This window comes from Platichthys flesus, chromosome 8 (genome assembly GCF_949316205.1).
Source record: "Platichthys flesus chromosome 8, fPlaFle2.1, whole genome shotgun sequence".
Classification (NCBI taxonomy): Eukaryota; Metazoa; Chordata; class Actinopteri; order Pleuronectiformes; family Pleuronectidae; genus Platichthys; species Platichthys flesus.
In genome coordinates this window covers 6596049-6884406 of record NC_084952.1, presented here as the reverse complement: position 1 = coordinate 6884406, position 288358 = coordinate 6596049, and the positions used below count along the sequence as shown (strand labels likewise).

The 288358-nt window shown below is 41.5% G+C and overlaps 13 protein-coding genes across 19 annotated transcripts in view; 3 read left to right on the top strand and 10 right to left on the bottom strand.

Annotated features, from left to right (window-relative positions):
* The window catches only part of LOC133959352 (solute carrier family 4 member 11-like), a 22142-nt gene extending 20721 nt beyond the window's left edge, over positions 1 to 1421 (bottom strand). Inside the window, exon 1 of the mRNA XM_062394495.1 lies at positions 1280 to 1421. Coding sequence (XP_062250479.1) covers positions 1280 to 1340 — 61 coding nt within the window. The 5' untranslated portion in view covers positions 1341 to 1421. The remainder of the gene's footprint in view (positions 1 to 1279) is intronic.
* Positions 1422 to 19120: 17699 nt separating this feature from the next.
* On the bottom strand, positions 19121 to 56236 carry gfra4b (GDNF family receptor alpha 4b). The gene is made up of 8 exons (XM_062393868.1): positions 55854 to 56236; positions 29125 to 29400; positions 28788 to 28868; positions 26181 to 26526; positions 25353 to 25462; positions 24073 to 24207; positions 22040 to 22206; positions 19121 to 20662 (listed from the first exon to the last, which is right to left on the bottom strand). Exons 1-8 carry the CDS (start codon positions 55894 to 55896, stop codon positions 20522 to 20524), a joined length of 1299 nt encoding a protein of 432 aa, XP_062249852.1. The 5' UTR covers positions 55897 to 56236; the 3' UTR covers positions 19121 to 20521.
* Positions 56237 to 79629: 23393 nt separating this feature from the next.
* Positions 79630 to 88350, bottom strand: smyd5 (SMYD family member 5). Its single transcript, XM_062394396.1, has 13 exons — positions 88206 to 88350; positions 87195 to 87303; positions 86511 to 86650; positions 85797 to 85918; positions 85489 to 85558; positions 84731 to 84835; positions 84481 to 84543; positions 84074 to 84144; positions 83876 to 83982; positions 83605 to 83661; positions 83377 to 83471; positions 82162 to 82232; positions 79630 to 81663 (listed from the first exon to the last, which is right to left on the bottom strand). The coding sequence occupies exons 1-13, from the start codon at positions 88296 to 88298 to the stop codon at positions 81510 to 81512; spliced, it is 1257 nt and encodes a 418-aa protein (XP_062250380.1). The 5' UTR covers positions 88299 to 88350; the 3' UTR covers positions 79630 to 81509.
* A 630-nt stretch (positions 88351 to 88980) lies between these two features.
* On the bottom strand, positions 88981 to 99694 carry sfxn5b (sideroflexin 5b). The gene is made up of 14 exons (XM_062393746.1): positions 99537 to 99694; positions 95117 to 95185; positions 94843 to 94920; positions 94687 to 94713; positions 94523 to 94577; positions 94415 to 94440; positions 94195 to 94248; positions 93595 to 93651; positions 93237 to 93302; positions 92898 to 92988; positions 92541 to 92656; positions 92315 to 92400; positions 91480 to 91597; positions 88981 to 91241 (listed from the first exon to the last, which is right to left on the bottom strand). Exons 1-14 carry the CDS (start codon positions 99591 to 99593, stop codon positions 91164 to 91166), a joined length of 978 nt encoding a protein of 325 aa, XP_062249730.1. The 5' UTR covers positions 99594 to 99694; the 3' UTR covers positions 88981 to 91163.
* A 1222-nt stretch (positions 99695 to 100916) lies between these two features.
* On the bottom strand, positions 100917 to 112318 carry rab11fip5b (RAB11 family interacting protein 5b (class I)). Its single transcript, XM_062393070.1, has 6 exons — positions 111638 to 112318; positions 108360 to 108895; positions 107124 to 107724; positions 104145 to 106514; positions 102969 to 103110; positions 100917 to 102164 (listed from the first exon to the last, which is right to left on the bottom strand). The coding sequence occupies exons 1-6, from the start codon at positions 112015 to 112017 to the stop codon at positions 101904 to 101906; spliced, it is 4290 nt and encodes a 1429-aa protein (XP_062249054.1). The 5' UTR covers positions 112018 to 112318; the 3' UTR covers positions 100917 to 101903.
* Positions 112319 to 113905: 1587 nt separating this feature from the next.
* LOC133958515 (BEN domain-containing protein 4) lies at positions 113906 to 122562 on the bottom strand. The gene is made up of 6 exons (XM_062393370.1): positions 122055 to 122562; positions 118454 to 118993; positions 116862 to 116953; positions 116684 to 116710; positions 115828 to 116068; positions 113906 to 115606 (listed from the first exon to the last, which is right to left on the bottom strand). The coding sequence occupies exons 1-6, from the start codon at positions 122557 to 122559 to the stop codon at positions 115374 to 115376; spliced, it is 1638 nt and encodes a 545-aa protein (XP_062249354.1). The 5' UTR covers positions 122560 to 122562; the 3' UTR covers positions 113906 to 115373.
* Positions 122563 to 124760: 2198 nt separating this feature from the next.
* On the top strand, positions 124761 to 129666 carry shisa3 (shisa family member 3). Its single transcript, XM_062393373.1, has 2 exons — positions 124761 to 125349; positions 126912 to 129666. The coding sequence occupies exons 1-2, from the start codon at positions 125079 to 125081 to the stop codon at positions 127505 to 127507; spliced, it is 867 nt and encodes a 288-aa protein (XP_062249357.1). The 5' UTR covers positions 124761 to 125078; the 3' UTR covers positions 127508 to 129666.
* A 50-nt stretch (positions 129667 to 129716) lies between these two features.
* atp8a1 (ATPase phospholipid transporting 8A1) lies at positions 129717 to 223779 on the bottom strand. Of its 4 annotated transcripts, XR_009921688.1 has the most exons (38): positions 223646 to 223779; positions 209938 to 210052; positions 204094 to 204193; positions 202450 to 202548; positions 198112 to 198157; positions 197853 to 197893; positions 195047 to 195120; positions 193595 to 193664; positions 193360 to 193487; positions 192614 to 192725; positions 192244 to 192409; positions 189177 to 189304; positions 188111 to 188188; positions 187913 to 188001; positions 185282 to 185326; positions 181839 to 181911; positions 178037 to 178142; positions 176263 to 176345; positions 174817 to 174866; positions 174399 to 174468; positions 173716 to 173800; positions 172727 to 172866; positions 170700 to 170838; positions 165842 to 165906; positions 161818 to 161990; positions 160472 to 160655; positions 158270 to 158380; positions 152155 to 152229; positions 150605 to 150727; positions 146381 to 146459; positions 145164 to 145225; positions 144833 to 144889; positions 144349 to 144456; positions 136302 to 136390; positions 135866 to 135958; positions 134649 to 134740; positions 133221 to 133513; positions 129717 to 132232 (listed from the first exon to the last, which is right to left on the bottom strand). XR_009921688.1 is itself a non-coding variant. In XM_062393368.1 (37 exons), exons 1-37 carry the CDS (start codon positions 223692 to 223694, stop codon positions 132135 to 132137), a joined length of 3495 nt encoding a protein of 1164 aa, XP_062249352.1. In that variant the 5' UTR covers positions 223695 to 223779; the 3' UTR covers positions 129717 to 132134. The 4 variants fall into 4 exon arrangements, 3 of the variants coding, with proteins under 3 accessions (XP_062249352.1, XP_062249351.1, XP_062249353.1); XM_062393368.1 differs by lacking the exons at positions 133221 to 133513; positions 195047 to 195120 and adding an exon at positions 195859 to 195932; XM_062393367.1 differs by lacking the exon at positions 133221 to 133513.
* A 165-nt stretch (positions 223780 to 223944) lies between these two features.
* On the top strand, positions 223945 to 236066 carry grxcr1a (glutaredoxin and cysteine rich domain containing 1 a). Of its 2 annotated transcripts, XM_062393371.1 has the most exons (5): positions 223945 to 224063; positions 231846 to 232306; positions 234066 to 234305; positions 234391 to 234456; positions 235718 to 236066. In XM_062393371.1, the coding sequence occupies exons 2-5, from the start codon at positions 231902 to 231904 to the stop codon at positions 235895 to 235897; spliced, it is 891 nt and encodes a 296-aa protein (XP_062249355.1). In that variant the 5' UTR covers positions 223945 to 224063; positions 231846 to 231901; the 3' UTR covers positions 235898 to 236066. The 2 variants fall into 2 exon arrangements, with proteins under 2 accessions (XP_062249355.1, XP_062249356.1); XM_062393372.1 differs by lacking the exon at positions 223945 to 224063 and having other exon boundaries at positions 231143 to 232306.
* A 3914-nt stretch (positions 236067 to 239980) lies between these two features.
* Positions 239981 to 248752, bottom strand: slc30a9 (solute carrier family 30 member 9). Its single transcript, XM_062393906.1, has 17 exons — positions 248189 to 248752; positions 247341 to 247580; positions 247022 to 247069; positions 246752 to 246851; positions 246466 to 246558; positions 246264 to 246346; positions 245603 to 245661; positions 245085 to 245152; positions 244243 to 244401; positions 243758 to 243893; positions 243633 to 243672; positions 243477 to 243548; positions 243140 to 243247; positions 242692 to 242857; positions 241833 to 241962; positions 241624 to 241737; positions 239981 to 241479 (listed from the first exon to the last, which is right to left on the bottom strand). Exons 1-17 carry the CDS (start codon positions 248295 to 248297, stop codon positions 241435 to 241437), a joined length of 1770 nt encoding a protein of 589 aa, XP_062249890.1. The 5' UTR covers positions 248298 to 248752; the 3' UTR covers positions 239981 to 241434.
* A 1014-nt stretch (positions 248753 to 249766) lies between these two features.
* Positions 249767 to 256963, bottom strand: gsr (glutathione reductase). 2 transcript variants are annotated; one of them, XM_062393800.1, is made up of 13 exons: positions 256731 to 256963; positions 255692 to 255923; positions 254737 to 254763; positions 254481 to 254569; positions 253609 to 253678; positions 253375 to 253522; positions 253190 to 253244; positions 252999 to 253098; positions 252660 to 252914; positions 252374 to 252485; positions 251631 to 251762; positions 251330 to 251463; positions 249767 to 250387 (listed from the first exon to the last, which is right to left on the bottom strand). In XM_062393800.1, exons 1-13 carry the CDS (start codon positions 256775 to 256777, stop codon positions 250238 to 250240), a joined length of 1551 nt encoding a protein of 516 aa, XP_062249784.1. In that variant the 5' UTR covers positions 256778 to 256963; the 3' UTR covers positions 249767 to 250237. The 2 variants fall into 2 exon arrangements, with proteins under 2 accessions (XP_062249784.1, XP_062249785.1); XM_062393801.1 differs by having other exon boundaries at positions 255692 to 255875; positions 256731 to 256961.
* A 2110-nt stretch (positions 256964 to 259073) lies between these two features.
* On the top strand, positions 259074 to 264960 carry LOC133958998 (uncharacterized). Its single transcript, XM_062394052.1, has 2 exons — positions 259074 to 259225; positions 259582 to 264960. The coding sequence occupies exon 2, from the start codon at positions 259725 to 259727 to the stop codon at positions 262227 to 262229; it is 2505 nt and encodes an 834-aa protein (XP_062250036.1). The 5' UTR covers positions 259074 to 259225; positions 259582 to 259724; the 3' UTR covers positions 262230 to 264960.
* A 169-nt stretch (positions 264961 to 265129) lies between these two features.
* On the bottom strand, positions 265130 to 274635 carry LOC133959392 (cytokine-dependent hematopoietic cell linker). Of its 2 annotated transcripts, none has more exons than XM_062394554.1 (17): positions 274528 to 274635; positions 272792 to 272832; positions 270374 to 270512; positions 269079 to 269131; positions 268737 to 268785; positions 268158 to 268208; positions 268046 to 268080; positions 267950 to 267960; positions 267793 to 267870; positions 267479 to 267503; positions 267175 to 267202; positions 267013 to 267097; positions 266823 to 266839; positions 266652 to 266746; positions 266487 to 266564; positions 265558 to 265713; positions 265130 to 265443 (listed from the first exon to the last, which is right to left on the bottom strand). In XM_062394554.1, the coding sequence occupies exons 2-17, from the start codon at positions 272792 to 272794 to the stop codon at positions 265291 to 265293; spliced, it is 1056 nt and encodes a 351-aa protein (XP_062250538.1). In that variant the 5' UTR covers positions 272795 to 272832; positions 274528 to 274635; the 3' UTR covers positions 265130 to 265290. The 2 variants fall into 2 exon arrangements, with proteins under 2 accessions (XP_062250538.1, XP_062250539.1); XM_062394555.1 differs by having other exon boundaries at positions 267479 to 267500; positions 274528 to 274618.
* Between the last annotated feature and the right edge of the window lie 13723 nt (positions 274636 to 288358).

Sequence of the window (288358 nt, the reverse complement as noted above, 5' to 3'; positions counted from 1 at the left end):
ATTTTTTTGAAGCCATTTTCATAATATCGTTTTTTTGATAAGATCTATTTTTGATCTCAAACTAGAGCAGAAACCTTTTATTATTTGTAATATTTCTTTTTAAAAAAAAAAAAAGTAAAAGTAAGAATTGGAAAAACAACCTTAACTTCATTCACCTATAACTGTATCAAACCTGAGTCAAATAGTGACCAAGGCATCACAAACAGAAGCCAGGAAAGCAATGAAGTGTGGCATTAATAAACTAAACACTGTTCTGTGGTCAAAGGGTTTGTTGCAAGAACACCATGAGTATAGTTGAGTCCACAATGAAACATTAATCAACCTGCATGAGTGCCTGAGGGGCATAACTGAGGGAAACGCAAACATCAGAACACCCGTGGAGCATTTTCAGAACACGATATGTCTGAGCTGTTGGTTATTAAAGCAACATATAAAGTGAATTTTCAAGTAAAATCTGTACAAACATCAAAGAATTCTGTGACAAACAAAACTGTTAGAACTTGTTGACAATATTTGACTGAGTGTAGCTATAAATCTGTAACAGGACTCATGTCAAACATTAATTATGGGCACGGAGAGATTGATCGGTGTGATTATTATGAAGATTATTACACAGGAGCCAGTATTTGTTTAACATTTAATGGTTCCTTCATGGCAATGTTCAGCTTTCTCAGATAACAAAAGCGTATTTACCCGTTTATTCTGAAGCAATAGATGTGAATTTACAAGAAGTATATTGGATTTTGTTGAGAAGATATTGACATATTTGACACGACTCTCCTCTGTATGACAAAATAAATTCAGACTTAAGTCTTTTTAACTTTGTAGACGTGTCCAAAAAGCCCTTCTTCTTCTCATTGTTGCCTGAGTGTATTAAATCCGTTCTTACTAATCTGCAGCCCCCTGTGTTCATACTTTGACCTCTCTCCTTGAAGGTCATCCCATTTGCATCAAAACTCCAACTTCATATCATTCTAAACATGCTTGAATAACAAAATCTGTATGTGGATAGAGAGGCGATCCAAATCTCAGGGGCCATTATTTCATCACAGGTTTGTCACATTTTATTGTTTACTTCAATAATATTTGAGTCTAATAATAGTTATGCATAAATTAATATGATTTCAAAGTGCTAAGTTGATAAAATAACAGTTGCATGAAAACAAGCCAAACGTTTCCTTGTAAGACTAAAACTTCACATGCAGGAACCTCCTCAAATCAAAGAAAAAGATCTTACAGATCATCCACACATACTTTTTTTCAGTCTCATGATTCTTACCTTCAGTGAAATGATTCACAGTAACTCCTGGTTTCTCCTCTGCTTCCTTCCTGCTCTTCATCAGGATTCCTTCAACTTAAAATAATGTAAAATATGTTACTTTCTATAGGGCGATGAAAAGTCCACACAGAGCTGAGAGGGGTTTGTGTGAGTTGCAGCACGAGTGGCAGGCCCAAAGGTAGATGGGACGGGGTCGCTGCCAATGAATAACACTTTAATGGCCTCTCTGCCAATCACAGAGAAGCTGACTTCAACGTGGGATTTTGGCACAACAAAAAAGGAGACGAAGTGAAGGGGGGTAGGAAGGTGTGAGGAAACGCACACTGGGACTCATTGATATTTTAATGTCACTCTGCTGTAAAACATTTACCACTGCTGTTTTGCTAAACCATTTGCTAAAGCATTGCATCGTATTCATGTGATTCTAATGGCTCCCGACCACCAAATAAGCATGTTAATGCATCTGTTTGTAGGGCGACAGTTACTGCTCGTCCCTGCAACCACGTCACATCCTTACTTTGATTTTATCACTTTTGCAATGCAGAGACGAACCTGAAGTCCATCCTGAAGTGTCCAGTAGTAGAATCCTGTAAAGTTATTCTTGCAGAGGATTTGAAAAAAAAAAGTTCCCATGACGTCTTGTCCCACCTGGGGCGGGGTTAAAGGTCAGCCGTCAGAGTGAGGGAGACCAGATATGACATGTACCCTAGAGGATGATTGCAGAATTGGACATTTACTTTCACTGGAGTTTGGCTTTTACACATGATCCACACAGAAGGAGATTCTCCACTCAGTGTTGGTACATATCAAAAAAGACAGAAAGAAACAGGTTAGTGGATGAACTAGAGACATTACTTCGAAGCCAGCTAACTTTCTCAACTCTTCACAGTTGTCCAATCAATGTGAGAAGTGGGTGCGCGTGCCTTCAAGGTGAACTCCATTTCAAATGTCGGGGATGTTTGATCGGAGCAGCTTCTGCCGGCAGATTCTGATGAGACACTCTTTGTTCGCCATGCTTCTCCATCTCATTACTCCTGAAATGTGTGGTCTGGCCCTCAGAATGGCGGCTCTAATTTAGAAATGGAGATTTATGTGCACGGATCAAGTAACTTCAGGATGTTTCCAGATCCTCTATTGCTTGTGTAATAGTAGGAAGAAGTGTTGCAGTGCCAGACTCGTCTTTAGAGGTCTCATCTGATGCAGCCTTAGTAACACTGACAGGGGAAAATACTACTTATGTAACGTATTAATAGAAAAGTGCGTTATTAACACAGCAGGTAATGTAATGAATGATCAGTCCCTTTCATCATATTCTACTTATGAGTATGTGTGTTAATGTGAATCAGCTCAACCTTACCATCACTGTGCTGTCACATTTCATATGTAAATCACATCCACCGATGCTGCTCCTGTTTAGGAATTTGCAACAATCATTTACCTTTTGAAATCGGTCACTTATTGTGTCACCTAATTGTATCACAGACAAACATCATATGTATCTGAGGGAATCTATTGCACAATATCACTTTTCAGATGATATTTTTGAGGCAGATTTTCTGCACAGGTTTCACTGATCACTGTAACACTTTAAAATCTCCTCAGTGGTTTAGAAATACTGCATTAAGTTTAACGTTGCTCTGAAGCTGTTCACGTTAAAACTGAATGCACGAACAAAAACAACAGCAGCAGCCGTGATGAAATGGCTTCAGATCCTTTCTCTGAGAGCTCATCAGGCCCAGTGAGGATGGATGTCCCATTTTCTTAACTAAAACCTGACCATGCAGGCAACATCTGTGTTGTAAAACATGAATGTTTATATTATAAGCCATGAGTAATCTCTGAATGAGGATGAAACAGTAGCTGTTGTGAAAGTTAACCAGGAATTAAAAGGCTAGAGAATTTAAAATTTTGTCAGCAGACATACAGAACACAATATAAAATTACATTTTCTCCAATAAGGAAGATTTATGCCACAGAGACCTTTTTAAACTTGACGCCAATTCAATAACAAGACTTCATATCTGCATGAGAATCTACTCAGGCACAGCAGCAATTAGAGCCACGTATGTATGTTAATAAACTAGGTGTAATGTTTCCCATGTTCACCATCTTAGCTTAGCGTGTTAGCGTCTCAACACTTGCTAAGCACTCAACGCAAAGTACAGCTGAGTTTGACTTTTAAACCTCAGAGAGCTGGAAGAAAAACCTGGGAATCATTGACAGTATAAACTGTGAGTATAATGATGCAGAATATTATATGAAGTATTCACAGTAACATCCATGGTGATAACACACATTTGCACCAAATGTAAAAATCTATCCAATAAGGACTCTAAACAATTGAGATATTCCCTGACAGACATATTCATTTAATCTTTCTCTGGGAATTGAATAAACCTGGCATCATGCAGTTTGCCCCTATTATGTAATAAAAGCACCGTTGTTGTATGATTAATCCACAGTGGACTCTTCACAGTTTGGGATGAAGTCATTATAGTTTATTTGAGTTTACAAGTGCAGAACAACCTGTTACATTTTCCGTTATTGCCCAATGTCATTTTCCAAATTTGATGTCTTTACCTCGTTGGTTTAGAGAAGAACTCAGTTTGGCAGGGATGTAGACAGACATGAAACCATACGTGGAATTACACATATTGTTATTAGGGCATCTGTTAGAGCAGATTCCCCAAAATGATAAACCCTTGAACACACATGCACAATTACCTCTCTGTGTCTCGGTATTAGACGATATTCTTAAAATGTCTTTGTTCTGTGCTGACATGTAAAACAAAAGTAAACCAGGTCCTCATAAATAGTTAATCTGTATCTGATTGTTCCAGGGTAAGCGTTAACTCATTGTACTCACGGTTTCCTTCAGTGTTCAGTATCATAGAACACCAGCAACACCCAACATGAAAGACCAGGGTGTTTTGGAAGCTTGTGTTCCTTGTTGCCTGTTAATAGTGTTTTTTGAAGCACAAGGTAGACTGAAGATTATATAGTAGCTATGCACAATCCTGTAAGGTTGCAAAAATTATCATTTCAATCATCAATCCATTTTATATATTTATTAAATCGAACAAAATTAAAAAAATAGCATTCACCTTTAACCAAAGATGCCATATTGAGATTGTTTTGTTTCATCTGACAAACATTAACAGGTTTTTCTGCAAGTTTCAACAAGTTGAATAAAAACAGTATTTCTAGGCCTAAAAGATTATTCGTTTTTTAGACTTTTTTCAACTTAAAAAAACGTTACTGTTATTGTGCAGAGTTTACACACTTTTAAACTACAGTATTTTACCTGTTAACTAGAGTAATGTTTTCTTAAACTTATAGTAAACCAGTGGCATAAATGCAGAGCTCCTCAGCAAAGCGAGTCACTGACCTGACCTGAAGAGTCATATTTACAATCTTTAGGAGCTTTACATAATCCTGCTGAAGCTCCACAGAGAAAGTGAGAGACTGGGGCTCAGGATGTATTAGAGGAGATGCACGGTTGTCCACACAATCCCAACCTATAAATAACTATAGCTATCATTTCAAATGTTATTTCATGCTTCCTATTCATTTGAAATAGAGTTTAGGAGTTTTCTTATCCATACGGTAAATTGGAGCTGGCATCTCTACAGTCCTGGACAGAAATTGGAAGTTTATGAAAACATAAACCATGTTTTGTTTTATTTTATTTGAGATAAAGTGTTGTCTTCACTAAGCTCTTGCTGATTTAACACAACCGACAGCAGGGCCAGGGTCCCCCCCCCCCCCCCCCCTTGTGAGGCTCAGCCACGGTGAACATTATAAACTGCTAAACAAAATATGATCTTTGGACTTTTCTTAGTTTCCTGGCAGCTCACGAATGTAGCAGGTTTTGAGCATTAGCAGCGTTTATATGGTGTCACAGTTGATGCAGAAGGAAGTTATTGTGCCTGATCCTGACCTACAGAGGTTGATCAAATAATTAGTGCAGTTTTGCTAAATCTTCAGGATCTTTAATTTCTATGCTAATTATCTCTCAGACACAAACTACAAGCACAACAATGTGTTTGCCATTTTCGTATAAGAGCCTGGTGTATAACATTTGTGTGGGAAACTTGAGTGTGATACTGGAGCAGTAACTTATTTTGAGTTCAAAACTTTCTCCCAGGAACTTAATTTAGACCCTGGTTCCTCCCATGGAGAAACACAGGAACTGCAATGTATCTGCAAACGTTGAAATACACCTAATGTCTTTACAGGGTTCTAAGACCAATGGGGAATGAATTCAAGTGTAGTTGATGGTGGGATATTTTTAGTAATGGATGGTGTAATGGTGATCACATAAATTTGGAGCATGAGCGATCAGCAGGAGGTTTTGAAATGGGTTGCCGCGGCCTGGATGCATCTTTTGGTCCAGGTTGGATGTTGGCATTCTGATAAGGAAAGGATTTATGAAGGGGTCACAGGTACTTTGAAGTTAATGAGCAACAATGAGGTAATCAGTGACCCTGGATAGTGTTGGAGATGGAGCGCTGACATCTCCGACCGTTTCAACAGTCTAGTTTGAACAGGATAATAGACCGCAGTGAGCCCGAGGCAGGAACTGTGAGCTTCACGAAGATGGGGGCATAATGATACAGATAGATGACATATTTTCTGGATGAGCAGGCCTGAGGCAGCGAGGCAGCACTAATAAGGTGACAGGGAAAACTTCCAGATCAAGGATGAGACTTCTCTGTTCTACAGGAAGGTTAAGAAGTTCCTGTCGGCTTTGTAAGTCCTGGAGTCTGGTTTATAAAGTACTGAGAAAATGTTGGTTTCCTTATTATATACAAGCAAGTGACAGTCATTTAATTGAATTGAATTTGGTTTGATTCATTATTTGCTCTTAAAACAAACAAAAAATATTGAACAGTGCCTGTCCCATTATTTTATCATTACAACAGTCTTTTTCCCTTGAACTAAACTGTAAAACCCAAAACGCTCTCATCTGGACCTATTCATTGTTTTTGTAAATACTCAAAAAGTATAAAACGTTAAAAATGTCTCATTTATATCAAGGTACAGTCAAATCATGTGGCAAGATTGAGAAAATGATAGGTGTCATTCCTCCATAATCCATTTTCTAATTCCCAAATAGTATAAAAACTGAAGTGTGGCCTGCCCCCCCTTACTAACCTTTCTTTACATATTTCATACTGGAAAATAATGTTCTATATGCATCTGCGAAATGTTAAAGTTTGTACAAGGATAACTTATTAAGTGACATTTGTATTTGACATTTTCTCATGACATTTCTCTGTGGTCTGTATGAAACGTGGCATTTCCGCATAAGTATGTTTGAGCGCCTGTGTAGACTTTGTGGTCCGGGTCTCCTGGTGTTGCCTTGGCTGCAGAGAGAGCATATTCATTGTATATCAGGGTCCTCCAGTGAAAAACCGCTGCTGGGAAAATGCAAATAATGCATCATAAAACAGAGGGTGCAGCGAGTGGAATAGTTTGATTTCACCGGCCGCAACACTGAGGTGGACATAATGTAAACCATCATTGTAAAGTGTGATACGGAGGATTAATACATTGAATTCTGGCGCAGTGTTGTACTGCTTGTAGAAAACATGAGAGGGCAGTGTAACCTCAGCTCAGAGTCCTTTCCAAAGTTCTTCATAGTTCTCCCTTCTAATGTCAGCTGTCTCCTCAAGGAGTTACACAAACTAGAAATACCTCTTTTGTGTTCTATTTCTTCACTCTACATAAAAGTTAGGGATTTACATAATCTTTTGAAGCAAATACAATGAAGATATGCAAATCAGACCGTTGCTGTAACACTGATGAAATGGCTTTGGCCTGAAGTGCTGCTGAACACTGAGAACATAACGTCTAGTGAGTGTGGGTGATTAAGTCAGGTCCTCCACTGATTGCCATGCTCTGGCGTTTGAATGGTAATAAGTCCCTTCACTTCTCTCTCACATCCATGTGAGTTGGCTTCGGCTTTGGTCAGCCTTATTTAATGTCATAGAATTTTGTTATGAAAGAAACTTGAACTCTGGCTCAAATTCATGGTGTTTATTTGTATTTCTATCCCAAAACAGTCCCTGGATGCAGTTTCTCAAATATACATAGGGTTAGGGTTTATCACTTTCTGGATTTCATAATAAACAATTTTTTTTTTTTTTTTTAATTAAACTGTTGATTACACAAAACAATTGATTTTAATACGCCATGGTCCTTTAAAATTATAATTATGGAAGCACCAATCTAATATGTTATGCTACTTCTGGCTCCGCTGATACTGTGCAACAAACCAATACTATTGTTTTATTAATAAACGCTTTATGCCTCAGTGTGTGGAGGAGAAGGGAATCGTTTTTATGTGTCAGACAACAACAGGTTCAGTAATTTACTTAGCATTGTAAAACAAAATGTAATTTATAAATACACACATGTATTAAGGTTGTAACAACTCACTGATATGGATCAGAAATGACTTTAATGTAAGAGGTGAGACTGCATAAAAATGCAGAGCGCTGGACCGATCGAAATTCGCTATGAACCAATCGATGGGACGTTTTTACAGCTATAAATGTGTTAATCTTTACAAACAGATTTTACATGTGAATACGCAGAATCTGTAGGCAAGGGACTCAATTTTGGGGCAATAATTCGTCTGGTTTTCTGTGTCTAGTTTGACCTGTCGTGTTTGAGCAGGCTTTGGTTGCCTGCAGGTAAACAGACCATGTCGAGAGCAGGAGAGGTAGAATGCGTGACCGAATTATATCTATATATATTTTTAATATTTTTAATATAACTTTGTGCGGAGAAACGTTTGCCTCGTGTGGACTCATTGGATTCAACAATGTACGGTGAGCTGAAGATGGCGACTTGGTCCAGATTTCAACTGGCAAGACCGGAAGCCCCAAAATATTGCCCCCGGAGACTAATTCGTCATGAGATGTTCCACAAGACTGTAAAACTGTAAACAGTTCAAAGGTCAGCTCTTGAGTCTCACAATGGACAATTTATGTGAAAAGCTGAATAAAATGACAAAATAAGTGGCAGATTAATAAATGACGGAAGTTACCATTAACGGTTCCTTAGCGTAGTTAACCTTCTGTGTGTTTACCAGTGCGTGGAAAGTAATAATTGAAGTATTACACTCCAGAATGAAAGGAACAGTATATTTGAACCTTAAAACGGCAAAGAGGAAAAATGCAAAGGTGGTTTTATCAAGGCTGACTGGATTAGATGATGTGCTTCTATTGGGCAGGTGTTAGCTCGACTTACATCTGGAACTAAAGCTGTGGAAAAGTTGTTGAGCAGTCGGTGGGTGTCAGCAGGAGAGACAAAGACAGAAAGAGAACAGGCCAACCTCCAGTCCATATCTGTGCCCATGCAGAGACTTTTCCTGAGGGCAAGTTGCTGCTCAGTCTAGTCTGAATGGCTTTTGGACAATGATAGTGACTGAGCGAGGGCATGGCTGGTATCAGAGGTGAATGTGAAGTGACATCCCCATACTTCAGCCCACCAGCCTGTTGCCTTCAGAATGTCTCATTTAGCAGTAGAGCAGAAAGACAGACAGACACGCTAAGAGAGATTACTCTCAGCAAACTGGTCGAAAGTCAAGACTATGCAATGTGTTTTTTGTGGAGATTTGAATGTTTGTGGTATATTATCATGTAGTGTGAGTTGTAATAGGTCTTTCAGATTCCAACGATGTTCAAATCCCCAACTGTCGTCAAGGTAAAAGGATGTTTCCTTTTGGTCGCCGGTTAATTGTATCATATGCGCTTTACCTAGCCCTAAAGAAAACCACTGATGGCCAGTTCCTCTTTCCACTGTTTGTATTGGTCACTCATAATGGATCCCAATTATTCATTGCTGTTCGTTGCATGGTCTCTTCCAGTAAAGAGCAAGCAAAGATGGAGACAACTCCCATTATCCCATGCTGCTTCACAAAATCGTCAAACTGGATTCGAAGGCCCCTAGTGGCTGAAGTTGCATATTGTATGTATGATTTGCTTAACAAAAATAAATAATGACTGAGTCTATATGCTTTTTTTATCACATTTATTACCTCAGCCTTGGAGGTTTTGTTTTTGTCCCTGTGTGTTGATTTGTTTCTTTCCTCGATTGTCAACAGGATTACGCAAAGAAGACAGAACGAATGTCGACAAAGTTTGATGCAGGACAGGACAAAGACAGAGAAAGCTCCAATTAAAATTTGGTGAAGATCCAAAGAGAGACTAAAGATTATTTCATGGATCATGGTGAAATAATGATGCACATTTGACATTAATTCCACCAGAGGCTTTGCTTCTGTTGTGTTTGACCTATTGCACTTAAACTTTTCTTGTCTATTCTCATCTATTGAGGCTCTCATACATTTTATTAGAAAGAGAGAATCTCTTTGTCCATCTGTGAATATTCTGAGCTGCAACCATTGCAGAGTTGCCTGTTACTTTTCTGTACCACAAAACCAAGGTTAATACAGAGAATCATTCTGATATGGAAACACTACACTCATAGATTCAACATTTATTTCCATGCAAACACATTCCAGTGAATAAGTGAATAATTAAATGGTTCATGTAAGACATGAGGGGAAAAAGAAAAACGTTTATATTTCTCACTATTATTGAGTACTTTCTTTTTAATAGTATAACTCAACAGAAGGTTTCTGAGTTCCTGATATTTTGAACACTGAGTTTCTGTCCTTGACGTCATTACCTGCACACGCACACTGACTCACTGTGAACTGCTGTGGGTGGAGACAGAAACTACAGTTAATATCTCAAATGTAAAACTCAAAGTCTCTGTACTGCTGTGACGTTAGTTTCATTGGATATTAGACAGACATTCACTCTGGATAACGGGAGGGAACATCATTTGATTCCTGGCATGGAAACTACTGAAACACATTATTTTCCATATGAAGTATTATCAGTTCTGAACATCTAAATGTGTTACTGTTTGTCTGGTGTATATAAGGTAATAAGACAATTCGTTTGTTTGAAAAAAATTGTATTTTGAATACTAGTATTCATATAAAATATAAGAAATATTACAATCCAGAAAACAATGTGTGTCAATGTGTGGGGCTGCAATACAATTTTGTATCGGTTTGGAGTCTGATAAAATCCAATCTATTAAAAAGTATTTTTAGATATTTATAAGAAAACAAAATAAAGAACAAACTGAAATCAATTAAAAAAAAAGTTGTGTCCCGTTTGGCAACAATATCTGATGATTTGAATCTATTAAAAACAGTGCACTGAAATGTGAATCTAGTAATGGTCCCCAAAGCCCTGTGTGTCAAATATCCAACCTGAAACTAACTTCACCACTTAAGTGTGCATTTGCCTGATATGTCTGGATTATTAACTTGCATCTTATTGTCAAGGCTGGGTGCTCCCTTCATTCCTCAACCGCCCATTCTGAATTGTCAGCTCCTGTGAATAATCAATACTAATTTGATCTTGAATACAAAGTGAAGTGGTCCCACATTGGATTTTTTGGCCCATATTTGAAATTCAGTCCTTACACAATAATTACCTTATGTAAAACAGCTGTCCTGTAGAGATTAAAGTGCGTCTGTGACTCTCTGGTGGTGGGACACAATTTAAGCAAAGGAATGATTGTGTATGGCATTTCTGAAATGTCATAAGGGGTGAGAAGTGCAAGGCTGCCAGCTGGCTTATCTGCAGCTTGTCCCTGTACTGTAGTTTCACCCTATCAGGGGCATAGATTTCATTTCATGAGTTTGTGCAAGGAGGAGGTAGTGGTGCTGGTGTGTGTGTGGGGGGGGGGGGGGGGAGATCAGTGCCACCTGCTGCCACTGTTGAGAAACAATAGAGGATATCAGAGAAACTGAGCCTTTGTTTGAGGTGTAACTACACATTCAGATAAAAGGTGTGTTGTTGTGTCAGAATAACTGGAGGGGAGTTGAGGTCAGTGTGAGACTGACACCTCCTGATGCTTTGACATACCTGTCTACAGAACTCTACACCTACTGGCTATGTGTTATAATGCTCCATCGAAATGTGGCGGGGCAACCAGCCTTGTTTTAGTTTCCGTTGCTGAATAACCTGCAATGTTTTGAAAAAGTAACATCACCATTCCCACCAAGATCGTGACTCAAATAGATATCGCACAATGTTACTGTATCGTACATCTTCAAATGCTTGAATCATTATTCTTTTAACAGTATCCGCACCTGGCAGCTGCAGTGAATAAGACACTTTTATTTCTCATGAATAATAGCAAACTGAATAATTACAGGTTTGTAGTGACTGTCATATAAAACTAGCCATTTTGAAAAATGTACTTTCAACAATTTTTTATTCGCTATTATTTTCATATTTTTAAAGAGAGAATGATTAACAGAGAGATGTATTATTAGATTGATCAATAATTAAATAATCATCCGTTGCAGCCCTTATGCTAGTGTTACTCCTGATCTATGTGATGTGGATGTGTTTGACTAAAATATTCACCTTGGCAGCTGATAACATAGAACGTAGTGGAAACTGGTGGCTGGCTGCTGAGTAGGTAATAAACCCTGCCTCCTCCATGTTACTGAATGGGATATTGACCAAACTAAAAAGTCAAAGAATGCCAAACATTCTTTCTGCCAGTTTGGTTTAAATTAGTTATTTGATCTTATGAAAATGGGATGATACATCATGATTGATAGCTGAGACTGACTTGCGATAGATTAAGTGGAAAATAAACGGGAACACTCGACATCGTGATCAATTCTGTACAGTCCTGGTTTTTAAAGGACGCCAGCAACTCAAGATGGTGTTTCCCATATAATTTTTGAACAATGGGAGGAAGTGGAGAGTCTGCACTCAGTGGCCAAAATGTTCTTAGAATGAGCAATAATTATAGTTCCGTGATGGGAAAGCTGCCTCATTTCTTTACTGGGTGGGAGTGATTGAGCTCTGCATTTTACTGTGATTGTGTGTCGCTGTTACAAGTCTGAACCAACTCGCCATTAAATACTGTGGCAGTAATTGTGAAAGTGCCTCTGGAGGGGAGCCATTCACTTAGAAAACAGCACCACGGAGATGATTTCAAGTATCAAGCAATCCTCTGAGGTCCCATGAGGCTCCCACCAGGGCCCAGGGGGGTTCGAAGCCAGCGAGGGATTTGTGAGTGGTGGGTAGTCGCTGCTGTCCAGCTGCTCCCCCTCCGACACTGTCCTGCTCAGGGACACGGAGGAGTCTTCCACTGTGCAGCTACTGGCCACTGTAACAAGGATTCATACACAGTGAGAGTTAAACCTCTGCGCTCACATGAACCTGCAAATCCAGGACACATCCTTGTGTGCATTACTGTAGGTACACTGAGCCCCTCGCTACCTTTACAAGACAGATGTGTGCATGTGCATTCATGCAAACACACAAAGACAGAGATTTGCATGGATACACACAGATCACAGACACAAAAACAGATGTCCGCAGACGTACGCCTACATGCCTCACACACACATATGCATGAAAAGACAGATTTGCCTACAGACACGGCACACAAATGTGAACGTACTTGTACATCTGGAGGAGTGTATCTGCATCGAAATATGCAAAACAGTTTTCAGCTCATGGAGACAGGTAGACAGCTCTGTCCTACAAATGAATTCCCCACTGCACATGAAGAGTAGATCCACACATGGGGAGGGGGAGTTAGAAATGGAGCCAATGAGGTTTTTGATTATGTCAAACAAATTCAAATTTCCTGACATAATTACACATTAACCTGGTAGAAGTCAACAAAAACCACACAAAGCGTGATCCTCACCTCAGGATATCCATGCTTTAGAGGAGAGGATTACAAGTGTCACACTGTAGAGTAATAATGACTTTGCTATAGATCTGACTCGCTGGGAGGACTGGACAGCAGCAGGATGGGACTCGTGCAGGGAAACATGTTTACGACCTTCAACAGATTATTAGTACTGGGTTACGCTGATTAAAAGCCACAGTGAGTAAACAAGCCCCTTTGTGGGGATTACAGACTTCAAGACAGAGGACGTGGTGTGGACTCACGGTTTGGAGCTAGTCTACATCAGGGCTTCTGCTGGCTCTTCAATAGTCTAGAAAAAAAGTCATCATTTAATATGTATGCCTCCAAAAGTCTTATATATCTTAACATTTTATGTACTAGGTCTTAAAAATAGATTTAACTAGGTTTAGATTATATTAACATACATTTAATGCAACTTCCTTCATTCTCTCTTCCATGTTTCTGGATTACAACAAGGGGCCGTATCTGGGGATTGTATTTTAACTTTCTTAAGCATTGTGAGGTGGGTCGTTTTTCAGCATTTTTTTATGATTTCTCTGAAAATATTATGTATATTGATGAAATAGTGTACTGATATTTATGATTGTTTGGAATATGGTGCAGATGCAAATAAAAATCTGGATTTTGAGAGTTGAATTGTGTTTTCATAGGGGGACTGTTGGGCCTTAGGGGATGTATACGCTTTGCTGAGGGCCACTGTAGTTTGGAATGTGTCCATAAGTATTTATTTTTCAACGATACAGAAATGAGTTAATTAATAAAACTACCAATTAATGGAAAACTGAGATTTTTTTGTCTTGCAAGTGGCATCCCACTTGAAAGGTTATTCTCACCTACGCTATCTCACCTTTTCTTCAATTGTCAAGTTATTCTGTCTCTGGTATTCATCTGTCGTACCAAATAGTTTATCTTTTTTTGACCATTATTTATTCATGCTTTATTTTCATTTTAGGTAAGACGTCATGATCCACCCCCCCAAAAAAAAAGATTTGGGGGGGGGGGGGGGGGGGGGGGATACACTATCCATTCATTTTGCTTCAGATGACAACTTGGAGTGAACCGTTCAAACCCTCCTGTTTCTCTGCTCTTTTGTTCTTTACCCGCTTCCCCTCTGTACAGCTTGATTTAAAGCCCACGCTGTGTTCTAAGGATGAGCCTTGAACTGGCTTTGTTGGTGATTGCAGTGAGTTTTAATCCCGTTCGTCATTGGAAGAAGAATCATGCGGCGGCTGCTAACGAGTCATCATGTCGGTAAGGAAAAAGTGGTGAGCAAATGAAGTTGACATACAAGCCTCGGCTTTACTTTGTTGCATTGTTTAAAGCAATTAGCAGGAGGAATCAATTTAAATTCTTCCTCCCAGACACAAGATTCATAAAGAAAACGCAGAGACTGAATGGAGTCTGAAAATACCACGGCGGTGAAAATGTCTTGGATGTGTTGCAGGTAAAATGATCCAGTGGTAAATGGCAGGAGGCGTCAACACCCCAGAGCAACATTTGATTGTTGCTATTGATCGGTGCTGGATTCAAGGCCTCCATTGGCTTGATAGTGCTGTGAATGGAGGGGCAAGGGGGCGAATTAATCCCAGTGATGGTCTCCAGCACACAAATGGAATCTATAGAAAAATAGAGGGCACTTTACAAAAGAAAGAAGCAGTGGATGACGTCATGTTCCTTGTTTTGTGCTTCAGAAAAAAATGCAAATAAACCTCAGTAAACCTCAATACACAGTGAGCCATCATTGCTTCAAAATGGCATTAAATCTATATCTTTTTTTGTATACTTCAATTAAGTTTAACAGACAAATGTTAACACTGAATTATACAAGGTTTCTGGAAAGCCCTTCATAGCCTGCTCAGGTTGTTGTCATAAATATTTGAAAATCCTGCACCTCGAAGTATGAGTCCATACCAGCATCATACAATGCAATACCCAGTGAAGGTAGATGTACAAATATCCATCCAGTGGATTTAAACATGAAGCTTTAGCCCTCGACAGTCTGATGGACGTGACAGCTGATGATTCATGTATGTTGAGTCCTGAAAAAGCTTCTCGTCAGTGATGAGCAAAGTTTTATTCAGCACAGACTTTAGATGCATTCATTCTCGCAGTAACTGTCTCGTTCAATAATGGATATGATTTGAAACCCCTGGTTAATAAAGGTGACAATTAATTTGTAAATAAATCATTAGATCATGCACGTAATGACTTTCCATTCTCGCACATTGTTATTCAAGCGATGCAGGTTACAGCATCTCTAATGGCTGCTGTTGTTTGTACATAAAATGTCGAAAGCAAAGTTCTTCACAGTCGGACTAATCATAAGGTGTAATGTTTATTGGCCCCCACCTACTGTCTGGTGTTTTATGCACATTAAATACATCTCACTAGAATGCAGCCTAATAAAACTGCCCTGTGGTAAATCCTCATTCATGGAGGAGATGATTTACAAGTTTTATTGAATCTGTTTTATAGAGTAGATTTAACTGCATAATTCTAAAATCATTTGGAGGATGTAGTTTGACGTGCTGCAGGATATATGAATATTGTAATATGTTATACAACATTATATACTTAGGGTGAACAAAATAATAGAAACCTTTATCCTCATTGATGAGTTTCTATCTAACCGACAGCTCATGCATTCAAGAGGATAAATAGCTTTGACACTCACAACATTGTAGTAAACTGTCATATCGATATTAGAAAACAATAACATATGTGATTTATTTATATTTCTGACCTCAAACAGAAATATGGTTTATATAACTTTCAAGGGGTCGCAAGATATTTATCACTCTCAAATGTATGTTATTTAAACAACATATCATACAGGAAATATTCTTAGGTGGCAATTTAATTTCCTCCAAAACGCCAAATTGTACGCAAACCTATTTTTTCAACAGGACAATGTTGAAAAGAAGCTTTCTTGAATTGTATTGGTTCACAATGTAATAAAAAAAGAACCTGTGTTGGCCAAGGCTGCTGTTTGTGATGAATTTGCAGCTTTCCAGGACAGAATGATGTGGAAATGTCTCCACTGGGTAACACACTTTAAATATGTGTCGGCTGTGCCAAACTGTCTCGCTGAATTAAAGTCATGGAGCATTTTAAGTATGAATTGAATTGTCAATTTCATGTCATTTAGGCAGCCTCATTTCCCTAATTTTCTGTTGTCATTCATAAAGTCTTTACATCAGCCTGTTTGTATTTAGTTTCATTAACACAAACATTTATGAAACACAAATAGCCTCTTCTTGTATAATGTGATACAGGAAGTAATCAACCACAATCTCTGCTAATGAGCTGAACCACAGAAGGACGTTATGTTGGCAAAGAAGAGATGTTACTAACACAGGGAAACAAAATGTTTTTTCTCCGCAAGATGTGAATTTCACCTTCATCAGATGCTTTCATATTTGATTCCTTCTTATTTACATGTTTCATGAGCTCCGTGCAGTTTTCTGTGGGAGTTTTTCTCCACACGCACACTCTGCTTATAATTACAGGTTTTATGGCAGTGAGGCTCCAGCTTTATAAATTGTGTCACGGATCATCAGCGTGAAGATATGACTCTAAACTATGTTTGTTTTTTCCAGAACGCTGCACATGGAAAAAATTAAACTGCATCAATCATGGAGTGATGAGTCTGGGATAGATCAGCTGAGCAGATCGTATTCTGAGCATTCAGATTCATCGCAGCAACCTGTTCCTCATCTGCTCTTGTAGTATAATGAGCACAGTTCCTCCCTGCAGTGCCTTGGGTTTTTGTGAACTTACTGCTTGAGCTGACTTCATTGTCAATGCCTTTGGTGCAGTATCTACAGGATGCAGACAAGGTATAGTCTTCACAGAGGTTTGATAGCCTGATGGAAGGCGTGAGAATCCTTCTATCCATGAGATGTTATCAGAAAGGTTGGGATGATATTTCACAATGTGACTGCTGCTACAACTTTTATGTACTAACCAACGAATCAAATCTTTATTTATCGGTTGATCGATTTTTGCATGAGTTTACGTTTAATGTATACAGAAATGTCATTTAAGATTAAAATGTAAATTAAGTAAATATCTAGCCTCAATAACATTTATAAGGGGTTTAATAACACCATCTTAAGAATCATTAGCAATTTTTAAAAATATATATCTATTGTTATTGTACATTATTTTGCCCCCTTATGAGTATCGGCATCGAATCCCATAAAGCCATATCAATAAGGGTCTAATTGTGAGTTAAGAATTTCTACAGGCGTCATTAATCTGAGCTTCTGACAACTTGGATCCACCCAACCAAGTTTCTCTTCCTGAGCAGAGTTTGATAACTTTTATATCACAGTTTTCCCAAGTGTTTATTTTTCCGCTTTCACAGAAAAGTATTGTTTACTTTGAGATCAGCTTTGCTACGAACAAAACTAAATTTTGTTTTTTGTATGATTGTTTATAGTAAAGCATACAAAATAAAGGTTTTAGTCAAAATGTGGCCACTGTGTGATATAGAAAAGGAACCAAACTGTATGTACATGAATTATTTAGTTGCAAACTCTGCTGCAGAGGTGGAATCAGACCTGAAACAATGAGTTAATAACGACAGACGATTAATCTACAACAGTTTTGATTGATTAACTATTTAAACCAAGTAAAAAACAAACAAAGAAACGAGAAGAACAAACATTTACTTGTTGGAATAAAATATCTTCAGGGCTTTGGGGCTGTCAATTATACTAAGTAAACCAGCACCTTGGGCCATTTTCCACTATTTTGTGGACTTTTCATATATCGAATGATAAATGAGTTGTTAAAAACATAATGAGCAAAGGAAATAATTATCCCTAAAAACAGCCATAGGTGGTTTGTATTAAAACAAATCCCATTGCAATTGTTCATTTCTTATCTAAAATGTGTGGCTCTCGACTCATTAATATGAATTTTCAAAGATATCAATTTCATAACTGAATATTTGTTAAGGGCTTCAAGGAGAAGACCTAAACAACCCACATACAACCTGATGTACATCACCAAACAGGAACTTAGGTCGTTAACTGAATATAACCATCGGACATTTTATTAAAGTTGCATTAAGCCACAAATGTTATGGTGTTAATGTGATGAAGGAGGATTTCAGTGTTGGCCTGATGATCGGTTGGTCGCTCATTTTGGTCCAGACTCTCCTTTCCCACAGACTGCATGGATTGACATTAAATTAGGAACAGAATTCATGTTACCTTCAGGATGAACTGTAAAACTAATGTTAATTTTACATAGGAAATAGCTGCAGCTTTTTCCTAGTTTTTTTCTGGCAGTATGTTTTTTCCTCTTGCCACACACATACATGATCCCTGATGGCACTGATTATCTCTACCTCACATTTGACTCACAAGATAATAACATCACCCTGTGTCACGGTCAGGTGTTAATCATGTGGGCTGTTGCTACTTGATTACTGGTGTAATTTTCCAAACTAAAGGCAAAATGTCAACAGTGACACAGTGGAAAGTTCTGGGTTCTTGTCAGCAGACATCACTCAGAGTCACCCCTGTTCCCTCAGAGAATAATTCAAGCTATTTTCATGGTCTTGATCTTTTTAGGAAATAATATTGAATTATGAACAAACACAGCAACTTGTCATGTGGCCGAGGGGGCAGAGCGGTCGTCCTCTAGCCAGAAGATCAGCGGTACCAGTCTTCCCCATCTGCGTGCGGAAGTGTCCTTGGGCAAGATACTGCCCCTCATAGAAGAAAAGTGCAGCCCATAGATCCACTGTATGAATATGTGTGTGTGAATGGCAATAAACTATACTGTACCATATATAAAACACAGACCTTATCATCATGTTTGAGATGTTGCAGTGTTACAAATGTCAGATGAAACAAGGTGAAAAAGTTGTATCACGATTATAGTGACTTGCTTCGCCTGCATCTTGGAGACCTGCTGACTTTGGTCGATGCTGAACATTATCAACCAACTCATTACGGTGATTAAAGATTAAACGGTGGAAGTAATGATCAGGTAACGGACACATTAAAAACAACAAATACAGTACTTGTATGGTAGCATGTCGTAATGTCTTTATGGTGGAAATTTGGAGCTTAAATTCAAGAAAAATACAAGATATATACAGTATAAGTACAACACTGGAGTGAAGAAGCTGGCTTGAGGTCACAATTTGTTATGCTGTAAATCCCGCTATATTCTCATTTAAAGTAATACACTCGAGAGGACAAACCTAAACTCGTGTGAGTTTAGGTTTATGTCGCTTCGATTTCCTTATAAGTACAAACTTAGTTTTCGCTTCAACACAACCAACAAAAGCATTTGTCATTTAAAAAAAAGAAATAACAATGATGCAAATGAGTAAACATAATGATCCGAGAACATTTATTTGCAGCACCTCTGGTCCTGTTCAGAATTCACTGGGATATTCCCAGAACAGACGTTTCTGAATAGTCCACAATGGTTTGATCTCGCACAGGCTCTGGACTGGTGGTGGCATCAGACCATTCACTCTCCTCTCTGGGACCAGTACTCAGAGCCTCATTTAACAATGTTCATATACACAGTGAGAAATAAAAGCGTGTTACGTTCACAAACACATAGTAAAGCAGCTGCAGGTAAAGAGTTGCTGCTTTTCTAATTATTTCCTTTCAGGTTCAACCACTTTTCCGATGAAGACCAAGGACTTGGGTTTTTTCTGAGTAGCTCCTGCAGCCATAGCAATAACAAACAAGGTGACAGGAGAGAGTTTTACAAAGGGCAGAACAGTTTGACGGAGAGGACGATTTTTTTGTCAGGGTGGATCTTACACACTCCGGTTTGCCGCATCTGTTCTAGTAGGCGCTGCTGGACATTTTAGAATCAGGGCTTTGTCTGGGATGTCTGGGCAAAATGACTCTCCATTGTCTCTCCTTCACTCCACTATTCCAGTATTGATCAGAAATAATGGTCCTCTCTTAGTAGCTTGAGGAGAGTGGAGTTAAAGCCCCTGAATACACCAGCAGCTCTCTAATCAGCGTGCGTCGGGGTCGAGCTCACACACAGAATCCACTGGTAAACCCCATACAAATCTACACAGTTACTGGCCTACTCCATGTCTGTGTATCACACATTTCTGCTTTATGTTTTTTCATATATAACTCTGGAAAATGGATACAGTTGTGGTATAGCTGTGAGCTGGGTTAGGCCACTAAAGCGGTATTCGTGGCTTCGTTCTGGCTCGACTTGATCGCAATGACAATGTACAAATGTACAGACCGGCTTTGATCTCACGCTCTCTGGAGTGAGAGCCCGAGCGGGTGGACCTGGACCACTGAGACACAAAATGAGAGAAAACAAGAACTGCTGTACATATTTAGGCAGGAGGAACAGCACATGGTCCGTTTTCCTCTAAACTGCACTGGTCCTCCCATCTCCTTGGTGTTAGCAGGGTCCTCTGACCGCTCTCCCCCCCCCCCCCCAACGTAGTCTTTAGAGTCCATTGTTCAGCAGATGGAGGAGCAACAGAAGGATGAAGGCAGCTTGGAGCATTAGGCGGGGAGGTGAAGCAGAGTTTGGGAGGCTGTTGGGTGAAAGGGTAGCCTGGCCCACCAGCAGCTCGTTTCCCAGTGCCTGGAAGGAGAGAGAGAGCGAGATCAGTTTATGACCAGTCTTTCTTGAAAAGCCCAGTGCAGGCCTTATCTTGCCAAAGCAGGCTACAAACATTGTCTTTTAGGGTTAATCTTCAAACTGGAGGTCAGGATTAATACTGCGGTTAAGGTAAAGCAAGGACCGTGGCTCGGCTGCTGTGAAGGTTAGTGCTGTAGTTAAATCAGTCAGAAGACCCCCGGGACATGTATTTGTTCTGTCTGTCAGCACAATGACGCAAAAACTACTGACCCGATCCTTATGAAATTTTGTGACTGGGTGAGGCATGAGCCGAGGAAGATCTCATAACCCTTTCAACATGGGGAGATATGGTGATGGCCATGCTGGAGGAATGTAGCATCTGAGCACACTTGTAGTTACCTAATGAAATGGTCACTGTGTCACTTCAGGCAAGTCATAAATTCCTTCTATGGCGTCACTAAAGGCACATTGATCTTTTAAACAATCATTGCTCTCTGTCTTTCACAGCCTCCGAGATTTACACAGATGATCAGTTAAATGCCAAAGACCAGCTTCACGTTCCAACAAATATTTACACGTGTAATTATGTTTGATTCTTTACTCCACGTGCGATTCTCCATGTGCATTGTGTTCCAAGATGGACGTAATGGAAAATCTCAGCAGATCAGTCAAACCGAGGATTAAATTTGGACATTAAAGGGCTAGTTCAGTATAAATGATGCCGTTTTGAGAGGAATTTGAATGTCAGTGACTTACCTTCATGTTTTTAAGCGTTTTAAACTTGTATTGGATTTGGCTGCAAAACTGTTTACCCAAAATCTCAAAATGTGTTTTGTGGACTCAAACACCTCAAATACCCCTCCATCTTCATAGTTGTGAGAAGATAATGAGGGAATTAAAATTTTTAGGTGAACTATCCCTTTTAAGTTTTTCATTAGGATGTCACTGCCGCTCATTGTCCTCACCCCTCTATGTCTGTTATCTTTCTGGTGTTGTGAAGTGCTAATCTCAGCATTGTAGTGCTCCCACCATCCAAGTGCTAATACTTTGCTCACTAAAACAACGTAGTCGACATGTTTGCACTATTGCAGTGACAAAGTAAATAAAAAGCAATATAAAACCACTATGTGTTGAATCATAGAAGGCAGTTCTCCTCTTCCTGCTGATTCATCCAGCTGCGATCATTACTCACATTGCACATCTTTATCCCTGTGCTCAAGAGTCCACACATGGTGGCTTTAATATTTTAAAGTGGTGGTCTATCATCTCTGCACTTCTGAACAGTGGTTTCTCCTGGTATCAGAAAAAGGTTTCCCTGCTGGATGTGTGACTGTGTGAAGCCACTGAGGCGACCGCCGACCATGACGTAAAACTGCCCACCTGTGTGGGGATGAATGTGTCCAGAAGGTTCCTCACGGTCTCCACGGTCTGTGGCGGAGAAGTGGTGCGCCTGTTCTCTGTGCTGCTGAGGCCGGGGCCGGGGGCACTGGGCTGGCTGAGAGTCGGCTGCGGCTCTGACTCGCTTCCAAACGTCACGAGAGCGTTCCCTGAAACACGAGACAAAACCGGTGAAAGAATGTTATAGACCTCTGCAGCATTGTCTTGATATGTTTTTCCAGGTCCACTCATGTCTTATTCAATCATGGCCTTTGGTTCCGAATTCTGCATTTTGCATGAGAGCCTTTGCGAGGCCAGAGTGAGATTGGGTTTACTCAGCAGCCACAGAGAGAAGAAGTAGAAAATAATCAGTATTCTCTTCAAGTAACCAAACTGCACCTGCCTCTCCACATCGACCTCATTAACTCTTGGACCATTTGCTCTGGCCAAACAACTCTGAGACCTCTCTGTATCTCCTCTAGGCTGGGGGCCCGAGGAAGGACTGGCCAAAGATTCACCCGGCTAAGATACTCATAGTGTGTACAGGTTCAGTCTGATTTACATACATGTGTATATTTGTACATATATATATATTTGTAATAGATGTTCATACTTAATCATCAGGAAACTGTCTGTCACAGGCTACAATGATAACCTTAATCTTCTCACATACAGCATATATGCCATTCTCGCTAAGGGCATTAATAAGAAACTTACTCATTCACACAAAGCAGATGCAATAAGAGAAAAGTTGTGAGGTTGAGAATTAGCATATGGAAACTCGGCAGAAGAACAGAAGACACAATAAATTATAAAACACACATGTGGGACATCTGGATAGAGTCTGATGTAACGTCCTTATATAAGATGATCTCATGTGCTCACCTGTAATCCATGTTATGTTTTATTTATTTATGCAGTGTTATATTTTGTGTAGGCTACTGATATTTCCTTTCCTGATTTGCATTTGCAGAACCCTGATATAACCACAGGTTAATTACAGTTATTATATTCAAGTACGCCCTGAGCTCCTGAGTGTGTCATGTCCATGGCTTACCATTAACTTTTATACTGTCGTTCATGGGTCCCAGATGGCAACCCTGACTAACATGTGTGATCCCCTGACTTTTCCTCCGGCACCTGGTGTTGGAGGGGGGGCTGTATAGAGACTTTATGTGGGGGGGAAAGGGGGGTCAGAGCCCTTATAAAACTTATAAAATGTTGTCATTACTTTTACGCTATTCATGCTAGAAACTTGGATTTCCAGGGATTGTTCAACACTATGATATGTCTCATACTTATGATATGGTTGGTCGATAGTTTAATCTATGCCAAGTTAGGGCTCACTGAAGATAGTTCTGTTCTTTGGAGCCCACTATACATACCAGTCCTACAGGGTGTACATGAGAGCCTGCTGTGTGCTCGTGCTAGAACTGGGCTCGCTGGCTAATCAAGATAATCTAGATATTTCTCAGGTGTTTAATAGCTTTAAATAACCAGTTTTTAGAGGAAGGTTTCCATGAGTTGTCACAAACTCTTCCAGTCGCCATGTTTGTTGTTGTCAGTAACTCTCGACTCTCCGGTGCCCTCTATTGGATCTATTGCGTAAAAACCAATGTAAAAGATGCATGGAAGTTTACGTTCAGGGAAGATTACATAATTTGAAATGTTTGTTTTTATACATAAAGGCAGCATGAAAGATGATTTAAAATGTGCGACGTGCAACTTGGGATTGTTACAGTCTTGCTGGCCTAGTTTTCCTGGAAAAAGACTCAGTGCGTCTCAGCTGTCAAGACTGGAAACACACATGGTGGTGGCTTTGGAAAAATCTCTAACTTCAGGTTGTCTAGGGAGACAGCGAGTTAAAAAAAACTGTTCCTTCCGTTGAAATGCATGATAAACAAGACACTAAAACAGCAGCCAGAGGTTTCATCTTCCTGTACTATGAAAGCAAATACCTCAAAGTAAACTCAACCTCTTACCCCAAAATCCCGAGTCACAACATTCCAGTACACTGAGGACAAAGGGAGACTCACGGAGACAGATGTTGTCGGTGAAGGATCGCAGGAAACCATCGCACTCGTCCCTCTGGCTCCCGCTGGCTGAGCAGGAGCACCACGGAGCCACGCTGGACGTGGAGTTGTCAACATAGTTGGGAGTTATCGTGCTTCCTGCAGGGAGACACCGCACCAGGCCTCAATCAGTATGAAATATTTATTCCTCTTTGAGCTGTTACACTGTGTTCATGGTGCATTATTATCTGAAACATTAATGGACACTGCATTTCCTGACCTGATGCAAAGGGAGGATGAGAAGCTAGTGTGGCTGATTAGACTGCCCACGGACCCGTATGGTGTAATAGAGACATTGTGAGAAATACTAAAATATTTTCTATGCTATGTCACATTGGTATCTGGCCTTGCAATGATTCGTGGCTCCTTTTTTTCAACATAGTGGAGGTGGCAGTTCAAGTGGTTTGATAAACACGAGATGGGGATGAAAATGCCAAATGCCTGTTTGTGCTGAGGGGCAACATTTGAGGTTCTTGAAGTGCATTACATTAGCACCTCTCTGCAGTGTGTGGGATCACAAGTGGCCGTTCTTTTATTCAAATAGTCTGTTATAAACATAAATTAGACACCTTGCATTCTATTAAGAGCCTTTGTTTTTCTGTTATGAGACATTTGTACATTCTGCAGAGCTGCAGGATCCAGATCTGACATAACTCAACTATTATTCTTATTTTTGACTTTCACTGTTATCATTCATAACCTTATTATCTATTAGTATCATTATTATTATCTTGATTATAAAAACCAGTCTGACACCGGTTGAAAATGAATGTCTGTTCCTGGTCTCCCCCTCTCTCTCTTTTCTGCATACCTCTCCTCACCCACTTCCCCCCCCCCCCCCCCCCCATTTTCTCCACTCACCTCTCACTCCTACCTAATAAAGGGAAAAAAAATTCACTCCACAATCACCAATTGTCAGGTTTCTCTAAAACTATTGCCGATCACTGTCAAATACTATGAGATAATGTTTGTCGTGATTTGGTGCTAACAAATAAAATTTGAATGAAATTAGATTTTCAGGCCTTTCTGTAAATAAACCTCTTTGTTTACAATAAACCTATATTTCGTTCTCTCACTCCTATAACCTGATCTTCATTCCCTCAACCTTCAGTTCTTTCTCAAGCATATGGCGCATATCTGCTTTCTCATCTTTCCTTCTCCACCTGTTCATTACATATTATTTTCCCCTCCCCTATATCCTGTATGTTTCCTGTCTGTGTGGCACTGTTTAGGTGAGCACTTACCTATGAGCCCTGTGTAGGCGAGGAGACATGCCCCGTAGGTTCCCTGTTTGCAGCCGCTGGCGGACGTTTCGGAAGATTCGCAGTCGTACAGAAACTGTGCCAGACGAGACCTGCAAGAACATGGTAGACCAGTGTTGTTTCAAGAAAAAATATTTTTCTAATGCATTTCTCGCAGTATAACTCGGCCATTTAATTAAGAGTTTGCCCGTCTGACATGAAGAAATATTGTCGGCTGTGGTGAAGACTGAAAGCATTGGACTGTAATGTGAAAGTGATAGAAAGAGTAATATATTTCATCCTCCAGACCTGGGATCATTAGCAAAGCCCTCTGAGTGTAATGGGGCTGTGAAAAATAATGGCCATGACCAGAGATAGCAATGAGCGATAACTCTGATCCATCTGGCTCTTTATCTGTGCTAAATATTTAATGTGTTATTCCAACGGGCTCTCTGGGGTGTTCTAACCAATGGGGGTAGAAAGCTTTAGGGTAACACAGCAGGCCATTTTGTTGATTGAATGGCTGTTTATTTGGTCTCAAAGAGCCAAAACACAGAGCAACACCGGCCCAAATATGTATGGTCTATGTAGAATCTATATCCAAGGAATACTTGAACTAAAGTGGGTATAATCAAAAATCTTCTTTGCTGATTTGAGAAGCCGCGAGTAAAAAGCTGCATCATTAAACACAACAAACTTGGGGATTACAATTGTATTATTGCGATGTGTTATTACATCCTTACGAGACTACGGGTGCAGTTGTTGGAAATGAAAGAAATGCTGACGTAGAAATGAATGGAAACCAAATCGAAAGCGTATATCTTCTCTAACCTGCAGACGTAGTCAGCTTTGCAGATCCTCATCTGCGTGAGGCAGTTGGGTTTCTCCGGGCTTTCGAACGAGCAGCTGGGCACGATGGTCTGCCTCCGCCGCTCTGCGCAGGCCGTGTCCGTGCACGGGCAGAAGAGCAGCTCGTGCGTGTAATCGGCGGGGACGCGGTCAAAGAACCTCCGCAGAGCCTTGTTGCACTTGGGCCGGTTGCACAGGCCCGACTTGGCCGTGGGTTTGATGCAAGCCGAGACGTACTCGGTGCGGAGCTTCTGGCACAAGTCGTCCACGTTGCACGCCTTGGCTGCATCGAGGCAGCGATTCACAGTTCCCATGCCAACATCCGAGTCTGTGGATAGAAGTAAGGTCAAAGACGGGTTTAGATACGAGCGGAGGAATAATAGCAGTCGAACAAAGAGACTGTGTGTTGGAGTGAACAGGAGCGTCTGTGACTGTGGAATGCACTCGTTTTGTTATTCCACACGCTCCAATACAATCTCATCTTGTCAAAAGTTGGAAAAGTTAGTAGTTTGGAATTAAAGTTCAGCTTGAAGGTGGAAGTGTCTGTGCGTCAACAACAAACAGGCTCATTAACTGACGTGCAGAAAAACAGAGAGCGTCCCCGTGTCTGTTAAAACGTTATGAAAATGACAATTTCATAAAATGGGAATAAGGACATAAATTAACCCAGAATTCATCTTGGTGCTAAATCTGTATATTTTCAAAACTTGATTCAAGTGGATTGGGAGGAGGGAATTTTCTGAGAAAAAAGTGAATTTAAAACTGTCAGAAAATTGCCTCTCATTTCCTTTCCCCTTCTTTCCCACGTTAGCACGAGAACCAGGTCCAGGCTCCACGTCTCTCTATGCGACCAATTAAAACGTTCAGGGTTTGCTGACATATTGCTCTAACCACACAACCTGCTGGGTGTCACGTTACAGCAACACAGGCCACATGTTGGTATTCAGTCGAGGGACGTCTGTACACTGCCCTCACCGCTCTCCTGCGTCTGTTAAACCTGCTTAAGTTACTGTGGCTATTCCCTTTGTTTGTTATTTCAAGGTTACAGCCTTAAACAGCCAATCACACGCGACAATCAATTTTCTTTTTTAAAAATAAGATCATAATTCTAAAGGTTTTCAATGAGACTGTCTAAAAGCCTATTAATGCCAACAATCAGGCTTCAATGTGTGTTTCTCTTCTCTTTATTACCTCCCATTGATTATTTTGACCATTTGCACGTGAAATGACGGATGAGTCATTGTTGTGCCGGTTATAGAACGGCTCACTGACGGCTGTGTTATTAAGGGAGTAACTGAGAGTGGAACTGTCCCCACGTCACGGATCAATGTAGCCAGTGATCCAGAAAGAGAGGAAGCAAAGCAGACGTTGATTTAAATAAGATTCAGGAAATGCATTAAATATTTAATAACCAATTATCTGAAGATCACAGATCGGAAGACGGGTGTAACTACGAGATCGCGTGTCAGTGACGTCGTCTGCAGCCAGGAAAACACAAACTGCACCACAAAACATCAAGACGCCTTCTGTTTGGTGCGCCAGTGAATGGAGCTGTTTTTAATTTATGAGTGGTCTTGTTTGGTGTGTGAGTGAAGCCTTGGCACTTTGTGTGGCGTCTTCTGAATGAACTCTTTGTTGATACGTTGCCTGAAAAATGAGCAGGTCGCTGGACTGTTTGAGCTCTTTGTCTCAGGGATGAGTCATCGGTCTCCTGCAGTGTGTTTGTAGTGATTCTGCCAAGAGGTTCTAGTTGGGTTCGATTCATATAAACTGTACATGTGGCTCAGACTCCAGCAGCTTCAGATGCAATCATGCAAATACATCTTTGGTTGACTGGTTTATTTCTTGAAATAAAGTAGGTTTTCCTAAAAAGCCCAGGCCAAGTTTTGAAACTGCAAGAATAACTTGATTAGTCAATCAAAAGAAAATGTATAAGCAACTAATCAGTTTATTATTAATTTATATGTAAATTCCAGATTTCAGATTAGCACCTGTGAGCTGTTTTCTGGACTTTCATTATAAGATTAAATGAAATCAATGGACCACAGACTGACAACATCTGATTAGCCTAACTTTGATCTTATTCTTTTTTACATGTAGGCTCTTCAACAAATGTTTCACATTGTGAAAGTATATATATATATATATATATAGGTATATTTGGTTTAATGTACGTGTATTTAATCAGATTGCATACTTTCCTGAGCCTGTGGCTGTAATACATAGAAACAATGCAGGATATGGGATATTCCATCATTTCAAGGCAGCGGTACAAAAAATAACAACATTAGTATTCATTGACATCTGCGGATTATGTATTTTCAGCTGACTCTGGGATATAAATGAGTTTGCCGTCCAGCAACTTGAACACAAATATATAATTTTGGATACTGGCAGTGCGGACTGTGTTCAGATGAATGGTAATATTTGTGTAAGTGTGTCTCAGGAACATAAGGGAGCTCGATTTGCCGTGGGCGTGCTTCCAGGAAAACTTAACTGGACCCATCTATTGCAGCTAGAACAAAACATCTTGAAAGTTTACAGCGGTATAAAATGAAATGAAATGTGAATAAATGAAATTGAACTTACCAGCTGAAATAGAGGCCAAGCGGACGTAGTCGTAATCCCTCTGCACCGTCTCGTAGGGATAACGCTCCACCAGGTTGAGTCCTGAGATAATTACAGATAGAAACATTGGCTTGGATGTTGTGACACCTTAATTCATCTTAACACAAATATTGCTCCCATGTTGTCGTTTTCATTTAGCCACCGAAGCTCCCATCGACTATATCATTGATCATATAGACTCTGCACGTTATTCATTATATGTTATGCTTCTATATAAACTTGATTTTAGACTTGCAGCCTATAGATAAAAAGTGTGTATTTAAGCAGTTCAGTAAGCTGCTCTCCAGTGCCCACTGACCGTGTATGATTGCCTGGTGAAGGCTCCAGTAGATGCTCAGGCAGTTCTTTTCTTTCTTCATGCCTCGCTTACACTGGCAGCCGTGTAAGGGGCTGGACATCAGGGCGGACACAGCGTTGGTACACTGGCTCTTGGCACCAGGGCCCAGCTTCATATTGCCGTTGCCCGCCACGCACTGACGCAAGGTCCGCAGACGTGGACTGCACATCTCGTCGCTCGAGCACGAGTCCCCGGCCACCAAGCAGTCTCTGCCGGCCAGTATAACCTCCAACAGGGCTGTGTGGGAAGACATCAGAGCACAACAGGGAGCGTGAGCGATAAGCGGATTGGAGATCGTAGTCGAGGTATAAGGTTATTAAACGAGATGGGGAGTTAAGAATAAAGAAAAACTGAAATGGTGAAATATAAAACCCAAATGTCACAGATAAGGTAGGAGGAGAAAGTAAAGAATATTATGCAGGGGAGATATAAACAGTTATAAGAGAATATTAAACATTACAGCAGATGGGGGTGGGGTGTGGGGGTGGGCTAATTGTGTAATTCTGCAAACATGAGAAGGCAGAGGTCGATATCAATACAGCACAATAGCAGCCGGTGGAATTTTTAATGATTTAGTTTGTGCTTGTCTTTGCTCTGTTGCTTCAAAAGTTGAAGATGCATCAAGCATTGTGAGTTTGGTGAAAGTCTGAAGAGGACACTGTGGTGGTGCTCGGTTTTCTGTGGAGAAATGTCAGGCTCATGTGAGATTTTGTACAGACATTCATTGTCCCCTGAGGATGAACCCCACTGACTTTGGTGAATCCATTACTACCTGCTGCACTAACAAAAGCCCCTTCAGGTTCAGGTGTATTTTGTGTATAGAGTCAGTTATCGAATGGTCTGTGCTAATAGTCCAAACAAGTAATCATGGCAAACACACGCCTGCTACACATCAGCATGTCAGCATTATCATCATCACATGTTGGGATTGAACAAAGCTTCTGTTTTACTTTGAAATGACACAATACAATGGCAAAGTCAAGCTAAAGTAAAATAGAGAAAGTTCCTTCAGACCCACTTAAGTTTTTGTATGAGCTGTTTTTAGAATATAACTAATAATATAACTAACTTCCCTGGTTTTAGTTAAACCAGGTCCTTTGCTTTGTGACTGTCAAGTATCTTATAACTGGACCTGCAGGCCACAGCATTCACAGCTTTGTTGAGAAGGCACCAGCCTCCAGGCTTAATCACTCGGTGTATAAGTTATGTAATATCATATTTTCTTGAGTGGCAGAGTTATACAGATGCTAATCTGTGCCCTCGTCGATTCCCTGCAAACCTTGTCCTCGGTTGGTTTGACACTTTCACTTCTACCTCATGACTCAGGCCTATTCAACGAGCCAGGGGACTTGAATAATATGTTTGTGACATGTATTGAATATAACCAGAAGCCTCACAAGTGAAAAAACCTTAGATATTCATCAGTGGTGAAACATCTATGCAGCGCTCTGTCAATTTACTGGAGCTTTATGTCTAACAGTTGGTTATAGGGTGGGTGATGGTTTCTTTTCGCTTTGCAGGGTCGGCGGACGGAGAACTTTTTATTTGGTAAAAGTGGGGGATGAAAAGAAAAAGTGAGATTTATATCAAGTGCATAGCTGTAACATAGTTGTTAATTATATCATGGGCTATACCTGGGAGGCTTGTTAATATGTAATTGAAATGTAATTTACTGCTGTGCCCTTTACATCTAGCTACATGCCTTGAGTTTAAATCAAATGTTCTTTAACATATTGTTCTGCTGCTCTCACACAGTCAGAGTCACTCATTGTACAGGGATGTTTCTGGGGCTTAATAATCATCAGATAATACAAAATTAACTATTGTGAGGAAACAGATCTGTACTGTTTCATATACTGAATGTAAAGATCAGCCAAGCATCTAATTTTCCTCTACGAAATGATGCCAAAATACCCAACGCTGCCATCATCTGGAGCCAGAGTCTGCGCAGTAGCGGTGGCGGGGCACAGATACGCTCACTCGAGCAATCATGAGTAAGTCTCAGCTGTCAATCATGGTATTCCACCCTTTTTTATAGCATCAAATCACTGATTGAAAACTGAAAACAATTTCTTGATTTATTAAACATCAGTTTAATAAAAAACACCTAAAACTACCAATAGAAACTATCTTTATTTGTCGTGTACTTTGTCTTTTCGGGGTTAACACAGAGGAGGCAGGGATTATGACTTATACTGCAGCTTGCCATTAGGTGGCAATCAAGATGCTCTTCACTTTCTGCCATCTTCATCTTCATATACAGTATATATAGCATAAAGCAGCTGGAGAAATGCAGGAATAAAAGTTGACAAAAAAGTCCAAGTGCTCAAAGTTAAATGCAGAACTTTGCTGGAGTTAATTACAGTGGAGGTGGTGAATATTTAAATAGTGCTGCCACTCTTCTTCTTTTGAACGTTTCCAGTTTTGAACTCTGTACAATGACTTTTATTAAGGAAATGTTTTCTCTCTCTCTACCCACTCCTTTCATTACTGTCAGTGTTCAACTCTAGTCTGACAACAACTTGTGCTTCACACAGAGGACTTTGATTATATTCCAGAACATATTCCAAGGCATGTGCTAGAATAAGGCAAGTGGATCCTTTGATTCAAACAATTCAAATTCACACCACCTCTTGTTTTTTCTAATGCCCCATCCACTTGGATCAAACCATTTCAATTTCATGCAGCTTTCATCCTTTTACAGTGGTAATTCTGCAACAAAAAGAAACAAAAACAACCAGCCATTGTTTTGATCTCAGAAAACAAACACTCGGGAAGAAAGAATGAAAGACACAACACAACATCTTCTCAATTCTGTTGAGACTGTTCAATCTATCTCATTGGCTGAAACCCTCATAGGTGCACCGAGTCTGTGTCCCATCAGGATTCGTCCCAGCCCTCATCCTCCACTCAGCGCACTGGACAGACGCGTGAATGCCAACCAACGCCAATGTTCTGGAAAGCCAGATGGTCCGATGCATATTCAAGCCTGAGATCCTTTACTCTATGGCTATGTGTGTCAGTTTGTGCTGTCGGGGCAGAAGCTGGAATAGACACCATACATCATGAATGCAAATGAGCCGCTTGATTTGACATTTCCAATAAGCCCGTCTCAATGTACCAGTGGGTTTAGCCAATTAACCATGTCAGTAATCAATGTGTTCGGAGGCTCGGTTAAGTTCTCTGTTTCCCTGTCACATAAATCACCGGCAGATTAGCTGATCAGTTACCCTCGCGCGGCGGCTTAATGGTCCACTTCAGGAGAGATAAAATGGAAAATGAAACTTAATGAAGTCAGCTAGATTGTCTGCCTCACTCCCTTATACCTACAAAGCAGTGAGGCAGTGGAAGGAAGGGGTATTGTTAAGTATTGATGCACTTAATGGGTATCACCTTTGTTACAATGCACTTAAGTTTAGAAATGTATCTTGGATGGTTGGATTACAAAGCAAACAACAAATACAATTTTTCTTCTTCTGGTTGTACATCAGATGTTTGTTTTTTTAACTCAATTGAATACATACACATTGTTTTACATGCTCTTAAGTCTTTAATATTATTTTATTAATTTACAGGCATATGAAATATCCATGTGTTCAGCATACTGTTATTTGTAAATATTTAAACAACCTAAATAATTCAAGTCCTATGTGTTAAATATGTGCTTTTGTTTTGAGCAGTGTCTCCAGGATCCCTGCTCTGAGAAAAGAACGGGATCAACAGCAGCTCGGTAGCTGATCGAAATCTTTCCTCAAGGTCTACTTACTATATTTTACTGCATTATTTCAACCATATTTCATAATTTGCCTGTAACGCATCTCCCCTTAGTTTCTCAGGCCATTGTGTTTTTCCACAAGAACTTCTAATATCAGTATTCGTGAGACAGTATATGCTCCAGCAGCTGCTCCTTCATCAGAAGTTTATCCAGCTGTGTTTGGTTTAATGCAGAATGAAAAAAAGAAATAAACAGTTCAGCTGTGACTGTTTTTTTTGGTTCAAGGTCTTAGAAAGTCAACAAGTAAAGTTGGCACATGTTGAATATATTCCTTCTCTCAGCCCACTTGTTATTCTACAAACCTTTCTTACAGTTCCTCGTTTTTTTACCACATGCTTGGAAGCTGACAAAATTATCTCTATCTGATCAATTGTTTATTTTTAGGAAATAAAATAAATGATTTAAGATAATATCTATATATGATTAAGACTGGTACTGGTTCAGACTGGTATATCTACTTTTTAATACATTCATCAAACGTCATCATTAAAATGAAAAGAGACACTTTATAAATATTAAATGTGGATCTTTATTCTTTATTGATCTCTTCCGGTCACATTATTGTTCTCAAAGTTTCACAATTTGCTTTTGAGAGAAAAGGAAATATTGTATCGAGTTGTAAAAAAAACACTCTTTGTGTTCCTTTGTATATTCCAATGTGTCCTATATAGTTTGTTTTATTAGTAGCTGAAAAAAGTGAATGCCAATTGTTCAGGGCATGAATCATATTTGCAGAGATGTAGCCTGTATTGTTTTTTGTTGCTGTCAGATGCATGAGACATTATTTGATTCCATGGCATAAAATTAACAATTTTAGACATCAAAGCTGAATAGAGTGCATTTGGTGAAATGCCCAAGCAAATTATCCATCTGCATTCACAATAAAGCAGAGTCAGCTTCACTCGTACCTGTACTTCAAACAAAGAGCGAATGGAGACCTGGGTAAGTGCAGCAATTTAGCTTCAAAGTTTACAGAGGAGACTTCCAAGCAGATCATAATAAATAACCTAAATTTGGGCTCCACTTAATTTTTCTAATCTTCTTAGAAAGTCATTTAGTTGATCCCTTTTCAACAGCAGGCTTTTCCTTTTTCACAGAGATAAATGTTGCCTGTACGATTCTCACATATTTACCCAGAAATCCAGACAGCAGGAGTTGATACATTAAGCACGATCTAAAAGAGCGAGCTGGTACATTAAAGCATTATTGTTTATTTGGTTTGCCATTTCACCAAGAAACTTGGTGGAAGGATGGGACAAGGGCCAAGAGGGAACCCATTACTTTTGAATGCACATTTGGACATTGGCGGATCCAGGAATCACTTTCTTAACATTGTGAGAAAGGGTGTTTTTTTTAACATTTGCACCAATTCCCAAGGCGATACTTTATGGATCTTAATAAAAAAATCTGGCATATTTAAGGAAACTGATATTTATTAGTGTGTTCAACTTGGTGCGACTTGATTGAATTTAAGGGGACGGTTGGGCAATAAGTTCTCGACTGAGTGCTGTTCTGCTTTTTTATTAATTTTATTCATTCTGGTTCAGCAGCCCATCATCAAAATGAATGAGGGGGTTTGATGTTTTCACACGGTCCTGAACGGAGCTTTAAGTAAACTGACTGTTTCCTACGTTACATTCTTATATCAGCTTCAAAAGGCCGAGCACTGTGTATTTCATTTCAATAAACCTAAATCTAATTCGTTTCAAATTAGATTTTAGCATTGACAAAACATTCAAATCAAAAACTGTTGTTGCAATTATCTAAAACTTCCGAGCTGTCAAGAAGTGACATACACTCAAAACAACTAAAGCACAAATTCACATTATGAAAGTAAATATTTAGGACTATACATAACAAACTACCCCATAGACTTCATACGTTTATTTGTTTCACAGGCAAAACATCGTCCATAAAAACATCCTCATACAAAACTCCTAAACTTGACCAACATCTGTCTAAAATCACATGTACACTCAAGATAATTCAAACAAAAGCAGCCATAAGCACGTAAACATCTCATTTGACGGTGACTCAGATGAAGAGAAGCTTGGAGAAACTGTATTCCCCTCAGGGAAGTCTCACATCTTCAAGATAGGATCTGCCGCTGCATAGAAACCATTTAATTCCTTGATTAGCATCACCGACCATTACGACCACCACTGCCTTTATCGATGCTTTCCTCCTGGGGAGCTCAGGCTGGAAAGCAAATGGTCCTGTTCTGGCTGTGCTAAGCCGAGCCAATCTTCCACTGCTTGTACCTCTCGTAAAACCAAATGATACAGTGCATAATCCCAATCACTGCCAAGCATCACTCAGCTCCTCAAAACAAACATTGGTTTATGTGCTACTTTAAATGCTCTGTAATGAATAGGTAATAAACCCAATGTCACCGGCCTCACTCCCTCAGCCGCCTCTTCCTAATTATTCTGCTTACGTCACACCCCAGAGGAACTTCCATTAACAACTTTTTTAATTATTAATCGCCATCCGTTACTGGAGGCAGGAGCAGGATCTTTTCAAACATGTCATTGTTCCCATGACATGCCACCCATACTTTTGAATTTTGCAAACCCCCACTGTGCAGCTTGAAAAGACAAACAAACATCAAAACAAACACACAACTAGATCCCATAATGCAAGGGCTGCCTTGTGGAGGCAGCTAGTTGTAAACAAAAGATGATATCTGCACACGCGGTGGAGGAAGGTTATTATTCGTGTCTCTGTTTCGGGCGAACACCCATGTCATCTAAATCCGAGGGCTGTGCACTGTAAGACTGACTGGTCTCGTAGCGTTTAAGGTTTCGCTTTGGAGGAAGCTCTGACTGACATCAGCGAGAGTGTGTGTGTGTCTGTGTGTGTTTGTTGTGCTATCCCTCGGAGAGCCAGTTGGTATTTGTGGTCCTTGAATGAGAACATGTGTGCACTGTGAGCGGGGAGGTTAAGGAGTTTGGGATTTAAAGGAGCATGAATTAAGATGTGACATTAATCAGCTTCCATCAGCAGCAGCTTTGACAGGACTCAGGCGGCGGTGTCACATGAGATCATATCACTGGCAGGATGAAGTGTTCTCATTGCCACAGGCGAAGAAAAAAATATGCAAGAGACTTTAAGTGAAGATAATCTCTCTTAACAGAACCTTTATTTGCATACCGCCTATTTGCATATATGTTATAAACCTTATTTTCAATGTAAATCTTCATCAAATCATTAAGATTTTTCACTTTGATATTGTCTGAGGTGCATATGTGGCAAATTATTGATAAAACAACCACAGCAATCATTTTACTCACGATGACTTCTCTGGTGTAATGTGGAAAATGTGAAACTGCAATTCATCTTTGACATTATTTTCAATGAACGGCCCAAAGACCAAGCAGATCATAAACTATACTGTGCATTAAGATGGACGACAACCCTCCACTTCCTCCCACTATCCAGAAATGAAGCACAAATATCCTGGATACGATCATTGCCAACTTATGCCAATGTGGCCATTTGGAGCCAGAGTCTTAGCAGTAGCAATGTGGGGATTGAGCCGTTATGTCGGGGTTCCAGCGTTACACATGACGAGTCAGTCTATGCTGTCTATCATGACACTTGAACATAAATCAATGTGGTTTAATATATAAAAAAAGCATCTTTGACGAGTTTGAGATTTTAGTTTGGCTCATGTCTCATCTGTTTATATGGAGGAGGTGTGATTAATTACCTATACTGCAGCAGCCAGCCACCAGGGGGCGATTGAGAGGCTTTGTCTCCAGTCACAGAGAACTGCCATGTTGTCCATCGTTTAATATAACTTGTGGATCAGACAGACATGGGTCTTGCACTTAGTTGTCAAAACGCAAAGAGACGTAAGAAGGTCAACTCTGATTAAAAAAACAGCGTAGAGGCAAGAACATCAAGTTCCGACAGATGTTGCATCAGTATTAATACTGAACTTCAACATAACCTGCAAACATGCTGCCTGAAAACATTTTCCTTCACTGTATAATTGCTGCTGAAGTGAAACAAAACGACATTCTCCACTGTTGTGTGTGTTTTCAGCCAAAGCCTTCCCTGTTCCACCTCAGGTGGTTACTACAGGCTTTCTGAACCACCTGCGGCTCGCACCGAATCACTGGAAGGCTGATGTAGTCTTAACGCTCTGGGCCAGGCGCCAGAATTCTAGCCAGCTGAACACCACCCACCTGCTGACACAGACATGAACAGAACTACAGCCTGTTTTGTTCCTCACTGAGCCGTAAAAAAAGACTAAAGGACAAAGACTGTCGGAGTAGGCTGCCTCTGCTGGCAGTCCATAATTGATGGCAGACAATTTGCTACCTGGAACCGTGATCAGATACTGGCATGGTTGTTTTGTTGGGGCCAACGGGTATCAGATCTCGATGGAAAACAGTCCTCCCCCCACACACAGTCAGGAAATCACAAGACGTGCAGACTCAGTGGGACCAAACTGACATTGATAACAAGCCGCAACAATTAAGAGCATCTCTGGAGGCTTAGGTGAGTGGATTAGCATCGTCACACAGGCCTTTCCCTCTGGGTGATCTGAGACCATATGAACATTTATACTAAGCCCTGCAGCTAACTCTCAAAATATAGCTTTAGTGTGAACAATGTTGTTTTATAGCTTTGAAAATGTATTAATCCCTAAGATCTTTAATGATTACATTTGGACAGAAATTATCAAATCACTATTGACAACACGTGTACTCTGTGAACATTTAAAACAAACCGAAAGTAAAAAAATTACAAGAGAGGTTTTTTGGGGAAAACCAGTCGACTGTCTCAACAGTAAATTTGTTTACAGTGTTTTTAAGTTGATTCAAACTTCTTCATAAAAAAACTTTTTCAGGGATGGAAAATGTCTAAGTGACTTGAATAATGTGGCCGTGCTCTGGAATATATCCCGTTTGCATTAGAGAAACAGAACAGTGCTTCAGGCAAATATCAAATACAAATATGGCTAAACTGTTTTTTTGTGTGTATTAAAAGATGTGATTATTGAAGCTAGCCACGAATTTATTCTCACTGTGAATGTGAAAGTACTTCTTCATACCTCACTTATTTGCTTTATTCCTGTCACAAGCCAACAGGCGGTGTTGAACATTTATATTGAAGCAGGAGATGCAACTTGTTTCAGTAAATGAGAAAGCAAATGATGAAGGTTTTTCCTTTGTTATTCAGAACAGTTTCAATCACTGACTCTGAAAAGTTAGATTTAATTAATTAAGATGTGAGTAACATAAAGGCCTTGCAGGGCGTCAGGTGCAAGACTGAAGGAAAAAGTATTTTGTGTGTGTGTGTGTGTGTGTGACGGCCTGTCAAGTTCAGTCTCAATGTCACACAACACAGACTGCTTTATCTTCACTTGGAAATTGTGACATTATGAGTGCATTGACTATTGGTGTGTAATGGCTGCAATTAACTTATCTTGCGAAAGGAGGCTGAGTTGTGACACATCATGTTTATCTCTAAGTGTGAAAGTGCCGGCTGTCTGCGGAACCAAACACGACTCCCGTCAGCCACCAGGGTTGACAAATGAAAGGCCTTCGTCTCAAATATTGGGTTTGGAACGCAGGCAAATGCTGATCCTGAGTCATTCCAGTGTGTCTGTCACACCGCAGGATGATTGCCAATTATCTGGGTGGTATAAAAAGACCAGAAAGCCTCATAAACAAGACACCGACCTCGTTAACATTTCTATTAATAATCTCAATCTCATTGCGACTAGATTCTTCCTGTTGTCTATGGCAAAGCCTGTCGATAGCAACAGTACCCCTCGGTCAATCATTCTACTCAATCATTGCACTAATAGAATTTATAACAGTAACTATGACAGACTTACCTCCTTAATTTTAAACAGCAATTTAAAAACCATGTTCACTTATAAGACATGATGTGAAACTGTGTCAGAAAGTGTTTATGCCTGATTTGAGTTGTTAAACTAAACTCTGTTGCTAAGAAGAGGGAGGCATCATATCATTTAAATACGGGAACTAATTGTACAGATAGTCAAATTGTCTTTCCTGGATGGTGTTCATGGTGAAACACAACAAGCCCCACAAATAGTTATAACTAATAAAAATGCAACTATAAATTGAAGTTCAATCCAGGGCTCTCTTCTTTCCCCCACACAGTCTGCAGGTCACTGCATGAATTGGGTGAAGATTTCATCCTCAGCTCCAGAAATGGTTTAGCACAGTTTTGTCATTTCTTGACAGGTTCAATAAGCTGTAGTTAGCAAGCTAAGCGAGCTTTACCTCACTTTATAGCTGTGCCAAATGATGATGTGTAATGAAACGCTAGATAAATGTCTATTGTTTCATATTGTGTGCTATGATTTATTTTGCTGTTGATGATATTCTCGTCAAGAAAAATTAGATGACACGTTTTTTTTCTTCCAGACAACACAAATGTGGACAGACAAAAAGGAGCTTGTATCTTTAAGACATCTTTGTTTCATGGACATACTTTGCGAAGCCATATGCAAATTAGGCCTATACCGTAGACCGGTCCCCACAACAATCTAAAATATTGCTTACCCCTTTTACCACCCACACAAGAGTAATGTCAAATGGAGAGAATGTGCGAATGAAAGCCAAAAAAGTACAGAACAGAGTGCTCAAGACACTTGAGTCGGGTGTTGTTGACCAGAAGCCGATGGAATCCTGCCTGCAGCAGTCTATTAGGGAACAGACAAACCAATACTTTAAAACAACTCTTCTTTTGGCCTTGTATCAGCTCCTTAATTAAGAAGCTGTGAGTTACACTAACCACAACTTCTATTCTAATTCATGGGAAAGCATTTACAGCGCAGTTGCAGTCTCCGCTGCCTTAATGAAGTGATGAAGTGTTTAACCCTCTGTTGGGTCTGATGTTGTGGCAAGGTCATAACACCTGCCAGCTGTGGCTGTCACTCAATTGTCCCCACAGGAGGAGGAGCCATACATTCCAGAACAGTGATTGATGGGCACTTTTACTGATGAGGTTGTTTAACAGCAGCGTCCTCAGTGTGTTGTTCAGACGCCTCCAGTCCACGGACCCGTCTTTTGTTTTACAAAGCAGCACAAACAGCCGCAGTGAGAGCAGCTTAAACATGAATCTTCAGATAGGGCTTCTCAGCTGATTGCCTCCACTTGCCCCTGCTGCGATAAAGACTTGCAACATGGCAATTTCCATAGTGCGTTGTGTTTTAAGGTAATAAATCTGGGGGCTTTTGCTGTTTTATCAGTTTTATGGGTCCAGGTTCACATTACACCAGTGATATATAACAATAGTCTAGTCTCTTTCGGCTGCACATTATTTAAACGTGTTGCAAGAGCCAATGCTTTAGATCTTTGTTTGATAATGTGTCTCCGTTTGCCTCCATGAGGTTTCAAAGCCTCTTTCTAAAATCATCTCAGTGCACGGAAATTATCATTCACCTAGAGCCAACATTAGATGACAGAAAGTGAAATATGGGTCAGCATGACCAGATGTTGGCCTATTAAGGTAGACTCCAGACTAGAGGACTCTGTCAATCATGCGGGACCCAGGGGACACAGCAAGTGATCTGCGGTAGCTCAGTTACATGACTTCTTTTGAATCCTTCGTGATTCACTGTTTTAAAGTCTCAAATGAAAGGTCACAAGCGGATCAGAGACACCGAAAGGCCGGGTCTGGAGATCAGAGGGAACAGAAGTCCTCATGTGTCTGAAGTCCCAACGAGTCGCACGCCGGGTCTCCTCCCAAATCTCTCATCTAGTGCTTCAGTGTGTGTCACGTTTGGCAGTTTTGCAACCTCTGAACACAATTGTTGAGGTTACGTGAAAGTCGGTTGTCAGAGCTCTAACACCCGGGCACCTATTTGTCATCTTCAGAGCTGTCAGTCAAGCTTACATCACTGTTGCTGATAAATGAAATCTACAGCCAAGATTTAAAAAAATACCAGGAATTTACAGGATGACAGGATAACATATTCCTCTCCTCATTAGCATATCACAGGAGTGATTCATAACATGACATGTGGCCTTGCATGTTGGTAGAGAAGCTTTAAGTCAAGGCTTTAATGTCCATCTGGCAGACCGGTGAGCCCACATGGAAAAACCCAACTGTCTTTTTATTAATTCTGTGACTGGCCCATAAAACAGGTAGACGTTGTTTTTTTTCTTAATCGACACTGGGCATGTTTAATTGAAATCCTCCCCCTTTGGGTTTTAGTGCCTTCAATAAACCAGAGCTCGTCTTTGGACAGTCTGTCCACTTCCTATTAATGGTATGAGGGTCTTGGATCGTGGGCGTGTTGGTGGATTATGATGATGGATTGTGGATCATGGTGGAATCTGATTGTGTTGGCAGCTGATGATTAAAACAGGCTTGACATACAATACGCCTACCTACATACTGTACCATAACTTACAATAACTCCTTTCATTTGTCATTGCTGCCCCCTTCATGTCTATCACACATTTTCTTAAGTACAAATACTTTAAACATGGAAACACTTATGTAAGAAAACTGTGATGTACACACTGTTATGTTCTTGATGTGTCCAGCCACAAGCAGAATCTATGTGTCTCTCTCTCTCTCTCTCTCTCGCTCTCCCTATCTACAGTTTGGTTTACGTTTTTTGTAGATTTACTCTCGTGGAGGGTTAAGAACAGAGGATGTCGCACTATGGCAGGTTTGCTACTGAGTTACCAAGCCAGCTCCCTTCTGTTTTCCACGGTGAGCTGAAGGTGTATTTTAATGCAGCTCCAAAACTTATTTGAGGAACATGATTGTCTTTGTTGCTCACCATTCATCAACATTTATAAGTCCGACTGGAGGTTTTGTTGCTTTGTCCATTTATTTATTGGGCTTTGGGGAAAACACTGCTTGTTTTTTTCTCCATTGTGCCAATACAGTCCATGGTCCTGCCCTTCTCTGGAGTCAATATAACTAATCTGGAAGTTATTTATTTATTTGTAGTGCATTCTTGAAACACTTTATGTATATTGAGGTAAATTTGTCTCCTTCATTTATTTAGAATTTCCTATGGTGAATGTTGCTTTTTGACTTCTTCAGCCTTACCCGTATTCATGTTTGTAGTAAACAGCAGCATTGAGTCGCACTTCAAACAGTTATTCATTATTCAGACAGTTAAATCCATTAGGCATTTCTGTCACAGTTTGTAGAACATATGCAATACTGCTCATGAAATGATTACAATTTTCTTTTTCAGTCGCTTCACTTTAACTGGCAATAAACCATAACAATTTCTAATTAATTTCAGCTCTGAAATTCATAGTTACTCAGTCAAACAGATGGCGTGGACTGTAGCTCGCAGGGCCAAACATAGCTAGAGCTGAGGCATAATTGAATAAGAGGGGTCATTAACCATGTTTGCTGAGTTTCTGAAAAGGTGAACTAAAGAGCTGTGTGTTTCTAGAGTGACAAAATCAATATGATGAATATGAAATTCTGTGCAAACCCAAAATATGACACAGTACACAGGGGATGCTGTAATTCCAACATCACTCCAGCTAGGGATTCAATTTCATATCATTCGATATAAATAATCAACACAAAAATTAGTGATTTATTTCTGAACTGTGTTGCTGAATGAAATTTGAAGAAACCAGACAGTTCAATGTGGTTTTATACTCTACTTCGTTAACAGAAAATAAAATATACTCACTTAACCTCAAAACATTTGACATGTCTGAGATGAGATGTTTCAACAGATAGTAGCTCGTAACAGATTTTTCAGTATAACACATTGACTGTATACTACCAACTAAGTGTCTTAAAGCTGTAATTTATACAAACACTAGGGCTTTGAAACATAAACATCTATCTCCTCATCATAACACTTCACGGCTGACTGATGTACATTTGGCTCCAGAAATAGAAGTCTCAATCATTCTCTCCCTATGTGATGTTAGCTGTTGGGTCAGGTGACTCTGAAACTCTATCGTGTCCATCCAATCTGATGAACATGCATTTGAAGATCCTTCTTTAGGCTTTACAGATGAAATGCAAACCTGCGGACTGGATTTTCTGCTTTAACTGATAAACCTCTAACAGCTGTTTCACGTGAACCGGTCCAGACCTACATTATAAGCAGATTTTCAGCACGAAAACATAAAACAGTGTAGGTGGAAAAAGACAAGAATATTGAAAAGAAATAGAAATGTACCCGGCTGTTGCCCTCCATGTCATCACAAGTCTTTTAATCTGCTATTATACTTGGAATAAAGCATATGAACCCATTCAGCAAGGGTTACATGGGTTGTGTGCTCCAGTGCCATTTGTATGATAATCACATAGATCGCTTCTCCTACTTTCATTTGTCCCTGAATACCAAGACTGTCAGGGCTGTAGCTCATTATGAATGCAACATGTGTCCCTTCCCAACAGCCAGCTCAAGGATTCCTGATGTGTTAATCTGTTCAAAACGAGTGCATACAGACACATTATGTGATTAACCTGCTTAATAATGATAATGGGAAATGCAAACTCTTCGCTTGACAGTCCAAACTCGAGAAAGCCACTTTTTTGTTAGAAACCGAGACTATGACAATGTGATGACACAATATTCAGAAGAGAAATGAATCACATATGATCTATTACCTGCTGACGGATATAACTTTTTCTAAATTTACAATATTTGCTCTTCAAAATGTCATGCTGAATTTGTCTTCTCACAAAAGGTTGCTCAGTCACATTCTCATCGCATGAAACAACATTGTCTTGTCTCTCTGCATAACCTTTTCAACAGCATTCAAGAAATACTTAGGGTGGGATATTAATCCTGAGGGCAACATTTTCCTTTCTAAAGCCAGGCTTAAAAAAATGGTGGCCTCTAAGAGCAAAGTCAACTTTATCTCGACCTTTTGTTTGCTACAACATCACAATATGTCGCGTCCCCGGAACAGGTGCTGCTCCCCAGGATCGAAGGGCAAACTTCAGAGGCAGGTAAAAGCAGGCAACAGCTTTGCTCCGCTAACCAACGAAGATGCCCCCCCCCCCCCCCCCCCCTCGACCTGGCTCAAAAGCCCCTTATTTTTCTGTAGGCAGAACATGCGATGCTGCAAGAGATCTCAATCTGGCTCTCATTACGATGCAGGCCACGAGACCTGCGGGGCAATGGATCAACATCTCGAAAGCAATAACAATGCTGCAGAAAAGTTTGAGCAGAGATTTCTTCGCTTCCCAAACTTCTACTTGGCTCTTTTTCCTTTTTTTTCAGCTTTAATGGGTCATTTGGCAAAAGAAACTTTCAGCACATGAAATAACAAGCCCGGACCCTTCAGATGTTCAAGTATTATTGTCTTTACTGGCTTATAAGCCCCTATAGGCAGAATGTATAGACCCTTTATATTACAGCTCATTGCTCACGAATCTCAACAAAACTACTATTTTGCACTTAAGTTGAGTAGTTGGTTTTAAACAACACTAATAATAGGAAATTATAATTAGAGAAACATTTTAAATAGGAAGAATTAAGTATTTGAATTTGCACAAATCAATACTTAAAATGTATGTTGTCGAATTAATTGTAATGTGAAAGATTGCAGCATTAGAAACGTCACTCAACTCTGCAGTACCCCTCAGCTCTTATAATAATTTCAGTGAGAATAAAATTAGTAGTCGTTAGACAAATGTATTTAAGGTTATCATATTGTGTGGATGCTGTTTGAAAGATCACAGATTTGAATATATTGCATGTTGTGTTGCTACTTGTTTCAACAGATGAACATTATCTATGTGAAGCAGCAGGAAACATTTGGCATGAGCAGTCGATAAATACTGTTCTGATACAATGTAATGGAATTCATTAGGATCGTCACGGTTATATTTGTACATTTCTGAGCACATTCTGTACACGTTCATGAATTGTAGCATTATGATAAACAGTACGGAGATATATTTATCAGGGCACACACTGTACAGCGGGTTCCAACCGAGGGGTCTCCCTGCATCTTATCACAGCAGCAGTGTTGAATCCCCCAGGAAGTGTGTGGCAGAGAGTCAATGGACCTAATATGGAGTGATTCTTCTCCAGGGGCATTTCCATGGGAATGTGGCTCTGGTTTCACAGTTATCACTCACACAGAGCTGTCAAACGCTTAGCGGCGTTCTCTTGATCCAATTAATTAGGGCCTAACAAGGCATGGAAAGGGAAGGGATTCAGATATACGGGGTGGCGACAGAGTCAAGGGCCTCCACAAACGAGGCCGATATCTCGTTACACACTGTCCATTAACGAGACATGTGAAGCGCATGTGTCGAAGAAAGTTGTGACTGTGACTGACAAGGTTTCCAGCCGCATGCTGACTGGTAGAAAAAAGAGTTTAAATGTCAGATGTTCCTGAGTAGAGCTGGGTTAAAAAACAATTTCTCTGATCTGATATCGATTCATAAAATTGTAAGATTAATACATGCCTTTGTCAGATCTTGAGAGGGAATTGTGAATGTGAAACCATGGCGGCAGCTCCTCCACTGTAGGCACAGCCAAGATTTCAGAATTACAAAGAAAGAGAGGAGTTGGACATGTTAATCGTGTTGGATACATTTCTAATAATGCACCAGGTTATAGGTTTCCTTTTCACAGTTTACACCATTAGATCTCTGCGGATCTCTTGCATATCCAAGAAATTGGGTTAGGGTTAGAGTTAGGGTTCCTGAAGTATCCCTGACTGAATCGAAAATTAATTAAGTCGGTAATCGAATTGAGACTTTGGCAATCCGAGTTGAATCGATTCAGGAAATCATTGGCGACGCCCAGCAGTTCCTCAGACAGAAAAGCTATCTTTGACCTCTGTGCGAGATGAGCATCTTCTTCGCGCACAATTTGTTGGCGGCGTCATTCTCCGAGTCTAAAATAATTAATCAAGCGGTGGCGTGCGGAGGTGGCTTCCTCTCCTCTGCGTGGAGCAGATGTTGTAAATCCACTGCAGCGCACACAGACAGGTGCCCTCCAGCCGGTTCCCGTCTGCTGCCTTGGTAATGGTGTGTTTCCTTTTCCTGGGACACTGGAGGAATCGAGCAGTGCTCAGTCCAGCCTCTATAATCATCAGGTTTCATGATTCGACAGCAGCAACAGCAAGTTGACGAATCACTGCAAGATGGTGTTTGGTGGAAGAAAATGAAGAGTATGTACATTTTGAATATGGAAAGATTATACTCTGTAGAGCCCCTTTTATTAATCAGACGAATAAACTGCTTGAACTAATCAGGATTTCTGTCTCTTGTCAATGCAAAGGAGATTTCATTGTCATCTAGGTGTTAAATCATTGCAGCTAAGCCTTGGTGACGATAGTTAATATTGACACACATACTCCTACTATTCTACTGACCTGCATCATTTTACTTGTCTCAGTACTGATGGTGGTTTCAATATCAAACTTGTAACATTGTGTTCAGATGATATTGAATCAGCCATCGTCTGTGCCCACAGAGTACAGGCTGTGTCATGCAGATATTTGCATTCAGTCCTGGGGGCAATGGAGTATTGGTTCCCTTGTCCTGCATGTTCTGGGGATTGTTTGAAGAAGTGAAAGGAGAAAATCCAAACTTCACGTAGTGAGGAACAGGAGCAAATTTGTTTCTTAGGTACTTATCACCTCAGGGAGCCTGAACAAGGATCAGCCATGTATTCATTCAGTCTGTCCACAAAAAAACTTTCATGGACGATCAGGTTGGAAGGTTGCTGTGAAGCAGTTGTTGTGTTGAGTTTGGATATTCTCCTCTTGTCCCCAGGGATGTAGTTCAAGTGATGTGTTCTGGAGGACAGTTGGCCTGTGAGGGTTCGTGAACTGCTGCAAGGTTACGATCTTATTCCTGCTCTGCCATTCTCTGTATTATACATTTCATACATCTCAGTCTAGACATTAATTCAATTTGCACAAACAAGCATTTCCAGTCATTCCTTTTTATTGTGGCTACGACGAGGCCACAAACTGATTTCACCAATTTGATTAACTGAAGAGCTCCTCCTGGGCATAAAAGAAGCCGAATTAATTTTCCCTGAGAAACCGTGCGGTGCCATAGCTCAGCTGGTATATGGTCTAGTCTGGGAACGCTGATAAGAAACTATTCCATTTGCCGGCTGAACTGCAGTGTAATTCACTCGGTGCATGTAAACAAACAATGAAACAGTAATTAAATACTATAAGGTTTGTGGCTGCACCTATTTTTAATTAAATAACAGCAGTGATAAAACCATATAGTGCACATGCACAGCTACAGATATCTAAAAAATTCAGTTGGGGAGCTCATTCATCGTGCCTGTCATAAAACCTGCGCAGGGACCACAAGGATACAAGGCATCTACATTCATCATTCGCAAGCAATGTTGAAGTCGAACTTTAAGGTTGGCTCCTAAAGATTTCTTTAGTTTCTGCCTCAGACTCTTAACACACTGGAATATCTCCGAGGTGACATAATAGGCCAGTGTTTATGGAAATAATTGAAGAAACTCTACAGATTCAAATATTTTCATAGGACTGTAAATCTTGAGTTCAAGCTGTAATTAGTGCTGCTACTGTGGAAGATACTGTTACACACAGCTGCCCAAAAAGCTGACCACATTATGACACAGTAGCCCTTTACCACAGGGAAACTGGGAAGGGGGAATGATTATCAGCAGCTGTCATCTCTATTTGAGAAAGGGAAAAACAGTTCTGATGACGGGTTGGTGAAAAAGTCTCTCAATCACTGGTTATTAATGCCAGCAAGTCAAAGAGGAAACAGAAAGCTCTGCATATATTGATTTTATAAAGGTCAAATTGACTGGAGGTTTATAGGAATAAAAGAGAGAGAGATGTTTTTCATGCAAAAAGTATTATATTTAAGAGGATTACATCTGTCTGGATCTCACTAAAGTCTAGAAAATTGCAGTCTTGCAAGTTTTTGCCGACATAAAACTGGTGTTTAAATCTGCGATGTCTGAATATGACGAGTAAAAATAACTGAATATGCCTCACTCACTGGCATATTGTGGCAATGACAATACAAATTCCACAGTTAGCTAACTGGAGGGGGGGTAGACCAAGATATATGTTCTTGGACCTTTTGTCGCACATGTTCTTCCAAGAGCTGCTTCCATCAATCTTCACGAAAGTTTGTGCTCACCCCAGATAGATTTAGCAGCGTCCCAGAAATTCAACAAGAGGACAGGAAGTGGAGCCTAATCCCTGCGTTTGAAAGAGTGTCACAATGGGGCTGTGCCTACTTGTCTGGAACGGTCTTTCTCTCTGGATAACCACGAGAGTGGCAGAGTTAATGAGCCTGTGTTTGGCCCTTAGAGGCCACTGTATGTCAGTAACCTCAGAGCCGCTCTTTGAACAGGCACAAAGAAGAGAGACTCCATTTTTTTATCTGATCAGGAGCTCGACTCAAGGACATTTCCACCCTCGATGTATAAACTTGGTGATCAACAGCAGGTTTAAACAGATGGTCTTAAGTCCATTAAAGGAATGGTGTTCTGGGAAATATCACTGTCACATGAGTTAGGACAATGACCACTGCTGCTTTTTCCTTTCACCTGCTGGTGAGCTATAACCAACCAGTGGAACAGAAGACGATACGTTTGGCGGACAATCGAAGCTGAGATCTCGGACCCTGACCTAAAAGGTGACAATTGAGGAAAGTCTCAGTAAAAGAAAAAGTGTGTGGAGTGAAAGCAGATCCTGCAGGATATTGGAGTCGTGTAAAGCATGTCCATTGCACGTTTCACTGAGTTAATCCTGGAGGACTCCTGGAGCCCATTGGCTATTGACTGACGACAAAGTAGCCTCTGGGGACAAGGGACAATATTTTGGCGCTTCCAGTGTAGACAGCGGATATCCAGGACTCGCTCTTCCATTCGCTGAACACTGTTTACGCTCTGATGGTGTCATTTATCGAAAGTCAAAAATCTCCAAACAAAACACCAACAGCAAAACTTTTTGTAGGTTTTAGGTCTAGATGTAATTTATGCTGGTATAGTGGTAAATGGAAAAGGCTGATGCAATTCTGTCAAAGTCTTTTTAAAAGTGCCTCATTTACTTGCCACATGGACTGTTTACATGTTGGCAACCAAAGCCTACTCAAATTTGATTGGTCAAACTAGAAACAGAAACCAGAGATAATCCAGTTCCCAAATCTCATCCCTCACCCACAGATTCTGCACATTCACGCGCAGGATCAGTTTTTAGAGATTTAACCTGGAGCTTCTCAGAGGAACGGAGCAGTGTCATCCGTCTATATTGGAACGCATTGTGCTTTTTCTCACCAAAACTTTCCATCCAACAGTTCCACTAGTTGAGAGCGAGGTAAAGAAACTGCTTGCTCAGCGTTTCACTGAGCACATTCAAATCAAACCAAACCCAGTGCACTGGTGGGAAGATTGATCTACAACCACAAAGCATCACGTTCTTCTCCCAAACCAAAACGTTTAACAATGAGCTAGATTGTTCCGAACACGTTAGGGATTTCCCCCAAAAAAATCTTTGTAAGTGTTATAGTTACAAGGCCTGAATTTCAATCTTGACTCATTTGTAAACCAAGAGAAAAAGGCAAATGAAAATATTCATCTGGACAATGAAGGTTTGTGCCTCACATTTCCATTCTGTCAAAAGATGTTCATCATTTTCAATTATTCTGTTTAATATCACCTCTGGGTTTCATATAGTCCTTATTTACACATTATTAGCATTAGTCGACTGGCAGTAATCTTAATTACCAATTACAGTTATACATTTTTCACACCAAAGTCTGCTCACAGACACCTGATCTCTGTGAAATCACCTGGGGCTGAAAACTGTGAAGAAGAAAAAAGATCGGAGAGGATTGAGTTAGACGGAGGTGATGAGGATCGGTTCAATCAGGAGGAAGAATGTGTGCAATGAATCTCTAACTCTGCTTAATAAATCGAAATCTGAGGAGTTAAAAATCCCACAAAGTGTACTGATACAAAAGTGTAGTAATCCATTAATAGCAATGTCGGTCTTAGAGTTATATTGATAGTTAAGTCAGTTTATAATCTGATCTAACAGAAACACGTAGGGATGTTTTCAGACAAACTTCGAAGAAAACCATGGATGGTAGTTACCCTCTTTACATCTGAACTCTTACTTTTGCAGAAGTGAATAATAAGCCACTTGGAGGCTGCAGAAACATGTTGTTTGATGCAGTGTAACAAATAATCTGATGACATGAAAATATAATTGCTTCACACATTTTGTTGCATTTGCCAACATGAAGAAAGATTAAGGATGGGAGTTGGAAAATATGACTGAATCAACAAATAAGCTCTTTTACGGTTTCTATCAAATTAGGTTCTATCCCATTCTTACAATCACTATAAGCCTCTTACAACATGAAAACAAGAGTAAAATAGAATCTGACACTGTTTTTTCCTCATTACTTCTTGCTGGTAACAACAAAACCCCTTCACTCATATAAATCTCCACATGTAAACACGTTCTGTAACGAGTGCACAGTGATTTATCTGGAGGCACTTCATTATAGATCAGGGCGTTAAACTCAGACTCATTTATTTTTCCCCCACATACATCTCAGCTAATCAATGGCACGTCTCTGGTATTAACCCTCATGGCCCCCGTCTTTCAGCACTTTTACTCCAAACTATATGTTACTGTTTCAAGTTATTACGGTTTAATGTCACATGCAGGCAGTTATTTGTGCAAATTGAATCAAGTCACCATCAGAGGTCAGAGCTGTCGGGCTGACTGATATCAGATTAACTTGCCAGATTTTTAAACGAAACAATTTTTTTTTTTTAAGGGCTCTGACATTGGCTGGAGAAGAGAAGCAGCCCACAGGAAAAGCTTCACAACCTTTCTGTCTGTGAAGCTTTTAAACCTCAGATCCGTCAGCGAGTAAATGTTCCTCAAATGTATTGATGGGGTTTAGATGGGAAACTCTTTTCCTGTATAGAGTTGTATTTCCTGTAGACCATGACGCGGAGGAGCTGCAGCTCAGACTCTCGAGGTTTGATAACCAGTCTCCATACCTTTATTCAAGGAGAACTTCAGGTTAAGATACACAGTTTAATCCCATTTAACAGGAAGTGACAGACCCAGGTAGCCCGACTGGTGTGGACAGACCCAATGTACTGGAAAATATATACAGAAAGCAGGGATACTGGTATGGGCTTATATATCAACTGTTACAGCCTCTGTATCGAGCAGTGAGCTCCGACAACATGATAACATAACTACACAATTACAAGTATTAGCAGTATTTTTCCTGGTTATAATTTTTTTTTGTAAATCTCCCTTATTGTTGTACCGTTAATCTCCAGATTTTTACTTTTTTTCTTGAAAGAACTGCAGCATTCGTAATAATTAATAAACTGACAGAACTCAAGTTTCCAGTTTATTAGGCCGAGTGCATCCAGCTAAAACTAATGCAGTCAGAGTTTAATAAATTTGAATACATAATGTGTATCTTCAGCCACTAGGGCTCTCTCAATCAAAACAATAACGAAAGATCTTTGTGTGTATACTCAGCAAGTTTATTCTCTGTGTGTTGATCTGGCTGATTGTATTTGTACACTGCTAATAAAATAACTCAGAAAGTTTTCCGTTCTTTTATATTTCCTGTATTTACCTGGACTGCAAACAACTGACAAAAAAAACAATTAAATCGAAAGTGTGCAGAGAGCGCTAAACGAACACTTCATCCCCCCCCCCCCCCCCCCCCCCCGCCCACCTGATAACCAGACTCAGTTGCCATTTTGTGTTGCCTAAGTCAATTGAATCCCTGGGATGTGGGGTGCAATTCAAAGATCTGGAACAAGGTTACGTTCAATCCCAAACTGTGTACTCTGTTAGAGGAAATAAAGGAAGTTAAATTGTTCCTCCCTTGGAACTTATTTGGGGAAACGCAGGGCCCATAAAACAAAGTGCCACAAAGCGTGCCACACATTGTTTCTTCTGTCCCTCTAAGACACAAAGCTCAGCTCTCCCCTGCTCGGTCACAAAAACACTTAGAAATGGCCGTAGAAAGTTATTTGTTGTATTATCTTTTCATAATTTGAGCTGGAATGGCACATACCTCCGACGACAGTCCCGTTAAGTTCAATCGAGCCTTACAGCAGTACATGAAATTATAATCTCCATTGCAGAACTTGTTGATGTGTTGATAAAAAGAAAAGAAAATCACACAAATTTAACCTTACTCCCTTATGAATTGGAAAAATTGTTGGAAATGCCCACAATGTCTCACAATGTTAGAGTCCCACTCCAATAGCTTATAAAATCCCTTAGACTCTGAATATTCAAAAAAGAATATTCAAAAAATATTGCATGGCTTAATCTATGAATATGCTGATGTGGCCCCGCCCTCACCTAATGACTTCTGTTTAAGCCTCTTCCACCAAATTTTTGCAACCCTGCTGTCAAACAAATGAATAGCCATTAATCATTAACTGCTTGGGGAAGGTTACTATCATAGAGCTTTAACTATTAATGCACAATTACAACTATGTTCAATCTCTGGTGCAAAAATGGCATTCTAGATGAAAGTCACACTAAATCACACAGGGTGCTGTTTAACAGTGACATGTGAGGAGCTGAACTTTAATGATCAACCCTGACACACAGCAAGTAATAGTCTTCAAATCGAATGCAGGTATTATCCCGTCATATGTTGGTGTTCTGTGTTAACGTGGTATTAACGTCCGGGTGTAACTCACAGCACCATCTCCTCTCGCCATTTTACATGGATTTAATAACAGACCTGTCTCCATGTGCCACGTGAGGAGAGCGCGGGCGTGTGATGGGTCGTCTGTTCACCTTGGGTCCTACCTGTGCTCCAAATGAGATTCATGACAAATCCACTACAAGGGGCCAGCCAATATGCTTGGTAATAGCATGCTTGGCAGTACTTATCTGTCTCCATTAAAGACACAGGTCATATCCCGCAATGTCAAAACCATTAAATCAAAAAATATAGCCTGATCACCGGCTGGTGCTGGGCGCTGGTGCAGTTAAAAAGCAGCTCTGTCGAAGGAGGGCGATTAAAAATAGTTTACCTCATACAGTAAAAAAAATATATAATCTGAGAGCAAACTAAAAAGCTTTGACAGACTACAATCAGAATCATTTCATTTAGTATAAACACTATGATAATAGAGATTTTTATAATAATTGAAATGTTTCCGATTAAGGCCTGTCAAAGCTTTGTAATTATTATAAACGTCATGATGAATTTATGGATCCTTGTCAACTGCATTTCCGGTCCAAACATTTCCAGTTTGAAAGCCTCTGGAGATCTTTGCTTAGTCTTCCAGTTGGATCCATTAATATTAAACTCAATCACCTACAAATGCGACTTGCACCTTGATATGAAACTCATCATGGGCCTGTTGTTGCACGTTTTGCCCGTTACTGCAGCAGGGAAATGGGAAAAAGACCTGGACTAGGCAATTGTGCTTAATTCTATATCATTTCAAGCCTCTGTGTGGATCTGTCAAAATAAGCCCCGCTGCACATTTATCATGCAGATAAGATCGTGGCCTGGACAGTCGACTACTTGCCTGGGATTTAGTTTTTATCTTTCATAACAGTGGAGGCAACAGGGATTCGGCTTGAACTCCGCAACTCCTGTGAATGAATAAACTGACCCTGTGTGAGATGGATGTCTTCCTTCGGGACCTGCAGCCCTGGACTGAACATCATCTCTGCTCCAGGATCACGTCTCAGCTCAGACCAACATGTCAGACCACCAACCACCTAATGAGCAAGCCTTAATAAGCCGAGCCCGGCTCCAAAAACATGGGTTGATTCACATTCCCAAGGCCAAAGTTAACATTTTTGAAAGTCTCATTCTGTCTCACTAGCAATCTCTGATAAAAGGCATTTAGTTTGCAGTCTCAATGTGAATGCTAACAGTTTGTCCTTGAAAGAAAATTGCCCCCAACAAAGAGGTTGTGTTTTTACCTCTGTATTTATGTTGGTTGGTTTGTATGTTTCTTAGTTAGAAGGATTACGCAAAACCTACTGGACCTATTATCACGAAAATTGGTGGAAAGTTGCGATATGGGTCGAGAAAGATCTCAATAATGTTTGGTGCCGACCCGGATCAACGGGCGGATCCAGGACATTTTTTTGGGGACTTTCTTTAATATTGCAAGATAAGGCATTTATTTTTAGACTTTCACTGATTACTGGGAACAGGGAATAATTAATGGGTCTTAATAAAAAAATCAGGCATATCTAGGGAACTGATAACTGACAGTACTGCCAGCTGAGTTGAATTGAAGGGGACTGTTTGGCCTTGGCCATTTTTGTTCAATCAATTAATCAATTAATCTTGTAAGTTTTAAAGTATTCATCACTTGTGTTTCTATGGTTTCCATGTGGACCAGCAGAGTAAATAGTTTGAAAGACAAAAGTTCCTACAATTAATACTAGGCCTCCAAATGTTTCACCATCTAATTTACAATTAAAAACCTCAAAATTAACAGGCTTGTAAACTGAATATTTTCTACATATAGTGGGCATGATGAAGTGAACAGAATTTCTTTGACTCTTGAGATGTAATTTCAACCGACAAAGAAGAAAAAGAATCTCAAAATGCCATCTTTTTAATGGCCACTTTTCCCAGCTGAGAAATATTGCTCCTATAATGTTTGCTCCGAGAGCTCCTTCTGCAAAACTGCGGTGATTTCAGGATCCCTCTGTGTTGGCTCGCAGGTATCTGGGGCAGTTAGGGGGAGAGCTGGGTAATGTGGGAGCCTGGCTTGCTCACCAAATAAGCAATCACTGTCACTGAAACTGCCCAGAATGCTACATAAATTGGGTTGAATCATCAAAAAGGCCCCTTATCGTTTCTGACCTTTTTCGCAGTTTGGTCTCGGTTAATTAATTTGGGCAGATCAACGAAGCTGCCTTTAGAATCGACATCCAAACCCTTTTAAATCTGCCTAGAACAATATGTATGCCATCAGTAATTTATCCTGGATGCAGCAGTATGAAGACGTACATGAGGCTGGAGAACATCACTGCCTCTGTCTGTCTCTAATCAGCCATTACGAGCCAAATTGTTCACCACCAAAGGTCAGGATGGAGAGAGAAGCCGATTCAAAAAGCAAACTGTGCTCTTTTCTTTTCCACATTTACGTCACTGTGGCATCTCCTGTCATTTCACCAGTGAAGACCTTCAAAGAGGCTGGTATTCATTATGAATAGAACTGATGGAAATGAAATTAAAGTGTTGACCCGCTGTCATGGTCATTAGCGGGTGTATTGATGTTTGTGAGCTCTTCGGAGGCAGCAGCCGGATTGACACATTTGTGTCTAGTGACAAAGGGACGCTGAGAGGCAACAACACACGGCCCCGCTCTCACAAGACTGTGGATAGTTGCCACAGAAATCAATATTCCAGCTTCCTTCAATTACATGGAGAGGAGGTGGCTCAGTGACACTCACTGCAATGACAGATGTACTGCTGAGGATGCTCAATTTACTGGGAGGCTCCATCAGAATAAAACTTTGCAGGCACGTAGTAGGTAAATGGCTGAAATGATGGGGCAATAGCCCACAGAGTATAAATTCTGCATGATGCATGCATATCTATAATATATAATGGACTGAAATGTGGAGATGGGAGATGGCCTGGTACAGTGACCTGAAATATGTAACTGTGAAGCTAAACATGTAATCCACACATGTAGAAATACCGCATGTTATGCACACGCACACTCTCACACACACATGTAAGCTCCTTTCTGGAGCTCACCACACAAATCAGCAAATTTGAAACAGGAAAAAATGTTCTTAACAACTGAAATGTAAAAATAAAAAAAAAGGCATTTGAAATATAAAATAACCAGTTGTCAGTAATGCCAGTACAATCATATAGCAAAATGCTGCCGGGATTATTCTCCTTTCCTGACAGATGATTTCAAACACAAAAAGCCATCACTTACCCAAAGTTATGAGATGGAACAGATAAACTCCCCACAGATCCATCTCTGTGTGAAACGAGAAGTCAGGTTACGCGTCGGATCTGCAACTACAGCTGCGCAATTACACTACCAGAGGAGGGTGTCCTGTTCTGCATGTGGAGATCATTATTGGCACAGGGGCGAAAATCTCTGAACATCTAAAAAACTAAAAAAATCCTCAGAGCGTCTACTCAGCTTGTTGCTGTCTCGGAATTGTACTTAGGATCCCAGCAGTTTCTCCCAGGACGTCGTCACTGCCGCGCTTTTGCGCAAAGCCGGAGCCATGCGTAAAATGATGCGAGTGAAAGTTGCTCCTGCGCGTTGTACGGTCCAGTAACGCGTGAGTGTGTGTGTGTGTGTGTGTGTGAGAGAGTCTGTTGCTCGTCGCTGTGGTCGCACCAGTCCTCCAGTGCAATGAGCTGCTGGAGAGATGCTGAGTGCTGCCGGGAAGAAGAGGGAGGGAGGGAGGGAGAGAGAAAACAGTTTGTGCAGGAGGACATTAAACAGCCTGCTCTCATGGTCAGGGATTCTGTAGCGCTAATAAAGTGTGACACGAGGTTTATTCTGCAGCAGGAACCTTATTATGCTTTTCCCACAGGGATTTATAGTGTGTGTGATGGAGATTATAGTGATCTTAACCTGCTTTTTTTTATTTCTTTTAATCTACTACTGATGACTGTAGTCATATTCCCTGTAAATAAATCACATTTGCAAATAATCTCTCTTGTAATAACTTCTGCTTTGTACTGTATTTGATTTCCATGTGTGTGTGTGTGTGTGTGTGGGGGGGGGGGTTGATAAAGGCTCACCTTTTTATAATTTGTGTGATTTATTCTCATTTATATTTATTCCAAAATCTATGTATAAAAATATAACGAGTTGCGAGTTTGATCTGAGGCCAAAGGGCTAAGTGTTGAGGGCCTTAGTTTGGCGCCTTTCGTTCGATCTCAGGGGCCCATCGGCTCTCATCTGAAGACAAATTAGCCTCTAGGGGGCAACAACCAATATTTTTGAGCTTCCTGTATCAAAAGCAAATATTCATGGAAAGACCCCTGCTTCTGTTTGTCGTACAATGTTTACAGTCCAACAAGTTCTATCAGATCCAGACAATATTTTATTTAATCTATATTAACAACTATCTGCATATGAAAGCAGATAAATTAATGAATAAGCTAGTGTATTATTGTTCAGTGTGTTCCTCCTCTTTTTTTCGACACACTGACTTTTTACCTGCGGCGTCCAAAGCCTGCTCAAACATCATTGGTCGAACCAGAATCTGCATATTCTCATGTAGAATCTGTTATTACCTCTCGTTTCAGTCTGAAGCAGCAAAAATCGCACAAGTTATCATTTATTATGGCTCCTGTAATATCACTGTCATGTTTGGTCTGAGTTATCAAGATCACAAATGTTTATGGGCTGAATCTGAGTTATTTTATGGTCATGTTCAGCTATTTTCTGTATCAAGGCAAGAAGTCACAACTCGTAGAAGAGGCAGATTTGGGGCACTCACAGGAATCCCTCTGTCTGTTTTTCTGTGCACAAGCGTTGGTCTAAATTCATGTGGACAGCACACCTCTAAATGTTACACAACGAGATCCAGACAGGCCGTCCCTCACATTCCTCCCTAAGCCTGAAAGCTTCGGGATGCAAGATACAGAAAGTCACCTGTGTGTAGGCGGAAGTCTCCGAATAAAGTATTTTCTTTCTTTTTCATAAACTGCATCGGTTTTTCTTTTGTTCAACAAAAAAACAATCATTTGGTGCCCAGGGAGAAGCGTGGATCCAGTTTCTGGTCACAACCGACTACCGGAGCTGCACAGCCACATTTTCTGAGCTGCTCACTGTTTGGAAACAGGCTGCTATTGATTCTTCAGCGTTAAGAATTCAACGTTCGCACCATCTGTTCATTTTATGGTTCAGCAGAGAACGTCAGTGGGCCAGGTTGTGCTTTTGGAGTTTGTTGTTGACGTACGTCTCCAAAACGTCAACAACAAATGGAGTTTCCAGATGATCCGGGCAAACAGAGCTGGTGAGGAGCAGATAACAAAAGGGTCACCATGTTGGATCAGCCGGACGCAGTGTGTGTGCTCTACTGTACATGTGCGACAGTGTCTGTAAAGCAACCCGGGGGTCCAGAAGGATGATCCAGCTGTGTCCGAAGACAGAATGAAGACCTCAGTAGAGCCAGTTCCGCTTGCTCCTGTTTATCTCTGCTGCTCTACAGCCGTTCACTGGTCGTACATGAGCAACCGCAATATTCATCCAAGGGTTTTTTTCCGAGCCATTCTTATTAAGCTGTGTTCTTTCGTTTTTCTTCTGCCGAGGCCTCCGATTGGAAAGACTGTTACTGCGGAATATCTTTACGCCTCAGCGATTGTAATTTTAACTCCCTAACAAGCTTGCAATGAGAATATTTGAAACAATGCATTGCCATCTCTATTGGGAGTTGGATTACTTAAACGTAGGGAGATGGGCTCTGAGAATGCTTTATGAATCTTTAAAGAGCGACTCTGTGCCATGGGGATCTTTTGGTAAAGCACATATTCGCAATGTGCTCCCGCATTTGTAATTCAAATCAACATCAAATTCTGTGAGAATGACAAAATCCCCAACAACGGTTTAGGGAGAATGAGATGGAAAATGTTTATTTTCTTTCAAACCACTTAAGTCTCTGGCTCCGTCCCAGTGGATTCCGGGTGCCGAGGGGTTCGTCTCGCACAACCCCCGCAAATTGACAAACGCTAACCTGACGTGATCTGAATCGCCTCAGCTCTGATTTCTCCGGTAGAAATGTATCCGTCTCTTACACCAGTGCCGGCTGTCACAAAACATGATTTAGGGAAACTGAGCCACCGTCATTAGGTTCAGGATCTCTTCCTTCTACAGCAATCTTTCAATATGGAGAGCAGGTGCTGTTGAAACATGGAAGATGGACAACTCTCAGCTGTTGCTTCAGGCAAAGGTTTATTGATTTCCCATCTTTGTGAGCTGCAGCAACGTGGACAGGCCCGACATTAATGAGAGATTAGTTGTTGTGTCAAGGCGCCTGAACTGGGTGATGAAGAGCGGCTTTGTAAATATTTGTTGGAGCAGCTTTAACATTTTTACAGCATTCTACTCGCTGCCAAACGCAGACTTCTAACTTTTCTGCATGATGAACCAAAGCGGAGTGACCTCCTTTCCCTTTGTTCAAAGTACAGTGTCCCATTTGAAGCATGCCTATGTTCTCTTCGTTGGTTTGGGGGGGGATTTGTTTTTTTGTCTCGTTCAGTGAGATTTCAAAGCTCCTGCACTTCCACGTCGTTGGCACAGCCACACAAGTGCTTTCATTTATTTTGCCTGATTAGACCTCATTCAGGTTGAAGTTGGGGGTGAAGGCCGTGTGGGATTTATGTGAGGACACCCGATGCCTTGTAGATAGAGAGAGAGAGAGAGAACGAGAGACCTCTTCAATGGCAGATGTTTGGGCTTCAAATCACAGGAAACACAGCCCAACCAATATGGGAGTAAACATTTTAAATGCAATATAGCTGCAAATACACGGATACAAAAACAATGGCAATGATTCCTGAGGTTATCAAATAATTGCAACAAAGAATTCTAATGTAGGTTTGATATTTCACAGTTTAACATAAACTACCAAATATATAAAGCTTTGATGTCAGGATTCTTTTGATCAGGCAGCTCATACATCGGTCCGGCTCAAGTGGGAAATTTAATTTATAACATGAAACAAAGGCTCTGTCATTTTTAAGTGTCTCAGTTATGACAGACATGTACAGTCACACATGTCTGAGTTCACACAGCTAAATGGAGTTTAGCTAGAAAAAGACCAGGGCTTTGCAGCACTTAAAAGTCCCCTACTTCTCCTCAAAATGTTCTACGCTGCTGAATGTGGATTCTTGCTGGGAGCCGGTGGTGTTGATGGTGGAGGTAGTGGTCACTTTGCAAGAGCTTCAGCTTTTATTGCAGTTTGAGTTGATAACACGTCCTTGTCTTGTGATAAAAGTTGTTTTCCACCACTGGAGACAAAAGAAACTTGCAAAATATCAGCTTAGTACACAGATGGTAATGCTAACAGGGGTGTAGCACAGTCTCCTCATAGAAATAGGGTTAGCGGTTTGAAACCCAGCTTGGTCGCTGTAGCCCTGCGAGTAGTAACCAAGCTTCTAGCACCAGCTCCAGGTCACATTAAACTTCACTGTGCCACTTTCTGGCTTGGCAACGACAAAGCTTTTGTTGTCCTGCTTTGACTTTTGCACAAAACAGCAGAGTCAGGGAGACGTCAGTCAAGCTGTTGCAACCCACGCAAACCTCAGCGGGGGTCTAATCAGGTGAACAGTTTTAATTGTGTGGCAGGAGTCTCGCTTCTCTTCTGTACTTATTACCATAATTTGAGATATCCGAGCTCTGTCTTTCTTTCAGAAGCCATTAGCTGCCATTCCCTCTCAAGGTAAACAAGTTTCAGAACTCGGTTTCCCCCGGATGCATAATCCATCAAGAGTAAACACAAAGTCCTCATTTTAATGGCGTTTCTAAACTGCCCACGTCCAGAGGTTTCGTTTTCTGCCAATCAGCCGACATCCAAAGAAATGCACAGCCTCTCTGGGGGACGCTGAGGTTTTGGAAAGAACAAGTCTGCAGGAGGGAATAATTGTAAAGCACGTCACCCTGATCATTGTGATTATATTTCTGGGATCTTTGTCGGTCGAGGCAGACGGACACCCACGTTCCTGTTTTAATGACGACAGGCAGGTTAGAGATGGAGAGGAGAGTTCATGCTGCAGCGAGCCACAATGAGCCTGGTGACATGTGCTTCAGGACCTCGTTCCACCCCCCCACACATTCAGGGTTGACTAAAAAGAAGGAGGCCATGCACACATTCTGGTTCCTGGACATTGACGTCATGTCTGTGGTTGATTGCAAACAGAGCGGTAGTTGTTCAGTGTGAACCTCCAGGGACACTTTCAGCGGGTCAGTACAGGATAGACCCCTTTAGAAACTTCTTCTCCGCGCCAGAAGTGTCACTGTCTCATCGTTGAATATTTGAAGAGGCTTAACGTGGTGTAATTAAGTTTTAATCCCCGCTGGACAGCCGATATCGCCATTGAGCCCTCCCCTTTTTAAATGTCAGAGGAGGAAATCTAACTCGTCATCTCCAAGTAGTGTGACAAAAGAGGGACTCCCGGTCTTTGACAACACACCCTGGGAGGTTTTTCTGGCGCCTGCAGTCACCGCAAACTGAGGCGGGGGTGTTTCACAGCCAGCGACGTGCCAGATAAAGCAGCGCTCAAATGGTGCAAGAGTGCACGGCGGCCTCTTGTACAGACGGCGACTCTCTCACCCCCTCACCACACAGCAGATGGTGTGTCTCTCACATTCTGCACGGAAGGTTATGTTACTGCTCTGCGGAAGCCGGTTGTATTTTAAGCCTAATTTTTCACGCAGATGCACAAACACACACACACACACGGACATGCATGCCATGACACATATGCAGAGAGGAAGCGGTAGATGGTGAGAAAGATGACGTTAATAGTTTCCACCTCATGCTGCAACACCAACACAGTCGTAATGGTGAGGGTTGTTTGTTTCTCCTTTTCCCCTCAATCCTTCCTTTCTTCAACAGATGAATATAGAAACATATGTATCTGCTCTATCGCTCTCTTTAGTTTCACCTCACGTTTTGGCCATTCCCACTTTTGTAATTAAAGATTAGTCAGAGATTTTCTTTAAAGAAGAGCATAAAAGATCAGGCTACGCCGGCTTTGACAGATGATAAATTCATGAATGCTTTCTTTTTTCTCCGGAAGAGGCTATCTCTCTCTCTCTATGGGTGTCTCTGTGGTAGGCTTGGGGAGGTGAAAAGGTTATCCCAGAACATCTATCACTGATTTCCTGACACTCCTGGTGGCCAAAAATAATCAGATGGCACCTGGATCAACAGCTCTGCGCCTCTAGATCCATAACTCATCTCCCGGGATTTTGTGAATGTGGGAGCACACACCGAAAAGATGTGTGGGTGAGCTCAAGTGTGTGTCTGCAGATTTTGGGTTTGTTTACAAATGGCTGCTCGGCCCCTGTCGCTGACATTTTGATGAGAATTTATGCTTTTCACCGCGTGTCTTTTTGAGCTGGGAGCGCCGAGCAGATGTTCACGGGAAGTGATGCTGCCGTTGAAAACCACATTTGACTGAAAGCTGAAATATTTTCCGCTTTTAGGACTTGTACTTAAAGTCAAAGTATTTTGTTTAAGATCCTGCATAATCTGTTAAATGAGCACAAAGTCTGTGCAGCGACGCAACGTCATGGTACAAATTATGCCCTACAACCACCTAGTCTAATTGGTAGCCGTGTGAAATTTACTTTTTGTCATTTTTCAATTTTTTGTCATCTATTGTCTTTGTGAAATTCTTTGTTCCTGTCTGTGTTCAGAGTCTCTGCATACCCGTGTCCATATGATAGCTCATACTCTGCCTCTGGGTGTTCGTTGACACTGGCTTTTTCCTTTAGCCGCCAAGTCCGCCTTATGCTTTATCCTTGTGTTTGTCAGCGGTTGTGGTTAGAGCGTTGTCACAAGTGTATAACCATTACCATTTTCGATGGGTGGTGGGTCATCAAAATATCACAGTAGTTGTGCAGATGAGATGTGCAGATGAGATGTGCAGACCTAAAAGTGAAAGAGCCTTGTGCTAAAGGAAGCTTCTAAGGACCTTTGTGATATGACGATGTTCACATTCTTCCACATTGATTGGGCCGAGCTGCAGTGCATTGTCGATGGTATATTGTTAACGGAAAAATGTTGTGTCTCATTTAAATTTGCTCGCTACTTGAGCTTGTAGCCCCTAAAGGCTTCTGTGATTAGCATTTGGCCTAAGGTTATATTGAGTGACTAAACCCACTGATCCTAAAGAGTCTGTTTAAGAGGATGACTGATATGCAATACAAAAAACACAGGTACAGCCCCGTAACTTACTATTATAAAAAGTTGAATCTGAATCAAAAAGGACCTTTGGATAGTCATTTCTGATCTGAAGGGACCCGCAGAGGATTAGACTCAATCCAAAATATGGTTGATCTAAATAGACCCAAACAAAGAGAAGAGCAGCAGCGGCTTTGTTGAACAGGAGTGTAAAATATGTCCCAGAAATTCACAGTTTGAGTCATAAAACATATTTTCACCTGAGACCTTATCACTCCCCAAAGAACAAAGGCTGATAGCAGGTTCGTTCTGAGATACTTTCATATTACATTGAGTTTTAATGCCATCAGCAGTATAACAGAACCAAATCGGACTGAGTGTAGCCAGACTTTGGTTCAGGTTCAGGTCTTGGATACAATTTTCACCATAGATTAAATAAAGATGGACACAGAGTAATATTCCAGATACAAGTGCTGTCAGCCTTTTTTTTAAAACTTGATTTTTAGTTTAGTCCATGTCCCGTTCCCTAACCTGGAGGAGGCGGGCTTATTACTTTTGGGGATTCTGCATGTCATCCATCTTTTTACATACAGTCTTTGGTTTTGACAGTTATATGTAGCCTTGTTCTAATTGGCTCTCAGGTCCATTAACTACAATTCTGCCTTCTGGACCTATTACAGGGCTGCGCATGAGTTAGAACCAGGGCTGATATACGTAACCTCGGCTTTATGTTAGGGTTAATTAAGCAGGTATGTTTAGGTAATTAGCGCACACTGGTTAGTGTTAACAAAAGTCTGAAAATCTAAAACCCAACATCCCCAGAGAGAAACCCTGCAATCCCTCACAGAGCGACAGCAGTGGTTAGAGCTGAAGCTGCGTGGCTCGGGAGGGAGAGCGGGTCGTCCACTAACCAGCTGCTCTGTCAGCCTGTGGATGACGTGAAATAGAAAAAAGAGTTGCGCTGTGTGAATGTGTGCAATGGGTAAATGTGAATCATAGTACGAAGCGCTTTGAGCGGTCGATAAGAATAGAAAAGCACAACATAAATGTGGTCCATTCAAACAGCCAGCTTCGCCATATTAACCAACTCCTACACTGACAGCACATCACATCTCGTCGCCTATTTCTTGAAAATGAAAACGTTGAGCACAAAGAGACTAAAGAATGTGGAGTAAAGTGTTGTCAGCAGCGTTGGCTAAGATGAAAGTGCTTCTGTTCTGGGGAGATGTACAGTCGGTAAACCTGACGGGTGTCCAGAAAGTCCTGTCTCCCCTCGGACATCCGTGTTTTTATGAGGAACCTTAACAGTAGGAGTTTCCAGTCAACTGCCAGCTGTAATAACGTTGTGCCGCTGCATCGACAGTGAGAGATGGGGGGGCCTTTTCTTAGTTTTTGGTATGTTTCAGCGCTGACCTGACCCGGACACCTCTTCATTGATGTTCCCCATGCCGGTCGTGTATGTAATTCCCCTGGGAAAAACACAATTAGCCAAATTAGAAGGCAAAATCTGGTGAGGCCAGAGGTCAAAAGGGGAACCGCTGCTGTTTTCCATACTGGATGTAAAGCAAACAGCTCAGCAGCCGTGTTATTTCGAACCCAGGGAAGTAGAAACCTATTACTGTGGCTGTTATCTCACTTAGCGTGAACACGAGTTTTACTACACAAATGTTCATGGCCACGTTTGAGAATGCTTAAGTGCACACGTTTCTATTCTGCATAAGCAATCCATTAATTGTTGTTTTCATGGGAAGTTTTCTATAATTCACAAGATGCTTTCCATCAAGTTCTTTGAAGTTATCATCACTTTCACTTCTGCTAAAAAAAAACGTCTGTCTTAATGGAATAGGCTGCAGCGGAGTGGTTGAAGTCAGGGTGTCTGTCTCCGGGAGGAAAACCAATTAGCACCTTATAATGAGCTCCGCTTCCATCCAAGTAGTTCTACATGAAATTAGTTGTTTGGCAGCGCTGCTAGATTTGACTGTGAAAATTCACACAGTGAATTCCTGAGCTATCTTTGTCTTTATTCTTTGTGGGCATGTTTATGCCACTTGTGGATTCCTGTGACCAAGAAATCCAGCAGCTTCTTATTATTATGAGTTGAGGAAGAGTCGTGAAGGGTTAGAGGCTGATTATTTCACGGTTTTCGTGATAATTATCACAAACACAGTTTCAGTTGCGCAGTATGTTAGGCAAATGGTGTGTGTCAGGTGATAACACAAACCATTAGTGAGGCATAACATACGAGGGATATTCTCCTTCTTATCCCATGTTCTATGGGTGTTAGTTTGGTTGTGTTTAGTTTAAAAAGGCATAATGAAGTCTGACTTTCATAGTACTGCCATGCAAGCCTGGAGCCAGTCAGATTTATCTTTAGCCTCCGCGTACCTTCAGGTCCGGCCTGTATCGTTGATAACAAGGCCACAACCCTTAAAGACACTAAGGTGAGCAACTGAAGTTATGTTCCTCCCCTGGTTGCCGCTAACACCTGCTGACATCTTCTGGTTGGTAACTTAATTTGAGCAGAAGACCTTCAAACGTACAAGAAATATTCACCATCTTGTCGTCTATTCTACAAACATTCTGCCCCCTTAGGCAAAGCGATTTGATCTCTCAAGTTATGCACTATTCAGCTCTATAGGTTTTCTCCCACCGCCTCGCATTGCTTATGTGCACATTTATTGCACATACAGCCTGAGGTTTGCATGAATTTTGCACTAGGCTGTGCTATATGGTGAAGTCCATGTTGTGTACAATGTATCCCATTACTTGGTGAATTATAGATGAGCATCATTCACTGATCATATTTCCCCTCAAATACTGATTCCAGATGCGAAGCACCAATTATTAGATGTCAGTGTTTTTTCATATATTTCACTTTAAAATGTGTAAACCTCGCTCCATTTCAATACGCCTGCATGTTTTAGGATTGTTCCACTAGAAATTTAGGAATTAATATCCAATAATTAATTATTCACTATGCTTGATGTTTAGTTACCGTATTCTATCCAACAGTTATAAAAACAGTATGCTCTCTTAATGATAACAGTGGAAGAATAAACCCAAACCTTTCAGCAGGCTTATCATTTTAAAGCTTTGCTTGAAGAAACAATGATTATAACTTTTACTTTACTGTGGCTTTCAGGTAGCTTTTTAAATTCAGGTTGGTCAAATACTCCAAGATGAGAAAACCTTCATTAAGGTTTTGCATTTGTACTAACATGGCTAAAGATATGATTTCATGCTAAGTCAGGGCAGTTTGATTATGTAAATGAGTAAAGGTTAAAGGACACATATTATGCTCATATTCAGATTCATCATCAGCCTCTGTCTGAAACACTTATTTCTGTCTCTTTAAGGCCCCTGATGACGCCTAGTCTGCTCTGATTGGCCAGCTGCCCCACTCAGTTGTGATTGGGTAACCGTTTCCAGACTGTGTAAGAAATGTCGCCCTAGCTTTATTGAGGTGGGTGAGATTTGTCACTTCTTGTGAATTATGCATGGACATTTACTTATTTCAACACTTTAAAAATACATCTCTTTGATTATTATTAACTAGAAATAGTTTGGTCCCATCACTTTCTAAATCAACCTATAGTGTCTGAATTTAATTCTCCTATATATGAAGACAGATTCTTTAAACGTTAATGTCTAATTCTTTTCAGTGTGTAAAATCAAGCAGAAGCACTTACAGTATAACTAACACACTTCACTTTAAGAACTCCAAACTAATAACAGCCTCTAAATAAATTGCCTGTCAATGTCTGCCACAAGAGAGGTTGTGTCATGATTTTAACTGAACTCTCTTCACAGCGGCTCTCTTATAAGCTGTCATTGTAAAACCTCTCACATAACGGGCAGCAAGCATAATAAATAATAAGGCAATCTGCTGTGGATGTCATCCCCGCCTGCTTTAAAAAATAACTGCTCCTGCTTCAGGTCCCCAGATCTCACAGTGCCTTCACTTCATAGTTAAGCTGGAAATCACTGCAATATAACACGCTTTAGTCCGTCCTCTCACAGACACGAGGAACGTAGAGCAATTTATTTCTTCTTTGTCTTCCCGTGTCCCCACAGACTCATTTCTCTGGAGGCTTGTTACCTCAGCATAATTCACTGAGTAGAAAGCAGCGTGTTTTTCTTTTTTTGGGGTCAGATTCATGCATTTACAGTAGATGTGGAGCGTGTCATGAGTGTTCCCTCGTTGCAAGAGCAGACGGTTGAGTGTTAGGTGCGGTATGATGCGCCTCATCAAAAATGTCATGTTCAACTAAATGTTTAACAGAGTGTGACCTGGTGGATTGTCGAGCTCTTTGGGTTTTCCACTGCGGCAGCAGGATTGATGGTGAGCAGATACCGGTTGGTGAATTTGCTTGGAATCCCACAATGTGTTTGAATCTTTCTTAGATTCTCATGTAGATTCCTACACCAAAGTAATGTTTTCACGTCTGTCTGTTTTTTAGCAGGATAACTCAAAAAAGGGCTGGTCGGATTACCAACAACATTTTTTTTTTTTTTTTTTTAAACATATATTTATTGGTTTTATACATTTACATCAATTTACATACATACAAGAACCTTCCCCAACCTAAATATATGGCAGTAAAAAATGACAGTAAATCATACAAATATCACAAAAATTATGATTAAAACATAAATTCAAGGACAAAAACTTACACTGAAAGTCCTAATGAAGTTTAAATTAAAATAAAGTTAAATAAATATAAACATAAGTAACAAAAATTACAGTCACAAACCTGGATCAGAGTACAGCACACCTCCCTCACAACAGATCAGCCACCTTGCATTTCCAATGCCTCTTCAATGTCCCCATTCTTAATAAAGTCCAGAAACATCTCCCATATAAGGTAAAATTGAGAAGCTTTCTTCCTAACTACATAGGTTAACTTTTCAAGAGCCAAACTCGTTGTTAAGTTGTTTAACCAGTTGCCTAGAGAGGGGCAATGTACATTCTTCCACGCTAGAGCGATTGAGCGCCTGGCCTGTAGAAGACACAGATCAACCATTTTCCTATCTCTACTAGACAGAGAACAATTGTCTGGATAGAGGCTTAGTATACATAGCTTAGGATTTTTACTAACAACATTTAATGGTAGGATAAATTGGTAGGTGTAGGCCAAGGGAGAACCCGTATAACTTAGGTGCACATCCGGATAAAAGGGCATATTGTGGACTTTTTCTTAAAATTTCAAGATTCCTGTTTTTGACGTTTTCTCCATTCTCAAAGAAAATAATTAATTAATGGATCTACTAAGAAAAAAGGGACTGTGGGGCCTTGGCGGAGATATCTGCTATTCTAGTTGACTTAAAATGTTAGTTGTTGGCAACTTGGATCTAGAATTTTCAGCAAATGTAATATTTTTGCAACTAATTTCGGCTTCATTTGTGTTTTTCCCAAGGAGACATACCAGTAGATAAACACCTCTACCTCAATTTAGCTTCATTTCACAATTTCATTTGTGTGCTCATTCACCTCTACATCCTGCAGTCCACCCACCTCCTCTTTCAGGATGTCATCCAAACTTTTTCCTCCTTTTTGTTGACCTTTTCGGTGCAAATGTCACTACACATAAACAGCAGACGCTTCTGGTAGCCATGCTGTTTGTTTTCATATGAGAACGTACACAGGATTTGCAGAATTTTCTCCCTGAGAGCTGCAGTCGTTACTGATCTGTTATTCAGTGTGTCAAGTTGTCGTTAGTGAAAACAATCTCTACGTGCGGTTTGTCCCATCTGGTCTGTGGGCTTCAAATACTCAAAGATCATAATCATTTTATTAAACGCTAGTTTATCGGCCATCTGTAAACACCACTGAAGCCTGACTGGAACAGAGCTAATCTGATCAGTCGTCAAAACATATTCAAACTCAGGCAGTTATGTGAACGTCCTTTCCTCATCGCGACTACAGATTATCACTTCTATAGGCTACCAGGTCTTCATGTGTATTCAAGCTGCTTTAGAGTGACGACGAATGTAATTTATTGATATGCCACTGTGTCTGGGTGCGCAGGTGCAATCGTGCTTTGTGGAAACCTTATCAGGAGAATCCACTGGAAAGCAATGAAGGATAGAGCAGGATGTCAATTACAATTACATTATACCAGATCTGACTCTTAACGTGTCGACCACTTTTGTTCTATACATTCTGAAAGGCTGCTGTTTGACCTGATTGCAAAGTGAGTTAAATCTGTAAAACACGTCACCTTCAGGAACAACTGCAGCTTTTAAGATCTATATATATTTTATTCCCCAACTATTCCCGATTTTTCTTTTCAACTTCACCTCAAAAGAATAGAAGAAAGAAGTGCTGATAAAGTGGAGGTACAATCAGAGCTGATTAAATTAATATCCTTTGACTCACATGATAATTGGTCTCATTATGCTGTTGAGAATTGAAAGAAGGTTGGTGACTGTACCAGGTCAAATGAAACGTTGCAAGTTACATAAAGAAATACAAATTACTTTAATTTGAAAAACACATGCAATTACATCCCACCACCTCTTGTTTTTACATGTGCTGTCCTTTGTGTAGTATGTAGTTGTAAGCTTGTTCAAACTGTTAAATTTAATGAAATTAAAGCATTTGCTGTGTTAAATCTCTGATAGTAATTGGGTTGATTTCTTCCAAACACCACTCTGGTTATTTCCCGGTAGACTGTGTCATTCCCTGGTGATTTGCTCACCTCAGATGCATAGTGATGATTGTAGGGAAAATATGACCCCTGCAGGGAAATCAGTGGAAAGAAAAGATGATAATCAATCAGTTGGTGAATTAGCCCATTTATTAGCTTGATCAGCCATGACTGGTGAACATTCTGTATGTCCCAGATATGTTAGATTGCTGTAAAATGTTTAATTCATGCTCCACAGGACGGTTTTCAGTCAGCAGAAAGAGGCACAGACACAACTGCACAGCGATAAGTCATCAACATGGACGATTCTAACGATGAAGGGAGGAAAGGCAGCTTGTAGAGCAACAAAGTATTTTGAACAGTAAACATAATCCAACATTTAACATAGAGCGCACACTGCTAGCTACGAGCGAGCAGCCTCTGTAGTAGGCTCTCCAGATATTAAAAATCATCTGACATGGGCAACAACTTCTGAAGTGTAGTTGAGATAATGTAGCTTCAGAAAAGTGAAATAGCTTTGACGAATCTTTGATACTTTTAAAATTGTAAACAAACTAATAGGACATATTTTCAGGCAGAAACTTGACAATAATGTGTAGGATTGTCCTGGTGGAGGTACGTGCTCAGCTGAGAACCATTCTAATTTGATCTGAGCTCGATTGTAATTCCCCACTCTGGAGTATCGTAGGTTTCAAGGTAATTTAAGGGCAAACTTCCATGTCTACATTTATTTTTTTAAATAGGGGCAAAATGTGTGAATAGTTTAACTACAATCTGACCCACATGTATTTTACACATTCTGTTGCGCAGCCGTCCTGCAATACAATGCACAAATACTATGCACAGTTATTCAGGTCCATGGGAAATGTGCCCTTTGGTCCACTTGGGAACGGCAATGAATGGGAAGATTCAGGATCCGCTTGGTTAGATAAGGATTATATACCCGGGGTCTCTCGGGAAGAAACGCACAGATGCTGCATTGATCCTGCTGATAACCAGTGAATGGCTGGAAGAGCGAGCGAGAGTCAGGTTCCAGAGACAGAAATGCAGAGAAGTTCTGAGCAGTGCATGATGTGCAGATATGTGCAATTAGCACAACTTATGTGGGCTTTTGCCAATATCAACATAATTCCCCCGTTGCGACGTAATGGATAGAAACATGAACTTAATATGAGACAGGTTGAAGTAATGTGGCTTTTCCTGTGCAGTGTGTGGTCTTCTCTCACAAGCGTCTTGAGCAAAAACAAGAGGACGACATCAAATATTTACTCGATTGACATCACCGGAGCTGAAATGAAGTCCATTTGTTGATTTATCGCATTAATTATTCTCTGGTTTCGAATCCTATAAATATATTTTTGCTTTTCAAACCAAATATCAAGTGGCCACATTTAATCACATTTTGACAGTGGAGGTGAAAAATACAAATATATAGAAGTCAAGGAAATAAAGAAATGTGTAAACCAACAATATTATTGTTTGTTAGTATTTGACTTAATGTGTTTAGCTTCAGATGATGAATCATCACATAGGCTCTACTCTGACATTTAGAAATGTATAGAATTTTTCATTTCAGGGTTACATTTTATGTTTTTTGTGTAATTTGCTATTAAGTGCCTTACCACTAATCATTTAAAAACAATATGGATTTTATCTTCAATTCTATTTCGACTTTGACAATGATCAATTTTATATAAACGTCCAGGAAATTTCAGCCAGGATAATCACACCGTAAACTCTTATTATGTCAGGACTTTCCGTGAAGCAGCACTATAGAAAAACACACCTCCTGAAGGGAGAGAGAACAAATCACAAAGAACACAGCGAGGGACCTTCACAGTGGTCAGCGGGTCACCTGACCTCACAGGAAACACCCTCTATGGACAGGACAGGATGTTAGAACAAAGCGATCCCACCCCTGCGTGCTCTCTGATTCGCGCAGCGTGAAACAACCGTCGTGTTTGAGCGAGCAGTAGTTGAGGGCCACCCATCAGGTAGGCACTGTGGAGAGTGGTCCAAGAGGCCCTTGTGAATTAAGGGTACATTCATGGCGTCTCCGGGGAGGTCTGCTGATTGCCTGCAGCACTGCTAATTGATTTAGTGCAAGGTCGGAGCCCGAGTGACAGAGGGTGGAGGGAGGAATTTCCTGTTTCTGCATCTATAATTCAGTGGCTTCCTGTGAGTGTTAATGGAAAAAGACCTCACGTCTGCGTGCTTGCATGCTTCATACATGCAGTAATAATCAGATAATCAAACCACTTTGTAAGGCAGTGGTTCCTGACAACTCAACTTCATTTTAACAGACTTTGAACTGAAGATTATTTAACAGTGTTGATGTAATAGAAGTTGATAGAAACTATAAATGTGGCAAACTGTTGGAACGGCAGAAGCTACATTTGCCAAATCCTTCACTATTATTTTATTCATGCTTAGATTCTGTCCTATCAATGATTTAAAAAACGTTTGTTTTATTAGTTGAGAAACTTCCCCTTTTTTATATTATTATTTCCCCACTGACACGTGTATGAACCTCCCGTGTTTGGGAATCCCTCCTCTTAGTGTAAATATGTTAACAGGCTCATCCACAGTGGTGGGCTACACTGTGTTTACGTGTGCTCATCTGTTAGCTGCGGTCGGTATGCAAGCTGTCTAAACCAGCCGCACGCCAACACTCCCTGCTGTGCTGGGCTTTGAAGGTCTGCTGGATTTCCCTCCGGAGTCTCAAGGATCCTCAACCAACAACACAAACAGGCTGACAGCTCCGTGAGAGTAGCCTTTGTTTCCGTCCTCTTTCCTCCACAAGGCCCGAGTCGTCCCATTACCGCAGAACAAACACGACAGAGCTGTAAGATCTGTCATATATACGCTTCCTCCAGTCGGCAGATGAAGATGGACTGTCACCTGAAACGTGGTAGCGAGGCTATTTCCATTCCGAGCGGTTCGGTAGAGAGAAAGCGTTTTCACAAATCCCAGAATCAATTATCTTTAATCAGAAATTACCCATATGGACATAAAACCCATTTCAGTGTGCATATAAGAGCTCTTTTTGGAAGTACCCACTCTTTTACTTAAAATGTGAAACAATTTAATTTAGAGGGTAGTTTGCTCTGGGCCAAAACGACCCTTAACTCCCGCGTATTCTAAATAACCTTAAATTAACATTTTCTCAAGTTGCGGACTGATGAGAGGAAAGGAGAGCTGGAGCGTCGCAGTTGCTCTCTGAAATCGAGGAGGTGTTTTCCACATCGCCCGGGAAAAAGCATTGGCCCAGGATTTGAAACAGCCCGAAGCCACCGAAGCATCTCTTACTCAAACCCCACGAAATAGCCTGCACCCGCCAAAAAATGACTTCCCATCACATTAAAGAGAAACATCTGTCACTTCAGGGGACTTCATCCCATGTCACACTAAACAGGTTTATGTTAACAAAATGCTAAATGTCTCCTGAGGAGCCGCGGCAGAATCATGGTGTCGGGTGTGGGATTTGTAGTGTGGATCCCCCCCACCACAGAGGTTCAGGCTTTAATCACATTTCCAGCTTGTGCTCGGATCCAACTTTCTGTCCCGGTGGATTTTTGCACCTCGAAGCTCAATCTTGAAAACTTTTTGAAAACATTTCGGGTTCTTACAGCGGAGGTGGGGGGGGGGGGGGGGGGGGGGGGGGCTTCATAGGAGCCTCCATCTGGAGTCATTCACTGTGTCATCGCACAGACACAAGCACCTGATGCTGTGATTCATCTGGACGGGGCTGGACCGGTCCGTGGAGGATTATGTATGTAACTCAATACTGAGTCATCTGGGAAACTGGTTGAAAAGGGTCTCGAGTATAAATATCCTCATTGTTGGTTCCAGCCACGACTCTGCTCATTAATGAGACTCCCTGAAGCGATATTGACGACTAACAATGTTTGACGACTGATGATATTTTCACCAATAAAGGGGGCCCTGCCTGGAGCACGAGGATTATGATGTGCAATAAAGTCTGATAATTATTCGTTCCAGCATAATGCGAGCACTGAAAAACTAATGAAAAGCTCTACCTGTGCATACCTAACATTGTTTTTCTGCGAGTGAAGGTGAGGAACTAATCTGTGTCTTAGGTCAGAAATGATCCATATCAGTATTTTGGATTTATAGTTGTATGTAAAAGTTTGGCTTCCGTTTTTGAACGATTTTATCGATTTATTGATTCGTTTGAAGTGAAATGAGTAAAAGCAAACGTTCCTCAAATGTTAATGTACAGTTGTTTTTTATTTAATCAATTCAAATAAATACATATACAGGGTAATTGGCATGTGGTAAAGATTAAACCCCCTTACAAGTCAGTAACCACCCTACTTTGGCAGATACCACAGCCTCAGTCGTCTCTTTATTTAACAAAATGTCGTTAACTTCCCTGCTGCACATCACATCTTCATGAGGTTCAAATTAAGGATCTTTGACCACAATAACCAGAGGTATGATCTGGTTGTGTGGCAGCCTGTGGCACAGGAAGCAGACGGATGGAAGGGTGGATTCCATTAAATAACAGTAAACCAAGAAACATCAACTCCAGCAACACAATGCTCCAATAATGAAAACCTCCCATGAGCACCTCAGGAAACACACACTGCAGATTTCTGAAAGTCACCCTCACCGGCTCCACTAGAAATCTGTGGTCGGATCGGAAACACAAGTTGAAGTGATCTCAAGAGTTAAAATTCATAAATCGATATCAGAAATTCTCTTTGCTGGTAAAATAAACAAGGTGTGTTTATTTCCTATCTTCAATAAGAGGTCACAGTGCATCATTAACATTCGATGAAAGGCTTTTTACAAACAGGAGGCTCATGGTTCCTGGAGTGTCTCACCATGAGAGCATAATGGAGGAGCTTGTGGAACCTATGTGGTCTTTTTTTATGAGTAATCAGTAGATGTTGTCAGGACTTCCAATAACTGCACAAAGCATTATGCCCCTCCTCCCCCTCGACTGGTCAAAGTGTGTCCTGAGGGTATATGGTGATTAGTCAGGGGAGGGGGTCTCACTTTCACACGAACGCCATTTCATTTGGGAAGGAGCTGTAAAATTTCAAATGAAGGATCATTTTCTTTTGAATTCTCTTCACAGAGGCTCCTGTCTCTCGCAGGCATTTTCATCACATTAATGGGACGGCCAAACTCTCGGGGGGCCCACAAACCAGGGGCCCAATGTAGTGATCAATATGTAAAAGCCAAAGGGGTCAAATTTCCATTTATTCAGTCTATGTATTGGTCCTTTCCTTCAGCTGGGACCTTTCATCAATTAGTCAGATTTTATGTTGTGTTCTTTAACATTTAATCATTTGCTGACGTGAGAATTTGCTGATTATATAAACAAAAAAAATTATCCTTATAGAAACCAACTTTTTGGGTATATACTTTTACAGAGTTGTTCCTAGACAATCCATATTAACATACAACCTTGATTTTCACTGATCACACCACAACTGGGTGCGATAATTTATACTCATCAAATATATAAAGAGTTAGGAAAGTTAAGTATATGAGGTAATGTTACACTCCTATCTTTAGTCTCTATTTTCAATCTTTTGGTTTATCTGGATTATTAAGTGGCTTACCAAGAAAATACCCGAATATATATATATAACAATCAATAATTAGTTGTTAGCTGTAGCCTCAATTCTAAAAGATATGTGAACTAACATTATCTGTTCAAATAGGCCTACTGTTAACAAGGCAATAGAGGTCGCATTCAATTAAATGACTTAATTATGACTGCGTCACTGCAGGCGTCATCAGGTTTTATATAAATCAGAACTCAAAATATCTTCATCTTAGTGTCTCAGCTCCGTTCTCTCCAAACTGTTTTCTTTCTCAGTGGAGTTCTGTCTCTTCTTCCTTATGAAATAGTTGCTCCTTGACACATTCAACTTCAAAATGATGATCATCTATTGTTAGGTGCTAGATTGACTTTACCGATTTGCAGTTTCGAAAAGCCTCTTTACTCAGGTCGACTGAACCTCGTCTTCAGCAAATTGTCATTGAATCTTTGGATTTTGCTGAATGACGTTGCTCAGCCCAAATACTTTGATCTGAGGAAGTGGCTTTAAAACATAAGGAGTTATTTTTTGTCCGTTTGTTGTGAATGCAGCCGTGTCCGTCTCATTCAGCTTCCACCGAACTACATGAAAACATCCCATTCACGTCTCTTTTTTTGGTTCCCGTTGTAATTGTCTCATGAATGTGACCTTTTACTCCGTCAACCAGAATTTCTCGATATTGAAAAGTGTCTTATCAGTCCGGGCTATCTTTGCAGCATGCTCATGATTCTGACCGGCAAGAATAAGCAGAGCATAATTGGACAGTGTTACTGCGCTTGCATCCTGGACTTTGAAATGCCACAGCCAAAAGAAAGCATCAGCGTCATCCAGAACGGATTGTGTGTTGAATGTCCTGCAAGAGATGTGAAAATCAGATAGAGGGAGATAAAGCTGAATAGGCGGAGTGTTTGAAATGCCTCATTTGCACTACATGAGTCAGACCATGTTTGGTTTCAGTGGGAATTTCTGGCTTGACCTTAGAGAAAGAATTCATGTCGCTGCTGACAGTGGATCACAGTTGACCCCTTTAACATAAGGAACAATGGTCTTACTTTAATTGTCCGAGCCTAGAATACAAATTAACAATAAAGACTTAGCAGTGATGTTTGCTCATCTGTCCGTTAATCTTTTGCATGCTAGCGTGGTGTTAGTGTGTATAATGTTGACATCTTAGTTAAGCGTCCTGAAATTTTCTTGTTGAGCAAAATGTAGACAGGCAGAAGTGGAAATTGAATTAATTTTGAAGGTATCAATTTTAAATGTTGGCCTAATGGTGGCGGTATAGGTGAAAATTTAGCCAATCACTAAAGTTATCATAATCTCAAAGCTTGAGATGGACAAAGATAAATTGGATTTTCCTACCAGCTCATATTTAAAACCACATGTGGCGTTAAAGGTAGAGTCAAAACACGACCATATAGAATTCATTCTTTTTTTATCTGCCGGTGGCTAAGATGAAAATTCAGTCGGTTTCATCATCTGGGGACAATGACCATGTTTGATCAATTTAATCCACAGTTAACATATTTCTGTGTGGAACAAAGTGGAAGGATAAACCCATTGCCATCGTTAGAGCAGCTACCGGGCCTAAGCATCTGTAAGTGCCTAGTTGTTGTGCAGTAAAAAATACAAAATTAACAAGCTTTTGCTCGTAATAAGTCTGGAAAATAAAAAGAAAGTCACTTTAATAATTTATTCACAAAATCTGGCAATCACAGAATCTTTGTTTAAACCTGATTCCGGCGTCAGAAACATTCTTTTCCCCAGAGTCCTCTCCGTCAGATTCCGAGCCTGTGTTGTAACGTTTGTGATGCTCAAGCTTTCTTTGGATGATTCACAACTCAATTCTTCACGTTCTGTTCCAGTGGCTCAGGCAGCACCACAAGATTTATACCTATCCACTGAGGTCTTAAACGTTTCTCCCTGAAGATGAATGCGAGGTTACCGAGCTGCCCACAGTGTTTCAAAAGGATCCCCGATGACCACGTGGCAGAGGAACTGTTGACAATTTGTACCATTGTGATTTTAACCAAGGAAATTATTGGAGCCGAACCTCGACCACATTGATCAAATCCAGCTTCTCACTCAGCAGCCATGTTTATGAAACCGTGCTTTTTCTCTGCTGTTTATTTTCTTGCAGGGTTGAGCTAAAGTGCAATAACCTGACTTAAGGTCGGCTGATTCCACATGAAGCGGTCGTTCATCACTCCGGCTCCGTGGTCGCCCTCCGAGGCGGCGGCGGTGGTATTCGCTGTGGTAACCAATCTGGACACTGCTAATGTAGGTTGGAGATTGTTTCCATATGACGACTGTTTCCAGCAGAGTCGCTTTGCGTGGGTCCAGAAAACCAGCTTTCATTTCATGCTCGGCCGCTTCGAGCAGTTAGACAACTTTCACACTAGCAGCCGTAAACAACGCTGCCCACCTTTAACCTGCGTGAATAAATCACCGGCAGGTTGCTGGAGATTCTCAGGAGACAAAGTTCAGCATGTCAGGGTCAAAGTACCTGACCAATTATTTATATCCCCGGATGGTACATTGTTTATAATCAATCATATACAAAAAACAGAGCTGAGCTTTTGGACAGCTTCTCAAAAGCTTTACAGGAGATGGGTAAAGATCGGAAAAGGGAGAACATCTTAAACATACAATCACACAGCTTTGCCAGGACCCTACAGTTTATATTTAATCAAGCTAAACCAAAAATATCACACTCATATGTATCAGCTCCCTAAATGTGTCAGATTTTTTTCACCAAGATTTATGAATTATTCCCTGGGGAAATCCTTATGTTTGAAAACCACACAAGGTTAGAAAGTGAATTAAAAGAATTCCTGGATCCGCCCTTTGATCCACATCCACACTTAATTGTCCAATTGATTAAGTTCCGTTCCTCAAGCTTCTCCAATGGGAACATGTGCTGTTTTAAATCATTGTTCAACAAGTATTTTAGGGTTCAGGACTTTTTTAGATTTAACTGATTAATCAATAATTAAAGTTAATGTTGGTTGCAGCCCTAAAATGTGCATTTATGAGTTCAGTTGTAAGATGACTCATTAATTGCTCAGAACATTATTTGGATTATTCCACATATTTCAGCCCTGGAGTGAAAACCCTGATATTCTCTAATGTCTTATGAACACAATCTAAATTCTGGACCAGATAGAAGTGTTGGTAAGACAGACAAGATAAAACTGCAGATTTTCTGAACATAACTATTGTAAAATCCATCTATTATCTCCTTGAATAGACTTAACCCTCTGCATAATAAGTTGATCACAGCAAAATGCTGCTTTTGGATCATAATCGTCTTTGAAATGTATATTTTGGATTTCGTACTTGTTTGTCAGAATAAAAGACTCTTTCTCTGCAGAGCAATAACTGCCCTTTGTAAAATTTCCCTTTTCCTCTCATCAAACACTCCCTCATTTCCTGTCTCAGTCCTCCAATTCTGCCAGGGTGCCCTCTGTGACCTCTCTGCCTCCCCCAATGGAACAGCCATGCTGTGTGATGTGAAGGCCTCCACTATATGTGCCTGCGTGAGCCCGACCCCTGCGGCGGGCTGCTGCGCCCAAGACCACGTTCCAGAGCTCCAGAGCTCCAGCAGCGGTCCTGGCACCGCTTCAGAGGATGGTAACCGCTGGTGGGAGCGCTTCAGCTCGAGGACGCGTCCAGAGGTCCAACCTCCTGCCATGCTGGGTCCCAGGTGTGCATCCTTTCATGGACATAATGTGTTCATTTATACATTTCTCTTCTGTGTCGCCTGGGCACATTAGCATTAGAAGCAAGTGCAGAAATGACTGGGGACTGAAGTGGAGCAAACCGAGAAGGATGATGGTGAAATTTCAACCATAGACGATGGGAGGTACTGGGGACAAACACAGGATTACTCTATAAAGACGTTATTGATGTAGACTCATTCTTATCCAATATCTCCAAACACTAGATTACACAATTAATAAGAGTATGAACAATAACTGACGGGCAGGAGATTCCCTCAATCATACTTTTAACCTTTTACCTTCGCCAAGGAGGATGTTTTCATTTGCTTTTCAGCAGGATTACGCAAAAACTACTCAACCATTCTCCATGAAACCCAGTGGAGGAGTGGGGCATCAAAGAGGAGGAAGAACCTTTGATCCTGATCAGCGGGAGGATCCAGGCTTTCTTCCACCTTCTTCACTGCTGCGATAGAGCCTTTTCCAACCTTTTTGTTGATTGCTCAGAGAAGAATTCAAGGATCTTGACGAAAACATCAAGCTTATAAAGGGGACTGATATTTAGGATTGTGTGTAATTTGGCAATGAGGATCCACAGTTAAATTGAATGGGTTCTTCCTTTTCCCATCTTCTTTGTATTTTCCACAACATTACATGGAAATTGGTTGAGTATTCTTTGCATAATCCTGCTTACTAACAAACAAAATCTCTTTGGTGGAGCAAACAATAAAGCGATGAAGAAAAGGGATGATTAGTGAAGACTCAAACCACCGTTCGGGAAGACCATGTGACTACAACTGAATCGACTGAGCAAATATTTGACCAGTACAATCTTGTGGGGAAAAGGCACGAGGTGTGTAAACCAGATAAACGACTCAACAGACATCCAATTTCAATGGTTTATGCCCGAGTAGTAAAAATGACAACTGCAGGGCTTCTGTTTGCTGCTGTTATTATATTTAAATTATACTTGTGTGACTTACAATGCCACGTCGCCCCTTTGCCATCGAGCGGAATGCAGAGTGAGAGGAATCGGGATTGCTCTTTCGATATTTCCAATCTTGGCGGAGTAACTGAAAACACTGGGATTTGTGATTACAGTCATTTTTGTGATATTGATTCATGTGCAGGCGGCAGCAGCAGTTTCACCCGTGTGGAACCGCGGCTTGAAATACAGTCCTCAACAAAGGGCAAACAGTTACTGACAAAGCAATTTTCCACTCAAGGTCTCCATAATGCACTAAGTAAGGTTTTACTTTGCCTCCATAGATCATGGAATGAAAATCAAAGTATATTTTAGTGGCTGGATGACTCATGTGACAGGACTGTAATTACATCGGAATATAAATTAAAAGCCTCCTCAGAACAATGTGCATAGTCCGGTAGGAAACTTATTACAAGTTGAGCAAAAACAACAACATCCTGAGAACCAAATTCTCTGTGTGACTTTGTTTATGAGGTTTCAGGAACAGGAAATATGGTCGCCGTTCTTCTGAGGTGTGTTGAGTGGAGCTGAACGTCACACACGGTGAAGTCAGGAGTTGGGTTCTGTTCTCCTGCACACTGGATTTCAAATGACACAACAACATATGCGGGGGCTGGGGGGGGGGGCTGACTTTCAACTTTAAAGCTGCTCTAAATCTCCATTGTATTTACTGACCATGAGTGACTGTAATATAACGGGTCATTCGATGTGACAAACTCATGTTAACACGACACTGCAGTTCCCCAACCAGGAAACCAGACGGATCATTTATCTCTTGTTTATTTGCTCTCACAGATGGGATCCACTCCACTCTCTCTCTCCTCTCTCTTCTCTCTCCCCCCCCTCCCACACTGATTTACATGCCTTCCACAAACTCAACAGTGTATTTTCCTACTCGTAGCATTTGTTTCTTATGCGAAGTAGCACGTCTAGTTGCTGAGAGTGGTTGTAGGTTCATCCCATTCATGCATCTACTAATGCAAATGGGTCTGTTTTTTTTTTTTTGTGATGTGTCTATAAGCAGATTGTGAAGACGCAGAATCTGCAGGTGAGGGTCAAGGTTTTGGAATCATTCTGGTTTCCTTCTAGTTTGACCAGTGATGCTGGAGCAGGCTTTGGTTTCCCAAAGGTAAACAGTCCGTTTGGAGAGCAAGCGATGAGTCAGCTGGTGGCTTTTTAATTAGGGTTAGGTTTAGGGTTATGGGTTGGAGCCCAAATGCTGTATGGATGAGAAAGAAATAACAGTTTGTGGAAAATAATTGGACTGTAAACAGTGGTAGTCTCGGCCCGCTGTCTACACCGGGAGAAACAAATATTGACTATCGCCCCAAGAGGCTAATTCTTTGTCAGACAATAGCCAGTAGAATCCGAGATTTGGGGGAAACTCTGCTACCAGTTGAATCTCTATGGAGATTTTCTTCCTTTTACACATATAATCTGATACTATTAACCCAAAGTGGATGTGAACTTCCAAAAACCCTGAAACTTGATTTCAGGGTTGAGTCTGCACTTACATCTTTTGACCACTGCAGTATTTAAAACCCCAGTGTGTTTGAGCAGAGCCAGAATCCCAACACTGACACACACTACATACATGTACCGTTGTGTTGCTGCCCTCAGAAAGTAAACAAAGTGACAGAAATGTGTTGATGACAGGAAGCTTGAGCGGTTCTGTTGAAATGCAGATCATGGTTTGAACATGGTTCTTTATTCTTCCGGGCTTCGTGGCTGCTTAGCGTGGTGGCAGGAGCGGCTGAGAACAACACGGGAAAGTCTTTCATCAGACATCTGTCATCTCATCCTCAATCTCGTCCCCCTCTGCTTCACCTTCTGCCTCGCCTTCTTCTTCCTCCTCCTCCTCCTCTGATGTCACGTCCAGCTCGTCCATCTGGGAGACGCACTTTGGACACGAGCAGACGAACAGGTAGTTCTCCCTGGGAAGAGAAAAATCTCCCACCGGTCACATTGTTGCACCTCTCACAAGAGCTGAATTAATCAAGAGGCATTTTTACACACTCCGCTGTTGAGAAAGCCTGGTGCCGTTCAGCAGCCGCTGTGCACCGGAGCAAATGAATGTTTAATACTGTAATTAACACTTGTGGTGCGATTAATACATCCAGCTGGTAGAAGCCTGCCACTTCTACCCAGTGGCAGGCTGAGAATTATCACAGGATGCAGTAAAAAACGTTATGAATCCCTGAGAGACTCGCTAAACAAACCCTCCCAGAGCAGTGGGGGGTAACTCAAATATGAAGCGACATCATGTTGATCAATGAGGAGCGTGAGCGGAGGGGCAGCCATCAGACCCCCACGCATCGCGGCCACAACACCGCCCATTACCGCCCGGAGGCTTTTTTATTGATCCACATGGAATTTGCAACAGTGTGAGCCCCATTCCGGTGATTCATCCGAGAGAGTACACAAATGTTTACCTCAGGGTTTTGTGTCTGCTGTGGCGGCTTCGGTCCCGCTGACAGCAGTCCAAGTAACTGATGCAGATCTCCTGAAGATTGGAGAAAACAAACGGTTGAACTGGCTGGAGAAGCTCCACACTAAAGCTGCAGTCGATAGGATTTGGAAAAATAGACGAGAGAAAGATCATTTGAAACTTCCAGACCCCTCCTCCCCTTTCAGCTGAGCTCCTACACTGTATTTGTGCGAATTTCACAATCACATTTGCAGGACCTTGATCTGGAATGACACTAAATCTGGAATTTTTTAATATCACCTTAACATGTCGGACTATTTCACTATATTTAGACAAAGAAGATGTCCTGGATATAGACCCTGATCCAGATCCACACAAAACATTTTTAGTGGTTCTTCCTTGGATCCGGTCTCACCACTAAACAAAATGACATGCAAATCGCTTGAGTAGTTTTCGCTTATAACAACAAATGAACCAAATCGCAGACGAAGACATAACCTCTTTTGCAGGGGGAACTAAAATGGCACTCGGTCGAGCACATAACTCCAATGTTATGCCAAGCTCCAACAGTCACCTCAAATTAAATCTTGCCGCATCACATTGCACACTCGTAGAAATCAGTTCTCTAAATATGGCTTTTTTTTTGTTGTTTTTTTAAATCAAAATCCATGACTTATTCCCTGGAAAATCTGAATATGTCAAAAAAACGCCCTCTTGCAACATTTAAGGTGTTTTACAGGATTCTTTCTCAGCCCACGTCCCATCCTTCTACCAAGTTTTGTGGAAATACATCCAGTAGTTTTCGAATAATCTTGCTGAAAAACAAACAAACCAAAGTCCAGACTGAAGTAGCTCAATCTAAAAATCCAACAAACACAATACTGGTATTTTTCAAAGTAGCTCTATCCCTCTCTCTCCATCTCTCTCTCTCTGTCTCTCTCTCACTCACTAACTCTCCTGGAGAAATGTTACACAAAGCGTTTCTGTCTTTGCCAGCATTCAAGCGGGAGCTTTGCAGCGAGCGCGGCTACTCGTTACTGTGCCGTGCAGATGCAAGGCTTCTCAATCTTTCTGACAGCTCGACAAACCCACTCCAATCCTCAAAGTCTCTGCCGTCTAATACTGTCTGACAACGGCCCGCACAGAGCTAGGGAGGGATGTCCATCCCGTCTATCCCGGGCCAGAATTTATCACCCAGAAACCAGTGGTGTCAGCTGACCTCTCCTGGGTGGATGTCGCCGAGGGCCCGGAGGTGAAGCAGGAAATTGTTGTCGGGGAAGGAGGCCTCGGCGTTGGGCGAGCAGCTGTGATTACCTGCAGAGGTCACAAAGGGCAACACAAGGGGGGGGGGGGGGGCATCAGACCAGCTCTTGATCAGAACAACATGTCTGAACTGAAGTGACAGCGATCGTAACACTGAGCGCTTCTCATCGTCCTCTGCACTTACATGAGCTCTGGAGCAGAAAGAGTCCGGAGCCCTCACAGTTCAGAAAGTCTCCCGTTTCTGCACAGAGACAAAAAGACACAATCTTGACCTCATTGTGATCCACACACACACTTTGTGTAACAACCACAGCAAAGTCATTGGGTCACGACTGCAACACACAGACCACAATAAACAGTAATATAACACGACCATTACAAGTCTGCTCGGTTCAGACAACAATAATTTACTCAAAAATAAATGAAATACTGCAAGACTGAGATAAAACTGTGACCTTTCTCAATGTCCTTGTACAGCTGGTCGATAAAGGAGTCCAGCTGCTCCCTCTGCTGGGCAGGAAGCTCCAGTGCATCGCAGCCATGGACCCACTGACTCAGGGAGCTGGAATCGAACGGACGAGAATAAAAATTGATGAGAGACTGAACGTGAAGTGAATGAGTTGAAGTGAGGAGCAGGAGAGACGAGCGTTCACCTGGTGCCGATGCCTTGTCCGTTGGTTCCCACCAGAGCGAACAGAGAGCGGAAACCCTCAGGAGAAAACCACTGCAACATCATCACACCCTTACTGATGCATGCTGGGACATTCCTCATCCTTTTTAACCCTTCTGTACTGAGGATTACACTACAGCCAAATTATGTAAACAGCATTTCCTAAGGATTTTTATCCATATACACGGTTGATCATTTACTCTCTACTACGAATTTTACGACTAAATTAGAAAGCAAGTAGAGATTATTTTACCTCTTAATTAATCTGCAATTAATAGTTTGTATTAAATGAAAAACATCGAATAAACAGGGTTAGGGTTAGGGTTTTTCTGAAGCCAAGGTGACTAATACATAACAAAATTCCAGAAAAAACGTGTGAGACTTACTCACCCGACTGAGATGCTCATCATAAAGTGCGGTTCTGAAAAGGCCGTGTAACGAGGCCAACTGTCCCTACAGAAACAATATGAAATACACAATTATTACATTTTACATGAGCGCATCAGTTGCCTCAGAGGGAATCAAACTGCGTCAGGGGACAGTTCCTCTGTGGAACCTTTGCTCAGTGACACGTTTTTTATTCCAGTTTCCATAAGCAGACGTAAAACATTTAGCAGAAACAACGTGACAGGTGACTCACCCTGAACTTCTCTCCCAGGAGCTTATGGGCGATCTCCTCCTCCTCGTTCGCTGTCCGGCTACAGAAGTGAGAGAAGAGCTTCTGCCAATGGGCTTTGTCTTTATCCTGAACAAACACAACCGATAATAATACTCTTGTCACTATGGGGATACTTCTGCACATTACTGATGACTGGGTCGCACGTGGCTAATGGTTCATTGCTGGACAATAAGTGTCATGAAAGAAAACAGTTAAATGAGAACTGGGGAAATCTAGTTACGACTGATTTATATAAGCAGGAAACGCAAATATTAAAGGATGGATTAACACAACATTTGTTGGAAGGATGCGATATGTGTCAGAGGGAACACACATTACATTTTGCTGCAGATTCTGATCCAGGAATAACTTTCTTTAACAGTCTCCTTGGCTCCTTTCTTATCTTTTAATGTTGAGACTAATTTACATTGAGTCACAGCTTCCACGAGTGTGAAAATCACCTCAACTTGGTATATGGTAAATATTTGATTGCTGTTGATTTAAACTCACAGTGCATCACATTATAATTTGTCAGTCAGGTGACAAGCTGTTTACAAAATGTATATTAGTAATATTCCTGATAAAGCTTTACCATAAACTTAAATATAAAGAATGGGGAATGGACAATTTCATGCATTAGGGCATTGTTTTTTAAATATTTGCTTTAATTTGTTTGGATAACTGCAAGGCAACCCTGAATAATTCATACCAGATAATGTCAATAGTGATCTGAGACTCACCTGTTTGACTAGAGCAACCATTCTGGCCATGAGCATGATGCTGGAGGTCTCTGGAGGATAATGCAAACTCCTGAGGAGGACACACGTCATCTTTTAGAGGAATATGGACATTTTAAGAAGAAACCAGGGACCTCACACGGGTTTTCAATTCAAAACTCTTCAGTGGCCATTTGTTAGATGCATCTTTGCAATCTCTCATTCCACACATATGTGTACATACAAAAAATGGAAATGCCTCAGACGGTATTATGTTCTGGTACCACACTACCAAATCACAACAGAAACTTAACATTATAGTGCCCCCTCACCTCCACGCCTCCTTCATCTTGTTGAGAGGATGATCTGGATCCTCCTGGGACGAACCCAGACACAGAACTCGATGGTACTGACCTGCTGCAGCTTGTCGACACTCGCTGCTACAATACATCACCTGCAGAGGGCGACAAATTTACACTGAACAACTGGAAACCACGTGTCTTCATCGCTCAGAAACATCTAATGTGTGACGTAGACATAATCCAGAAATAATCGGTTTGTTATTGGCCTCTTAATTCTTCAGAACAGTGGCGACTGTTTCACATCTTCCAGGTTAAATAAAGCATCATCAGAAATAAACACACCTCCACAAGATTTACACACTTTAACATGTAGTACTAAAAAAAGGGTGAAGGGGTTTGAATACTTTCCTGATGAACCTAATAAATTAAAATTACATTCACTTTTTGCAGTTTAAACACAGCATGTCTGCATGTGTGTGATACTGCAAATGCAAAGAAAAACCCCCAAAGATAAAACAGTTTTCTCAGTTTGCCACTTGAGTGAATGATAAAGTGAAGAGTGGCTTATTGATCCACATGAACAACACCAGCCTGGAAGAGGTGGTCAAGTTCTCTAGCGCCGACACTGAAAAGGATCTGTCCTGACCACAAACAGTTCAAAATCAATAGCTTTCTTGTTTCGCTAAAAAGTGATCGGACAACAAAAAAAGGGTTGGTTCTTCAACAGCAGTGGGAAAGTCAGACCTGGCACTGGGGGCAGGCCTGGTGCAGCTCTGGTCGGACCCTGCACAGCTCAGGGTGAGGAAGGCTCAGCCCGGGGATCCCGCTGAGTCTCCTCGCATTGTCCTCCGCCGTCTCCAGAGCACGTAGACAGAACTCACAGGCTGGAGGAGAACACAGAGTGACAGAGACGCTGACGAGCAGAAAACTAAAACCCAGATTTATACAGAATGTGTAAAGTTCATGCTCTACAACCAAGTTACAAAACAGCTCTATTTTCAGTTTTTATATAACAACCTCTCCCAGCAGGGTCTGACAGGTCATTGTTCTTACTCCTGATTCAACATAGAACATCTGAGCTAAAACTCATCCTAAGATACTCTGAGGCGTCTTTTCTATCCACCTCTTTAAATCCATGGGGTTTGTGTGAATAACAGAAACAATTCTGAGTATAATGTAACATCTCAAAATACGTATTTTAAAGTTATTCTACAGTTGAAGTGAAGTCTCTTTCAAACCGTTTCAACACAAACTGAATATAAAACCTTCATTCACTGCAGGATGTTGTTATGAGACTTCATTACTTTCTGTGAGCTGTACCTAATAAACTAGAAACTGTATTTATAATTATAATCGGTGTGAGATGCAGCTCAAAAGTCAGTTGAACATCTGATTTGAATTTCTTCTGTTATCGTTAGTTTCTCTCACCTTTATATTTGTACAAAGAATTCCACAGGAACTGAGAAGAGACGAGGGGCCGCTCGATGAAGATGCTGTCTCCCTTCTTGATGCTCCTTCTAGCAAACAGACCTTTACCCTGAAACGTGAAGGAATCCATTATTGATGTACATGAGGATACGTGAAGCATCGAGTCCTCAGACACGGCAGCTTCTGTTTTGACATTTCAATGTGGATTTCTGATTCCCCTTGACCGAAGCCCGTCAAAGTGATTCAATATTTCATTGATTCAATACAATTACAAAAGCATTGATGAATTGTTTCATAAATGTATTTGTTAAGCACAAACTGTATTAATTTATCGACATTAAAAAGAGAATTTACAGAAATAATTTACAAATGAATGATAAGTTGATCATTTAGTTGTTCTTATTAAAGTGGCCTTTATAAAAGCAACCTATCACAGTGAAGAAGAGCATCGAGGGCTGAAATAAATATTAAAGCATTATACATTATTTCATTCAAGTTTAAAGGCTGATGTTTAAACTCAACATATTTGACTGATCTGAGGTAAAATATATTAAAAACTGTTTTATAATATGTCTCATCACCATGATTGCATATATATATATATATATATATATACATAAAGATACATTCATCAAAATGATAAATTATTCCTTATCAATATTGTAGGGACACTTGTGGTCCTTCATATTGTATCAGTGAATAGATTTTATAATACAATTGAATAGTTGTTATGAACACGTGTCTGCAGTTTTCTCTGAACGAGCGAAACAGATGAGACATTTTATTGTAGTTTCGATCCGTGTCAGTTAGATCATTGTGTTCTGCTTGCGTCAGCAGATAAAATCATTCATGATAAAGTCGATCTGGTTCTTTCTGAGCACAGCGGTGTCTGCTCTGCAGCTCCCCGCCGCAGGGAGCCCACATGCGGCCGCAGCTGCGCCGCTGCCGCCGCTCTCTCAGCCTCCGATTCTTTCAAACCGGTTCATCGGGACATGACGCGGCCGCTCTTACCTTCACATTGTCTATAAACCGGACCTCCACGCCGCCGGCTGCTTTACCGGGGTCCACACACAGAGAAAACATGTCATCCACGGGAGCCGCCATGTTGGATACGACCTTTCACCTCTCAACCCTCAACCTGCTGCGGAGAGACGCAGCGCCAACAGCGACCTCTGCTGGTCAGAGCTGCGGGAGCCTCAACGTTACACATCATTACAATGACAAAATATCAATTAATCAAATATATAAAACAGGGGATTCATCAGATCACATTCAGACAAACTAATACACCTTTTTCACTTCACTGGTCACAGCCTGCAGCTAAAGACGCAGTGAGGCTGCAGATAACAATATTAATTGTACCTTGATTAACTGAACACTATATAGGAATTCCTGTTTACACTGTATATATCTATATATATATACATTTATGTTATTGATATTTGTATAAATTATGAATTATATATATTTGTGGTATGTTTATTTATTACTTTTATACTTATTTTTCTTTTTTCTACTTTGCCTTTGCTGTAATACAGCAAATGTCCCAATATTATCTCACTTTAAATTGTTCCATCAATGAAAGTTAAGAAAATAGTAAAAATCCAAGTTACAATTTTTCTGAACCTCAGAGACATTATTCCAAGGTAAAAACACATGAACATCTTTTTAAGTAATAACAAAGATGTGACAACTAACTGAGCACCAGTTTAACACTAAAGGACAAATAGTGCAGAAGAATAACATCCCTGAACAACTCAAGAAACAAAGTCCTCACAAAAGAAGATGAATGGAGAGAAAGAGTATTTATTATATACTTTTTGAATATTATTGATAAGAGTTTCCCATTGTTTGACTAGCAAACATTTAATAAACTTGTAGTAGCAGCAAAAGTACTATACAAAGAATTAAAAATACTACTTCATCAGGAGTATAATATATACTGTAGGTTATACTTGTAAAATACAAAAGAAGTCATTCAGTAGGAATACAGCAGAGGTTATACGAGTAGTTGAGTCAAATGCCCTCATACAAATGCATATACAGTATTTGGCTACTGAGAGAAAAACATTGTAAAGACAGTGAGTAGCTGAATGTTGTGTCACATTATTTGCGTTAAAATCTGCATCTTTATATATAAAGTCATTAGTATTAATGTAAATCTACAGTCCAGTCTCCGAGTGCCCTCACACAGAGCTACTGACAGAGGCTTCACATTAATATCCTTCCATAGGGATCCTGTTCCTTTATCATTCTCGCATTCATATATGTGTATTTATATACATAGAAAGTTAATCAGCACCACAGTGAGTTTCTCCAATCAACATTTGAAGAAATATACACTTGGAAGGAAGCTTCAACTCAAAGCTCCTCATCTCCATCAAAATAACACGACACATACATCTGTATCAGCTTATTGCAGATGTGTCAGTGTATGTTGACGCCTGGTGGTCAGAACAAATAAGAAGAATATTCCGTACAGGATGGTCAGAGATAAATTATTTCTTTTATAACCGTACATTGTTCAACTTATACAAGCCTTGGCCACAATTGAGTAGTATCACATTTTCAGGACCTTAAAGACAAATACTTAAAGGAAATATTAAAGTTGGCTAATAAATTGTTATCATTATCAGCCAAGAACATCCAGTATTGGTCAAAGTTAAGTCAAAACATCTGGATCGCCCCCTTGTGGCTGCAGTCTAGGACATAAACGATTCTTCCTCCACTTCAGCAGATCGGACATGGACCAGACAAAAAGAAGGGTCCCGCTGTTCAGTTCCTATTTTTATAACTTGACAGTCAAGACACCTGCTAGGGATCCTACACTTTAAGAATATTTGACCTCTGCTGCACTCAAATAAAAAAATCAAGCACGTTTACCAGAAAAAAAAATCTGTCTATTTTTTAACTGATCACATGATATGCACCTGTAGAAAAAGGGTTATACATCGACATACTTTCATTTTTATGGATCACATTGTAGAAAGGTTATAAAACACTGATTCAGAGATGAAGACAAATTGTTAGCTTATTGACTTTCAGTGGCTGACCTGTGGACGAGCTCCTGTTTATTGCCACACACTTGGACCATTGACATGACAGCTTCTTCAGGCCGGAGTGAACAGAGTCCAGTCCTGATTATTACAGTAAAAGTTGTTTTGATATGTATATGTACGTGTTTCTTGCGGCATATCTGCTTAAAATGATATTAACAATGGGTCACATGTTTACTTGTACGTGAACAAAGTCTGTGCTGTTCACCTCAGCTGTTCTATGGCCTTTTTCACCTTACACTACTCTGATGTTTTGGTTTAGAATCATCTATTTTTGGCTGCAGTTGTTTTGAGAGAAAATTCTGTGATAAACTGCCTGCTCAGGAGAAAATGACAGAAAACTACCTGGTGGACGCAGCTAAAGATGGTGGAGACCAATACCAGAGTGACTTTTGTGATTGTTATGTTTATAGCGGTGTTCCACGACTACAAAGTGGAAAGGGCTGCAGGTTCAAACTGCATTTTATATATAAGTATATATTAAAATAGTTTTATTAATGCTAAAAAGTAATTTTACAGTAAATATATAATCATTTCTATATACAAAGCTGCTTGTATGTTGTTGTATACAGCGAGGATGAAAAAGAAAATTGTCCCGTTTTCAAACTTGGAAGAAACCACGACTACGATCACGTGTAATAAAAAGGCTAAGAAACCCAGGGTTAGAACAAGATGATCTGCTGCTATGATTCTGCAGAAGATTGAGTTCCCAAACCTGACAAGAGGAGGAACCCTACAGTGGGTTCTCCCTCATTTCCACTCTTCTCTTCTCTCTTCTCTTCTCTTCTCTTCTCTTCTCTTCTCTTCTCTTCTCTTCTCTTCTCTTCTCTCCTCTCCTCTCCTCTCCTCTCCTCTCCTCGCCTCGCCTCTCCTCTCCTCTCCTCTCCTCTCCTCTCCTCTCCTCTCCTCTTCATCATAAACCCTTGTTGTAGGTCACCACCTTGCAATCTGTTGCCATGGCAATCTCTGGCTCCAGGCGAGACACCTCAATCTGCAGTAAAAAGGAAACACAGATTTAGCTCCATAATCTCTACAATTTTCTTTAAACCCTGAAATCAATGTGACTTATAATTAGACGGAGGAGGAGACAGCTGGAATAAAAGGTAAGTATGTAGGCTGTGCATGTGAAGGGATGCATATGTAATTAGAATTTTCCCAGCTGCTCCCCTCGACCCATCTGGCCTTGGAATGAGCATCAGAGGAAGGTCGTCTGACCGCGCACACTGTACCTGAGACATCTGCGGGAACAGGCTGATGGCCAGGGGCAGCGAGAGGCCGAAGATGACCAGGCACACAGCGCCATGGACAGGCAGCATCAGTCTGCGATGGCTCTGCAGGAATCGGAGCCTGCACGAGTCAAGACGGCGATAAAAGAGGAAACGTGAGCCTGTGCTGATCGATCGATATTTTTAGATCCGGTGAAAAAGCATCACGGGCAGATTCCGGGGAGCCATTTCCCACAATTAGTGGGCGGGGGATATTTCTGTCGGAGTGAAAGTCTCCACTGAGGGTTTGTGAGTCAGACTGCAGAGATCGTCTTTTGTTTCATAGCACAATATAAAAAGAAACACTTAACACAGATATATTCCCTGTTACATTTTAATTTACATTCTCGAACATGTGCGACTGAGTGATTGAATGTTGGAGGAAATCACTTTTCTCAGTACACACAAATATTTACTTATTATTTAACTAATAATTAGTTATCAAACTAATCGAGTGCTATAGTTTCTGTTGTGTATTGGCTGGATTTGGCTACTGTGTCCTTTCTATAGGATATAAAATCATCAGATCAACAATTGATAATAAGCATGGATCAAATCAAGGTAAATTATCTGACTCAGTTCACAGGAAAGAATAAGAAAGTGTAGCTTTCTCTTAGGAATAGCGTTTCCAGATGGGAAATGTTGAAGCTTAAAATGATCGTATTTCGTATAATACATTCAACGGTGTTACATTGGCTTTTGGAAATTTAAGATTGTAAAAAGGGATAGAATACTGAGAAAATATTCACTTCAATCTAAGTTAGATTAAAAAAAGCCAATAACCTATATCTGCACAAACCTCTCTAGGTAGGACATGATGATGGGCGGCAGGACGAAGATCGGCATCGGGAGAACCACACGTGTGAAGGCTGTCTCCGTGATCGCCTGGGGGAAAGACAAGAACATTGTGCACACGCTTCATTTCAAATACTGCAACGAGTTGGATTTTCCTTCTCCTGAGATCAGATGGCAGCTGAACTACTGGAGCCGAGAAGGAAATTATGAGTATGTAAAAAGCCCCTCACGTGTCTCGCAGCGATTTTAGAGGATCCCACCACATTCCCATTGTTGTCCAGCACATCGATTCCTTCAGACAGCTCATTGTGTCGCATCAGCCCCACATTACAGATGTTTGCACTCGCTGAGGAGATATAATTTATTGACATCGTTTTTAAATACAGTTCCACAAAAATCAGGTACAGACGTTGAAACAATATATTTCAGATCAGAGAAAATTATAATCAAGACCTCACAAAGCTTGTAATACTGTGACTCAGAAGTACTGTTATATTATTGTACAGTTTACTGAAGTAAAACCCTATAAAAAACTTCAGTTACATAAATTATAATTGGTGCACTATGTCACACAGGGAAAAACCTACCAACAGCTGGGAATGGGACAAGTCTCTTTATGATCATTCTGGTGGCAGGACTCAGCTTGTTGGCTTTCTGAATCAGCACATTCAGCCCCACCTATAACATACAAAATCAACTTAAATACAACAAATTAATGTACATAAACAAAAATAAACATCTTACACTTCCGACATTAGGGATGTCTCCTAAAAATATTATCGAAACAAATGTGAGTATCTTATCTATGTTTAACAATAACTCATGTAATTTGCATTGAAAGGTTTAGTTTAGCTTGATGAAAGAGAATAATACATCGATGTTGATGAAAAACATCAAGCATGTCTCTACCATGAAATCAAACTCACTGCAATGGAGACGGCGCTCGTCACAGCTCCTGCATAACCTTGAAGAAACTTGGATGTTGGTGTAGGCTGAAGAGGGACAAAAGACAAATACTGTGTTGCAGCTTTATACTGCTACTACTGGTGGTTGGTAACTTCAATTGTGCAGAAGACCTTCAAAAGTGAATAAACATAAAATATAGTTTGACACATGGTTTACTCTCAGACTAAGACCACCTTCTGGGTGAGAAGAGGATGTATATTCTTCTGATGTTGTGCAGCATGAATGAACAGGAACGTGTTGTTGCATTAATGTTGGCAGCAAGAGTTGACTGTCAAGTGTCATACCCAGGTTCCTAGCAGTCTGGGGGGTAGCTCTTACCTTTGTGGCATTGCGGTTGGCGTAGTTCACACAAGCATTGTGACTCTGGTTTAGCCACTGTGGGAAAGAATGAAAGAAATAATGAGGGATGGGGTTAAAATAATTCTGTTAGTATGACAGAGGAGAATGGAGAGAGAGATTGACTAGGAGGGATGGAAGGAGGGAGGGAGGTAGATAGGTAGGTAGGTAGGTAGGCAAGGAAGGTAGATAGATAGATATTTAGACAGATAGACAGATAGACAGATAGACAGATAGACAGATAGATAGATAGATAGATAGATAGATAGATAGATAGATAGATAGATAGATAGATAGATAGATAGATAGATAGATAGATAGATAGATAGATAGATAGATAGATAGACAGATAGACAGATAGACAGATAGACAGATAGATAGATAGACAGATAGACAGATAGACAGATAGATAGATAGATAGATAGATAGATAGATAGATAGATAGATAGATAGATAGATAGATAGATAGATAGATAGATAGATAGACAGATAGGTAGGTAGATTTGAAGCCAATCGCCAAAAGCTGAAAAAAAAAATTGGCTGAAAGCAATGGTTTTACAGTATGTATGTTATTTACAGTACCTGCCATATAATGGTAGACACCACAGTCTGATTTGGGAGAAGGAGGCCAATGACCTAGATGAAACCAGGGAACAAGAGCTTATTTCTGGAGAAAATAAGTCCAGTCTCATTTCATCTGTCCCCAACACATGAGTGTGAGAATGGACGTCTCCAAAGCCAAGTTCACTTCCATGAAATGCATGATCAAAATGTGCGATGTGTTTTTTCACGTGGGACTTACAATTGGCGTTCCGAATGGTACATAACCTGCACAGTGAAGACAGTGAAAAACATGACTCAATGAGGCAACTTGAACAACTTGAGCAAAGATCTTCATCTGAGGTCGTACCTGACATTCGAAATGGCATGAAGATCTTCTCCCCTGTGTCAGGATGAATGATGGCCTGCGTGCAGAGAGCATGGCATCATCCTCATGCTGACAGAAGCCCAGAGGCTTGAATGTATGGGGGGTGCAGTTAGCCTGGGCTCACTTACAACTCGTCGGCCACTTACCTGTTTGATCTTCTGGGCCTCCCAAAGCTGCACGGGTCCAAGAGGAAGAAACAAAGAAAAATACAGTTAAACAATTCCACTTTTCCATCACACAGACTTTTCTTTCCTTTAGGTCTCATCAAATCAAAAACAGATTTATCAAACTGCATCACTTACCTGAAGATCGGACACTCCAGGTGGAAGACTGCCATATTTATAGTCATCCAGGAGCTTCATGCATTCCTTCAGTCGTTTCTATGAACAATAGATAAGGACAAAATGGTTTTAATACATCTTTGGAATTTAACTTTATTTGAGTTATTTAAAAGGGACAATGTGAGGCTGGAATCAGGAAACTCTTTGAATATTTTCTTTAAAAATTACTAAAATTATTGATTTTTAGTGGTAATTTGCGTCAGCAACATAATCCCCAGTTGACATAATAGTTTACCTCGGACACAAACAGTGTGCTGGGGTCAATGATGTCCACGAAGTGTCTCAGACGACCGAGGAAGGAACCCTGGAAGAGACAAATTGAAACCCTTAGTGTCATTAGACGCCATATTAGCAGCAGACCACCCTCCCTCAATTAATTAATAATTCTCCCACAAGTCCTGTGAGCTGATTTATTGCTGCTCACTGATGCAGAACCTGGTTTTATCTGGGTCCCACAGCCGCTGTGAAAATGAACCTATGAGGTAGTTTGTGTTCGTACAGAATCACATGCAATTACAGTTCATTGTTTCACGTCCACACGGCCACAGCCCGGATTTCAGATAGACTGTAGAACGAATAAATGTCAATATAATGATTCATTTAACTGCTCTGTTTTATTTCAGCTGCCTCTGAGATGATTTAAATAATTCTGCAAACTGCCGGGAATAAAAATCTGGTGGCAAATTACAAAAATCCCGTTATTTTTATGTCCTAAAATTGCCACATTCAAAGTGAAACTCATTCTTGAAAACAATGAAATATGAACTTCTACAAGGGTCGTTGAAATACTCTCCGGAGTTCCCGGGGCCACCACTGAGGACACGACCACAGTGCTGTGCTGCACGGCCCTGGACACCATCTGTCAGCTATGATTCATTAAGTTTCCCCTGCGGCACAATTAATTATTGCTCGCTCACTTATTCACAGGATGAAGACCATGAAATGCAGCTGAAAGCACTGAATCATTAGTAAGTGGAGCTTAGAGTCAGTATTGTTCCCATCTTGTCAGTGTTGACAAATTATTTTTCCAAATTAGCTTTTTTTGTTGAGAGTTTCATTCAATGATCCCACTGTAATGTTTGTCGGTACACATGTAGCTATTGACAGCAGCTGATTAACTTGAAGCATAGACTTGGTATGGAAGTGCATGTAAACCATGTGAAGCTAATATGAAAGTGCCTGAAACCTGTATTCTTGGAAATCACCAGTAGAGGGTGACTCCATTCTTGTCTCAATTAGAGACAAATAGACAAAAAATGTACTGTATGTTTAGAGGCGTGGATGCTTCGTGATTGACAGCTGGTGACGTCCAATGGGTGCAGGCCGGAGGTGTATGTGAGTGTGGCCCCAGTCACCTGCATCCCTGCTTTTCCCATATATGGTTACTTCTGGTTTCAAAAGATCACACAAACAGCAGCTCACAAACCACCAGGTCACGTCACAGTGGTTCTCACTTGGCTTGATGCAAACGACTGGAAACAAGTTTTAATAGCTCGACCCTCAACGTCAAAAGGTAAATCAACCTCCCAGCATATCTAAAGCTCCTGCCCACTGTCATTTACTGATTCAACTCTGCAGAGACTTCTAAGGTGCACCTTGGACGGGTCGCTAAACAAACACACACTCACATACAGTCAAATCACAGTCTCTAATTAACCTAACCCCATTCTGCATGTCTCTATACACTTAAAATAAAGTGTATCAGGACATTTGAGTTGAGCCTCGTCTGGGTTCGTTGCTCCCGAAAGGTCAAGACTGAACTTTCGCACAAAACCAAATTGATATCTTTGTCAAATAATTGATAAATGGATTCCGTCAAATCCAAATATAAGAAGACTAGAGTGTTAAATGCTCAAAAATGAAATATTAGAGAGAAAAAGAGACAACCAATTAAAAGTATAAAGATGAAGGTTGGCGTAGCTTCACAAGGGAATAAAAATTAATCTCAAGGGTAAGAGCAGAATCTGCAGTTTGAGACTAAAAGTGATTTTACACTGAACAAACACATTCCTCTGAGTGAGGCTGGGAGCTGGTGGTTGGGCTCTCTGTTTTCTGCTGTCTACCTCAGCATGCCAATTACTAAGAGTGTGTGCCAGCAGTCTGAAAAGGCCCGATGGCAGTTTATGCCAAGAGTCTCTTTGGCAAGACAGATGGGGGCGAAAACATGGCAGCTTCCATCCGATTCCCTCGGAGACATTTATCAGTTATGAAGGGGCAGAAAACACAGTGGAACGATTGTGGAGCGGACAAGTCTCTATTTTAATCATCTCTCCTGATTGAGATGACAGGAAACAACCACTGGTTCTGCTAAAGACCGCGCACATGTCTTCCTGCACCGCGTCACTGGGTTCCTCTCCCGCCTCCATCACATGTCTCCTCCTCTGACAGGCCGCATGTGCTGCAGTGCTGTTTTGTAAGAGTCGGGAGGAGAGAGGATCCATGTGAGGAGCCTGCTTTAATTATGCATGAGTTTCAGCTCCCCGGAGAGTACACAACAAGGCTAGCAGGGATGGAGCGCGGCAGAAAACACACACACAGACACACACATAGAGACACACACAGAGACACACACACAGAGACACAAACCAGGCAAGATTTATGCTGATTCAAGGACTGGCCTAATTTGAACTGCTTTGATGCAAAGAACTGAAAGTATTGCAGCACCTTTATCAGCCCGACGTGAACTGAGCCGGCTGCTGATGGAGAAAAAAAAAAAGGAGCTTTACAGGGCTCGTGTTGAAAAGACTTCCTGTTTTGAGCGGTGCATCGATGATACGGAGCCGGGGACCAAGCGTGAAAGAATTACTCACTACCTGAAAATTATCTAGCAGTGACTTTGCCGTGGTAAATCACACGAGACAAAGGGTGTTAATAAATTATCTGCACCGATAATGAAATCATCCACGGGCACAGAGATGTGAAAAGTCCCCAACACCTTCCTCATGGGAGGAAGACTCATCTGTGTAACTGTTCTATATTTACTGGCAGAGTTCCTTGTGTTTTATATTGTTGTTGTTGTACAGTTATTTTTAGAGACGGACCAATATGGATTTTTAGGGGCCAATGCCGACTGACTCAAAGACTTCCAATAATGTTTTTGTTGACCAATTTATACTATAAAAAACACTATATATAGTTATAGTGATAAGAAAACACAAATAGAACCACATATAGAACTGGTTAGCTAGATGTGTTGTCTATATATAAACATGGACTTGGGCATGGAAGAAAGTGAAGCCAATGAGGAAGTGCCTGACAGCTGTATTCTCTCAAATGACCAGCAGAGGGCAACTCCACTGGCAGCAAAAAGAAAGTGTACTTCTCCCTTTATTCACTCTAAACATTTTCCTGATGAGTTAAAGGTCTTACTTTGTAGATTCAAGTCTTCTTCGATACAGCAAAATGTCATTTTGTAAATTTAGGTCACATTTAGTGTGAAATAGACGATAAAGCACGAACAGGAAGTAGTTTTTTTCTGCACGATTTATTCTGAGAAATTAAAGTTCTCATCTCAGCGACATAAATGCTGATACCAATGCTTCAGTGAAAGTCTGGTACCAGTCGGTTTTTATTGGCTGACTGACAAATGGATCAGTTATATTGAGTCTTTCTGTGCATAACTCAGCTGTTGTTGTTTGACAGTAAACAGTCCCTGACCCCCCCAGGGGGCCACTCAGCCTGAGCCCAGCTGACACAGTGAGTAATGGAATTCTGTCACTGAAAATTAACTACTTTCCTAAAGGTTCCCCAGTGTGTCCATGTTTCCTGCACACTGGAAACTACAGATGAATAACATACAGTCAGTTATTTACACAGACTGAATGTGGACTTTGATCTGAGCTACAGATTCAGGTAGATAATTTCCCTGCAAGTCTGTCTGTCTGTATCTGTTTGTGTCTCTCTGTCTGTATATGTCTGTGTCTCTCTGTCTGTCTGTGTCTCTCTGTCTGTATATGTCTGTGTCTCTCTGTCTGTCTCTGTCTATCTGCACAAAGGAACGACCACCGCAGCTCATGCACCACCCGAGCTGACGTGAAGGTCGCATTATCTTTCAGGGCTGACCGATGCAAATGCATTTGGGCGGCGGGGAGAATGGAGTAAGTGTCCCTCTGCAGATAAGAACGCATGGGGCCATTAATCTGGATCAGAGGTGGGGGAGTCGGTCTGCAGGGAGTAGCATCCCGGGGAGGCGACACCTCGGGGTGCTGGGGGGGTGAGATTTGCACGAGATCCGTGGAGAAACTCGTGCGTGAATCTTGTGAGAAATGTATAGATTTGGCGAGAGAAATCTCTCAACAGCTGTAAAAGTGAAATAAACGCATGCGTTCGCGATAAAGTTACAGAACGAGGAGACAAAGAGCTGGAGGCTGCAGATCCCAGCACGGACCCGCGGAGCTGCAGCGAGACGAGGGGGTGAAACGAGCAGATCTGCGATCAGACGCGTGCTTATTGCTGCTTCCTGTCAAAGTGGAAGAAAGTCCGAGCTGCTCGTAGCTGGAAGTTGGGGTTGTTATGAAACCGAGGATCCAAGGGAACTTTGTGCAGAGAGAGTGTTCAGGAGGAAGATGATGAAGAGTAAGATGATGAAGAGGAGGAGGATGAACAAACCCTCTAAAACACAAAAACAGTCAACGCGATGAAGGGGAAAGACTCACCTGATCGTAGCGGGGTCTCCCGAGCTGGAAGACGGGACACGCTGCGGACTCCGCCATGACACCCAGCAGTTTATTTATTAATGAAGTGATTCATGAGCGGATTCTCAACTGAACCCAACTACAGTGTGGAACTCGTGAGGCGGCGGTGGGGTCGCGGAGGCTGCCGGGAAGTGTAGTCCTCCTGTTTGGGTTGACGCTGGGAAAGTTGAGGCGCATGACTACACATCCCAATCGATCGATACGGTGACAGATATTATATAAATGTTCGCATCGATCTGCAGAGAGATTACAGACCCAATTAATCATACGTGTGTGTGTGTGTGTGTGTGTAACGATCAGACCTGCTTCACTAGTCATATGTGACTTTCTAAAGAACCTGGAGCGATAGAAACATGATGTGTTATCTCACGTGACAGTTTCATTATCACACTGTGGCCGAGAGCAAGAGACTGATGCTTTTTAATGACTGAAGTTTAACAGTCACTGTTTTTATATACGTTAATCAAATAGAAGGTCTTGTTTGTGAAGTGCTGGAAAAAATTATAACAATAAAAATTTAAAGTACTGCTTTTTCAAATAAAGTATTTACGTCTTAAAATTAAGCTATATGATGAATAAATCAAATAGCCTTTGATACATATACCTGATAACTGACAGTATATACTGTACTTCTCCTTAACTGGGGATTTCAAGAATATATGTTTTTATTGTACAGTACGTGATATCGTTCAATGAATCTTTATCTTTAATAATGTTAAAGTGACATTCTGCTACTTAGTGAGCATTAAGCTTTAACTCTGCTCATACAAGCATTTGTACTTTTACTTCAGTCCAATTTTGAACACAGCACTTTAACATGTGATGGAGTACTTCCAAGGTGATGTTGCTCTTTTAGTATCATATTGACAATTGTTCTATTCCTTGTCTTTACCCGTAAGGGGATGGGAAAATATAAACAACCCCTGTTTTTCTGAAACTGTGCAGAATTTCCAGTCCAAACAGGAAATGCACATCTCCTGCGTCTAAAATATAAACACAACGTAGATTGTAATATCTGACTTAAACCATCTAAAATCAACACTAAAGATACACTGGTGAAGCGTTTTGGGGGAAATTGTCAACATTTGTTGAAAATGAAAAATACACATTACCTCTGATACATCAGGTGGGTGCAGACCTCTGTATATACAGTCTATGGTGCAGACACATGTTCTATGAACCTGTTCATGAAAATAATCCCAGTGTGCAAAACAATAGTGTTTTGTGCAGAACCAGCAGGTCTCCACCCTGAACTCAGGACAGGGGCGCTCTCTAGTGGAGATAAACAAGCATTACAGCTAATTTAACAAATCAGATCAATCACAAGCCAGAGCTTCTGATTCATGTGCACTTTATTCTTATTACAGTACAGTACTGTGGTCATTTTAAGCATTGCAAGTAGCTACAGTGGTACTGGAGTGGTGTTAGACAATATAATGACAAACGAAATAACTTATATTCTTATTCGCTGCACTGATGCTGTTATTTCCTGTTCAAATGCAGATTTTTCAAGAAAAATAAAAAAATTCACATTGGACAAAAACAACCATAAAATATATTAAAAAACTCTCAAATTTATACAAAACAAGAATACATAATAAAAAGAGAAGGAGTTGAGAAATTAAAAGAAATAACAGAATGCAAACAGTAAGTCTTCATCCTCTGGAACCTTTTCTGCCAAGGACATGAATAATGTTTTTTTTGCTTATCATACAACAATGTTAATGCAGAACATCTTTTTGTAGTATTCACATTGCAGAGCAGCATTTGGATGCATCTTTGTAGCATTTCCTAAATACTACTAAATATGCAATTAGGTCAAGTTAATATTTGTGCACTTTGCATCTCGTCAAAATATTTGAGATGAAGATCTTGAGTCAAAATGTTGCTTTTGCTGCATTTTTAACTTGAGCTAATTACGTATTTTGCCGGCAGAAATACTGAACACAATCCCTGAAGAGCAGGGGCAGAACCTTCTTTTCTACCTACATGGAAGCAGTGTGGTTAAAGTGAACACTGGAAAAAAGCTGACTACTTTAACTTATTCTATTAAGCATGGGTATTGAGGCTAATCGGTCTTTGTCCGTGCCAAATTGAAGATAGTAATCAGCATGCATGTTGGGTAATATTCTGTCTACATCAACAGGGCAGTATCAGCAGTGAGAAGACCTGGATGATTTGTGGTGCATTTGACTGTAACTGACTCTAGAACAGTGATTCCCAACCTTCAATAATAACCCTGTGTTTAAACCCTCTATTGAGGAAACTGCATTCTAGACAATCGGATGTCATGTGCAATACACCGTGCACACGCTCTCAGCGCCGCCGTCACTTGTGTCTGGTTCGCACTTGAAGCAACGTGGGCGTCTGCTCCATGATCCGCAGCAGAAGATTATCAATGTAGTCCTCCATATCTCGCACCTGTGCCTTGACCTTTTTCAGGTCGGCCTCACATTTCCCCAGCTTCGCCTCCTGCAGCTCGGAGGCCGCCTTCTGCTTCTGCATGTCCATCTCCTGCTGCAGCAGCAGGGAGATCAGCTCCATGTTGGTCAGGTGCTGGTACTGAGCCGAGTGGTCTACAGGCACCTCCTGCAGGAGACGAGATAGGAAGAGAAAAGACGTAGGATGTATTACGGAGGCTCGTCAGTATCACAATTGTGGGAATAGTTTGATATTTATTCACTTTCTTGTCGGGAAATACAGTAGATGAGAATATCTGTAACCGTCTGAGTGAAACTACAGGCAGAAAGATCATGGTCTGTATATGAGTACATTAGAGGCCTAAAAGTGAAGCCAAATCATGTGGACGTCTGGAGAAAGAGGAGCTGTGTCGTCCATCTTTTTATAGTGTTTGGTTTACACCCGTCATCAGAATCTACCTCAATGTTTAATGAGAGGTCAGAAGCTAAATGTTATTATAAGAAGCAGTTAAAGATTATTAACCATCCTTCACTACTGTTCATTTTCAGGTTAGACTGAAACCTGGAACACCCCCAGCTCCACTGCTCCTCACAGCATATATATATAACATCCTCCTCCAACGTGTAAGAGACGAGGGCGAGAACATAAATTTAGGACCTGAAAACTCTTATCTGGGCCAAAAAATGATGTCACGCTGGAGAGGAGTAATGGGATCAGCATTTCTCTCCACAGAGTTCAAAGTAACCTCAGTCTAACACCGAGCTGGAAGGTAGAGCGGCTGCACACTCTCATGCTTTTATTCTTTCTGCTGCTGCGAGCATTTCATATCCCAACTTCAGGCCCATGAGGCAACATGACTCAACATTTCTGTAAAGGGAAACATCTGTCTTAATGAACTATATGGATCTACATGTTTACACAGTATAAGTGTTTTTTTTTGGGGGGGGGGGGGGGGGGGGCATTGTTCCTCACCAACTGACTCCACTCAGCTTCAGCTGCGGCCTGGTGGGCGGCGCCGCGTCCAGGGTTTATCGTGGACTTGAGCTTCTCCAGAACCGAACGCCCCTCCTTCTTCTCTAATTGGCTGGAGGTTAATGGCTTCACTGGGTGAGGTCTGCATGGGGAAGAGGTCAGCACTCACTCGTTTACATGGGTATATTGAATGTACGAAGAACAGATTCTAAAGGACTCATCATTCATGGTCAAATGATGGCAGGTTATTGTTTGACTTCATTTCATTCTGCAGAATTTCCTGAAAAAAGTTCAGGACATTAAGACAAATCTGATTGTGAAGGATTCCACAGCAGTGGAGGAGACAGTTAAACACCATCTTCTGCTCTTTGAGACGAACCACGAAACTGAATCGCTTCAATTTCAACTAGAAATTTGCTATAAAATGTAACTGCACTCACTCAGTTGTGGAGGATAGAATCTTCTTTGATAGACACAGTGAACTTTTAGAAATGGAAAATTCGAGTAAAACTAGCATTCTAATTAAAGCTACATTGTGATTACAGCAGAAGAAAAACTGTGGATAACTATTGTGTTTTCTTGAATTAAAGTCATGTCCACACTTTTCTCTCCTATTGAGAGATTCACTGGACATGATCTTATTTTTAAATACTGTTTGTCTACAAAGCTCATTCATTTTATCATTGATCCCATTTTCTGCCTCATGTCACTTATGTCTTCTTCACAACTTCTTTCAATTTTCCTCTCGTCTAAAAACTAAAGGGCACCAGACATTTCTCTGTAGCTGCAACTAAACTCTGGAATCCTGAATCTATCTTGATTCTATTATCCAGACATGAATGTTTAGTGCTGGTCAGCAGGTGGATGAGTAGCAGCGAACGTAGCCAAGTTCAGATGGAACAATGTGGAGGAACTTACAGCAGCAAACAAGAAACTGAACCGTGAGATGAAAAACGTAAATGTGAAGCGAAGCAGAGAGCAGTGCACAGCAGTTCTCATCCAACCAACCAACGTTTGGATGAACAAGCAGAACTAAAAATAATACATAAATGCATTTTAAAAGCCAGGCCAAGTCTGAACACAGCAGCAAAATAAAAAAAATGACTGTACGTGTAGAAATCATGTCTCTAAGTTACTGAAGCTACAAGTCACTGAACACCTAAGGAGGATTCTCACCTGCTCTCCTGACGGGGCAGGTTGTTAGCTGGCTGTGTCTCCTCAGGAAAAAGTGAGTGGCGTGCATCGACCAGGGGCGGGTCAGTGGCGGAGATGGTAGAGAAGGAGGGAGAGGTGGTGGAGGTGTAGGGGGCCACAACCAGAGTAGTGCTGGCTCCAGCCCCGGGCCCCATGCTTGAGAGATGTAAGGGGGGGCAACAGAGAGGGGTGGGGTGGAGCTGAGCCTGTGTGTCACTGGCGGTGGTGGTGGCGTTGGACAGGGACGGTGCAAAGGGGGGGATGGAGTAAGGAGAGGGATCAGGCTTGGAAGGGGATCTTGAGCTTGGTGCCACTTTAGCGTGGAGGTCTTCGAAACTGACCTCAGAGGGAATACCTGTGACACAGTACTTTGTGAGGCGGGACATTTTGTGGACTTTGGATGTTTTCGGCCGACCGGTGCTATTTACTGGCAAATCTGTGGAAGATTTACTGGGCTGATACGATAACTGTCCGTTACCGCCTTGTGAGATGTTTTGGACGAGAGACAGCAACTGTTCAAACTCTCGGTCTCCACTTTGGCTTTGGCTGCTTGGGCTGCTGCAGCTGCTCTGTCGGGACAAACCTTTGGGTCTAAAACGTGCGCTGACCACTCCAGAAAACACCTCGGTCTGCTGCTGTGAGGCCAGCTGAGCGTCTGGGTTACCATTATCATCACTGACAATGTTGTCCTTTTGAATCTTCTGAGTTTTATCGTCTCTGGATTCAACGTGAAGATCGGATGCGATTTGATTTTGCGACGACAGCGCAGCGATCTCTCCGCTGTCGTTTACCCTGGACTGATCACGTGGTAACAAGTTATTCAGCTCCCAGTGACAGTCCTGGAGAACTGGTGACACTTTGCACCGTTTACTGGAAGCGTTTATTTCAAACGAAGAGTTCATCTCAGGTATGTAGGTGTCCTTTAAAGTGAATAAATCCTCAGGTGCCGTCTCTGCATGGTAAACGGTCAGTGAATCTTCCATCGGTTGTGGGGAAATGGCTCCTAAACTACTGACGCCTTTGAGAGTATCGACCGCCTCTGATTGAGAAGAGCCGTCCGAGTCAATAAAAGTGAAGTCTAAGTTGTAAACATTCATGTTGAAGTCTCCTGATGAGAAAGACAGGTTATTGTTGTTGCAAGTGGTATCATTTGTTTTAGACTCTGCGACCGCCTCTACCGGAGCAGAGGGGCCGTCCATCTTCACGTCTGGGTCTGGGGAAGTCGTAGTTGCCAAGTTCATGACGTCTTTCACGGAGATTTCACCGTCAAGAAGCATTTCAGGTGCAGAGCTCTTGAATGTGATGTTAGTCCCATCCATTTCCTCAGCGTTCAACGACAAGCGATTATTGTTCGCTGTGAGTTTTCCGTAGTTTCCTTTGCACATGCGTCCGTACAGATCTTGCTCGAACAGCATCCCTCCCCAGCAGTCGGCGTCGTATTCCAATGGCCTGTATTTGAACTTTTTCAGCTTCTCTTCTTGGACTACTCCCGGTGAAGTGGCGTCTGCACGCTGCTCGGAGGGAACGCTGCTCGTCTGAGGGTCCGGAGATGAACCATTCCTCTTGCACTCGGCCTCTCGTCCACGTTGTAGAGAGGCCACGCCGGTCTGTGAGAGGAGGTAGGCTTCCTTGTGGACGGCCAGCTCCTGACCTCTGTGCAGCCAGCCGTCAGAGTAAATCTCACTGAGTGTAGTTCTTAATAACCTCCTCGGAGGCAAAGGCGGAGGCTGCTCTTCACACGTCCGCAGCCCCTGTGCATGATTATTAAGTGCATATCTACATGTATCAAATGACGGGCTGGTTCTCAGGTGTTTCTGAGGAGCACTTCCTTTAGGCGAGTTCAGCCTGCTGGAGGCAAGAGCATCAAAAAAGTCGTCCCAATCTCCTGTGCTCTCGGACATGGAGCGAGGGTTATGGTAGTTTGGTGTGGCTGCTTTGGGTAACATCGCAGGGAGAGATATCTGTCTGCCCACAGGCCGGGGACGCTCTCGCCTTATGGAAGCCATCTTTGATGCATTCGCATAGTGAGCGGGGCTGGGTGCGCAGGGCAGAGTGGTGTAATGGAAGGGGGACAAGCCGGAAGAGGGGGAGCAAGGTGCAAGAGGAGGGGACGTCTGCGACTCCTCGGCTAGGAGCTCCTCAAAGAAGGGGTTACGCTGCATTTGGGAGAGGAAAGGGTTGGAGGGGGAGATGGGAGCCGAGGAGGGTGAGGTGGACGGAGTGAGCGGACGAGACTGAGTGTGGTCGTCGGGTGAGACGTGACCAGAGGGGGAGGAGCACTGAGGGGGAGCGGGGGAGAGAGGAGGGAGGGGAGGGGCTGAGGTGCTTTCTACCTTAGGAGAAACTTCCAGCCTGTGAAGGAAAATAGTCCTCTTAGTTAATGATGTGCCACGTGACCACACGGCGAATATCTCACACAAAACACTGGCTCATATCCCGCAGCAAAGAGTTAGCTAAACTATTTTTAGCCACTAAAGATCTGCAGATATTAAATTGGCCAACTGATAGAATCATGGAAACATTAACGCAAATTAAATAATAAAAAGCAAAGCACATCTTCAACATGATCAGGCAAAAAAGGCAAATAAATAATGCATCGCAGCCATTCAAAGATCATCTGCCTCGGCAGTTGTTCTGTTGGGTGAGCTCATATTGACAGGAAATGATTTTCTCAGCGTCATTTTCCAGGAGCAGTTTTCTGAACCACAGTGATGCTGCATCTTTGAGTCTGGAAACACACACCACGATGAAGATGCTGCAGCGCTGCTGGTGGCAAACATAGTATGAGGTGATGATACAGCATGGTCCTAAAAACGATGAAATACATTTTCAGATGAGCAAAGAGGAGAGAAAACGCAGGGCTCAGGACACCCAACTGAACACAGGCCTGCCGGGAGCCTGGTGTGGTTCCTGGATACGAGCGACAGTCATCAGACACTGTGGCGCCTGTAAACAACTCACCTCGGCTTGTTCTGGGAGTCGCCGGAGCCAAACCAGCCTCTGAGCCTCCCCTCCGATGATGAAGCAGCCTGGGTCAGGTCCGACTTGGCGGGGAGAGACTCACTCCTCCCTCCAGAGAACAACGTCTTCCTCAGCTTCCTCCCTTTTTCAGGTGAACTGGACGCAGATGAGACGGTCGCCGCCGCCGCCTGCGTGGTGCGACCGTCTGCCTGAGCTTGCTGAGTTTGAAGAAACGAAGCCTGGGCTTCCTTGTCTTCCTCTTTCCTCGTCTTGTCGAAGGACCAGCGGCGACCCTCGGCAAAGGAGCCTTTGTCCTCGCTCCTCTTGGTGAGGTTCTGCAGGGAGCGAGACAGTGGCGAGCACTTCTCCTGCTGCACCAGCTTGGACGGCAGCGCTCCCGAGCTCTTTGGAGTCGATGGCTCAGAGTCATAAACGTGGCTTCCATTTATACACAAGGACGACTTGGACTGAGTCATGGTCTGACCCCGGAGAGACTCCATCGCTGCGTTTGATCGAGAGAGGGCCGTTGTGATTTTGCTGGCTTCGTCGCTCAGGGCTCGCTTGTGTGTGAGAACCTTTGTGGTGTGTTGACTGGTGAGAACTGTGGGAACAAAGACAGACCATGAAAATACATTTTAATGCTTTAGGATTGCACCTTCTTTACTTGAAGACAGGCGAATCGGAAAAAAGTTATCAAATCTGTCCATTGAGGATGATGACATTTGATCCACGATCTTGATCGAGCCCTGGTGGCAGGCTACAGTATGGGTCATAAACTCTGCCTCCTCTATGTTAGTTGATGGGACATTGACTAAACTAAAAAGTCAACGTACCCGTCAAATACCTTTTTCTCAAAAGGTTTTAAGTCGTTCTTATCACACTGATATTTGTTAAAGTGTCAATTTTATTGGTATGTTTGGTATCATTGGATGCCATAGAAACATTAGGATTGACAGGTAAGACTGCCTTATGATTGGTCGGGTGCGTTCATTGGACATACATAAGTGCAGGACGGCGGCACCTGTATCCAGGAAGAACTGGAGACAGGTCATCCATCTTTAAATTTAGTCTACGGATGGAACTTTCTTCTGTGTAATGTCAATTAATAAAGTATTTGGTTACATAACCACATTTAGAGGATTGATGTTGGCAGAAGTGATCATTAATAAAACTCTCAGACTCATTCCAACAGTCACCACACCTCTTTCATACCAGGTATATGATGTCAGCGCTCACCTTTTTTAGCTAAGTCGGCCTCTCCATAGTGGGCGTCCACTCTCACTTTGCTTGTGTAGATGGGCGAGCTGGGGGGGTCCGACAGCAGGTCCAGACTGGGTGGGGGGCCGGGGTTGTCACTGGCCATGGAAGACAAACTGCTGTCTGAAGCCAGAGATGAGCACGACCTGGTGTCGGACGACTTGCGCAGCTTCCCTTTGAAGAAATCCTTCACCTTGCTCCTCTTCTCCTCTGCTGCCGCCACATCTCGAGACTCCATCACCACCACTCCACCGCCCCCCTCGCCAAACTGCTGCCCCAGGGACCCTGACAGGGCGGCGAAGCGACCCGGCACGATGGCCGAGGAAGACTCCACATCGCCCCTCTTCCTCCCCGTGACGCGGTCCTTCAGCTTCCCAAAGGCAGAGCGAGGTTTGTCCTTGATGGTGAGGTCGAACATACTGGCCGTCATGTTGTTGCGGGTGAACTGCACCGTCACCTGAAGTTCACCGCGCTCCTTCTCCTTCCTTCCTGCCTTGGAGTTGAGCTTGAACCATCTGGAGAAATAACAGAAAAGAGAAAATCTCCTATCAATACATCACTTTAGCAGAATATGTGAAACAAAGCATTGGATTTGGCTGCAACACTGTTTACCCCTGGAACTCCAGGAGTCTCTTGTGGACTCAAACACTTCACCCACTCCTCTATCGGCATAGTGCTGAGTAGATAGAGTGAATTTTCATTTCTGGGTGAACTATCCCTTTAAAGCATTCTGTTATTTGACCATTCGCTGGGACAAAACAAGCAACAACAAAAAGCACTGATTTCTTTTGGCAATGTTTTCCACATGTTACATAATCTGGAAATAATGCTTGGGGATTACACTTATCAAGAATCTCTTTGACACGTCTCAGAGCAGGAAAACAAGACCCAAATTCCTCTGTGTCCAGCCACTTACACGCGGTATGAACGTGTGTGTATATGAAACATGAAAAATATGGGAAGCCAGCCACTGAAATGGTGCCTCCCGCGTCCTGTGTGTGGACCAGAGAAAGTGTTTCAGAGCCAAAACTAACAGCAGGACTTGAGTGTGAGTTTCACCGAGCGAGAGAGAGAGAGAGAGAGAGAGGGCGGAGAAGCCACAATTCAATCCAGATGTGTTGAACGCTCCGCTCCTCACTCAGTGTGTATGTGGAGATGTTTCACATATTACTACCGAGTCCTGTTACGTCACCATGTGGCACAGCGGAGTTCCACGAAAACTCATAATAAGATAATTGGAGAACGTTTTCAAGAAAAGCAACAAAAGAACTTATTGTTCAGTGTGCAGTTCAGTCACAGATGGTGATAATAACAACAGAGAAGAAGATTCAGTTTTAATGACTTTAAACCCTCATGTGTCTGACAAGCTGTCGGGAGTTTTTCATTTGTCTGGATGAGAAGAAGTTGCCATGATAACTAAATCATATATAAAATTGGAACAGCACTGAGAGGACTGCATCTCTATCTTTTGACCGATGGATACATGAAAATGTTTTTTGTTCTTCATGGATCTTTGTGTATCTCTTCACCAAATGCACACAGTCATAGATTAGTCCCCTTAACATCCCTGATTATTTTCATCGAGATCCTTGAATTACTCATCTAGAAAAAAAGGCCCTGATAAACAAATTCCAGGATCCACCCCCTGATCCAGATCTGCGCCAAAATGTAACGGGAGCTTTCCTGACCCACATCCCTCCACCAGGTTTTGTGGTCATCTGTCAAGAAGTTTATTGCAAGATGTTGCCATCTAACAGATAAGCTAACAGAGGAAAATGTAACCTGCTTTGTGAATCTGCAGAAAAAAGCTGAAATAAAAAAATGACACTTTTCACAACACAACTTTTGTCTCCCATCGACACATCTGCCAAACTTACAGGTTGGTGAGGTAGAGTTTCAGTCACTTCACTTCAAATCCTGGTAACCAAGGTTGATACTACTTTAAAAAGCATTCTAACTGAACAGCAGATAACCTGAGAGACCTCAAAAAATAAGTTAACCGCCATCTTCTTTCACTTGAAGATGATCTTAAGAGTCTCTGTGGTTCTTCAGCTCAGCCAAATCAGATTGTGTTTGTCCTCACAGGAGATAAGAAAGCCTCCAATCTAAAACAATAACCTACTGAACCCTGTAAACAACACAGACTAAACTACACATCATCAGTCTTAGATGTACGAGCACCCAGCTGCAGCACTGGCTCAGCCTTAATCAGCCTCATTTACTGTAAGAATTTCAGGGAACTCTGACTTTGCATGAACATATTTAGCTGTGATTCTCTGTCTCCCTGCAGTTTTCAGAGCTGAACCTCTCAGACCACATCTCTGTATTGTTAAATCTGAGCTCAGGCACCAAGTGTGAGTTTCTATCTCACTTTCTGAAGCCACAGCTGCATACAGGAGCACAGCAGTGGGGTGATGATGTTGTTAGAAGAGAGGAAGGACACCGTGTCATATATATGATCGTAGATGATCCATCAACAGATACTAAAAAATGCATATATAGAAATATTAGCTATACCATTAAAAAATTTGAGTTGAATAGTCAGCGCATGTGGGGATATTAAGTCACCCAGTGGAATCTGTGTCATCATGTTGATTTGCAGTGCATTGTGGATACTGCTGCTGGATTGTATATCAGTCTAGGTCTAGGAGATGATAATTCAACGATGCATTAAGGGATCAAGCTTTGGCAATTTTCTAGATTGACCACGTGTCCCCATCAGTCAGAGCCCGATCGAGCAGGAAAGATGTGAGTGGAAGAGAACCTAAATACTGCAGACATCCAAACAAATTAGGGGATAGGTTTCTACGTCCTTTAAATGTTGACATGTATGAACATTGGCATGTCACAGGGGCGGATCTAGAGGTTGGGGGGCCAGGGGGGCACAGGGCCCAGATGAAATTAGATTGGCCCTCCCAAGTGCTCCTATCCTTTCCGTTGGATTTTTTTTAAAAATAAACTAATCATTTACAATAAATATGAAAGTATTGACATATTCGCTGATGTGTGGTTTTAAATGAAGGAAACACTAAGATATGCACTTTACATACTCAGGAAGTATCCACTGATGTTGGACATATAATAGGCCCCTGATTCAGAAAAATCCTAGATCCGCCACTGGCATGTCATAAATCCCCCCCCCCCCCCCCCTGGCAAACTTTACTGAATAACATGAGCAGATAAAATAATCACAAATCACTTCATGTATACACTGGTAAACATGTTGTCATGCAGGCATCAGTTCAAACAGCACCTACTCGTCTCTGGGACACATGCCCTCCTGGAAGATCTGGTCCAGCGGGATGATGATTTGACCGAGGAACACGTCCAGTCCGATCAGGACCCGGTGCATGACGGTGAGCACCAGGTCCCCGCTGCCCGGCGGGTACGCGCCGCGGCCGCCGTCCTCCAGGATCCCGGGCAGCAGCTCGAAGCAGCACTCCTCGCTCCATTCGGGCACCGCCGCCTTCTCCACCAGCCCCGTGGTGTACTTCTCCTTGCCCACCTGGATGATGGTGTACAGGTAGCGGCTGCCGTGCTTGCCCTTGGTGCGCAGTCCCCTCGCCCGGAGCACGGTGACATTCACGTGCGTGGGCACCCAGCGCTGGTCGTCGTCCAGGTCGATCAGTGACATCATGTTTGCACCGATGCACCGGAACGTGGCACTGGAAGAATCCCGGTGTCGTGTCACGCGGTGGTCGGGATCATTCCCCCCGCGCCGTGCGCCACTGCCGCTCTGCGCAAAAACAAGAGGAGCCTCTGCAGGAAATCTCCAACGTGCGCTGGTCCAGTGGGAGTCTCCCCGAGGTCAGTGTCCGCACGGCAGCCTTACTTCAGCGCGAGGCTCAGCGGGTCAACCGCAAATTCACTGAGTGAAAACGGAGTGAGAGCCGCTGCAGCCAGACATGTCGCACCGTCCGAAATCTGCTGCTGCTGCTGCGGCTGGGCGGTGATGACGACCCGCCCTCCTCCAGCAGCAGGGCCGCAGACACAGACAGGGATGCCGCAGAGTTTAAAGAGAAACACACTCTCTCTCTCACACATACACACACACACACCCCCCCCCCCCCCCCACACACACACACACTGGAGAGGACACTGGTAGAATGCAGGTAGCCTCCAAACTTAACCTAAACCTAATTCTAACCCTGAAACCAAATCTCAACCCTCAAACAAGCTTTGGCGTGTGAGGACATTTTGTCTGGTCCTCAAATGTCCTCATTTTGTCAGGTCTATACTCATGGTCCTCACAACTATATAAGTACAAGTACACACACACACGCACGAACACGAACACGAACACACACACACACACACACACACACACACACACACACACACACACACACACACACACACACACACACACACACACACACACACACACACACACACACACACACACACACACACACACACACAGCAGCTGGTCCTGATCCTCAAACAGCAAAAAATGATGATGTGTCCAAAGTTTCTGTACAGACCTTTCTCTGGAAGAAATGAAATAAAATGTATTACTTGACTATATGACACTGCAGGGTTTTTAGGCCCGAGCACTGACAGGGGGAGGCCCTATTGAAATTGTAATGATTATTATTATTATTATTATTATTCAGGCTAATGAATTGGCTTTTTAACTGTTTCCTTTTGTTGAAAGGTGCTTTGAATAATAATGGTTATTAATATGATTTCTAACAATTTCTAACAATTCAAAAGATAGCAATGTTATCTTTGGAATTTGTATGACTATGAGCTCTTAAGGCTGATTAGTTATTTGCAATTGAGAGTTTCAATACAGAAACATTATTGTGTCTTCCTCTGCTCCTTTTCCTGGACATGTCTGTGTCTCAAGGTGAATCACTGTAAAGCTTTTAATGTTTGTAGGTTTGACCACAGCAGGTTACTGTCATTCCCTCATCTATAACGCCCTCTAGTGGAGATACATAAGAAGAATCAGCATAAAAGAGACCTCAGACCGATCAGTAGGAAAGTAAAGCTTTTTCTAAGTGGAGGAGCTGTGGTCATATCCCCTCATCTCTTTCTTCACCATTCAACAAATGGTTCAATGAAATCTAGATTGGTGACTTTTCATTAAACATTAAAAATTTCCAATTTGCAGATTCATGAGCTTATATTAGTTATACTAAGTGAAATTTATAGGACTCTTACTCATGACTCAAAAGTTTCTATTCAGCGGTGGTCCTGAGTTTAAAAGACACAATATCCTTGTTCATTGATCAAAATCACAAACTCATACATCCCAACGTGACTCGTTCATTTACTCTTGATACTAATATCACGAGTCAGGATTTGGAACCAGCAAATGGATCATCATAAGGAATCAGACAGACAGACGGACGGACGGACGGACGGACGGACGGACGGACGGACGGACGGACGGACGGACGGACGGACGGACGGACGGACAGACAGACAGACAGACAGACAGATAAACAGACAGATAAACAGACAGATAGACAGACAGATAGACAGACAGATAAGTGAACCATCACCAGTTTCCAGCTTCATAAATCATTTTATTTATCATAAATAAAAAAAGCAAGGTATCAGATCTGTAAAAATTATGTTTCACAGTGTTGTTAAACTTTGAGGAGTAAATACAAAGAAACGCTCACATTCAGCACAGCAACACAACAACAGAATCCAACTGCGTTAAGGTTTCTGTGGCACTTTTCTACTTGGCTTATTAAAGAGAGAGGGACACCTCACACAAGAACTGTACTTTATAATACACATTGTACACAGCACTGTCAACGTGGCAAACTGACCCGAGAAATCAGCTACATTCAAAACGTAGAAAACAACGTTGCTGAGGGAGAGAACAAAAATTCAATGGAGAGAATCAGATGAAATGCTACAATTCTGCTCATGGACAATGACACGCATCAAAGTGCAAATAAGAGCTTCAGGAAGAAAGAGGAACTCAGTTTTCTCAACATGGAATCGTTCAGATGTGGATGTTTTTTGTAGGTAAAAATAAACTTTAGGTTTGTAACACAAAGTTGGGACCAAAACAACCCTCGTCACAGGATATATGACACATGCAGTTTTAACAGTGTGGCAGTTTAGAGCGTTATTAATATGGCGGCTGCTTTAAACCAAAATTTTACATTCGATAATCCCGAGTTTTATCAGGGCGCTTCAACAAGGTAAGAAGGGAGTGTTTCTAAAATATTCTCCTCAGACTTCCGTATTAAAGGCGGCAAATACGTGACTTACGTTGTCTGTTTGCCTAATTTTCTACAATTTGACATATTGAGTTTTTGTTGAATTTCCTGAAGTTGCGTAGGAAGGTTTTTGTCAGCCCAGGGGAAATTGCTTTTGTAAAAAATACTGCTTTTTAAATCGATTTTTCTACTTTAGAAATAATCTTGTACACGTCAGAAGTGGCTCAAATGAGGACAAACATGTGGATGCAAAGTGCAAAACTACAGGTGACAGAACAAAACTTTCAGAGGCACTCCTGTAGAGGGGTAAAGTAAAAGTGCTTCGCAGACGACACGCAGAAGTTTGCGTGAGAGTATTAAATGCTTCTTACCATGATGGAGGTGATGGAGATTGAAATGTCACTGAGGGAAATAACGAGTCTTAACACAAACAGCTTCCTGAAAAAATTAAACAACCTGTGTGCACAAAACAACCTCCACCACCTCCAAATGAAGTAAACAGAAATATTCCATTGAAAGTCACACAACTGCTCAGAATTCTAACCATAGCTCAAGCAGTAAATGGAAGACTAAAAATCGTATCAATTTAAAACGCACCTCAAGAGTCAGATTTTCACTAAACAAAAACTTAGGTATAAAAATGGCAAAAAAGCTAGAAAACTATTTGAAAAGAGGAAAGTCGTTATTTCGGTATGAGAAACTTCTGGAATGTTTTCTTCACTGTGTAAAGTGACAGGATAAGGTCAGTGTTTTGGGATATGTGTTGTCGTACAGCTACATCTCGGCTATTTTTTCTTTCGCACCTTCAATCCGATTGGCCGTTCTGGCAGCCTTTTAAATACAGTTCGTCCTGTGACAGGTGTCCTTCAAAGCTGTCCATGTAGAGGCTGCTGGTGCTGCTGCCACTGCTGCCGATGAACGTGCCGACCGCCCGGCCCTGGCGAGCGTGGCCGACGGCGTCGCTGAACACTTTGTTGATCTGCTCCTCTGACGGCATCCACCAGTCTGGGTTTGAGGCACAGTGCATCCGGATGAACTCTGAAACAGAGATTGTAAATTCAAAAAAGGTTTATATGGTTTCTCTAAAAGCATCATATTCTGCTACCTGTGTTTCATAGTTTCACAAAGTTTCTGATCTCATAAACAGAGAGCGATAACTTGTCAAATCTGAAACATAGATTGTAGAAGAGGATCATTCAATTAAATTAAAACAGTCACTTTTATTTTCTTCAAGTGTAACACTTGTGTAGAAGTTGTACCTCTGAGGCAGCTGACTTTGACAGGGTTGAGCGGTCGTCTCTCCAGGCCCGGCTCCCCCGAGTGGACTGAACGCTTCCTCTTCCCCAGACCGCAGGAGAACTTCAGCTCGTCCGTGGTGAAGACGTAGCGTATCAGGTAGCGCAGCAGCCGGCGGCCATCTTTCTTGGAGGAGTTGACGGCTTCATCCCACTGCTTGTTTGTGATGAACAGAGGGTAGTTCTCCAGGAGCTGTTTACTGCCCTGCAGGGAGGACGGAGATACAGTTAGTGAAGGGGGGAGCTCAGGTATATCTGTTATCTTTACCCACTAAAGTGAATAAATAATGCAGCCACACATGGTTATTGACTTTTATTCAAAATCTGAGTGCAATATATCAAAGTTTAAATACTTTAAATTGAACTATGCATCATTTTACAAATAAAAGATGACTGCTCTTCAGGGTGTGCCGAATATCATCTCCTGTCATCATTACAGTTACAAACAGAGTGGTGCTCAGAGAGTGAACACATCCACCAGGTTACAAAAGTCCCCATTGGAAGACCACATTTAAATGTACTAGCTCCAATACTTTTAGGGGGGGTCTGCACTTAACTTTCACTTAATGTCTTAGATTTTCCATCAAGATCCATTAATTAATCTGTAAGAAATTAATGGAAATGTTGAAAATAGGCCTGCAATGTTTGAGAAAGTGGATAAAATTCTGGATCTGAGCCCCCACCCGAAAATATGTCATTGAGATCGGTTCAGTAGTTTTTGCATCAACATACTCATGAAACGACAATATGTATTTTTATGAAAACATAACCTCCTCGATGAAGGTAATAATAAAAAGGGTTGAAATAAAAAAACACCAACCTCAAAGACTGTTTGCCGTTCTTCTTCCTGCGGAGACAGATTTCTTTCACTTATTTGTACAATTAAATGAATAAAAACATTTTCATGACAGGAAGAAGTGATCTGTTATTTTTAGACTTTATCATGATGCTAATAATAATTCTTTAAAGGGCTGATATGAAGGAAACTGTCTCCTCACCTCTGTGAGCTGCTCCTCCGGCAGCGGCTGGATCAGCTGGTTGTGAAACTCCAGAACAGTCTTGAAGTAGTCCAGAACATTTTGACAGGGAGCTGCATCGATTAAAACACACACACACACACACACACACACACACACAAACACACACACAAACACACACACACACACACACAAACACACACACACAAACACACACACACACACACACACACACACACACACACACACACACACACGCACACACACACACACACACACACACACACACACACACACACACACACACACACACACACACACACACACACACACACACACACACACACACACACACACACACACACACACACACACACACACACACACACACGTATATAAGCTGTAATACAAACACACTGTAAAATCAAAGAGACGACACATCTGCTGAATAATTAAAGAATAATAATCATACGTTATTTTTTTCCCTCGTTAAAAACCCATTCTGACTCTAATGTCTGGTAATTTACTGATCAGGGTGAAACAGTGTTGTATCAGTGTTTAATGTGCAGCTACGGAATGATCAGTTTCATGTTAATTACGTTAGTGAGACTCTGGAGAGCAGGAACGTTCAGAATAATAACAGCTATTAAAACTGTTGTTGCAAACTGTTAAACATTAAATAACGTGTGGCTCGCTCGAAAACACAGAGGATCAACTTGTGATTGAAAACTGTCTCCACAAATACACAATTTAGTCCTGATTGAGTGATGTGTGTTATTTTGAAACTACAGCTGGCTTTGTTTTCAATTTAAAAGTATATTTATGATCAGTTTAAAAAGATTTACGTGGTTAGTAGGAACAACTGGAGCTGAGAGAAGTGAAGAAGAACTGACAGATAAATGGTTTGGCGGTTGGCTTTGGTCTTTTCAGGGGATTTGTTGACAAAAAAAATCTTTATCCTCTAACGGATTCTGGTCTAAAAATAGCAATAATGATTATCCTCATGGTTGCTCGGCTCCAGAATGTGTTTAGTACAATATGTAAATTGCATTTGTACAGTATGGACATTTTCATTCTATTTCATGTTAACATGTAAGAAAACGTGATGAACTTTAAATCTTCCAATGTTATTGATTACATTTACAATACATAGATATGTATGATTTTTCCATCTATAAAAGGTTTAGGTCGTGTCTTTAGTCCTACAGAATTTAGACATACCAGGAAAAATACATTTAAAAAATAAGCATTACACCATTTTCTGATGTCATATGATGGGTTATAATGTTATGACCAATATAAGCTTTAGATGGTATTTTGAGTTATTCAGTCCACACACACACAGACAGTGGTGAAATCAATCATCTGTGTGTGCAGCTACATTAGTATGCAGGGCAATTAAACAGGCAGATTAATCAATAAAGAATATTAATTAGGCTACAACCTGAGAGTGTAGAAACAATGAAATCCAATGTTTCCACACATGGAATAACGGCTCACGTGTTGTGTTATTTAGTGTAGACATGAATCATGAGCTGTGGCCGTTGCAGTCGGCACATATCAAACCAGAACTCGTCTTGAGCATTGTGAGGTCTTTGCTTTCTTTACTCCACCTGGAATGTTCTCCAGCTTGTTGCGGAGCTCCTCGTTCTCCTGCTGCAGAGACAAAACCTCCTGCTCCAGCTCCAGGCAGCGTGGACAGCAGTTCTCCTCCTCCTCTTCCTCCTCGGGCAGCGTGGACGACGGGTGGCCGTACGACTCCGACGGAGTGGGCGAGCCCCAGCCTCCCAGGGTGTGTCTCTGAGGAGAGACCCCTGAACCGGGCTCGTCCTCCAGACCTGCCGCCAGATGCTGCTGCTGCTGCTGAGGCCCTGAGAGGAGATAGCTCTGGAGGGAGTCTGTGAAGATGCGCAGAACGGCAGAGGTCTGTTGTTGGTTCTGATGGCTTTGTGGATTCTCCTGTTCTGGGTCCGTGGTCGACGAGCTTTCTTCGGGTTTGGGCTTCCCCAGTGAGGAGCAGTGAAGCCCCTGAGCGTCCTCCAGCTTGATGTTGGAGCCGAAGGAGGATGAAGGCTCCAGGAGACGACCGTTGTTCAGGAGGCTGAGGACTCGGCTGCACTGCTGAGCGAAGGCATCCAAGATGAGACGGTTTTCTGCAGAAGAGGAGAAATCACAATGAGAAAGGGCTGAGGTGGATTTTCATCTAAACGTCAGTCACTGTTATGTCCTCACAAGAGCGAGACACCTTCACCCCAGGGTCCATTGAGAAGCTCTTCTAGAGCTTTAATGCATCACAAGGTCCTCATCAGCAGAATGAGTTTCTATCAATTCCCATGAGAGGGAATAAGAAGTAAAAATGAGGCAGAAATAAAAAAATCACTCATATTGTTTCTTAACTGTGAAAAATGTATATCCTCATCTAAAGTTTCAAGGTAATAAAGTAAACTGTTAATGAGGACGGTGACACGGTTAAATCTGATGAGACGAGGGAGCAGCTGAGACACCTCAGTCAGGCCAGACTTTTTCATTTTGTAATAATGACATTTCATAATGAAGACAAATGATTAGTGAATGTAAATAAGATGTAGATCCTGTCTCTTATCTTTTTAGTTGCAAAAGCTAATGCATTACTTCCTTATATTACTTAATGTTCGCTCTTCACAGTGACATAATCAATCCTAAAATATGATCAGGAATAATTTTTTGATCTAAATAAGCATCAGGTTGTGTCCACAGGATGTAAAAATAGTTTGAAACATAGGGTTTTATATTGTATAATTTTCTGACTTGATGATGTCACTTATCGTCTGACATCATATGATGGGAAATAATTGTATGATCGATTTATGCTTCAGCTCGTCGCGCTCACCTGATTATTTGAAGAGATATCTCATTTTTGAATAATGCATGACGTTGTGTAATTCATTGCATGATCTCAATCTAAAATTTAATCCAGCAGAATAATTTTTATTTCCCTCTGAAAGGAAGCAGGGTGGAAAGAAGTAGAGGCTGAAAACACTCGAGTGGATATACTTAGTTACTGAAGGGAAGCAGAACACTGCTCCTCAGTGATGGAGACAATATGAGTGATTCTCTGTTCTTTTATGCTTCACTGCTTCTGCTTCCTCTTTCCCTCTTTTTAATCGAGCCTCGTCGAGCCAAACATTTCCATTACCGTAGCGTACAGTCAGCTCCTCTGTTGATACAAATGTCAGCTTGATTATGCTGATTTATTCAGATATCAATAAACTCTGAAGTCACAGTGTCGGCTGTGACCGAACCCAGCCGAGCAGAGAAATTCAGCACGGAGCCATTGTCCAGGAACACGTCTCAGTCAGTGTGTAGTTTCCCTGGTAGTCGAGGCACGTCTGGGTGAGATGATCTCACACATACCTCCATGCAATGATTAAGAGTCCACTGGCCACACACACACACACACACACACACACACACACACACACACACACAGACATACACACACAGACATACACACACAGACATACAGATAAAATTAGTTCTAGATGGTCACTGCTGCGTTGCCACTCGCTCAGACGTGTCTATCAGCCTGGTGCAGATGTGTTTTTCGCATTTATTAATATGCGTGCTGTCTCTGTTTACCCGTGGAGATGTATCTGATATCATTCGCCTTCACCCTGCAACCCCCCCCCCCCCCCCCCTCCACTGTGGCACTGCGAGCTGAGAGCCTCATAAAATTTCATTAAAAACAACACGCTCGGCAGAGGCAAATTTATGAGCCCCATTTATTTTAATCACAACTCTTTGGGAAAAGGCTTTTCAATGCAATTTGTGTTATTGTGCGCCGAAGCGGTCGCTCAGTCCCCGGCTCTTTGCTGCTTCTCTCCACGAGAAGGGCATCAAGTTTTTTTCTGTTTGTTTGGCAGAAGCTGTTTGCACCCAGGTGTGTGTGGCCAATAATGCTATTTACACCCGGGGTGGTTAGTGATGGTGGAGATTTACACCCGGTTCTCAGGCTCTGGTGCAACATTTCAACGAGCCACAGGGGAGAAGCTCTGGAAGGAAGGTTTTCTAACACATGGTTTAATTTGTGATTGTGTCTGTTTACACCAAAGCCAAAGTCTCTCCCTAAAAAAAACAAGAAATGTTGTTGCTTCAATCAAAATACAACTGAAAAGTTGGATGTGAGAAAACAAGGCACTTATGGAGCCATTAATTCAACAGGTGTAAAATGATCCACAAGGCTGTTATGTTACTTCTCACCTGGGTGCAAATAACATTGTTGGCAACAAACACCTGGGTACAAATATCATCAATGTTCCTGATGTTATGCTGATCCCATCCTGCAGATAATAACTCTCCCATGTGTCATTGTCAGTAAGAACAAAGCCAGATTCTCAGGGACTTTTGTGTGATATCAGCGAATTCATTAGAGCAGGGGAAATATGGATTTGTGTTATTGTTTCACAGGTGAAAATCAGGGACACGTGCACCTAAGAATGGATGCAAACAATGGGTCATTATCTCCAAAGTGTGTGTGTGTGTGTGTGTGTGTGGGGGGGGGGGGGGTATAGCTTAAAGAGATTTTACGTGTTAATAAAGGGCGACGGTGCAACCTGAGCTCACTCTGAACACTTGATTGCCTGTTAACCAACAATAACCAGCAGCCAATTGAGTCTCGTCTGCTGACGGGGATAAAGAGATTCATATCTGATGAGAAGATGATAGAACTATAATCTGCTTAATTCCGGAATTTGGGCTCAGTGCTTTCATCTGAGATGTTGGTTCCCATGGACCCGCCCAGGGAACACAACATTTCTTCTTCCTGAGCCTCTGGAGCTCAGGAGCTGAGGAGGAAAATGAGCTGGGAACAATGTGTTTCAACAGGAGACACACACTCTTGTAAACAGGCACACGCACTCATGGACAGACAATTAGCCAATGTAATTTTTAGCACAGGCCCACTGGAGATTCAATCATGACTGCTCTCATTACAGCAGCAAATCAATCACCGCTGACAGGAGGCTGGGGAGGAAGAGGTGGGAGCAACAACACGAAGCTCAGGTGATGAAGAGCAAACAAAAGAGACTCTGTTCCTTAATTGGACAACGTTGTGTTCCCCATTGACTGGTGAATAACACCCCAGAATACCCAGCAGTGGGACTACTGTGGAGACATGTGGATGAGTAGTGTCTCCACGAGGAGCAGACCTGCACTGTGGAGAAGTTTGAGACCCACCTGAGCTGATGCTGTAGCTGCAGTCTGGAGACAATCTGGGCTCCAATCCGCCGACGCGCCGCTGTTGCGCACCGAGAGAGGCTGAGGATGAGGGGACCCTGCTGCTGGGCCTGCTCTCACATGGGAGGCGATGCTGCTGCTGATGCTGATGCTGATGCTGCTGCTGGGGCATCGGGTGATGATGCTGCTGCTGATGCTGGATGCTGCTGCTGCTGCTGATGGCGACTGGGGTCTGGTGGAGCGGCTGCACACGCTGCTGGTGCTGCTGGTGGTTGAAATGGCTGTGGTGCGCCTGGAAATGATGAGGCTGCTCGGGATGAAAAGTGAAGTGATGTCCGTCGCCGAACAGAGGCACCTCCACCACCGCAGCCGACCTGTCAAAGCGCGACTTGCCCGCCGAGCGTTTGCTCTGGAAGGGCTTCAGGCTGCTGAACGGACCCCGCTCCTGTCGGCACATCTTGGGCGCGCCGGGCCCCTCGTCCGCGGGATGCATCTCTCCCTCCATCCCGGGCACAGGTGCACGGCTGCGGGGGCTCGGGTGTCTCGCGGTGCCGGGGTGATGGGCAGCTGAGGAGCGGGGGGGGGGGGGAAGCTCCGTCACCGTCTGGATCACTGTCCCTCTCACACACCGCGCGCAGGAGGCGGAGGCTGATCCATATACTGACGCGGCGCTGCTCCAATCCCCAGCCGGCTGCTCCGACACTGAGCCTCCTCCATTGGGACTCAGGGACCTACCTCCTTCGTGGCCCGCATCTGGAGAACAACAGGGGCTTTAGCCGCTCAGCCACCCGACCGGAGAAAAAACAGAAAACAGACAAATCCCGCAAATGAGGAGGCAGAGGCCATTTTGCTCCTGAATCTCAAAGCAAAGGACAAATGACAGAGGAGCTTCAGATGACATCCAAACATCAGACACACTGCTGAACTACATTTAGAGAGATTTTTGACTGATTTTAATTATAAACTGAAGAAAAATAACAACAATACAACGATAACAATATAGAAATCAGTCATGTTATTCTCCCTTTGCCTTCCATACTCCCTGATTATTATAAAGAGGTATTTCATTTAATGTTCTCTTTGCCTTCAATGCATCTTCCTAAATGGATAACCTTTACAATAAAAGATTTTAATTTTAATCTTCATTTGCCTTCCATACTCCCATAATAGACTAATATAAACCACCATTATAAAAATGTACTTAATTTCGCCGTCCATACTAACTCACTCGTCACAACCAACTAAACTACCAATATAAAATAAAATAATAATTTTAGTCTCCATAACAATAGTTTAAGTCTCTATTTGACCTTCCATGCTCCCATGAATATCATCAAATTAGCTTTAGAATTTAAGAAATTAACTATTTTAATCGCTTTGCCTTCTTTAAAAACCTCAATATAATAACACAAACTAACATTATAAAATAATGTTATTAGTCTTTATTTGCTTTCAATAGTACTGAATATAAGATGTTAATAATGGATCAAAATGTTTAGTTATATTTAGTCTTCATGAAATGACTCCAACTCTCAAACTTCAGTGTGAACTTACCTTCTGTGTGAAAACCTCTGGAAACAGAAGGTGAACGTCTGTCCTCTTGCCTGCAGGCCTGACAGCTCGCAGCGCCACAAGGGGGCGCCACACCCACAGGTACTACACTGTGTCTGATGGATGGAGGAGTAAAAGACCTGCTTCTGTCAGAGTCTGTGGCTTTTTCTTCTTTTCAACAGGTCAGACATGTCTGTTGCTTTTACATATTTCTGGAGCAAAGTCAATATTTTCTCTGGACACTGAACTGGACGTGGCCACGAGCCAAAAATAAAAGTTATCGAGGCTGAAAATGTAAATAAATATCGTGAAAATACAAAACTTTAGATGGTGATTATTCCTCATGAAGCTGTTTTGGTTTGAAGGTGCAAGGCATTTAAATGTTTGTACTTTAATGCATTAACTATAAATCCAATTATTAGATTTGCTTTTAAGTCCTGAAAGTAAAAACAATAATTAAAACAAAAGAGGCACAAACTTCATTTAGATTTTAGTCACCTCCCATCATATATCTGATGTCAATTACATATGCATATTTTATATTTACAGTTGGACTATGTGGTTCTTCCAGGTCTCGTATATGATACAGAGATTTAAATGGAGTGTAGAATAAACCATATCCATATAATTTAACTTTATATGCATGTGTGTAGACGTTATATTGTGTTTGTATAGATAGAGATAGAGAGATACATATAGAGAGATACAGATAGATAGATAGATAGATAGATAGATAGATAGATAGATAGATAGATAGATAGATAGATAGATAGATAGATAGATAGATAGATAGATAGATAGATAGATAGATAGATAGATAGATAGATAGATAGATAGATAGATAGATAGATAGATAGATAGATAGATAGATAGATAGATAGATAGATAGATAGATAGATAGATAGATAGATAGATAGATAGATAGATAGATAGATAGATAGATAGATAGATAGATAGATAATATAATAATATAACTAAACATGACGTCGTCTCTCGTACAGATGTTTAATTCAGATATTATCTGAGCTCGTTCACGTCTTCAGGTAGAATTAGCATTACTATGCCTCGGGACCCCGTGAGCGCGCACGTCATGTTAATAGGGGATACGTGCGCGCGTCAGGACCTGTAGAGAGTCACAAAACCCGCGGCCGAGCACAGAAGAGTTCACACAAGTTGTGCGCGGAGCCAGACTCCGGGTGAGAGAGGATCTGAGCTGGGATCAGCCCTGCGGGGAGAAGAAGGAGCAGATCTGAGGATTTAATTACGGAGTTTCTATCTCTGCTGATCTGCTGACTGCGGTGTGAAGGCGGCTCGGGACACGGGAGGATGAGGGTCACATAACTTCTGGATCCATTCACTCAGATTCACCCCCCATGATGAGCGAGTGACCCGGGCGGACTCAGTCCGGAGCTGAAGCCCCCTCGGCCGGACGCAGGGAACCGCGAGGCCCCCGCTGCGGCTCCCTCCGCCGGGATGGAGCGCCTGCTGAGCTGCCTGCTGCTCGGGTATCTGACCTGGAACCTGCGGATATCGGACGCGCAGGGGGAGTACTGCCACGGCTGGCTGGACGCGAACGGGAACTACCACGAGGGCTTCCAGTGTCCGGAGGACTTTGACACCATGGACGCGACCGTGTGCTGCGGCTCCTGCTCGCTGCGCTACTGCTGCGCGGCCGCGGACGCACGACTGGACCAGGGCGGCTGCACCAACGACCGGGAGGTGGAGAACACCGAGTTCGCAGCGCGTATGTTCAGTGATTTAAACAAACTCTCTTCCTCTGGGTCTTAGTTTGAAAGTAATGCTGTTAAAACTTCTCAGGTTTTCATCAAGTCTATCTTTTATTCAACTCTAATAAATGGAGTTCTGTTACTTTGGGTGAAAACGAGAATTAATAGTTTAATTCTCACCAACATGCACCAACGAGTTTATGTCTTATTTATTTTGGTTAGAAGTGAAGGACAGTTGTCTTCCACTCTGAGGTCAGAGGTCATCCACAGAACCCTGACAAACACACTGCAAGTAGCCTGAGGGTTCTAGTGCCTTGCTCATTGGCACCTCAGCATATCCTCCATCACACTTCTGTTTTCTCAAGTGAAGATAACTTAAACTTCAGAGTTGGAGCAGCATATTTACCTTTGGCTTGTTTCTGCAATACAAATTGATAATAACTTAATCCGTTGGGAAACTGAATACATCAGATGAGGTCGGCTTTGCAGGATTGGACCTTTTTATTTCTCCTGACACTGTTTTATACTGTTTGGAATTGTTCATCCAGTTTCAATCAATCAACCAATCACTCAACCAGTCCATCAATCAATCACTGTCTCCAGTTTCCAGTTTACTGCAGATTGATGTCAGTGTGAAACTAGATGAGATTTTAACGACAAACTGTGAGTCACTTAAAAAAAAACCAACATATTCTTATTCTTCAACTAAACTTGATGAACAACAATCTCTCTCTAACAGACCTGAACTTCTTCGCTGGCTAATATAAAGCTCACTCACTCCGGGGGCTTCATCAGCTTAAGTGACCAACAACATTTTGTGTTGTGACTTTACTTTATTCTGACAATTGGTCACTTTAACTCGGAGGCTTCGTCCGTTTCCTTTCAATTTCCCCCGAGCGGCTGAGCTCACAGGTTTATAACTGACCGGCCTGTGTCTGTGAGCTGCACAATTTCCTAATTTTGTCCCGTCAAAATAAATAAACAGTTGCTGGCTTCCTGTCGGAGCAAAAGGCTTCATGAAGCGTAACGTGAGCTGTTTGTGTTTTCAGCACGAGGCAGCCGCTCTTGTGTTTTTAAAATTAATACGATGAAGGATTCTTCCTTTTCAAAAGGATCCAATTAAATAGTTTTATTATCATTTATTTTTATCGCCTATAGCAGCACAGGACATGGGGACTCTTTAGTTTACCCCCATGTTAGATTAATGACCACTATGTAAACAGTTTACGTCTTATAAGACACTATCAGGTCATTACAAGTGTTTATTTATATTTAACCTCATGTGGACACTCACAAGTTGAGGCTGTTGTATGGATTGATGATAAATGATAATAACAGCAAAGCACAGTAGTAATGGTATAAAAATTGTCCTCATAGGAAAAGTTGTAATTGTTGACAAATAAAGTGCATTAGTAAATACTTAAAATACTGTGGAGGATTTCAAAGTAAATTGTTACAATGGGAAATAACTGCTTTTATTGACTCAGTTTTAAAGCTGTTGTGTTGTAGAAACATTTTAAAAACCTTCTTAACTCTCTGAACGTGTTTGAATCTAACTTGCCTGTGTCTCCGCCCACAGAGCCCATCTACGTCCCCTTCCTGATGGTGGGGAGCATCTTCGTGGCCTTCGTGGTGGTCGGCTCTCTGGTGGCCGTGTACTGCTGCACCTGCCTGCGGCCCAAGCAGCCGACCCAGCAGCCCATCCGCTTCTCCCTGCGCAGCTGCCAGGGCGAGACCATCCCCATGATCCTCACCACGGCCCCGCCCAGCCTGCGGGCCCCGTCGCGGCAGTCCAGCACGGCCACCACCAGCTCCAGCTCGGCTGGAGGAGGAAGCTCCATGCGGAGGTTTTCTCTCGGGGGCCCGGGGGGGCAGCAGCAGCAGCACAGCTGCCTGGTGTCTGCCACCATGTCCTCGTCATCCTCCACCCCCACCCAGACCCCTCAGACTCTGCCTTTTCCACCTCCCCCCTACGCATCCCCACCCATGCAACATTCGCTGCCCCCCACCCACACCCAGCTGCAGCTCCACCAGACCTCCATCCCCTCCCATCACTCCCACCACTCCCACCCCTCTCAGAGCGCCGGGTTCCTGTTGCCGCAGCAGTACTTCTTCCCCCTGCAGCCCGACGCCTTCACATCGGCCAAGAGCTTCGCCGACTTCGGACAGAGCTGACACGGCTCCCGGGGGGGGGGGAAGTAGAGGGATTACAAGATTACTGGATGGTGGGTGTGAGCTGGCGAGGTGAACACACTGCAGCACAGCTGGCGGCGTCTGGGTGGAGAGCCGGGCTGAAGGGAACGGACAGGGAGTGACAGTGATGGAGGAGCTGCTGTGGTCGGACACCGAGGCCCCGAAGCTCTTCCTGCTCTGCAGCTGCAAAGTTCAACAGACCCAAAGATTCTGAATCTCATGCACTTTTATATCATGTTGTAAACAGATTTCTGCGGTCTGCGTTTTATTTTTTATACACAACAATTCTCAAGGTGGAAATGTGAGGCTGAACTCTTGCCAGTTGTATCACACCCCCCTCCTCTGCAACAGAAGACGTTCAGGCTCCTCTGAGGTCTTTACAGATCATTTCCACTGCACATGTTGGAAACCAGGAGATTAGGATCTTTGACAATGGCAGACACCTCTGAGCGAGAGGAGCAGAACCACAGCCGTTATTTCGCTGTGGAGGAAATGTGGACTTTTATACAATGTGGTGCAGGTACAATTTTTACAGCTCAATAAAATGTTGTCTCTCAGAAGCTCCTGTAAAGAAAAGTCTGTCGCGTCACATTTCTCGGGGGGGAAACCGGAGCGGCCGGGTCGGCGCGGCAGCTCCTACCTGTCGCTCACTCCTGCGCCAGACTTCACAGCAGGAATGCGGCGCTGAGATGAGTCATTGTCAGTGTTCAATGAGCATGGCACGGTCACAGTGTTAAAAACAACTGGGCCCAGAAGTAGAGGTTTAGGTTGCCCCAACAGGTATGAAGACAACCTCCACAAAGGGGCTTCTGTTCGACGGTCATCTGACCGTGAAACAGGTTTGGCATCAGTGTCTCATGAAATCTTCTGTGTGCTCAGGGCTCCTCTAAAATCTGTTATTATCCATCCACTGTTTCTAACACAAACCCACACACTCGATGAATAGTGTGTATCCGATTCACTTCCTCTGCTCTTGTTAATACTGGCGCTCGTCACCTCGGACGTGTGGGTCACATTTCACACTTTGCTTATAAAAGGAAAACACCAGTTAAGATGTGAACACGTTTTCGGGGACATTTCCTGAATCTCTCGGAGACGTGTTGTCTTTTCTTCTTCGTCGAGCCTTGGAAAAAGTTTCAGATTTCTCTTTTCCAAGTGATTCAGGAAGGTGGAAGTTTCTCTGATTATTTTTTCTTCACGAGGAAACTTCTTTCTGTCTCATGGGTTTAATCGGAATGAGTCTAAAGCTAAACTCTGATTCCTCTCAGATAAACGCTGTGGTCGTAAGATCAAGACCATTTTAAATATACAGCAGATTCCTCACAATCATCACAAATGAAAGTCTGTTTTTTATATAATAGAAGACCCGTTCAATGTATTCATCCTGTAACCTGTACAATATCAATAATTATCCCAATACAGTTTTTTCATTAATAATAAAAATAACCAAAGCTCAATATATACTGATTTAATGCCTGTGATCATCAACCTCAGATTCATAAAATGTTCGTCTAATGTTACCTGCCTGCTCTGATTGGATCATTGGACCTATGGCCCTAGCGTTACTGGTTACTTTAAAAAACATAAACATGTGCATTGTGAAAATGTAGTGCAGTAGAAAGTACAGATATTTGCTGATATATGTGATGTGGTAAAATTGAAAAGTACCCAAAATTGAATCTACTTCAGTAGAGTACAGCTACATGAATAATGGGCAGTTTAAGTACAATAACAAGGTAAAAGTACTTTTTTTATGTCCGACCACTGATTCACGAGAGACATTAAATTGACCTGGACTGTCATTTAACAGATTTTCTTTTTCTCCGTTTTTTGTCGTTGAGGTCAATAAGTTATTCTCTTCGCGTAAAGTTTTCACAGCATCTCGAAGCTGAAGTTCACCCAAAATGCTTTATTACAAACCGAACCTCATGGACCTGAAGTGAAACTCTACCCAGGTCAGTTTGAATTGTCTGTTAGAGAAACATGTTTCTGTCTTTTTGGGCTCAGGGACACAAGCAGAATCAAACCATCACAATAATAAATAAGGACTATCAATATAATGAGTGTTCCTGGATGCAGGCTGATGTTTCCTTCTGCCTCTTCCTGTTTAGCTCCTCTGTCCTGTTTGTCGCCACACACAAGCACAAGATGACAGCGATTACAATAAATGTAAATACACACGAGAAAAATCTGAAGTTCACAATGTTCCTCCATCGTTGTAAAGTTTATTTCAGTAGTCCTTCATGGCAGTAAAAGACAACACTTATAAGTTTGCAGTCCCAACATGCAAAACAATCATTGAACAAAATAACAGAAAAGAATATTGAAAATAATAAAAGGTGCAGTTTTTTCCTCTTTTGTAAAGTGATCAACACTCGAGAAAGAATTAAAAGTACAGTTAACACGTCAGAGAACAGCTTGTGTTTTCCATTCATGCAGCCCACGACTTTCACAAACAACAACGTGTGTGTTTTATGTTTTCTGGGAAAAAGTAAGCAACAGTCCAAGCCTTCCACAACGACAACATCCACATTCAGCGGTTTGGAAAGTTGCGACAAGATGACGACCGATTAAAAGTTTTAACATTAAAGACCAGCAGAGGGAGAAAAAAGAAACCATTAACCCTCAATAAACTGAGACACACAAACAAGCTTTCCTGTCAAGTAACACTCAAGAGAAATCATTTACCGCAACCAGAGAACACCAGATGTACTGGAAGGGTACATTGAGCGTATTGTGCAACGTCTCCTGTCAAAGCAGAGCTGAACATCAAAAAACTCACAGTCGAGAGTCTGACTCACAAACACACACGCGCTCATTCATAACACACACAGACACTCACACCGTCCCTTACGAGCCATGCACCAGCACACAGTAGAACACCATAGCTATACCTGGAGTCGTGCAGACAGACAAGCAAGCGTCTCTGTCATACACACTGATGCACACAACAAACACACACACAAAACATTAAAAGAAACCCACCAGGAGAAGTGATCTCCCGCTCTCACGTGGAGGATACAGACATGCAGTGCTTACATAGAAGATGTCCTCTGTCGAGGCGACGCACTTACGCAGACACACACACACACACACACAGCACGTGCACATGCAGGCAATAAACTGACGCACACACTCGCACTGTCTGAAATCTGATCTCCCATAGGGAGAAGAACGCAACCGCACAGACATTAGAGAGTCAATCATAAATAAATCAAGCGATAACAATATTAATATCAATAACAACAAGACATTTAAGAAAGCTCAGTCGTCTCATCCGATCTATTCTATCCTGCCAGTTTATCAGAAGAAACAAAAGAGTTACAGACGAGTCGTTACAAAGCCGGTCAATGCAAAAGTCATACATCTCCAATATAAAAATACAAATCCACAAAATAACTATAGAGACAAAGTAGTTTTGATAATGTTGTGGAGTTTTTCTGGCTAATATTTCTCTCTCCCTTAAGCTAATGGCACTTATGTTATAAGGATAAAATCTCCATTTTAAGGGAAAACACTGGCACCACCTTCGGCTTCAACGAGACCCTCATCGCCCGCTCACCTCCGCAGGGACGTTTCTTCAGGTTCACATGTGCCACGCGACACAATACTGCAGCTTTCACACTGTGCGAGTGCAACACTGTGGTGGGGGGGGGACAGTGATTTTGTCTTCAGTAGGTGTGTGTGCAGCACGGCTCTAAGCTAGCTGGTTAAACTATTCTTGGCTATCGATTTTCTTCTAAAGAGGGAAAGGTTTCTACGTAGGCACCGTCGTGATCGTTGAGACAGGAAGTGATGTGTGGAATGCCGTTATTCGTCGAGAGCAATGCTTCTGCTGTAACAACGGTGGAAACACGACTACAGTGAGCTGCTGGAGGCAACTTCCTAAAACTTAAAATCAAACTAAACAACACCAGGCACAATATCTAACATACTATAAAAACAAGAAAACAATCTGGTTTACAACAAATAAAGATGAAGGCATGAGCAAATGTAAGGCTTTACACAAGAGATGCTTCCTTAAGTGCAAAACAGAAAATTAAATTATTACATATCTGCTCTGAAGTGGTCGGTTCAGTGCTGGAATACACTCAGCAGTGTAATTACATTTGGTTTAGAGTTTTCCGAATTCACTAGTACTTGGATAGATTGTATATACGACTGCTCTTTGGCAATCTGTCACAAGTTCAAAACCTCTAGAAGCTAATCATCGTCCAGTGTTTAAACTTTTATAATAACAGTGTTTGAGGAGTTTGATTGGATTCAATACAACGATTTTGAGCTCCGTGCCGGCGAGCGTCCTTAAATCAATAGTTAGGACACGTTCTGTCCGACAGACTGAGCTGAGAACAGTGAAAAGACCACAGACTGCGAAGAAAGCACAGTGCTCATCATGTCTGCTGGACACACAACTACAGCTGATAGTGAACACGGTTTGTTTTGTTCCTTGTTTGTTTTTTTTCCTCTCTCCCCTTTTTTCAGAGATTACCCAATGTCACTTTTCTCCGTCCTTTTCGAGATCATGTCCAAAATCCCTTCAAATACCGCCCACTACAAACGGCTTGTGGTGGCTCTGGATCGGCCAGCCGCGAACGAGGAGGCCGGCGGCTCACCACTCGTTGGTCCTCTGCTTGGTGGTGTCGTACGCTCGGATGACCTCCGACTGAGACACCACCCCGTTCTCATCTTGAGAGAAGGCGTAGCCATCTGGAAAAAGGTTCGGAGCAGTTACAACCAAGCTCAGTCAGATCAGTGATTAGCTAAATTAAAAGTATAAAACATCATCAAAACAACTTAATTAAAAAGAAATAATTAACAAAAACAAATGACATTTTGGAAAATAAGCTTATTTGTTTAAAGTATTCTATTTGAATACGTCACTTTAGAAGAGCGCAGGATCAAGTTTCTCCTCTTTATGCTAAGCTAAGCTAACTGGCTCTTTCCAAAGGGACATAAAAACGCTGCCAACAGGCACTTACCACAATGCATTACATTTTAATACAAACAACGATTCATGGTTGAAGTTGTGTGCGTTTGTGTGTGACTATTTATTCCTTTTGTTTCAGGTCTTCATGCTAAGCTAAGCTAACTAGCTGCTAGCTTTAGCTGATCCCAGTTGGTTCCTCTCTTGTGGACATTCCAGCCAGTGAGCTAAACATCTGTTTCTCTGAGAGATAAATATCGGAACGTGAAAAAACCCAGATGGTCGTTTAACAACATCGAATAAACGCGTCTAAACATCTGGATGGAAAATAAAAAAATCGAGTCCACTGCACTGTAAAGAAAAAAGGTCAAGTCATTTCCCAGGTTGTGACGGTTTCCTGTGCCGTTAGCCACGAGTTACCATCTGTTTACAGGAAGGAGCAGTTTCAGATGTTTGTATTGACTGATCCCCCCAGAAAGAAAACATTTAGCTCAGTGACGTGAATGTAACGTTAATGCTGAAACACAAACCACAGGCTACTGAGAAAGCTACGTGCTAAGAACTTTGGGGGATGTGTCAATGCTCTAATATAGTGATAGAAAACAAATAAGCAATTTTACCAAAATGTTTCTTTTTTTTTCTTTGAAAATGAATGAAATAAAGAAAATAATACAGAAAATGAAGCTACACAACAGATGATCACACTGCCCTAGGATCTATCACCTAAACTCTCACACTGGGTTCCTCTCTGACCTTTGACCCCTGACTCACCTTCAGGTGTCAAATGACTCTGTCAGTACCTGGAGGCCAGCGGGTGAGTTCAGAGGACCCCGCTGAGACGAGTGCATTGTGGGGGAATAACATTTCATCATTTCACCGTTATCTGGCTGTACTGAACTCAACTCAGGGCACACGAGTGGAGGGACAGGAAGTGGACAGAGGAAACAAACAGAGGAGAGAGAGGCGTCTATCTGTGAGCTACGGGGGGGAAGGGAGATTTTTAACAAAGGGGTGAGGTTTGAATAATGAAAAAAAGTATCACAGAACAACGGTCTCATCCCCACCTATGAGACAAACAAAAAACAAACTGATCAGACAAGAGACACAACAGAAAAGAGGAAATTAAAAACAAGACAACCAAAAACAAACCCCCTACTCTGTTAATGATCTTTAAGTTCCTGAGTGACACCCGAGTTTTCCTCCTGATATCAGAGTTATACTTTTTAATGCTTTACAATAGACTTACTAATCGGATGTAAAGGATTCTTAAGTCGACTGTGCTGATCTGTGATATTTGTTTGTCTATAATCCCCCCCAGAATTACACTGTTCTATACTATACAAGCTCTTTTCAGAGGATGCATTTGAAGACCAACTGTGTCACAGTGACGTGATCTGACTGACTCCTTGAAATATGGCTGACAAATCTGTCCTTCCATTCTCTGTAGACCAGACTGTCTAATCTCAAATGCCCCTGAATTGTGACACAGTCACAGAGTCACTATCTTAAAAGTGGTCGCCATTTTAAAGAAGGCCAGTCTGTAGTCTTCAGAAGTCGGACGAAGAGCCATAGGAAAAGGCTTGTGCTCAAAACATCACTACCGCAAATAAAATCCTTAACAGTACCTATTAGGTAGCTATTAAAAAGCACTGTTTTATTTTTGTGGATGTGCGTATTGTTAACATTAACCCCATATTCTTTTCACTTCGCCTAAACAGGAAAATGGTATGAGAAAAATAAAATACGTTTAAATGAGAAAACAAGAATGAACCCTTCTCACAGATGATAAAGAAAGTAGGGATTTAAGATTTGATACCCAGCCCTGTCCGTGCTCTATGTATTATTCCCTCCACATTCAAATAACCTCACGTAACGGTTCATATAACCAGTCTGATGGGCAGATACTGTGCAGGTTGGGACACAGGGAACTGTGGAGCTGTTTGCAGACACAGTTACTTATGTGTGTTTCCTGCATCTGGTCAACGCAGAGTATTTATGAAGAGAGGTGGGATGAGCAGAAAGTTACAGTCGAAGGTTTGGCTTTTCTGGAGATACAGCACATGTCAGAGGAGGAGAAGTACTGCCTGAACTACTCCCCTGACAAGGGAACGAATCGAATGTGGATAAAAACAGCCCTCACCATGAGAAAAGAAAGAAAGAAAGAAAGAAAGAAAGACCGGGCGCAAAGGTGAGACTTACGGAGCAGGTTCTGCTGCATGGAGTCGGACCGGTACAGACTGACTGTGCTCTTCTTAAAGACGTTCTTCAGGAGCTGGGCCCTCTCCGTCAAACTACACACACACACACACAGAAAGAGAGAGAGAGAGAGAGAAACAGAACGGGGCAGTGTGTTAGCAGCATGCTGAGCACCACAGGCAGATTTAATGACCCATACATCATGACTCTGTCCAAGCACCTCCGGAGCTGAAGGACCTGCCAACTGCTCTACCTGCTGGTACAATCACCATGTAGGGAGACAAAACCCTGGAGACACGAGGGGAAGAACCGAGAGTGTGTGTGTGTCTGTGTGTTGCATGTTGGTCAGAAGGTATTCATGTACAGTAAAGCAAACATGTACAAGAGTCTTGCGTGCATACATACGTGTCTGTACAAGCATATATGTAAAATCACACATGTGTCAGTGTTTTATTTCTGTAGGTGTCAGAGAGAGAGAGAGAGAGAGTGTGTGTGTGTGTGTGTGTGTGTGTGTGTGTGTGTGTGTGTGTGTGTGTGTGTGTGTGTGTGTGTGTGTGTGTGTGTGTGTGTGTGAGTCTGGGACAGAAGCCAGGCAGCAGGATCACTTTCAGCCAGCAGGAGATCTCACACTGATCTACCCGGTGTTGATTCCTGCTGCAGGCCTCAGACCCCAGAGAGCAAAGCAGACCTGCTTCAGCCTAATACCGTCCTTTTTTATAATATACGGCTTTAGGACAGGAAGTCTGCTGATCTGAAGGGAGACCTACAATATTTGTGGAGTAAAAAAAACTACGGGGACACCTCGTCTTATGACATGATTACTGACATTAGAGTCAAACTCCTGCAATTTATCAGCAATTTTAAGATTTCTCTCCTCCACACAGGAATACTGTTGGCAAAGACACTGGGAGTAATAGGGGCTATTTACGAGGTTATAGATGATTATGCTCCAAACTGTTCTGGAGAATTTGTTGAGTCAGTGTTTAAAGTTGGGCAGATGTAAATATCATACTCCATCGTTTTCTCTGGACCAATTCTGACCAGTGATGACATGGCTGATGAGGTGATGTCCATTTATAGGTTCATTTTCACCAAAAGTTACTTCATGAAACACAATTGCCTTTGGGTCCATTCCTAGGCAAAGCTTCAGATAAATAAATTGATTTAAATTTAAAATGTTAGAGTAAAGACAGGAGTGGTGAGGTGTTGGGGGAATGTACCTCTTTCCATGAACCACAGCTCCAGGATCTTTGGATAAAGCCTCGAGCTCCTGCACCTCATCCACCAGAGTCTTGAAGCACACTTTCTTCACACTGTGAATTAGATCATATTTTTTTTAAACATACAAACATAATAACATGACAGATGCCTTCACATGACTGAACCCTTCATCGACTGACACCGAAATACCCCACAGATAGAATCAAACGACTATGAACACATCAGGAATTATAACTTCTAGCTTTGCAAATTGCTCCTGACGCCTTGAATCGGCTGTGAGCTGATGTCGACCAGACGCAGGGCAGAGAGAAGCGTCTCCAGTGGAGTGTTCACGGAATGGAAACGCTGCGCTTCTTTGGAAGTCCGAACAACAAGCCCTTCCTGTATCAGATGTGTATTGGAGTGATGAGCAAGGAGAGCAAAGAGAGGACTCACACTTTGTAGGCCACGTCAAAGGCCAGCGAGGTGACCGGGATGAAGAACAGGCCCATCCAGAAGACGCCTGAACTGAACATCGTGCTCGCCTATCACACACAAACACACACACACACACACACACACCCAGACAGAGATACACTTACTGTCAGGTCACTCGAGAAAGCCCTTGAAAAGAAGAACCCCCTGATAAAGAACAGTCATTATCTTCCTCCGTGGTGCCACATCGTCAAAAACAATACATGACAAAAGAGGCCCAAAACAAACAGTTATATTGTGGAAATAAAGAGGAGATGGGTCTAAATAACTTGGTCAAAGTGGGTTAATCCTCCGTGACTAAATGATCCCATGTTTGTGTTTGGATCCCCTCCATCTCTGTGCCCCTCAAGGCAGAGGAAATACCTGTGAAGTACTGGGACAGTGGTATCTCTTTCACAGGGACAACAGCCCCACTGTGTGCTCTGTACTGTCCTGTCAATACATCACAAGAGACACAGGACCATGATCTGAGCTGCTGCCAGAGACACCATCCACACAATAACACCTCGGTGTGGGTTTAAGAGAATCATCAGAGCTATAAATCGATTTTCAATGAGGCCTCAAACTCATAAGTTCCTATTTGAACCTTTTTAAATTATTAATTTTAAATGAGCAGCAGAAACAACTTGAAATCCCACGTGCTCTTTGTTTTGAAAATGTTTTCTTCTGTTTAACTTTTGCACAGGTGGGCAGCTGCGGCCCTGGAGGAAGAGGTGGTCGTCCACTAAACAGCACGTCAGTGGTTCGATGCCATCTGCATTCAAAGGGGTTATTGGGCAAAATATGAACCCCAAATTGTTGCGGATGGCTGTGTCGACAGTGTATGAATGGCTATGATAGAAAAAGTACTGTATGAATGGTGTCTGTGTGTGAAGGTGACTTGAGTGATCAATAAGACTGGAAAAGCTATATATACAGTCCATTTACCATACATTATTCTACATTTGAACATATTCAACTATAATTCAGTTTTTCTTTGTGATTACAAAATAAAAGGAATGCCGTAGCTTTTTTAATTGAGCTCATGAGCAAAATAAATCTACAAACACGACAGATGTGAACCTCAATGAGACTCATCCATCATGCTGGAAGAAAAACACGTTTGGACGAGATCCAACGCAGATTTCCATCACGTCAGGCGTTGCAAGACAAAAGAGCCTCTTCTCGGTTGGAAAAATACGATTCATTATGAGCAGACAGTGACTCGTAATGATGAAATTAAAAGTCCCAGAGCAGCGGTTGTGTCGAGAGGCTGTTTTGGGTTGAGAGTTGTGAGGAGACAGTGGATCATCCTGGGACCTTTCAGCTCTGTGTGAGGACAATGTTTGCTTTGGCTCAGTGCACTGAAACTATCTGTCATTACATGTCAGAGTGCAAAACTTGCGCTCCTTGCATTGTAATGCGCCCCTTGTTTAAACTGCTGGGGCCCCTCAACAGTGTCCTTCCTGTAATGTGACACAGGCCGGGCCCTTAGGACGAACGCCTGCACGCGCACATACACACGCGCAGATCAGTGTCTGAACTATCAAAGCGCTCAGGTTTGCTCAAATTAGCTAATCTGTTCACTATTACCTGCAAATTGACTTTGATGTCTGACAAAACACTGGTAAAAGAGGAAATCCCAAATGATAGGAAATCAAAAAATGGCCTTTTCCGACAGCCTGAGATGGAACGTGGATGAATGGAGCTTTTCTGTGTCGCCCTGAAGCTGAGAATGTATGACATGAGGGAAAATGGCATCAAAGCATGTGATATTTTCACTTCAATTTCTGAAATTATGCAGCCTTGGTGGAAACGTTTACGGTTTCTTTATTTTTTTCTCTTTTTCTAAGTAAGTTTAATTATTTTCATTTCATCCAGTGTATCGTGCATTTTAATGGGCGCATTTAAGCTGTCTTGAAAGTCTTTTGAAAATAAACCAGGGATGTGTGTGGTGCATAATAAATTAAAGTCAAATGAGCTAAAACAAATAAACCGTCTTAGTCTCTCACAAGTTCACTCTATGAACAATATTTCTATATTGTCATACATACAAGTAACATGAGGTAGATCTATCAAAGCTCCTCAGAAACCATGAGAGAGTAACTAAGGAAATAAACTACATGAATTCACTGCTAGTTCTTTAATTTGACGTTGAAGTTTCAGAACCCAAACAAATCAGCCCTGCTTCAATCAACAAATGTTTGTCTTCAGGCATCTGGACAGGCTCCATGATGATATAAGCAGGGGCCAGCAGTGTTGGTGGATGCTAGCGGTGTCTCATACCACGGGGCCCCTGGGAGCTTGACAGGGTGAGAGAGGTCCGGGGGAGCGGGGCTGTAGTTTTAGGACAAACTAATAAACGTGTCTGGCTGGACAGACAGTAGTGTCCCCTGGCATGAAGGGGTGTGTTTTGACAGGCCGCTGACCCCACTCATGGACACACACACACACACACACACACACACACACACACACACACACACACACACACACACACACACACACACACACACACACACACACACACACACACACACACACACACACACACACACACACACACACACACACACACACACACACACAATTGCAATCAGAAACACATATACACACACAGACAGGTTTGTGAAGCTGAAGCTGTCCTGATTAGGATTTTCTATTGACTTCCATTCATTGTGGACAGCCTAACCAAAATCTCATAGCCAAACTGACGGCCATGCTGATTCCCATCTTAAGGTCAACGCAGTGAAGGATCAGCTCAGGAGTGAGCAGGTAGAGAAAGAAGTCTGAAAAAATCCACGGCGTTGGAGATTCTGGTTGAAGCCACAGAGGAGAAGTGGCTCATCAAGGAGGAAGATTCTCAAACCAAAGCTCAAGATATTGAGTCAAGCTCCTCAACGTGAAGAATATTAGGCTTCCACTTTTTTACTTGAAAAATAACTTAGATTTAGACTTTGAGAGGGAAATAATGACACATGGGTCTTTTCTGTCTTTTCAGGACCTGGGCCTCATATCAGACTGCAACAAGGCCAGAAATAACAGGATGAAAGAAAAGCACAGAAGGAGGAAGAAAAGAGACTGAAGAAGGAGCTGAAAGAGAAGAAAGAGCAGGAGAAGAGAGAGAAAAAGTAAAGACAGAAGGAGAAGAGAAGACATAAGTGAATTTTCTCTTTAAACCCCTCAACTCCCTTCCCCCTGTTAACCCCCTTCACCTCTCCCATCCTTCCACTCCCTCAACCCGGTCTCCCTTCCCATCGTCCCAACTCCCCTCCCTTCCTTACCCCCCCCCCCCCCCCCCTTCTTAACCTCCCCTCCTCACCCCCCTCTCCTCTCTGCTTCACCCTCAATCTCAAACCTGTATATATCTTCACTTATTTTTTAAAAAAATGTAAAAAAAATAATCCCTATTAAATTTGAAAAATGATTCTCACGTCTCTCGTTTTAACTCTTCAATACATCCTGACTTGTAAACTTTGGTCCAGAGTAAAATGGACGATAAAGCTCAATATGGATTGCATGAATGAAGAAAGCACAAATACTCTCCAAACTGGGAGAGTTACAACTCCCTGTGTCATAAAAACACATCAGTCACAGATTTCAGCAATCAAGCAGCAGCTCAAAGACAATAACACACAGAAATGTGAGATTCTAATTAACAATCCAGAGTTTATGGGCAGACCTTAAAACCAGACCCTTCATGTTTCCTTTTCTACTGATTTAAGAGGAATAGCTCTGCCTTCAGAGGGACAAATACATGATCCCGCACTTTGCATTTTCATTTTAAAGACTACAATCAAAGAAAGCATCAATCAGGCAATTTTTTCCATACTGGGGGAACTTTAGCAGCTCAACTCAAATTTTGCACATTGCAGCGCATTAATTCATCCGCAGGTTTCAAAACAAACTGCGTTTAAGGTACATTGCACACAACAACAATCAACCTCGACTGAACATAAATATGACTGACTTGTTCACTTTGATAGATTACTTGTCTTAAGGAAGTTTCAAGTTTCACTCTAAAGGAACTTTCTAAATCACACTGAAGTGAGTGGAAAATGGCTTGAAGTTTAAAAACCCTCTACAATCACATTAACAATAATAATGATGTACTGTCAAAAGTAATGGAGTAGAATACGCAAAGTCAATAGTGTGAACATTTATGAAGAGAAAATGATATGTAACTTCAACATTTTAAAGATTTTTTTCCATGACAATAATTATAGAACCAGAGGACCACACATGGTTCAGAAACTTACCCTATAGGGTTTCTGCAGGTTTTAACAAGATCAATTTTAGATGTTTTTAAGACCATAATGGATGAAATTAAGAACCATGTCCAGGACATCATGTGGAAAGAATAACTCTTGAAATGACACATAATCTCGCAATCTACAGACCTAGACAGAATCCAAAGTATCATTGAAAAATAACTACTGCAGACAGAGACATTACAAACTGTGCATTCGGCCCAAATATTACCTCAAGAAAACCTCACCCTAAAAGCGCAACATAAGTAGCGATAAATACATTATCTGATTTTGTTTGCATTGTATTATTTGAATTATTAATAGCTGTGTTTTCTCCTGTATTATTGACCAAGCTGATACAAGTCTCCACAGAGAGTTGCTCCTATATCTTTCACCAAAAGACCATAAACTCTGCTTAGGTCAGATTTATGGTCGGTAGGTAGGTCAGTCTTTCAAAATGCATTATGTGAGAGAAATGGCCAACTAAAGCTGAGTTGTGTCACTGCAACAAAACACATGATCCCCCGGTTCGATGAGTTCAGTGTGCGTGGTGATTAGATGCAAATGAAGCCAGTTGCACTGAACACTAGCCCACACTGAAAGATATATTTTGAAAAGGAGGCAAGAATTCCTGTTTTTAATAGTTTCTCATGACAAAGGTTTATACAACTTTACCACATAAACAATCCTTCCAAAACAACTAAAATTGTTTTAATTCCTTCTCTTTATCTCATCAATATATCATAGACCAGCATAGATAGCCCTGAGTGTTTTCCCCGGTCGACTACGCATCAACAAACATTCTGGTAAAATTAATTTCTTAGAAAATGTTTCTTATCGCCAAAAAGAAACTGCGGAAAGTTCCAATGCACACTCGCCAAGTGTGAAGTCGATGTGCTGATGACAAGCACCTAAGTCCGGGTGAGAGCCGCTCTATTTCAGCTCGGAGTAGAAAGCGGAAATCAGTAAAGGTGGTTGTGAACCAAAAAAGAACAAAGAGGAAAAGGCTGATTCAACAAGTGAAAAGAGAAGGAGTAAAAATAAAATAGAAGAAAGGACGGATGGAAAGTTGAAAAATATTTTAAGATTTGAGTAAACACAGAGGTGGTGGAGTACGAGGGGCTGAATCGGGGTCGAGTAAAATCTTCCACTTCAGAGGCTACGAGGTCTTAGAGCTGGAGATGGTCTCTGATGCCTTCTAAGGTTTCACAGAGATGTGTCCCTGTTTGATGATGTACTGGCATCCCTGAGTTGGGGCAGGGGCATAGGGTTACCAAGTACCCACAGGACACCATTACTGTCGTCAGTCAAGTGCTGCAGGGCGTGGATGAAAGCACCCGGCTCCATGGACAAGAGATAGGATGAACCCATCGACTGTGTGTGTGTGTCAGTGTGAGTGTGTGCCACAAAAAGTTTTTCTTCCTAAATAACGACTCAAGTTTTTCAACCAAAAGAAGAGATCAAAAAACAAGGAACGTCATCTTGAAAGGAACAGTTTGATGTTTGGGAAAATATACTAGATAAATTTAAATGAGAAGACTGATACACTCTTCATGTATGTACCGCAAATATGAAGCTATAAGCAAAAGGGGGTTGGCGTTATAGTTAAGAACTGGAAAAGGGGGGCACAGAGGTACTTTTGGACAAGTTCAGCTAAAAAACCCTCATATTTTCCTAATTATATAAAACAGGTTTTTAGTCATTAGTTCAAGTGTACAAAAACTTAATTGAAGTTTCCGGGTATAAACTTTGTTGAGGCAGAATCTCATACAGTTGAAGTCAAGTGTGAGTCCTTCTTCAGAAAAATCACAACATGCCTCCATTCTGCTCGTGTGGCGTCCGCGAGTCCTGACGACTCAACAGGAAGTTGCTAATCTAGCGGCCATAGCCACACAATGGTGTGTTGAGGGTCCCTGAATGCACCTCGTAGGAATATAATATAGGACATATAGGCTTTAAAAACGTGCAAATGACCTTGTATCGGGATTGAATATGAATGTCGGTGCTTGCAGACACTTGGATGACACCACACGAGCAGTATGGAGACATTATGCTTTTTCTGTTGTTTCATTACGTCTGAAGAAGGACTCACCATTGACATTGTATTAGATTCAGATTCAGCACAGTTTACACCTGAAAATCCAGAAGTGTTTTCTGGACTCAAACACTTCAACACCCCCCCACCCCACCCCCACCATTACCATAGTGGTGAGTAGATAATGAGGGAATTTACATTTTTCGGTGGACTTTCCCTTTAGCCACTTTGGTTGTCTGCTGGTTGTCTGGTAAATAATGCTGCCCAAGAGCCAGAACCAGTTAACTGTAGCCTTGATATTGTTGAGAGACTGATATTATCTTGGTGAGTGGTATCAACTCTCTCATCTCACTCTACCAGACAGCATATAAGAGTATTTCCCAAAATTACGACCTGTTGCTTTAAATCATTATATAATGACTTAAATCACAACAAAAAAATTGCAGTTCCCGTCATGTAAACCAGTTCATAGCTTAATGGCAATGTACCTAAATGTAACTGTCCACACACGTCTATGACTCTGTGCTCCAGTTGTTTATCAGACAAGGCTGCATGTTCTTCATTACCTCCGGCGAGGAGGTTATGTTCTCATTGCCTTTTGTTTATTTGTCTGTCTGTCAGCAAGATTACTCAACAACTATTAATCAGAATTCCATGAAATTTGGCGAACAACTCATCTAATTTCGGAGCTGATCCAAATAAATGGGCAGATCCAGGCATCTTTAACGTGGTGAAATAGGTGGTAGCCTTGGTGGAGGTATGCACTGAGCACCGTTCTCAAACACTGTATCTTGTTCTGAAGGGTTTTCTGTGCAAAATGACTCATAAAGATCTGCACCAAAGTGGAATCACATCACATTTAACATTAAATAGCATCCTGCTGTGTTATTGTCTTCTAATGAAAAGATGCCTCATTTTCATCCCCAGAATGCACTGGGGACCTGTGGTTAACAGGCCACAGTGACAACCTGTGGTGACCCATACAGACAGCAGTCGCATTCACATGCAAATATCAGCTCAAAGAGACGAAAACTGGAAAATCAAGAGACTATTTTTCAATGTTAAAGGTTATTTTTATACGAGGAAGTCCATTTAAAATCCTGACGATTGTTGGTTAGATGTTTCTTCGGCATCAATGTGTAAACCAGATTTACTCTCACCTTTCTTTGCTTAGTTTCCTGACTGCTTCACTGTTTCCATGTCACCTGTGGATACTCAGAGCCGAGGGAGGGCAATGTAACACAAACATTGGGCTAATTGGCCCAATTAAGTCATTATGCAACACAAGCCAGAGGTCTGACAGTTTACACTCCTCTGGCAGTCCTTACAAAGACCTGTGTCAAGTTGAGCCCTGGATTTTCCCACCAACATCTCTCTGTAGAAAATAAATTACGAGGCCAAGCAGGTCTGTCGGTGATAGACAATTATATCATCAATTTCCTTTAGCGCTGGAGGAAGTTGTTGCCACGAGAGAGAGCGCCTGTATATGTGTGTAAGCATGGTTACATCCGTTCTAATACAGTTAAATTAATTTTTAGCCCACTTTTAGATGGGTCATTATTTCAAGGTCTTTTGTTCCTACAGTTCACACTAAAACCCAGAGATTTCAGATGCCCTCATTTGTTTCCTGATTGGGACTCATCACTCATGACATGTCCTCCTAGATTCTGCACACTCCTATCATTTAACTGTTTGCAAGAAGGATCCCATGTCTTTGTGTACATGTTAGCATGCAGGTGCTTACCTCGCCTGACATGTCGGGAGCCAGAGGAATGAGAGGCCACAGGGACGAGTAGATAATGAAAAACACCACCCACAGGCCGATGCTTCCCCAGATGGCGATGTGACTGAACTGTTGGTGAAAATCAGAAAAACAATAAGGTAAACAAAAGTATTTTAGCTTTTCGTTTACTCTATATTTGCACTTTATTACAATTTAGCAACTAAAGTTGTATTTTGGCAGCATTTTCTTTAAATTTTCGCCGCCTTTTTATTAACCACTTTCTCACTTTGGTTTAATTAATGTGTGGCTACTTGTAACTTGAAATACCCTGCATGTCATTTCACTAGGTTTACAGTTACGAGTCCAGTGGGAACAAACCATAAAGAGACCTGGAGATAAGAAAAGGATGTAAAATGTGTCTCCAAGTATCAGTGGTCAAATAAAAAGGAGGAACTGGAACATGATAACAGAAGTTTAGCGAGCGAGGAGAGAGCCATCAACTTACCATGGTCCAGGATGAGGTCTCAAGGCCGGCTTTAAGACAAACTGTGATAACCACATACTGCGGACACACAAAAATCACACTGACATTAAAGTCTGTCCTCCTTCAGCACTAAAAAATCGGTCATGGGAAGTGCACAACACATCTGAATTTTCAGCAAAATCCGATTTTAGTTTTACATACAGTATAAAACAGGAAGGGCTCGGCAGAAAAACAGAAGATGTAAGAAAGACAAGTATAACCAATGTTTATTCTCAGAAATTGGATAACACTTGGCTGAGACACCTGAACTGTTTAACACAGTGCTGCCTGCCAAGAAGATCGCTGCACTTACTGTGTAAACCATGTTGCCTAAGAGGAGATAGTCTGGAGTTTGTCCGCTGCCAAAAACTGTATCTGTGAAGGGAATCAACAACAGGAGCTTTTAGGGCCAGAGCTGTGTCTGTTCAGCTCTAGGGTTTCACACAGAGTTCCATTAGGTGATCCAAAGAGTAAACAAAGAGACACCACATAGGATATAACTTTACGTAAACCTCAGTGGGAACTTGGGTGTGAAAGTCCCTATTTAAGAGTTGGATAGAAAAAAGCGGACATGGGAACGTGAAGTGAAAGCCACATTCAAACGCTGCTTCCAATACTTCCCTTTGAGGGAGGCTGGAATGTTAATTCTGTCTCTTCAGGAGCTTTTAAGAGTGTGTATGACAATCCATCTGTTAAGACTGAGAAACAGAACTAATGTGAATTCATCACATTTAGAAATGCCTAATTCACCACTGTAACAGAGCAGAGCTGTTTTTCTGGCAAAATTATGATTTATTTCACCATTAAATAGTAATCAAACCTCTTGAAAACTATATTCCTGCAAAGTAGGTCGGAAAAACATCCTAAATAAGCAAAAAAAGAAATATCAAAATAGGTTCAGGCAAAAAATACAACTGCAACTGAAGAGAGAAAGAGAGGCTCCCTTCCATTTACTTCCGGCTGGTCACATGTCTTGTGTGCACTGAGGCTTTGCTGACAGCCTGTCAGTCAGAGTGATGGGGCTTGGTGCCTTTGTTTGGAGAGCAGGCCCAAGCTTGTGTGGTCCTCAGCTCCGTCCAGCCAAGACTCACCAGCTCAAAGATCCCTATTCTCTCTGCTTACACCCACAGAAACCCTGCATCTCAATGTGCACAAACAACTGACCTTCTAAGGCTACATAACGTCAGTTAGTTTAATGTCAATTTGATAGCACATACAAAAAAGACGAATGTCTTGCAGATAAAAGTCCTCTAAACTGGACAGTCTCCTGGGAAGTGGCGTGTTTATGAAAAACTTATCGACTGCGTGTAAATGCATTTAAGCAGCTCACAGTGTGCACATGTGAATTGGTGCAAAAATATATATATGCTTGTTAGTGTGCGTCGCTCTCGCCTGAGCACACACATGTTTGCAATTCATGACTGGACGGCTGTAGAGAAAACTAATTAAGACAAAGTATGTGTGTTTGACTGTCCTCCCTCTTCTACCAGTGAGTCCGCAGAGAGCCGAAAGTCTCTGGGAGCTACTTACCATGCTCGAAGGCTTTAAGGGGGAACCAGAAGAGAATGACAGAGTGGAAGAGGCCATTCAGACAATGGGCCCAGAAGACCTGCAAAAAAGGAGGGGAGAAGGATGGAGGGGAAGGAGGCATGAGGAGGAGGAGAGAGAAGGGGGTGGGTGGTAGCAGGGGATTCCAAGAGTAGAGAGAGAGAAAGGTTGGGAGAGATGGAGGGGAAAAAAGCATTAGAAAAGGGTGTGGGGAGCTCCAGCCTTCTAAGTGACCCCTGACCCGGGCCCTTTGTGCCATCCCAGTGCTGGGCTAAGTGGCGGTTTTGTCGGGGCCTCCTCGCTGAATGCCACCCCGCTGACAGACACGCTGTATATCCTCTGTGTGTTATTTTGGAGAGAGAAGCTGCTGAGTGTGTGTATGAGCCCTGAAAGGGAAGCGGACAATGTCGGCATGCAACTTCTAGGTTATTTCGTATTAAGCAGAGTCAAATAATATTTTTTTAGCAAATACAACAACTTGCAAAATGAACGTCCTCACCTTGACAATAAGAACATTATACAGCCTTAATAAATGTGCTGTCAGTGTGAGCGTTTCCTCTCATTACATTGCATTAGGCATCAGCCCTTTCAAGTGAGAATTTTAACCGGTGTAGAAAAAAGTGACAGGAGAATTTACACAAGCAGGAATCAGTCTAGAAACACACGCAGGGAGACTGACAGCTCCGACAGAGATTAAACTGTTTTTATGGTAATTATTAAGGGCCTGGAAAAAGGTGGTGTGGAACAGAGTCTGCGTGTGTGTCTGTGTGTGAAGCACGCAGACTTTGGATGAGTTGTTTAAATCAATACTCCCACTCCAAAACCACCTTGTTTCAAATTTACTTTATGCAACAGCGGAGCCAAACAAAACACTAATGGGCGATGTAGCATGAAAGAGCCGTGAAATCCATTCTGCCAAAAAACCACTGCACATTGGTGCTCCCTCTTCCTCCTCTCTGCTGACCCAGACGTTGGTGTTAATTCCGAGAGATGAAAACTTGTCAAACTCGGAGGGTACACGGCTGACGGAGGGAAAATAAAAACACAATTTTTTTAATCCTGACCTCCTTTTAATCATTGAATCTTGGCAGATGAGAAGTTAGAGGCTTTATACTTTAAAAACACCTCTTTTCAACAACTTCAGTAAAACCTGTCAGGAAAACATTAAACATGACTTATTTGTGACAACCTGGACACCCTGAAAAGGAAAAAACTTCTCAGGATTAACTACTCGTGCTTCTTTATGCAGGGTTATTACAGGTTTTCTGCCAGGAAAGGATGTAAAAAAAGAAGGGAAAGAAGTATAAAATAGAGTACAGTGAAAGAAAAAGTCTTGTTTCAGACTGTGAGCCTTTACAATATACCCTGGTCTCAATGGCGTGACCTTCTCACCTTTCCTATAGACCAAACAAAGTCCTGTAGTGGCCACCCCCCAAACAGGATTACCTCACCCCCCACACTGTGTACACAAAACCCAATACACGGAGCGCGGGGTGGCAGAAAGCAACCCCACTCCTCTAACTCAAATGCGAACTAAATTATCACTAATGTAACAAGCACACATTTATGCCAATTAACCTCCCACTGACAGGCTCAGCTCTTTATCAGCCTCCTCCTCGACCCCAGACATTGCCGGGGTGCAAACAAGCCCCAGTATCCCCCCGCGATAATGAATGCTAATGAAATCAATAAATGTTCATAATCATTTGTCACAGTGGGATCCTCCCTTTCACCCCAGGCAGCCGCCCTGCTCCCTTTCTTCCCCTTGTATCCCTGCAGGTTGCAAAGGAGTCCATCTGAATGAATGCTCGGTCTGTCCTGTAAAGATTCAGACCTTTGTGGAACTCCTAATTGCCAAAAAGAAAACCTGCATGAAGGCCAGTAATTAATATCCAGCCAAATATGTCCAGCCCCTGCACCCCCTCCCAACTCCTCCTGTCTTTTGGAATAAACGGGAGGCGGCGAGGTCAGAAGGGAACGAAGGATAAAGAAATAAAGAGTTTAGGAGGTGTTTGCTGGTAAACAGCTGTAATTACTGCAAGCACGTAAAGGGGGAGCAGGGGGGGGTTCAGGCACAGTGAGTTAACTGTCAGGAATTTACCATTAAAAGTGAATGGGCCACTGTCGAAGCCACGCCCCGAGTTTTCTAACACCCTCGGCCACTCCCTTCTCTCACCTCAACACAAACAGCTTTAATTCACAAAGACAGTATCTGTTGTGTACAAAAGAGCCAGGCGTGCAGAAAGACAGGCTTCGAGGGGCCAAATTCCTGCTGGATTTTCTCGCCTTGCCTCAGGCCAGCTGCAAGGAAAATATCTCGGGAAAAGAGTGGACAAGCCAGCAAAAACAACCTGCTGACCTGGCCGAGTCATCAGTTATGGGTCTTGGAAAATGTGGCCCAAACAAAATTGAGGTTCATTTTCAACCTAACTTTCAAACACATACTTTTGTGATCCTTTCTTGGCATGAGGCTGTTAATGAAGCCACGAAAAAGGTTAATGAAGGGAAAAATCCACCCTAAAACTAGATTCTGCCAAAGTGTTGGATGATTAACTCAAAGTCCTAACTAAGAAGTTGGGAGGATAAATAGCTGTAATCTAAAGTGTAATTAATGGAATAAGGACATGGCCTGATACTATCAACCCTACTAAAAAATACTTTTATCCACAGACAATGAATAACACTATGTGTGCAGCAAGTCTGATTTTACTGATCTTTCTTCCCTCAGCTTTTTCATGGATTTTTCAGCATTCACTTTTTCTTTCAAATCTGATTTTACAATCCAAATTTTTTCTGATGGTTAGCTCTGGTACTAACTTGCAAAAATAACAGATGCTTTATGTGTTTTGGGTATATAAGAGCTATTAAATATTGTAAATTATGCTAAATTATAATATGTAACAGCTCAGGTTATTGATTTGAAATTTCTTGTTTATTTCTAAACCTACAATCGAAAACCTAAATAAATTGTATCTATATCTACTTACGAAAGAAAGCATCAAAACCTCATATTCAAAAAGCTGTTGATGACTAAAAACACTCAAAATATTTTTTTTTTTTTTTTTATTATCTATTGATCAAATAATCCAAAAACTGCCGCAGCTCTATAGAGGAGTGTTAGAAAATGTGACAAATAAAGTTTGTTATAATGAATTTGAAGTGTTTGACTTAAATAGGTTTGTAATAGTAGAAGTGACTCCCGACTCAGTAAAACTAGAGGAAATCTACTGTTGTCTTATTAACATACTGGTCCTGCGAGGGTTAAACGTGATCTGACAGCCTTGCTCTGAGAACAAATGAACTCTCCAACTTAAACAAATTGCAGAAAATTCCCGCAACAAATACCATCACACAATGACAGCACAATCTCTCTATTCCCTCCTTTCTGTGATTCTTTATGCCACATCCCCCCGAACCTATCTGACCTTCCCTGCCCCTGACCGCCATGGCCAATCCGCCTTTAATCCATCTCCATGCGGTGCTAACCAGGTCACCACGCCTATGAGGAGGGTCCAGGAGTCTCTGGCTCCGCATGGGTAAATGAGGAGACGTCTTTATTACCAGCAGGGGTAAGCTAACAAACAATCCCTGCTACCAGACAGAATAGGTCAAACCAGGCTGGAACTGGAGACCTACTGACAACAGCTGCAAGGTCACTGAGAGGAGAGGAGCGCCAGTCGCTTGCAAAAACATGACCGGAACATCTCGTCTCATTAATGTGACGTTAATTGGTTGTAATAGGTGGAACATCAGAACCTTTTGTGTGTGAGGTGGAGCCCAAACTTATTTTTCAAAATTGTAGATGATATGATGGAAAATTACCAAATGTGAGAGTGTTAGTTGACACCTGATGATAGTTGAGCTGTATGAAGTTACCAAAATGGACGGTAACAATACTCCCCTCCTAGAGGTTGATCAACAAATCATCTTTCAGAGGTGATGAAACAAGATACAGTGTGTACATAGTAAATTAGGCCATGGTGACAATTACTGGTTGGGAAAACTACCAAATACTAAGTGAGTACTAGTTCCCTGTGACCCGAGGGACATTTGCTTGTTATATTGCACTAGATTTGGAGAAACTTGAGAATTACTGTAGCAGTAAAGAACAAGACAGAAACTGGAAAATATATTAAACAAATGACAACGGTGCAAATGACACTGTAAACACGCATGTGCAGAACATGTGATAGGAACAGTTGTTACCTTGGTATTAAAACCCATGGCATTCTGGGAGGTTTTGTAGAGTTCTGGATATTTCAGCATGTTCTCTTTCCTGCAGGACCGCTCAAATATGCCCAGTGTGAGAGGAGGCAGGGCAGTGAAGAGCTAAATAAAACACACATAGAGAAACACACAGAGGTTTTGATACAAATACCTAAATTTCCAATCAATTGAACCAGCACAAATGATTTATTTTTGATAAGATGTTACTGAGTAAAAACATTCAAAGTACCATCTAGAACTAAGTAATGTTTAAACTGCTGGATATCAACGTAAAACATTTGAAATAACATCACAAAGTAAACTTACTGTATATGCACAGGGTAAAGAGTTTAATCTAATGTCTTGCTTGTAAATGTATCTTCATCATTGCCACGATCTCATCTCCATATGTTAACATTTGGATCTGTATGTTTCATTCTGTTCTCCAATTGCTTCTATCTATTTTAAATCACTGAAGACCACTGACCTAACTCCCTCCAGGGAAACTTATTTTGATTTGTCATGCTTCAAGTCTGTTCATATGCAAAACTCATCTCCGGTGAACATCTGCGATCCTCTTGACTAAGAAGCAGGTATTTAAGCCAGGCTGAAGTGTAATTTCAAAGTGATGTTGTAATGTTGTTTTGTGTAGCAGCTGCTGAGAGCAGTGATGGTATTGTGTGGCTTAGGGGCTCAGCGGGTCAGTTGGTGTGAGTTGGTGTGAGTTCCCTGCAGCCCCATCTGGAGTGGGAGTCTGCAGGCCTCGGTGTACAAGACCAGTGGGCCACAGGACATGCTCGACTGGGCTCCTTCCTCATTCAAAGCCAGGCTGAGGAGGATCTCTATTCAGGGGCGGATGCAGCCGACTGCCTTCAACAGAGTCCCACTGAGCCTGAGGAATTCGCCCAGTTTTTTGATAAGGTGAAAGACTGAACCCTCTTCCCACCACTGCAATGCAGGACTGGTTCTTTAAGGTGGTGGTTTATTATCAAATGAATGCTGAAGGGAGGGCTGTGGAAATGTCCTTCTCACTTAACAGTTTGTACCTCCCATAAAGTGGAAAAACTTCACTCCGCACTTCTCTCATTCTATTTTGTTTATTGAATGGAGTTGATTTTAATAAACAGTTCAAAAAGTACATATCAACTCCTCTTGGGCTAAAAGCAGTGGTATTAAGGATTAGATTTGCAGATGTGCATTTTTCTCTTCCATTAAATTCATGACAGACATGAAATATGAGTTCATTAGGAGTGGTCTTATAATAGAGCCCTGTGGGACTCCCTGTACCAGCAGCGAGCTCAGTTGCGGCTCCAGTGTTCTTATTCTTTTTATCATTCAAACGTAGCGGCCCTCGCTAACTCAGTGCATAGTTTGGAGCACAGAGGGAATAAGGACTTGACAACAGGTCATAAATAAAGGAGTAATTTTTCAGGATGTTGATGACATATTCATGCAATGAAGGGATCAGTTCTGGGGTACCTTGGCAAATCAGTGCTGTGCGACAGAGGTAATGGTGGCTCTTTGGAGAATACATTTTATTAACAACTCACCACGTTGTACAAGCCGATGCACCAGCGCTCGAAAAGAATCTGACCCGAGAAGCCATTGACAAACGCGAACCAGATCTGAGGGAGACAAAAAATTCAGGAATTAAAGTGAGAACAGCAAAAACCAGGCCAGGAAAAATGAATCACATGTTTCCAGTGCACCTTCTATACATATTAAGCCAATGAAGAAATATATAACATAGGCTTCACTCAAACTAGATGATGAGAAAACTACCAAATCTCTGTAGTATTCCAAATTTCCCTTTATGTAATTGTATTACAAACATTTGTATATTATGTATGCTTCCTATTAGTGATATAAGGGGTGGGTGGTTACCATTATCTGTTTGAGACAGGCTCAAGCTGTCTACAGGCCAACAATACATTTTTCAGCAACACTACATTCTTCACTGTCACAGTTTTCACTGAGAACAGACACCTCAGAGAAAAAGACTGACATATTTTAGAGAGAGAACAGCTCCTACTAATACATCCTAAATATTACTGCATCTTGCAATAATGGTTAAATTGTAAAATGTGAAAAAATAAATGTTTCCTTTCAAGCTTAAAAAAACCAACAACTTCATTATCCTGTAACTGATGAACATTTGTTTGAAGTCCTGACCTGTGATCAAAATGCCATTCGTCTAACTTTGCTGTGTTCAAACTCAGGAAAAGACTGAGAGGCCAACACAGACCAAATTAGAAAATAAGTGTGACAGTGGGAAAGGCAAGACCTCCAGATGCCACCTCTGTGATGCAAATTGTCCCCTTGATTCATCACGGGATTACTTACATACATATATCAAGCCCACCGTTCCCTTCATGGTCTACCTGCAGACATGTGGGTGACGGACGAGGTTAGTCATAAGGGCAGCCGGGCCTGTGGGACTCTGGAATTATGGATGCTTTGATATATCTCGTCAGAAAAGGGAGACAGAAGTAATGAAAGCCATATGCTGGGTGGAGATGAAGCTTATCACCATATCTTGTTTATTCAGACTCATGTGAACAAAATCATACCTCTGAGATGCAAGTACAGCAACAGATCTAATATCTAGTGCATATTATTATATATGTAATTGAATTTCCTGACACTTTCTGCAGATACATTATGAGAGTGAATCATAAATTGCCACTCACATTGTTTCTATTTGACACTTTAATGCTACAGAAATGGCTCCTGCTCACAGCCAATCTGTCAGGGGAACATCAGGGGTGCTGTGTTTTGGCCATGGCCAACCAAGCATTTGCTTGGTTCATTTAACTTCATTATGAAGGCATGAACTGCTACAAATTCTCAGATTGGGACAAAGCCAGTTTGGAGGCCCTGCCCACCTCTGCCACTATCTGCGTGACCAGTACCAATCTGCGAATGGCCGTTCACATTTAATCGTGTAAGCGTATGCATGAAAACAAATGTCGTCCCCCCCCATCTGACTTCATTCCCTCAGTTGACGAGGGGAGGCTGGGTGCCTATAGATGAGGCCTGTGTTTATGAATGTGCCCATAAACCCTGCCCCTCAACTCCCCCTCCCCTCCCTGCCACACCCACCCACAAAAGATCCCACCCTCCACTCCATAAGGTGCACTCTACCATGATGTTGTTTCTATTATGCGAGGGGGTCCTATTTTTTCACATGGGATGGACCCTGTGGCTGTGTGACCATGACACTCACAAAGTGGACAATGCATTTTTGGCAGTGTGATAATAGTTTTACATGTTTTGGGGTGTTGGCTTGTGGAGAAATACATTCAGAAGCCGTTGCTATGGTTTATGGGTAAAACAAGCCCAGGCCATGAGGCAGGTTCAACCATTAGCGTGGCTCAAGTAAGGGTAACGAGAGGCTAGTGGGTAGGTCAAACTGCTGAATTAATTACAGCTCTGCTCAATACGAGGCTCTGGGCTGATATATTGTTGTGCTAAGTTAAAAAAGGCTCCTATTCATAGCATGTGGTAACTGCTTCTGTGTAAGTGTTTTGGCCTGGTCCTCGGGCTCCCAATAGCTTCTCTCTCTTTCTCCCGCTCCCATCTCTTGAGGGACAGATGCATTGATTTGCTCATTAGGGGAAGTACCAGGCAGGATTTTTTCTCCCCTTTTCTTCTCCTCATTGAGTGCCACTCAGCGGAGGGGTGTGGCTGGCCTCTCTCCCCGACTGCACATCGTGAAAACCAGTAATGGAAGGAAGCCAGAGCTAAGAAAAGGGGGATTGGGCAGCGGCTAACCGATAAGAAGACTTCTTGCATATTCATCAGTGAATCAAAAATCATTGATTCCAAGGCAGCTCAGCAGCTCTGGGGTGGAGGGGGTAGAGGTGCCAGAGCATGACATTTGTCCCCAACAATGTGAATCCTGATACTCTTAAGCTTAGCTTTGCAGAATTGCAAATGGAATTCATGCACAAAGCAGGTTCAGAATAAAGAGGAGATGTAAAGAAGGAGCTGATAAATATGCTGGAAATATGTGGAGCTACAAACACAAGCTGTCTCACAATGCCCGGCACAGTCTCTGTGGTTTCATTCAGAGCACTACTGGTCGGCGAGCTTTGCTCTGAGCCGCACTGAATGAGCTTTCATGTAATTGCCTCATAAATGCCACTTGTCCATCAGGCCCCTCTGCAGTGCCCTGGCAATGTGTCAGTCAAACACGAGTGGCCAGCTGGATCGTTAATTTGAATTGAGTTGCTTTGGATCTTTTGAAAAGGTCTCTTAGCTTGAATGTGGTTGGATTTAATCCCTTTTCACTCCTGTTCTTTAGTTAGCAGCGTAACTTTGAACAAAATCAATAATAATGTATTCTGCTTAACGTTCGTTAAGCACAGGACCACACTGTTCAAAAGTATTTAAAACGCCTTTTTCCAAACACACAGAATTTCATGCTTGAACCATGATCATGCTGGAACTGATTAGCCGTAAGAATGCCAACCATAGTCAAATGCATCGGGGAAGCCAAAAGAAACACTGGGAAGTAGCTCCAGCTGCCAGTCAGTCATCAGCTGAAGTGACAACCTCACCGTCTGAGGCTAAATTAACCCTTAGTGAGTCAAAAGAAATCCTGAATTATCTCCCAACTGTTCCAGACTTAATTGCGTTCACAATCACATCTCCCAAAATAGCATCTGGATCCTTTACCCTCCTACTCCACATCTCTTAAAAGAAACCAAAGATCCCGTGGAAAAGAGATGGGAGATGAAAAGAGACTTAAACACAGTCACCCAGTACTGGCATTCAAATTGTAACACACACTGTACGGGACAATGGTGATGTGAACAAAAAGTGAAAACAACATCCTTGATTCTCTCTGTGCAAGGCAGCTTGGGAGTCGACGAGAAAAACATGCGCGCACAAAAGTAAACCTATTAGTGTAACAAATGCACTTTTTACCCATACCCTGGGGTTGCTGGTGTGTTAGATGTCAAGCTCTTACAAAACAGCGACGTGAAATATTGAAGCAGCCAAACAGTGAAGAAACGTCCTATTGAATCCCTTGAATCCCCTGAAGGAGTGTAGGACAGGACAGGCGGGGGGGGTGGGGGACTTGTGTTTTCAGAGAGTAACAAAAGGTGTGCTAGAAAGCAGCTCGCCCTGCAGACACACACTATAGATGTTAAGTTCCACTTGTAGGAAAAGACCTGCTTTGAAAACGAGGGACATGGTATGTTTCAAAGAGGAGCTGGAGACACAGAGACAACAGATAAACAACACTGAAAGCATTTTTTGGACCACGGCTCAGATGTGATAGTGTCACACAGCTCCATGTAAGATTCCCATGAAGGGCCGTGAGGAAAAGTTATATGAAAAGAGAGAGAGGTGTTTGTAGTCAGGGAAACAGTGAAAATATGACACATGATTAAAAACAGGATTTTTTTTTTAATTCAATTTTCAACCTGAATTCTTATCTGGGAAATGACAGCATGATCAAACAGTTGTGGCGCCTATAGCTGCAGCTGTAGCCTGGCAAGAGACCAACCGTCCTCTTTCACTTAAGGTCACAATAAGCCAGAAGCAGACACGCTGGAATGTAAAAGGTAGTCTACTGATTCTCCATGGCATATAAAGTAGATCGAGGATGAGGAGGGGATCAGAGGTCAAGTGTCACAGACAGAAGATGAACAAAAGAGAATTTTAAAGTGCTCATATATCCATGACAGGTTATGTGGTGATGATACTTTAAAAACATATGGCTGATCCTTCGCTGCCACTGCATCGCACCGCCACGGAATTATCGGCAAATTGTCCTGTTTTCACAGAGGAAGGCTAGAGGAGTGTACTGTAAATCATTTGCTCTCTATGGGTATTGGACCCCCTCAGGCAACAAGTGCAGGGAGAGGGGAGACCATTGAAAAATGCCTCAGTAATTTATTCTTCCTTTGTTCTGCTTTCTTGTGTTACCATATGTTCCTCATGTTGGCCCTAACTCGTAAAGTTTTTACAAGTTATGCTGTTAATACTTGCCAAGGAATTTTTCCCACATTGTTGGTGATAAAATTCGTACCTAATTAACTGGACTCATGCACTGCAAAAACAAGCAACTTTAAAAAACATGTTTTAAACATCGTTATAATGGCTATATTGCATTTTTTTAATTGCTACAAGACATTTCTTGAGCGAAATAAGCAGCCAATGCCATGATGAGTACGTCCACCTCGGATTCTGACAAACAGGGTTTCATATGTCACATGCCTTGGTAACTCATCCTGTCAAGTTGCACGTAGGTCCAAAATAAATCTGAAACCTAAGACTTGTGAATAAAGAAGGCGAGAGTTTGCGTTAGCTCAATGTCGGCAACAAAGACACTAACCTCATATAGCATTCTGATATGTCTGCTAGCCGCTGGTTGGCTGTTATGTTAAACAAAATATTAATCATAGCAGAGAACTAGTAGATGATTCAAAATGTGTCTGGAAGGGAACTTCCTGATATGTAGCATGGGACAAAGTGTGATTAAACACTTGGTGGAGGCTTCTGATGTAGAGGCTTTGAGGATGCAAAGTCAAAGTTCCTGCTAGTTTAAAACATCTGAGCACTCCCACTGATAGAGTTGCTGCTGATAGGAAGCACTTAACCTGTCTGGTCATTCTTGGTTAAAGCTCTGAACCTGCAATCAGTGACCGGCCTGGTATCTGTCACAACACCATCAAACCCACTGCACACCAGCAGACCATTGATATGCAGGAAGATGGGGGAGATGCCACAGGGACAGCATTCACTACCTGATGTTCAAGCACATCAGTAAAACAAGACTTTAAAAACCTTGGGGCTGAGCAGAAATGATAAAAGATCATCATTTGCCTATAAATATAATGCAATTTCAGTTGTGGTTAACATTTCCATAACGGACAAGCTCCAACAATCAGAGACGTCGCAACTACACCTGAGGATTGTGGGTAATGTAGAACCTCTACTTGACATTGCGGATAAAACAGTTGTTTTCTTTAAATACAGTTGAAAGGGACTTGTGGCGTCTACAGGAGCATATTACAATGTTTCAAATTCTGGTTGCTTGTGGTCAGTCTACCTTAGATGGTTAATGGCTGATGATCTAAATCTACTATATATTCAGAAAATGAATGGGATTTTAGCTTCCAGAACCAAACAGTTGAGCTCTACTAGAAGATTCATATGTCATCGGCCACTTTTAAATACAGCTACTGCATTTCATTTTCAGGATGTTCAATGTACATAAGCCTCTGTATCTGCTGTCAACAGAATCCTCGGGTATCATAGAAGTTACAGCACTATTAATCAATTCAATGAGTTTTGTGGTTTAAAGTTCTCATGCTTCAATTCCTGAAGGGAAAGTTCTAGTTAAATAGGTATCATTTTCCCGTCCTAACTGTGTGTGTGTGTGTGTGTGTGTGTGTGTGTGTGTGTGTGTGTTTGTTTGTGTATATTCTGTCCAGGCATGTCAGAACTCAAACCATTCACCCAGGAGCTGCACCAACTGGCAGGTAATGTGAGGGGCCAGTCAAGAGAAATCCAAACATGGAAACTCTAACAAGGAATCTTTGCCTTTATATAATCATGTCATGTGAAAAAAATAAATCTCAAAGCTCTGCATTCAGATCTGGTTCGTTACACGATGCTCAGTCTCAAGAACCACAGTGTGAGAGTTACCTCGATGATATAGAGGACGATGTTCTTGTAGAAGCAGTACAGGATACACTTGGCTACGCGGTTGTAATTCCAGGCTCCGTGGACGAGCAGCAGATTCTTCAAGTATTTGAACTGTGTGGGAGGGAAGAAAAAAGGAGAAGATGAATGAATAGTCAGGGTCTGTGTACAGTACGCCGTCTAATGGCTGCTGATAATCAGAGATCCGTGCTGGAACACTAAAGCAGTTGCTGGCACTTCAAGATTAAAGCAAGCAGCAGTCTTTTTTCGTCGCCCAGCAGAGGGTTAAAAGACTGATGGGACATTTTGGTCAAAGCTCTCACTTAAGACATTCCAGAATTTTCTACTCAAAGATTTCTAAGGCCGAGCTTTGAGTCGCTGCAAATGGAGGAGTTCGTACGGGGTATTGGTCTCTGAGGGCTCGGAATAATAGTTAAATGGCTTTATAATTACGCCGCCATTTAGAGCCTGTGGTGAACTTACGATTCCAGCGCAATTTCTGGCTGATAAGTGTGATTACAGTGGAGCAGAACTCTGAGGCAAGTGCTTCGTCTTAGTTGTCAGCGCGTGACTAAAACAAAGAGCATGGACACCACAGACTCTTGCTATTTGACAAAAGAAAATGTGGAGTAGGAGATAGGAGGAGTTGGGTTTTGAAAATAAAACAACATCAACAATTATTGCAATAGAGTTTTCCTCAAAAGCAATATAACAAAGGTCCAATATATATCAAAATTTATAGTCTAAAGAAAGTGCAGTGCCATGCTTGTTCTTAAGCTACCTGTTTGGAACGGGCTGTTTGTTTGGTCTGCAGTGAAGAAGTGTGAACTACATAAGATGAACAGTTGCTGAGATATGTAAACCACATACAGACAGAAGTATATAGATCCTAATCTGACAATTATCCTGATAGTTTTCAATATCAACAAGTATAAAACATTCATCTTGATAACAGAACAGACTTAAACGTGTTGTTTTTGAGAGAAACATCATAGAGTTTATTTGAAAGAGAGCTTGTTTTTAGCAGAATGAAAGATCAGTGGCGGCACCCAGTTTGTCTGACCCCTCCACTGGTCGGTTCAAACATCAGTTAACACTGACCACAGCCGATGACAGATGGACAGCAGAGGTGCCTCGGCCCAGAGCCTCTTTAACGACCTCTTGCTTGAACAGATAACTCAAAGGTTTCAAGTCTTAAATCTCAGAAACCAGCTCCCTGACAATCTACAACAGCAAAGAGCTCATCTGGTTCTCAGCATTAATATAAATCATGTATGGGAACGTTGCACAACTTCTCAGGATTGATTTCAGTTTGCAGTCTGCAAATTACAGTTAATGTACCGTTACGCCAATACATGGAAAACACCACTGGAAGTCTGGAGGTGTAATTTGATTTGATGCGGGAACACAACCTAAATGGATTACAAGGGGCCACCTGTCTTTAAGAGACGTGCACGTTCCGCATGTCGTGTGGACTGAAGGGGGCACTTAAGACAAACCCGAGTCTCCTGAATGGTAATTGCATACTGCGGCAGGGAGAGTGTACTGTGTTGTAGTGAAGTATTGGTTTCCCATGTTCTGAAAACCCTGTGGCTGTAACAAAAAACACGATGTACTGAGTGGCGTGCCGGGTAGAGACAGAGCCTGTTACAGGACTTTTTGTTGCTTACCAGTATCGCATAACACTACAGAGTTTCAGACAAACTGGTAACTAGGACATAAGCATGTGTTTAAGTAGCGTTCTGCTTGGATCTCTTTCTGGAGAGTTATGTCGGGAGTCGGGTGTCTGTTCTACAGGTGTTACTATTTCGCTGTATAAGCTTAAATGCCCTGGCAGACATGAGATCTTTTGTTACTCAGAACAATGTGCCAGGGTATCACTAACACATATTACATTGGAGAAGACAACGACAGGACTAACAGTGTGAGGAATGTGGCTTTGAGCGGAAAGAGATGGGCATGATGGGTATCACTGAATCACAGGCTTCAAACCAAACAAGTTCAAATCAGATTTAAACATTGAGACAGTGTTCTAGTGTTGTGGTTTTTTTAAACATACATGACATTAAGTGTCAGTGGGTGAAACGTTTGAATCCAACATGAACAGCTTTTTACAGATTTAGATAGTATTCTGTTAATGTAATGAATATTATTTGCCTTTAAGCAGATATTTCCATTGGTGCACGCGCCCGGCATCTAACTCACCTGGGCGATGGAGTAGTCGGAGGAGTTTGCCGCCTGCAGACCCTCGTTGCCTGAGATTCCCACGCCGACGTGAGCTGTCTGGATCATTCCCACATCGTTAGCACCGTCACCAATGGCCAGCGTGATCACCTTTACCTTTTTCTTGACCATCTCCACCACCTCTGACTTCTGAAGAGGAGATACCCTAAAGAAGAGAGTAGTATGCAGAGGGAGTATTAGGGATAGAATGGACCTCTGCGCATATTCTGTCTTACTGATAAAACTCAACACAGTCTTTAACAAATGGAACATTTACATGTCCAGACGATTAGGAGGTAAGATGGCCAATGAACACAAATGCACATATTTAACATGTTCCTTTGTGCAGTTGTTCTGATAAATGCATTGGTGCATGTAAACACCAGAGCGCATTTAATCCCATCCCATGTAAAAAGTTGACCTGAAATCTTCATGTAAGCAGCTCCTGACACTAGAGGCCGCAGCCACGCAGGAGCTTCCCCTATGTGCACTAAACTGAGGGACATTTACAGTACAGACAGTCTCTGGAGAAAATGTTGCTAACTGCATGTCTGTCTTTAACTGTAAAACTGTAAATGTTTATCTTTATCTTAAAGCGTTATTCATCTTCGAGTGTTTCTCAGGAGCCATTGTTTGTGCACAGGGTAGACGCAGGGTTATAGAGCGGCATCTGAAACTTCAATGTTATTCTGAAAACATGGTTTCTGACTTCTGGCCCCAGACCCTGTCATGGTTGCTTGAGTAAGCACTTCTTATTATTTATGTGGCCCGGGCAAGTCAACAGTGAGTGCACCTTCATGATGTTGAAAATTACCATTTAAATTCAAACTATCCCACTTTTTACACCGCTGCCATAAAAACCGTAGTTGACCTTTGCAGCGAAGACATTATATTTTATAGTTCAACCATATAGCTTTTAAACTCATTTAAAACCTCAAACCCATTTCCAGCTTCTCAAAGAAGATGAGATTTTGCTGCTTTTCTGTTTTATTCCACTGTAAAATTAACACCATCTGGTTTCGGTTGATGACATAGGTCTCTGAGGTTGTGATGGACCAGCTTTTACTATTTACTGACGTCTTAAAGACGACCCATTTCATCTATTGATCATTTGTCGCATCCCTGCTTCAGTATATGGCTTGCTCTGACTTTCCTTCATTGTTTTAGCTGTTAAAACATTATTTGTTTTCTTCTAAAAATATGTAATGTAGGAGTTTTTCAAACACGCAAAAAGATACCAGAAGCAACAAGAACAGTCTTTGTTCTTCCTCTGATAAGTGGAATCATTGTTTGAGGTTTATTGACATTTTTTCAGGGGTAAATCTTACCTGCAGCATATGACAGCTTTACAGGAGAGGGCGAGGTCCAGGAAGTACTGCTGCACTCCGAACGAAAGGGCGTATTTCAGAGTCTTCCCATCAATAATGAGAGCAAAGTCGTTTTCCTTGTAGAGGGCATCTCCCAGCATCCCGCAGTGGTGGCTGAGTAGTTCCCTTGTTCCCTGTGTGATGGAAAACATTTCATTAGATATCATTTTTTTACCCATTATGCCTTCAAGCTTATGGCTATTTAAAAAACATCAAATACTTTATTGATATGAATGAAATCATCAGGCATATTTAGCAGACTGATATCTATGAGTGTGTTTAATTTGGTTTGTCTTGATTGGAGTTGAGGGGACTGTTAGGCCTTGGTAGTGGTATTGTAGTTGACTACTTTTTTAAATTTTCCTTTAAGATATATAATAATCCAGGTCTAATATTAAAACATCATTTGTACAGGGGTTAGATTGTTTGGCTTCATTACTTGTGTTACTACAATTTGCAGAACAACACAAAGTATTCCACTTTTCCATTTGCATTTAAAGGATAATATCTAATCAGAAAGTCATTGTCTTGGCTCCAAAGTGTTCATCTAGTTTAAAATAACATTTGTTTTAAACAGATAAGACAGATCCGTCCAATTCAATTCCCCAAATGCTGCAGAGCAGCTGCTCTTGATACGTTACATATTTATCTTATATCCCATGATTCTCACAGTCAGACCTCGGACCATGAGGGGATAACATAGTCAAGCTCTGCAAATATACAGTGTTTGCTTATTCACTGAATACAGCTATGACGATGATTGATGATGAAAATCTATAAATACGAGACTGACAGGAGGATTTAGTGTCCTGGTGAGATCATCATCATTGTATTCATCATTCAGTCATCTTCCCCACAGATGGTGAAGCCATTAGACAATAAAACCAATTTCTGTATGGAAATATTTTCCAAGGGATATGTGGATGAGGTAGATGTATATTTTCCTTTAAAATTAAAACTCATTCTCAAGAGAAGCATTTGAAATAAAGTTTAGAATGTTGCCATGGTAATATTCAGCAAATGGTACGGTACAAGTGATTCAATACCTTCATGTATAATTCAGTCCAAACTGACAAGCCACATAATTTACATGCTTTAGATTCGGACATAGAAAATTATGAATTCCAAATATTAAAGCGTTCTTAAGGAGACAGGAAACAGGAAGTTTAGGGCATGAGTTACTTTCAAAAGAGAGAAAGACGGACTTGAATGAGCAGATTCGATGCCTGGTATCAAACATAATGGGCCAAGCAGATGCTCAAACAGCTGTAATCATTAAAAAAAATGGCGGTCATTAACGAGAATGGCGGAGGGAGGGGGCACAGCCTGGTGTTGAGGTCAGATATGTCAAAGCATTTAGATCGTACCAGGGGACCATGCTACATTCGCTTGGCATAACAAAACTTTGAAACCCCAGCTTAAAAGAAATATTTGGAGAAAGGGGCTTAACGTTTCACAAAGCCAGAGACGGAGAGTGAGAGACATGCAAAGAAAGAGATGATGGATTAACAGAGGAGAGAAACCGAGCAAGAGGATACAAGCAGAAAGCAGCTGCGAAGACTTAGCCATCCCTGATAGAGTGTGTAAAACAGCACGAGATGGTGAGCAGCAGAGAGGCCAGTACCACAGTCTATATGTGTGTGTGTGTGTGGTCCAGGTATTACTCATGTTGTGAGGACCTAAATCTGTTTACACTGCGACATTATGGCAACGAATCCTCAGAGTAAATTATAAAGTGTTGAGGTGAAAACATGTTTTAAGGTTATGGTGAGGTTATATTTAAGTTAAGGGTTTGGGTCAAGAAAGTCAGGGTTATGGTCGAGGTCTTAAGGAAGTGAAGGTAAATCAATATAATGTCTTGTGTCATGGAGATACGAGTGTGTGTGTGTGTGTGTGTATGTGTGTGTGCAAGCAAAGGTCAGAGTAGGTCAAAGTTGATGTCTATAATCAACCACAAGCCAAAATTTATAGCCGCTCTATCTGGGATAGATGACGTCTTAGTGTGTGTTTGCATGTGCATGCAAGTGTGCATGTGTGAGAGCTGGTGAATCGAATGCATGAGAAAGGATTCGCTTGTTTGGGGCACAATCTATTAATCACATACTGTGATAAGCTGAGTTTACCATTTCCTCAAGTAGAGCGGCCATTTCCCCCCCAATTTACACTCAGGAATTTTAGCTCTAATGCGACATGTCTCATCCTAAAACCTTTTTTGTTATGGCTATAATGACTAGTTCAGCCTATGTGATGAGCTAGTGTTTGGTTTTGGAGTGGGTATGTGGCGTCCGTTCAGAAAATCCACAAGAGCTTTCCCATAAAGACTGAGCTCCATTGTTGATATAGGCCTTGAGTGATATGGCCAACAGGACGTGACACTCATGATGTGGAATCTGGACATTTGTATGAACATAGTGTCATCATCTGTCTTGGACTCTGAGGATGTTCCACCATAGTTGGAAGTATGTGGACATGAACTGTTTCCCATTACAGCTCATCGAAAACATTCAAAAGCATCGACAGATAAAAATCTCTTTGTGCTACAGATGATATTAAGTTTAAATATGATTTTTTGCATGAATCAATCTCTTTTTCAATATTTTATTGTAATAAACAAGACAAAGAAACAATTTTATAGAAATAAATGACGTAAAAAGAAAAGAGGCTTGACTGGCTGATGATTAATATACTAATCCTCAATAAGTGCTGTAAGTTCTCTAAATGATTAAACACACTGAGTGTAAGACAAAGCTTGTTAAAATGACCTAATCCTCCCCTGGAGGCTGAGTTTTACTTTGGGAATTTAAGTTCAAGTAAGATTTAGTACAGGGGATGTTAAAAACTCTGCCTCCCTTTGATAACTACAGTATTTCTAAACACAGCAAGGAGAGAAGACATGCTCCAATTACTCTGTTTCATAGCATGAGAGCGCTCAGAATTACCAGCGCTGCTGCCTGGTCCTCTGTTCCCTGTGCCGCCGTCGTCCTGCAGGAGAGTTTTCTCCCTCCACCTTCTAACAAACTGCCTTATGTAAGCATCTGCTCAACCACAGGAGAATGGGAGCTGACATTTCAAAGCGCCGGTTCGTGTGCTTTATGAATGCACCGACCCCGGATTTCTACCTCAACTCTATTTATCAAGCTTAACGACTGGCTGACAGAGTGAAGGCCATCCGTCATCAACTCTGAACACCCCCTGCTGCTTTCTCCTGCTTTATTCACTTCTTCTCGCCGAGTCCCCCCTTTCTCGCCCGACAAACTGAACCCAGTCAAGTTTCTCCTCCATCTGCGGCTCCTCTGCTCAGTTGTTCCCCCTGATGGAGGTGCAGGGACTCGCCCTTTTCAGTCTTAGAAACAACAGACAAGGCTCTCCTGCCGGGGGGTCAACAGACTTCTCTGCTGGGTGTCTTAAAGATGTTGACGGCAGATTTGGGATGCGTGTTGGCTCAGTGTGAGTGTGTGTGTGTGTGTCTGTGTGTGTATAAGGCTCCCTGTGGCCATATCTATTCAGTTTCTAAATGGGGATTAGGCGAGGAGATGAGGGGCTTATTATTTTCATGAGTGACCCCACTTAAAATGTTTGCCTCAAATACCACAGTAACAATTATGTGAAAAATATTTGTTGGTTATTGTTTTAACTCATGTGCACTTTTGAGAGGATAAAAACTGTCCACAGAACTGTATATAATGGCTGCCAGAAATTAAATCAGTATATTGCTTTGTATTCTGATTAAAAACTGCCTTTATGTTGGCATAAATCCATCTGGTCTGTTACTGTTAAGAGTCTTTAAGACATGCACTTAACTTACAACATTTTCCTGGAAGCTACAAGATGTGTGTATGATCTAAATCATAAATTAAGGATACTAAGTTTATATCTCACTATTGAAAGAAGCGAACAATGGTGAACTTAGTGTTCTTCGGCTAGGTTGTTAATTTTTAATATAAGTAGGCCAGATCATTACAAGAGAAAAAGGCTAAATACTCACATCAAGAGTGTCTTCGTTGATCACAAGCATTCCCATGTTCTTGGTCAGCAGCTTGCAGGAATGTCCTGCAGTGAAAAAGAGAAAAACAGAGGATGACACATCAGGTTGTAAAGAGCAAATGTACGAGATTTAACAAAACCCTGGACGTTAAGCCTGGAGGCAGGAAGAAAATATTTTAAATCCGCTAAACAACTCTTCAGTTACTACATCGACACTGTGTTGGGACAAAACACACAGACACACAGACAAACAGAGACACAGACAAACAGAGACAAAGACTAACAGACAAACAGAAACATACAACAAAAGATAAAAAATATACATGATCAAATAAATAAGGGATATTTCAGGATGCAGCAATACATTTTTAAAGGATACTAATTAAAATGTTACAGCTCAGAGCTCAGTGTCGCGGGACATGACTAATGAGTTTGGTTTACAAGGGTTTGTCAGTTTCCTGTTTTAATAGGCAGTTACAACTCTGAGTTACCCAACATGGCTCTCTGGGGAGCGTTCCCCTCAGCTCTTGGCTGGGACAGATGCTCAGGGTCACCAGCAAGGTGGTAGAGCGAGCCGCTCACTGGGGAAAACAAAAATGTTTCTCCAACCAGGACTGAAGCCTTCAGTTTTCAAACCGTGGCTGCATGAAAAAGCTGCCGTCTGAGGCGTAACCACATGAATATTTGTGGGCTTCTACACTTTGCTTCTGTCTGGAAAGAGATTTTTTGTTTCTTTAAGGTGGTTACCACAAAGTCTGTGTTCTGTGAATATATGGGTGGTATTTTCTGTGAGTTAAACTGAGATAAGATAATGCATAAAACACACAGTACCACTCAGACTCCGTTGTACACACACACACACACACACACACACACACACACACACACACACACACACACACACACACACACACACACACACACACACACACACACACACACACACACACACACACACACACACACACACACACACACACACACACACACACACACACACACACACACACACACACACACACACACACACACACACACACACTTACATACACACGGAGGGGGCCTTGCATCAGGAAGTGAGTAGGTTTCACCCCAGAGTCAAAACCAAACAGGGTTGGGGTCTGGGGGTCTGGCAGATTGTTTTCTTAAGTGCAAAGGTGCAAAAGTCCAAAAATTTGCCAGTGTGTGGAACATGTCTCCCCATCTGAACACTGTCTTACCCCTTCCCCCTGCCACAGCCCTTCCGCTTAATGTGTTTACCTTAAGCTCATTTGACTGCAGCCAAACTGCCCCTTTTTTTATTTCACCAGAGAAAGTTGAATTCCTGGTCTTTCTCCACCTCAGGCGGAACTAAACACTGCTCCCACAGGAAATGAGGAATGTGTAATCACGACACTGGTGTCACAGGGACGTTGCCTCGCAAGCAACAATTAAAAATAAGTAATTCTATAGCCACAGAAGGCACTTTAAAGTGGGTTTCACATTTGGCTGCATTTTAACAAAGTGCATTTAGGACATGTCAAATTCTACTTTTGCTAATTTAATACGAGTAATAAAAGTTGCTGTGCTTGGCACATGCTTCAAATGTTCATGTTTGAGTTCATCTCTCATTGCCTTTGAAAGTGAGGTGCGTTTGTCTCGCCACCTGGTGGCTGACTGCGGCTGTCATAAATCCCCACTCGCCCATGTTAATGTATGGGACATGGACGAAACTTAAGTCAGATCAAAATGTTTGAAAGATAACTTTTTTCTCAAGGATAGTTTATTTCATTCAAGTATTCGTGGTAAGTTATATTTTTAATACGTTTTTTGATGCTATTAAAAAAAGGTGGTGCAGCATGATTGACAGCCGAGACTGGCTTACGATTGGTTGAGCTAAGGAATTGGCTTCACTTCACTACCGCGGCTCTATCCCCATCTTAACATGTAGAGTCTATGCTGTTTAACAAGCAGCTGTAAAGGCCCTTTTACTATCTTAATAATCATCCTTACAAAATAACAGTTAAATGCTGAGCCATTGACTTCAGACTGGTATCTGTTATCTAGTGCACTTTCCACTGCTTCTAGAAAGAAAACACACCTCATTTTAAGACGATGTGTACAAGTGCATTTGCTATTTAAACAACATATATACTTGAAGGCAGATAAGGAGTTGGATTTACTCTTTCACTTATCACTGCTTACGGGGGATGATATATCCTCTGGCCAAAATCCACACATTATTTGTATACTTCTCCTAAGTCGTACCTCCAGGAAAGTGAGTCGCTAACAAGTTTACCAGCAGCCACTGTCCTTTCATTGAGTTCTGGCTCATACCTGTCCTGAGCATTACGTACGCATAACTCCCCTCAAACAGCTCACAGCATTGGGAGCATGTCCCAGAGCAAACATTGCTCTTTCCTGGAGCAGCCAGACATGTGGTGTCAGAGTAGGTACTGTACATTGTGTCATGATGGTTCAGGATTAAAGACAACAGACTTGAACAATAACAGTCTTTACAGCGTCAGATCAGACTGACTTTCCCTACTTCAATTTCATAAATACAGTATGCGTTATGTGCCAAGAGTTCGTCATTCCGTGCCAAGTTCGGCATCTGGGTGGTTCAGGCCACCGTGAAATGAAGACAGATCTCAATACGATTGGCTGAATTCACCGGTTCAATGTGTCAGAACCGGTGCACCATTAACCCTGGAAATGGAGGATCATCTTTCAGTGAGGAAAACAGTAAAAACAATGTCAATATTGAAGGACGATTTTACTGAGCAACTCTGTCAAATGTTGGACTTGTAAAAATACTTGCAGTGAGCCTGTGCTTCTGCAGAGCCTCCTCACATCTGGGCACAGTGGGCACAAAGGGCCGATTCAGTCAGGCCACAGTGGTAGGTATAAGCCACAAGTGGAGGTACTTTTCATATCTATTTTTCTGAAATCAGTGTTGTGAATTTAGCTGTTTTCAACATTGACCCATCATGATAATTAGCCAGATCCAAAAAGAAGATATATTAAAGGAATACAAACTCAACTGGCAGAACAGAATTAGTCTTTCACCTTTCTGATAGCATCTGCAGGGTTAAAGCCTCTCAGGGAACCGGATACGTGAGAGGTGCCTGCTTGTGTACATACGAATGTTGTGCTTTTCATGTCAGTGCAGCTTGCTCATACATCATCTTGCATTCTGCGACAGATGCTTTTGCTAGATATGTGTGACAGACAAGCACTCAGCTTGTCAGTAGTTTGTCTCGCTGGGTGAAGAATGACCAGAGGGTTGACTGGAATACCTGTCACAGGCTCAAGGACAATCTGTCACAGCACGGATCAGGTTTAGCGGGGACTTTTCATCTGGTTTGAGACCAAGCGCAAACACAGGAGTAGAGTGTAACTACACCCAAAGCTTAATGAGAAAACGTATTAACGATTTTATATTAAAGGGGAACTCCACCACCTATGCACAAGTTTAGTTTAGTGATCATAAATTGTTGTATAATGTCTTCTGTGACTCTCTACAATAAGCTTGAAGATGCCTTTAGGGTTCTCACTCCATTGATTTAGCATTAAACATCACGTCTGTTTACAGGTCTTGAGGAGTATGGCTATAATTGCTCTGTATGTGTGATTTAAGTGTTTTAAAGCTCTCTGTGGCTCTGGAGGCAGCATTGTAAAGTTGAGGCTTCTGCCCTGTTCTCAACCCACGATTCTTAGAACGATTTTCCATTTGCTGACAAATTTTGGAAGTTGCCAACAATAACCCAGAATCTGAGCCAAACGTTGGATTAGTGGTCAGTAGTCAGTACGTGTGAACTCACAAAAAATGCATTTCAAGAGGCTCACCAACACTTTGTCCACTATGACTACATTTCTAACAGGTTAAATATCTAGAGGAATCTGTCATATCCACAGCCAACCAAGTTGAACTGAGACCCCCCCCTCGCCAGTCAGTCGTGTAGTATGAACTCAGGACGACACTCCCAATCACAGGACAGCAAACGCTGTAGTGTGAACTGCACAGCGATCCAACGACTTTGAAATTCGTGTGGTCTCAACTAAAATGTCATGATTGACACTTGAATCAGAGTTGGTTTGGGCAGAAGATCACGAGTATGAAAGTGATTAAAGACCTCTGCAGCTAATAATCTATGCTGGAGCCTGGATGTCCAAGGATGCATTAGCTACAACTAGTATAACACACAAACAAGTGAAATCACCCACCAGGTTTTGACAAAGAAGACAAAGCTTAGACTTTCAATTTTTTTCCCCTAATGCATTAACTGAATACATTGAAAACTGACTATCTTGAGTCCAGCAATGTTTTAGGAGAGCAATGCTCAGTCAGAGTATCTTTTGCAGAAAGTCAGCATAGCAAGTTGGAGGTTTAAGGTTTGAAAGAAGTATAAATTTAAGGGAGCTGTACGTATGTTTTCTGCTCACAACAGTATCATATATCTGCAGCCGCACACGCTCCCTTGTAAAGAGTTTCTGCCATTGTTGCATTTACAAAACAAGGGATTATTATCATCCCTCTTGAGTAACGTGACTACTTTTATTAACTCAAGCCCACTGTGTGATGGTATGGAGGCTCATCTGTCAGTATCAACAACACAAGTTCATCTGCATTCCCAGCATCTGCCTGCTGTGTAACAGCTGGGTGGAGCACTGAGCTTATTTCCAGCTTCAAAATGTGTTTTGTTTAAGAATAAAAGGCTTTTTAACACACTATGCTTAAAAAGTGGGAGAGGCAGATTCAAGCCTCCAGGACTGCAAGTGTATTATTGTTTGTATTGCCTCCAATAATTCTGGTGATAAAACAGACGCCTGACAGTTTCTATAATACAGAGATCCAACATATCACTGATCATTCTCACCAATATTGATGGCTGTTTCCTGTTTGTCCCCAGTCAGGATCCAGATCTTGATGTCAGCCTTCATCAGAGTCTCTATAGTCTCGGGCACCTTATCCTGAAGCTTGTCCTCGATCGCCGTGGCCCCCAGGAGCTGCAGGTTCTACAGCAGGAAAAAAAAATAAAGTCCGTGAGTGGTGACCATAAAAGAGGAAGGCCTTTAAAACGTCATGTGTCAGAGAAACATTTGAACCAGGATTGTGTCACTCACTCACTCGCCCCCCCCCCATCAGCTGCTCTTGTTTATCACCCAGCAAAAAAAAAAACTCCACAGGCTTAAGGGGTTTTGGATCAGTTACCGTGCCCTTACTAGTGTGTGTGTAGCTGTGGACAAAATCTGTCCCACACAAGCGCACCCACAAAATACAGTTGGTGTTTTTCCCAGGAAACCCGGCGGTTCGCTGGGGCTGGTTGTGGCCTCGCATTGGCCCATCATGGGGCAAGAGATTTGACGAGACCCAGGGGTGGAGGGGAGACGGGAGCCAGGGGCAGAAGGAAAGGCAGGGGAAGCTCACTAAGTTGTGACCTGAGCCCTGCTGCCTGTGCGTCTGTAGCTCTGTCTCTCTAATCATTGAGAACCACATAGCACAGAAAAATGCGCCTGGGGAAGAACATGGGCTATATCTGATGAGCCCTCTTTCACTGTCTGCTGGATGTGAATTGTTCTATTGTTCCTGTTGTGGTCAGGGGCACTTTTTGTGGATTATTATATAAAAACCACTTGGATCAGGATTTCAAGCCCTAAGCTAAGGTAGAACGATAACATCAGTAGCATAATAGTGGTAGACTTTGTCTGGTGTTGGTAGGTTCACCAAATTCCGGTTTAGTTTCTCTGTTTCTAATACAAAACAGAGGCTGAAGTATAGGAGACTAAAGAACTGGTAGATTCTACCTGCTGCTTTCAACCCTGCTCTTTTGATTCTGCAGGTTTCAATAAGTTGAATTTAAGACTTTTACCATAACATATAAAGTAAAATGAAGACCTTTGTGATATACAACAGATGTTTCATGGTCCCGGAAATACTTTCCAATAATTGAAGATAAGGATCAGTCGCCTAGTAGAGAATAATGCTATATAATAACATGTTTACTTTTTATAGGAGAAAATTCAGATTAATACATTTAAGACTTTTCTCAACTTTTTCATGTCCCTGTAGAAACCCTGTAAAATATTCAAACTTATGAATATATCTTTTTTGAGAATAATGATCAATTGAAGGATATAAATGAAACAGATTTTCAATACAATATACTATTAAAAAATGAGTTTTTTTAAATGATCAGCTATTTTCTTTTAGGCTGCAGAATCTGAAATGTATCAAATTTGTATTCAAACATTTTGTCTGTGACGGAGTAACTGCAGATGAATGCAAATCTTCCTGCAGCTCCATTGTGCCCCCCTGTGGCTTCACTGTGTGCATGTTTAAGTATGAGCTGCCCTGAGGAGCGACGCGCCCTGAAACCGCGATAGCATCAGTAACACACTCTGCCCATTAAGCACCGCACATCACATTAACCTCTCTGAGAGCTTTTGTGTTGGTTTCATGATTGATTGCCTCCATTTGTTTTGGAGGACCAGGAGCGGCCCTGAACATGCCAAGTGGTTGATTTACGACTGCGGCTTCCTGTGTTTGAGTCGTGCTTCCACACAGACCCACCTCGCAGAAAAACAAACCTACCTGCTGCTCAAAGCTTGAATCACTCACACAAATAAGCACTTATTTTTGTGAAGTTTTACAGATTTCCAGGTTTGATTACAAAACAATCTTAATTAGAAAGAAGTCGTCATTTCAGGTTTGTTTTGCTGCAGATGCACAGGTGGCTATAAAGTATGTTTATAAAGACGTATACAAAGTATGATGTGTACGAGGTAAAGACTGCATGCAGCCACAAATAAAGAGTACATAATGTCACAAACTTTATCTACTGGAGGTACTAGACAGAATTAATGGGTCTTTAAAACATATCTCACAGTAATTCAATTAACAAACCTTCTCTATCAGTTCGTAGCTCTCTTCCATTTTGAGGGCTCTGTTCTGCAGGGAGGTGCAGGCTCTTTGGTGGATCTCCAGCCAATTCTGATAGGTTGACTCACTGATGTCAGCCACCGCGAAGCAGAGAGTGCGAAGCCCTGTATGAAGGAAACAGCATCAGGTCAATGCTTATTCATTAACTGTGTGTATCAATGTATTTCCAAACATACATTTTATTCTACTTTAGAGTGCATTGAGAACATTTGACAGATTAGTCGTTTACACCAATTCTTGATTAGTAAGGAGCATTTTTGCTGAGATTATATCACTAGATTAGATCAGTGCATCAATAGATTGAAATATTAAAAAGGAAACCACAACAGGGGGTCGTTTTCTTCCCCAACAGTCAATATGATAAAAAATGTAATATGCTAATGAAGCAATTACAAACATTATAGACACAGATGTATCATGTGTCTAAGAGGATGACTTCAAATTCTGATGCAGCTGATCTTGATTTATATAAAATGATCATAATAGTTATGTCCTATATCAGTAGTTGTTCATGTAATGTATGTGATTATAATGCTGTTCCTCTGTCTCTGTGGTAACTCTGAGGCTAAAAGTTGTAATGTATTATTCAGGCCTCTTCAAATGACTGGGACTGAAGATCTTCACAATCTGTCCTGGATGCTATTTATAGCCTATATCAACTATTCCCAATGACATCATTTTGCATGTGTCTCACAGGGGGGCAGTATGGACACAGAAAAAGACTGATGCAGTTTCTCTCAGCTCCACTGACTCAGACTAATGTTCCTTCAGTTTACTCTCACTTTCAGACTGATTGTTAATAATTTCACATGAGGATAAGCTGAGGAAACAGAACAGCTTCATCTGCTGCAGTCGGCGACAAAGTGGTGATGAGGTAAGGGTAAGAAATGGTGGAATGCAGACATTCGAGACATTTTTCTTTTGCAGACAGGGGGCGATGTTATTCCACTCACCCTCAGTGGCAAACTGTTCCAGGTGCTTCAATGTGATCTCTTTGTACCTGGAGCTGTCTGCCAGTCGGTCGTAGATCACAGTGTCCTGAGCAGAAACAAACACTCACTGGTTACTGACAACCACAGAGGAAAGTAAAGACAAATACTGTGAGTTACACTTTATGTTTTTTTAAACCATTTTCGTCCGTTTCTTCTGAGTGAGTGAGTTATTATATTATTATATTGATTTCACAAGAACATTACTAACATTCGATTAACCTGACATGGCTATGTACCTATACCTGCACCAATTCCTTCATATGACTCAATTTGATGAGATCCTCAAACAGAATATTCAGTACATGCTCCACAGTCATTACAATTGCACCAAATATATTGTTTTCTTATAAACCTACACCCAGCACTTCTAGATAATGCTGCTTCTGTGAAATGAGAGCACTTAGGATATTTTTAGTTGTGAGCGCCTTCCTGTGAAGCATAATGTTTGTGTCTCCATTATTTTATAAGAGCACACATGTGTGAAATTGGTTGTTCTTGCTTTATGCCGCTGCTCATAGCAAAGATTTCCTCACTAGAGAGCGAGAGGCAATAAGGGAGCAGAGCGCTCGACATTTGTGTTTGCGGTGGAGGTGGTGATGGTGACGAGCTGTCATGCGTTGCCATGGAGAGAGACAGACACTCACAGCTCCTTTGCAGTAAAGGCGGATCTTCCCAGATGCGGTGCGCATGATGACAGACATCCTCTTCCTCACACTGAGATAGAAAAAGGCAAAAGAGAGAGAAGATTCAGAGAGGAAGAGCGGAGGCAAGTGAGAGAAATCACATTACGAGGTGTTACTGCTGCTACAGCAAATTATCACATACTGTTTGAGCTAGGATATGTCTGCTGAAATTAGAAATCCAAGAGGTGGGTGACAAGATTTCACACCTCCATCGAAATTAATTAGTGCAAATCACAGTAGCTAAAGTCAGATGATGAAGTCTGATAGCACGGGATTCTATTGAGCATGTTATTGCAAATATCTTCTGTATGCATGACAAATTACCCTCCAGTCGTAAATATAATAATTAGAATAAAAGAAGCTAGCGTCTTAGACGTACCTCGTAAACTCCAGCACATGAAGCAGCTCGTACCTCTCTTCTGTTCCGAGCTAAATCCAATGAGAAAGACAAGTTAACACAGTCCAAAGTGAGAAATCTCAACCTAAGGCGTCTTCTTCTCCAACAACTTATCTTAAGCAGCACAAGACAACCCTGCTACTCTTCTCCAATCAGCTCTGATTGCACTTTAAATGTGTTTATCAGTTACCTGCGCTGGGCTGATGGAGGGAGAGTAACAAGGTGAAATTCAATTAACTTCCTTGATTGTGGAGAGCGCTAGGTACAAGACAGAGTGATTAAACAGACGCTGAGAGCTTTAGAGGGCCTAATAAAGGTTACGAAAATGGACAAACGTCTTGGAGACGAGATGTTCTCAGCAGTGGAAAATGTTGTTAATGCCTCTGGCCTTTCAGCCTCGTGCCTCTTTGAGAGCAATTATCAGGTTAGCCAATTAAAGGAACAACAGGATGGGATCTGGAGAGGACACACGCTGCATCAGCACAGGATATAATCGCAGCCAAGGTGCAATTTGTTATTTCCCTTTAGAGCGACCCACGTGAATACAGCAGGCTGAGTTCTCTTTGGTATTATGCATATTAGTTTCAGGTCAAGGTCTGTTTTAGAATATCTGAACAAAACAACAATGATGGTGAATTAATCACCACGTTTACAGCCTTGAGATATTCTACAGATCACGTATTCTACTATTGTTTCATGGACAAGAATAAATAGAATGTGCAGTGAGGTTAAAGAGTTACTTAAATTAACTTCAAGCTGAGGGTTTGATGAGAAAATCCTTAAAATGTCATGACTGGGCAGTAATAACTACATGTAACCATCGGCTGGTTAGTGTAGCTTAGCTTAGCATAAAAACTTAACAGTCAGAATCACAGCACCTCAAACGCTCTTATATCTTGTTTGTTTCATCCACATAAATATGTAGGTGTAAACACAATTTAATATTTTACAGGCAATTCTGAGTGGTGCTAATTCTTGCTCAGGTGCAGTAACTCCGCTTGTTGTCTGGCAAATTGCTCTCAATGAAAATATTTGTTTTTCAGGGGGGTTGTGAGGGAAATGATGGAGGGGGAAGTTTGATGGATGAGGTCTGAAGCAGAAGTATTTATTCTCATTACCAGACGATCAGGCAGGTGTGTTGTACTGAAAGTTAATATTTGTGTTACCATCACCAAATGTGAGCGCTTCTTGTAAAACAGTGAATTATAATCTCACCTAGATAAACAATGACTTTTGACAATGTTTCTCCTCAACACAAAGACACATTGCCTTTTTTATGTCCCTGGGTTCTAGTTTAATTCATCAATGAGAGAAATATCCTTGTGGTCATGCTACATGATCAAGTTGCCAGCATTAAGATTTAGTGAATCCATCCATCAGCACCCACAGCTTCAACACCTTTGATAATCCCTGCGTCGTCCAACTCACCATTTCCCCAATGACGGTGTCTGGGGTTCGACCAGAAAACACAAAGCCGAGGGTCTGCGCCGCTTTCACCAGAGCACTTTCATCTAGAAAGAAAACAGCAACCCACAATGTCACAGATACCAATAACACATCGACACCAGTACTAACACACATACTGAACCTGACATTCACGGTTTAACCCACAGTCCTATTTGTGACGTGACACTGTTTCATGTCGACACATTTCCACAACGAGGGCAGAGAAGTGAAAGCTGTGGACCAGGTAACTTATGCTGCAGCTCGCATGAGGATTCCAGCATGAGGCTGCTGCAGGGCGAGAAAAAAGCTCTCCGCTTGTTTTTTACAGTTCACTTGTCGAGCTTTTCTCTCTGCAGCAATTTCCCCGCTCTGCTCCAAACCCCAAAGCTCCATGAGGCCATGATTGTTTTACGCAATCAGGCAAGAAAAGGAAGGAATTTCACTTTTTAAAAGCAATAAAAGTGAGTTGAAAAGCAGCTGTGTTTCTTTGTAGAAATGAGTGACCTTGTTAATCGATTGATAAGTGTTAAAAGCCAAATTGTTCCTTTTTTAATCAATGCAAAATAATTAAATCAATTTGATGAATTTGGCAATAATAATCATTTGAAATATTTCCCAATAGAGCTACTTCTTTTACATTTGGACCATGGATCGAGCATAAGTTAATTTCACTTCCTCTAACATGCTTTCAGGCCTTTTCTTGACTGGTGAAAGATTCAGTCTATCACATTCAGCTGTGGATGTGATAGACTGAGGGATCACAGTTAGCATCCCAGAATCAAAGTGACACACAGCAGGAAACTTGTATACAGGATATTTAATTCCTTTATTTGAATACCGGCTCTCTTGCACTGATGATTATATAAATGCCTTTGTGAAATACTGGTGCCTGCAGGCTTTGACGGTGTGTTCCATTCACTGAGGTACAGACGAACCAGATGGAAAATTAAACGTCTCAACAAAGGGAAATATCAAAGACAAACAGCATCACTGATGCAAAGCACCCGGACCAAGGTCTGCCCGGAGCTGCAGAGAGGCAGCGGCTGTAATCCAACACCCAGAGTATCAGACCTGCAGCTCTCATGCGACTCGTGCCTCCTTTCACAAGACTAAAGAGCACCTGTTAACAGTAACAGGTGCTGCTGCTTGGACTGCAGTTGATGTCAGTTTGTGGGTGGGTTTCAGTATTTTTTTTAATTTCACATTGTAACACTGCAAAATGTAAGGACTTTCTTCATTTGAGCATTATTTCGTCCAAATATCAGGATGAACTGTGTCCTGGCAAACTGCGAGGATCTTGATTTGATTGTCTTTTTGTTAAGGATCTCTACGCCTACAACAGAGAGTTTACTGTGTACAGCTTGTTCTACATTTAGTGTCAGGTTTGAGACAGAACAAACACTGATCAGCTATTATGTTATCCAATAACATACTTAGAAAAACTGGTATAAATGATGTCCTGTTTTAGAAAAGTGTTTTCTGAAGCATCAGCAATGCAAGTTTTAATTGTTTTGGATGGCTAAGAAGCCATTTTTTGCAGTATGAGCCAGAGTGTGATACCAAATACATCTCCAGTTCTAGATGGCTCCAACTACACTACAGTGTGAATGTGGGACCAACACTTAAATTGATGTGCTTTAAATATAAAAGTTCAAATCTGATTAACTGTAACTTTCCACAATTTCTAGTCTCACTAATCAACACGTTTAAATTAAGGATGTTGATGGGCACATGTGTTCATGTAGTTGTGATTTACCTGGAGACGCAGCCTGGTAGGTGATTTTTCCATCCGTGCGCTCGGGGACTGCAGTGTGACAGATGGCCATCATGGTCATGAACTCCATGATGACAGAAGCTGTAGGCTGCAGGAAGAGGAAAGGGCACTTTGACTTTTAATGTTCTTTAATAAAACATAACAAAGCACAAACAAAACAACCGGTGGGGGCCTAACGTTACTGCAGAAAGGACATTTAAAGGACATTGGATCCGCCTGCAGGATCATTAAATCTGTGCACTTATGTGACACACGCAAACAGAACAGAAAACATCTATTCATGAGTGTTCACAGATTTATTTCAGAACATTCCACAAGGTTTTCTTCTAAAGTCAAACATTTTGTAAATTGAATTAATAATTTATCAAACTAATTTCCGGATAATGTAAATCATGTGGGAACGAACAACCTTGAACAGAAATTCAAATCATCCAGTGCAACAAGTAGGCGATGAATAAAACATGAAACATTATTTGGAGATACTTTTTGTACCAAAAACATTTAACATTTTCTTGCACAAACTTATTGTTTTTTCCAACCATTAACACGTTTTCTACAAAACTGGGCTCTAACTACACCTGAATTCGTTTTTTAGATCACAAGTGTCTTCGGTATGAAACCGTCAGGTTCAGCCAGACTAACGGATGCTGGTAACGAGCCAGTAGGATCCAACAGAACTCGACAGCTGCTGAAGCATTTACTCGTGTGTGATCATACAACACAAAGTGGTGGAAAAAAAGCTTTAACCTACATACTGAGGGCATTCTACGGTAATGAGGGGAAACGTATGACTAACTAGCCATGGGGTTCACTCGGACAGGCATCTGCTGAGGCTCCTGTCTGAGACCTCAGGACCACCAGCTCCATTCTCCAGCTGAGGCCGGGATCAGCAGCCTGCAGGGCTACGACAGGCCGGAATCACACGGTACAGCAGCAGTGTGGATTGTAGACTGGATTGCCAACGATAGATCAATAGCAGACTTACTTGCATCACTAACAACAACATAAGAAGCAACCAATAATAAACAAAGCTGCCTTGGAAAGATTCTCAAGTAACAGAGAGAAACACTCCCCCTTTTTTATGCAACAAAACCAGTACACACAGACACAGTGTTATTAGATTTGCTCTTCCAGTCGGCCATGGCTACTCTGATGAGAGATCTTGAACAGGAAACAAAGGAGCTCGGAGAGAGAGCGCGAATCAAAGAGCGTCTCTTAAATCAAAGTACACAGAGTCTATTACAGTCCAGGTGGCTGAGACAGCCCCCTCTGCCTCCAAGCAGCATGCTAATCTGGCTGGGCTTGACAGTTATCCTCTGAAGGACATGTGTGTTTGTGTCTGTAGACATATTTAGAGATACCCACATTTGGCCGTTCCTCACCTCTTCACGGAGCTGTCTGAGTTTTAAACTTGGCTTTAGGGATATGGATATTGGTTAAACTGACAGTACAGAATGAGATTCAGTATCTAATTTAAAACATTGGAGGCCTTAGCTCATTGGCTGGGAATCTAATGGAGGTGAAAAACAGAGTTTTTTATACGGTAATGTAAAATAAATGTTTTCATATCTACAAATATAAATGCATAACATACCGATACTGAAGGTTACATTTTGGCAAAATGTATTAATCCGTGTGGCTCTACTAATTAATACGATTTAAAAGATGCTTATAGGCAAGGCACTGACATTTTGTAATAAAGCAGCTCTCATACAGAAAGTATATTCAAGGTGCTAAAAGGAACTTGTTATGCCTTTGAACAAAACCAAATAAATTGCATCCCCTGATTCTTGTTTGCCAAGTCAGACAAACATGTGTGTGCGATCCCTGGTGATGGTAACAGCCATGTTACAAGCTGTGCTCTGATGGCACAATCAGATGTGACAGCTAATGCCGTGCTGCTAGCTATCACCCCCACTGACTCCTGGGTAATCAGTGTCACAGCAACAGTGACAGACGCTCATCACTTCAGACGTGGCCAGTGTGGTTAAAGTTGAGGGGTCAAGAGAAAATAAAGCAAAGAGAGAGTTAGCGAGCGAGCGGGCGAGCAAACAAACACCCACAGAGGCTGAGGCTCTGAGGGCAGAGAACATGTCCGGTGACTCAAGAGAACACGAAAAGCACCGAAGGGGATGATTATTTTCGTCAGTGCTGTTAATTCCCGTCCCCTGTGGTCGGCCATCCCCTCAATATTGTATCAACACTACTCCGACCTACCAACAGCCTGTAGCCGTGCAAAACTGCTGTCGATGACAAGGATTAGTAACATTCAAGTTAGAGACGCTCTGATGGCCCAGGGACAACGGGTTTGAACTGTGAGAAAACAGGTGTTAAACAAAAAATGAATCACCTTGCTCTTTTAGATTTAAAAGAAAGGACGAGAACCCTCAAGCCCATTAATCAACGTGTTATATTTAGTCTCTTCTATCCATATAAAAACTGAAGGGTAAAATAGATCCTGATATGAGCCTTTCACAGACGTATCTCTATTTCAATTTGCTAATATGCTCCGATATATAAACTTATTTTACTGTGTAAACAACACAAAAAAGTAAATGTTTGTGTTTACATTAACATGTTTACATTCATGTGATAAGTATTTGTTATTTTCCTTAATCCAAGTTGTATATATTTGGTTGTATTTGCGTTTGTTTATAGATATCTATTATAAAGTGTATGGTTAAACTGTAAAACATCAAACTTTAATTACATTTCTTGGTCATAAGAGTAATAACAACATCTTAGGAATCACTGCAAAATTATTACCTGTTTGTATCTGACAGTATCTGTATTGAAAATGTTTTAATTCCTATATTTTTAACCCCTTTCTTATAAAGGGAATAAGGTGACTGTATGAATCAGAGAGCTGACAGAACAAGGCAAAGCATTACTGCGACTACAGCCCGACGGATTCATCATGAGCAGAATCCCCGCAGAGACATAGAGAGACTGTGGTTTCTAAACAGCAGTCGGCCATGAACAATAATTAGCGGTGTGGGCGAGGCTATCAACATGATGCTAAAGAAGATCCCAGACAAACTCAATGTGTGGAGAGACTGGGCTGTCACAATAAAGCAAACATCACAGTGAGATTACTGCTTTCCCATGAGCGGTGCAAATGCTGGTAATTAGATGTGACATTCTGCCTCCCCCACACTGACCTGCAGCTGAGGTACTCAACCAGCCAATCAATCACCCACTTTATTAATACAGGTGACCCATAATGCTCCCGCTGACATCTTGTGACTGATGCCGAATGCACGTGCTGAGTTCCAATGTTGACACAGAGGCACTATTTTTAATTACTTATATTTTCGTCAGTTTTCATTTTCACAAGTTCAAACTATTGTAATTACTGTACAGCAGCATACTTCTCCATAGTGGATAATCCAATTCGTAGATGTTTATCAAGTCAGAAGAGACTAATTAGGTATTTGTTTGCCTGCCTGTGTTTACATGTCTAGTGAAGAAACACTAATCCACCTGCTCAGCATGATGTTATATTAATCAAACTATTATTAAAGTGGCTGTGGCTGAGGCAAAATAGTGGGTCGTCCGCAATAAGAATGTCGGTGGATCGATCATCATCTCCTCAGATTCACAAGCCATGAAAAGTCACCTATTTTTCACTTTTATCAAAAACACAACATACGAACCAACACACGACTACAACACATTGCAGAGATCCAGTAAAAATGGAATTATACAACCACACACATTGAGCTCGTCCCTAAACAGCAGCCGTCACTGCAGGCAAGCGGCGGGGAACCCTGACATTACTTACGTGATTACTTTGGAGGTTTTCCAGTAGACTCGAGTCATTAAATCCAGCCTCCTCTGACGACTGTGTGCTGTGACTGGAAAGAGGAGACAAAGGAGTCAAAATAAGAGGATGGAGGAGTCGATAACATCACTGACGGTGCTGACAGCCGACTAGAACGTGTTGTTGTGACTGTAGATAAGACTAATTTGCAACACTATCAGAGAACATTGTGACAGGAGTTTAAATAAAAGTACAACTGTGAAGCAGCATCTGACAGATTTCCAAATACAAAATAAAGCAGCTTAAAAGTATCTCTCAAGCACCAACAGCAAAAATAAAAAACCTCTTGAAGTCTGCATTGAAAACTTTATGTCTTGTAATACTCTGTGTGTTACTCTGCAGTCTAGCAGAGGACTTAAATGTGGGTTGTGATGACACACAGCATTCCAGCAAAAACCTAAAGATAAATTCATTGAGTTACAATTTGTCTGGTTTAACCAAATTAACAAAATGCACCACAAAAAAGTGCACATTCTTATTGTTCAGAGCCCAATATGATGTCTTCAAAGTCACCAAAGCATGATAGTTATTAAACGCACTGTACTTGACATAAAGTTGAAAATTATCAAAAATAACTAAGATAAAATTTCAATTTAAATTATCTTTTCAACAAACTGATAAAATAACTGAAGAACCAGATGAATTGACTTTGCAGTGAGACTGAACAGACCAGGTCTTACAAAAGTATTCACAGAGCCATGCTGTGTGCCAATAGTATTGATGTTTGTTGAGAAAAGTATCAACCGCAATGCAGACAGGGTGAAAATGCAGCAACCCCCCCCCCCCCCCACAACTTGACATTATTTCACTGAGCACAAAAGAACCCACTCATTCAATTTCTCCTTTCCACGTCATATTCACCTCTGTCATCTCCATAAATTATAAATTATGCTGCCCTTTGCGTTAGAAATCAAACAATACAAGAGAAATGCTTACAGGGACTAAACAGACCATGTAATTCAAAGAAAGCCCTTAATAAATTACAGGAAACACATTTAGTCTCTCGCACTTACATACTTCCAGAAATGACATTTGTTAATGGCAAGATGCAAAATAATAAATATCTTAAATTCCACCAGGAACATAACAAAAGAAAACACGTCATGCTGAACTGTAAAAAAAAAGAAAAAATCCCACTAGATTGAAGAGAGCAGCTTCTAATTGATAAAAGATAAGGATGTGATTTTATCTCAGACAGTGGCTTAGGCCAGTGATTTTCTATGTAGCCACCAGCTGCTCACTGGCTCCCCAGCGGAGATCGATTCATGATTCTGTGATAAATAGAGTCCTATAGATCAGGTGGACAGCAGCTTTGTCAGTGGCACCAGGGCTTGATAGAAATGTTACCGAGGATGCCATTAGCAGGAATTAAGTCTTTCTAATCCCACAGGATACACTGTTCAGGAGGCCGAGAGCCGAGCAGCCAGCCGGCCGGTAATACCTCAATCTACTGCGCGGCAAATAGAGGTTTGGGAGGCAAGGAAATATTGGGAAAAAGACAGCGGTGCAATTAAAAACCCAGGGCTGGAATCGATATTGTGTTCCACGACATACACTGGAGGTGAGAGGAATTTATCACACTCAAGAGGCTCTATTAAAATATGTCAGGGGAGGATTGGAAAACAAAGTCTTCATTTCTAAATGCTCCACAAGCCTAAACACTAAGGAGGACAGATAGCTTTGTTCCCATCATAGATGGTGGATAAATCTATAGAGGCGTTTTTCTCTATGCAACCTGTATGACCACACCCTTTTTCTTCAGATCTAAGCTACTCCTCTATTCCAGTATTCATATGTCAAATGCAAACCTGCAAAATTCTGCAGCAAAGATCAAATTGCAAAGAAGATCTATGGAGTCATTATTACACGTAGTAATCCCGATACAGCAAAGAGCCAGATTGTCTTCTCTCTTGCAGTGGTGGATTTCTGAGGCATGAGGCCGGGAGTGGAGGACAGACAATAAATGATTATCTGCCAGCACACACAGGTCCTGTCACTATGGGAACAAGGGCGCTGGCTGTTCACAGTCAATACCCGGGGACCGCTTCAAGATCAAACGTATGGCACACCATGTTGCTCGGTTAGGAGGAGGAAGAAACACATTTACAACTGACCTGTGTGAAGCTGAGGAAAGGTTTTCTCATTTTTGACCCTGGACTGGGATAAGCTTTGATTTACATTGAACTCTATTTACAGGTTCTTCTCATGGTGTTCCTTAATATTTCACATTTTAACTCTAACAATTCAACATATTTCCAGTAACAGATCTGTGAAATGGTAGCTCCACATCTATCTCCACCCAACCCTCTGACACAACTCATAAAACAAACCTCTGATCGCTTTCTATTTTGTTAGCTAGTGTACACTACACAGTGGAAAGAGGCAATATAGGAGTAATTCAGGTAGACGTGCTCAAACCAGAAACTGACTCTATATTTATAACATTACCAAACAGCTGTGTTGCTAATGTAGATCAACCTTGGTGCTGATGAAAAGCTTTAACTTTGCAACCTTAGCTATTTTGGCTTGCAAATAAACCTTGATTGTCTGAATTATTATTTGAAACCTGAAATTCCGAGGTAGAGATATTCCACTTGTTCAAGGTATTTTTTGTATCATATAAACAAAACAAAAAACATGTGGACATTTTTAACCTAGTTAACATTGAAAGGAGTTTTTAAAAGAAAATAAAAGAATAAGACTGATTTTTGTTTTCTATCGATCAAACGACACAGCATACTTTTTTTATTTGTACCTGGATCTTTCACCTATTTAGTGTACGAGTTAAGCCTCTAACTCGGTAGAAACATGCTTTCATTGAGGTAGATCATTTCTTTCAGAGCAGCAAGGTTCAACAATATGGCACAATGGGCATTATCAAACAGGCCCCAATGCCTCATGCAAAATTGAAGAGACACGCCCATGCTGTTCCTGCGTATCTCAACACTACAGCAGATGGATCTAAGAAGTAGGACTGTGAGAGTGTGAGTGTGTTGCATGCACACAGAGAATAAGAGTGTGCATCTCCAAAGTCAGTTTGATGTTAACTGGAGAAGAAGGAGGATGTGCTGCAGAGCTTCAGCCTTTACACAACACACAGTGAACACTAGAAAGCTCGGTCTAGTATTCCTGCTAAATGTAGGAGGTTTAACAAATCAATAGTAACTCTTTCACGATCCTGGAACATTTGTTTGAGACCCTTCGATCACACACGGAATCACGAGCCAAAGTAACATACAACACATCCCAAGAGCACTGAACATAGAAAGAAAAATCACAGCGAACATATATTGAAATATTGTGTTGAAAGTCACGATTTCCACAAGGCAAGGCAGCACTACACCACAAAAACTGAGAGCGAAGGAAAACAACATCAACCACAACTTCACAACCGGTCATCTTACCAGTCGTCCTCCGCAAAACTACCCTCCTCTGCCTCAGGGACGTGACTGTAAGAGCGAAGGGTGGAGAACAAAAAATCATCTTGTTGACAGAGTCGACCATTAACATGTGGTGGGATTGTGTGGGTGCCGGGATCTTAGTAAAGATGAGGACAGTTTATGAGGAGTATGACAGCCAGTAGGGATTGCAGCTGAGGTGCAGGGGTTAGTTTGACAGCAGTGATAAGAGATATTATGCACTAACAAAACAATAAATACGTTTGAAAGTGTGTTTTGATAAAATGAAGATATTACAATGAGGCCATTTTGCCAAAAATCTTTCAGGAGAACATGAGAGAGCTGTAACAACTGGATCCAATATACACAGACCTACACTACAGTAAACCAATCACCAATGCAAATTTGTGCTACCAAAATAAATTACATGTTTTTGTGAATGTTGTCACTCAAGGACATCTAAGAAATATGGTTTTATTCCTATCTTAGCAAATAACACCCAGGAGGATTCTGGGAGCTTCTCTGACCTGCAAAATATCTCTGTTTGAGAGTTGGACTCCAATCCAGTGGAATTAATGAGTGTCTGCACCCTTGGGGTTGGCTTTATTAATTACAGCCGCACTTAATTTGTGGCAAGGTGTGTGTGTGTGTGTGTGTGTGTGTGTGTGTGAGCACCAAATTACAAGTCTCAGCACACACAATGTTCTATCCACTTGCATGTGCTTCATTTCTACAAAAAAAATAGTTTGTTTTTACTCAAATAATCAAGAATACCCAGATACATCTGAAGCAGAGGTACTCAATTAAAAATGTGTCGTGCTGGAAAAAGGATTTCAGTATATTATTCCAGAAGTAAAGGCATGTTACCAACAGAGAATTTATAGCATAATTACTAAAATATCTGCCTGAAAACTACATCAATAAAAGAACAGTTGACAGCTGAATACCACCAGAGCAGATGTGTGGTAGGAAATGAAAAGGAAGTAGCAGCCATCAAACAGATTGCAGCTGTTCTAGAGTTGGACAGATATGATGATGTGTTTATATAACTAAATAAACAGCACATCTTTTTTTTTTAAACTAAATTAACTTATAATTCAAGCACCATCAATTCTGTCTTTCAGCACTTTCTGCCATCCCTACATTTGGCACTCAGCCAAGACCACTGGTTCCTACGAATGTATTATGTTAGTCTTTACAAATAGGCTAAGAAAATATATAGGTTCTACATGGAACAGCTGAACAGCTGGGTGCTCCAGCTTATACAAGATTCAAGTCCAACAGGAGTAGAACGTTCTTCTGCTGGGGAGTATTTTGAAGGTAGTCATCAGAAAACTGCAATTTTCAATTTGTGAACAAATATGCGAAGCCGCAGCTGTGATAAATTTATGACATATTTGAAATGCAGGGTCTAATTACAACTACTTCAAAATATCAGGATACATTCTACCATGTGAATAAATTGAGCAGACTACAGTACTATTATAGTTGGCCTTGTAATTGTCTGTGAAATTATAAACACAGAACAATATTTGTACTGTAAACAGCTTCTGAAAGTTAACCTCCTGTTTCTTATTTTATGAGGAAGAAAACGAAGAAGCTCTAGCTCATTAGAACTTGTATTTTTTCCTTCTGCTATGAAATATTCATACATATTAATAAATCAATTGCATAAGAGGGAGTCCTGGTTTCAAAGAATCAAAGGGAGACAAAAAGCCTGATGTCTAACTTCAATCTAAGCAGAGAGGAGAGTGTGTGACCAGAAGGCTTGACCCAAATACTGTCAAATAAAAAACACACAAAACAAATTAACAACTTAACAACAAAAACGATGCCATTTGCCTTATAAAAATACCTCTCTGTGAAACTAACAGGTCTTCCGCAGCATGTACAGTTTATATCACTACTTGAAGTGACTTTATATTTTTGACAAGGGAACAACAGTCAAAAGTTTTCATTCTGCAATCGCAGCATAATGATAGCTTTGGTACAGAGAACTCTACTTTTGTCCTTCAGTCTGCACTTCATCAATCAGCTTTTAATTGAATCCTAATGGGATTAATCATGTACTGTCACACCTGCACTTGCTCTGGTTCTGCACAGATACTCTGCTCTCCCACTTGATTTGCATCCAACGAGGCTAATTATCTGTGCACTAAAATGAAACTAGAGTATTTTCACAGGAAGAAAACATTAAGGGCTGATTTTTTTTAAATGTGAAAAAGCATTTGTTAGTGGAGGTGAGGGAAATAATCAAATGTTTGTGTGTCCTCAAAGACGAGACTAATATTATTTTTCCAACTCATATCAACATATTGTCAAGCTCTGCAACCTCTGCTGAGGAAAAACTGAAATGCACTGTCAACGTCTTCAACTTGAAAAAACGATGGACGAAAGGCTGTGAAGGAGAGAAGAAGTGCCTTTGCTAGCAAATGTCTGTCCGCCTTTTATTTATAGTTTATGTTGAGACGAGCACTGATGCAGCTGCTAATGAGAAGGCGAGGGAAGAGGGAGAAACGCCAGATGTACCATGATGCAGAGTCTGTATTTAATGAAGGTGATGGGGGAGGCAAAGGTACAGGGTGCAAAGGGGGAGGGGCAGAGAATATTAAATATGGGGAGGGAACAGGAACTCACCCATAGGCCACGCCTGCAATGGTGCACTTCTTGAACTGCATGACATTGCAGGTCAGCGTCCCTGTCTTGTCAGAGAAGATGTACTTCACCTGTGTGTGTAGAGCGGGACAGATTAACACTGAGATCACAGGTATACACAGTTTGATAGATCGGGGAGTTACCAGAATATATGGGTGAATTAAGAAACACATTGGTTACCTGGCCTAATTCTTCATTCAGATTTGATGTGCGAGCCATGGCAGGTGTGTTTGTGGGCTCATAGAGCATATCAGTGTCCTGAAAGCAATCACAAGAGGTTTAGTGTCACTTCCCTCAAGAAACAACATTTCTGGTTGCAATAACACTTCTTCATTTAAGTAAACTTCATACCAGACCAAGCAAAACACATTACAACAAAAACAAAACAGCAAAAACAAACCCTTCTAAGCTGCATCGCAATTTCCCCCCTCCAATAACAAACAAACCCGATAAAAAAGGCTGCAGAGGCTGAAAGAAGAGGGACCAGCTGAGAAATGCCCTAAATGTTGCTAAAAATTCCTCGCTAAGATTTTCACTTAAAGTTTAATGAATGAACGGGGCTCAGAATAACTTCAGGCTAAAAAGAAAGTGTACAATTCCTCAGCTGAGATAGTCAGAGGGGTTGACCTAGTTGCAATGGATAAAAGAGAACAATATTCTGACGGCTTCCTGATATACTTTGTCCTTCAGGTTTCATGTATGTTTAGAATTCACTGGTGAATTCAGATGGTGACCATGTTATTGCTGCAGCATCTATTCATTTTGACATCCGGACCTTAAACTAATTTCTGGCCACCTGATGGCAAAGTAACAAGCTGTTAACGTAACATTGGGATGTAATAAATGTAATTTAGAGAATTTAGAAGCAATCAGTGGCTTTTTAGGATAGTAAGCAAACAAAGAGCAACTAATATTAATTTAGATTAATGTCGACCTGACAAAGTAAAGTTCATTAATAAAACTTCTCTTTGCTTGGTTTTGGCCTCTACCAGTTCCTAAAGAAAACATCCGTCTGATGAATGATGCAAAGTTTTCATAATTAAGATGGTTACTTTAGTTTGGTGCTAAGCGGATAGCACATATTAATGAGAGGGGCAGGAGTGAATCAAAAGATATGACAATCTGTGCTACCATTCAATCCATTGATAATATAATTCCTTTGAATGCTGACTAATGCATTGGAACTGTCACAGGTGCGCTAGTGCATCCATCTTAAATTTAAAGTTTAGTTCAGACTTCAACTCACCCAGTTGATGAAAAAGGCCTGGATGAACTTGATGACCTCCAGTGTGACCAGGAGACTGATGGGGATCAGGTTGTTGAACAGGATGATGAAGGTGAGAAAGTTCAGGCCAAAGTTAGCCGCCCCACCATCTATCAGGGACGAGTTTTGGACAGAGGGGATTGATACACAGGAGACTCATCAATGATGGTTCATCAATATCGGTTAGTTTCAATGCAAATGCCCAAAGCTACTTTCAGCCAATGACCAACATTATCCCAATGCAGAGGAAGGTTTTTGGGCTAACGTTGTGCATTAGCTGGAATTAACTTTTTCTTCCAGCCAACCTCATCCCGCACTGATTAGCAGTCCAATTTAATGTCCCAAAGATTCAAAGTTGCGAACAGGGACTGAAGTATCTCAAATGTCATTAGTGTCACAGCAGCAGCCTTGGCATCCAGCATGATCCAGGCAATGAATTCCACAAAGCACTATGCAAAATGATGCTGGTCCCCAAAAAGCCCCAAACAATTGGAAATGATCAACATGTAACCCCACTGACACCAAACATGAAAACAGGAGGGATGTGATTTACCTTTCCTCAGCTTGCAGGAGGTGCAAATGCTACTTTCCTCAACCCAAGCCTTGAGCTTATCATTGCAGTTGAAATGGCGAGCCCTACCCCATGACAGAACGATTTGCAAAACAAAAAAACTGGACGGCATAAAGAAAGTGGCAGAATGGAAGCTACTTCTACAACAACACAGAGGAGGGAACTCTTTTTTTTTTTTTAAGATGTTGGGAGGAAGACAAACGTACTGGATGCTCTCAAGACAAAGGAGGGAGAGTCAGTCCAAGGCACATTCTCAACCAACAAGTAGTGGAAAAGAGTAGGTGGATTATGCCAGCAGATCAGTTTGGGTGTTAATGAGGATCACTACATCACCTGATTTCACTCATTACTAGGGGACGGCTTGTTATGTGGCGTTATGCGAGAATTATTGTCAGATGAGAGGGTGAAATTGTGCTGGGTCAAGCGAGTCATAAAAAATAAAAAAAGGAATCTCAAATGAGAGCAAACCAGGACATGCACAAAGCACACAAGTACAGATGTACACCTGTTGTCTTATGTGTGTGTCACTGCAATGTAACAGCAAGAGTCCATGGAGCTATCAAGCAAATTAATAACAGTTTATCAAGCTGTTGCAGGACATGGACTGTTCTTATGTTTTAATAAGTGAACAGCACGGAGGCCAAATCCAGCTTAAAGCAGAAGTGGAAAGAGAAAGTCAGCATGCTGCCAGTATAGTTTATAGTCAGCATAAATTCAATGATATGGAGAATACTGCACAACTACCTACAAAAACTAGCCGTGGTAATTGAATAAATTGTCGTAGGGGTGATTTCTTTTATCTCTCAATCTGCATGAAATTAAGTTGGAACAATATATGGTCTTCATGCCAGCTATGAGCAGTGTCTGCATTTTACAAGGGATCAAAGTCAAATGAATCATTCACCAGGCATGCATGATAGCAGGCTTCTGTGACATGTGAGCCTGTGTGGTGGTGTAACGTTGATGCTTCTGCTCCTGTCAGCATTTATCGTCCAAATGCAGGTTTGAGAGTGACTTTAAGAAAATTTAGGAACTAAATGTGGCATCATTGAATCGGATGTTTAAGATTTGACAATCTCCCCACCTCTCTCTTTTGTCACAGGTTGGATAATATGCGCTAGACAGAGTCTCAACAGCTCCTTATGGAAGTACAGTCAGTCTCAAGATGGACACCTGCTTTATGACTTGCACTCCCCTCGTCAGTGTAATGTCGGTGAGGTTTTAGATGTGGGATTCAGTGCCACTGAGGACGACATTTCAAACCCTTGCAATAACCAATAGAAGCCAATACAACATCTAATATCTGAGGGGTAGTGTAAGTCGTAATGCAGGCTTTAATTGACCAGGGCACAACCTCTCCTACACAGGCCTATCAGGGAACAGAGTAATGGCCAGAGTGTCACGATAATCACTTTGCATACCAGAATCAGAGCTTCATCACATCACATTGTCTGTTGCGGTAACTGAGCAGCCCGTGTTTGTTTTTTTGTATTATGTACTTATAAACCGTAATTAGAGTTACCGTCTATAGAGACTAAAAAAATACATGTAAAAAAAGAAACATGTTTTCTATATTCCCCGTCCCTCCCCTCTTTGTCTGTCCTTTTAAAAAATCCACACCAGGAGAGAAGGCAGCAGAGGCATTTACAAAATGTCAGCTCCTGCCCCTTGGGGTGCACCACATGTTGTGTTCAAGCAATAAACACATATCAGCCTCCTGCTTTGAAAACCTTCCTGAGTACGACCTTGTCTCCCTCGCAGTCAAAGTAAATGCTGCTACTCATTTGTTATAAAGAATGAGGGGGAAAAAAATAAGATGAGGGTCTGAAGCTTGGAAACTGCAAAGCGTTTAACGCGGCACAAAAAAAATGGAGGAAAAGTGAGACACTGTTTGCATCAGGCACTGAAAATAACTAGAAGAAGGTATAAGAGAGCTGGAGGGGAAAAACCTATTGTTGGATCCCTGGTATGTGCTTGTCCATGGCATGGGCCCATACAAAGTAGGGCAACCATATAGGGGGCGAGGGTAGGGGGCTTCATTTGCTTAGCAAAGGCAGAGCTTCAGTAAGGGGTTAGTAAGGGAGGGTCATTCACGGATGGCCAAGGCTTTTAAATGGTTGTTACCTGGAGCTGTTAAAAAAACGACAACAAAGAAAACAACAAAATCAAACAGAACATTAGAAAAGAACAAAAAAGTACAGCAGCGCAGTGATATTCAACCATTTCTTTTTCACTCATTCACAACACATCTAAGCATGTCACAGCTGTCTTGTCTCAGTTAACAGGGAATTAACCTATTCCCACATTGCCACATATTTCACTTGTAATGCGAAACATAGTTTAACTGAGGGGAAATAAAAATGACACGACACATACCAGCATTTACGAACTTAAAAAGATAAAGAAATAAGCTGATATGGACAAGTGAGACAAAGTATGCGGAATAAGAGGTGCAGCGTGGGCTGTTGGGACTCTTACAGTTGAGATCCATGTACCAGGCATCATTGCCATACTGGTACTTCCAGATGGTTTGGCCGATGGAGCAGATCAGAGAGATGGCGAGCAGCCAGCCAAACAGCACAAGGATCTGAAAGTTGGTGATGCGTTCCACGTTGGAGAGCTTCAGAGGAGGCCGAGTGGAATTCTGGGTAAACACATGAGCAGACAGTAGTGCTCTAAAAAATGAAGAAGTACGACCAATGATGCTTTTCTATTTCTGTGGCCTCGAAACAATGACAGGAGGAAATATGTTCAGAGTGACGGCGAAAACATCCTAAAAATATCAACTGATTGATACACATTTCTATAACTGCATATAATACACTCCATAATATAAAAACATGTTTACCTGCATGAGCTTTGTGTCATGTCCAGTGTAAACCACCACACCATGGATCCACTGGGTGTTCCTCAGCTGAGCTCCCCTCAGTAAGATCTGGTCTGGACTCAGTGGCATTGTGCTGTACAGGAACATCAATGGCATGAGTATATCTCACAAGAGGACGATAATAAACACTGACAATGTCTCTGGAAAGAAGTCTGTCTTTGGTTGACTGCGATGTCTGATGCATTTACATTTGTGGTAGATAGAGTCCAGGTTTCTAACTATCACCGTCTTGCCCTTTGAGGAATGTTGCGTCTCTTTAAATAAACATTTTTTCAGGGCACTTGTAGAGCAGGTCTAGCAAGTAACTGCTAGACCTGCTCTACAAGTGCCCTGAAAAAAGCCTCTGTTATGATTTGAACTTAAGCCATTATTTTTCTGGACAAGACAAAATGTACTTACTTATTTAAACTTTTCTTTTTTTACTTTTAACATCAGTTTAATACAAAACTTTCAATATCACCCTGAGTGTTTACTCAGGAGAGTTATATTGTTCCAAACTCAGTGGATTAACCTAAGAGCAGGCATACATCAAACCTCAAGTTCATAATTAAATATCACCGAAGCTGGTGCTTTGATTTATTCAGCAGGAAGATTCCATAATCCCTAAAATCTCATAATGCACCGAATGGCTGTGCTGCTGTCTAATGGGCTGTTGAGTTGTGAGGAGAAACAGAGAGCCAGGGATGGAGCTCAGCAGCAGAGCTAACCTGTGTCTGTCCAGCCGCATGTTTCCAACAAACTCATAGAGATGGCGGTTCGGGCTCTCGCACTCCATCCGTCCAGACAGACGCATCAGGCTGTCGATGTCCTTTATTTCTGCAGTCATTTGGAGACCCTGGGGAGGCAGTTACAACAACATGTGTTAATTTATTTGTGTTGCAAACCTGCAGAAGATTTCCTCTCAGTTCTTGTATTTAGAATTAAGAATGAAAAATGTATCACCTGTCTGATTTTAAGGTTTGTTTCTCCATCCAAGTTAGATGTTTCTATGTAGCACATTCCCTGTGGTTCACTGTGGTGGAGGGAAAGGATAGAGATACTTGGAATAGTATTACAACCTTTTAAGTCATCTAACCTCTGTTTTTCATCATCTTGACTAAAATTAAAAAAAAATACCGTCTAACACTAGCACAGAGGATTATTCCCCCAAAATAATTTGAATATGAAAAAGGGACTAAAACAGAACAACCGCATCACACCAGAGCAATGCAAGCAAAGATGCTGCATGCCAGCCTAAAGGCCACTCAGCAGCATAAAACTACATCAAAGTTTTACTATGTGGAAGTTGACCATTTAATGTTGGGTATGTCCTTGGGGCTGGCATGCCATCTTTGTTTAACGTTACCCCAGAGATTAACGGCTTTTAGAAATATACTGCAAAGGGACGGAGAGTGCAGAGAGAGAGCGAGGCGCTGGGGTGATGTGAGCAAGCAGGCATGCTGAGCACAACAATCACAGCAGACAAATGGGCCTCAGACAGACTCTGGGCACAGGGACAGAGAGTTAGAGCATGCTGGTGCTTAAGGTGAGCTGGGTTGCTGGTTAGCTACTCCTTCAATAGAGTGATTCATTCAAACGGAAAGCCAGTCCAAACACGCACACAGGGTGGAGAGGGAAATCAAAAAGAGATCTGGACACTGGAGCCCAACCACAATCTATTACAGAGGTTTGGATTCTGCCTCTATTAACTTCTGAATGAGAGTTGTGTTAAACTGAAAAGAGCAGATGTCTGCCAGGTATGGGGAAGGAAGTGGATTCGTAGAATTGGAAAATACTGCCTCAGTGCTCATTCTGCATAACTTAACTAAGTATATATGGTTCAAATAGCAGAAACAAGTCGTGGAATGTTAGCCAAACAATAATTCCAAGATGGGTTTCACCTTTTCATCTTGGGATGTGACTGCATGCAAATTGTCACATCAAATTAAATCGTGGCATTCCTGGTGCCGTACAAGCCATGCAAGGGCAGGGATATAGACACTATATTCACACCTAATAGCCAGCATCACTATGCTGTGATACTAAATGTATCCATTCACTTGCAGTGTTAGGAGGTTTCAGCCTCAGCAACATTGAAAAGAATCTATTATATAAGTTATGTTGTAAAACAAAGTTTAAGTCGATAAAATGACTGAATAAGATGCCAACAGTGTTGCAGCCAAACCACTAAGTAGCTGAACAGTAGATAAAACATGGTGTTCATTGACTGTGGCTCTTGCATATCTGCTCGTTGCCAGAATGATCACAGTATATCCCCAAGTGTGGAAAATAAATAATTTTGTGTTTGTGTCGGGAGTGACGAGTGAAGATCTAAGGATGTCTCGTCCCAGTCAGTACACATGGCCCCTGTCTCTCCCACCGCTGTTTCGTTGGTAATGTCGCTGGTTTGCTAACCTGGACGACAGAATGACGAGGTCAGCCGGGAGGTGATCCCCATTTGCAGCTCTGACCACTTCCCCAACAGCCACCTGATATTACCACACACCAGCAGGGGGCGAGAGAGAGAGAAGGTGTGGCAGTTCATCGCACAAGGGGCAAGGGAGGAGAGGCGACAGGGATGGAGAAGGGGATAAAAAAGGAATAAAACACAGACAGACAAAAAACACATAAGGGGAGAAAGACAACTGTTATAGTTTTAGGGCGATGAGCAGAGCACAATGATCAGTCCTGTGTTATTAGAGGGGATGATCGGAGTAGTCATCAGTTCTCCTTTTCACAAAACCATTCAGATAAACCACACTCGAGGGAAGTTAAGTATACACAGCTAATAAATAATTTCTAACGCAATAAACATTTCACGGTTTGCATTTTTAGAGAAATATCACAACGATTTGCACTAAATCGAAAAAAATGTAATCTTTAAATTTTTTGCTTGAGAACCATCAGGCTCAAAGCTTGAGTCACGGCACACCTGAATGTATTTTGAAAAGGTGAAGGAAAGAGGTAGATTGGTCAGTTCTAATCCAAAAATGACATTACCACTGTCCCCCCTAAAGAAATGATGGCTGTCACATTAAAATGAATAGCATCACATACGTTTTCTCGACTATATAAACATATTCAGATATATTTAAATGGATGATTTTTCAGTGTTTATCATGTAACCATCACTTCTTTAGGGAGAGCTGAGAGAGAGAGAGAGAGAGAGAGAAGGAGAAAAGAAGAGAAGTTCCCAACAGTCTGGCATCAGGGACGGACTCCTATACCTGGACGATAAAATGACAGCATCCGCAGGCACGAAATCACTGCCATTTACTTTAATAACATCGCCAACATCAACCTGTGGAAATACAATGTTTACTGCTCTGCGCTGCCGATAAAAAAACATAAATGTAAACATGAGTTCATGAGTTAAAATGCACAGCTGGAAAGAAAGAAGGTTAAACACATTAAAGCAACTCATATTGCAAAATACTGATGAGGAGATACACTGAGGAAACAGCTGGAGGTTTATATTCTACTAATACAATAAAAAATGTCTAAACAGTGGCAGAATTAATACATTTAGCGATTATATCAAAGATTTTAAAGAGAATGTCATTAGAACATGTTCATTATGTCACTCACATGACAAGTACTTTGATATATGAAGACTTTAGGTGAAAAATGTGTGTGGAAACAGGGGTTAGTCAGCAACACATTTTGTTTCACCCATTATAAACAAGATAAGGTGAAAACCAAATTGCTAGTCTGCATACAATAAAACAGGATTATATAACGTGAACCTTGACAAAACAATATGGCTTCCAAAACCATGATGATCAGTCTCATTATTAATAATTATGACCACAGCATTTGGAAAAAATACAACAAAAAAAAAGTTAGTGCATTTGACCTTATTCAAGATTTCCTGAAAGAGTCGCTATGAGCAAGCAGAATTGTGGTAGAGAAGTTTCTGTTACAATATGCATGATGAAGATGTACAAAGTTAAATTATTTAAAAACCCTAGCTTTTTAGAGAAGATCTCCATGCGTATAAAAGGAGAGCGATATTAACAGAGCAGCAAGTAAAAGTGATTTCCTTCCTGCTGGAATCAAGTCATAACATAAATCCAATATTTTGTTAGTGAATATCTAAAGTCACAGAAATACTCTGTTTCAGACTGTGTTCTCTCTGTTGTGTTAGTATGTTAGTAAACCTTGTTTAGTGATGATTGATATTGTTGCTCTTAAACTAGTACAAACCAGGGCCATTACAGAGAAACTAGGGTTTTGGAGCATATTTGCGGTAAAAATAAAATTGCAGTTTTATCTGAGTGAAACTAATGACAGGAAACTGGACCATTACATAGATAAGCATACTCACCAAAGCCCAACCTGGCGTTTTTGTCAGGATCTGAAGCATTTCCGATTCTGGTATCAGTATTAGAACATCTCTATTCCAGTCAGTCTAACCACAAATACACCATTAACTAATAACCCCTCATCATCTGTAACATTCAACACAGTTCCAGTCTGTTTTTATGGTGCATGTCGTGTCTCAACTGATCTATGTTGTATTTGTTTACTTTGTCTTCATACAAATAAATATAACATTTTAACTACAATATAATAATGAGAGTGTAATTATCAGCCTCGGAGTTGAGATGACAACATCACTACTACTGCTGTTAATTTAATTCACAACAGCAAACCACCAAATACTTCATGCAGTAAATCTTTTCTGATTTCTGCTCCTCTCATATTCCCCAAGAGCAGGAGGAAACATGCAGTTTATATGGCAGTGGTACAATTTACCCTCTAATGGACGAGGTAGTATTACTAATTATTCAACAGTAAAATCAACTTCATTGCTGCCCTGTCAGATGTTTTTTTCCTCTTCCACACCCTCAGTAATAGAATAGTGTCATTATGAAGGAAGAGTGGAAGCTGCTCTTTGTCCTCCAGCATTGCCGTGTAATGACCGTCCACATGGAAACACTGGATTAATGAGTAGCTGAATACTGGAGGGGTCAGAAGATGTTTGTGTGTGTGTGTGTGTGTGTGTGTGTGTGTGTGTGTGTGTGTGTGTGTGTGTGTGTGTGTGTATGTGTGTGTGTGTGTGTGTGTGTGTGTGTGTAACGTAGACTGTATGTGAGATCTCTCTAATTGACAGAACAATGAAGGGTGAGCTGGTAGAAAGAATGAGTTGTGTTATGCTCCAGACGCAAATGAGAGAACTGGTACAAATGACATGTAGTGACACGTTGTGCCTACATACCTTTTCCCAGTGCACAATTTCCCAGGCACCATTTCTTAACACTGTTGTAGGCAGGGAGAGAGATGAGGGAAGGGAAACAAAGAGAGAAAGAGACAAAGAAAAGAGGAAGGATCAAAAACATGTGACAAACTGATGTTTATACTGATGTTAACATGCAGAGAACCAGGTCTACTTGTCTTTCGGCAAATCAAATAAATTCACACTTAATATAAAGCACACAAGTTTTTCTATCCAAAACATGTTTAATGGTTTACAATACCTTGACATTCCTTTTTGTTGACAACATTGTCAGCAATGTGACGTTTCTGTGTGGGGGGGAAAAAAGAACAACATTCACACCACTTGAAAAAAGTACAGTGATAAACAAAACCAGAAAAGATCATTTCCCCAGGTAAAGTCCTGGAGGAGAGATAAACGTGCGCAAGAGATGTATTAATCCACCGTGAAAAAAATGTGTCTACTTCCTCCCATTTTATAAAATTGAAGCAAACTACTTCAAACACAGAGGGCGTCATCTAGACATGATTTGAAGCCATGGTCGACACAGAAGTGATCATTGTGTGAGAATCCAAGTCTTGCTCATACACAAGATTGGTCCCATCTGTATGAAGACCATGGAATTGTATAGCTCTACTTTGTACAGTGTGAGAGGGAGGTTTAAGTCTGCAGTTACAAGCTGAAGAAAGATAACACCTTTTCACTGACTGCACAGTGGCTGTTAATAATCTCACTGTGGCCACACACTCTTTTCACACATTGATGTCATGCAGTATGGCCTTTATCAAAAACACCCTACAGTAACATGACAGCACAGTGAACTAGCATAGCTGTATCCAATGAGACCCCAAATCCAAGTAATGGTAATGTCAAGCTAAACCAATTTGTACCTCCGCCAACAACTAGGTGACAACTAGGAGAACTCGGTTTAATATTTAATTCACCTAATAGATAGAAACTAATTTCATTAAACATAGACTTTAAAAAGTCTATATAAAGATGGACAACATGAGAGCTCCCCATGAGCCAAACCGTCCCAATCACCTTCTGGTGGCTGGCCAACAGGACCACGTCACACGGATCTATACATTTTTACCAAAGATTGGTATACGTTCAAGTGCTGTATGTTATTTCCCTGTATGTTATGTTTTACTTATTTGTTTGATGCTTTAAAAACAGGGTGAAATGTCAGGGTTGACAGCCGAGACTGACCTGGTATGGTTGTGTATCGTCAGGATCTTGCGATCATTGCTCCACAACATTACTCATTTCTTCAAATACTCTGGCTCAAAGTGATTACAAATTATTATTGAAATGAATGAATTATCAAAAATAAAGACCTGTTAGGCATCGATTTTCTTGTGCCTGTCTTTATTGCTTCATAGCGTATTTTACAGAGGAGTACAGACTAAAAACAAATTGTGTTTCCTCAGTGAGACCACATCAACATCCAGATCAGCAGAAATACATTCCCACGTGTCCTCCTTGTCTGCTGAACAGTCATGCAGTCAGCTGTGAATTCAACAGCTGATTCCAAGGGACAGCCTGTCAACAAGCATCACGCTGAGTAATAATGTGTTGCTGAGTCCGTCTCACTTAAATAATCTCTGAGTGATTGCTGAGGTGAGGACATGTCCACTCACATCCCTGCTAATGATCTGTTTACGTTGAAGATTTGCTCAAATTTGGTCTGATTATAATGACTTTAAAGCTAATCTGTTAATCTGAAGCGCTGTGCTATACATTTCAGGAGAAACAAAAAGTCTACAGAGCAGCTCAGGGTGAAGCAATCAATAGGAGAGGTTTTCTCTTTCCTTGACCAGACTTCACCTGTGACCTGTAGACTAGCAGCCTTACAATCTCAAATATACCCATCTAATGCTAGAGCTGTTCTATGTCAAACCCATCAAAGCCTATAGCGTATACGCCATTTGAACAACAACCCTTTCAGAACATCAAACAAACTGAATCTGCTCCAAAGTTCACTTTAGTTTGATCTGCTCTTTCAGCTCCATCTCTCTTTTCCCCCTGCCATCTGTACCCACCCTTCTTCTTCTTCTTCAGGCTCCAGTTGAATCAAATTTAGGTTAAATATCCTGCAACATGTCATAGAATCTACTGAATTGGTTGGTTGTATCACATGGTTTGAGCTTTTTATCAGCTCCACTAAGCCCAGAAATACCATTTGCAACTAGAGACCTTTACGTGGCTCATACATCATCCCTCCTGCAATAGTTGCCAGCTACTTTCATTCATCTATACTACCAGTGCTGACTGTACAGACCTTCCTTTATTCATAGATGTGTAAGAACAGTTGTAATATATGTACAACTGTTCTTAAGTTGTAGAGTAATAGTTACTCTACAACTTTTCCTGTCATTTGTCCTTCTCATATCCTGTGTATGTCCGCCCTTCTCGCTCCATCTGTCCCGTTGGACAAGCAGCGAAGGAGACGTACTGTATTTAGATGATTTGTGTAATCACAGTGCAGTGGAGAGCGAGTGGGGCACAGAGCGTATGCATGCATACTGCAGTATCAGGCCTCTGTAGACCTCAACTATAGAGGAGGGGGGAATTGAAGTGAGCAGCAAGAGTTAAAAGCTAGAGCATCTGCAATGTTACCTTGATTAAATGCATTTTACTGAACATAATGAATTCAATTTAAGGCATATGTCAGAGTCCGAGAATTCTGACCAGGGTATTTTTAGTTATCAGATCCGTGTTGGTCTTGTCTGTAGTTTTTTTTACAGCGTTCTAATATTTATATCGTATTATGAAAAAGAACTACACCACATGGAGACATTACAAACTATGCATTTCACAGAGTCTGTTTAGATTAGATTACCTAGGTGTATTTGAGACCTAACATGTAATATCGTAATCCATTTAAGACTTCTTATGGCCTGGAATTCATGTAATAACATTTTAAGATGTACTGGAAACCCTAAGTATTTAAACATTTTAAGAGCTACAAACAAAGCAATCAGTGGGACTGTGCTGCAGCACAGACAGCCGGCAACAAGGTAAAGTGCATGTCGCACAGTGCACGGTTTACAGTGTGTGTGTGTGTGTGTGTGTGTGTGTGTGTGTGTGTGTGTGTGTGTGTGTGTGTGTGTGTGTGTGTGTGTGTGTGTGTGTGTGTGTGTGTGTGTGTGTGTGTGTCCCTAGTGCATGATTCATGAAGTTAGGGGGTCGATGTTGCCCTGGCAGGTCAACTTGTGAGGGACAGCGCAGTACAGGGAGCAGACGTGTGCGCAGGTGACCTTCAGCAATAAAGACAGAGTCATCACCACTCTGTTCCCATGTTTTTCACAACAGGCTGGGAGGAAAAAAAAGTGCTGCGCTGGTCCCTTCAGCGTGAGATAGAAGCGTATTGTATAGAGTAACTGTCCACTGGGACATGCACAGAGGATCGCATTGCAGGGTCACTGCAATACAGTAGAATGCAACACTCACTGACTCAGATCAGATGGACTTGAGAGGATCACTCGTGGACCAAGAGTAACAAAACACATTTTGAAGCCACTAAACAAGAGATCATATAATAAAAACTCTCAACCGGATAAAATTGTGCTAAATAAATTGCATTTGTCTATTTTTCAAGCATCTGTGTAACAGCTCAGCCTTGCTCGAGGGCAAACAGTTAGTGGTTTTGTTTTGTTAGTATGAAGTGCCTTTGTTTAATTGACTCAGTGAGTTCTCTTGATGCAGTCGTCACAGCTGTGTCCACTAAAATCAGCCTGTGCTTATGCATTTGAACGCCTATGTCTGATGTCGTGTCTATAAGTTGGGGAGCATCCAGCTGGGGTCATGTATCCATCACTGTCTTCTCTCTCCACAGGGTCCAGTCCAGGACATACTGTACAGTAAGAGACTTAGCAACAGCCCACTTTCTACAGGCAGACAGTCTGTATGTTGTACAGTAAATAGAATGAGGAGAGTAAGAGTCACCTTCATTACAGATAAAATTAGGAATTCAATTTTATGTTATGCGGTTCATGAACTTCATGTAGTCAGATACCTTTCATCCAATAGGTGGCTGCCATAAGTAGCTACTTGTAAAAGTAAGATAAAAAAGTTGTTGGACAATTGGACATTTCATCTTCGAAAGCTTGCTGTTGGGCTTTTAATAATTGCTGACTGCATAATATTTTTGATTCAGGGTCTCACTGATGTGTGCGGCCAGATGAGTGGTCTCACGTTGCATCAAGACAGTGTTTCCAATAGAATAAATGAAATGTCGGCAGCAGGCTTGCACGTGCATGCTGCTGCCGACAGATTCCGAGTGACAGACACAAGGACTAAAGAGTGAAAAAAAAGGTCTCGAAAGGGAGGGACAACTGCATCACATGCCAGGACAAGGACGTGCACAACTGCAGCTGAATCTATGATGTCTGACTGTTAACGTGGATAATAGAAACTTCATAGACGATTCATAGCAAGCACGCAGCAAACAGACCAAAGTCTAGATAATGAATGGGAATTATTGCCATAACATTGTATATTAATACAAAAATCAAAACCCGGTTTCATAAGAACAAGCATCTCTTTATGGAAACAATCAAGACTTCAATCAAGTATTATTTAAAGTTAATCTTACCAGATCCTCAATGATCTCCTTGACAGCAGCCACCACCAGGATGAAGAGCAGTGGCACCAGTGTGGTCCAACGACCAGTGGGAGACACATCTGGGATTTGCTGAAAGAGAAACAATAAAGGAATATTAAGTCAATTCCTTGAATTATTTTCTGCGTACAAGAGTAACTCCAGAAGCCAAATTTCCAGGTTAGTGGAGATCACTGGCACTGAACCGAGCAGTGCCAAACCCACTCAAGCTGCCAAATAAGTAAATAAATAACTGAATTAAATGCATGGACCTGTTGGCTCATTGGTATTACAGGAGCTGTGCCCAGTGGGGACGGCTTTATAAAGAAATCCATGACGAACCTAAGTACAAAAAAACTAGTGTCAACTGAAACTTGACACCAGAACTTTTGTCTCTCACATCAAATAAGTTTACATCATTATTTCAATCTTTGGCAAAGATTAATTTGGGTAACATGACAGAAGATACGGAGAAGCATAATGAGTCCTGTTTATTGCAGAGCCAGGGCCACAGATCAAAGGAAACTCGAACGTAATGGATCTTTTCTCTTCCTCATCTGCATGGATGTTTTATTCAAGGTCGCCGAATTGACAGGGCAGGTAATGAAGATTCACACTGGCAGCTTTTCAAAGCAGCTACGTCAAGGTCACTGGATAGAGGCCCTTTGCTGTCGTGGTTTTGAATTTCAGTCCGCTCATTTATCCTTTAATTTATCTAATCCATTGTTTATGCATAGATGTTTTAATTCTGTCATTACAGACCCTGAGACTCTCACCTGACTGCATTTAGAGTCAGCTGACCTGCTGACCTGTACCCCTTTCCCTCATTAGCTTCCTAGTATGTATAGACGCACACACTGATATATGTATATATCATTCAGTTTCCACTTGCTTTGTGCCAGATTGACTTTATACAAGCTTTAGTTTTCCAGCTATCTGTTCTTTGCCTGCAAATGTGTTTTGGATCTTTTTTCGGCCTTCGTATGCCTGCTTGGATTTGCGTCCTTGTTAAAGTAAAATAATTGACTTCCTCCTGAGTCACGTTTCATAAGTCCTTTCTCTGAGAACCCTGACACTTTTCACATCCTGAGATATTGTATAATTTTTGTTTTTTTGTACTGAATTATTCTGCTGTATTCTCACGTGGACTCACTCTGACATTATCACATTTTACAAGGTGGCAGACAAGAAAAGTTCTGCAGAATTTGCAGAGCGATTGCCTCCGACATTTTAATTCTCATGTACAGTCACTCTGGCTTTAGACTGATGGAACGTGTTTCCTGAGTCCAATGCACTGTACAGTTATTGGTACAGCAATGGACCAAATTCAATCTATCCACAGCATGTGGTACTGTATGTAGTGTAGTGTGCTGACCCTGAAGGCAAATCTAGTTTCCTATAAAGGAGGCACACATAGTATTACATGTTTTATTCATTATTAGGATATATAAAGTCCTAGTGTGTGTATGTGTGTATAGGCTTGACTGTGTGCATATGAGATTACAGATGTGACCTTTGGAAATGGTGTGTAGGTTATGACAAACAGTTAAAAAGCTGGGACGAGCAGCAGTTCTAATATTAATGAATGATATGTGTCACAGCGGCACAGGGGAAAACATTTGCTATACTATATCTTACCTGCAAGAGTGCAATGAAGAGAAAGAAGGCGTTGGCTGCCCTCCTGAACTGTGAGTAGAGGAACCGGGGAAGGAAGGTCAGGACATTGTATTTTGCCGTGCTGGAGAGCGGACCAAACAGCAAACACAGTGATGGGTGGATGAAGGGGAAGAAGGAGAGAGGGGACACAAGAGATAAACAAAATGGTTAGTTACAGTTATCAGAGGCTTTTTTTACGATTTAATAAAATGCAAATACTCAACAGAGCCATTTCCTTGCCCCTTCTACTCATCATTAAGGTCCTTTTTGCAGACACTCTCATTCTGATGTATACAACTGATGGAAAGGCAAGAGGAGTGGACACAGTGATCATAAAGAATAATTGGGAGGAGCTCCCAGCAGACGTGAGCGATGTCGGCTGTGCTGCAGGGGCGTTGGGTGGGGTAGGTGGCTTAGGTAGTGATGGGGGTACACTGAGGCTGGTGGAGCTCTGAACAGCACTGCAATTCAGATCTCCAGCAGTCTGATTTACAGCTGCATTAAAGGGCCAGTCAGAACAGCCACTTTGGGGGAAGATATATGCCATGATGTATGCCAAGCCGCTGGCAGCACTTTGCTTACTCACACGCGCACAAGAGCTGTCACACATATAAAAGCAGAATATCACAGTGTAGCCTCGAACTCTTCTAAAGGGCCAAAGCATATGGAGGTTAACATTGTTGGATACAACAGTTTTATTCCTGTTACACTGAATCTTACTTTTCGAGCACTTTTCATCCCAGGAGCACAATGTAAAATTATGCAAGTGTGCTAGCAGTGTATTGAAGTCAATTAAAGAAAAAAAGAGTTTTACATTCAGTGTCATCGTGGCTGCCTGGTACAGCGGAGCCGTCTGATACAAAAAAAAAAGGCCAAGTGAGTAAGAGCCAGGCATCGTTCTGACAGCAGTACAATGTAATACCAGCGTCACAGAGGAGCCTGGTGAAGAGCGCTGCCAGGACAACGGTCAAGAATGGACCAGGTTTGTGTTATTCGACAAGGTCTAGTCTTTGGTCAGGTTATGTCAAAGAGAAGAAAAAAGCCCTAATGTATGAGTCATCTGTAAACAAGGAGGAGGTTAATCATTTGAATTTTTTTTTTTAAACAGTGAATCTGTAGCATCAAACATTACTGAATCATGTGTTGAATGAAGGTCATTTCAAGTCGAGCAATTCCACACAAATATTTGTTTCTCTGAGGTTCACAAAGTCAAATAGATTGACTCATCTGATCTTTTTCAAGACTTGTGTTGTGACACGAAATTAACTGACAGGATACATGGATCTGTTTGGCTGTGTGATGGCTGTGCGATGGCTGTGTGATGCCTCATATGCTCTTGCTTGTTCGCCAAAATTATGATTTTTGAGGTTTTCATCTTGAATTTTGAATCTGAATCATCCTGAATTAGTCTTAATTTCCCTGATCCACCTTGAGCAACTTCAATTTCAAACTACACAACTTTACTTGTCACAAGGGGGAATTAAAGCAGACAAGTTTAGGTTAAGGTTTGAAGTCAAATATGTAAATGTGTTATATTTAATAGTATACAGCCTTTCATTGAAAAATTACTATTTTGCAGTGATTTTTACCTTTTACAGATATTCGAGTTTTAGATGCATTCAGGAAGTTTAAAGATTGGCAGCATGTTGAAAAAGACTACTCCTTGTAAATGAATGTAAGAAAAGTCAAACCGCTAGCAGAATATGAGTTATATGGTTAAAGTTCACCCAAAAAAAAACTTCACCCAGCCCTCCATCGGCATAGGGGTGCGACGATAATGAGTGAATTATCATTTTTTGGTATTCATTTAACTAGTGACTATAAATGTATTAAACAGACAGCAGGGAGGTAACTTTAGATATTATGACATCGATTTTAATGTGGTTATCTATCATTGCGCTCCATGAAATATCATTTTTATGTCTAGGATTATTTAAAGAACGTTTAATGAAACCTGGTGGTCTTTTTTTTCCCCCTTTTCATTCTGATGTATAGTCATAATCCACGTACAGTAGCCTATTGTGAAATACTTACATATCATATATCAGTACACTCACATTTATAAAGTGTGACCCCCCCGAGTATTAAACCCTGGTTGTGCTAATGTGTAGCTACCGGCTCAGTCTACCCCTGGAGATTAAAAGGAACGGGGAAGCTCTCCAGCCGGTTATCCTAAAAGCCCTGGCTTTATCATCCCTCTGTCATCATGCCTTTGAGATCATCCCTCTGTTTCTGCTCAACACTTCTATTTTCTTCCCTCCACCCTTCCCCCTATGCTCATAGGGGTAGAAGTGTAAAGCATGCTGTGGCCTGTCCTCTCTAGTAAACTAACTTTTTCAACAGAGGCAGGGCAAGATGAAGAGCTTATTTAACACTCTCCTTAATGGATGATAATGGATCTTGCATTTTATTTCCTGACAGTGCCCTTAGGCTCAGGACGATATAAGAGGAGCACATCCTCACAGTTACTCAAAGTTAGCCTGATTATAAAGCCACGCAGCAGGGATCAGAAAACGTTTGTCACACCATCTATCAACATGGTCATCACTAGGGGTTGGAATCTCTAGGCCTCACGATAAGATTCCAATTCAGAGGTCTAAGATTTGAAAGAAACTAGAAGGGCAATCAGAGAATGCATTCCTCCGCCAAGGCAAGCACCCAATCTTGTCATGCTAAAGAAAGAGAAAAGATAATTCCTTTCCGGGTTCTTCCATGGGTCATGCTTCACCCTGTGGAAAGTTTCATTCAAATCTGTTTAGCCAATTGAAAAACATGACCTCCTTTGTGGAGGTTAAAAATAGAATACAGCTGTTGCTAGATGAGGATTATCACATTTATAAAAATCTGGTTTAACCAGTCGTGTTTAAAGATGAATGACCTGCAGTACACTTCCTTTCAAGATGTGTCTGGAAGAAGTATTGCTTTCACTAAGTAACTACAGCTACAGTTTAGTAAGTGGTGTGCGTCATGTTCAGTTTAGTATTTAATTTGTTCTTTGCCATTGTAATGAAAGCTGAAATGTGTTTTAAAGGCCACCCAGTAGGTTGAAGAAAATACACCACGTAGTGGAATGTTGATACGGTTAGGAGAAAGGTGTATTAAGAAACCCAGTCTATATCTATATACTAGTTTTTTGTAGTAAATGAGAAAGTGGGTCACGTGTGTTTGTGTTAATGTGCATTTGTGCCTATGCGTATATCTCAATTGTGTATTGTTTCCACAATTGTATTGTCTGATGCTGCTGCAGAGGGAGAATTGGATCAAATGAAAGGAGGAGACCAGCTAGGGATCTTTGTATTCTTGTAAGATTAGATTCCCCATTTATCACCCTGCTCCTGTTGCTGTCTCCACAGGTCACTTTGAGACAGCAACCAATCCTGTTGAACAAATTAGATCTTTAGAGTAGCCCTAAAGCCTAAGACTTTCAAGGGCAGCGGCGAATGTTTGGGCACATTCGGAACTACAAGGACAAATGAAAGAGGAACTCTTTGTCATCTACGATCTGTGTACTGGAATACTGCAGTCACACTCTCTGAAATCATTTAAAAAGACCCAGCATGAATGTAATATAGTCATCATATCCAAGACCTGGTTGGTGCTGAAACAAAAGCTGCTTGAAAATACATTAACATACCAGCTGTCAAGCAGTTAACTGTGCCTGCTGTAATAATTTGTATCTGTAAAAGCTGTGCTGCAAGCAATCAAACAATTTATTACCTTAACCCTTTATTATTTCAGTGTTATTGCTTGCTAATCAAATAAAAGTCCAGGGAACCTGAACCTGATCAACATGGGACGTTCCTGCTAACATGCAGGAACGTCATGTTAGCAGGAATGAATTAAAGCATTCATTGGACAACTACCATCATATCTTTGTGATAATATTCTATTATCATAATAAGTTCTGAATATTCAATTTCATCCCGCTTCCTTTTTTTGTACTTGTCTTGTTAACAAGATGAGCTTCAGTTGCATGAGACTCGAGTAGTAATTGTTTGTATTTTACCGTTGGGCCAGATCAACTATTGAATAAATGACTATCTCTAGTAAGGTCGCAAAAATGTACTAAACATTTATTTCAAAACTAGGCAGAGGTGCTGTTTGATAGTAAAAGTATTAGGACATATTACCCTCTGGTGCAATATAATTCAACCATTAACCATCTAGTACAGGTGAATAATGCTCACATAAAAAGTATTGATTGCAGAAGCAAAGTCATAAGTGTCCGTTAATAATTGATCAAATTAGAAGTAAAAACTCATGTATTGAGTAGATCACGCTAACAGGGTTTCTACCTAACTAACTAATTAACAAGATATTAAAAAGAAGAGCTAAGGTAATGTAGAATAAGCATCAGTTTTCATACAGTTGAGTAATTCCAGGAAACAAAGTGGAGTAAAGAAGATACTGTGTTCTTCACTTACATGAGGCTGACCTAACAAATGGAATGGCCATTAGCACACTTGCGTTCATAGTCTCTATTCATGTATAATACAATTCAGTTTATGGCTGTGTGTGTGTAAGCAAGTACTGTATATATCTCAAACTGCTCATGCAGCAGGAACACTAACAATAATGTTCCTTGACAGAACGGCTTGATGCTAAAATCTTGACCTTTAATGCTAAAAGCACTGCATGCCTCCAAGAGGAACAACAGGATAAAGGCTGGACTAGAAGATCTGGACTAATGCACTGCTGGTGATACCAATCTTGAAAGCTACTTATCAGATATCATACGGTTAAAGAGGCTGTTACCTGTGGAGCCGTCTTCTCTGCTGCAGAACAGTAGTGGCTACCCAAATCAGAAACACTGCAGTGTGCACTATCTGACTGTCATGTCTTCAAAAGTGAAAAAAATATGTTGAATTTGAGATTAATTCAAAATGATAAAATGTATCATAGTTCAGACTTCCAGTTAATTCGTCTTTGTTGTCAAACTATAGAAGGCAAGAGCTCAAACTATAAAAAACCTTCAATTTGCTACCAGGCAATCTCCTAAGGCTGACATTTAAGGAGCTGCTTCACAGTCAAAGCATTTTGTTTTGCCTGTAACTCTGAAGATTAATGTGAGGTTGAAGGTAAAGCAGCAAGTTATGCTGCAGGTCACCATGAGAAGCACTGATGGCTTCTGGGTCGCCATTACCACGCCATCGATCAGCAGCAAAATCCTTCAGAATATATCATTCGAATAAGAATATCTAAAGCAGTTGGGTAGAAATTTTAGTTTAGATTGACCAAGAAAAAGCATGTTGGCATGTTGACATGAAACGTGCACTCCTCCGCTGTACATTAAACCTCTATGTGTATGCAGTTTTGATATTCTGCAGCTCTTTCATAGAGAACATGTTCAGATATTTTTCTAATGGTGAGACTGTTTCCGGTTTCATCCTCAGCTTAATCAGGACAAATGTATGTTTGTTGATCCAGACTCAAATCTCCCGGTATGTGTACTTGACACAACAGTCCATTGTGTGATTCTATTCCTTGTCCCCTCTGTGACTGAGAGAAGATGGCCTTTTGTTTCACAGCACACAATCAAGGCAACAAATAGCACTGTGTCCGGCCTAATGGGTATATAAGTGGCATGGAAGCCGGCAAGTATGCATTTTAGCGGGTACCAACCACTGCACAGGTTTAACTTTCGTCAGGGTCTAGCAAGCACACTGTCATCCAATGTATCATGATATGCAGGAAAGTCGATAATACCTAATACCCTGGTTATGGCTACACACTGAAGCGGTTAACCAAACAGGGTTTATTTAATTTGTTCAGTTCACACAACACATTAATATTTCCCTAATTTCCATAAACACAACATGTCCTTACCTGACTCGATTGCAGCAAAACTTGGTGAACTGCGGCTGGTTGAGGTATATCATTCGGGCATCTTCTTGATCAGCTAAGGACGTTTTTTCTGATGTGTCCTCAGTCTTTTCATATCCTGCAGAATGGGAGAAAAATAATCTGCTTTGAGCATTCAAAAAGTAAGAGGAAAAAGTGTTGTGACATGCTTGAATCGATGCGTGTCAAAATGTAATGAGCCTGTAAAAGGCAACTCAGCCATTTCTACACAGAAGGAAAACTACGAAGAATAGAGTCGACATTTAAAGGCTTTAGATATACAACATATTATACAAAGATTCATTATTATAGGATTTGTGATCTTTCTTAGTGTTACATTACATTACATTACATTTCATTTAGCTGACGCTTTTATCCAAAGCGACTTACAATAAGTGCATTCAAACCCGAGGGTACATACCAAGGACGACAAGAATCAAGAAAGTACAATTTCTTCAAAATAAAGCAAAACTACAAAGTGCTATAAGTAAGTGCCATTTAAGTGCTACTAAAGTGTTAGTTTCAAAAGTTGTTAGTAGTTTTTTTTTTTTTTTTTTTTTGTGATGTGATTTTCACCCCGTATACAATGGACTACACAATGTATTAGTCAAACTGTTGATAGCAGCCTAAACAACACTCTTCAGAGACACCTGCTCTGGAGCAATAGTCTGACATTAATATAATGCTCAATTTCATGTTTTAATAGAGTGAGAAGGTGCTTTGGAAATTACATCGGTGGCATGGCCAAATGATATGATACTGACAATATATTTCTTACTATCACCACAGTAAAATGCCAAATTAAACCCTGTCATATATCAATGCAAGGAATCGCCTGCTGTATTACAAATAGACGGGTGAAAATAAGGATTTTATCTGAGCAGGAAAAGTGAAACTTGGACCTTTGTCAAGTTGTCAACATTCAAGTTGGATTTAATATGTGTGAATACAGCTGTGTTACGATAACAACACAAAACCTGGCCTGGTGGAAAATTCAGGAAATGACCATAGTCCCATTACTTGAAACATTAGAATTTTACTTTTCAGTGATTGTCCCCTTGAGGATTTTCCAGGAAGCCTTGTTGCTGGAAATGTGTCATTAAAGCTTGGAATTTCCTGTCACGAGTAACATCCTGCTGGCAACAGTGGATAAAACTTAGCTAGGTGCCTCAGCCACAAATCCTAAAACAAATCCTCAGATCCAATTTGTTTTGATGACAACAGAGCTCATTCACTCCTTTGTTTATCAACCTATTTTATCCTGACTTCTTGACAGTCTGACGCCACAAATCAGCACAGTTCAGCTTTTCCAACCCTGGAAAATCAAGGCGCTGCTCTGCCCCCACCGAGTTCAACAAAGAAGGATGGAGCTGCGTTGGTTGAATCAACACATCCAATCAGCTTTGTACGTGGGTCGCATGTAAAAGATTTCTTCCATCTTCTTCAACAACCACACACTATCGTTTGTGTTTATCAACTGGTTTCTGCCTCCTACTTTGTTAACCGGAGCAACTGAGCTGGACAAGGCAAAACCCCTCGGATGTTGTAGGACTAAAAACACAGGCATGTTTTCCATGCAGGAGAGGTGCTGCATCGTGTAAAAACTATGTCTTGGGATATGTGGAGAATATCTCAAGTCCTTGCTGTAGCTTGAAGCTGCTTACTGCAGTGCAGAATGCAAAATAGAAAAACACACCAAAGAATCAATCTTTTGAAAAGAATGATCTGAAAAGATGCACAAGGACTAGTCAGGCATGATCCAGTGGATGTAAAACCACAGTATCTTCCTATTCACCCAGTTAGCTGTCGTTAAGTTACTTAAGGCTGTAAAAATTATAACTTGGTTGACTAAAATCCTACCTACTGTTCAGTGAGGCTGGGAAATAAATGTTCTATCAAACTAAAGTAACATTTTTAGTTGAAATATCTGACAAACCTATAGAGATGTTTATGAGAGCCCCTGAGTGTAACATTTCCCTGTACTCTTATTTAATTGATATGTCATGATAAGTGTCCTTTGCACTGCCAAGAGAGCACTCCTGTAAAACTCATAACTCAACAGTATTCCTAGACTCTCAAATTGCATGCATGTGACCGAGTAAGTGCTGGATGGCCTTCCCTAGCCCCCCGTAGTTGTGGTTTCAGGGGATATGAGGTAAGGGCAGGCAAAGTAAAGCTTCCATGACTGCAGATAGACCCTACAGTTTAAAAATGGAAAGTGCTGTTGAAAGACACGGAGGGAGGGGGAGCCAGGGAAGCTGGTGGCTTGAAACGTCAACAACAACAAAACGCGGTGTCATGGGATACCGTAACTAGAGTTCTAACCGGATGCCCCAGTTGCAATCTGTGCCCCATCCCCCCCGCCAACAGTATTTCCTCCTTGTCATGCCAAGTCAAGAGGGAACAAAGTAGTTCAATCTCCAGAGTCGCACTTCTCACGATCCACTCTTCGTTTTCTCACCTTACTCTGCACTTTTTAACAAATTTTACACAACTCTGGATTCTTAGATTACAGTGCTGGTCAGTGTAATGATCCACTTGACTTCATACAGAATGACGAGCGTGACTGCCAATCACTGCTTCTTCCAACTATCATATCTTGACAGCTCCTCTCCTTAGCACGCGCTCTAGGGCTAAAATTAAACCACCCCCTGTGGTCATTTGGTCACAGGGGGAAACATGGGTTGGCTATTCTCGCCTTGTTATGCAAGACATCACATCGACATAGGTGGTTTATTGGATTAGCATGTTGGCAAAAGGCTGAAAGGATCCAGGCAGTTTCCGGGGATTAAAGGGTGGGGACTTGTGCTTAAGTAAAGAAACTTCTCATGACAGCTGATGACAGGTTTGTTTGCTGTGTTTTTTCAGTATACTGTATGGCCGGTGTTTAACCCTGTGAAACAGGACATCCAGCAGGCATCCCCTGACTGGCTATGGGACATCGTTGTATGCATGATCCTGTTTAAATCTATCTCAAATAAAAACCAAAATAGTTGAAACGTCCATTATTTCTGTAGCGGATACCTATCATGTAATATACTTGTGATGACATCATTCTGTCTCGTGACGTGCAGTTTACCCAAAATGGCTACAGGAGATTGTTGTTTCCATTATCTTGGTCAAATCAATCTAAAATTACAAAAACCCATCAAAGTTAGAAAATGTTTTGTTTTGGCAACAGAAAGCCAAGGCCTCCGCCCTCCACGTCCACATGTTGTTAAAAAAAAACTGCCAGGTATAAAATGTATATATTATATTATAAATATTAAATATTTGAATTCATAACACTGTTTCATTGCTCTTATTATAAGAGGTTTTAAATACCGTTTTAGCTTAGGTACTACAGATTTTAAAGATATGAAGCATTTGAAGGGAAATTTGCATCGCAGTTAAAAATACCTACGTAAGCACTGACGGACCAAGTGTCAAACCTCTGGACTGTTAAATGTGGGCAATAATAGATTATACGCCCAAGAGAGATCTCTGTTTGCACACCAAGGGACAAAGCGGGCAAAGAAAATTAGTGATAAAAACTAAATCTTTTGTTAATAAAGGGATTAGCGTCTACAAAGAAAACAATAACAGGGGACTGACGTAGCTGTCGACTACAGCATTAAACCTGTGTGAAGTAACAGGCCGGAGGAACAGGCTGAGCAGCTGTGATCGATGTTGCTCCTCTGTGTTCTGAATGAGCCCTCGCAGCAGGAGACTCTGAGCTGGGGTAGGCCAGGTGCTGCAATGCACCAGTTGCAGCTCGTACATTGCCTGCTTCTGTTTAACCGAGTCCTTGGGCGCACACTGCTTTGTATGAATAGAAAGTTCAAATATATTTTTGGGACAATTAGCTGTGCACTTACCAAGAATATGTTGCTATATATGCCAATTTGCTCTCTTTGATTTTCATTAGGAGTGTATAATGTTACCTACTCTGACCACAACCATTTGGTAGAAGGAATACTTTCTTATGACAAGGTAGTCACAAGTTATTCCTCTTAACTCTTTAACAGCTTCCTGATCTCCAGGTTTTTATGGCTACTATTCTCGCAAACTTGATCCTATTAAAAGGCTGCACATTGAACTTTTTTAATTGGATCTGAAAATCTAAAGCAGAGATAGAGACAGAATTCAGTCGGATGGGCTTGAGGAGTTGGTGTAACACTCCATCAATCCCACAATTTCAGTTGATCATTTCACAGTTCCAACTCATGTCAGCACAGTTAAGGTCAAGGTTCAAAACAAAAAGAACAATGGAAACATTCATACGAAACCTCCTGTAACTGTAGACGAATCTAAAATTAGCACACAAGGCCAGACGTGATGGTTCAACACTACGCTCCATGAAGCGGGGGCTGACAGGTGGAGGAGGTTCCGTCATCAAAATAGCCTTTCGCAGCTTTTACTACAGAAGCATTTCAGGTATCTCCCTCCCCCATATCCAGTTCCTTTCCTTTCTAACACACTGTGTGTTAGGATGATATACTCGGCCACTTCCACAAACGTCTCAGCGACAACAACTGTTAATGTTCCCTGGAGGATACTGTGCATTTCCTCTGCACTAATTTCATTAACTGCAGGTGTGTCACGGCTCAACTAGCCTGACGTCAATAAAGGGAACAAGAACGGGAAACTCTGCGGATACTACCTGAGGAAATAGTTCTTAATCTGTGTTCTATTGGGCTACATAACAACACATTTAATCTAATAATGGACACACCATATTACCCATAGTGCCTGTAGAAAACAATGTAAGATGCATTTAAGAAGAGGACAGGAAAGGGTTAGAAGACTCAGGCTCAGTGGCAGTAGAGAACAGAAGCACACAGCTCTGGAGGGGAAGCCTCTAGGGAAAGGATCAATGCCACCAAGTGTCGTAATGGGTTTGGATGCAGGCCAGATGTCAGGATTATTGCTTGTGTCAGCCAACAGAGAGACACAGACAGGTGGAACAATAGTCACAAGGGGACATGAATTTTGGAGCGAATGCCCAATGGGAAAAACTCGACCCAGCGTGGCTTGGCATTGGCCAAGGCATGCCGGTCTTCCCCGGTCTGTCTTTCAGAGCCAAACGGAAACAGTCACCCTTGGAAAATCCCTTCTAAAACACCCCTGTGAAGGTGCTATTTAAATCAGACTACTTTTTTTTTTCTAATATCAATGCTAACTTTTGATTGTCAACATAAGGCCAGCATAGTCACCTAAGGCATTTGAATTTAAGCAAATTCACAATCAATATTTTGACCTGCCAAATTATTGCTTCTCAGTACTCATGTGATATACGGATCATAGATAAAATTGATAAAAAACCAACCCGTCCACTGCAGATTTATTAAATTCTAGGTAGTAATGTATTTGCTCAGGTCGGCAGGGGGTTTGGGCAACACAAGCAAGATTAAAATCATCTAATGGCAGCAATAAAAGGAAACCTTATGATCTTACGTTCAAGCACACTAAACCCAGCGCATGACCCAAAGGGTTAAAAATCCAACAAATATGTACAGCTGAGCACTAGAAACTGCATCCCCAAAATATGGATTGCACAGTGGCTCCCTATCATCACAAACACAGCACTAATCCTTGTTTAAAATAAGAGGATCAACTGGAAATAGTCATTGTGGTCAGGTTATTTTTAGCAACAGCATCTTATTATGGCTACTAATGTGACCTCAAATAGGGCTGTTATATCAAATCATAACAGATACCATGTCGCCTCCTTGCTGCATTTTCTTCAACTTATTTCAGTCAGCACCTACAGTCGATTACACAGTGAGGATTCAATTGCATCTATGACTTATGATTCTTCAGAAAAGGCCCGTCATTCAACCCTAGGATATTATAAAATCCATCTTCTGGCTAATCAAGATGTACAGAGGCTTTCTGTTCTTCCAGAAATAGGTCCAAGCAGAGTCCATCCAACTGTAGAAATACAGAACAAGCTATAATGAGCCTGTGAGGGAAGACAGGTCAATAAAGTGTTGATGAGGAGGCATGTGATGTGGCCAGAGTTCTGCCGCCACACGATTCATTCAATAATAGCAGAGTGGGTGAGGGCAGACAGCTCGGGGCTATTAACATTGATCTAAAAGAAACAAATGCACAGCAGCCAAACCATAGTCAAGATGCTTGTGAAAAAAAACCACATCAAATAATGTGCTGAAAGATGTGTGACTTGACTGCAGTAGAAACGTTTCACACACATAGACCACCCTGTAATAAGTACTCAAAAACAAGTAAGACAGAAGGACAAGGTGTAAAATGTTCATTATCATTAGTCTTCATTGTACACCTGAACTCGAGGATAGCCAATATAGATATTCGGGTCAAATAAGTTCCAAATCCCTGGGTATTGGAATCTCTCAATCTCACAACACACTGAGCCTAATGTGCCATTTGTATCTGTTCATCACCACCAAAGAAAGATCTGTACATGATTCATTTATGCCAGATAAATATTTAAGCAGACAGAACAGCCAGTCTTCTCATGGGAATCAAAGTCACAGATATGAAGGCTCCCCCTATCTTCCACCATTTGTGTATATGGGGGGGGGGGGGGGACCAGCTGTAGGGGGATATAGATACATCCTCAATCTAATCAACACTAGCATCAATAAATCGCTTATCAGATCACAGTTCTGTAACCAGCCCTCACAAAAACAACAGGGCAGCTGCAGAATAATCCCCCCCACCCTGTCAGACTGGGTCTGTCTGCTCCCCATAGGCTCAGGCAGGCTACAGTGGGACGGACAGTCCACGGACGACACAAGCAGCTGGGGCTTGCTATGACGTCACAGGGCAGGCCTATTCTTGCTTAGCACAGATTATGCAGGGTACGAAACCTTTCCACTGTGCGATTTTATGAATGGTAAAAGGGAAGGGCATTTGTTGTGCAACAGGAAATTGATTGTGTGAGACCCAGTCTTTCAGTGTTATGTCAGTGTTGTGTCTGACCTCGAACTAGCATCCCTTGTCCCTGTCGCAAGTATGAAATAAAAGGTTCCACTGTTAAGGTATATTTTGCTTCAGGTCCTTGAGAGCTGCTGAAAAAATACTATATATCAATCAACTTTTAGAAAATTAATATACTAGAGACAACAAAAGACGAAACCTGGATTGATCTGTCCAAAAATCCAAGAGTCTCCCTACCCTGTCTAGTGCCCCTGAGCAAGGCACCTTACTGCCCCAACATCTGCTCCCCGAGCGCTGTACATGGTCGCTCACTGCTCTGTGTGTCCTGCACACAGATGGGTTAAATGCAGAGGTTAAATTTACCTACCATTGCATGAGTGTGTTGTGCATGTCTGTGCATGTGTTTGGTATAAATAAACATATCTTAATACTGCAAATTTTGGCCTTGGTATTGAATGGTAAAAGGCTCTTTTTCGAACAGTTCCTTACTTGAGCCCCGTTATTTTCTTAATAAGTTTTTCCAAATATAGACATAACAGGCCACATGGGTAAGTGACAGTTTCACTGTTATAAGGTCAGATCAATTGGTTGAGACAACATTTGCCATTTCCTGTCAGACAGGTTCACTGAGACTCTGCTCTGAAGGAAAGTAAATGATTGGTTGTTTATTCAGACGGCCATTATGGCTGCATCATGTGATGTAAGTCACCAAAACTTGAATACTCCTTCACTAAAGGGGAAGATCAGTGTTCTTATTTGAAAATGTAGATAAAGAGAGGCTTAACAAATCCTGTCCGATTCGGTCTCCTGCTTGCTGTGAGGAAGGCAGATCTATCCTGCTGGCTGTCAAACCATTCTAAATGATGTCAGCTTTACAAATTTATCATAGCTCTTCATTTGCATGGGTGGGCAATGTGCAACAGCATTTGTTAAGAAAATCCACATGTGCTAAAACTCAGTAATATAATAATACTGGTAATAAAATAATAACTACTTAAGCTCATTGTAGTTAATTGTACTTGGTAAGGACAACCAGAGGCATTTCTATCACGTTTTCTAAAAATAGAGGAAATATCCAAATGGCTGAGCAATGACAATTAATCCATCCCAGTGTTTCAGTGATGCTCACTGACCTGATCTGACATGGTTTATGAGTTGGTGTAAAAAGGAAGAACTGGCACCTCCATCACCCAGAACCACAACGTATCACATGTTCACAGCACATGCTATGCTATGTAGAGGAAATAATAATGTGGGTGCTATTATTGTCCATTATTGATTAAGGCCTCCTTCTTGAACATTAATGTGCTCTGACCAACTATAAAAAGCATGATAAATTGCAGTTTTGCTTGTGTGGAAGGCGTGCAGGCCCTGATGAAAGCATGTTTCATTAGCACGACCATCTAAAAAATAAGACCATGTATGTAAAATATTATATGATAACAAGACAGGGTTTCAGTAGGATGTAAAGAAATAGGACAGTTATGTAGGCGTTGTATCTGTCCTGACAACTTCTTAATGATTTCAGGTAAATGGAAACCGTGCTATAACACAGTTAATTCTGGTGCAGAGTCTTAAGCTTTAGACATAACCATTAATCTGAGGATGCATTACTGTTGGCTACTTGGACATCAAGTTGAGACAAGAAAGGGAACATCAAACGCACAAGATGTTGGGGTCAAGGGCAATGAGAGTTTCATCTTCCCAACCACTGATGGTGTTGCTTTACCGTTGAGCGCCTGCCAACAACTTTCCATCTGACCTTGTCAACCCACTGTGACACAATAACACCACCGATCTCCTGGCATACGCAAGATGGCAGGGTGGGTTTGAGGCTTTCATTATTTGTTAGGGAATAGAAAGTTCAATCTGAGGAGAAAAAAGTCAGGATCTAAACTTGACCAGCACATCAGAGAATCAATTCCACAGAAAGGATGGTACAAGGACTCATGGTGACAATACTGAATTTAATTTCAGGGCTACACAAGAAGTTCCTTTTCACAACCTTACATTATTTTTGTAACCAACTTCAAAATAGACATTAGACATTAACATAGAAGAAACTAGAATGAAACTGTAGACATTAGACATTAACATAATAGACTTCAAAATAGACATTAAACATTACATAGAAGAAACTAGAATGAAACTCTGTAGAGTGCATTCCAGCGTCAAGGCTCAATAGTATGCTTAAATTCAATCAAGCAAGCTGTACCAAATTGCACTCAATCATAGATGTCAGTCTCTTTAATTTGCCTGAGTCCTTTCTTGGCCCATGTCCCATCCTTCTACTGGAAATCTGTTCAGTAGCTCTTGATTGGAAAAGTGTTTTTCTCTGAGGAACTGGTGTGTCTTAGAATTCGACTTTTGTATGAACACGTGCACATGAGCATTTTCACATCTACCCCCTCCTTAAAGTGACCTGCCACATCCAATTTGCCTCCCAGTCAGAGCAGAATCATTGAAGTGGGGGAAATTGAGTGTCTAAAGAAACACATATTATACTGGCTGCAGGTTAGTGATGGAGGCAGAACACGAAGTGGAAAATAGAGCGGAGGAGATGTCCCATGCTTGCACATAGACAGAGAAGAGAGGCCTAAGGGGACTTGATATTACAGCCCAGTGGCCCCAGACAGGGGATTTAGTGGCGTGTTGGGCTATTGTGCAACATTATTATCAGCCAATGATCCACCAGGCACATGGGCAGCCCTCAATCCCTTCAGAAGGGAGCATCTATCCCCCTCCAGTCTCCCTACCCATGCTGTAACCACCATTTAGACCGACTAGGGCTTAGCTTGTGTTACTGAAATGTTATGGGGGGGAGCATCCTGCTTCACTTACATATAAAAAAAACATCTCGACAATAAAATGAAGAATGGCAGAGATATAACGCTTTAAGTAGAAGCGGACTACTTTGTGTCTTGCAAAACTACGATGTGGTTGATGGGAAGCTCAAGAGCATCTTCTGTCAGCTAAATCAGAAAAAGATAAGCATTTGGTCTTTGGATAGATTCATCCACACAGGACAGGCTTACCTGCCTATCTTCACCTTTAGTGTCAATTGTGAGTAGGGATTTGGCCTTTCTGCGGATAAGCACGCAGGCTAAGACTGCAAACGGGATGCTTGTAGCCATCTGTCTAACCTTAACTCGAGGGGCTCCTGTTAATGAGCTTTCAGTGGAAGCAGGTGTTAGGCACCTTCCTGCCTATCATGGAAATATCTATCAGAAAGATCAATGTCTAAAAAGGTGCCTGTCTGTCACAGCAGGATAAAACATTAAACCTGCTAATAGCTGCTGATGTCACCTGTAGCCTACCCCAAGTGTCCCAGATAAGATTATTTTGGCAACACATGCAGGAACAGGCTGGCAGCGATGTCAGATGTTTCCACAGAGCAGACGAGAAGAGTGACAAGGAATGGAGCGGCAAGACCAGGGAGTGTGCAGCGCGGAGAGCCGAAAGACAGGCCGCTGATGGATTAGGTGGTAAGCCTGGCAGAGGGCTGCCCTTTCTAGATGGACGCCTGCCTGATGCACTGCGGTGATTAAAAAATAAAACTGAAGGGTGGGAAGGTTCCTTTGGATCTCATTAAAACAGCCAAAAAGACGTGGCAGAAAAGACGCAAAACAGATTAATCAAAATTCGGATACGAAGCTGTATAGGCCTGGAGATTTGGAGCAGCAACAAGGCACATTACAGGAGGTGATGGAGACCTATATTCAGAGAGATGCTTACAAGAAAACCTGGTGAATCAGGAGGATGAGAGCTATTGAACCGATTGGAAAAGCAGTGGAATTGTTTGCTCTTTGTAACCTAAAAAGGTGGTGTGATGGTTGGGGGTTGGGGATGACAGCATCAGCTGCTGCATAATTCATGTATTTGCTCTTGCAGCAGCCACATTGATCAACAGTTTTGTATGGAATCTATCTAGGTGTTTAATTATTTAGATTTATCCCAGTAAGAGCTATGGTTCCTCAGTGGAAAACCGCCATGACTGTCCTGTTGTAGTGCACAGGATGAAAAGATCACTCATGGTGAATATGGCTTAAGAGCTATTTAAACACAAGACTTAACTACCACCAAGTACAATGACAGGATGATGTGTAGTGTCCTTTTTGAGACGCCCTGTGCTGACACCACACTTCAAAACAGAGAATTCATGTAAGGAAAAACTCAATTTTATAGCACAGATATTGCTTTTACTGCTGCACTTGCATCTACTGTAATCTCATCATTTAAATTTGGGTAAAGCTGAATTTCAGCGCATTTTCTTATTGATCCCACACCCAACCATCTGGCCTGCATCTATGAATCAGAAAGACAATCTCACAGCCATATAACTGGGTCTGTCAGATAAAGCGCACTGCTGGATTTCCATTGATTAGAAGATATAGGAATGATGACATCAAGGCAACATGTTGGGAAAACCGATGACGAGCAGGTATCCTAATAAGGTATGGTATGACCAATACTCATACATGGCACAAGTTGGGGTTCATATAACTAAATGTGACTCAAACACATTGATTGTTTAGATCAATGCATACATTTTAATTGACTAAGCAATAGCTGGGCCACTCTATTCTGCTTAAATACTGCAGCAGTATCTGACTACATGCGTCTCTTTTTTTTATATATATAATAAGTAATTATCTTCCTAAGTTTTGATTCGACACTGATTACATAAAAAATTATACACATGTATTTTTAAAATCAACAAAAAAATACATAGTTAGGATCAGTATTGATCATTAATAATGGATATCGATATGAAAGTAGTTACATTTCATGTTGAGAACCACATCTTGATAATGTTAGAGATTGATCTTAGTATTTTTTTTATTAAAGTATTAAATCGAGTCGCATGTATCTTTTAAAATGTATTTCTCTCTGCAGTTCCTGCTACTTGGATGAAGGAAGCAACTCCAGAGGACTTCCTGTATGAACACACTCAACAGTTCTCTCACACAGAGAAGTTTCTGCGTCACTTGGGTTAGATCTAAGGAACACTGTGCATTTGTGTTGTTATGTTGACGAAAAAAATATTTTAGGTTTGCAGGTTTAATGCAACCTTAACCACAATATTTTAAGACACAGAACAGCTTCACTTTCATTATATTAACTATAAATTACAAATCTTTCTACTTCACTTTAAGAGGCCAGCTTGCTTGCTTTAGTAACCAGATTATATTGTCCGCAGCAGTAAGTCAGATTGAGATATAAGCCTGAGCCTATAGTGATTAATCAAACTCAGACTACCTCAAATCAAAATGAGAAGGCACCATTGAATTTACTATGCAGAGAAACAGAAGCTGCAGTAAGCGTCATAATTATTGTGATGTTATTGATCCCTGCAGATGAATTCGTTCTCCTTCTCCAGAGATGTCAGGGGTCAGGGACGGCCACAAAACAGTGTGAGGACCAATTTAAAGACGTCATAAAATAACCCGGCGCAGACTGTGCACCTGCAGCCAGTAATGTGCCTGCATAATATCCAGCAGCCACATGCGCACTCCCCTGGTTAAACAAACACACCTCGACATCTGAAGCTACTGAGCAGCACTAAAATAAACAGATCCCTTTCTAAGTATTCAAATCACATCAGCAACGTGTTTGTATCCGCATCCTCCTTCCCTGGCAAACACAGATGAGATGCAGTGGAAAGTTACTGGTGCAGTGAGGAAGCGAAGGGGTCCCAGCCGAATCACAATGGACGTATTATTAGACCCACGCTGCTGGAGATGCCATTTGGTGGACACTTGTTATCGTCAGACGTGGAATGAACATTCCCTCATGCACTTTACTTTGATGCACATATTCCCCCTTGATTTTTGTGACGCTGTACTTCTGCTAGACAACAATTCAGAGGCAAATATTGCACTTTTTACCTTTCTGCATTCATTAGAAAAAGTTTAGCCACATTAAAGTGATACGTTCATGAATGCATAAATAAATGTAATGCAATAAATTGCTCTGGAATTCTGTAATTTCACTTTCAATACTAAATTTGGCTTATGGTGCCTTTTAAAGCATTACTTCTCTATGTCCAACACTGTTGCAAGTATATATTCTGTCTACGTTACACATGTTCTGTTTTTGTAAGTCCCTTCCTGGTGATTTTATTGTATTTGTGTAACCAATCTGCTTTAACTCAGTGTTTACTCTACTGTCCTCTCTCTTTGCAGCTGTAACATAGAACATGTCCTCACAGTGAGACTGTTTCACTTGCAACCCTCATATTTCTCAATAAACATTTCCGTGCTGTCATACCCGTGGCTACTACCATGAAGCATGAGCTTGCATTACTCCACTGAGGAGGGTAGGATCAGGACACGGCCGTGCTGGAGGGGGGGGGGGGTCCTTCTGTGTATGTGGGTGCCTGGTTTGCTGGGTGTGGGTAGGGGGGGCACCTTACCTTACCACAGCTGCAAGAAGCTACGGTAAGAGCCTACCGGGACCCCTGATAGTTCCTCTGCAGATATGACACAGCAGCAGCACCAGACTTCAGCATCACTTTGTGCTCAGGGTTCGTGTTTATCTTAAAAACAACTTTGCGTTATCACTAGTTATTAAACGGCTGGATCCACTGTGGAGCCTCCGCCCTCGGGGGTGTTCCTTGAACTCCGGCCGTGGATCATCACAGCTTTTTAGCTAGCAGCAACTTACTGTACTTCCACTGACCTGCCGGCCGGCCCTCTAGCAATGCCGAGGAAACACCCGTGAAATGGGGACCGGGGTGTCCGGAACATTCTCCTAACACACCCCGCGAACTCAAGGTGTCTCTACATACCTTCAGACCGGGTGCGGAGATCCGACACGGTTCTCTGGACGGGCGGCATCTCTCCGCGCAGAGCCGGGCGACGGCACCTGTCAACGCAGCCGTTAGTTCTGCTCCCACCGCTGCTCCTGCTGCCGCCGTTGAAGACTCACAGAAAACGGGTGAAATATCAGCGGAGGAGTCGCTCTCATGCGCGGGTACCGCCGAGCACAGTGGAAGGTGTTTACGTGAGGTAGTCAACATTCATTTCCCGGTGGTGAGAGGACCGTGAACAGGAGCCCACCGCCTCACGGATCTCCCCCAGCATCCCGGTTCACACGGCGGATTAAGCAGTCGACACACGCCGCCAGTCTGGAGGAGCGGCGTCGGATTTACCATCCAGTCAAGTGAGGGGGACGGACCTTACCACTTTTAGCCGCAGCGAGGGGGGGTGAGTTAACATTAGGACAGATATTTAACCATTACTCGCACACAAATACAGTTTGTTTAGAATAAAAAATACAACATAGTAGTTCTTTGAATCTGTATGGCAATTTATTGTTAATAATTACATACTTTTATACAACAGGCCAAGAATGTAGTTGTTGGTGTGGGTGCTCCCCCCTCTGCAGTAGATGTTCACACGTTGAAAACACAACAATAGTACAGTGGGTGGGAGTTACCACATCTCAGCCTTCTTTGTATATAAAATACAAGTATTCATGTATTAATACTCGCTGCAGTGCTAGAGAAAGATATCCTCCGCCACAGTTAATACTCTGTCAGTGTTTTATCGTTGAGGGAAAGTCTCCAAATAAACTCGTTTTTACAATATGTGACCTTATACATCTGCATCTCTTTCAGTGGGAATATAATATATGACATGCACTAATCCTAACATGTAATAAGTATCATTACAATCATATCTGCCAGTACAAATATACACACATATATATGGTTAATGTAGTTATTTCTGGAATATACTTTTAAAACGAAACTAAAAGCATGATGTCGGCTGTTATTAGCTGTAGTGGAAAGTAGCAACTTCATGATTAATTCCATTTTTAAGCCACGACACTTTTACTTCACTACATTTCCGAGGGAAATATTGATAATACATTTTTATTCTACAGCTTTATTTATTATGTAGTATGCACATTGAGATACATATAATACAAATCACAATTAACAACTAATCTATGACGTACGTTACATATACACACATTGATACATCAATAATTATAATGCAATATCATATATTACTCTGCTTTGTGAGTCCTTTCACTTTTGGGTTGTTAACTATTTTTCTATGTGAATACTTTTTACTTCTACTGATATGCAAGATTTTAAGAGAGTATTTCTGCACTTTTTCAGCTGTCAAAGATGAGTACTTCTTCCATCACAAATTATAATATATATTATATTACAAAGTGGAGGTGTATTATTTATGTTATTTTACCAAAGACATAATTAATTGTTGACAATAATGCTTTACAAAATTGTAATGTATTAGATACTTGGCCTAACAAAGGCAAAACATCCAAGTCTATCTTTAAAAAACAACAAACTTTGGAATTTGCTCTGGCACCATGCAGAGCCAGATAAGAATTGCCTGCTAGTAACCTAATAACAAACACTTTACTCTTTAAACTGCCTATTGTCAGATCGTATGTTCAATAGTTCAATATGGCATAAGTTGTGTCCTCTCTCTCCCAAGCCAGGATAGGGTTTTTTGTTCTCCAGGATATCGACAAATAACTAAAATGATCGATCCATAAAACAGCTGTTTAAGTGTGGGAAGAACTAAACTCAAAAATATGTAAAATGTAATGTTTTTGCAGTGGAAGACATCAGCATCTTCTCCCGAAGAACCATGTTATATGTAATAGACACTAGTGTCAGTCACTTTGCTATTATGTGATTATGGTCCTGAGACAAGCTCAGTAGAAGGTCTAATCCTGGGTGATTTACTCCAGCTCGCTTTACATCCCTCATCAGTGTGTCACTCTGCTGTCACTCTGCTGCTCCATCACAGAGACTCTCGCCTCCCAAATATAGGACACATCAAATAGCGGTATACATGCAAATTAAAATAAGAGGAGAGCTCTAACACTGGTGTCTCTGCTGTGACCGCTCGCTCGCTGCACACACACTGTGTGGTTCTCATCCCCACTGCAGTTGAAATGCAAATGACACTGGAGACAGCATTTGTACAGCAGCAGCACCACTGCAGTTGCCTAAGAGAACTGCAGTGTTACAGACTCACAACAGTTTGTCTGATGTGTTTGTGATGCAGCGACAGAGTCCTGTGCAGGTCCATTTTTCATTTAAAGAGAGTTTAATGCCAGACTACTTGCACTTTTCTCGCAACGTAAGATCTTTCGTAATAACTATTCTTGGAATCTGTGGTAATAATTTACACATTTGCTTTGAAAATTGAAATGTATTTATTGTGGAGGAGGATAAGGGGGGGATGAGATTATGCTGCTGCTCCTGAAAACATTATATTTGTGTGTGAGCTATGCAGTACAGCAAATATAACAACACAATGCATATCTGTGTTAACACCTCTTTCAACAGAGATATTCGGTAACTACAAAATGAATCAATGTTAATAATCAGCATGTTTTTCCTTTTTCTCTAAATGTTAGTGCAACTGCCAGTCCTCTTCACACAGATTGTGTTACATTGGAATTAAAGATTCAGCACATCCAAAAATAAGACATGAGCACCTGAACATCTCCACCTCCTCCTGCGCCTGCTACAGACACATCTTTCCTAAAGATTTCCTTTCTTTCCCCCCACTCCGACTAATTCAACATCAGCTCGCCACCACAGGGATTTGGCTCTGTAGCTCCCGCCGTTGCTAAGCAACAGTGACAAGAAGCCTGCCTCTTAGATTATGTGTGTGTGTGTGTGTGTGTGTGTGTGTGCTTGTGCGTGTGTGTGTGTGCCTGTGCATGCGTTCTGGTGTTGTGTTTTGTAGCGAATCCAGCCCAAACAAAGAGTCGTTAAACCATGTTTCTAGCACTGTACAAATCTGTGTCAGTTACACACAGCAGCAGTTTGTTTTATTTCTGATCAGTGTGACCTAAACACATATAACTGATAACACCTTTGTTCAATCATATGCTTTTATTTGCTATATTGCATCGTAAATATGTGCTTTGGCTGCACGTGACTGCAGCGCATACTTAAGAGCTAACCAGATGACAAACAATGAACTGATACTAGAATCAGTTCTCCTTTATTTCATTTTGTCCACAAGATAAATTAGCAGTTGCATTATTAATTCCAAAGCGAAAACAAAAGTTATATGGGGCATCCTCGTGACCTAGTTGTTATCCCTGAATTATATAATAAAGGCAAAAATGAAAATACATTAACTAATTTTAGGCTGAAGCTCAAGATCAGTTCCAGATTCAGAGACATAATTTCAATTTCTATCAAATTTTGTGTCTCCCAACCCTTAAGCTTTGTTAGAATCTAAATAGATTTTCTCTGACTAAATTAGAACGTATGCTGTCTGATCATTTGTAGTCAGGTTGATCCAGTTTTCAAAACACCCCCCTCCAGGAAAAAAACTAGAATCTTCCAATTCAGTTTTTGTTTTCCAGACAAACTAAAGAACCAAGTTTACCCTCGAATGGGTGGAGAAAAGTCAGTTTAGTCATCTAAAGAGTTGGGATACAAAACTCAAAACCATTTGGAGCCATAGATTAATTTGGTAGCAAACACACACTCATGTACTCATTTGGCTTCTTTTCATAAATAGTATTATGATGCACCTATTTGTACAATTCTTAATGTTATCCTCTTATCTGTATTTTGTATTTCCCTTTATTCTCATTATCGTGGTCTGTATATATTTCTAATCTTGGCTGGAGGAACTGTAACGAAACCCCAGAATCCCCTGGGATCAATAAAGTATTTCTGATCCTGATAACTTTCGACTGATCTATAGACCTAATGATCACAATAATTATAAGTTTTTGATAAGTTCTTCTTGTCAGCTTCTCCACATAAAACTGCAGTGACTTTGCAGTTAACAAAGGTGATGTTGATGATGAGTGAAACCCCCCATGTTTAAGCCTCTTGTCTCTGCAGTCAAACACTTGCAGCCGCTTTGCTTCCGTTGAGTAAAAAACCTGCATATAAGCCTCTGTGGCTCCCGGATGATTTTAAGAAAGTATCCAGTGAACTATAGAGGATGAACTGCCCTCACCAGTATCTTTCTCATGGTCCTTTAAGCTGCTGCAGTGGAACGACTCCTGCAGGTACCCTCAATGCTGTAGTGCTTAGCAGATGCAGACTAATTCATCATCAACAGCTTGATTAATACGTTAATTGTATTTCAGGGACATTTACATTTAGCTCGGCACAGAACGGTTCAGTTTATGCTTCATTTTATGCAAAGTAAGAGGGCGCTTTAGATTATTTCTCAATTTCACTGCCACCGGAGCAGGTCTGATAGAAAAAATTAATCATTGATTTGATTATTAGTCACTTCTCTGATCGAACCCAGCCAATGGGTGCAGTCATGAGGCGTGAGGCCCACAGCAGCCACAGCAGCATCTTCATCCCCCCTCCATACAGCTCTTGAGGGAGTGATTTGGCAACGTGAAGCTTATAGCTTTAATTGAATTGCATTGTGCCCCCTTGTGGATGTTGATCTGCAGTCAGGGAAGCGTGGGATGTTTTGATGACCAACTAATCCCAAATGGTGAATCACTGTGGAGTCATTGTCCTGATGTCCTGTTCACAATTATTGATCACCAATGTGCGACTCTGCTCGTCAGCATCACCCAAAGACAGATTTCACGGAGGGAAGAGATCGGTTAAAAGGGATAGATCAGTCTGAGTCTGTCTCATTACAACAAATTCTATTATATCATGCAAATCAGGCATATTGTGGAGTAAACACAAAGATCCCACTGGCAATCCTTTATCCAGGCGGCACCAAATGAAAGCCATTCATCAGCCCGCACTGTTTGACTTTTCCCTCTCATTCACAGCCGAGCAAACAAACAGCAGTGGAATTACAGAGCGGCGAAGTATTCATCTTTTCAAATGGCTTTTTTAACAGCGGCTGAGGTGGCAGGCGACGCGACATTAGCAGTACTGATGAGGGAGCGCAGAGATAAGCTCTCCAGGTTGAGAGTGCATGTGAGGTTTGTGTAGCAGACGTGAATAGACACCATCTCAGCGGTGTCTTTTCCAAATGTGCTAAAGTAAGATAAAATGGCTGCTTGACTCAACATGACATGGGTGTGTTTCAGATAAACCTGTCCCCCCCCCCCCCCCCCCCCCCCCCCGTCTTTGCAGAAGTGGAGACACTTGCTTTCATGTATTTTCTATCTCGTCTCATCGACTGTTGTCTCACTTTAACTGAGTCCATGGGAGTTTTTTTGTTGTAATAAGACAAATGAGGATAATGTCTCAGAAAGCTACAGGGTGTGTGAGGGGAGCAGTGAAAGAGAAAACGTTCCTCCATGATTAAAGAAAAAAAAGGAATCTAATTAAAATGAAAATGATATGTAAAGACCGTGACTGATTTATTCCATTTATAAGAACAGTATGTTCAGCTGCTAGGTACAGCTCAAAGCATAAGCAGCTTTATCCAGACACTGACGGACAAAATGGAGGATTTCTAATCCAGCTCGGACGACTGTAATATCATATCATATCATATCATATCATATCATATCATATCATATCATATCATAGTGATGGATCTCTTTCATTTCAAAAAGCACAAACACCATCAGTCATGTAACATTGAAACACATGTACAGTCAAACATTGAAACACAAACTGGTCTTTACTTAAACCAGAATGATCTACTGACCTTGACATAGAGTTTATTTACAACAAAATAAAATATTGTTCGGATGAAAGTATAAATATTTTACCCACTTCCATGTTTGGTGTCTCCAAACACCAACGATCAAGAATTATACTTTTTGAGGTCATTATCATTTCTTCTGCAGATTTTACAAAGTTGTTTTTCAAACTGTGAATGTGTCCACAGGGGTAATGGAGCAATGCACCACTCAACCAAATCAGGGAACGAGATTGTTTGCAGGTAAACGCAAATGAAAATATGCATCAACAGAAGAAGTGACACGGTTTTCAGACATACAGTCAGTCACACATAGTTAGAGCTCAATATGAAATAAAGAAAATACTCAACAAAGTCAAGTTCTAGGATGATGTTGAAACACACGTGATGCATTTTCCAGCCTCAGCTGCTCAGAAAGTAATGTAAAAGTCTAGACACCTGAATGGCCTCTATCATTGGCTAACAGCAGCAATAATATGCAATGAGCCTTTACAGGACACATTGTAATAACTGCTGTGAAGCTCTCAGAATGAAAAACAGTTTAAAGGAGAATTAGAGTCAGTGTGGATCAATAAAAGACGGAAAAACAGCCAAACTCATATTAGTACTACAGCCTCAGGACGACATTAGATCCTGGTGTGACACATTAGACAGAGATGGATTTTCTCTAATGATCAGGACGTGCTGATACAAACAGGTGGTGGTATGCTGTGTGTGTGTGTGTGTGTGTGTGAGAGAGAGAGGCTTGTACCTTAGAGGCCAAACTGCAGCACTCAAGCAGAGTGATGCTGTCATTGCTATGAGCTGATGTGTCGCATCTCCAGGAAGCTGCTTCATCACCTGTGACACACGCACACGCACACACACGTACACATAAAACAAGAACTGGCCGTGGTGTCTCAGTGGACACGCTGCGGTATTGTGTCACTGTGACACATTATATGGTCTGGTCCCCTTCTGCTGTGTGAGGACACGCAGTGTAAACCTGTACCTCCACTCTGGGTGTAACACAGTAATGAGCCAATTGGAACACACACTGACGTCATGTTTTCATGCACATGGACGATGTCACAGGAGATTTTACTTCATAATAAAAACAGCAAAGTGGTTGCACCTGAAGAAACTCCTTCAGGTGCTGTTTGTTACTGAAATTGGAGCCATAATGACATAATTAATTGTTTTTGTATATTTTTGTACAAACAATAACATCCCTTCATACTGTCATTGCATTTTTAGCAAATTAGTCATTCTGTATATATTTGCTTTTCTTTATTGAAGATCAAAATTGAAACAATTGAAAATAAATAAGCAAATCAATGAATAACTCAACAATACATAAATAAATAAGCTACACGCAGAAGTAAATAAATGATATACTGAATATCTATGTACACTTTTGCTATGTGCTACTTAGATGCTAACTGCACATTCTGGTGGTGTATGCAATGACAATAAAGATAAAGCGAGGTCTACATTTTCAAACCATTTAAATTAAAGTGTAAAAAAACTGACAAAATTTAAAAAATGTGATAAAATGAAAGCAACAAACCTAAACCTAAAAAATTTAAAGGGTATAAGTATAATTTAAGCTCTTAAAAATATCTGTCATTGTTCAAACAAAGTAAAATTAGAGGATTCAAAAGGTTAAAAAAAGTAAAGAATATTAATGTACAAATGATACAGTTCTACAGCCAACAGTGGATGTAATTTGACCTGATGATGGCACTGAATAAAAAATTAAGGGATCAATAAAAGTTGTTTGGATACATTTTCTAGGAACCATGAGTGTCTCCAAGTGCCTCTCCCATAATTAGTAGCATAAATGTTGAGATATTGCTCAAGACATGAAATTTCATCCAGTAGCTACAACTTATGCAAGATGCTATGTCACAGTGCAGGGTTATTTTTGTATGTGTTTATGCTGAGTAGCTGTGTGTGTTCAGCTGTTTGACATCTTAATCATTCAGTCATTTTTTGGTTTAAATTTGAAAGAATCTCACCCACATTAAAAATATGACAGTAATACGTTTTTTTATGTGACCGATGCAGAAACTGTTCCTGCCTCACAGTTTATCCCAAGAGGCACACATCTTTGTTTGTTTGATTAAAGCATATCAAGTCAGACCATTAAAAGTCTTCTGTCAAAGCTTTGGTGAAAACTGTGTAAACTGTGATGAATAATTCAGAGACAACGATCATTTTACTTGAGTTGAGCTTGCTGGGTTGCCATGGAGGAAATGCATGTATTATTTACTGGAGTGTGAGTGTGACTGTAAGGCAGCTTACAGACGCTCAGTCGTTTTTAGATCTGTTCCAGCAGCCAGGATTAAACCTGCTAGTAATCCATGGGAAACAAAATAGTTTGTCTGAGCTGCATGTTTACCTCTGCAGGAGAGGCAGGGAGCTACGGTTCTGTGCAGAGCATGTAATGTAGCAGAGGGCTCGCAATGGAGGGGACGATGCTGACGGAGGGGCAGGAGAAGCCCCAGAAGCGGGTGAGGTTCCGAGTGGCTTCTGGGAACAGCGGCCGGGTGCTGAAGGAGATGTTCAAGGATGAAGGGCCTTCGGACTCCCTGGAGTCAGACTGCACCAGCAGCTCTGACGCCGACAGAGCCAGCACCCCCTCCACAAGTGGAGAGCCGCACGGACACCTGTATGGATACATGGGCTCGGAGCTGGACGACAGCGGGAGCGAGCCCGATGACCTGCTCATGTATGCGGGGGCCACCAAGGACTGGTCGTTCACCACCAAGAGGGTCAACATACTCAGTAAAAATGGGACTGTGAGGGGGGTCAAGCACAAAGTCAGCGCAGGTCAGACGCTGTTTGAAAACCTTCCCAATTGCAACAGTGTGAGTAGACCACATCCGACTGGAACTCGTCTGATTCAAAATAACCTGTTTCATAAACCACATCTTTTCTTTTTAGCTCCAGTTCCCATCAGTACGAGTCCCTGTCCTCAAGTCTAGTTACAGGTATGAGCTCCACGTAGGTGTATGGCCGGGATAAAAGCTCACAAAAGAGGACAAGGTCGCAGAGCAATTAAAGATTGATGATGCATTTCGTTAAGTGTTCCGAGAGAAACCGATCAGGTTAATGAATTCTCTGCACTTCGCTTTCTAGTGTCCCGGCACAAAGAAGTGTTTGTTATTCTGATGTAAGTCTTGGTCGTCCCGTACGCTGATTCCGAGGTCATGCAGAAGGTCGTGTGGAAGAAACTGCTGTGTGATGTTAGGTGGAGACACAGTACAGAGCAGATAAAGCTTCTCACCGTGATTAAGAGAGATAATCTTTCTTTAAGGGTGACATTTAAATGCTTACCAAGGTGAAGCGGTGTGATCCGGGGCCTGAAGGAAAATCATTTGTATTGTTTAAAAAACTCTGATTACATTGTGCAATGTTTTTTCTCACTTGTAGAAGGTATTTATTGGATTTGACATGTTGTCTTGATAATGTATCATTGAAAGGTAAAGCTGTGCAGAGCTTTCAACTTAAGCCACATTTTCATCTGCAATAACATTCAGTATCTCTGTTGAACGGTCCACCAACAGTATCTCTCTTTTTTAAAGATATTTTTGGGCATTATAGATACATTGAGAGATTTAAGGGTAGAAGTGGGAGTGAGAGAGGAGGGAAGACATGTAGCAAAAGGCACCGTCGGGACGGAACCTGCGGCCGTTCCAGGAGAACTGAAGCCCAGTAGCTTACCTGGTTGAGTGGGCGCACCAACCTACAATATCTTCAATCATGTTCCAGCCTCTGCACAGTGAATTGATTTCTAAACTCTCACTAAAGTAAATGCAGACCAAAGGAAGCTGCCTGCAGGGGAGGACGAACACATTTAAAGTCTTTAAGTCAGTGCTGTACTTTTCTGAAGTGGTTCTAATTCCTAAAAGCCATTCAGATAACACATTCTGTGTTGTTAAGTTTTAAAAAAAAGTGTGGAACCACTTTCTAATAAGGCAATAAGTCATAACCCACTAATAACACCTAGTCCCATAAAATACAGGCTTGAGAATTGCAGATAATGTATTTGTGATGTCAGTTGGTGGAATCCTCGTTGCATTTTGACCCCGATCAGCCTTCCGTCCTGAGTGATCTGATATCAGGTTCAAGTCTGAGTGCACCCAGATGGGACCTGAATGCATCTCAGACCCCATTCAGAGGTGGTCTGGGAATAATGTGACCACATTGTTTTTGCTGTGTGAACTCAAATCCTTCCTGGGCCACAAATACAGAGCGGCCGACTCAGCTGATGACCTCTGACCTGCTGAACTGTCACGATTAATCACAAATTGTTTCTTATGCTTATGTGTCCATGTTTATTTGTTTGAGGCCACAATATCAACCCTGACCTGCATATCATGTGTTTAATTGCTAACTTCATACTATATGTGCTTTTAGTTCAGTATCTTCTGACTAATTGTGTCTTTCATTCATTCATTATCAGAATCGATACCACATACAACTTCTATGTAAGAAAATGTTTTTGATCAGTTTTGAATCTGCATCTTACTGCCGCCTAGAAAATTGGATTTATTATTTCCATGTCTCAGAGGGTTGAGTGAGATGTGCATATATTAAATCAATCTTGTGTTTCCTCCCTTGTAGTTGGAGTTGTTGCTTGAGTTTGGGCGGATTGTCATCTACACAACCAGTTTCCGTGTGGTGAGGACGACCTTTGAGCGCTGCGAGCTGGTCAGAAAGATTTTCCAGAATCACAGGGTTAAGTTTGTGGAGAAGAACATCGCTCTGAACAGTGAGTACGGGAGGGAGTTGGATGAGCGGTGCAAACGTGTGGGAGAACCTCCTTCGTTACCAGTTGTGTTCATTGATGGACACTACCTAGGGGTCAGTACTTCTTCATAATAATATCTGATATCAATATGCTCTAAAGTTGATTAAATATTGAATATTGACATTTCTTGTTCTGCAGGGTGCTGAGAAAATACTCGGTATGAATGAATCAGGAGAGTTTCAAGATCTTCTGATAAAAATCGAGGTTGGTTTGCTTTGAAAATCACACTTTGATAATTGATGGTGGTTAAATGTACGATCAGCCACTTGGTTAGACACATGCTGACATGTTGAATCGTTCCAACATTTAGATTTACTCTGCAGCACATGTAATATTAAAGGTGATTATTGAGTCGAGATAATAAATCACAGTCGGTGTTTGTCCAAATCAATGTAGATGACCACATGCAAACAGGAGCAGTCGATCCCCATCACTAGTAGTGTCGTCAATAAAACACTACACTTGTTAAAGATGCATGCACATCAATGAGAGACCATCAGTAATGGAGGGCTTGTTATTGATTGTGCCTCCAACACATTTGTTCAAACACACAAATGGAGCACCTCGCTCTGAGCCGCGAACCCGGATTGTGCAAATCTATTTTTCACGTTGAGCTGCAGCAGCAACGTCGTTTACGCAGCCACTGGCCTTTTCAAAGGCTTTAGCTCTAATCTGGAGTTTAGACTTCATAAGTGAGAGCACATTTACGTCATAACTCCCCGTCACGGCGGGCCGCTACTGAAGGATGCCGCTCTGAAAGGTCATGCATCCACTAATTAGTCCTGAGCCAGCAACATGACGTTATTGTGTGTTTACAGTAGATATCTGCAGCTGTACACCAAAATAGCATTGACATTTTGTGGAATACGATTATTGACAGGGGTCGGATGAGAAAATTGATATCACTCTTCTCTCTGCTAAAAATGAAGCTACATACAGGAGATGGTTAGCCTAGCTTAGCACAAAGACTGGAAATGTAGGAAAACACCTACCGGGACTGCTGAAGCTCACTGATTAGCATATGTTGTATCTAATGACTTGTTTTTCAATGGTTGAAACAATATTTTGTATAGATGTAACTTGCAGCCATTTTAACACATTTGTTGACATTTCAAGATGATGTTCTCAAGTAGGAGCTAAGGTTAAAAATATCAGTACCTCAGAATAAGTAGCTGACATTCTAACGTGATCGATCATAGTTACGATCCTCACGATATTACATATATCTTAAATGATACTTTCTGCTTCATGGTGAGGAGGCTACATTGTGTTTTTCCACTTTTGGACAAAGCCAGGATTGTTGTCAGTCATTGTGCTATATTCTTATATTTTATAGTAGCAGCATCGAACTGCTCATCTCTTCGGTCATTCAGACTATGAAGCTGATTTAAAACCTTTCAAAGCCAAGTGTGAAATGTCTAATATTAAGTGATGATTTTCATGTCATCTATCCACTTCCCTACAGCGGGTACAGCATCCCCAGACGTGCCAGTCCTGTGGGGGCTTTGCCTTCATCCCATGCCCAACGTGCCACGGCAGCAAGATGTCCATATTTCGGAACTGCTTCACGGATTCCTTCAAAGCCCTCAAGTGCACTTCCTGCAACGAGAATGGTCTGCAGCCCTGTGTGAGCTGTAGCCGCTGAGGACGTAACGTGCCTGACCCTACGTCCTCGCTCACTTCTCTGCGACCTGAGACAGGACCCTGAACTGGACTGAAACACAGGCAGTGACGTGAAACACAGCAGGTCTCTTCTTCCATGGCCATTGTTAGTCAAACAAACAAGGAATTTGTAATAAAATCTGTGACTTTGATATTGATGCTATGAGTGCATTGGATATCCTTGTAATTTATTTTGTATATATATAAAGTTTTCTCCCATTAGATTTTAAATTCTCTCCCAAAAAGTTTCTGTCTGGGTCGGTAGAAACAGATGAACTCGTTTCACCTCAGGCAAATTTAAGCGTGTTAGTTAATTAGAGAGGAGGCTCCTTCATTTAGGATGCTCTCATTACTAATCCCATATCAGACAGAGTTAGGGATAACGGACACTCAGGACAGAAAGGGAAAGTCCAGGGCTCAATTTGCAGCCAGCACAAGGCCTGAAACTCGACCTTTGTCGTCACAGGGGGTTATTCAGTCGGAGCAAAAAATATTTACACACACTTACATTCATATAAATCAAGCACTCAAATGTTTGAATTGTACTTTATATATTTCTGGTCTTTCAACAAACGTACATATAATCATTGTCAATTGTTTATTTAAAAACCCAGAGACGTTGAAGCTATAACAGAACCCAACTTATAATTACATTTTTTTAATTATGACTAAAAACAAATTACAGATGAAGGGACACTATGACATTTGTGGTAACTATCTTTGTTTGATTAGGAAACTTCAATTTAGCAATTTGGGAAATAGATCGAAAATCTACTTTAAACGTGGAGCAATTATGATATTTTTTATTTCATCTGGATGTTTAAAGAAGAACTATTGCTGAATGGGATGTTTCGCTCTGTGACTCACATGCAACGCTCATACATGCACACAGTGGGACTAATCCAGAAGCAGCACAGCGCAGTGTAATTAATTGGCTCAATAATGTATTGGCTGCTAAAGGATGTCGGTTTGCGCTGAATAATTCAGCCCAGAACTTCATGTGCTCCAGTTTTTTTTAACTATATAAAATCACCACCAAGTCACTCCACTGCTCACAATCCCTGCAGGTCACATGCAATCCTCGTCACTTCGTGGGAGTTTAAACGGATGATGTCATTCAGTGTCTTCCCATCCGAGGGGGTCAGGGAGACGCGGCGCCCGAGCAGCTCAGCTCTCTACGCTGTCATAGCCCTGTACAATGCTGCTTGAACATGATAAGACAAGGCAGCACTGTAAAGAGGCTAAAAGCGAAGAGCAGGGAGGTGGTGATGATGGTGCTCATCCGACAAGGGGAGTTTTCCTGCCGTCGCATTGTGCCTGGATCGCTCTCGAGGCTCCTGTGATATAACAACCACATCGATCATTTAGAGAAACTATATACACACACACACACACACACACACACACACACACTTGCAATAATATCTTTGTGAAGACACTCACTGGCATGGTACATTTCCTAGTCCCTACCCTTAACCATCACAACTAAATGCCTAACCACAACCATTCCCTTGGGGGGAACATAATCCTAAAACAATTAAAAAGGTATTTAGCGTGAACCTTGTTGCTCTGCTCGTCCGTGCACTCAAGGTGTCCTCTGTCCTCTGTCCCTGACCTACACCTAAACTCTAATCCTGCCCCTGAGGCCAAGTATTAACCCTCAAACAGCCGATTGAATAATGAGGACCGTCCAAAATGTCCTCACTTTGTAAGGTCTGGGTTTGTAAACAGACTATGGTCCTAACAAAGATGTGAATATGCATACACTATGGTTTGTGGTGCTTCCTTGTGGGGACCTTGCATTGGTTTCCACTCATTGTGGACAGGTGGACCAACTTGTTTTTTCCTTCCTGACCTATGACCGATTCATACCGAACCATAACAATAACATTAACTAGGATCTCAGAAATTACGTTTTGCCTGTTTAGGACGTGGCTTTTCCAAAGATCAGTGGTTATTCTGGAAAATGTCCTAAAGAGGCAACAGTAACACACACACAAACACACACACAGAGACAAACACAGACCTTACCTAACCAATTAACCATTCACCATGAACAATTCATGTCTAATCCTAACCTTAACCAGGACCTTAGAAATTAGGTCTTGCCTCATTAGTTCATCCCCGTGAGGTCTTTATGCTGGAAAATGTCCTTAAATGCCAACAACGAGTGCACATACAGACACACACAGACACACATCACAGGCAAATTATGTTATGTTTTTGTGCATGGGTAAAGGGATGTGATTACACCGCTACACACACACACACACACACAAACTGATGATCTTGCTTTGCGCACAGGAGAAGACGGGGCTGTGGGTTTTGTAACCACATTCTGGTGATGGGGGGATGCATGAAAATCTCAGACCCCAACTGTGCAGGTTTACTGCGCCCCCATCTGTAAGCTGCTGGAGAGTCCACATTATGACCAATCGAAAATATATATTTGAATAAGACGAACGAGGATTCTTATTATTATTATCACCATTCTTATTATGAAGCTGCTTCCAAATTGCCCCATATGGATGGAGGTGGAGGCAGAGACGTGCAGGAAGCTGCAGGAGGACGGAGATGTTTTCCTCCAGACGCATCTCGACGCACGTTTCACTTTTCAGAATAATGAACCAAAATCAGCTCGTTATTCTTTTAATTTGCATTCTCAATCAACGTGCACACACTCTTTCCGTGCGGAGACATAAGGATGGGGGCAGCGGCGCGACGGACTCGGGGATGGAGATGACGAGACATGACACCGATAAGAAAACATTGAACGGAGAAAAACCTGCAGTGGAGTGATCCGCATCGCCTCCTCTCCCCGTGCTCCGCGTCCAAAAACAACAAGAACGAGCGTGTTTCCGTGGAGGGGTCGTAGCGTGGTCCGGCCGCGGTGCTGTGCGTAATGTTTTGAATGGTCGCTCGATGCGCAGACTGGTTGGAAAGGACTGTTTTTATTGACGTCAGCGCACAGGCTGCTGCTGCTGCACCCCCCACCCCTCCTCTTCTCTCTCTCTTCTCCTGCAACTGCACCATCTAATGGACTCAGCTTTACATTCCAGTCGAGCAGCTGAGCCTCACACAGGAAAACAGAAACACTCGCGTCCACAGACACGGAAAAACGGATCCAGATGTGGTCAATGATGTTGTGGGTTTAATCCCATAAAACCAACCAGGGTCATTTAGTCATCCTGGGGATTGGCAGTGAGATAATGTCAATAATTATTGAAATAGTCTTGTTTTGCTATCGTTGACTTTACACTCATTTTGATAGCCTATTATTGCAGTGAGTATTTAGCTGTTATTCGATTGCTAATACATGCAGCTAAATATTAATATTGTACTTTTCATCCCTAGCATAAAAAAAATCTATAGATTTATAGATTTTTTTTCATTTCATTTTCATTTGTTTCTTTTTTATAAAATGTTCTTGTTTTAACCTCTTAAGCTTTTCGTAAGTTGAAATCACTTCATCGGGCTGCAACATAAAAAATTATGTCAACACATTAATTACTTTGGCATTTTGGTAAATTAAGTGTTCAGGATAATGTCTTTAATGTTGGTGGGCTACTTATTTATATTGTTAAGCTTGTGATAGATCAGCTCTCTAAACATGACTGATTTTTGAACATCAAGACCCATGAATTATTCTTATTTTAAATCAATGACTATCAAAAATGCCCTATACCATAATGTTACGTAAAGGGTTAATTTGTTCTTCACTGACCCACTACATCTTTCCACCAGCTTTCATTGAAATCAATCCGTTTATGTGTAATGCTGCTAACAGCGAAGATTGAAACAAGAGCCTTCACTCAGGAGCAAAAATAAACCTTTAAACTTAAGGTAATAATAATGACACAATAATCATAATTCATACATCAAAAAACCCAGATTCCTCCATAGCAAACTACAGGAACCTCAGAGATCCTGCTCGACCCCAAACATCACAGGAAGTGGATGAGACCTGGTGATGATGTCATCCATGACATTAACATCACACAGAATGAACAAGATGTTGTCGTGAAAAATAGAGATAAGAAAGAAATTGAAGACCCCGACAGAGAAGCAAAGCAAAATATTTTTAATAAATTACTTCACATTTATCCATCTCCTTCAGCAGCTGCGATTTCATCGTAACCAAAAGTAAATTTTTAATTATTAACACCTTCAAAAATATATGTCCACCATCCCGATAGCGTTGATTTGACTGGGCCCGCCTCCTGAAGCAAAGTTAGATGTTAAGCGGGCGGATGTGACTGTGAAATCAAACAGTCAGTGTGTGTTGCTTTTAAACAGCAGAAACTCAAAGTGGGAGATTATTTACTTTGGTATTTTGGTATATGTTCAGGGAGACGTCCTAAATAATTAAAACAACCTTATCATAATGTCGGGACTCGATTAAAACCCGGGGCCGTTCCATTTGTTTGTTGCTTTTTTTGTTTCGTTATCATCGGCTGCTTATTTACACGAGTGCATCTTCCTCTTCCTCATCTTCACTACAATCAATTATCTGCTGATCAGCTGCCTCAACCTCACCAGTCGAAGTAACCAGAGCTCAAATGAGAACCTGGGCTTTCAGAGTGAGGAGCTGGAGGAAGAAAAGAGATGATACTTCCTCTAATATCAGGGCGACGTGAAGATGTTCACTCTTAATATTTGACCTTCTGCAAAGATAAACATGTCCAGTAAATAGTTAATCAATATAACTTTCAATTGGTCTCTGTAATGTCAAAGTAATATTACAGTCTAGTTTTCTTATAGCTTTTTTTTTTTTGCACAAGCTATTGTATTAAACATCAGTTCTGCCTTCAGCTCTACCAAACAAATCAAATGAAAACAACTATTTTTACTTTGCATTTTCCAATTTTCTGTCATGTCAATAAAATCTATTCATCACGATTTCTGTCGTCACTAGAGAAGCTGTGGCGGCTTCGTCAGCTCCTCAGCTTTTAGTTTAAAATGAGAAAAAAAAAATCTAATATTGTCTAGAAATTAAATAAATCTATAGCTTAAATATGTAGCTTTCATGTTTCCTTGTACTAACGAAGGAAACACTATCACTGTGGTTCAAGCATAACATCAAACTTCAAGTCTATGTAGAGATACTGGTCCTGCTTTGTTTGTGAGTTTGACAAATCCAGAAAAATTCATGGAGGAATACGAGTTCAACAAAACATCCACAAGACTAAACTGTCTAATGTGTGTGAACACAACCCAGATTTTAATTTTTTCTGACAACGACACAGTTCAATTTAGTCTTGAACCAGAAACAGCCACACCTGAATGGGAGTGGATCTGTGGCTGGTTGAACTCTGGGTTTCGCTAACTGAAGCCAGACTGCCGTCCTGTGTACGTGCGCCTCTGGACGACTCTACAGTAAGACTTGTTGATTTGTGCAGAGACGGATGCTTGTTGTGAGGTGGTCAGAATGGGAGGCAGATTGAGGAGGTGGACTCAGCCGCCTGTTCACCTTCTCTTCTCCGTACAGCAGGATGTTCCCCCAGCAGCCAACGGGAGGTATTATAGGATCTCCAAGTCCACGTGACGAACCTCTGGGTTACGTTGCTGTGAAGAGACCAAACAGAGTAAGACACAAATCTGTCTGGAAACACGAATAAAACTCGCTGATGAATTCCAATAACCTGAAATTGTAAAATGAGGAGATTCTAGGAATAATGATGACAACTGCTTGGCCAAAAGTCTCAGTACCTTGAGTTCCTTCTCCAAGCGGTCCACCTCAGCTCCCAGCGTGTCGATGATGTTCTCCCCGTGTTTCAGCATAAAGCTCTCTAGTTCCTCACACGTCTTCACCTGCTGAATTTCCTGCAAAGATAAAAAGTTCACTGTTAACTTTACCAGTAAAGATCCATGCATGAGGCATGTCGGACACAGCGAAAACAGAAAAACAAAACGCTTACATTAAGGATTTGGTCAATGTCTTGTTTTTCCAGATACGACCGTGTCACCACTCGGCCGTCAAAGTCAACTTCGGCCTTGAAGCGAACTTTACTCAGCCCCATGTCAGTGGCCTTCACATCGTGGATGGCCCTGCTCAGAATGAAACACATCAAGGAAGCTGAAGGGGAGGTCACTTCAAAACAGCATAACTCCAATGTAAAAAGAAAACCTTTTGAACATTTGAAATTAAGTATTTATAAACAGGAAAAATCTACAGGTCTTATAAAGCCATGATTACCAAAAATGGCCTATAGAAATGTTTGTTTAACTTTAATTAACAAAGGTCTTACATATTCTTTACTTGCCTGCCTTGACCAGTAATGAAAAGTGTTTTTGATTCATGTAAAAACAAAAACATTATTACAGAGCTCTGGTGTGAAGCTAAATTCTTACTTAGACCTTAAATTAACCAGTGATGTTTTGAATTGGTTAATCCTCAAACTAATTTTTAAAATGAACTAAAGCATGTAAACAACCTGTACATGTTTCAAGTTTAAATTCTTTGCCCAGGCTTTTAGTTCAGTCCTTCATGCTGAGGGATTAAAGTGAATCACTTTGCTAACAGCTCTCCCTAAAGACGTTCACGTGTGAGGACCAGGAAATACCAGCTTGTGTATTTAAAGCCTCCCATTAACAGTGGGAGACACTCAAAGTCACTGTTGGAACGAGTGGTCGGGCTCAACTGGTGGTCAGAGGATTTATTTGTATTGACATGAATGATTCCAGACCTGACATCAGCACCTGCTTCGTGTTTTATAGCCGTGACCGTGTGTGTGTGTGTGTTAGTGAATGTGTTTGTGTGCATGTGTGTTTTCTGACCTTACAGCAGGGTCGTTCTCAAGGAACTCTGTGAGCTTCTGGACCCGATCAGGCTGTATGGAGCGTCCCAGCAGGGCCTCTGTGTTGGTGTAGATGAGGAAGGTGGAGACGGCGCCCAGCAGCGTGCCAACGCACAGAGAACCACAACTGTCGTATAACGGGTTACCTGGGACGACACGGGCGGAGGAGAGAGGAATTGTCAAGTCGAGTTTATTCATGAAGCACATTTAGAGAAAATAAATCAAATTAAATGAAATCAACCAAGGGTACCAGTGGTACTTTGAGAGACCAAAGTACAAAAACACCAGAGAGAAGGACCATAAATAATAATAAATATACCAACTGAGGACTGATAAATCCAAGTAGAGATATTAAAGAGCATATAAATAAGTAATAAACTTATGAACTTGGAACATTTAGATAGTCTGAACAAAGTCTCTTTGTTTACCTGTGAGTGAGGTGAGTCCCATGCAGCTGGCAGCCATGATGACTCCTAACACAGCAGCAGCGTCCTCCAGCAGAACCACGTTGGTACTGGGGTCTCGACTCTGCATCACTGGACACATTAAACAATTCAAGAGCAAATTTACATCTGGATTTTTAAGTAATATGTGGCTACATTAAACAAAAATGGGATTCTGTTGAAATGCTACCACAGCTACTTGAAAACCATTTGATTTCTTACTTTCCTTCAGTATATTGAAATTAACTTGACCTCTGAGCACTACGGATAAAGACAGGTGCAAATGAGGATCAAAGCACTGACAGATTATTTTTGCACATACCATATTCATAAAATGTCACTCCGTGCTTAAGGGCACTCTTCTTTATCTCATTGATGGCGACTAGTAACGTGGCTGGGAACGAGAAATAAAAAGGTGTTAAAAAACTGTTCTGTCAAAACTTCATCAACTGCGATTAGATTTTTTTATTTAACGCACCTCCTTCAGACACCAGAGAGCCCGCCAGGATACAGTAAGCCTGGACCACAGACACAAAACACGATGCATCACAGTCGTCCTGTATTTATCTTGTACTACAGACAGGAGCTGAGCCAGACACTCACCCATAACAATGATTCAATGGGCCCTGGGTGCAGCAACCCCATGATGCCGTGATACCAGGAGAGGCCCGCTCCCATCATAAAAATGCCCACGCCGCTGATGAGGGAGGCGATGTAGCGCATGTTGGAGAAGCCATACCTGAAAAACACAGAGGCTCAGGAACAGCTGACTTTAAGGGGCCGTCATTATAACCTCCGCCAAGGATGATTCACCCCTCTGTCGTTTTTTAGGTATATTTGTTTGCAGGATTACATACAAATTATGCCACCAATTTAAACCTGTGGCCTGAGAAGAGGCCCTTAAATGCTGCTGCAAATGAGGATTAAAAGGCAGATCCAGGAATTATAATTTAGCATTATGACAAAGAAATGATTTTGTTTATCAGACCACTTATATTCTTATTTTCATATGTCATATGGTGCTATGATGAATCAGTATCCTTTGGACACCACCCATGTTCCTTGCAGTAGTTGAATAAGGTGCTTACGGGTGCCCGGCGTCTGGGTTGCGGATCGACTGGCTGATTCCCAGGGCGAGCAGACCCTGGTTGCAGGTGTCGGCCAGAGAGTGGATGGCCTCGGAGAACATGCTGGCCGACCCCGTGTAGACCCAGGCCAGGAGCTTGAAGAAGAAATTCAGCCCATTGCTGATGATAAAGAAAAAAAGTCAATGGCTTGTAAAGGAAATAAAAAACTAGAGTAATGGCTCCTGAAGGTGTTGACAAACTTTACATATGGTCACTTCACAGATGTTTTTCCTGGATTGATGGTTCACACTCATGCTTGTAACTGACATGTTAAAAAGTGAATGCAACCAATTTGGGGTGGAAGCTTCTGAATTCACAAGAATTTATAAGAAAGTTTCTCTTATTTGTAATAATTGGAATTAAATACTGTCATTTTAGTGAATAACAGCTTTTACACCAAAAGTTAGCATCTCCTGTAACGAGCACCAAACTAAACGAGTCCTGGGTGCATGAGTGCATCTTTGTGCAGTGAATGCGTTAATCTGCTGTTCATGTGACTGGCACATGTCCTCTAACCCAATCATCCTAATCCAATAGGCAACAAAACCTCATGTGAGACCGGAGCATTTCCCAAATTCAAAAAAGCCTTTATCTCCAAGATCTTTACTGGTGAAAAACTTTCAATCGTTTTGCTAAAGTTTCCCAAACACGACACTAACTTATCTGACATGCTGCTCGTAGTAACCCTGAGAACAGACACCCAGTTTCCCTCTTTAATCCAATACCTCCAGCTGTGTGTGTGTGTGTGCATGTGCGTGTGTCTGCTACAGCATTCAGATAAACTGGTGTCTGTGAAAACGTACATGCAAATAGCGACCATGACCACCTTCCCTGGCCCTTGTAGAAAAGTCCCCCTCTTGCCTGATCGAGGCTTTGAAGAAAAAGAGAAACGAGAAGAGAAAAGTGAAATTCAGAGTTTAAGTGGAAAACAGAAACAGGTCCGATCAGTGCCTCAATGGTTTATACAGGTATATTCTCAGTCAAAGGGAATCCCTGTCCTACAGTCAATGCAGTTTGTATAATTGACATGATCTGATATGACATAGCAGAGGAGTGCAGAGCAGTGCAGTATGGTCACTGTCATAACATCAGCGTGTACAGTAAAGAGGGGCTCTCTCTCTGAATGACAACAGATAGTGACATTGACATATAAAAGCACTGACCTCTGTCACAGGGACAAAGGTCACACAAACACCACCTGCTGTGATCAGTGAGACCTGGACATGACAACACGACCCAGCTCACTTTCTCTTACACATATGAAACCTGACTTTATGTTATATCATCAGACCGAATGTCAGGTAAGGGTCAAAGAGTTCACCTTTGTATTACCCCAGAAGTCTTTGTATTCCTTCACCAACTGTTGGTTACGAAATATATCTGGAGATCAAGATTGAAAACAACACGTCAAAGAAAAAATGCACACAAACCAAAATAACAAACAATAAGAGCAGAGAAACAGTTTGGTAAAGTTATGTGCAGCAGTTCAACATTTTGAGAAAGATCCGTTTTTTTTAGAGCTGCTGTGAATCAGCAACTATTTGTATAGCTTCATCCACCAAGGAGGTTCCATTTTCACTTCTATGCATTTGTTTGGTTTTATCGGGAGGATTGTGCAAATACTACTGAACTGATTTAGTGCTTTTCATTATCATAAATGACAGTAAATCAAATGTTTCAAGAACATTTTTACTTGTTCAATGAGATAATAAAAACAATTAATAGTGTGAACTTAAGGTTTAGGAAAAATTAATAGATTAATCAAGAAAATAATTGGAGGATTATTATCAGCTCAGTTTCCTGCTTATGTCGCAAAATATGCCAATGAGAGCCTCTGTTTCATATTTATTAATCCATCGTCTCATCTGACGTCTCCCACTCTCTGTCAGAAGGTAAATAACCGTATTTCTCCAAATGTTGAACTTTTGCTGAAGACAAAATCTTTGTTCTTACTGCATGATCAAAATGGAAACAAAACCTACTCTCTTGATACTCTCTCTCCACTTCTTTCCTGATATTTTTCTCTCGGGCCAAAGCTTCCTGGCTTCCCCACACGTCCAGTGCTCTGACAGTCACAGACAGAAATAAGTTAATTGACAAAAGTTATAGAACAAGGTGATGAAAACTGGAGATTCGAGCTATGATACTGTGAGCGGATGTAAAGATGGAGGTTGTTGAACTAACTTGGCCTCGACATCTGAGCGCAGGAACACAGTGAAAGCCTCTGTGTCGTCGTGGGGGCTGCGTCTCCTGATCTTCCGAAGGTTCTCCACGTCACTGTGAACACATGAGGGGAGGGGGTGAGAAAAGCATGCAGGAAGTGAAGACCTGTGTTAATTGATGTGAAGCAGCCTTCCATTAGTTGATCACATGTTTAGTGATTAACTCTGAGGAATTGATGTCATGGTTTGGCAGCATCTCAGCCAACATTGAACAGAGGAGGAGGATTTCAAACCATTCACTCACTTACCTTGGTTTGAGGCAGAACTCATTCATGGCTCTGACTGCGGTGATGAAGTTGTTCTGAGTGTACTTGGCTCCATATTCCCTTTTTTTCAGCACTGCCCGAACTGCACAGGACAATAAAAAGAAATCAAAGACTCAGAGTTTACATCTGATCACATTAGTCTTCAAACTTCTGCCAGCCAGAACATCCTCCCCACAGAAATACACGGTTAAGTTTATGAGTACTCCATAAAATTATGTTTAGTTTCAAGGACGTAGAAATATTGGTCTTTACCTTTCACTTGAATGGTCTCAACCGCAGACAGGCCCGGAGGTGTGAAAGCTAAACAGACAGAAATAGACGATTCAACATAGAACATTGTAAAAATATTCACAACTGATGATGAGGGTTCGTTGATCAGAACTTTGGTCATAAAGAAGATGAATCAAAAGTTTCTCAGGGTTTGTTGACAAAGGATGTTATAAGAGGTTTTGCCACCTTGAACAGAGTAAATGATAAACACAACAGTACAAAAAACAAAGTCTCACATATTGACAGATAGACACTGAATATCTTGAGTATTTCTGACTCAATAAAGACATTAGTTTGTCACCTAATGAAGGCGGGGGGACTTTTGCAGCACCTGGAGAGGTCGTCTCGGTTGAAGGAGCATCACCGGATGGTACTTTCGGAGGACCGTCTTTACTGTCACCGGATGAAGAGTAGTACTGCACCTTCCCCACTCCTAAAGTCGCAATTCGGCCATCTGGCAGGCCAAACCACAGGCTTTGTGTGCTTCTGCTCTGCCCGCCTGTGCAACACAATGTGTGATGACTGTGAGCTTTTTCAACCCCTGCAATGAAGCACAACAAGAGGGTTCAAGAGAAAGAAGAGGAGAGCTGCAACTAACTTCTATTACCTCCCCTTAGGAAGTTAGGTTTTCACCCCTGTACTTTGGTTTACCGGTCACACATAAACACTCACATTAACATTTTGAGATGGGGATAAGGATTTTTTGGGGGGGGGTAATTTCACAGATTTCTCTTAAACATGTTTACAGAGCAGATTTACTGTAAATGTGGTGTCATAAGAGGCCTTGGCAGAGGTAAGTACTCTACTGAGTGTCTTTCAATATTTATCAATCATTTTATCTTGTCTATAAAACAGGAAACAAGTTCTCAAAACCTTATGTGACATCATTTTATTGAGTGACATTTGACCAACAGCACAACACATGAGCTATACCCAGTTTACAACGATATACTACAGGGAAGTTTGAAAATATATGATGCGCGAACGATTTGCTTTAAAATGGCTTAAACGACCAATTACACTGTGCATCCTATCAAAAGTAACAATGTTGAATAGATCAACTACTACTGACCTCATATCTTTGAAACAGACTATAGAGCCTCATAGTGTGTGGTAATAAATGTGGGTGTGTAATCTGAGCGTCCTCACCGGAGCACAGCAGCGGGAACCCGGGGCTCCGCGGGGACACGGACGCCCGGTGCTGCAGGGTCACTCTGCAGAAGACAGGCCATGGTCTGTGGGCCAGGCTGGGGATCATCCTCGCTGTAGCGGAGCGGCAGAGGAGGAACTTGCGGAGCGGAGTCACAGGCGGCCGGTCACTGTGTCGTTCGCTGTCCGCATGTCACTCTGACCCAGCTCGAGCCATCGGCTCCAAACATCTGCCGCCGCACGGACAGTTAACACCCGAGCGCTCACCCCGGTTGACTCGTCTCTGGATCAAATCTCTGGATCACTCCGCCGGTCGGCTAACGGCTCCGCTGCTACAGCTAGCTAGCAGCGCAGGCTAACTTCGCTAGCCGCCGCAAGTAACGAGCTTGTTCGCGTTTCACTGAGTGTAAAGAGCAGCGGCAGTTAACCAGCGGGTAGAGTTAGTCAGTGCTGTTCGGAACCGCCAGTACGTTTCAATGGCTCCGCGTGTTCCGCTTGTTCTGGATCCACTTTGAGAATCTATGACTGACTGGAAAGAACCGACTGATACAAACACACACAAGTCACCTGTGACGCAGCTGAGCTGTCCTCGCGAGAGCGCGACAGCTTCCGGCAGGTTTCAGCACCTATCGCGATATTATGTAAACCACCGTGGAAACAAGGTCATAACAGTGAGAACAGTACGTGACAGTATATGTACAGGTCTTTATAGATAGTATATAATTACGCTTTCAGTGTGTTAATAAACATACTTAAAGATGTATTAATTTTAAAGTATTTGAAGTGTCTGTAAAGATATATAAAGTATATGATACAGGTAAGTGTCTTTATAGACAGTATATAAATATAAATACACATTTCTTCTGTTAATAGATGGTATTTAAAGATGTATAAATGTGAAGTCATATGAAGTGTCTGCAAAGACTGTTTATAAAGATATATAAGGTATCCTTATGAAATAGGAATATATATCAAGTCTCTTTATAGACTTAAAGATTATATATATAGTACATTGACAAAAAAATACATACAAAATATATTTATTCTGTTAATATTAATATATATCATCTATATATGTATACACACTATGAATGAATATGTCTGTATATAAAGATATATAAATTGTGTTTATAAGCTATACACTGGTATTGTCTCTTTGATTTTATTTAAAGATGCAAATAAAAAGTCTTTTTTATATTATTAATTAGATTATTAAGTATGAAGTGTCTTTATGGTTTATATAAAAACAGTATATTAAGTCTCTTTTGTGTAGGCAGTATACAAAGATATATAGTCTCTTTATACAGTCTATACTTCTAAATAGTTCTGACTTCCCATTAATTTCCATCCCTTTTCGCTCAAGTGTTTTAAATAAAATGTTCTCACAGTTTGAACTGTCAGAGTCTTTCTTAGGTTTGAGCAGGAACACAGCTCCCTCTGTCAAAATACTTGTTTCACAGCCCAACCCTTGATTAGTGCAAACAGAGACAGGGAAGGGCAGAGAGATGTAACAACACCCCCCCCAAAATATAACGACAAAAGGCTGAGTCACGAAGAAATGAAAAGAATCACAACACCTAAGAAAAAAGGTTTATTGAATCTTTTAAACAGTACATTAGATAGGCTATGGCCATGCATTGGTAGTAAATATTTTTTGTAAGAAGCAGCAGTATAATTATTCTGACAAAAGACTGACAAATCAAACACATACACAAGGAGAGAGGTCTTTCGACTTCCCGTGCCATCACCTGACAACAACCTGCAGATCCATCACTTCCATTTCACAATCATTCAAATAGAATTCAGAACAGTTGAAAAAGACCATAACTCCATCTTGGTTGATTTAGGATAAAACTAGAAGAAGAAAAATGAAACACTGCTCACAAATAAGGTCACCTAAATGAGAGAAAATGGAAGTTTGTAGGTAGATTTGGAAAGCAAGTCGTCAAGCTGCTGCGAGAGTAGTGCGGAGTGGTGAGTCTGTCCTGGTATGCTTGTCTTGGTTGCACAGGGCAGCGGGGGGGGGGGGGGGGGGAGTTTGCGTTTGCATTAACGCATCGTGACAAATTCCTCAGACGAGGTGGGGTGGATGGCAATAGACTTGTCAAAGTCTGCTTTGGTAGCACCCATTTTGATGGCCACAGCGAAGCCCTGCAGCATCTCATCACAGCCCAGGCCCTGCATGTGCAGACCCACCACCTGAGGAAACAACACAGTTCAGTACTGGAAAGTCACTGCAGTTGTACACAAGAGTCCAAAACAAGGACAAAGTACAACTCATAACGGTTTAGTTCCATTTGGTTCCAGATGTCAAAGCCTTGAAGAGCCTTTTGGTGCCGTTTTCTCTATTTGACCTATACACATATGAAGAAATTAAGCCCAAATATCCCGGATACAACAGCTGCCATCTTGTCCCTATGATGTCATTAACAGCCGGAGTCTGCACAGTAGAGCGATCGGGGGGATGGAACTGCGGTAGCTAGATCCAACTGACACACATATTCAAAAATGAATTTGACAGGTACATGGACTTTTTTGTTTGGTCCATGTCCCATCCACTAACTGGGAGGAGGCAGGGTTCATGACCGATTCTGTAGCCAGCCACTAGGGGGTGATTGAGACTTGAGTGAGCCAAATTCCTACTTTTCCTAGAATTTCAACTATCAATCTTGTTTAACAACAAGTGACCTGTCTTGTTTAACTTAAGATTTATGAATCACTGGATTAATCATGTGAAGTTGGGGAAAACATTAAGAAAAAGCCAACTCATACATACCATACACTAAATGTGTTGTGTGTGAATTGCCTACTGACATTTTAAATAAGAGCTGATCAATGAAATAAAAATATATATTAAAAATAATTCCAACCTATTAACAGTTTTTGATCAGTCTTAACATCGAGTAGAGAAGAATCTTCCTGATCTCTTTAATGTTTACTTTATGAGGCGCATACAGGAAAGTTTTACACAGGTTTCAGATCTTCATTATAAAGTATTACCAATCAGAAGCTTGAGAAATGGCCACAGCAACAGAAAGCATTCGTTAGATTCAAAAATAGTTGTAAAAAGTTCAAAACAAAAGGTAAATGTACAGTTTTTGCTTTGTAAAGATTTAATAATTCAAATCAGACGTCTCGTACCTTCTCCTCTTTGCCCACACACACCAGCTTCATGATGCACTGACTCTTCCTGCTCGTGAGTGCGTGATACATCGGGGTGAAAGAAGTCTTGTAAATCTTCACATTATCCTTCCCCGAAGATTTAATGGCCTCGTCTGTGACATGAACAAATGTGTTTCAATCAGCTGAAACTTTTATCTCTGCAGTAAATGTGGTGTAAATTTAAATTGCCGACCTTGCAGGGCATTACACAGATATTGGAAAATGTCACTGTTCTGAAAAGTTAATTCGCTCCCCATCTTTTGTTAAATCTTGTGCTCACCTTCTGTGAGGCCCACTGTGCCGATGGGTGGGTGGCTGAACACCACTGTGGGAATAGTGGAGTAGTCCAGCTTGGAGTCCTTTTTGCCCTCAAACAGTCTGTGTGCCAGCTTCCTCCCTGCAGCAATGGCAACTACCCCGACACACAACAGAACATCAGTCCAACTCTAAATAAGATTTAATCAGATTTTTTTTTGGAAAACTCCTCCTCTTTCTGATCCTGAAGATCTCACATCACACTGCTATTATTTAATATTACATTTAGAACATTTAGTCTTCAGATATGACTAGAGGAGTAGGGGAGGTTGACTTCTGAACCATGACTCTCAAATGTATTAGAATTACAGTCCTGTGATTGCACGCCTCTGCCGGCCAGTGCATTTTCAGTCCACATAAGTCTCTTTACCCAGACAGTGACCCCTGTGATCTTTGACCACTGAAAGATAATGAGTAAATATTGAGTCCAATTGAGAACTGGTCCAAATTTGGAGAATTTCCCAGAAGGCAGATTGAGTCTTAAGGTTTTATGAGCGCAAAAATACATCTTGTGAGGCCACAATGACCTGTGACAAAAAAAAATCATATTGGTTCATGTTTGAGTTTGAACAAAATATAATATAACAGCAAGATATTATTCCCAATTTCAGTCTACGGAACCTGACTCCAAACTCTCATAATGACCTTAACATAGCTGTGGTATTTAACGTTTGTAAAATGATTTGTGTAGTTAAAGCAGCCTCCTACCAGGTGTGAGCAGAGCTTTGCCACAAACATCTCCCACAGCGTAGATCCCGGGTCGACTGGTGTTCTGAAAATCATCCACAATGATGTGGCCTCGCTCGTCTGTGTCTGCACCCTGAAAACACACACATGAACCATTATAATCATCATTATTAATCAGCTAAAAACTATAATAGAATAACGGCAAGATTGGTCAGTCTCATACCAAGCAAATAATGGAGTTGGTCACAAAACACACGTCAAATGCCTAGTAGTTAACACATTTTCGAGGAACATTTGCCTATGTTACCGTCTCGCTGATGTTCAGTCCCAATGTGTTTGGCTGCCTGCCGATGGCCCAGAGAAGACAGTCCACCTCCTGGATGGTGCTGATCTTCTCCTCGTCGTTCTTCTTCTCGGGGTCTTTGGTGCTGATCGTCACCTCCAGACCTCGATCTGTTTTACGCACCGACTTCACCTGTGAGTTCTTCCACAGATCTATGCCCGAGTTCTGCAGCTCTTTGGTGCAGTTTGAGCTAATGAGGCTGTCAAAGTTCCTCAAAACCTGCAGAGGGAGCACGAGATTAGCACATAGTTGTACACAACTGAGAATCAGAGCAGTGTTTTGGTTTGTGCGGTGGTTTCTTACTCCTGTTTGTCGAATCACGAGGGATGTTTTGGAGCCAAGGGTGGAAAGGATGCCCGCCATCTCCACTGCGATATAACCGGCGCCCACAATCACAGTGCGCCTGTAGGGGGGGAAAAACACCATCTTATCACAGTCACACATTTTTCAAATAGTTTCCAATAAACACTTCAGAGATTATTTGATAAACTCACTTTGGCAGAGTTTCGAGTTCAAAAAAGCCGTCACTGGTGATGCCAAGACTTGCCCCTGAAATTATCAATAAACATCTTTAACTATTTAGTAATGTCTTCTTTGAAAAGATGAAATAAAACAGGTACAGTAGCGTTAAACACAGGGATGATTACTGTTTCCAAGTAAAACACAAGCACAGTCTGACCTGGAACTTCAGCATCACTCACAACAGTAGGCTGCCCTCCAGTGGCGATAAGGATGTGCGGCGCTGTGTACTTCTTCCCGTCCACCTCCACAGTCGGCTCAGGATCATTGGTGAACCTAGCATGACCTTGAATAGTTTGGATTTTAGCCTGTAAAAGGATCAGAGGTCGTTAATTTGGGAGGAAGTACGTTCACAGAGAAGACAGTGAAATAAATAATATGAATTTTAAATTACCTTGTCGAGGTTGCTACGATAAATGCGATTTAGGTGAGTGATGTAAGCGTCTCGTTTGGCTTTAAGAGTTCTGCAAACACAAACAAAGCATTGAAGTTCACAACTGTGCATCTGCAGGTGGAAAAATGATTCCTGCAGTAAAAAACTTCCTCTATTCAGACATCCAGCCTCAACATAAACAGGTATGATCGGCTGATATAACTGTAATGAGACAATTTATCAGTATGTCTGATTGTCACTTGGAACATGACAACATTTTTATAGTTTATCATTATATTTTGATGGTACTATATTTTTTTGACTTCATGTTCACCATAGAACAATATTTACGTCACCGTGCGGGTCCTGCTTCAATCAACAGGGGACGGAGAAAATAACAGAAACTCCTGAGAATACAGTACAATCTTTATAAGGTTTAACAATTCGATTTTTCAAACATTAGTTGTATGGTTAAAGTCAAATTACATCAGTTTTCAGTGATACTGTTTTAGCCCACGGTGTGTTTTAATACAATTTTCTTTCTGTATTGAATAAACACAATCTTTAAGTGTGTACACAATTGGACACACCTTCAGATTAAACCATAATTGTAACTTGCACAGTACGTTAGTGTTTGGATCATTATTTTCAAAAGCTGCAGACGGCCGCGCCTTCCTGGGTCTTATCTTGAAGTGTCACCGTGACTGAATCATGTTGTTCACACAGACAGAGCAACAGACTGAAGTCAAGCAACAGATGCCACACAGAAACGGAGAAGTGGAGCAGTGAAATAAAAACCTCTTTGTTCCAGGAACAACCGAGCGACAGGTTTCAAAAGAGCTCTTTGAGTTTGCCAAAAAAGAGAAGAAACAGTCACAGATACTGTAACTTACTCCCAACTGAATCGAACATTTCCAACGTCAAAGCCGTAATCACTGTGGTCGTGGAGATACTCGGCGTGAACCGCTGCATTCCACATCACCTGTGAGGAGAGGAACAGGTAATATGTGATATATGATACAATATACTTTATCTGGGATTCAGTGGTGAAGAGATACTGGAATTAATCTGGCTTTTTTTAATGCTTACTGACACATGATTATGTCTCTGAGTTAAACTATGATAATTACAAAGGAAAGGACTTTTTACCTTCTTGGGGACACAGCCAACATTTACCTGAAACACATGGATACAGCAAATTAGTTTAGTGTACGTTTGATCAAATAAATTCAACGTGTTCAAGTTATAAAGAAAAGAGAAGAAAGGGGGGGGTCTTGACCATGTGCAGTGGTGTTAAATTATATACTGGGACCAAAACTAAGACATTTGAGGAGGCGGTTACTGCAGCCGCCGATCTGCACAATGATAAACCAGCTCCGGTAACTGAGAAGATAGGGATGATAAATGAGAACCCGGTGGTATCACTTCCTTATCGCTCTCTTTAGTCCTGACTTCATCCCTATCCCTGTGACATACAGTACAAACCAGCGTCAGTGCATCATGACACAAACAACCACAACTTCCTTCTTTGAGGATTAAATACCAAGTTTCAAATTTCAAGATTTCTGAGTTTCCTCAAACTTATAATGAACATGTGAATTAAATCGGGCTGAATCAGTATTTGCATGGGCATGAATATGTTACATGTGCCAACTTCCCTATTGGAAATCAATGTGATGAAACTTCTTGAGCCTTGTTCAACAAATATGGAGCAACATCATGTTTTCTCATCACATATACAAAATCATCTGAAAAGGTCAGAATCTCTCATAATAACACCTACAATAAATAATGCAAACCATAACAACTGAACCTGGAACTAAAACCTCCTACAACAGTCAAATGCAACTTTTTATCATGTAACTTTTATTCGTTTTAATAATAAGGAGCTTGTCTGTTCAGTTTTAAGCACTGGCTGTAGTCACTGGTTTGCAGGAAACTTGTCACGAACCCACAGTGTTTGTTATGGGCGACGGAACAAGATCCAGAACAGGAGTCTGGAGGCTTCGCACTGAAGCTGGTATCGAACATGTGTGATGGTGCAGAGGGGACAGTGGAGGTGCTGTGGTCCGGCTGTGTGTTTGCTTTTCAAGTTTTTACTCACGCAGGTACCTCCGAGTTTGTGACTCTCGATCACGGCGGTGTTTGCTCCGAGCTCCGACGCCCTCCGAGCCCCGGCCAGACCCCCGGAGCCTCCGCCTATCACCAGGAAGTCGAAGCGGGCCGTGTTCGGGTCCGCTGCCGCCGGGTGTGAGGCCATGCTGCGGCGAAGCTCCGCTGCGGCGTGTCTGCGTGAAGACCGAGAGAGCGACTCAATCCAGCGGGAAGGCTGCGTCCTGGAGAGCCGGAGTAAAACTGCCATAACCAGGAAGTTCACAGGCTATGTGTGTGGATGTTTGTGTGGGCGTGCGCGTGTGTGAGTGTGCACGTGTGTGTGTCCGTGAGAGAGAATGGGAGGGTCAAGTGAAAGCCAGTGCTGCGTCATTATGAATTGCAACAATAGTGTGTAAATCCCAGAAACCGTTTTCACAATAGTCATGGTGATCCGGACACAGGCTACAGAGGAGAGGCCACAATAACAGCAGGAAATCAATCCATATCATATAATATACTACATATTACAACTGTATACATTTTTATACGTGTGTGTATATATACACATACACCCACATCTCGATATTCATAAAATAAAGTATACTACTGGCAAATTATAACGGATGTGTATATATTAAGAAACATCTCTATATTCATAACATAAAGTATACTACTGGCAAATTATACCGATATATACATACAGTTGTGTATATATTAAGAAACATCTCTATATTCATAACATAAAGTATACTACAGGCAAATTATAACTGGGTACATATATTTGTATACAGACACATTCATACATATATAAACAAACATATCTGTATAACATCTCTGTCAAATTATACTGTATACCACTGTCAAATTCTACTGTATTACTGTCTCTGATTGTTATTGCCTGTTTTGATTCTATTTGATCTTATCGGAAATCAGAGCAACACTTGAATAGAGCCCCAGGCTATGAATTAATTAATAGATGTAGAGACTCTGCAGCCACACAGAGAAGCAGAAAGCTTCTGTGTTACTGATGAACCCCGTGTGTCCCTCACCTCTGGGACACAGGAGGAAACAGTCTGCAGATCCTCATCCACACCATGTCTCTGTCTCCTTTAGGACATAGTGCATCCAAACGCTCCCACAGAGCCCAGGTGTTAATTCTCCTGTCTGCTCGCGGTCAGCTGATGAGAAGCCTGAGCATTCAGATCACTTCCTGTGTCAGACCGTCACGGCCACGTGTGTAACAGCTGATCGGGTTTAACTAGCTTCCTGCCTGCGACTTAAAACAACCGTAAATCTCCCTTTTTACAACTCAGGGTGAATCGCGTGTTTAAAACGTGTCGTGCAAAAGGCGGAAGGTGTCATGTTTGACAGCGTGAGTGACGTAGGGACGTGAAATTGGTTTCTTCTGTTGTAAACCATTTCAAGAAATAAACCAAAACAAGTTACGTTTGCGTTGTTGACAATCAAGAATAGCATCTACGCTGCGCCCACTTCTTCTTCTACTTTAATTTATTGTCAGTTGCAAACTACTTTGAGACGCATTACCGCCATCTTCTGGATTTTTCTCAACCAATCAATCATTTAAATTATATTTCTAAAGCCCTTCTTCACAAATCACAATGTGTCTAATATGTCTCAACAAGGTGCAACATCCTTGGTTCTTTAACCCTCATCATGAGTATGAGGAAATAACCGAAAACAAACCTATAACAGGGGGGGGGGGGGGGGGGGACATAGAAACCTCAGAGAGACACATGTGAGGATCCCTCTCCCAGGACGGACAGAAGTATAATAGATGCTGTGAGTAACTGGACACATCAACAGAATTACAATATTTACAACATTGATAAGAAGAAACAGTTTGTAACATAATGGCAAAGTGTGTCAATGTTTAAAGAATCTAAACAAAAGGAAACTTCTTATAGAGATGAGGGGAGCAGCAAGTTGCTGTCAGTAATAGTAGAATACGTGAGTAGGCGTATTGTACGTTAATAAAATTCAATGTCTCCGCCCTTTAAGACAAGAAAATGATTATTCCATATGTGTCCTTTGAAAAAGCCCCATTAAGAATATTTTCACCATGTCAATACCATTAAGATTAAGATTAAGATGCATTTATTAGTCCCAAACACATGCACAGAAAATGCAAAGGCACACTCATGCAGGTACGGAAATTTAACCTCTGCTTTTGACCCATCTGGTGCAGGACACACAGAGCAGTGAGCCACCTGCTGATTGATAACCCCGAATCCTAACCTCCTAACCCTAACATTACTAGTTGCAGTTATATGGTAAATTTATACTTGCATGTTACAATTCATAAATCAGACCTCTGAAGTCTCAACTTCACTTTCACTAAATCTTTGAGCTGCGATGCAATTCTGTAAAATCACCTGAAAGCAATTAGAAAATATTGTCATTTTTCTCACTTCAGACATTGAATGATTGTTAGTTTCCAGCACAGAATGGAATGTGTGGCATACCTACGTGATAACTCCATAAGGGTCCTGGGGGTGTCATTGAGAGTTGACCCATGACGAGTAATTTATTTATTTTCTCTGTCCGGTTGAAAGCAGTCTGTTTGGGAGAACACCTGCCCTTGTTTTGTTTCTCATATACAAAATGGGGGTTGTATTGTTTGAAGATTGGGTGGAGGTCAACCTGCAGGTCATAAGTCTTCATCCTGGTCCAGTGATGACTGAGGCTGGGTTCAGGAATGTCCACTACAAGACCAGTAATGAAGTGAATGTACTTTGTGACATGGCAACAAGCGTTAAGATGCATTTTCGCCATCTAGGTGTCACACAATCAATCATGAGGGATGTTTGTTTATTCAGTGCAGTGTTTATTCAAGTCTGTTATGTCCTAGGGCACCCCACCCTTCCAGAGATTCATCACCCTCAAACATAAGCAATGATAGTGCAAACATAATTTAAATAGTAATAATATACTGAACACATGTTCGCTAACAATAGACACAAACTAGAGAAATTTAAAAACTTTAACAGATTGTATTTCCCCTTCTCCTTGCGGGAAAGTTGCCAAGTTGGCAACACTGCATCATACATTACAAATTAAAAAACAAAAAAAATCTCTTCCGTATTCCGGAAAAAACCTCCGACCACTTCCGGAGCTGTCAAAAACAATAAAACAATAAACTCAACTACCGGCCAATTTTTCTTTCAAAACACTATCCCCTCTCATAAGAAAAAACGTCCAGACATTATGTTTAAGCGCACGAAACCATTTTAAAAGTTAGAAAGATATCATAACCTCACATTGTTTGCAATATTAACATAATGAAACGAATTGGGGGCGTTTTGTTTTTAATCACGCGCTTTTATTTTGAAGACAGGAGCGGCTGGTTTCCGGAACAGTTCGCTAGCTAACACAGATAGCTAACGCCTAGCTAACATCAGAGCGGCTCGGCTAGCGGTGTGAACAAGCGGCAGCATCACGTCCGAAGAACATATTTCAAACCAACCTGTTGACTCTAAATCGTTTACTACAGACCCACAGCGACCCCCCACGACCCTCCGCCCTGGTACGTGCGTGTCATTTGACTCCGTTATAAACATAAACAGCAGAGAAGCGGGGCCGTCGTCTCTGCGACCCCCCTCTCCTCCTCCTGCCTCAGCATATGTGGCCAGGTACGGCCTTCCCCTTGTTTTCAAAGCGACATGTGTAGACAGGCGACTACCCGGTGTTGTTAGCCAGCTGCTTTGTATCTGTCTGTATGCAAAACGCATTGTTAGCTTCAGAGGAAGTTGCTTCAGGAGCTGTGTGTGTGAGGGGGAGGGGTTGGGGTTGATGGGCCTCGTCTGTTGTTTTGTGAGCATTGTGCTCTCCACTGTGATCCTCATTCAAGTCTTTGGTGTCTGTCTCATTTGCTTCCTCCAGGCCGCAGACGCCTGGTTTGTCACCTCACTGCCTCGTCGGCCTTCCCTCTGATGAGCGAGCCCCTGACGTCAGGTGGAAGATGGATGTTTCCTCCACTGTGTAGCTGCAGCCTGTGAATCAGGGGGTGGATCCATCGCTGCCACATGACCAGCACAACCCCTCTGCTCAACATGAAACCCGTCAGCTATCAGAGCTTGCCGTCATCCGTGAGCACCGGACACCAGGACCTGGCCCTGGACCGTGTGCTGAGCGCCCCCAAGGTGATGTACTGTGAGAAGTGTGGGTTCGCCTCCATGGACGTGGCCGTGTTCAAGAAGCACATGATCGAGCACATGGGCGCGAGGTTTTACTGCTTCTACTGCAACAACGTCTCGTTCAGCGAGGCCGAGTTAAAAGTGCACTTGAAGCAGCACACGTCCAAGTATCCGTTCACGTGTCCCCACTGTGGACAGGGCTACATGCGGAGGCTGTGTCTTGTGAAGCACATTGACCGTCTTCATAGTAAAAGCATCAACCAAGGACCAGCAAAGCCCGGCATGACTTTAATTTCTCCCGTGCCTGTGTCCAGTGCCTTATCGAGCGTGTCTTCTGCTGATCCAACACCACCCTGGCCAACTGTTCGGGTGACCGTACCTGGCCTGAGTTCACCTGCAATCAGTCTGGATAAAGACGAACAGAGAGGGAAAACACTGGACACTATTATCTCGAATGCTTCTAATGGAAACACAGAACTCTTTTCTCCTTTCAATGGACTCCTACAGCACAACAGGGCTCTAACCGTTTCTCTCCCGGAGGAAATAACGATCCCTGCCGGCTGCTTGGTCGAACTTGTTGAGGTGAAAACTGTAAATGGGACAAAAGAGCTAAAACTGAGGCTCGTCTCTCAACAAGAAAACAAGTCTGTGATCAAAGATGCTAGGACAACAGTCTGTCAGGGCACCACACAGGGAAAGCCTTTAACATCCACATTAAACCATCAGTCTTCTATCATGAAGTCTGCAAGCATGGGGATGTGCACAGTAAACAGGAAGCAGTGTGAAACAAAGACGGTGAATGTGGAGCGTCCTGCTGCTGTCCCAGTCAGTATTTCCAATAACCTCCCGAATCAAGCGAGCAAAGAAAAGATTGGATTCAAAAGAAAGTCGCAAGAAATAATCAACCGGGAGTGGAAAACATTCATTCCAGATAAGATTCCCAAAACTATCCCCAGTCCTATTAGAGAAGGGAATAGTGGGATTAGGGTTGCACAAAGAGAACCTCTAAATCTCAATGCAGCCGCTCCCACTGTTATCTCCCCCAGGGGTGCCAACAGGTTGACTAGCACCCTGCATCCGGACTCCAAGGGGACAAGGGTTTCCCAGAGAGCGGTGGAGGAGAGGATGAATTTAATTCCAGAGCCTTCCAAGAGCATCCCAGCCCAGAGAACAAGCGACACAAAAAGCCTTCCTCAAGAGGGGTCGGTGGCTGTGAAGCTGGAACCCGGAGAGACCTGCCTCAGGAACAACACTGTCTCGAAAATAAAGACAGAGGCAGTGGGCTTGAACCAGCAACGTGTGACATCCATGGGCGTTCCCTTTCCGGCAGCCTCCAAAGTGAGACCTCCAGCAATTTTATCGTGTAAGGATAACGTCGTTCCGAATCAGTCTTTTCCAGCGCACAGGACTCTAAATGAGCGCTCATCAGTCAAAACCTCTGTGCTTTCAAATAATACAAAGTCTAAGAACTCAGCTTGGACCCAGGAAGTGAGATCCAGTGAGAGAGCAGGAGAAAGAGACGATCCAGATCCCGAGAGCTTTCCAATAATTTCCTCTGTGTTTTCGTTAAGTCAACAACCAGGAGAGGTGCAGGGCTCCGTCCAGCCACTGGTGATGGCTCTGCGCGGCATCGTGATGGATAAAAGCAACAGCTCTGGCAGTTCACATCCTCAAGGTCACATCAAGATAATAAAAGGGACCGAGCAGGTGAGAAAATTGCCGACATCGGGGTTCCGTGCTCAAGTGGCTGCAGAGGATGGACCCATCATCCTTGACCCTTTACCTACGGAGCGGTGCATTGACTCTGTGAAAGTAGAAGAGCAGAAGGACATCCAGCATCACCCTGCACTGACCAACCTCCACGTTGAAGTAAAGGAAGAAAAGAATATCACCACTCCAACAGACACTCTTGCATCAAAATCCCCAACGGATCAGGGATCTGTTTCTGAAATTGCAGCATACGTAGACGCATCCGTGGGTACAGAGACTCTGCAGTTTGTGGAAAAGACCGAGTACGACATCTCGAAGTTCCTCACTGTCTCTCTGAAGAGGGTACAAGTAGGCGTGTGGAAGAAAAACAGGAAAGGACTGAAACTAAGAATTTCCAAATATAAGACTAATTTACCTGTGGTCAGTGTTGCTGATTGTGCAGTTATTAACCCGATGCCGCTGAAGGAGGACCAGCTGGTGAAGAGACCGGGCCCCAACCAGCCCGTGGTGGTTCTCAACCACCCGCAGCCCCGGGCCCCTGTACAGGGAGCGAGGCCGGACACTATCGCCGACACAGGAGCCTCCGAGGGGGTCCCGAAATGCCAAATCTTAAAAATGCGGCTGAGCAAAGTGATGGGGCAGAAATATGAGGTGATGGGATGCACTGTCCGAGTCTTTCCATGAAGGTAGAGGACAAAGTATCACTGGAAAGAATTGTACATTTATAAAGAAAGGAAAAGTATTACGATGGGAAAATACTGATTCATGATGTTATATGTTTGTCTGTATAGGCATGGGATGTGGATTGTTGAAGTGCAATGCAGTTATTTCTGCTTTGGGGGATGTTGTTAAATGGACCATCTGCTGTAGTAGATTCTGTCAGTAATACACAGATGTTAGGAGCTGTCTCAGAAGTTTGACAAACCAGTAGATCTGCCGGAGTCGAGGCATAAACGCATGCTGTTTATTTAAGATGTCTTAATTTATTTTTGCATAGGTTATATGTCATGGTTCTTGCGGCCCCTACAAGAAGCGAGTGGTACACGCTTCACACCTAAGACAAGTCTTTCAGAACATCGTGCCATCGTGCCACATACAGTATAACCAAAGCCACGAGGAGGACATTTGTAATGATGAAAAAAAAAAATTCCGTGGGTGGCAATAAGTAATGATCAATTGTTTGTAAAAAAAAATTTAGGGAAAGATGGCACATGCAGCTTACAAAATTCGGCTGGGATTGGAGGTTTTATTCAAGTATAAAACCTCTTTTCACATTAAGAGAGCTGTACAAAAGGAAAACAGAATCCCTAAAGAGTCGTCACATATCAGCACTACATAGACGAACAGAGCCCTGCACAAGCCTGTAAAATGCCCCGTTTCTGCAAATGCGTCAGTAGCTTCCAACAATTCCCAAATTTTTGTAACTCCTTCAGCACCTGGGTGACGACATTTCATTTAAAGTTGCCTGAGAAAGTTGGTTTTCCTTATGTGTTTTTTATGTGCAGCTCTCTGCATATTTGTTTAAATGCTGGGCTGGTTTCTCGTTCGATGGTGTGTTCAGGAACTCTTTGGCAACTGTAACATGAGCATTTCATATGTCTTATACGTCCGTCAAGTCCATTTCATGCACAGTGCCCCGTTTTCCAACCAGAGCTTTGATGGTCATTCATAAACAAACTTTCTGAATGTTTTTGACTTTCCCATGTTGCCAGGAGTCCCTGAATGCAACTGAACCGTTAGTTTATTTGCGGTCGGAGCATAAAAGTCCCTCATACACATGAAGTAGAAAGATTAGCTTCTTAAATGCTTCTTTCCGTTTAAACCATAACTTCAAGCTGGGATTGGTCATCCTGTAAAAGCGAGCAAGAGCAGGCTACCCTCTGAAAAAAGTCTACCTATACCCATCTTCTTCCCATCAGCCCTCGCCTCAAGGCTACGATACCAGAACATACGAACACTGGCCGTAGTCTCTGCTTCAGCTATGTACTTTTGCCCGGCTGAAGACTCCAGTCACGTGTGAGCACAGTTTTGCCAAGGCCGCAGACACTAGCTTTCTTTTCTTGTCTTTTTTCCCTCGACTTTATGTATTGATAGCTATCAGGAACAATACGACAGAGTGTTTCAGAAACAACTTACTAACCCCACCTTTCAAAGGGTAAAAGTCTTAAAGAGTCACTGTAAATGTTTATTTTATTGTTCCGTCTCATTTTATCCTGCACTTACTGATACTTATATACTTTTTTTTAATCGTTTGCTGTGTGTGTGTTTTGATGGATCAGAAAATGTAATTATGATAGATTTGATAATTTGAGCAAAATCCTGAGAAACAAGTGTTAATTCCATAAAACCCTCTTGGTTCATCGTTTCTCCCTCTGCAGTACAATTTGCTTTGTAGCCGGCAGTCAGAAACAGAGGAGCCTGAATCAATGATTTAAAGGTTGAGCACGTAGAATTTATTGCCATCTAGGGTTGAAGCTGTGTGTTCCAGCTGAACACCCCTCACCTCACCCTCTTCTTCAAAACATGAAGGAGAACCTGTGAAAACCTTCAGTTTATCAAGTCTGGGATACTGTAAAAAACATGGCGGCTTCCGTAGAGAGGACCCGCGCTGATGTAAATATAAAGTCTTTAAATGTAAAGGGCTCATTCTAGGGTCAAGAAAACTACATTCTAGTGAAAACATTACTAGGATTATTCTATAATCAATTTCTGCCAAAAGATACCTTTCACCTCTTACACACTGAACCTTTATAGTGGGGGGGGCACTAAACTGCCTTATGACTTAAGGTTTAATTCTACTGCCATGTAGATGCTCAGTGACTGTGGTGATTCTTGGGCGATCAGAAACTTTTAAAAACTCATTGCACAAAAACATGAAGAAGGCTGCTGGCGATGTTCTGTCCTGATACTTTGCGGATCTGCTTCCTTCTTCACGACAGCATCACTACACCCGTGTGTTCCTGTTCATACTGTAGTCATGATGATGTATGAGGGGCTAGACCTATGATTGTGTCAATAGGTTTTGGTTGCCCACAGATTTTATTGTGTATATACTTAATAATAAAAACAGCGATGACATGTTAATTGCTCAGTAAGGAGCGACTAACGTTCCACTGCTTCTTTTGCAACAGCAGTGATGCTGTGATCTACTTGTGTCACATGTCAGCATGTGAAGCTGCCTCTGTCTCTGTTATTATATATAATAATTTTGTTTCTTTTCTTTGCTTGGCCTTTTATCCCGTCCTCATTTCTGTGGACATTTCCTCATGTTCCAGTTAAAGCAATTTTCGGTTTTACTACATTCACAGTGTTTATCATCATTGTGTTCTCGTGTTTTTATATATATATAAAAAAAACAATTGTGTAACTCCTGCTTTTTCTATTAAATCTAAGTAAATATGATTTCAACTTTGAATGGCTTCCTCCATCTTGTTAAGATCGAGTGTTTGCGATCATAATGAAACGTGTCATGGTTGTAAAACAGGTTTCATGTCAAGAGAAGCTCAAAGCCACTAGCTTGACCAGCAGCTCCTCTGCAGGATTCAGCCTAATATCAACACGTACAGAACACACCTCATAGTTGATCCTGTAGCCGCTGTGCAATTATTACACCTTTATTGACACAAGCAAATATATTTTAGAAATTTGAATACATGGTCAGCATCTGTCCTCACAGGCTCAGAATGAACCACAGGGTGAATGTGACTGGATGAGATTCAGCAGGTGATCATTGTGATGTGTGTTGTCATTGTAGGAGCTGGTCGACGTCCCCCCGCGTCACTGTACACGTCAGCACACAGTTCTCTGGGTATTTACTTCCTGGTGTGTTTCTGCCACTGATCAGTATTATTGGGAAGATGGTGTGAAACTTGACGATGTCAGCCACAGAGTCAAACATCTGAGGACAAAACAAAGATGTCAGCTCCAGCACAGATAAAGAATGTACATGTATATATGCTGGAGAGTTAAGAGCTTGTTGGAATTGGCCTCATGCGGTCTTTCCTCCACTCACATCTTTTGAATGTTGTCCTGTTCCCAGAGCGAACTTGCTGCTGCTCTCAAAGAACCGGATCTTTACATTGTAAACCTTCTTCTCGTGATACACAGACAACACCAAAGGTTCGCTGGCGGTGTTGATGGAACAGTCTCGCACCAGAAACGCACCGTTCTACAGTCCGGAATTACAAAAAGAAGAAAGAGCTAAGTCTGACATTCTGATTTCTGCACAGCAGCTCTTTCCTTGAAAATTAGTCTTTGTTCCTGAGTTTGCTTCTTACACAAAAACCTTGACCTGACGTCTAAACTTTTCTAAAGATTAAACCAACTGGCTCTGATGTGTTAATCATTAAGTTTCACAGACTGGTCTGGTTGGCAGAAACAGATATAAAAGGGATAATGATCTCAGGGACGCTGACAGGAACAAGACATTGCACTGTAAAATCAGATGCATAATCTTTGAGTTAATTTGAATTGCAAATATAACAGTTTTAAAACTTGTTAAACCACAACAGAAATCAAAAGTTGCCTTAGGGTTGTTAAAGAAAACTGAGAATCTTTTTTTGAGGCATCAAATCCACTTTTATCAACTCTTAAGATTTGTGATCCTTACATATCACTTCATACTGTATCTATGTCATGTTCCACAGTTCTGAGTCAGAGCGGCTGCAAAGAGAAAATACACTGGAAATCGTATTTCATTCAATTAATTTTGATGTTGATCAAAATAATAAGGTAAAGAACATTACTCCCACTACTCTGCTATTCCCATAATGTTAAAAGAGGCTGTTGTAGTAAGTAGGCTTATAGGTTATAGGCTTGCAGTTACATTACCAGTAGAGGTCGCTGTAGCCCCCTTAGTATTTCTACTCCCAGCGTCTCCTCATCCAACCCTCACCAAGAAAGAGAATACGTGTGTTTACCAATGTTTAGTTAATTCCATACCTTGTTCACCAGATGTAAAGCATGCTCTGCATCTGCTCGACTACAGGCCCCGATGTACCAGTCCTCCTCACAATATGTCTGCCAGTAGAATAGAGATCATAAAACTTACATCCTCCATTATTTCACTGAACATTTATTTTAAAATAATTTCGCCGCACTTTTTACCTGTTGAGGTTTTTCCTTTGAAACAAATTCGTGTTGGTCAAAGTCGTCTTTAGTTTGCGGCCACTCATGGTGATGACGTCCTGACAGCCCCCTTTCTTTAAGAAGATGTTAAGGATGACTTATGTGATCGATATGTTCATAATGACACTGATGAGCTGAAACTTTACTCACCCAGATTCTGTTGTGACCTGAATAAAGGAAGTGAGTAGAACATGGTGTCACACAAAAATTAACAAGAATAAATAAATAAATGCATTTAAATACAGTTTGCAACAGAAAGAACTATTCCTATATTTTTAGGCTACACATTTTTATTTATTTATACACAAAATGCCTGATAAAAAGCAAATTAAACTCTTACCTTATTTCTAAATCATGAGTTTCCAGATCCAAAGAGTATCTGAGGTGGTTTTTGGGACCTGAGACAGTTTCTGAACTCTGTCGACCTAAAATCCCAGAATTACAACTGACTATATGTTTTTCTACAAAATCATATTCTCTGTTAAATTACGTTACCTCTTACCTGTGGTTTGTGAACCCAATACTGCCTTCTAAGTGTAAAAAAAGAAAGTTAAGTGATGTTGTGCAGCCAGATAACAAGTCTTATGAGAAAGAATAAAAAGTTTAAGTGTTGATTAACTACATTGTTTCATGGTTACAGCTCATAAAGGTCCTGCCCCAGAACTTGTAATATAAATAGAATAAACAGAATGATTAAAGATAAGTAGCAGAAATAAAAGTGAGATACAGAATTAACAGCAAAACGACAAAGATCTACATTCAATATAATTGTGTCGGAAAATAAAACTGCGTTTATGATTACTTACTTTTTTAGTCCCCGTCTGTTTCCTGCTGAAATTAAACACATTTACATAAAATCACAATATGCTTTTTATACAAAAAACCGCCGGGCTCTCCTGTGATTATGATTCTAACCAGCAGATGGTGCAACAGCTGCACAGTGTGAACTGGGCGGGCCTCCTCTCTTTCTACTATCCACATGTGGGACAGGGGCCCCATGGGGCTGTGGTGAGCCTCAGGGGAATAATACAACCACAGTGGAGACGTTCCCTGGTGAAACTAACGTCTCTCGACTTGTTCTTTCACACATTAGTCTGAGTGAGAATCAAACGGGACTCACTCTCTCCTGCAGGGTTGAGTCCATCCAGGAGGCTGATTTATTAACGGCAGGGAGGAAGATGGAGGTGATGGAGAATACCTGGAAGAGCCAGACATCAGCTGTGAGTCTGTTTATATTCACAGTTGAATATATTGAATAGTATAGAACAGTAAATTACCTGTGGGAGTGCTGAGGAAGGAAAAGAGACAGAGAACAATGAATGCAGTTAACAAACACACGATATGACCCTGTTGTAAATAGCTCAGGTGTTTACCTGGTTTCCTGGAGGCACGGGTGTGAATCTCTTATCTGTAAAAACAACATGTTAGATTAATGTCTGGGATGCGACTGTGAACTGGCTTTCGTTTTATATTTGTATTTGTTACCTAAAATGTTTTTTCTTCTGCCAGGCTTCAGATCTCTATTTACTGCAGGTCCTGTGATTCAAAAACACAATGCAGAAAACTGAATATCTGTTTTCAGGGTCGAGATTTAGAGATTTAAAAAAAACTGACTGTAAGAATTATATGCATCAAAATCTACTGGGGTCATTTATTGTATTCACAGTTTTTATAAAGTGAATATAAAGTTCTCATAAAATATAATAAAAGCATGGTTCTGTTCACGTGACAAATATTAAGAAGATAATTAATCAGAGCTGCAGTGGCAAAGAAATATTTTACAGGCAATACTTTATAGTGACAAATGATATAGGAATAGAATATTTTAAGATACCTATTAGAAAAGAATAACTGAATAACTACTCTGAAGATCCACTCTACCCAATACTGCATTTGGAAAAACAAATATTATCACTGAGAGGCTCTGAAGACAAATTGTACCGGATGTGCCACAGGAACATTTGTGTTTCAAACATTTCTCTTCAACGCTGGAAACCTTCAATAAAAAGAGTTAAAAAGATGATCGAGGGAGATTTGAGGCACATGATCACAATTTCCCTTTACCTGGTGGGGTTTCTCTGAGTGGACATCTGAGCTGGGAGCTGGAGTTACCCTGATAATAACAATAACATAATTATTATAAAAATGAGATAAAAGTTAGAAATTCAATGATAAAACCAAACGAATATTTTACATATGCATTTCCCACAGAAATCTACTTGGATGCACACACAGTACATTGTTTGATTAATGTTACATCAAAGATTTACAGTAAAATAATCTTGGATTTAAAGGAAAGTTGATGATTACTCTGAAGGTACAATAGTGTACAAGTTTAAGCAGGTATTTTTTGTGGTTCAATGGTAATATGTATATTCACTTGTAAAAGTCAAACAGAAACCTTACAGCGAGGCCTGAGGAGAGGCTCTGAGCTGATGACAACCATGGAAAGTCCCTGTCTGGAAACCAGAAAGAAAGACTGAAACGTTCATCAGTGTCGGGGACGATGTTAGGATCAGTGCCAGTTCACAGTTTCACTTTCTTGGAGTTTGCATCGTACCCGTAACTCAGCAGCACATTGAATTGATTACAGAAGGAGCGAACAACCACAAGTGTGAACACGTTTAAAGGCCACAGTCAGTCCATGTAAAGCTACAGACGTGCAGCTGTGAGGCCCCTGGCTGGGGGCCACGTCCACGCAGCCGGGTAAAGGGAGACTGTTCATGCTACACGCTTCCCTCCGATAATTGTGATCTCCCGCAGTCGGACTCCGCCAACAGATGGCTCTGGAGACCCACTCGCAGATCATGCTCACTCAGCAGGAGCTCTGTCTCTCAGATCCACACTGCTTCTCATCACAGTCTGTGTGTGTGTGTGTGTGTGTGTGTGTGTGTGTGTGTGTGTGTGTGTGTGTGTGTGTGTGTGTGTGTGTGTGTGTGTGTGTGTGTGTGTGTGTGTGTGTGTGTGTGTGTGTGTGTGTGTGTGTGTGTGTGTGTGTGTGTGTGTGTGTGTGTGTGTGTGTGTGTGTGTGTGTGTGTGGGTGGGTGGGTGGGTGGGTGTGTGGGTGTGGGTGTGTGTGTGTGCTTCATTGTGATCATATTTTACAGAACATGGTAAAGAAAAATTGAAACATACTCCACATCATTGTGTCATCTAGCAAACACAGCAGGTTTTTGAGATTTCTATTTAGTACATCTTATATTACATTTGTTTGTATCTATAATACATTTGTTTTATTGGCCCTTATGTGTGCTGGACATTTTGTTTTAATTCAATATCATAATTTGAGTCAGAAGCGCAGAGAGATTTAGATTCAAGAATGGTTTAAATCCTTTAAGATTTTTTACAATCTAAAAGAAAGAATTAGATTAGATGATATACAACAAAAGTCAAAGGTCAGATTTATTCTAAAAATTGACAGAATTACTTCTTTGTGATTTAATATTTTTCACTGGACTGAAATAGAAAAATTTTGCTGATAAAAAAAAATCTTATTCTCAAATGATACTGAAGGAATTAAAAAAGTTAACTTCCACTGGTGTGTGCAATAAACCAATTTAGTTTTATATTTTTGACTGAAGACAAAGTTATAGACTTATTTAGGGTTTCTTTGAAAATTTAAAATTAAATTAAATCGAACTTAACTCACATATATATATATAAGAATAAAAGACTACATTGAAAAACCCATGCGTCTCTACCTGCGTACTCCATTTCTTCATAGATGGGCCTGGCAGGAAGTATGCACACGCTCAGCACTTCCTCCTGGTCATCCACCACGGCGTACTCGGGCTCTGTGATGTCACTGTAGCTGCCGCGTATATGATTTGTGGTGTGATCCTGTGGAGACAAAAGTACAGCTTCCTCATACTGAAAAACATAAAGTGTACAATAGACGACCTTTAAAAACCTGCTGCTTAATGAACACTTATGTCTGGAGCTCTGAGACTCAGATGTTACTTCACTTTCATACAATGCAACACACAAACCTGCATTATGTCAAAAAGGCAACAAGATTCTCAACAGTGAACTCTTTGCTTTTGATAAAAATCCTTTTTCTACATTCACTCTCCTACTGGAAAATAGATACTTGCATAAATAATTAACTTACAAAGGGAATTCAATGTAGTCTGTAATGACCTCATATACAGCGATTTATTCTGAGAGGACGTTTTACGTTTAGATCCTCGACACTCACACAACACCGATAAGCACAGGAGGAGATAATGAGCTGTTGCAACATCCCCCCTCTGCTCGTCTCTCAGGTATGTCTTTATCTTCACAGTTACACAGTTACACATACACAAAGACGCACAAGATGTTGAAGTGTTACACAACAAACACTGAATGTTTCTGTGGATTTAAGCGCCTGTGGCGAAGCTGCAGAAATAGTTGGGATTAAGATGAATACGTTATCGCTGGGTTCATCAGTCCCGGCCAATCAGACCAGCTGCTCAGGGTTTTTAATTTGAAAGCTACATGGATGTGAATGTGTTGGTCCTGCTGCTGCGCAACAACCATGAAGCATTAGAGCAACGCCGAGGCACAATATTTCACCACAGGAAGGAACTGTTCGCTTCTGTATGCAGGTTGTTTTTATGTCGTCCACATGTAATGATAGCACAGTTTAAAAAAAGACAATAATTCATAGAACAACCACATGTTTGACTGTGGTCTGACAATTTGACAATGTAAATTAAGTTTTGTTTAATTATTCAAAAAAATGTGGGGGAAAAAATACACTTTTGCAAAATATGGAAAACAGTATCTACAGATGAGGTTCATGAATATAAAACAAAAAATGAATGTCTGATTTACAAGCCTGGTGGCTTGTTGCAGTACAGGTCATAAACCCTGCCTCCTCCATGTTAGCTTCTTGGACATGGAACAAAATAAATGAGTGAAAGTACACACAAAGTAAAATCTTCTCCACTATGTTTTCTGTTATGTTAGTTATGTCTTAGTTCTAAGTTTAGTTTTAATGATTTATTTAAAGCTATAAAAATGGGGTTGACATTTTAGGATCGACAGCTGAGACTAACTCGTGATTGGTTGACGGCTCCTCTCCACGATCAGCAGACTCCAAATTATGTCAAAAATGCTCGATGGCTGCGCCTGATTCTGCGATAGTTTAGATTTGTTTTTGTACAACGGGAGGAAGTGGAGACGCGTGGTCCATCTCTATCTACATCTACGTTGTTAACACACATTCATCTGTCAGATAATCATTCAGTCAGGATTTATACTGGTACTGGGTCAGATTCTAAGTGATTGTTAAAGTATATTTCTTCATATATCAGGAGACTCCGGATGAAACACGCACATCATTTCTCTTCAGTCTCAAATCTATCAAATATGAGGTTTTTCAAATACGTCCTGGAGGCACAAATATTTACCAACACAGTCAGGGAACCTTCATCCAACTCTTAAACTGTTTATTTCCAACGTCTGTGACTTTTATATTTGTTATAGAAGTCGAGAATCTCAAGGACATGGAACTAAAAGAGCTTCTCTGTGGTTCTGAAGAGGCAAAGTGAAGGTCAACCCAACACTTAGCATCACCTTTAATTGCTCGGTGCGGCTTTTGTGAAAAAGGCCGAGAGCTTTTCAAAGAATTCAAAGGAACAAAAATCCCCCTGAATGTAAAAAAGCAGCTTTTGTATGAACCAAATGAACGATGATTCCTCGCAGTCAAATATTCATTATATTCATAAACACAACAAGATGTTAATGTGCACATTTCATCTCCGACAGAAAAAGCTCATACAAATAAAATGAGACTATAACTCTGCCTCACAACGTTGATACATCAATGTTATTTAGTGCGAATTTGAAATATGATTATTCCATAAATTCATTAAAATAAAACAGAGAGAATAAATGAAGTAGGAATATGAATAAAAGGGATATTAATGCAACGCTGGGAAGAATCAGCATCGGCACCGTGTTGTTCTCGCTGTGCACTAACAATGACAGATCAGAAACCGGCTCTTTACTGCTTTCTGTGCTGAAAGGTAATTATCATGTGGCTCTGAACTCCCCAAGTCCCCCCCCCCCCCCCGGGAACGTTCATGTGGAACCAGCAGGGAAACGCTGTGGACGCGGCCGCTATAACTCACCATTATCACAGCTGACTCATGGCCGGTCCCTCTCACAGCAGCTAGAGACAAATATGAAAACCATCATTAGTTTGGGTGATACGCTAAAGACTGCAGCCTCTCTGTCCTTTTCTTCCTCATGAGGTTTTATATTAAACTACACAGAGCTTTATGTTTTCACATGTCTAACATGCAGGGGAAAGAAACTGTGTCTGAATTCACTGAGAAACTAAGATTTGAAAAGTGTTTATTTGTGACAGAATCACCTGAACTGTGAAATGATCCTTGTGCTGCAGACAGAGCAGCAGATTCTGTTTGAACAGCTTAAATAAATGATCAGATTGATTTGGTTCATCTTGAATCAATAAACAAAATCTGAGCCTCAGTCATTTTAATGTTTATATGTAAATTATCTTTTATTTCTCAATAAAATCTGGTTAGTGTTAATTTAACACTACTACTGCAGTTCCCACTTGTGTTCACATCGGTTAATCCCGAGCAAGGGTTAAACAGCTGTGCTTTAATATATAAATGCAATCATTAATTATTAATAACAAGTACATAATATTTATAACAAACACCTCAGCATAAGTTAAACTTTTTTTATTTATCTGTAAATCCTCATTCCACTGTCTTCAGGTCAAGTTTCAGAGGATTTTACTGAAGAAAGTTTGAGAAAACTAAAGGTAAATTACTTCACATTATCTTTCTGTGAGCAAAACATCAACAATTCTTAAGATTTTGTATCAATTGTAGAAATCCTGTTTCCAGGAGTGAAGAGAAGCTCAGGGTCAGAGCTGATCAATCACTTTTTGATTGTCAGTTTTTCTTTTTCTTGAAATCTCTTTGGACGTGGAGGGAAGCAAAACAGGAAGCAGGAAGGAAACCTGCCTGAAATAGAAGTTCAGAAAGGCCCAGGGAAAGTGAAAATGCCAGACGACATTACAAGCTACAGACTCACATCCCAACAGGCAGAGTCAGACTCAGTATTGGATTTGGCACCGTGGTCCGACCCTCAGCGGGGCGGCCTGTCTACTTTGTGGAGCTTAGTTGGCCACGGGAAGTGGTGTTGGGTGAAACGAGAAGGCGGAGATTAGATACATGGGAGCTAGCGTCTGAGGTTGAGCAGCTATAGTCCGGAAAACAAACTTCTGCCCCATGGAAATTGGGTGCAGAGGATTTGCGGCAACTCAAACCAACCCGACCCGGCTCCGCTGTGGCCGCGAGAAAATATCGAGTGCAGAGCGAGAGAGAGCTCAGGCGGAGGACAGACGTGATACCGACAGGGTTCAAACTAGGAAATACCATTAACAAAGCATAATTAAATATCATTTAGTGTTATCTGTAATGTTCTAGTTGGTGTTGATACAAGTTTTTAAGAGTATTTACACACTGACTTTTAAATCAAGAACCAGGTCTTTTATTACATTTGCTTTATTTTCTCGATTTTATCCTTATATACATCCAGTTCACATCCGCAAATTGCATACGTGATTACAGTTTTTTACATTTAAGTATAAATATGAGACTAAATCATAAATAATAGATCATATATAATTGAACAGCAACTGGATTCTTGTTCTTGAATTTTTCTCAAAGTGTGAATCTCCTCTCTGAGACAGATAGTCCTGCACTTCAAAGACAATCTCCTCTTTAAATGTCTGAGCCTTTTCATATATTTTGAACGTCCGAGCAGCTTCTCTGCTCCGTCCTCCTCGTTCACATCGACACAAATACCCCCAGAGAAAGTGACCTACCTTTTGGACTGGCATCGGTGAGTGACCGTCAGTGTGTTCCAGGAATAGAGAGCACACGGTTTACACGAACTCCTGGTCTGCTTCAAGTCTCAGTGACGGAGGTACACAGCCCACTGCACTCAGCCAGAATGACTTCCTGTGTGGTGAATAATTGTGTGAGGTCTTCACACTTGTTTTAAACACATAGAGGTTTGTTTCTTCCTCTGCATCCAGAATCTGATTTAACAGGTTTTCAAATATATCTCCAAAATATTTTGAGGCATCAGCTGTGATACACTGTTGTTTAAAAGGCCCGTGGAGCTAATTTCTGCATCGACCTCTTGACATTTAAAAAGGTTTTGATCTCGAAGCTGCAGCCTCAAAGTTTCCTGTGCTACCTTTTGTCATACATGAAGTGTTTGTGTACGTGCTTGTGTGTGTGTCTCTGTCTATTTATGAAACCACTGTTCCAAAATCAAAAAATATGATTCTTAAAAAACAGGCCTTGGGCGATTGTTCAGTAATTCTTGGCAAAAAAACTGAATTTATTATTGCTGCAGGTATTTCTCTACATTTGAACAAGGGACACGCTGACATTTCAACTTCTACTCTGTCAAGTGCAGAAGAAGCAGGGTGACATTTTCTCCTGTAATTAGATCAATCCCCCCGCGTCGTTTATACTTCAAACAAGAGGATGAACCCAATTCTAATTTGTGCCAATATTTAACTTGAGGTTAACCTTTCTAAGTGATATTTTCCCTCATATTAATATTTTCATTTTATAACACAAACACTTGAAAAAGGGCACATTTACAGCACTCAGGTGTAACATGGTTTGTATCAGATGTGGATCAAGGATTTTTTAAAGCCAGGGGCCACAATTTACACAGAGGGGCCAATTACATGTCCGACATTCAAGCACAAGCACAGATACAGTTAGGTGCACTCCTTGTTTTCTTTTAGCTCTATAGCTTTGAGCCACACGACACCGAATGTATAATGAACATTTTTTCTTCTTCAAGCACATTTTCTACTTCAAAAACGATTTGAAATTAAAAAATAGATGCAATAACAACTTAAACAATTTTTCATATTTAATGTCAATATTGTTAGAAAGTGACAATTACTCAAGTTACTCTGCTGGGTTACACTCACATAAACCAAAACCCAGACAATTAGAGGCATTACACTCCGTCTATTAGTCGGCACACAAGACCTGAAATGAGGCAGAAAATATGCTGAATCAAGTTGAGGATATTTTCAGCGTCGGCAATGAAGCCGGTTTTATTGGTCCGTGCAGCACCGCCAGCAGTTTCAGATAAAGAGGCGAGCATCACTCACTCTTATTGTAAACCTTGCAGCCGGTGCAGGATATTATAACGTGATGTTCTGCTTTAAGGCCTTCCTTCTCAAGCCTTCACAGATTGTGACCTCAGACACAAAAGCTCTGCTCACCAGGCACTGCAGGTTATTCCTTTGAATTTCAAGTGTATGGGAAAGTTTTAGTGCTAAACTTGACAAAGGTAAAGAGAAACTTTGATATTTTTTACATTTACGTCGTTGCCAAACTGATGAGCTCAGTGAAGATTAAGACGACACGCTTAGTGACTCGCCTCTGGTTTGAGGGGAGCAGTCCGATAGTGTTACTGTCTGCAGAGCGTTGGAGGCCAGTTGCAGCAGAGCACCGGCGCACAAGGTCAGCCTCCCTCCTGCGGTTTCTTCTGCAATGGTATAGCCTGACTTCCTGTGAGAGATTACCATCTGGCCTCTCATATTCTCACTGATGCTTATCTCTTGAGCCGCCAACACCAGCTCCCCGATCGTCTCTACACCTCGGCCCCCCCAGCGACAGCCCCATCAGCCTGTCAATCTGGCAGCTCATCCTGTGTCCTCCTCCCGTCCCCCTTCCCTGTCCTGGACCTGTCACTGGGAAATAAGATCCAGAGCCGCAGCCTGAGGGGTGAGGAACATGGAGGATGAATGTGGGGGGGCTGGTGAGAAAAATGTCTTGAGTTCTATAGGTTGATAAAATCCAAGTTCTTCATGCATTCACGGGCGTCTCACGTTCACGTCATGTGATCGTAATCATAAACCACATCAATTAGCCTCTGAACAGCTGCTGCTCCCCCCCCCCCCCTATTACACAGAATAACCACAGAGTGAAGGTAAATGTGGCTACGCATTTCCTATGAATACATTTCTCAACAGTTTCACAAATAGCTCTTGAAGATTTTTTTCATATCACAGCTTTGTTTCAGGCTGAATCTGCTGGAAGGGTACAACGTTTGTTCAGACAACCATTTAGGTGTTCCTGTCTCATACAGGGCCTTTATCTGCTCCAGGATTTGACGTCTCCAAAACTGACTATTTTAAAACAAATGAATTTCCCATCAACCTCGACCACATAGTGTAGAAGTACATTCTGCCCTGAAGAAGCTGCGCCGGTCACAGGACGTATTTTAAACCTAACTTTTAAACACAAAAAACATAACCCACTCCTGGAGAGACAGTTATTATACAGCAGCTTTAATATCAATTCAATAAACAAGTTAATGTCACACACAGTAAACTGTTCTGCATGAAAACTTTAATTCATATTTGTGATTTAAGGAATTACAGCTGATAATTCTTCTTTAATTGTTTTGTGGCTTATAATGTAATATTCTAGTGAAAATAGATAATTAATAGATTATTTAAGTTAGAAAAAGATGATTTCAACATTTTCAATCCAGAAGCCCATAAAAGTAAAAGTCATTGTCAAGCAGGGTACTTAAGTCGAAAACAGGATGAAAATAAAGCCTTTAATCCTGATAATAATTCTAATATGTGGATAATAATAAATAATCAGTCCATGAAGCAGGTGCTTTCTTCAGGAATGTTGCTGTCGAAAAGTTACAGAAACTCCTCTGGTAAGCACACTAGTTGAAGTACCCTCATTATTGCCATAGAAACCATGATACAGATAAGAAGTGGGCCTAACAGATTTCAGTTTTTTACTGTTACTTTCTGATGAAACTTAGTGAGAGTCTGTAGGTTTTATTCCCTGAGCGCTCAGCCTCGTCTGCTGCTTATAAGAGAAGGATGAGATGATGCCATCGAGCCAGATAAGATCTGGGAGAGGGAGAGGGCAGGTAGTCTTGCCGGTCTGGCTATCTATCTGATGAGAGTGTGATTCAGCAGCGTGAATAATTAAAGCCGGGAGCACTGATAGGAATCTGTAGACGCCAGGCTCGGATAATACTGTACGGATACCGGGGGCCTCCGGTGCAGGGAGGTGGCGTCCGGGACGACATCAGTCACCGTGCCCGTGCCCCAGGCAGCCGTCAGGGCACCGAGCTGAAGGTCAGCAGATGATGGATGGACAGAGACCGGCGGTGGCTCACCGCTGGAGTTGACTAGAAAACGAATGTCCTGTACATGAAATATTATCCCCACGGAGGAAGATACCTGATCTGATACTGCAGCAGTGTGTCATGGCTTTGTGAACTTTGTGAAAAGCTGCGGTCCATCAGCTTGAAATGCCGTTTGTGACAGGGAGAGGTCGGAAGAAAGAGAATTCCTTCCATTAGCAGAGGCAGCGTTTGGTTGATGCTACATCAGAACAATCCTCATCTCAGAATGTAATTACTCCTCGAAGGGTCAAAAGTATTTTTTTGCATCGTCTGGAGCATTTTTGTTTGTCTCACATCGTCTTTGTTTTTCCCTTTTAGCAGATTTCTCAGACTTCTGTAGCAGCAGCTGCACAAAAATGAACTGAGCCCTGAGCGTTAGGAGGAGGATGTTATTTTTGAGGACCAGTCCTCTGCGATTCTGCTACAACTTCCCACTCAGTGACAACATTTTTAATTCATGTTTGTCTTGCAAAGGATGTCGCACCAAATATAGACAGGTAGAGCATGCCGAAGTTGAAACAAGCCTCTGTAAGACACCAACCACTAAAGAACGTCCTCCTCCCACTCAAGTATTTGTTTTTTTTTGTACCTCTCTCTTAGTCGCCTCCATACACTGCTACATTCATTATAACGGTAGCAGTGTGTTGGCAGAGCCTCCGCAACGCCGAGGAGAAACCGTATTCAGGTCAACTCACAGCCAGAACTATTCCTTGATTATTCCGTATTTATCAGTCGTTCCCCCACTGCGGTGCGGAGTCTCTGGAAGAAGTGTCTGGGTGAGACGAGCCCTGGGATAATGAGCTGCGTGCCAGCCTGCTGATTGTCGGGCGACGAGCTGCGCCTCACCCCGCTCAGAAGTCACATTCAAATAATCATCTCACTCAGGCCGCGGCGAGCCGGTGATGTGGGAGAGCAACGCTAATGTGGAGGCGTCGGCTGCCTCGTCGATAAAACACCCAAAGTGCGTCCGATGAAGCCTCACACGCTGCAGATGTGGTTCCCGGCTCGAGTGGCAAACACGTGTTTCGCTTGCTGTGTAAGAAATGTGTTTTTAATGGCGGCCATTACACAGTGATTCGAGTTCTGAAGCCTGTGAGGTTGCTCTGTAGTTAAGTGCAAATGTCAACATGTGCTCAGCAGGTTTGTCCTGCTCAGATCTGTGATTTTGATGCAGTGAGATTTGATGCTGTGAGATGAGAACCGGAGTAAAATTCATCTTATTGAGACACTTCACTCAAAATCACAAATGTCAACCAAAATCATCTGATAACCACAAATATGTGTTTTATATTTCACTGTTATCCACCCAGTACGTCAGCCTGGACCAAATTAGTCTTTTGACCTATAACCTTCTCCACACTTTCTAATTTTTCCTTCACGATTCATAAATGGACTCAAATTTAAACAGTGATTAGCCTGTGAAAAACTGTCATGTGTAAATTCCAGCTTTAAGTTATTACATTCCACCAAGGCCACGGCCTGTGCAACATTTTGTGCTATTTTTAAAAAGGTGCGCGACTCCCAGTAAAGATGCTAAAATCTGAATATAAATAATCCTTCTTAACTAAATTTTTCTAAATACAATTTGCTGTAGTACTGTGTCAAAAATAGTGAGACAGCGAGAGCACACTGTGTGTTTGAACAAATAGAAAAACACCCCAACACAACATATTTACAGACACCAAGATATAATTTCCTGAACATTACGTATTAAACATGCACCGATACTGAGAAATGAAAAGTCGGACTGATGAAGAATCTTTTTTTCTGCCGCTCACATGTTCATTTCCTGTTAGGTGGTGCACCTGGTAAACACCCGTACAATCTCCTCAGGGCTCCAACTGCCTGTGGCGAGCGACGCTGATAGCATCCGTGTGCGTTCTCTGTTAAAATAAACAAGTAAACACTGTGATGCGTTGAATATCAAAGCATCTGCTGCATCTGAAAGTGTAACGATGTGTTATCTTCACACAGATTTAAGTGAGATGGATATTCATAGTGATTTGAATTTTGTTGAGTTTGTTGACTGTGCTCAAACATTAAGACAGAGTCAGACTGACAAGATGAGTTTAAGCTTCAGAAAACTTTGCAGAAAGTAGAACAATCATGAACCTTTACCCTGCGGTCAAATTACACCACTTAGAAAAGGGTCAAAACTCCATGGACTGACTTTTAAAAGGAGCTACACACACACACACACACACACACACACACACACAGACACACACACGTCATCAGTAATAATGGATGAGCCGCAGCGTGGTCGAGTCTAATTAAAACAACCTCTTGACCACTGAATCCTGATCCTCACTCTCCTGGACACCTCTTGTCTGCTCACGTGTAGCAGCCTGTCAGGAGAGCCGGCCTCAGACCAGCAGGTTCACAGTTCAGCTCCTCTCCTCGGCCGCGGCCTCCCAGTAAACGGGGCTCTACATCACCTCGGACACAATCCATCCCCATTAACCGGGAGCTGCAGGAGACTATTTCATCCTCATTGCCTCCGGTGCCTGAGTCCGACAGCCGCTTCCATTCATGTGATCCAGGAATCTGGATGAGCTGTGCCCACCGCCGCCGAGGTTCAAGTGGCTGAGAGGACACGACGGGGCAGAGAATGGAAGTTAATTGACTGTGCGGTGACTGTAACGATTTGAACCAGACAAGAGTGTGACAGCCATCATTAGATCCTCTGCAATTAGCACCGCTGCTAACAGGAAATGTGCCATCCATGCAAATGATGTTGAATATACCGAGAAAGCCAATATTACATTTGCTTGTGCATAATTGATCTATCTTTCTATCTGTCTATCTATCTATCTATCTATCTATCTGTCTATCTGTCTATCTGTCTATCTATCTATCTATCTATCTATCTGTCTATCTATATATCTATCTATCTATCTGTCTGTCTGTCTATCTATCTATCTATCTATCTATCTATCCATCTATCTATCTATCTATCTATCTATCTATCTATCTATCGATCGAACTATCTATCTATCTATCTATCTATCTATCTATCTATATCTATCTATCTATCTATCTATTGATCTATCGATCTGTCTATAGCATTTCTGATGCTTTGTCTTTGAAGCACGAGGAAACAACCTGTCTTTAATGATCTGACTTTAATTTGTTGTTGTCCTTGTTTTAGTTTTTTTGGATTCATATCTTTGCACTTTGAGCTTCTCTCCAAGTGTGTGTTACTTCCTTCCTCTGATGATATCCTGTCCTGCCTTAATTCGTTTCACCTAATTCGTCTTGTTAACTTTGTGTATTTAGTCTGGTCACCTTGTCTGTGAATGTTCCAGCGGTTTCATGGTTTCTCTTTGTTTTTATTCACATAGTCACATTTTTTTTGCGTCTATATTTGGGTCCTCATCTGGTTCCAGTCCTTCCACCAGTATCTCACTGCAACAACAGTATGAGATGGGAGGTGTTTAACTATCTGAGCTGTGGTTGTCTTACATAACACTAGGTCAAGGCTGATGCTGTGCACAGTGCGATTATCTGAATTTGTATATTTCATGGTTTGAGCCTGTTCCTAAGACTGAATGAGATTTATTGTTCTTTACAGATGAAATATGCAACCATGCAGACTGAGGTTTTCATGGTGCTGCTCAAAACTTAGACAAACTCCACAGATAAAACTGAAAGCTTGAATAAATGATATATGTCACTCGTGTGAATCTGAAGCTCCAGGGTTATTTTTGTCACTTGAAGTGAACTCACAGTGTTAACGTCAGTGTGATGACACAGGGAGGTGTTGCATCACTACATGTTTTGGCAGTCACCACTTGGTGGTGCCAGTAATCCCACATCTCTCATCTCTCTGGTTTTCTCTGTAAATATATTCAGCAACACTTTATTAGAGATTTCATCTAGGATGTCTCATAAAGAAGATGGGGTCAAGATAAGAAAATATAACAGTAGGAATGATGCGGTAACTGTTCTACAGAAGTTTTAAGAATATACTTGTTAAAAAGAAGTTTTGAAAGTAATACTTTGTGTTTTTACTATTAAGAAAACCGTGATGGTTCAAAGTGATTCATTACAAAAACATAAAACAAGCATTTTTCTTTTTTCACTCAAGTTTTCTTTTAATCCAGGATCTCCTTTCATATTGTTTCTGCATAACTGCTTTTGAAATTTTTCGAGAGGGGATTTGCATCTCTTTAACATCTTTAAATCTTGCTTTGATAAATACTCTATAATAACCGTGTCGTGCTGCGGTCGATTAGCACCAGAGTACGGCACAAATGTTCTGAGTAAAAGGAAGAAAGGAAAGGAGAGGATTTATTTGAAAGGGTCGTGTGGACGGAGGTGGAATGACTGAGGAGGAAATTGTCCGAGGCAGAGGGCAGGAGGTGCAGTGAGGAATGGCAGGAGCAGCCGGGCACGGTGGATGAATGAGGGAGGCAGCAGGTGACGGCGGGTTGTGGAGCAAGTAGCTGGGCAGGCGGCTGAGATGAGACCCTGGAGCTCCGGAGGTAACGAATGGTCGAGGACAGAGCTCATGAAGAACACTAGAGAGGCCTGGAGTGTTAATACCACTGAAATAAGAGTCTGGTGAAAGGGTGAGTGAAGAGAGATACTGGAGGATGATGAGTGTAATGGAAGGCAGTTGTGTCATCAGCATGAAACATGGAGCAAGGGAAGACACACACACACACACACACACACACACACACACACACACACACTCTGAACTCAATCAATGATAGATGAAAACTAGAGGGAAGGCGCCCTCAGCTAAAAACTAGTAGTCAAAGTAGTGAAACCTTTGATGTTATTGGTTCTCCAATCCTATGATTTGCATCTTAAATCTGTCCGGGTGTGGGGACATTTCTGAGAGAAGTGTGTGTGTGTGTGTGATTGTGTGTACTTGTACATATATCTTTGGACTTTCTGATCCACTTTCAATCGGCTGCTTGAACACACAGATTTGTGAAACACAGATAATCAGGACTTTGGTTTGTGTTTATGATGGAAAAGTCTTAAAGAGGTAACAAAGAAGAGCACACACACACATACACGCACACACGCACGCACGCACACACACACACACACACACACACAGACACACAGAGACAACGATGGCTGGCCTTGTAGACTCTGGAGCTTGTGCCATATTTCAGGTCTAGTGCCTCTAAATTGGGTACAAGCCCCTCGTGGAACAATTGAACCACTGTGAGCTGAGCATGAAAAAACCTGAGTGACCTGACCTGTTTAATTTTAGTATCAGGTCACTGACCACAGCTCTTCATTCAGACTGCTGCTGTGAGAATTTGACTCAGCGCAGGAGTTTCTCTTGTAATAAATGTGTCTGCGAGGAAACAAATCAGCGAATCGCAGAGATGTTATTTTTTCTCAGATGGAATCAGTATGCAGGGGCAATATTAATTTTAGCCATGACAGTTTTCAGCCTATCGAGTGTCAGAAGTACAGAGCATCAAGCTTTAGTTAACCGTGGTGACTGCGGCAGGATTGTTGGTGTGAGACCAGCTGGTCCGAGTGTCTCTGAAACTGCTGATCTCCCTCAACAGCCTTTTATCAGCAGGCAGAAACACCTCGCTGCAGAAAGAGGTCAGAATAGAACTGAGTGACAAGTTCAATGTGATAGAAGGTCTGCGGTGACTCAGATAACCACTACTCCAACTGAAGAAAGAGCAACAACACAAGATTAACTAAGAGACTGAAGCTGCAGTGGCCACAGGCTGCATTTCACCTCAAGATGTTGGGGTCTGAATTTGGCATCAACGGCAAAAAATCCATAGACCCAACCTCCCTTGTGTCAACAGTCCAGGCTGGTGCTGGTCCACGGCTTCAGGTCATGATTTCTGACGCAATTTAAGTCCCTAAATAACCATCAGTCTTTATTTGAAGACCACAGACTGTATCTTTATATTGCTGCTGACAATGTGCCTCGCTTTATGGCCACAATATTTGGCAAGATAGAAGTAATGCACTTTAAGTTAGTCACACTTTAAATAACGGTAACATAATTATGGGTAATGATGCTGAAATCTGAGGTTAAAAGCTGTGAAATGAAGCCGTCGAGCTATTCAAATATATAAAGTTATAGTTAAGTACATTAGCTGATACATTTACGGAGTGTGATGAAAAAGTAATGTGAATGAGTTAAACAGTTAAATAGTAAACATCATTCATGTGGTTATAAGTGAGTGGAAACGTTCAAAAGATGTTTGTTTACATTCTTTGTAGATAGCTACCATCGTTAAAAGTAACAATTCTATAAATCACAACGTGCTCTAAGATATCGTTTTGTATCAGACTAATTCCTGGGGAACATGTGTTTTTCCTCATTCGAGTTAAGCTACTATTGTGTAAACACTATAGCTAAACCCTGTGTGATTACCCCCCCCCCCCTGTCTTTCAGGTGCATAAAAAATACAATACATGAACACACGCATCACCAGATCTGAATCCAATCAAACACCTTGGTAGAACGAGAGATTGGCTGTGTGAAAGTGACGGATCTGAAGAACTGATGTGATGAAATCATGACAACGTCTCAAAGAACAGTCTGACAGTTTGAGGACCAAAGAGAGTGTTTGAAAAGTATCAAATGAAACTGAATTGAACTAATCTGTATTTTTATTGAAAGGAATAATTCAGCTTTAACATTTATATGAGTTAAAAGGGGAAACTAACAGTCACAGGTTTGTGTGGTGCCATTTCAGGGACAGAAGCTGGACAGGAAACAACCTAACCCTGTCCAAACTGAAGCAAAAAAAAAAAAAGTCTACTTCACCTCAAACACATTGTCTTTTTTAAATACAGAGATAAAACCAAAGAGGGAAGGTGAGAAGCTTCAGTTGTTTTTTTATTTTCATGTCCGTACAAAGCCAGGCAAAGATATTTCACAAAGCACAGAAACAGCTTTATTTCACTGGGGGATTTGGTATCATCTTGAGGTAAATAATACGATGGATCAGGAAATAGCCAAGATAAATACTTCAGTCAAAAGAGGAGAGGAAGGAGATGACTGCCCCCCACAGTCTCTTAAAAGGGAATCAATGTCACATCTAGAGGCAGAAGCACTGTGGGCGCAGCACCTCTCAAAAATGTCTTGACTCGCCAGCTGCCACCTCGTGTTGGCACAATTCAAAAATTGAGAATGACGGAAAAGTTAGAGCTGGAGAAAAGTTTGGGTGAATTTCCAAATGTTAGTGATGCACCCTGGAGTCTCCTCGGCCCCACTAATGGGAGATGTTTAAGACTATATGGTGAACGAATGAGGAAACTGACCAACAGCTCTGACACTCTGTGGAGCTGCAAGAGGACACATGACACGGATTTGTTCAGGGATGCAAATTCATTCAAAACTTGCTACCTGACAGTTTCACCAGATTTTCAAATTGAAGCTCAGAGAAAGTTACTTTTGTTTGTTTGAATCAGAATCACATCTTTGGCAACAAAAGTGGAAAAAATCTATTTTCTCCACATTTTTTTTCTCCACGTTTTAACCTTTTACAAAAAATTATTTGCATATTTACCGTTCACTTTGAATCTTGTCTCTGGGATCGTGTGGAAACATGGTGGGTGTGCAGGAGGATGGTTTTGGCTATTCCTGGCCCAACAGCCTGATATATTTGATTGGTGCTATCCTCTTTTGAAGGTTTTTTTATAGAAAATATTGACGTGTGACATTAAATCAGCATATTTCTGCAACCCCTAAAGTCTTGTCACTTATGAATATTCTTCTACATCCACCATCAGTCAAATCAGATAATAGAGAAATTTTGCATGTCCCTTTTTTTGTAAAAATGCTCAAATTAACCGATTCTAAAAAAAAGTGCTTCCCTCCTGGATTATTAATATGTTGTGTTTCCTAACTGTTCCTCTTGGGACCAAAGGGGAATTGCAGGAATCGCACAGCAATAATACAAAACAACAACAGCACTTGTAATGCTACGATGACTTAATCTGCACACAACGAGCTGAAGAAAGTTGCAGGCCGTCTGCATTGAGAAGTTTCCCAACGCAAAACTTGGTCCCAGATATTTAAAACTGCTCTGAGCAAGGCGATGAAATTATTGCATCAAACTGAGACATCAGTGAACTGTTGTTCTTATTTCTGCTTGTACCAGGATGGAGGGAAATGAAGGAACAATTCAGCATTTAAGGGAAAACATTGTTATATTGGATGAGAAAACCATGTTACTGTCATTTATAGACTATAGTTGAAGCTACAGCTAGCAACTGGTTAGCTTAGCATCAAGACACGTATCTTACAAGTGACTTCGAAGCTCACACATTGTTACAGGCCTCAGCTAAGCTAAGCTAATGCAGCAGCATGTGTTAAATAATATAGAATCCCACTTGAAGAGCTAATGTTAGCATCATCAAAAGTTCTTGTTGTGCTTATTTCTCACCTGTGAACCATCAGTAAACCATTTATTAACCAATAAAGCCATTAATTAAAGTTTAACGCCTTCTGTACACTTTCCTTGTTTTACCTGTTTATGCTTGTCATCTTTTGGTAAATTCTTCTCACTGTGTTCACTCCAGAGCACTAGAGATATGGATTTCTTCCTTCGTTATGCTAGGCTAAGCTAGGGGCCGCTAGCGTCAACCTAACATTTAGTGAATTGATTTTCTCCTCGAACTTTCTGTAAACATTTCTCAAATGTGGATCTATTATCTCAGAGATCCTGATCCTGATCTTCAGCCGCCTGCAGCGTGTTGTACATGCCAAGCTGGAGCGTTGCCAGGTCTTAAACTAAAGCGGTCTTCACTGAGGCCTCACAGATTCTCGGGGTCAAAGGTGACCCCCCCCCCCAGCTATTTGTGAGCAAACAGGAATGCATCCAGACCCACAGCAGCTTCCGATGTAACATTTCTCCTCCAAACTCTAGAAGGTTGGAGCAGCAAGTGAAGAGGAAATAGTGGTGCACAACCGAGAGGGAACGAGACCACAAGACTGATTCTGTCTCTGCCCTCCTAATCCCTCCACCCTTCTCTTTTCATCTCTCTCCATCACCGGAATTCCAAATGGGCATGAGTGTTTTTTCCGCCCCGCTTTTCCTCAAAGCTGCATATTAACAATTGCATTGCGCCCGCAAATGACATCGGCAAGGTGCAGGGAGCGACCTTCATTCCTCCACAGAGGGCACGCCAGTAAATCCATTTCTCCAGAGACGCGGTTCACTGAATAACAAATCACGGGGGCAGACACGGCTCTCTCCCCCGTTAAAGAGGCCTATCGCTAGAAGCTTCCCCCACAGGGCCTGTAACACCAGGGGTTTATTATGAGGAGAGGGGAGTGGACAAACAGGGGATGTGCTGCCGTGGAGAACTTTACCTCCAACCGTGTGAAGCCTGCTCTCCTCTTTACAAATTTCTTTGCTGATAATAGCCACTGTTTAAAGCAGCGACGCCTTGTGTGTAATAAATAAATTCTTGCTGTTCACACATCCGCGAACCTTATCGACGATGCCCTCGGACTCATCAGGGAGAGATGTACGGACCCATTTTTGCACTGATATCTCTCTGCTCCTGAACATATTCTCGTACCTCGTTTTCCCCCCTCGAACCAAATCAGCCCGGGGTCCATCAGCCACCCATCAAAATCTATTAACGTGGCTCACATTTCACGAAACCCCTTATCTTGCTTCACGACCGGTGTAACGTTATTTACACCCCGCAAACAAAATGGTTCCGGCAGTGTCGTGGCTGATAAGGGCCTTTAGTCATGGAGCGAGGTGACAGCCACCAGATTACAAGTTGGTGATTTACCTTATTCATTCCAGTGACCTAGAAAGAGAAGGCCAATTTCACTACGCTCTGCTGTTCCCCTGCAGCTGGCTTCATTTACTGTCTGAGGTGTTGTATCGAATCTTCCTCCCCCAGGATTGTTCAAACACTTTTACTGTGATTTGAGAAAAGATTGGTTTGCAGATTGAAGGAGGAGAGTTTCTCAGGATTTGTGGGAAACATTATAGGTTTGCAGGGACTTGGATTGTATGTAGTTTCTGTTTTGTTGACATCCAGTTTACTTATGTATATCAGCCCGAGTCTCATTCGAATGATGTCGCCGCTTTGGTCCCCAGGAAAATTTAATTTGACAAAACAACTTATTTCTGCAGAAGCACTTCAAGCCGCACCAAAGTTTTCTACTTCAAAGTTCAGTTTTACATAAACAATTTGTCGAAAGAAGATCTTTATATATTTCCAGTTGCGGAAATGTAATGACTCAGTGTTCTCTTAAATGAAATCATTGAATATAAAAATATCATTTATTTTTGATGGATTTCGACATTAAACTCAAAATCTAATGTCATATATTAGGCAAATGGAGTTCTTTCCACAATGGCAGTAAAAAAATGTTAAAAAAATTCTAAAACTATAGACTGTATATATACATGGGCGTCACGGCAGCTGCCCAAAAAATAAAATGAAATCCTCTTGATCGCCCCCTGTTGGCTGATCCTGCCTCC

What these genes read in the sequence shown, in the direction of transcription:
- gfra4b (XM_062393868.1), bottom strand. Translation starts at nt 55,896, where the DNA reads ATGGATCTGTGGGGAGTTTATCTGTTCCATCTCATAACTTTGG. An exon ending in AAAGCTGACTACGTCTGCAG is followed by an intron (nt 25,463 to 26,180) that starts GTTAGAGAAGAT and finishes ATGTTCTTGCAG; the next exon opens with GTCTCGTCTGGCACAGTTTC. An exon ending in ACACATTCATCCCCACACAG is followed by an intron (nt 20,663 to 22,039) that starts GTGGGCAGTTTT and finishes CTCTCCTTCCAG; the next exon opens with GCACTGGGAAACGAGCTGCT.
- smyd5 (XM_062394396.1), bottom strand. Translation starts at nt 88,298, where the DNA reads ATGGCGGCTCCCGTGGATGACATGTTTTCTCTGTGTGTGGACCCCGGT. An exon ending in GGTTTATAGACAATGTGAAG is followed by an intron (nt 87,304 to 88,205) that starts GTAAGAGCGGCC and finishes TTCACGTTTCAG; the next exon opens with GGTAAAGGTCTGTTTGCTAG. An exon ending in TCCTGGGAGAGAAGTTCAGG is followed by an intron (nt 84,544 to 84,730) that starts GTGAGTCACCTG and finishes TTGTTTCTGTAG; the next exon opens with GGACAGTTGGCCTCGTTACA.
- sfxn5b (XM_062393746.1), bottom strand. Translation starts at nt 99,593, where the DNA reads ATGGCGGAGTCCGCAGCGTGTCCCGTCTTCCAGCTCGGGAGACCCCGC. An exon ending in GGAGACCCCGCTACGATCAG is followed by an intron (nt 95,186 to 99,536) that starts GTGAGTCTTTCC and finishes TGTCTCTTCCAG; the next exon opens with GGTTCCTTCCTCGGTCGTCT. An exon ending in ATCATGTCCTACCTAGAGAG is followed by an intron (nt 91,598 to 92,314) that starts GTTTGTGCAGAT and finishes TGACTCGTGCAG; the next exon opens with GCTCCGATTCCTGCAGAGCC.
- rab11fip5b (XM_062393070.1), bottom strand. Translation starts at nt 112,017, where the DNA reads ATGATGTCACTGATCGACCTGGACGACGACCAGCGCTGGGTGCCCACG. An exon ending in GGCATGTGTCCCAGAGACGA is followed by an intron (nt 108,896 to 111,637) that starts GTAGGTGCTGTT and finishes TTATTTCTCCAG; the next exon opens with ATGGTTCAAGCTCAACTCCA. An exon ending in GACTCCCAGAACAAGCCGAG is followed by an intron (nt 106,515 to 107,123) that starts GTGAGTTGTTTA and finishes TTTCCTTCACAG; the next exon opens with GCTGGAAGTTTCTCCTAAGG.
- LOC133958515 (XM_062393370.1), bottom strand. Translation starts at nt 122,559, where the DNA reads ATGGAGGGAGAGATGCATCCCGCGGACGAGGGGCCCGGCGCGCCCAAG. An exon ending in CGGAGGAGCAGCTCACAGAG is followed by an intron (nt 116,711 to 116,861) that starts GTGAGGAGACAG and finishes CTGTCTCCGCAG; the next exon opens with GAAGAAGAACGGCAAACAGT. An exon ending in CAAAGTCAGCTGCCTCAGAG is followed by an intron (nt 115,607 to 115,827) that starts GTACAACTTCTA and finishes TCTCTGTTTCAG; the next exon opens with AGTTCATCCGGATGCACTGT.
- shisa3 (XM_062393373.1), top strand. Translation starts at nt 125,079, where the DNA reads ATGGAGCGCCTGCTGAGCTGCCTGCTGCTCGGGTATCTGACCTGGAAC. An exon ending in GAACACCGAGTTCGCAGCGC is followed by an intron (nt 125,350 to 126,911) that starts GTATGTTCAGTG and finishes CTCCGCCCACAG; the next exon opens with AGCCCATCTACGTCCCCTTC.
- atp8a1 (XM_062393368.1), bottom strand. Translation starts at nt 223,694, where the DNA reads ATGCCGCCCGTCCAGAGAACCGTGTCGGATCTCCGCACCCGGTCTGAA. An exon ending in TTTGACGTGGCCTACAAAGT is followed by an intron (nt 135,959 to 136,301) that starts GTGAGTCCTCTC and finishes TCTAATTCACAG; the next exon opens with TGTGAAGAAAGTGTGCTTCA. An exon ending in CATGCAGCAGAACCTGCTCC is followed by an intron (nt 132,233 to 134,648) that starts GTAAGTCTCACC and finishes ACCTTTTTCCAG; the next exon opens with ATGGCTACGCCTTCTCTCAA.
- grxcr1a (XM_062393371.1), top strand. Translation starts at nt 231,902, where the DNA reads ATGGAGGGGACGATGCTGACGGAGGGGCAGGAGAAGCCCCAGAAGCGG. An exon ending in ACCTTCCCAATTGCAACAGT is followed by an intron (nt 232,307 to 234,065) that starts GTGAGTAGACCA and finishes CCTCCCTTGTAG; the next exon opens with TTGGAGTTGTTGCTTGAGTT. An exon ending in TTGATGGACACTACCTAGGG is followed by an intron (nt 234,306 to 234,390) that starts GTCAGTACTTCT and finishes CTTGTTCTGCAG; the next exon opens with GGTGCTGAGAAAATACTCGG.
- slc30a9 (XM_062393906.1), bottom strand. Translation starts at nt 248,297, where the DNA reads ATGATCCCCAGCCTGGCCCACAGACCATGGCCTGTCTTCTGCAGAGTG. An exon ending in GTTCCCGCTGCTGTGCTCCG is followed by an intron (nt 247,581 to 248,188) that starts GTGAGGACGCTC and finishes GCTTCATTGCAG; the next exon opens with GGGTTGAAAAAGCTCACAGT. An exon ending in GAGAACGACCCTGCTGTAAG is followed by an intron (nt 241,963 to 242,691) that starts GTCAGAAAACAC and finishes CATTCTGAGCAG; the next exon opens with GGCCATCCACGATGTGAAGG.
- gsr (XM_062393800.1), bottom strand. Translation starts at nt 256,777, where the DNA reads ATGGTGTGGATGAGGATCTGCAGACTGTTTCCTCCTGTGTCCCAGAG. An exon ending in GAACTCGAAACTCTGCCAAA is followed by an intron (nt 253,099 to 253,189) that starts GTGAGTTTATCA and finishes CCCCCCCTACAG; the next exon opens with GCGCACTGTGATTGTGGGCG. An exon ending in TCGTGATTCGACAAACAGGA is followed by an intron (nt 252,915 to 252,998) that starts GTAAGAAACCAC and finishes CTCCCTCTGCAG; the next exon opens with GTTTTGAGGAACTTTGACAG.
- LOC133958998 (XM_062394052.1), top strand. Translation starts at nt 259,725, where the DNA reads ATGACCAGCACAACCCCTCTGCTCAACATGAAACCCGTCAGCTATCAG.
- LOC133959392 (XM_062394554.1), bottom strand. An exon ending in TGAAGAAATGGAGTACGCAG is followed by an intron (nt 269,132 to 270,373) that starts GTAGAGACGCAT and finishes TCTGGTTTCCAG; the next exon opens with ACAGGGACTTTCCATGGTTG. An exon ending in CAAAGGAAAAACCTCAACAG is followed by an intron (nt 266,565 to 266,651) that starts GTAAAAAGTGCG and finishes TTCTACTGGCAG; the next exon opens with ACATATTGTGAGGAGGACTG.